Below are 267,968 nucleotides of genomic sequence, written 5' to 3'. Positions count from 1 at the left end.
CTCTACCTTTGGCAATACCCATTCTACCTTTTATCTGTATGATTCTGACTATTCTAAGTACCTCATGTAAGTGAAATCATATAATATTTGTCCTTTTGTTACTGGCTTATTTCACTTAGCATAATATTCTCAAGGTTGGTCCACTGTGCAGCATATATCAGAATTCCCTTACTCTTTTAAGGCTGACTAATAAAATGGGACTTACTGTTGTCATTTTGCTATTTGTCTTCTATGCACCTTATAGGTGTCCTGTCCCACATTTACTGCATTACTGTCTTCCTGTGTGTTTAGTTTTTTGTTGTTTGTAGTGAAATGTTTAAGTACCTCTCTCATTGCCTTTTGTGTATATTCTATGGCTATTTTTTGTAGTTACCATGGAGATTACATTTAAAATCTTTGTTATAATGCTAATTTGAATTTACACCAGTTTAATAACATGCAAAGAGTCCGACACGACTGAGCAACTAACACACAGTAACATGCAAAAACTCTTCCTTATATTTCTACCCCTAATTCTTTCAGTTGCCTGTGTCCCCAAATTATATCTTTATATACTTTGTATACTTTATATACTTTGTGTCCAAAAATATAAACTAACAATTTAAAAAATTTATTAGTTTTTAAAATTATATAGAAAATACCACAAGGCGTTACAAACCAAAGCTACAATAACATCAGCTTCTACACTTTTATTTTTATTTGTTTTTATTTATATTTTTAATTGAAGGATAATTGCTTTACAGAATTTTGTTGTTTGCTGTCAAATTTTTAATTTTTAATGTATTAGTCTCATAAATCATGTAGGAAATAAAAAGTGGACTTGCAAACGTTGTTACAATAATACCAGGTTGGTTTTTTCGCTTGTTCTCTTTTTGGCCGCCCCACAGGACATGTGGGATCTTAGTTCCCCCACCAGGGAAAGAACTCACGCCCTCTGGAGTGCAATTCCTGAGTCTTAACCACTGGACTGCCAGAGGAGTCCATGGTGACCCCTTCTTGAGGGGAACTTGGAAACATTTTCAAGGGACAAATATGACATCTGGAACTACGGGAGCACACAGCCAGGACAGGGATGGTCTCTCCAGCCTCCAGGGCCACCCAGAGCTGGTCACAGCCTGGGGAGGGGAACTTAGAAATGTTTGGGGGAATGTCCCCTAACTACCAGGCCTGACCTGGGCTGTGGACGGGACCCGGGCACTCTGCTACAGCAGCTGGAGGGCCTCTATGGCTCGATGACTAGTTACCACAGACAGACTTTGAAAATGTTTCAGGTGGCGGATTCAACAAACAGGACACACATGTGACTGTAGTTCTGGTGTAGGAAGCTGACCCAGGGCCTTCCTGCCCTCAGGAAACATTTTCAAGATGTTTGGGTCTCACTGAGAACAGTTGCCTGCTAGGAACACCCCACCCCCCACCCTGCCCCATTCCTCTGTTGCAGCCCCCTAAAGATTCAGCCTTCTGAGGGAGACTTAGAAACTTTGGTGGAACTTCTGAAAGAGTCAATTCTTAGGTAGGTTGATAAGAAGTCTGGGGTCCTCGAGGAGGAGGAGGAGGAGGAGGAGGAGGAGGAGGAGGAGGAGGAGGAGGAGGAGGAGGAGGAGGAGGAGGAGGAGGAGGAGGAGGAGGAGGAGGAGGAGGAGGAGGAGGAGGAGGGGGAGGAGGAGGAGGGGGAGGAGGAGGGGGAGGAGGAGGGGAGGGGGAGGGGGAGGAGGAGGGGAGGGGGAGGAGGAGGGGAGGGGGAGGAGGAGGGGAGGGGGAGGAGGAGGGGAGGGGGAGGAGGAGGGGAGGGGGAGGAGGAGGGGAGGGGGAGGAGGGTGAGGAGGAGGAGGGGGAGGAGGGGGAGGAGGGGGAGAGGGAGGAGGGGGAGGGGGGAGGGGGAGGGGAGGGGAGAGGGGGAGGGGGGAGGAGGAGGAGGAGGAGAAAGGGGTCCAGGGCTCTCAAGGAGGAGAAAACGACAAACTTTTTTTCCACACTGTTTTGTCTTAGTCAATATAACAATGTATCTTGTTGAGGACATATTTATCCTTAACAAGACCTTCTGGACTAATCTTGTTATCTTAAGATAATAGGATTATCTTGGTGTGGGAGTTGGTCTGGTAAGACCTTTCTATTGTTAGCTCTAATCTTGTTAATTTAATATGTTTTTTGTGGGACTGGGTCTGGTAAAAGTATATAAGAGTAGCTAGCTAGTAGGGTAGAGAAGGCAATGGCAGCCCACTCCTGTACTCTTGCCTGGAAAAATTCCATGGATGGAGGAGCCTGGTAGGCTGCAGTCCATGGAGTCGTGAAGAGTCAGACACGACTGAGCAACTCAACTTTCACTTTTCACTTTCACGCATTGGAGAAGGAAATGGCAACCCACTCCAGTGTTCTTGCCTGGAGAATCCCAGGGACAGAGGAGCCTGGTGGGCTGCCGTCTATGGGGTCGCACAGAGTCAGACACGACTGAAGCGACTTAGCAGCAGCAGCTAGTGGGGGTACTCTCCATCGCCCTTCTGATGTCTGTGTCAGAAGCTTTCTCTGCCCCTTTTTATACTTTAACAAAACTCTGCTACACAAAAGCTCTTGACTGATCAAGCCTGGTCCCTGGTCCCAAAGCTAAATCTTCTTCTTTGGAGATCACGAATCTGACATTGTTCACCATACGCTGTCACTTCCCTGGTGGTTCAGTGGCTAAGACTCCACACTCCCAATGTTAGAGGCTGGGTTCAATCCCTGGTCAGGGAACTAGACCCCATATACCACAACTAACGGTTTGCATGGCTTAAGGAAACATTCCACATGCTACTGCAATAAAAATTAATTTTAAAAACAACATTTTGCATGCCACAACTAAAAAAGATCTGCCTCTCACAACTAAGACCCTGGTGTAGCCAAATAAATTAATTATTTTAAAAAGAAAGTTTTTGGAAAGCCTACATGGAAGTGAAGTCCCCAGGGCATCTTATTGGAACCTCCTTGACCTGCTGGGGGCCAGGGTTACACCCTCACCCCAGGCCGAATTGGAAATGATTTCAACTGCTACTTCAGATGATCAAGCATCTCCTGGGGACCCTGTCCATGATATCCATCCCTGCATCTTACTGGTTGACCTGGAATGGTCTCTGCCACTGGAAGGAGGCTTGGAAGGGTTTGCGGGGAGTGTCCAAGAACAGGCAACCCACTCCAGTATTCTTGCCTGGAAAATCCCATGGACAGAGGACCCTGGCCGGCTGCAGTCCATGAGGTCGACTCCAGTTGGACACTGGGTGCCCTATCTCCGCCTCCCAGTTCCCTTTTCAAGAGGGAAAATTTTCTGGACGCACATCCAGCAACAGTGCCCTGCGAGATCCTGGCGCCAAGAGGAGGACCTAGAAAATTCTCAGCAGGCGCTCCCAACAATCCAGCACCAGGTGGGAATGCGGCCAAGCCCAGGGTGCCCAAATCCTGGTCACCTGAAACACCTCAAGTCGGTCCTCGCTGGTGATGGGGACAATCGTGCGCCAGTCACCCTGCCCATGCAGTTCCCAAGTGCCCCTCTCCTTTATGCTGCAGTGACAGACTCAGAGAAGCCCTTGTTGGGAGGCAGAGAGGGTTCGTACAACTGCCGGGCGGCCTCATGGAACTTGCCCTTGGGCTAGGCAGTCATCCCGCTTCAGTCAAGCTCCCGGGACGATATAAAAGTGGACACCAGGTGGCGCCCGACAACCAGCGCAACCTGGACGGACCTGCACTCCCAGATACCACCTCTCCTGGGTCTCACTGGGACAGTGACCTCAGCTCAGCAGCCCGAGGGTGACCTGGTGGGACTGGGACACCATCTATGGAACTCCCTGGACGGCCGAGACTGATCACCACCAAAGAATTTAGTCATTTTTGAGGAGGCATCCCTATATTAAAAAAACTAAGATCACGGCATGTTGTCTCTCGCTTCACAGGCAAATAGAAAGGAAAAAAGTGAAAGCAGTGACCGATTTTATTTTCCTGGGCTCCAAAATCACTGTGGACGGTGACTGCAGCCATGAAATTCAAAGACGCTTGCCCCTCGGAAGGAAAGCTAGGACAAACCTAGACAGCGTATTAGAAAGCAGAGACATCACTTTGCCAACAAGGTCCATATTGCCAAAGCTATGGTGTTTCCAGTAATCATATACGGATGTGAAAAATCTGAACGCTGAAGTTCCAGTACTTTGGCCACCTGATGCAAAGAACCAATTCACTGGAAAAGACCCTGATGCTGGGAAAGACGGAAGGCAAACGGATAAGGAGGCGGCAGAGGATGAAATGATAGATAGCATCACTGACTCAATGGACATGAATCTGAGCAAACTATTGGGGAGATAGTGAAGGACAGGGGAGCCTGGCGTGCTGCAGTCCATGGGATCACAAAGAGTCGGACATGACTTAGCAACTAAATAACAACCCATGACCCGGGCCCACATAGGGCTGTGTCTCAGCTTTTTCCAGGGCCTCCCAGACCACCTCAGTTCTGTCTCCCCCTCTCAAGAGGGCTTAAAAATATTTAGGGGGGCACCTCTAGTGACCCAACCCCACACAGGACTTCCCCCAAAGCCTGGACACCCACCAAGGTGGTCCCTAGCCCTCCTGGTCTCTGCCTCTCTCCAGAGGAGGAGTTGGAAACACTTTCTGGAAACACATGTGATGAACATGGCCCATCAGTGACCTTGGCTAAGCCCAGAATGTCTCCTGGGGCTTCCCTGGATGGCTAGGATCAGCTGTCTCCTCCAGAGGGAGATTTAGAAAAATGGAGAGGGGCTGTGCAGAGTGCCTCCAGCAACTGGGCCACACAGGTATCTGCAAGTAAAGTGGGAGCCCTCAAAGCCGAAGCCAATGGCCCTCATTCAGGACTTCCCTGGTGGCTCAGACAATAAAGCATCTGCCTACAATGCGGGAGATCTGGGTTCAATCCCTGGGTCGGGAAGATCTCCTGGAGAAGGAAATGGCAACCCACTCCAGTATTCTTGCTTGGAAAATCTCATTGACAGAGGAACCTGGTAGGCTGCAGTCCATGGGATCACAAAGAGTCGGACACTACTGAGCGACTTCACTTTCTTTCTTTCCTCATTCAGAGGGGGACATAGAAACTCGTTTGAGAGACACAGTACCAACACAGGACCACGGTCATGTCTGGGTGCCTACCCTTGGCTGACTTCCTGGCTCCAACTAGTTCCCACCAACAAGGGGGAACCTCTGAAAATGGGACCCTTAAGCAGCGCCATGGTCTTCCAAGATGGCGCAAGTGGTAAAGAACACACCTGCCAATGCAGAAGATGTAAGAGACGAAGGTTCAACCCCTGGGTCAGGAAGATCCCCTGCAGGAGGGTATGGTTACCTGCTCCGGTATTCCTGCCTGGAGAATCCCATGGCCAGAGAAGCCTGATGGGCTACAGTCCATAAGGTTGCAAACAGTTGGACATGACTGAACTGACTTAGCAAGCACATGCATGCAGGACCATAGAAGGCCTCTGACCACCCACTTCGGCCTCCACAGCTGGCCAAGCTGGTCCAGCCTTCTCAAAAGGACTTAGAAATGTTTTTGGGGAAGTGCCTCCAGTGACCAAGTGACTAGCTGGTAAAGAGTCGTCCTGCCAATGCAGGAGATGTGGGTTTGATCCCTGGGTCAGGAATATCCCCTGGAGAAGGAAATGGCAATCCACTCCAGTATTCTTGCCTGGGAAGTCCCATGGACAAAGGAGGCTGGTGGGCTACAGTCCTTAGGTCACAAAAGAGTCAGACATGACTGAGCGTGCACACACTCCAGTAACCAGGCCTTAAGTGGGTCCTTAAGTGGACCTGGGGCACCCTCCCTGGTTGGTCCAGGCCCCAGACAGGCCATGGGCACTCCTATACAGCCTGGGTTGGCCCCAGTCTAGTGAGGAAGACTTAGAGATCTTTTCAAAAGGCAATCTTGAAAGTTGGCACCCACACAGAACCGCCACGGGCTGGTGTGCCCTCACCCAGCCTCTCTGGGTCTGTGCCCTTGCTCAGGATGGAAGGGTGAAATGACCAGGGCACAATGGTCCCACTCTATAGAACACACTGGTCATCCAGTCTAGTCTACACCACCAGAGAGGACTAGAAACATTTTGGCTGGGCACCTCTTAAGATCGGGTCCCACACACAACCACTGGCATGCCAAGGCCCCCACCCAGAACTCCCTGACTAGCCTGGAGCCTGTTCACAGTAGGTCAGGACTTAGAAATTTGCAGCGGTATAATGGACAGCAACTGAGTTGCTGTGCCCTTGGGCCTCCCTGTCTGGCCCAGGCCAGACCTCGCCTCCACGAAAGGTCACATAAACTTTTCAGGAAGTGGTCTCAGTGACCAAGACCAAAGAGTGACAGCACCTGAGCGCATGACTATGGGCTAGAATGTTCAGCCCTGCCCATTGCCTCTCCTTTTTTTTTTTTTAATTTTTGTTCATTTCTTTGGCTATGCTGGGTCTTCATTACCTTGCAGGCTTTTCTCTTGTTGTGGCAAGAGGGGCTACTCTCTAGTTGCAGTGCTCCGGCTTCTCACTGCAGTGGCTTCCCTTGCTGTGGAGGACAGGCACGCGGGCTTCAGTAGTTGCAGCATGCGAGCTCAGTTGTGGCTGCCCCTCGGCATGTGGGATCTTCCTAAACCAGGGATCAAACCCATGTCCCCTGCATTGGCAGGCAGATTCTTTATCAGGTTGTTGCCTCTTTGAATGGGGACATGGATATGTTTTCAGGAGGCACCACCAGGTGCCATGGGTCCAATACCAGGACCCGTGCAGAACCACATCCTGGCCCAGATGCCCATCCTGAGCCTCTCTGGCTAGCTTGTGCCTGTCCCCACCACCAAAGACACCTTGGAGAGGTTTACAGGAATGCATTAGTGATTGGGCTCCAGGCAGGACTGAGGAAGGACCCAGGGTGACCTCTATGGGTCTTCCTGGATCCAGGTCGCCCTGGATTTGGATACATTTTTAGAAGACATATGGATAACCCAGACACGAAATTCTATCCCTGGGGCAAACAGCCTGGCCCAGGTGGATCCCTCTCTCCAGAGGAATACTTACAAGCAGTTTTGGTGGGTGCTTCTTATGATAGGGCCTGATGCAGGACAGCAGACAGCCCTGGAGCACATGCCCCAGACTATGCTGGCCAGCTCTTCCCCTCCTGGAAGGAAACTTTAAAAATTCTGGGGATGGCTATTCCATGGTGGTCCAGTGATTAGGACTTGGAGCTTTCACTGCCATGGCCCTGGATTCAATCCAGAGGAATTCAAAAGTCTGGGAAACGTGAACTTCCCTGGTGATCCAATGGCTAGGACTCTGTGCTCCCAAAACAGGGGGCCCAGTTTTGATCCTTGGTCAGGGAACTGGATCCCACATACCTCAACTGGGAGTTCACATGTCACAAATAAAGATCCTACAAGGACTTCCGTGGTGGCACAGTGGATAAGAATCCACCTGCCAGTACAGAGAACACGAGTTTGATCCCTAGTTCACGCAGGTATCACATGCCACGGGGCAACTAAACACATGTGCCACAACTACTGAGCTCGCATGCTGCAACTACTGAAGCTCATGCATCCTAGAGCCCATGCTCCACAACATGAGAAGCCACCAGAGAAAGAAGCTGCTGCACTGAAATGAAGAGTAGTCCTCACTTGCCTCAACTAGAGAAAGCCCGCACAAAGCAATGAAGACCCAGCAGAGCCAAAAATAAATAATTTTTACAATACTTAATAATAATAATAAAGATCCTGCAAGTTGCAACTAAGACCTGGCATAGACACATTAAAAAAAAAAAAGTCTGGAGAAGGTACATCCTTTGATTGGACCGCATGCAGGATGGCAATTAGACTTGGATGCCCTCCTGGGGCCTCTCTGGTTTGTCTCTCTACAGAGAGACTTAAAAAACTTTTCAAGAGGTGCATCTGGCACCCAGATCCCATCTGTGATCTGCCCAGGGGCTCCAAGCTGGCCCAGATTCATGCCTGTTACCTGCCCAAGGAAGCTGTAGACATACCTTCTGGAGGCACATATGACAATCAGGGGCCTAAGCATCCAAACACTGGTCTCTACCGTGGGCTGCAGGTGGGCGTGGCAATGCCCTCCCAGCCTCCAGACGCCTTCAAGAGACCCACACAAAACTGTACTGACTCCCTTTCAATTCTAAGCCTCAGGTCTCCTTCCTCTGAAACAGACTCCAGAATATTCCAGAACACCAGAACCAGGGCATGCCAGGCTCTCTGCCTGTCTCCTGGGAGGCCCACATCTCCAGCCCACCTGTCCAAGGCCTAGCTTTGGAACCTGCCTCTGATTCTTCCTTCACACCCCCCCCCCCAGGACTTCTGAGATTCCCCACCTTCAGGGCCCCAAGGTAGAGTTTGGGAGGCCTGCAGGGTATGTCTGGCTTTCTGGGCCCAGGACAAGCCAATACAAGCTTGTCCTCAGTGGCTTCTCAAAACAGCTGTGCCAGGGATTTCCTTGGATTTCCTTGGCAGCCCAGTGGTTAGGATTCGGTGCTTTCACTGCCATGGCCCTGGGGTTCAATCTCTGATCTGGGAACTAAGATCTCACAAGGCACAAGGGGCGGCAAAAATAAAAAATAAACAAAAACACAGCTGTGTCACAGCCCTAGGGGAAGGAGGAGTGAAGAAGGAGTGGAGGATGGAGTCGTGGGTGGGGTGGGATGTGAACTGTGTAGACTATGGTCTGAGGATGTGGGCCAGCAAGTGGCCTTCCTGAAAGGACTTGGGTCAGCTAGGATTTGCTGACCTTGTGCTTTTGTGTTCAGTCACTCAGTCACGTCCAACGTTTTGTGACCCCATGGACTGTACCCAGCCGGGATCCTCTGTCCATGGAATTTTCCAGATAAGACTACTAGAGCAGGTTGCCATTTCCTACTCCAGGGATCTTCCCAACCCAGGATCCAACCCATGTCTCCAGCACTGGCAGACAGATTCTTACCACTGTGCCACCTGGGAAGCCCTTGCTGACTTTCTGGGTCATAAATTCCATTTCCCTCAAAAAAAAAAAAAGAAAACCCACACTTAGTCACACCTTGACTTGAGTCTTGGTAGTGACATTTTAATGGTTTTCATTGGTGGTAGCAACAGCAACAAGAGAAGGGGGAGAGTTGGCCCTGCCCCCAGAGGAGAGAGAACTCAGGCTCCGCAGGGAATCTTGTATCCAGTGGGTCTAGCCGTCCTCTTCCCATTGGACAGAAGCCAAGAAGGTACGGATTTCCATAGGATGCAGAGTGATGGTGGAGGAGACCAGACGGGAAGGAGAAGGATGGGGTGTGGGGCCTGGGGAGGTGGAGGAGAGAAGTGAGGGATGCAGACTTCCTCCACCTTAACATCCTCTGTGCGCCCTCCCCTGAACACAGACATACCGCCCTAAATCTTTCCCCAGGCCCTCACTCCCAGACCCTTCAACTGTTTCCCAGAGCCTAGATACCACCCCCAGATGCTCAAATCTCTCCCCAGTGTCTGGGCACTGTCCTCACACTCAAAGTCTCAGCCCCAAGGACCGTCAAGCCACATCACTCCCTTAAACCCCTAACCTAAATGTGAACACCGACTGACTCACACCCTCCAAGCTCTCTACCTGGACCTGGTCAACATTCCCGCACCTCCCACACTGCCCCCCTCTCCAGGCAGGCTCCTACCTGTGTCCGTTGTCCACTGGAGCCTGGAGGCGTAGGCCAGGAGCTGGTTGGCCGCCAGCGTGGTCTCCCGCAGGTGGGTGATGGTGAAGGCGGAGAACAAGTCCTGCGGGCAATGAAGGGGCCGGGATGAGTTGGGACAAAGCGGGGTTTCCCCTCCCTCCTCTCTCCAGTCTCCTTCCCACCTCTGTCCTCACCGTCAAGTCCAGGGTCACTGGGGAGCTCATGTTGCGGCCCGAGTCCTCCCCTACGGCGAACTGGTGCTCTAAGCGCAGCAGCAGCGTCTCCGGGCCCCAGCGGGCCAATGTGAGCAGATGTATCGAGGGTGGCAGCTCACGGCGGAGCCCTGAGAACTGAGGGAAAGCGCGGGGCGGGGCTGAGCCGGGAGGGGCGAGGCTGAGAGGCTTCAGGAGGCGGAGATTCAGGGCGGAGGGGCGGGCCTTGGCCGCGCTCAGGAGGCGGGGCTCAGCCAGGACTGGAAGACTGAGCCAATGAGGTGCCAGGTTCGGGGCAGAACGGTTCTCTTCTCAGATGGACAGTTAGGACAGGGATGAAGCCGGGAGAGAGACGTTGTTGGAGAAGGTGAGTGGGCGAGAGGGTTGGGCCGAGACTGCTGGGGTGACCGCACTGAGCTAAGCGAAAGGGATTCGTTTACGTCCTCCCCAGGACGAGTAGGAACAGGCAAGGTGGGTCTCAGTTAAACCTAGGAAAACCCGCCCTCAACTCCGCCCCTCCCTCCGCAAGCTTCCTTAGGGTCCTCTTTCTGCCGGCCCCGCGGCTCCTCACCTGCAAGCGTGGGGCTACCTCGAGGCGATACCGCGCGCCGCCACCTCGAGCCAGCACCACCTGCGGGGCCAGGACCTCCATCTCCGCCTGTAACCGGTGCCTGGCGGCCGCAGTCCGCGTCTTGTCCAACAGCACGAGGTGACGTCCTCGCACCCAAAGCCCTGACCCCTCCTCGTTCAGCGGCTCCCCAACTCCGCGTGCATCGTCCTTCAGCAGCCTTCGGTGCACCTGCAGGGAGAGTGGCCAGGAGAGAGTGAGGGTTCCTGTAGCCAATTTCTGGGCTGGAAGTTGGGTGAAAGTATGTGGGGATTTCAAGGGGCAAAAAAAGAATATTGGAGGGAACGGATGAGGACGAAGGGGACGTAGGGGATCCCCAGTAAACGTGGGGATCAAGGCCTGGAGGGGAGGCTTGGGTAGGGATTGGATAAAAGCACGGAGTGTAATGTCTCACAGAGGAATGGAGGGCTCAGCTTAGCAGGGACCACAAACAGAGGGGTGCACCTAGCAAAAGAAACTGGCTTCAAGGTCCTGTAGAGGGCAGGAAGAGAACTGGTAGAAGGACCTTGACTTAGATGGGGGCTCAGGCCACTAACCATGAGTTCCAAGGAGCCATCTCTCAGGCTACTGCCCCCCTGGGACCGGTCAGTCAGCACAGTCAGCTGCATGTTCCCATCCTGGGGGGTAAAGGGTGAGTGAGGGGCTGCACTACTGGCCAGCCCCGGCTCCCAGGAAGGCCCCACAGGGACGGTGGAGACTGCTGAGGACAGTTGGGAGATGTCAAGAACAGGTGAACTCCACTCTGTAAAGGGGTGTCAGGAAGAGGTGGGGAGCAGGATGGGGGATGGGTACCGTGATGTAAATGCGGCTGTTGACTGGATAGTAATTTCCAGCCACGGGTTCAGTCTGGTTCAGCTTCCAGGTAGGTCTATAATCCCGCCTGGGGTGGGGTGGGATTGATCAGGCCTGGAGTCTGGCTCCCCTCCCCCCACTCACCCACTCCTCCTTCATCCTCTCCCTCCCACAGTCATTAGGATCAGCAGATGCCCCCTCACCACCCTGGGCCCCAGCACACCACAGACCACCCCTCGGTGCCCCCAGTCTCTCCACCTCCTCTCCAGGATCTCCCGGCCATTGCTGTCGGTGTAGAAGAGTCCGCCTGTCGCCAATGCAGTGTCAAAGCGACTGATGACCTCCTTCCCCCAGCCGTCTCTATACCCAATGGGATGGCAAGGTGGTGAGCTTCACTTTAACCTCTTTTGCCCTTCCCCCAGCCCCTAGCCCCGCTCACCCCACAGGTATTGGCCCCACTGTCCACTCCAGCTCCAGGTGCCGCTGTCTGGGATACAGGCGAACCACCTGGGAACACCAGGCTGAGAAGTTCTGGTGTACTTCCTGCACCAAGGATGCCTGTGGGCACATGGGAGTGGGGGCAGGTATAAGCGTGTACCTGAGTAGAGGTGAGCCCTGCAAATGTCCACCCTAGCTGTGAAGATCACAAAGGCCTACATCAGGGCCAACCCCACTAACAGCTTCGGAGCTCGACCCACCTTCCCTACCTGCCTAGGTATGATGCCCACACTTTACACCTCAGTCATTGCCATGTAAGTTCTTTTGAGTTTGGCATACATTCTTGCTGCCCATGCATGTGTGCTAAGTTGTTTCAGTTGTGTATAAACTCTTTGCAACTTATGGACTAGAGCCCACTAGGCTCTTCTGTCCACGGGATTCTCTAGGCAAGAATACTGGAGTGGGTAGCCATGCCCTCCTCCAGGGGATCTTCCCAACCCAGGGATCAAACCCACACCTCTTGTTTCCTGCATTGGCAGGTGGGTTCTTTACCACTAGTGCCACCTGGGAAGCCCCACTATTACCCTATCTCCCCTCCTTAGAATAGGATTCTAGCTTTGCACATGGCTTCTTGGAATAGACTGTATTTTTCAGTCTTCCCTGAGGCTTGCAGTAGCTGTGTGACCATGTTTGCCTACTGGAAAGTGATCAAAGTGTTATGAACAAAGTTCCTTGCCCCTTCCTCTCTTCCACTGGCTCAAATGTAAATATGATGGCTGGAGCTTGAGCAGCCATCTTGGGCCATGAAGTAGAAGGTGAATGTACAGAAGGCAGAGCAATAAGTTAGAAAGGAGGACTCTGCTGGCAGTTCAGAGGTTAAGACTCTGCACTCCCACTGCAGGGGGCACAGGTTCAATCTCTGGTTGGGGAACTAATATCCCACTAATATCCCACATGCCATGTGCAGCTCAGCCAAAATAATAAAAAATAAGATAGAAGGGACCTAGATGACTGTTGGATCACCTCACCTGCCTAGACTTTCTATTAGATGAAAAGAAACTTCCATCTTGTTTTAGGCATGGTTATTTGAGTAACTCTGTTACAACAGGCAAAAGTGTATCCTAACACAGTGACCCAGGTATGCAGGTATTCACTCATGTGAGACTTGCCATTACCTGCCCCACTCCCTCCCTAAGAGGAAACATCAGTGAGAGGCCCCAGGAAACCTGCAAGCATGAGCCCCTGATTCCAACTAGATGCACCCTCAGATATCCATTCTAAGTGAGAATCACCCAAACCCTATCCAAGTGTGAACCCTCAAATCACCCTAGATAAAATCCCTTCCTATCACAGATCCCTGATGAAATTTTCAGGCAGTTACCTGACTCTCCACATTCATGGGCCAAATGGGAACAGCCTCCCACCAATTTCAAAAGCTAAATACAATCTTGATCCCCACAACAAATATGAAATGCCTTTCTATGGGCCTCCATGGCATAACTGTCATACAACCAGCCATGACTATCAACCCTGTGTGAAAACCCTCAAGCATTCCCCTCTGGTCTTAGCCTTCTTATCTATTGGAGATGTAAATCCTCCCCACCACCCCTCACAAGGCACATCACCCTCCACATGCACTCCACCCCACACACCCTGTCCCCAAGTGCCCACTCATTTGTCTTGGCCCCCTGACCTTTACAAGGTGGGTCTGAGCCCAGTGGCTCACGAGCAGTGGTTTATTCTGGTTGGGTCTGAAGATGTAGGCACCGGAGGCCTGGGAGGTTAGGTTGTCACCTGTACTGGCGTTGTACCTGGGGCCAGGGCAGGTGAGAGTCAGACAAGGGACCTCAGCTCTGCTCACACCCCCTGCCTGACGTGGTGGTCCTCCCTCACCAGTAGAAGGCTTGGCGAACAGGCAGCAAGAGATTCTGCTCCAGGTTCTCCAACTCCATCAAGAGCCCTGTGTCAGGGTCAAACCTAGCCCGGAGGTACTGGGCAGAAAAGGGTGGACAGACATTAATGACCATCACTTCAGCCAATGGCTCTTCCCAGGGCTCAGGAGCAAACATTGGTGTTGGGCAGGAAGGATAGAGTATCTGAAATGCTGAATTAAAGACTGCAAAGTGGGAATTCCCTGGCAGATGGGTGATTTAGACTCCCAGCTTGCACGGTAGAGGGAGAGTGTTCAATCCCTGGTGAGGAAAATAAGATCTACCCACCTTTCCCTCCTCTCTCTCTTATTCTGCATCACTGTTAACAAATTCTAACAGCTCCATTTTCTACCTTATCCTCAATCTGACCACTTCTCCCCACCTCCATGGCCTTTCCTTCCCCATCTCCTGCCTTCCATGCTCGTTCCCCAGTCATTTTCCCCCACAGCTGCCAAAAGGCACCTATAACAGCAGAAGTGAGATCATAGCCCATCTGCTTGGGACCCAGGCTGCTTGGGCAACTGAAAGAGGAACCACAAGGCCAGGACCCAAGATTTTTAGGGCCCATGGAAATGTATAAATCTCAGTTTCTTTTAGGATCAGAAGAAAACTTGAATGAAGTAATAATGAATACATTAGGTCAAAGTCTGCATGGTTACTATTCATATTAATATCCATACTATCATGAAATATAATTTTTAGCATTTTTCTATGGAAGGACGGACCCACACAGGCTAATGCTAAGACCCACAACAGCCTTAATGCAACCGTTTCTCCTGTGATTCCTTCACAGTAAAAGAGTCCTCCTCTCTGCTGGCCCTAAAGGCCCACACAATCTGACTTGTCACCTCCCCCCACCCCCAACACCCGGCTTCAGTCACAATGAGTGTTCTTTGAACACCTAACACCCTTCCACTTGAGGGTGCTCCCTGCCTGCCTGGATCTCTCTTACCTCAAATGGCCACACAGCTACCTCCTCCATGTCTCTGACATGCCTCACTGAATTTGCAAACCCCTACCTCCATCAGCTCTGACATTTCTATCAAGTGTCACCCAAGGGTCCTCATAACAGCCCAAAGAGAGGACACTGAGAACATAACAATGGAGGACTGATGACACTAGACCATAAACTTAAGACCCACTGACCCACAGTCCATGTGGCTTACTGCCACATCTCAAAACTGTTACCTAGAAATGGAAGGGGGTCTGAATAGGGTCTCACCTCATTCTGGATGACCAAGACACGGGACCAGGAATTCTGGGGGCTTTGACCAGGCATCTGGGATACTGAGTAGATGCTGAAGCCCAGGGCAGGCACTAAGGCTGAGAAAAGCAGCTCCTGACTGTCTGAGTTGGGAATCGTCACCACCTCAGGTAAGGGAGGAAGGAAACCAAGTCAAGAAGCTGGGAGGACACACGTGAAGCCACACCACACAAACAGAAAAGGGTCACACTTGAGGAGGGCAAGGAGGCGCCACCCGCCAGATGGGGAAAAGAAATTTAGGTGTTGGGCAGGGGGGAGTGGCAGTGTCAGAAATGCTGAGTTAAAGACTGCAAAGAGGGAATTCCCTGGCAGTCCAGTGGTTAGACTCCACATCCACTGCAGGGGACACGAGTTTGATCCCTGGTGGGGGAACTAAGATTTTGCCAGCTGCATGGGCAAAAAAAGAGAAAAAGACTCCAAGATTCAGAAGGTGGGAAATCTACTAGGAGGGTGGACCTACTGTAGGAGATGGGAGAAGTGAGGGAGTAAGTGTGGGAAGAGACTCTTGAGACAGGGGGAGGGAGGGAAAAACAGATTCTGGGGGGAGGAAGTGGTTAGGAGGGAGAGGTCTTCAGGATGAGGAGAATATTCATAAACAGGAAATTTTTTCATAGGGAGATATTAACAAGGGGGAGATACTCATAGGCAGGGGCGGGAATGTTCCCAAGGGGGTATGATTTAAAGGGGCAGAGGGGAAAAGTATTTAGAGGAAGAGACAGAAATGGGCAGATGATATTCATGGAGAAGGAGATAGCCAAGAAAAGGAGGGGTCCATGGGAGAAGACATTCGTGGAGGGAGATAATCTTAGGGGAAATGTCCATGGGGGTAAAGGAGAAATGCCCGTGGCGGGAGGTTTCCAAGGGGGTAGGTATTCATCAAGTGTGCTATACAGGGAGGAATATTTGTCGAAATGGGCTCACATCGCTGGGCACAGTTTTGCCACCGGGGTCCCTCACGAGGTAAACGTGTTTGCTCACAGGCAGCCGCACCATCCAGTCCACTTTCCGCCCCAGGGGGTTATAAACGATCACCTGGAACTGGGGTGGGACGGTCAGAGCAGACACGGGTCACAACAGGCCTTCTGCAAACCCACCCACATGTGCAGCAAGGTCCCTGGGTGAGTCAAGCACTGGTCCCCGTCCTGCCCCAGCTTCACTGAGCCCTCAAGTATCTTGCCCCAGAGTGCCCAGTAACCTGCTGAGCCCATCAGCCCCGCCTCCTTTTTCACCCGGCCCAGAGGTTTCTCTGGTTCTCGATCCACCCACCACCCACGGGACCTGCCCCCGGCCCCGCCTCTCCCGCTCCAGGCCGGCTCACTCTCTCTGCTGTCTGGGTGAGCAGACAAATGCTGATGTTGAGCTTGCGACAAAAGGTGAAGTCCTCCTTGGAGCCGCTGAGATGCGCCAGCGCATTGCTCATGAGAACCTGGGGAGGCGCGTGAAGCAAAAGGTCCACTCTGGGCGCCCCTGCCGGTCTCCTCGCGATCCCGCCCCCAGGCCCGCCCCTGCCTCTCTCTGTCCCTCCTTCCACAAGCCCCGTCCCACGAGCCCTTCTGGCGGCCACAGTTTTTCGACCACGCCCCTTCCTAGGTCCGCCCCCCCCGTTTCCAGGCCCAGTCCCTTCCTGTCTCTGCCTCCCCCAGGCTCCACCCTCGCACCTCGCAAGGCCTCCAGCCTTCTGCAAGCTGGCGGGCGTAGTCGTTAGCCACGTGCTGCCGGGAGGTACCACTGACTGCATCGTGGTGCTGGAGCACCGCCATCGCCTCATCTGTAGGCAGACGGTGAGCCTGAGTGAGGTCTCCGCAGGACTCTCGGCCCAGACCCCAAGGACACGCGAAAAGTCTTGTGCGGGCAGGCTGGGTTCTTAAAGGCTTATGGACTGGAGTCCACCTTCAGTCCCACCCTGCTGTCCCTTCGCCCGCTGGATACCTACTGAGGGGTGCACTGTCCCCGGAGCCATAGGGTCCCACGTTGGCTGCCGGACCCGCCAGCGCCTCCAGCTGGTTGCACACCTGTGGAGCAGGTGGTATGTTGGGGCACCAGGCCTGTCAGGAGCCCTAGGCCAGCCCCTGGAGCATGGCGTCCACCTACCTGCAGGAAATTGTAGCTGAGGCGCTCGTAGCGTTTGAGGGCAGGCCGGCTGGAAAAGTAACCGGTCCAGAACATGTGGGGGCCATCAGCATAGGGGAAGAAGTCATCGTTTTTCACTGACCTGCAGCAGCAGAGACATTGAGGGCAGGGCCACGACCCACAAGGCATGCCACCCCCCCGAGGCTCCCCAGTCCCCTGAAATACCAGCTGAGGTTGGCCTTGTTCAGCTCCCAGAGGTAACAGGCAGGAGTGGAGTAGAGAACATTGACGCGGCTCCCGTTGGCCTGTTGCTGAGGGGAGGTGTGCCTGTGTGAGCCCTCAGGAGCCCTTCCCGGGCGGGCCCACAAGTGTGCATATGCACACAAACACAGGCACACATTCATGCACCTCATTGGTTCAAAGTTTCTCTCTTTTTTTAAATACACAGTTTGAGTACAAACCAATGGCTAAGTTGGCCGAAGCTATGTATTACCAGCCTGGCCTGGAAAGAAATTCAGGGATGCAAGAATAAACATGAGATTTTACTAAACGTTCAATAATTCCAATTTTATTACTTAAAACTTGCATGGAGAAATGAAATATGACATTCTAGGGCAGGAATAATAATTTCTCAGCACTGTAAGGTTATTGCCAAATGACACAACTGTTATAATGAATGAAGGCTCACTTTCAACTGAGGGAGGTAGAGGAACAAGGTGACCTCCATGAGTTAAAGGATGTTTGTTCTGCTCAAGTTGTGTCCCCAGTGCCTTGTACCCAGTAGGTGCTCAGTAAACACTTGAATGACCTAGAGAACATTATACTTAGTGAGGTAAGTCAGAGAAAAACAGATACCATATGATATCACTTATATGTGGAATCTAAAAAATAATACAAGGGAATCTATATAGAAAACAGCCTCACAGGTATAGAAAACAAATTTATGTTTACCTAACAGGAAAGGAAGGGGGGAAGGGATAAATTAGGAGTATGGGATTAACAGATACAAACTATACATACAATAGATAAGCAACAAGGATTTATTGTATTCAGTGTCTTATAATAACTTATAATAGAAAATAATCTGAAACAATATATAGATAGAACTGAATCATTTTGCTGTACATTTGAAGCTAACACAATATTAATATTGTAAATCAGCTTTGTGCTTGCTAAGTCACTTCAGTCATGTCCAACTCTTTCTGATCCTATGGACTGTAGCCCACCAGGCTCCTCTGTCCATGGGATTCTCCGAGCAAGAATACTAGAGTGGGTTGCCATGCCCTCCTCCAAGGGATCTTTCCGACCCAGGCATAGAACTCGTGTCTCTTATGTCTCCTGCACTGGCAGGTGGATTCTTTACCACTAGCCCACCACCTGGGAAGCCCTGTAAATCAACTATACTTCAATTTAAAAAATAAACATTTGCGTGAATGAGGGAAATGCATAGGACTTCATGACTTTATGTGCAAACACATATCTATTAATACATCCCTGAACAAACACTCATATACACATTTACAGACAATGTTCACTCAACAAACAATTCCTTAATATGCTCAACATTGTGGACACAATCTATAACCAGCAGCCATCCCTGCCCTCATGGAATTCATAGCCAAGTGCAGAGGAGAGAAATTGGTCAGTTGACTACATTCAGTCTAGAGGTAACATCACAGATATTTGTGGGCACTCCTGTGAGCCCAGAGGAAAAAGCAAGCTCTCCAGCTAGGGCCTAGTGAAGCCTTCCTGGAGAAAAAGACATTGCAACTGGTGTCTTAAAGAAGAAACAGAAGTTTTTCAGCCCCAAGTAATAATAATAAACAATCCTAACACTTATTATTTACCTGGCACTGTTCTACTGGTCTATGCAAGCTCATTAAACTTTCATCAATAGCCTTATCATAACTACTATATGTAAAATAGATAACTAATAAGGACCTACTGTATAGCACAGGGAACTCTACTCAATACTCTGTAACGACCTATATGGGAAAAGAATCTAAAACAAAGTGAATGTACTGCCACTCCCTCTCTATTCTGCCTTTGACTGTAGTTCCTTATTGCTTCTCTCTCTGACTCTATAAAAGAACCTGGCATCCAGACCTCACAAGAAGATTATTTTGAGACATTAGTCTGCCATCTTCTCAGTCAGACGGCTTTCTGAATAAAGTTGTATTCCTTGCCTCAAAAATAAAAAAATTTTTAAATGTAGATATATGTATATGTAAAACTGATTCACTTTGCTGTGCACCTGAAATTAACACAACATTGTAAATCAGCTCTACTCCAATAAAAAAATTTAAAAAAGAAAATAGCCCTATCAGGTAGGAACCACCACTGTGCCCATTTCCTAGATAAGAAAATTGAGGCACTGAGTGCTGAAAAACATTCCTCAAGGTCACATAGTCAGTAAGTGGCAAAGCCAGGCTTTGAACAAAGGAACTTCATCTCCAGTAAAATGGAGTGTGTGAACGAGTAAGCAGGAGAAAAACCAAGTATGACAGTATGAACTCCTGGTAGCCCAGGAACATAGGTATTTGCAGGAGGAAGTGGTCAAGATGTTGAAAGCTCCTCAGAGACCAGGAGCTTGGGGAGGACTGGGAAATGTTGTCTGGAAGGCCTTTGGTGACATAGCTGAGAGCTGTTTTGGTGAAATAGCAGTGCAGGGGTTGGTGAAAGGTGAGGACATTAAAGATGGTGCCAGTAGACAATTCTGGAGATATAAGTCACGGGAGGGGGAGATGAGGTTCTGTGCTAATGGGAGAGGGACTGCCTGCCCACACCGCCACAGGTCACTTACAGGGGCCACGACAATACCTCCTTGGTAGGCAGAATAATGGCCACCCAAAGATGCCCATGTCCTTCTCCCCAGAACCTGTGACTGTTAGGTTACATGGTAAAAGGGAATTAAAACTGCAGAATTAAGGCTGTTAATCAGCTGACTTTAAAACATTATCCTGGACTATCTAGTGGGCCCAGTGTAATCACAAAGTTATCTTAAAGTGGAAGAGGGAGGATAAAGAAATGAGAGTGAGAAAAAAAAAGAGATATGATAACAGAGGCAGGATCAGACAGGTGCTATGTTGCTGGCTTTGAAGTGGAGGAGGATGCCATGAACCAAGGAATGTGGATGGCCTCTAGAAGCTGGATGAGGCAAGGAGACTTTCCTCTAGAGCTTCCAGAAGAACACAGCCCTTCTGACATCTTGATTTTAGCCCAGTGAGACCCATGTCAGACTTGTGACCTACAGAATTGTAAGGTAATATGATTGCTGTTGCTTTAAGCCACTAAGTTTGTGGTAGCTTGTTAAAGTATAGAAAACTAAGATAGCACCTATAGATAATGTATGTGACCCAAGGCCTTGGAATACAAATACAAGTGCCCACGGGGCAGGCACACTCACCTGGGCATTGACCAACTGGATGAGCTTGTCAAGATTTTTGAACCACATGTTGGCATTCTCATACTGGAAGTCTGAGCCCATGGTCATCACAGTGTGTTTGGTGCGGTAGAGCTTACCCTGCAGGCAAGATGGGGGTATCCTCAGGCTAGGGTGTCCTCGGCCACCCCTGTGGACAGCTGTGTCTTGGTATGTATGTGGTCAAGAATGTGAGTGCACAGGGCTTCCCTGGTGGCTCAGTGGTAAAGACTCTGCCTGCCAGTGCAGGAGACACAGGTTCAATCCCTGATCTAGGACGATCCCACATGCCCAGGAGCAACTAAGCCCTGCACCACAACTATTGAGCCTGTGCTCTAGAGCCCGGGAGCTTCAACTACTGAAGCCCAAGAGCCTTAGAGCCCGTGCTCCACAACAAGAGAGGCCTCTGTAATGAGAAGCCCAAGTATCACAACTAGAGAGTAGCCCCCACTTGCCAAAACTAGAAAAATGCCTGCACAGCAATGAAGACCCAGTACAGCCAAAAATAAATGAATAAAATTATTTTTTAAAAAAGAAAAAGAATGTGAGTGCACAGAGGCATGGGGGGTAGGGGTGGAAGTGTGTCACATGGGAGCGGAGGGACACACAGAAAAAGAGCCACAAGCGGTTAAGGAATTCTCTTGGGCCTACCACCCAGATGTGGGTACTGAGGTCCTGTGCCATGCTATCTAGTAAACATGGTGGGGATGTGCTCTGGCAAAGGGGTCCACCTTTCTAATCAGAAATGCACACAAATCCAGGTGCAGGGTATGGTGATGGTGAATGGAGTTTTACCTTCCCCCAATGAAGGTGAGGAAGTGCTAGGGATTGTCTGGGCCGATGGAAAGACCCAGTGCGTGTACACTAGAGGCATAGGTTCTGGACACCCAGTTACCTGGTCAGTGGCCAACTTCAGGAAGTAACGGACCAGCTCCTCTGCGTTGTACTCCGGGCTGCGCATGTCCTCCACAAAGGGCTTGTCGGCACACAGCATGTCCCAGCACAGACCTTCCGGCGGGCTGTACATATTGGGGAGCACACCTGCGGACCACATTAGGCTCAGGGGGTGGTCATGGCCCCTAGGCCTGCCAGGCCTCACTGGGGATGGACTTGAGAATTTGCATGCCCAGTGCCAACTACAAATGGTGGGCCTGTGTTCATAAACTACTAAGAACTTCAAGACAATGATAGCAGACAATAAAACAAGCCCAGGGCCCTTCTGAGCACAGGGGCGGCCCTCTTTCCACTCTACTGCCTTACTGGTGAAGAGGTCGGCGGTGGGAGGCTTCAGGCTAGTGCTGGCCCGCCACACCTGCTCCATCTGCAGCACCTCTTCCCGCACCCTCTTGTCTTGATAATCCAGGCGTCCAAAGAAGAAGCCGTCAAAACCCATCTGGAGATGGGGCGGGATGACGAGCGGGATGGGAGAACAAGAGGGCAGGATGAGTAAGGATCCAGTCCTCTTATCACCAACCGACAACCTCTCAAGCACAGGGAGAAAAACCAAGTCAAAGACCAGGGAGGCCCTCCAGTTCATTTTAAAGGTTAGGGAAGGTCAGAAGCCCTGTGGGAGTGCCAGGAGGAAGCAAGTCCAACGCTACAACCCACCTCCACCTTCCCCACCTCTAGGAGGCCTTCCCCCTTCTGCAGCCTAGCAAGGGAAGGGGCATGGTCATGGCACAGGTAATGAAGCCGGCTGAAAAACCGCAGGCCCCAGCCACCCAGCTTGGCCAAGAGCCAGGATCAGAGCAAACTGGGTGGAATCAGGGGAAGGGGAAAATCAGCTGGACAAGGGAGGCCGGGGTGTATAGCGACAGGATGAGGGTCAGTCTAGGCTAGGACAGAGCAAAGCCAAGGCCAGAGCGAAAAATGAATGGGATTCACAGGTCACCCAAGAGGCAGGGTCTTAAGCTGCGAGAGGGCCAGGGATAGGGCCTGTTTCGGGTGAACTTGCAGAAAAGGGCGGGGTTTGGATGACAGAGGAGTCAGAAGGAATAAAGGGGCGGGCCCAAGAAATCTGAAAACCTGCGCGAACAGTGAGGCTTGCTCCCGAGAGTGACCGAATGGGTCGATGTGCCAGGCCACACGGGGGCGCCCGTCGCTGCCGAACGTCTCCTCCAGGAAGCGCAGCCCGAGTGTCATCTGGTCAATGATGGCTCCGTAGTGGGTGGCCGCCTCATCGTTCATCACCCAGCCACCGTTGGCAAACTCTAGGCGTCCTGTGCCGGGAGGGGCAAAGTCTGAGTCAGTTGTCAGAGCCAGGAGTGGGGCCAGGGTTGGTGATGCCAGGGACGAGAAGACCTGCCTGCACGACCAGGCCTGAGAGGAGAAGAGGGGTCAGGGGTCACTCTCAGGCCAGTGTAAGAGAGCTGTGGAACAGAAGGCCCCCTTTCACAGCAGGCTTTCTAGAGGATTCACTGGAGGTGGGGCCTTACAGGATGTTTAGGAGTTCTCCAAAAAAGGGAAATTGCGGGCAGGCGCAGCCACATAGAGGCTGCACATGGCATGATAAAATCTCAGAAGACAGGGTGCTAGAGATAGAAGCTGGGCTGGGCTTCCTCTTTTCACTTCCTGAGGGTAGGCTCACCCTGGCGCACCAGGTCCCGCACGATTTTCTGTGTTGCATTTGTCTGCTGGTGCCACCAACGCGAGAAGAAGGCGATTTCCACATAGATGAAGCGGCGGGTGGGATCCGCCAGCAAGGAAGAAATGACAGAGTCCAGGATGTACTGTACACCCGCCTGCTGGATGTTATTGTAGACTGTGGGCACAGAGGTCAGGCAATCAGGGACCAGCAAGCCAAGGGAAACATTCTTAGACACAGGAGCCCAAGCTGGGTGTTGCCCCCACCCTGATTGTCCAGGCCTGAAAGGTATTTGAGGGGTTCTGAGGGACCATGGGAGTCCCAGGGGTCACTCCCCACCCTCCTCTACTCACTGCCATAAAAGTACTGGTCCACCGTCTTGAGCCAGCCTACATCATCATGTGTGTGAGGCACCAGGTGTACATTCAGCATGTCTGGCTTTACCTCCGGGCATGTCTGCACAGGGACCCCAAACACACACTCACTCTGTCAGTAACCCTAAGGCTAAGAGGCAGGCTGCAGTGGGGGGTTGGGAGGATACAAGGTAAGTCTTGATCTAGAAGCAAGTGACTTAGGTGGTGATGGGCTCCCCCAAGAAGGACACACATAGTTGTCATAGATGTACTTCCCAATTGACAGAACTTCTCAGAGCACTTCTCGTTCATGCCCTGGAGAAATACTAGTAGTAGCTAATGTTTATTAAGCACTTGCTAATACCAAGCAGCCACCCTGGGACCTGAGGGCAACATTATCTCGTTTTCAGATGAGAACACAGAGGATCAGAGAGGTGAAGTGACTTGGCCAAGGTCACATAGCCAGCAAGTGGAGAAGACAGGTTAGAACTTCAGGCAGCTGACTCACAACTCTCAACCAGTCCCCACCACACTTACAGCCCGCTCACGTAAATGCTTGCAAAGTCCAGGTAAGCCAACCCACAGAAGCAAGAGACAGACACTGACAGCCCCATTCTCAGACTAACACAGCCAGTCTTCTCAGTATCGCAAAGCATGAACCAGATCACACTGTCATATTAGCAACCATTCACTGGGCACCCACAAAACAGACCCACCCACACCTCCAGACTCTACTGGAGGCTTCACTATGGTTCTTGCACATTTCCGCTAGCGGGCCGCGCTCACCTTGTATCCCGCCGCCCAAACGCAGGGCGCCGCTAGGAACAACACAGAGAGGAAGGAGAAGGACGGGAGGGGTGGCCGCAGCGCGCGGGAGCTCGTCCGGGATCCTACCGCGCCCCGGCAGCCGCCAGCGCGAACTCCCGAAGGCCGCGCGTCAGCAACCATGGCTCTGCAGCAGCCGCCGCCACCGCCTCTGCCTACCGGGGTTCCCCGGCCAGGCTGAGGCCTGGTAAATGCCCCGCCTCCAGAACCCGACTGGGCCAACGGGCACGGGAGGGGGCGTGCCCGAGGCGTGACCAGGTCCATCACGAGACCAATGCGGTAGCTCTGGGTACCGCTGGGGGCGCTAGGAGCGAAAGAAGGCACTGGCGCGTCACACCCTCACGGTGCTGCTTTGGCCAGTGGAGCCTTTAGCGTCTTGTGGCCTCTATGTGGCCGGAGTGCCCTATAATGTCCCCACCACCACCGGCGCATAAGTCTCAGATTTTCCTGCGGATGCTGAGTTTGCCTTGGAGGTAGAGTATTGCCTAGGATTCTAGAGTATTCCATCGACCTTCAGGGCTATGGTTTGCAAAGGACCTAGCTTGGCTAGGAGCAGAGGTTAATGGGGGCTCTGTTTTGTCCTATGGATTGAGACGTTAAATAACGGAATTACCCTTACAGTGCTGGGGAGGGGAGACCTCCAGCCTTGTTCGAGAGATACCAGTGTCCTCTGGTGAGCAGTGAAAACCTGTCAGGTAGGAGAGAACTTCCTACCTTCCCCAGTCCCTACCAGTCCATCTGATGTGCTGACATTACCCTCACTCATCTGAGAAAACCAAAGCCCCGATTCCTTAGATCAGCAGAGCTATCTGCTGATTTGTCAGAGGGCAGAGATCACTGTTAAGTCTCTGGCAGCTGGCTTAAGGCATGAGTCTTGTGAAATAAGCAAATGAACTAACCAAAAGGCTCCAGACTGGGGCCCCACCCCAGGCCTGACTGAGTGGGGAGGTGGAGCCCTTCCCTTTATTAGGACAAACATCCACCATGCACAGGAGAGAGGGGTCACAGAGAACAGCCAGAATGCAAAACTTTATTAATGGGTTTCAACAAGAAAATGAGTGGGTACACCTAGAAACATGGACAGTGTCTCCCCTGGGAGCAGGCAGGGTAGGAAACGAAGGTGGGAGTGGAGGGGGTAGGCCCAGGGGATTCCCCTCTCTGCTCCAGCAGCTGTGGAACCCCAGGGTCAGGGCCAGGTTCCCTCTGTCCAGCTGCAGGTCCAGAGACTGCCTCGCCCAGGGAAGCCCAGCACCGCAGCTGCAGCAGCAGGCTGAGCAGCCACAGGTGAGGCCTAGGGCAAGGTGGCTAGAGAGGCCCAGGACGTGACTCCTCTAGGCTGACATCACCAGGGGGGCGTCATGGGCTGAGGGTTCTGCAGATATGACATCACCACGGCAGAGATGGACAGCCTGAGATGGGAGAGAGGTGTCAGTCCAGGATGGAGAGGCGGGGGCTCCCTTCCCCTCCCCCAGGAGTCCCTCCCTCCCCAGACCCAGCCTCACATGAAGCTACTCATCATCTGCTTCGTGTCCTCAGAGCTCCGGGAGTTGGCAAAGCTGATGAAAGAGCAGTAGACAGCGACCCAAGCGCACCACTTCAGCTGGGAGAGGTGGGTGGGCAGGTGGGTTAGGTCAGTGAGAAGCACCCCAATGAGCCATTCCCCCACCGGTTCCAATCCCAGTTTCACCTGGTGCAGCTCCAACCTTGATTCCCAGGAGTCCCTCAGTCCCAGGCTCCCAAAGTTAACTCCAGGCACCCAAGTTCTGGTCCTCCTCCCTGAACTGCATCTCTGATCCAATGTCCCCTCAGGCCTAAGAAGCCTGGCCCTTGACATGCCCCATCACCCTAAGGACCCCACGAAATTGCCTTAAAGCCTCAGACCATCCTCCAATGTGCCCACCCTGACCTGGATCTCTGGCTTCACAACAGCTCTGGCTTTCTCCACTTAGCATCACCCGGGCCCTGCCCCCTTCAGTGCCGGCCCTGCTTCATTCTGAATCCAAGGCTCCCCACTGTCGGGCAGAAATATGGGGAAAGAAACAGCCCTGCCCACCTTGAGCATGAGGCCGCACATGCTGAAGATCATGCCGAGCAGGTTCATGTAGTCTGGTGTCGGATCATCCAGGGCTGGGTTACACTCGCTCGGCGGGGGCTTGTACCTGCAGCGGGCTCAGGGTCAGGGCCACTCGACTTCTGCCTCTAGGATGGGCAGGTGCTTCCCTGGGCCTCCAACCCACAATCTGAGACCCATCCCCATTGTTAAAAATAAAACCACAGGTCCAAAATGGAGTTATTTATGCTAGGCCATGCCACTAAACTGGGGCTTACTACCTAACCTGAATGGAGCGTCAGCCTCCTTCAGAAATGTAGTCTTTGATATTGTAATCACCCTTTTTTCTGCTTATGACTTCCTTGTCCTGCCTTTAAAAACCTTTCCGTTTCTGTAGCCCTTTAACACTCCCCTCTACTTGTTAGACGTGATGTTCCCAGATTCATGAATCCTTCAATAAAGCCAATTAGACCTTTAGAATTTACTCAGGTGAATTTTGTTTTTCAAGAGATTTGGTGGCAGCAACAGGATCCAAAGTGAACCTCTGACATTCAGGGACAACAAGGAACACAAGGAGGGGTACCCGTGAATCCCCTTCTGAGTTCACTTTCTCGCTGTTTCTGGAGGCTGTGGTAAGTTCCTCTCAGTTCTGAGCTCTGCTTTCTTTGTGTCATGCTCCTGATCTAACTGGCTTTCCAGCCAGTTCCCCATTTGTCTGGAATCACTAGTTCCATGTTGGGAGCTGCTGGTGGTTCTGACTACCGTTCCTCATTTGGCTGGAAACCGCAGGCCCTTGGTTCTGTTCCCAGATTCCTTGTTGGGACGTGCTGGCGGTTTGGTCTGCAGTTCCCCATTTGTTTGGAATCAGTCCACAGTCCCCATGTAGGGTCCACTCCTGGTTCAAGCCTTTCTCCAGCCCCAGGTTCCACGCAGGCAGTCAGTGATGGTGTGCACAGGACCTTTTCCTTGGCCAGGCCACATTAACGGGTTATGGCTGGAGTGTTACAGTATTCATGTCTGTCTGTCTCCCTTTGTGTAGATAAAGGCCAGCCAAGAGAGATGGGAGCTTTCACCTTTAATGAGTCTACCCACTGGCACACAAGCTTATTTTAATGACCAAGAACTATAATCTCAGAAGCTGTAAATATCTACAAAAATGGCAAAGTACGACTAAAAACAACCTAGAATTACAATGGCTGTCATGGGGAAGGTTTCCCTGAGACAAGACTTTCCTTGAAAGTGAGGGTTTCAGGACTTCCCTGGTGGTCCAGTGGTTTAAGTCTCTGGGCTTCCACCGCAGAGGTTCTATCCCTGGTTGGGGAACTAAGATCCTGCATTCCATGGGGCATAGCCAAAAAATTAAAAAAAAAAACCCTCAACCAGACAAAGCTTGCAAAACAGCAACTGTACTTCCCTGATGGCGCAGTGGATAAGAACCCACCTCTCAATGCAAGGAACACGGGTTCCATCTCTGGTCTGGGAAGAGTCCACGTGCTGTGGAGCAACTAAGCCTGTGTACCACAACCTCTGAGCCCAAACTCTAGAGCCTATAAGCTGCAACTACAGAAGCCCATATGCCTAGAGCCTGTGCTCCGCAACAAGGGAAGCCACCGCAATGAGAAGTCTGCACAACAAAGAGTAGCCCCTGCTCACTGCAACTAGTGAAAGCCTGCACAAAGCAATAAAGACCCAACACAACCACAAATAAATAAAATTAAAAAAAATAAAAAAGCAACAGACCTTTTATAAACCATTCCTAGAATCTTCCCTACCCCTACTGACTGGTCTATTATTCAAACATGCAAAACAAAGATGAATCTGGCCAACTTGAAGGCATGCTTGGAAGCCATCCTCCTATGGTGTTTTGGTTCCATGTGATAGTCACCTGACCTGCTCTAGTGGCCCTGTTTGCACATAGATTATCTCCTGAGATTAGTGGATTGATAAAAATACAGAAGAGAGGGTAGGAGACCACCAGGCTGATGGAGCCAGTGACCACAGCTGAGCACTTTGAAACGACCTTAGAGTAAGACCACAAGCAAAAATTCTCCAAGTTGTTGGTCTTACAGTTACAACAGCTCCAAGGCCAGAGAGCTAAAATAATGCCCTCCTAGGGGTCCACTATCAAAATGCTGGCCCAAGGACCAATATCTCAAATGTAATCAACTGGGACACTGGAAAAAAGATTGTTCTCAAAGGTCTTATGCAAATTCTTCAACTTGAGTGCTCCCATATCTATCTCCTCAGTATTCCAAGGGATTCTCTGATAAGCTATTATCTGTAATCCCCTTAAACAGCCAAGGGGAAAATAAAATTAAATCTAATGGGAAACCCTGCCGAATTCTCCTTGATACTTATTGTTGTTGTTCAGTCCTGTGACTCTGTCAGACCCTATCTCTGAACACACCTGCCTCACACCTCTTGTTCCCTCTTTGGCAGGAATTCTCAAGATTGTATGCCTTCCTTTGGTCCCTCACAGCCAAGCTATGTGCTGAGACTCTCATGTGTTTTCCTGAGATGTTGTTGTTCAGTCACTAAGTCGTGTCTGACTCTTTGTGACCTCATGGACTGCAGCATGCCAGGCTCACCTGTCCTTCACCATCACCCAGTTTACTCAAATTCATGTCCATTGAGTCGGTGATGCTATCTAACCATCTCATCCTCTGCCACCCCCTTCTCCTTTTGCCTTCAATCTTTCCCAGCATCAGGGTCTTTTCCAATGAGTTGGCTCTTCGCATCAGGTGGCCAAAGGAATGAAGCTTCAGCAACAGTCCTTCCAATGAATATTGAGGGTTGATTTCCTTTATGATTGACTGGTTTGATCTCTGTGCAGTCTGGAGCTATGTTTTCACCCCATTCCCTTAGGATGACAACTCCCTCAGAGTGAAAAAGAGGTTTCCTAACTGGAAGAATCTAACAAAATTTCAGAGAGAATTTCTACCTCAACCACTACAAATGACTCTGAAACTTCTGACTGAAAAACATTCTTTTTTCACTGTGTGACATAGCCCCAGTCAATCTATTTAGATAGAGCTCTCCTTTCTAAGTTAAAAGGGCTAAGACATTTTGTTTCCAATAGGGACTTCACCTTAAAATTTCCTGACCAACGTGAACCAGATCTTTTATCTTCTTACAATCTGTCCTTCACAGAGAAGAAGAAGAATTCCAACAAAAGTCCCTGAATTTAATTGAGGTGTCCCAAAATCTCTGGGTTATTTCTTTCTTTCTTTATTTGGGCTGCACCAGGTCTTCATTGCTGCACATGGACTTTCTCTAGTTGCGGCAAGCCGGGACTACTCTCTAGTTTTGGTGGCTTCTCTTGTTGCAGAGCACAGGCTCTAGAGCTCCAGCTCGGTAGCTGTGGTGCACGGGCTTAGTTGCCCCGTAGCATTTGGGATCTTCCTGGACCAGGAATCGAAATCCTGGACCACCAGGGAAATCCTCTGCGTTATTTCTAGTATTGACATTGGAAGAATAAAAAATACAGAGCTTACAAAGATTCAGTGACACATAACTAAACCTCTCCCTCAATTACATCAATATCCTCTGAAGCCTAAAGCCACACAAAGCCGCACACCCACAACAGAAGACCTAATGTCCCAGGAGTAGTTAGGCATGCCCTATAGTAGCCACCACAACATGCAGATCCTGCCAGTCTGGAAACCTAATGGGTGAGGATGGTGATTTGTCCATAGCTTAAGAGCTTCCCCCCCACTCCAGCCCCAGGGGAAGGTTTCTTTTGTTTTTTAATTTTTATTGGGAGTATAGCTGATTTACAATGCTGTGTTATTTCAGATGTATGGCAAAGTGAATCAGTTATACATGTTCATATATCCACTCTTCTTTCAATTCTTTTCCCATATAGGTCTTTACAGAGCACTGAGTAGAATTCCCTGGGCTATATAGTAGGTCCTTCTTAGTTATCTATTTTATATATAGCAGTGTGTATGTGTCAGTCCCAATCTCCTGATTTATCCCTTCCCTCAGGGGTTTCTGCAGGCTCAGCAGTAAAGAATTCACCTGCAATGCAGGAGACACAGGTTCAATCCCTGGGTCAGGAAGATCCCCTGGAGCAGGAAATGGCAACCCACTCCAGTATTCTTGCCTGGGAAATCCCATGGACAGAGAAGTCTAGCAAGCTACAGTCCATGGGGTCGCAAGGAGTTGGACCAGAATGAGCAACTAAACAACCAGGACTTAAGGGTTATTAGCAAGTTATTCCCCTCTTCTCAGTTGTCCCAAACCTGGAACACCATTTTATCATAAATTCCAGCAGGCTCAAAACACTGCTGTGGATCTTTTTCAGCCTTTTGCAGTATCCCTGTCAGCTGATTCCAACAGCTGATGTCCGTTTGCCTTAACTTGGAACAATCAGCAGTAAGCCTGGACACTCATGCCTCAAGGGTTCACTGAGGCCCCTTCTGATTTCTCCCAAGTGCTCCATCAAGATGTAAGGACACACCAGTCCCTGGGAAATGAGCTCTTTCACAACAGGTGGATGATTGCTTGCTGTGCTCAGTAACCAAAGAGGCATCTATAAAAGATTGCATTTATCTGCTGAAAAGTGATGGAAGAACTTTTCACATACTGTGGTATGGAGAAGTCATCCTAGCTAAGACATGACTGGGCTTAAACTTTATGCTCACTAGAACAGACAATCTTGTGGCCTCTCAGACAGATATTGCACATCTGCTTTAACCATTAAACAGACCAAAAAAAAAAAAAAAAAATGCAGTTATCAGACTGTGCAGAATATCCACTTTGAAGAGGGGATAAATGTTCTTTCACCTTATTGCCACAATACCAATGTACCAATTCCTTTGAACATGAGGTTCCCTTCCCTGATCTAAGGTCATGCTATCTTGCTGTGTATGTGCTAATCTGTCTCTTGAAACCCTGAAGGAATGCACCCGTTGTGTCTGATGTTTATTCTTTGTTTGGACAAGACAGAACTGTGCTTCAGGCATCCAAATGGAGCCGGGTGACCACTGTGGATGTGGACACATGTGGACACATCAGTGAGGACTTGAATTTTCTGAACTGTATCAAATTTAACCACACCACCAACTATTCTCAAGACAGTATCTGCTAGCAGCTGCTAACTGCAATATTATGGTCTCAACATCTCCCCTTGTAACTATACAGTCACTTCAGACCCCAACAAATCCTTGCTTAACAAGCACCTTTATATCTTGCCAGCTCTAATTATATTCCCTTTTTTTTTTGACCATACCTGGAGACATGAGGAACTTCCCTGACCAGGGATAGAACCCCTGCCCCCTGCAGTGGAAGCACAGTCTTAACCACTGGACCACCAGGGAAGTTCCAATTATAATTCTTGACAAATAAGTTATGTAACTGCAGTTTTTGCCTGAATAAGCCTCTGCCATACTGTAGTCCAGCAAAACACAATTAAAGTGCTTTTGAATCTGTGTTTCCTGGGCCATAGGCCTCCGTTTGGCTTAGGTAAAATTCTTATTATAGGTTAGCTATTGATTATTTCAGTTGAAAAAAGGAACATAAACTCTCCAAGGGAAAATTACAATTATCTGTAGATAATGTTCATTACCTAGTGCTGAAGGAACCCAGCTATCTCCAACAAGGATCAGGCTAATCCAAGAATTTCCTAGGCCTACAACTAAGTGACAGCTATGTGGATTCTAGACTTGATTGGCTACTGTAGACTACAGGCTCCTAGTTTTTCTCTATTCGTTTTCCCACCCACTGACCTTACTAAACTTTTAGTCCCTGAGCCCCCTTCTAGGGAAAATAAACATAAGTAGGCTTTTCTGAAGACTAAAACAAGTGCTATAAGAACTACCAGCCCTAGACCTACCTTATTATTCAAGACCTTTCACTTTATTTGTACATGAAAAGAAATAACCAAGCCCTGGGAATGCTCACACAAGAGCATAGCAATAAACATAGCCTGTTTCTTATCACAGCGTATGACTGGATTCAGTTACCAGTGCCTATACCAACTGTCTTGGGCTACAGCTGCAACTTCAAAGTTAGCAGAAGCTTCAGCAGATCTAATCTGAGGTAACAGCATTTATTTACAGACTCCTCATGCTGTCCAAAGTCTTCTTAACCCTTGGGACTTCTCTGGTGGTCCAGTGGCTACGACTCTGTGGTCCCACTGCAGGCAGCCTGGGTTCAATCCTTGGTCAGGAAACTAGATCCCACATGCGAAAACTAAAAGATCCGGTATGCTGCAACTAAGACCTGGAGTAGCCAAATAAAGAAGTAAGTTCAGTTCAGTCGCGTCCGACTCTTTGCGACCCCATGAACCACAGCACACCAGGCCTCCCTGTCCATCACCAACTCCCTAAGTCCACCCAAACCCATGTCCATCGAGTCAGTGATGCCATCCAGCCATCTCATCCTCTGTCGTCCCCTTCTCCTCCTGCCTTCAATCTTTCCCAGCATCAGGGTCTTTTCCAATGAGTCAGCTCTTCGCATCAGGTGGCCAAAGTACTGGAGTTTCAGTAAATAAATATATAAATATATGCAGAGGGGGCATCTCCTGGTCTCCCAAATGTATTAAAAAGGCAAACAAACAAAAAAAAACAGTCTTCTTAACTCTGAATTGACTCAACATTTCTCTGCCAGAAGATTAACCTTCTATGAGATCCTTTTGCTTCCTCCACTTACTCAACATCTTAAATGTTGCAACATCTTTAACTTGCTACATCACTACCCCTCTTGACAAAGATGAGCCCCTTCACTGTCCAGTAAGGACATCCTGATATAATCTTGTTTGCTGATGGGCCATACTCTAAAATGAAAATGAAACTGATTGTTCCCAAACTGATTATGCTATTACTAACCATTATGAATTACTTGAAAAGGAAACTTCCCATAAATGAAAGCAGCCCAACAAGCAGAGTTCCATGCCCTTACCAGAGCCTGGCAATTATCAGATAACAAACTGTTAATATTTATACCAAGAATCGGTATGCCTTCGGGATCATCCATGATTTGGAGATGTTATGGAAACAAAGGAGTTTTCTGAAGTCCTCTTGGGCCCCCATCAAAAATGGGCAACAGGGACTTCCCTCATGGTCCAGCGGTTAAGAATCCATCTGCCAATGCAGGGGACATGGGTTGGATCTCTGGTCCTGGAAGATCCCACATGCTATTGGGCAACTAAGCCCGCGCACCATAACTACTCAACTCACGCTCTAGAGCCTATGCTCTGCGACAAGAGAAGCCACCACAATGAGAACCCGAGCACAGCAACCAGAGGGCAGCCTCTGCTCACCGTGGCTAGAGAAAGCCTGCACGCAGCAAGGAATTCCCAGGGCAGCCAAAAATACAAATTTAAAAAAAAAATTTTTTTTAAGGCAACAAGTAAACTACCATTACTTTCTAAAGGTAAGAAATTACCTGTCATTAAAATTGAGACTCACACTGAAAGGACTGAATCAGAGTTCAGGAAATGCCCTAGTTGAGTTTCATACAAAGACAGCAGCAACAGAGTCTATAAATATCATGGCATCGAGAATTCCCTGGCAGCCCAGTGGTTAAGACTCGGAACTTTCCCTGTGGTGACCTGGGTTCAATCCCTGGTTGGGGAACTAAGATCTGGCTTACAGCTCTTTGGTCTCGGCGGCAGAAGCAAGATGACGAAGGGAACGTCATCGTTTGGAAAGCGTCGGAATAAGACACACGCTGTGCCACCGCTGTGGCTCTAAGGCCTACCGCCTTCAGAAGTCGACCTGTGGCAAGTGTGGCTACCCTGCCAAGCGAAAGACAAAGCATAATTGGAGTGCTAAAGATAAAAGACGAAATACCACCGGGACTGGTCGAATGAGGCACCTAAAAATTGTATACCACAGATTCAGGCATGGATTCTGGGAAGGAACAACACCTAAACCCAAGCGAGCGGCTGTTGCAGCATCCAGTTCATCTTAAGGATTTCAACGATTAGTCGCGCAATAAATGTTCTGGCTTTAAAAAAAAAAGATCTGGCTTACAGAGCAGTAAAAATAAATAAATATTATGGCACAGATGGATGAAGACCATTCTGCCTCAGCAAAACATGACCCCTCATTGCCAGACCCTGGCCATCTTGATGCCCTTGTAGCATCAGTCTGTTCCTGAACAGAGAAATTAATATGGGCAAACAATGGTTGTAAATTAGATAAACATTCAGGGCTATGGGAAACCTAAAATGGCCACGTGGTTCTTCCCACCGCCCTGACAAATCTCATTTTTCAGTTTTTGCATTCCTTCATCCATCATAGTGCATTTTAAGATGACTCAAATGATGAATAGACATGGGTGGGGAGACAAAATTACAAAAGCAGTTTACCACCAATGTTTGACCTGTCAGGTCTGTAATCCTGGAAAAACTATCTGTGTTTCCAGAGGCCTCAGACCTCCCCTCTCTGGACCTTCTGAGCACTTACAGCTGGACTTTATCCAACTGCCACCCAGAATGGGTTATCAATATGTTCTTGTTACTCTACACATGCTTTCCTAATGGGTTGAAATCCTCCCTTGCCTCAAGGCTAATACCCTCACAACGGCAAGGAAACTGTTAGAAGATGTGGTTCCAACTCGGGGTCTACCTTCCACAATCTCCAGGGACTGAGGCACTCACTTCACTGGGCAAATTGTACAAGCCTTAATGAAAACTTTGCAGACTCCTTGGAATTATCACTCTCCTTTTCATTTATCATCAGGCAAGGAAGAGAGGACTAATAGGATCCTTGAAAACCTCTAAACTGCTTAAACTACTGAACTCCCTTGGCCAAGGTATCGCCTCTGGCCATGCCAACTGTTCCCAGTACCCTCTCTGAAAACATACACTCACTCCACATGGAACAGTCACCAGTAGACCAATGTCCATTGGTATACAACTTTCTGCTGATCCCTTGCTATCTAACATTAATAGGGCCAGCTACTATAAGTCTTTCACGTCTTATGCTATCATTAACAGGTTTAAGAAGCCTTCCCAGATCCCAACTCAAAGGATCCTGTTGGTCACAGACTGGAGCCTGCTAACTAGGTATTCTGAAAACATCATCAGAGGAAGACAGCCCTCAAGCCCCATGGGAAGGGACCTTACCAAGTGCTCCTGACCACTGACAAAGACTGCGAAACGAGAAGGCACTGAGCCCTGGGTACAAATCTCACAGCTAAGGAAAGGTCCACCAGACGTCTAGTCCTAAACAGACGCTGGACACCTCTGAATCAAACTGACGAGGAAGAGAAGTAGTTGACGTCAAGGTGGACTGCTTCGGTCCCAGACACCGGATCAAGACCATACTTTAACTAAAATGAAACCCTTCTTCCTTTTTCTTTTTTTACTCTGGTTTTCACCTGGAAAGATGATGTTCTCACCCTTATCTCCCAGGCCATTGCTGAGGAAAGTGAGCTTTCAGACTGCTGGATTTGTCATTAAATATTCCAATCTGGGGGCTTCCCTGGTGGCTCAGTGATACAGAATCTGCCTGCCAATGCAGGGCACACAGGTCCAATCCCTGATCCAGGAAGATCTCCACATGCTGCAGAGCAGCTAAGCCCGTGGACCACAATTAGTGAGCCTGGGCTCTAGAGCCCAGGAACCTCAACTACTGAAGTTCGCATGCCTAGAGACTGTGCTCTGCAACAGAAGTCACTGCAATAAAAAGCCCTTGCACTGCAACCAAGAGGAGCCGCCACCTGCGGCAATTAAGAGAAAAGCCCACACAGCAACAAAGACCCAGCACAGTCATAAATAAATTAATTAGTTACAAATTCCAATCTGAGACTTCCCTGGCAGTCTAGTGGTTAAGACTCTGTGCTACCACTGCAGGGAGCAGTGGGTTCGATCCCTGGCCGGGGAACTAAGATCTCACATGCCACATTGCACAGCCAAAACCAAAAACAAAAAAATTCCAATCTATCCATGATGCTAGAAATCTCTTGGTCCTCCTTGGGACCAGTTTTTCTTCTATTCTCAATGTCACAGGAAACTACAATCAAACCCCCTAAAAGTTTCTTATGCAATTCAACTTTCACAGCCAGAACAACCTATACTTTGTTTTTTCCTTTCTCCCATCATAACCGTACATACTCAATCAGACACAATTAACTGGTAAATCTCACTGCACTTGCACCCCCACATTCTCATGATAATCTAGATCAGATCTGCCCCTACTCACTAAGAGAGCTCACCAACTGCACCTATCTTTGCAAGGTTGGAGTAACACTTTATTTCAGGCTGGGAGAGTCTATTCCCAAATGTGCTGAAAACCTGACTGACATCTGGCTTCAATGGGTAAATGCAGTAATCCCTGTGAATGAATCCATTAACAGTACCTCCCTAATGGAAATGGTCTGTGCCCCCATAGGGTCTGTCTTTGTCCATAATGGTTATCATTCTCCTTCAGCCTCTGAATGCCTAGATAGCCAGTGCACAGAGGGCAATGCCTCTTAGGTTATTGAACTGGGCTCCTAACTTTCCACAAGGGAACTAAGTACACCTCATTGGTCAAGTCCCCTGGATTTACATCATGAAGTTAAAAAGAATGATGAGGATTTCGTGACTCAGGATTCGTGTCCTTTGGCAAGGCCATCAGCCCAAGAAAGATCCTTAGATTCTCTGGCCAAAGTTGTCCTTTTATAACAGAACAGCCCTTGATTAGGCGCTTACCTGGTAGCTCAGACAGTAAAGAATCTGCCTGCAATGCAGGAGACCCAGTTCAATTCCTGGGTAGGGAAGATCCCCTGGAGAAGAGAATGGCAACCGATTCCAATATTCTTGCCTTGAGAATTCCATGGACAGACTATGGGGTTGCAAAGAGTCAGACATGACTGAGCAACTAACACACAGTCTTTGTTTATCTTTTAGCTGAGCAAGGAGTGTCTATGCTGCGGTCAACACCACCTGCTACACTGGATTACTCCTTCTGTGGAAGCTGAAACTCAATTACATAAGATCACTGAGCAAGCCAGCTGGCGTAAGAAGGTGACTCCTTCAAGGGGAATTTTCTTTTTATTTCTAAACCAGGGATTAAACCCATGCTCACTGCACTGGAAGCACCAAGTCTAACCAGCACACCACCAGGGAAGTCCCAGTGGGAACTCTTTCACGTATTTGATTTTGCATGGTTTCAATCCTGGAGAGCATGGCCCCAAAGTGCACTCCAAACATTGCTAATTATCCTGCTTATTATAATCATTATAATCTCCTTAATGCACTGCATTAGGCAGCATATTAAAAAGCAGAGACATTACTTTGCCAACAAAGGTCCGGCAAAGTAATGGTTTACTTCTAGTCAAAGCTATGGTTTTTCCAGTAGTCATGTATAGATGTGCGAGTTGGACCGTAAAGAAAGCTGAGGGCCAAAGAACTGATGCTTTTGAACTCTGGTGTTGCAGAAGACTCTTGAGAGCCCTTGGACTGCAAGGAGATCCAACCAGTCCATCCTAAAGGAAATTAGTCCTGAATATTCATTGGAAGGACTGATGCTAAAGCTGAAACTCCAGTACTTTGGCCACCTGATGCAAAGAACTGACTCATTGGAAAAGACCCTGATGCTAAGAAAGACTGAAGGCAGGAGGAGAAGGGGACGAGAGAGGATGAGATAGTTGGATGGCATCACTGACTGGATGGACATGAGTTTGAGCAAGCTCTGGGAGCTGGTGATGGACAAAGAAGCCTGGTGTGCTGCAATCCATGAGGTCACAACGAGTTGGACACGACTGAACTGAATGCACTGTATTCTCTCAAAAGCTTTAAATGCATAATCACAGCCACTAATCATCAAGCAAAAGATCTCCCTATGACTAGAACATCAGAAAAGTAACAAGAGAACAACCAACTCAGAGACTGTGAACCTGAAGCCAGCAAGGGCCTGTGACTATCACAGGGGTTAACTATGGATAGCATGCAAAAGAACAACAAAAACTGAGAGAACCTCAGAGTAGCAGCTGAGAGTGGCGCTCATGCCTTGTTTTGATATCTCTCAGTTAGAGTCTGATTGGGAGTAGGGAGGAGGGAAGATTTTTAAAAAGAATACCACAGGTCCAAAAATTTGTACTTGGCCAAGCCACCAAATCGGGGCTTAATATCTAACCTAACAGAAGCTTCAACTTCTTCCAGAAATGCAGTCTTAATCAGTCAGTCAGGAATTTTCTGGTCAGCACCAATGAGGCAGTCTGTCACATGGATTCTCTCCCCTCTCCATCCTTCAAAAGGAAAATGAGGTAACCCCCACCTAATAAGACCCGTTTCCCCCCAAAAGGAAACTAATCTAATCTGAAATCATCCTTTTTTCTGTTTATGACTTCCTTGTCCTGCCTTTAAATAATCTTTTCCTTTCTGTAGCTCTTTAGCGTTCCCCTCTACTTGCTAGATGGGATGTTGTCCAATTTATGATTCATTTGGTAAAGCCAATTATATCGTTAAAATTTACAGCTGAATTTTTTTCTTTTTTTAACACCATGACAACTAGGAGCCTCACCTCAGCACTTTGTTGGGCCTCCGTGGGTCCGACATATTGTTCGTGGACATAGCGAGTCAGAAGTCGCACCTCTTCCGCTGCGGGAATCGCAGCTTCCGGCAGCTTCCAGCTTGGAAATACAGGATAGTTTTTAGAGTAACACTCTCAGCCCTCGCCCTTCCGTTCCTATCGACGGTTACCGGAACGCCCCCCAGCCAGGCGACAGAGAGTTCGGAGAAGCCAAAAATGCTCCTAGAAGACCAGAAGTGGGGAAAGAAACTGGGAAGCTGGAGACAAGTTTCAGTGTTTCCAACACTATCTCCAAAAAGCCTGAATGTAGAACCCGGAAGTGAGAAGTAGGAAGTAGACTATGGAGGACAATAATAAGGTTACACCCTCCCAGGGCAAGGAATGCTTCCGTGCCGGCGCGTGTAAGGTGGCGAGGAAGGGAAAGCCGAGGGATGGCTTTCCCGGAGCCAAAACCGCGGGGCCCCGAGCTGCCGCAGAAACGGTTGAAGACGTTGGACTGCGGGCAGGGGGCAGTTCGAGCTGTGCGATTTAATGGTGAGCGCCTTGATCTTCTTTCCGAGTCCTCCTCCCGCCTCCTAAGGTCGGCGGCCCAGTAACCCCCGCCTGGTGTTCCCCAGTGGATGGCAATTATTGTCTGACTTGCGGCAGCGACAAGACCCTGAAGCTGTGGAACCCGCTGCGGGGGACGTTACTGCGAACGTACAGCGGCCACGGCTACGAGGTGCTGGATGCGGCTGGGTGAGCCGAGGGCCAAGGCGGGATCGGGGCGCTGAGGCCAGGAACAGATGTAGATGCTAAATTTTCTGTGCTCTGCCTTTTAGCTCCTTTGATAACAGCAGTCTTTGCTCTGGAGGTGGGGACAAGGCGGTGGTGCTGTGGGATGTGGCGTCGGGGCAAGTCGTGCGGAAATTCCGGGGCCACGCGGGGGTGAGTGGAAGCAAGAAGAGGTCTCATTAAAGCAGGTCTGAATTTGCATGTGGGTGGTAACAGGGATCCGCCTCCCCCCCCCGCAATTACAGCGCAAGGATCCTTCCCCATGTCCTCCACTTCATCAAGCCCCATCCTTGCAATTCCCCCGAACTCTTTGAACTCTCCTACCCTTAACCTTTTTCCCTTGCTTTAACTTGCACTGGGAACCCTGCTTTTGTCCTTATCCTCTAAGCGGCAGTTCCTGTTTCGCAGAAGGTGAACACAGTGCAGTTTAATGAAGAGGCCACAGTTATCCTGTCTGGTGAGTCCAGGGCCTTGGCAGTGGGCCCAGGAGACTGCCTCTGCCCCCTAAACCTGATCCACCTTCATGTTGGCCTTACAGGCTCTATCGATTCCACCATCCGCTGCTGGGACTGTCGCTCTCGGAGACCCGAGCCAGTACAGACACTGGACGAAGCCAGAGATGGTATATCCAGCGTGAAGGTGTCAGACCATGAGGTCCTCTCAGGGTGAGTGGGATCAGGACCTTGTTGCTCGCCAGGTGCCACTGAGGTTCACAGCTGTCTCTGTACTTAGATTAAAAAATCTACTCTCCTCATTATGCTCATAAGGCCCTGCATGGTCTGGTCTCTGTTGTGCTCTCAGCTTTTATGTGGTTGTTGTTCAGACGCTAAGTCGTGTCCAACTCTTTTTGACCCCATGCACTGTAGCACTCCAGGCTTCCCTGTCGTTCACTATCTTCTGGAGTTTGCTCAAACTCGTGTCCGTTGAGTCAGTGATGCCATCCAATCATCTCCTTCTCTGTTGCACCCTTCTCTTGCCCTCAGTCTTTCCCAGCATCAGGGTCTTTTCCAGTGAGTCGGCTCTTTGCATCAGGTGGCCCAAGTATTGCAGCTAATTTCTGTTAAATATGCCACACATGCTTACACTCTGGGACTGACATGCAATTGCCCTTTCTCCACCTGGACGGTTCCTATACTACTTAAGACTGTCTGAACACCTCCTACAGGTCCCATTTTTAGTCAGTGAGCATACAGCAGTGAACAAAAGAGAAAAACAAGGAAAACCCCTGCCTACATAAGATTTGACAATCTAGCTGCAGGAGACAATTAAAAAAAAAAAATTCCCATGCAGGGCTGCCCAAGTGTTGCTACAACCTGAGGGAGTGCTGATCCCACCACTGGGGGTCTTTGGACTGCTTGGCCTGTCAGCCCACCCAGTTCTCACACATCCCCACCTTGAACTGAACATGGCTGGCTCCTTTCTTAGCCTCAAGTCTCAATTCTGATGTCACCTCCTCAGGGAGCTGATGCCCCTCAGTCAGCGAGGTTCCACATTGGCAGCAAGTGCTCCTGGCTTGGTAGCAGCTGTGTTCCAAGTCTCCGCAGTGTCTGACCCAGAGAGGGAGCTCAGTAGAAAGCAGAAACAGATGGAATGGGACTTGATTGGCCCTTGCGTCTCAGTCTTAAAGCCATTGCCTCAGAATTCCACTCTTGAATTCACTTAAGTGTATGTTTTCCATGGCAGATCCTAAGCATGAGGTGACAGTAAAGGGTACTGGGAAGGATAAGTGCCAGCCTTGCCCTCAGGGCCCTGGCCAGGTGAAGAGGGTACAGGGACACCAAAGCTGGAGCCCTGGACCTACTGGCCCCTGCAGTGCTTCAGCTGCAGCCACCCTGTCTTGCAGTTCTGTAGATGGCCGGGTGAGGCGCTATGACCTGAGGATGGGGCAGCTCTTCTCAGACTACGTGGGCAGTGAGTGTGGCTGGTGCTGGGGGGGCAGGCAGGGAAGGTGGGGACAGCCCAGGGGACCCCAGCCTGACATGCCTGCCCTCCCCTTCCCTCCCCCCAGGCCCCATCACCTGCATCTGCTTCAGCCGGGATGGCCAGTGCACCCTGGTGTCCAGCCTAGACTCTACCTTGCGGCTTCTGGACAAGGACACAGGGGAGCTGCTGGGCGAGTGAGTCCTCAGGGTCATGGGGCCCTTCCCCCGCCCCCAGTAAAGCCAGCCCCTAACCCCCGCTCTGACTCCACTCACCCCCAGGTACATAGGCCATAAGAACAAGGAGTATAAGTTGGACTGCTGCCTGAGCGAACGTGACACACATGTGGTCAGCTGCTCTGAGGACGGGAAGGTGTTCTTCTGGGACCTGGTGGAAGTGAGCCTCCCCACCACCACTCACTGCTGGGGTGCCTGCCGTGTCCTTACCTGGGTCACTCTCAGGCCTGAAAAGGCTGGTGGTGGGGGTGGGGGCAGTGTTCTGTTAGAACTGGGTGCTAGAAGGAATGAGAGAATGAAGAAAGAAGGGCATTCCTGGCAAAGGGCACAGCACATGCCAAAGCTTGGAGGTGTGGCGCCCATCCGTCGGTCAGGAAATGGAAGTGCTGTACATGGCAGTGGTGGCAGCAGGATCCAGGTCAGGCGGGGCCACTGGGACTGACCCTCGGGGAGGGGGGCTGATGGTGGCATCTCACCCCAGGTGAGATGGGGCTGCAGTTGTTCAGGAAATCGGAGCCACATCTGAGCGTCCCCGTGGTTTCCAGCCTCGAGCCCTGATGTGTCTCAGCCTGGTGGGGGCATCAGAATGGGAACTGACCAGTCAGGCTTCATGGGGCCAGGGCTGGGGCTTGGGCATGGAAGTAAGCCCCTTCGAGGATGAAGGAACTGGAGGGCCCTGGAGAGTTGAGGAGCCAGCTCTCCCTTTGGGAACTAAGAAGGCACCAACGTTTTGCCTACTTCTCGAGGGTCCAGTAGACTGGCAGTCATCCTGAAGGGGAGGGCACATGAAAAGACATTTTGCAGATGGAGAGAGGAACCTGATATGTTGAGGCCGTGACTGCAGGGTAATAAAAGGAGTGAGCACTGAGGTTGTCAGGTGGGCTGGTGGAGCCCAGATGGCAATCTCTGGGCACAGTCTAAAGGCAGAGCCAAGAGGATTTACTGACAAAAGGATCTGAGATGTAAGAGGAAGATCCAAGGTGCTTGACCTGAGCACCTGGAAGGACAACTGACTGGCTCAATTTGGGACTGATTAAGTTTGCAATGTCTGGGAAGCAATTAGAGGCATTATAATGGAAACCAGGGGAGAGGTGGCCAAGAGGAGGGAGACACACTGATGACCACTGCCAACCCCCTCACTCCACAGGGTGCCCTGGCACTGGCCCTGCCTGTAGGTCCCGGTGTGGTGCAGTCGCTGGCCTACCACCCCATGGAGCCCTGCCTGCTGACTGCCATGGGGGGCAGCATCCAGTGCTGGCGGGAAGAGACCTACGAGGTTGAAGGTGCCCCAGGCTGAAACCAGGGGACCCACTGCCAAGGACAGAGACACAGCCTAAGGAGGGCCACTGAGATCATTTATTCTAGACATGCTGCTGACCAAGGAGTGGGGAGGGGCTGGGTCTGCAAACCAATAAATAGAGGAGGGGGTGAGGCCTCCCTGGGGCTGCACCGTCCAGTGTTCAGTCCTCATTCTTCTCGGGTGTGAAGGCATCTACCTTCTGGGCAAAGGTTTCAGCCACAAGCAGCGGGAAGACCAAGGAGGCATCAGCATAGACCTATGGAGGGGACCCAGGTGAGCCAGGGGATCCACAGGTGCAGCCTAGGAGACCCTGTGCTCCAGCTGACTGGCTGACCCTCACCTTGACAGGCTGTGCATCCACCCTGATCTTGCCCCATGAGACAGCTTCATCCGGCCGGGCGCCTGAGTCAGAGCCATCAAACTCCTGGGCAGTGTTGATGTAGACGGCATAGTCAGCGCCATTCCGCTGTGGGGAGGGACAGAATGGGCTGGTCAGCCAGACAGACTCCAGGGCAGGGCACTGTATCTAAAGGCGGAGGGATGTGTCCCAGATACAGGAAGCCCTTGGTGGCCTTCACTCCAAGGGAAGGGCTCCATGTCAATACCTGGGCCAAGTGGGGGTGTCATGGGATGCTGGGCAGTGGGCAGCTTTGCTCCACTCACCTCCTAGGTAGCAAGAGCCCACCCACATCTGCCACCAACTCGAGAAAAGACCTCCACACCTCTTCCCTCTCTATGGTCCCCACCCCAGTCCCACTGTTCCCTCCGCAGCAGCCAGAGGGGGCCTGTGAGCACCTGAGGGCCCTCAAGGCCTTGCACTTTGTGCCTGTCACCTCTGGCCTCACCTCCTCTCACTCTCCCCTTCACTGGCCTCCAAGATGTGCCTACACCAGGCACCTCAGAACCTTTGCATTGGCCAGTCCCTCTGCTAGGAACTCACCTCACGCCCACCCCCTAAGATAACCACATGGTTCATGGGAGCAACCCCTGAAAAACCTCTGCTCACAGGTCACACTTCCCAGGAAGCTTTCCCTTTTCTGAATAGCATGCCTTTCTCCTGCCCTCTCGTCATCATCCCTGGTTTTTGTTTGTAGCCAATACTGCCACCTGATATACATGTCACCTTGTCACTGGTTTGCTGTTCATCTCCCCCACTAGAACATCAGTTCCAGGAGGGCAGGCATCTTGGCCTGTCGAGTCCACATCTGTTTCCCAGCACATGGCATGGGCCTAGTACACAGGCCTGTCTGCACAGCAGGCACGAATGCCACCCCCCACTAGGGACCACACAGCCTGCATCCCTGCTCACCATGAGGTTGGCATTGGCGATGTGGTGCTTGACCATGCCACCACCCAGGATGATCATCCCCGTACGCTTGGCAAAGATGGCCTGTGTGTTGATGAGCCTGAGGTCTGGGAGAGAGGGCTGAGTCAGGCCACCGCAGGCCCAGGCAGCCCTCCTCCCTTGCTCCTTTGGGGCCCCAACATCTTACCCTCAACAATGTCCAGGACCAGGCCTGGGTTCTTATAGGAGTGGAAGAAGATCATGTCACCCAGTGAGCCATCTGTGAGTGCCGGGCTCAACACAGGAATATGGTTCTAGGAAAGAGCAAGACAGGAGGGCGGCCAGATCTAAGCCCTGTAGGGGCAGCCTGCGGGCGTTTCCTCCTCTCTGCCTGATTCTGGGCAGGGTGCTTAACTTCACTTGGGCCTGGCACATGAAGAATAGTAGTTCTTGTTTTTCTGATTGCTGGACCCCAGAGCCTCTGAGGAGCATGGGGCCCTCCAACAGGCCCCATGGGAGCTGCTGAGTTTTGCCCAACTGCTTCCCAGTAGTCTAGGAGTACAGCCAGAATACCAGATCCACAGTCAATAGCTGTGGGACTTCAGACAAACTGCCTAACCTCTCTGTTTCTGAGGCTTCTTATGTAGAAGCAGGGATGAGAAGACTAGTACCAACTACCCATGTGGCTGTGAAAATGAAACAACACATGCCAAAGTCTGGCATCTTTGCCCCCGCCAGTTGCTCACCTTCTGGGCCCAGTAATACACAGACTCTGGGTTGTTTATCTCCTTGCCAAGCCGGGCGATCATCTTGGAAGGTGTCCACTTCACACCCTAAGAGGAGACATTGGCGTCAGGCAGTGGCACCTCCCCTGACACCCACCATGCCATCAGCAAACCACCTCCACCCCCAGCCCTAGGTTGCTCCAGCCTCACCTCAGTGTTCTGCTCCAGCACCATCTGGTCCAGAATGGGCATCAACCAGTCCTCAAACTTGCAGTAATTGTCATTGGGCACCAGCAGGTTTCCAATCCTGGGGACAGAAGGTGTATGGGCATCAGGGCCCAGGACCCTCAGCCTGCCTCCCTTAGCCAGCACCACTCAGCCTCCACCCACCCACCTGTTGATCCCGTTCTCACGTAGCTCCTTCCCCCTGAGGCTGAACTCGCCCAGGTATGTGGGCGCCAAGCACTTGATGAAATCCTCCTCCACACCCCCAGCTGTGGTCACCAAGACGTCCACCTGCAGCCACAAGGCAGTGAAGTTATCCCAAGCAGAACTCCTAACTTCCAATTCTCATCCAGTGACCCCTGTGGGAAGCTCTGCTGCAAAACAAAACTGACCCATATCTCCCTATCTCACTTAAATGACAGTAATCTTATTGCCCATTAAGACCCAGAGAGCCCAAGGTCACAGCCCCACCAGGTCCCACCATGTTGTGCTGCACGAGGTAACGGATAGTCTCACGGATGCCTGAACTGATGAGGTTGGATGTGTAGCCCAGAAAAATGGTGCAGCCGGTGAGTGGGCGTCGGCTCTGGGTCAGGTCTGCATGTGGGTCTTCATCCTCAGACAGCGGCTCGAGTTTCTTCTCTATCTAGGTAAGGGCAGGGTCAAGTTAACCTCTGGCCCCAAATTCCACCCCAAGGACCCCCGCTGGGTTTCAGTGTCAGACTCCCCGCCCAGGCTCTGCCCGCTCAGGGACAGGGAACCACTTCTACCTGGAACAGGGGAAGGAACACCCCTGTGTAGGCTCCGCCCTGTTCACAGCCCAAGTCTCAGGTCACATGCTTAGGCTTTGCCCCGTTTCAGGAATCCGAGAGCATCACTTTTTCAGGCCCGACCCCTCTCCCCACCGGGAAAAGCAAACCCAAGCTCAGGCCCGGGCGGGTCTAAGGGTCGTCCTCCAATTTCTCCCTCAAATACACTCTCTAACCCAGGCTCCGCTCCTTCTATAATACTTTCACCGTTGCCTATAACGCCCGCTCCCCGCCCCGCCCCAGAATCAGTCCCAACCACTCCCCAGCACAGAAACTACCGGGCCCCATATTCTCTCCCACTATTGGACGAAGGACACACCTCCCAGAGAAGTCCCGCCCCCAGCTGCCGCAGGGTGCTACTGGAGGCCACACCCCCTCAACCCGGGAAGTCTCACCCAGGCCTCACCATGGCGTTGACTTGCTGTACTGCGCGCCCGAAGTTGGTGGCTTGGAAACCAGTGGTGCTGAAAGCTTCTAGCAGCGCGCGATAGTCCACGCCGCGGTTGAAGTCGTAGCCCCGGACCTGCGCGCTCTCGGACGGCAGTGCCGAACTGTGCTTCAGCACGGCGGCCAGCGCCGCCGCGGGCGCCTCTCTCTCCAGGGGACCCTCCATGGTCCTGCAGCTGCACTCTCAAGTCACAGCCGCCCCAGGCCAGCCCTCTGGCGGCCTCGAACTGCGCTAGGCCCCGGCACGCACCTCTGTAGGAGACTCTTAAGGCCTGGGGAAAACCTGGGGAGTGCCGGAAATTGTGTAATCACATGACCCGCCGACGCCCGGAATCCAGGGCGCGGCCATCTTGTCTTGTACAGGCCGTAATACGGAAGCCGTGAGGAGCCAGTATTTATGTTCCTTGTGCCGATGAATGATTTTTACTTTTAGTGCCGCCTGCTGGAAACCCACCGCGTTGCGTGGAGCTTGCCGGTTCGTGTCTACCCTCTCAAAGAGAGAATGATTTCTTAGACGTTGCCGTTAGACGGAATTTGAATCACCAGGTGGTATCAGACAGTTTCTGCCTCGGAGAGTCTCTCGTCAAATGGAAGTGATCGCTGTTCGTGTCTTGCAAGTCTCCGGAGCCTCCATATGCGGCATAACCCCTGGCCTGTCTCTGGCAGCTGAGCTGCCACATCCTCTGAGAAGTCTTCCTTGACCTTCCTCTGGGTAAGGGATCTCCTGTGGGATCCAGGGCTGACATCTCTTTTTCTCTAGCGAGCATGTGAGATGCTGGAGGGTGGGGTCTGTAATCTCATGGGTCCTCCTAACCATGCATAGGGTTTAGTCCAGTGAGATCCCTGTAATCACTCACTCTACAATTTATGGAGTCTACACTATACACTATGTGCTTCCCTGGGGGCTCAGTGGTAAAGAATTCATCTGCCAATGCAGGAGGCACGGGTTTGACACCTGGGTCGGAAAGATGCTACATGCCTCCGAGCAACTAAGCCCATGTGCCACAACTATTGAGCCTGTGCTCTAGAGCCTGGGAGCCTCAACTACTGAAACCCACGAGCCCTAGAGCCCATGCTCTGCAAGAAGAGAAGCCACCACAATGAGAAGCCTGCACACCATAATGAAGAATACCCAGAAGCCGGATACCCATGAGGTAGAAATATTCCAGCACAGCCAAAAATAATAAATAATTTTTTCAGAAAAACCCTCTTACTGTGGCTTCCCAGTAAGAGTAATACTCGGGCTCTTCCCTGTGGCTTAAGAAGGCACTGACTTGCCTACCCTCATCCCCTACCACTTGTCCCCACTCACTTTTCTCGAGCTCCACTGACCTCCTGACTGTTCTAGAGCCCACCAAGCTCTTTCCTGACCAAGGGGCAGCGCACTTGCTGCTCTCTCGGCCTGTAACACCTGCTTCCCCAGCTCCTCCTCCTCTGTGCCTCAGTCCAAATGTCACCTCCTCCAAGAGGCCTGCCCTGACCACCCGCTCTTGCTTTTACCTTGCTTTTGTTATTTTTCACAGTATACGATATATTCTGTTTGCTGTTGTTCATTCCTCCCTGACTAGAACAGCAGCTCTGTGAAGGCAGGATCTTGTCTGGTTTCACTGCTGTTCTCTTCACTCTGTGCAATGCCTGGCACACATTGGGATCTCAGCAAAAATGGATGAAACACACACAAAGACGTCAGGGTGATCCATGAAGAATGAAGGAGGGGTTGAAAAGGATTCAGAGAGGACAGAAGGTGCCAGACCAGGCAGGGCCCTGTGGGCTGTTGAAAGGAGGGTGGGTTTTATTCTCAGGGGCTGGGAAACCATAGGAGAGTTTTTAAAATTAAAGACTCGGATTTATTTTTTCCAATTTCTAAAACTGGTAGAATACACATAACAAAAACATTGTAACTTTTTTTTAAAGAGAGAAAGCTCTGTAGTCTGTCTCCTCTTTAAAAGATACTTATTTGACTGCACTGGGTCTTACTTGCAGCATGTTGTATCTTTAGTCATGGCAGGAGGGATCTAGTTCCCTGGTATTGAACCCAGGCCCCTTGCATAGGGAATGTGGAGTCTTAGCCACTGGACCATAGGGAAGTCCCCCACTGTAACCATGTTTAAGTCCACAGTTCAGAAGCATTAAGTACCTTTACATTGTTATACAACCATCACCTCCATTCATCTCAAGAACTCTTTCATCTTCCCAAACTGAAACTTTGTACCCATTAAACACAACTCCCCATCCCCCTTTCTCCTCAGCAGCTGGCATTCTGCTTTCTGGGATTTGACTATTCCTACCTCACGTAAGTGGAATAATGTATTAGCTGTCATTTTGTGACTGGCTTTTCTCACTTAGCAGAATGTCCTCGAGTTTCATCCACGTTGTAATGTGATTTATTTAACAGATCCCACTGACTTACTGGAGGAGATTGGGATCAGGGTGTGTAGGGCAGGGGAGACCAGACAACTGCACTGGTCCAGGCAAACTGAGATGGGGGGGCAGGACCCCAGTGCTGCCAACAGAGTGGGGAGAAGTGCCCAGTCTGACAACCTAATTTGAAAGTTCATCTATAAACAGCATGGGGAGCTCTGTTCAATACCCTGTAATGACCTATATGGGAAGAGAATCTTAAAAACAAAGTGGATATATGTGTATGTATAACTGATTCACTTTGCTGTACAGCAGAAACTGACCCAGCATTGTAAATCAACTATTCCAATAAAAAATTATTAATTAAAAACAAAGAAAGTTGGTCTGATGGCTCTTGGTGAAGGATTAAATGTGGGAATACTGGAAGAAAGGAATGAAGGAGTTAAAGATTGGAACCAGGGCAGTTGGGTGGATGGTGGTGAATTTGGGGGATGGAGGTTTGGGACTCTGGAGATGGAGAGGTGGGGATGATGGACCGAGGAGGGAGGAGGGTCCTCATGTGGGTCAGAGGTCGAAAGGGGCTGGGACGCAGGGGAAGCCATCAGTATAAGGGAGTGAATTGAGTCATCTGTGGGTAAGGACCCTGGGTCATGAGTATAGACAGACACAGGAGAGGCAGGGCTGTGCCTGAACTAGGGTTCACGCTGTACCTCCTCGCATCAGAGAAGGAGCCAGTTAGCAGGGGATCAAGCAGATCTGTGAGAGCCCGAGGCCCCTACACTCCCCCCGCAAAGGTGACACATGACAGAGCAGCCACTGGGCCTCCTGGGGCAGGGACCCCCTTGGCCTCAGCAGCTGCGGTTGCCACTGGTGACATTTCACTCCATGAGTGTCCTGGCTTCAAAGTCTCTGCAGGCATTGTGGGGGTGGGGGTGTTGGAGAGGCTGGGCTGGTAGGGGAGGGCTCCAGAGTGGGGCCGCAGGAGGAGGACGGAGCAGCCAGGAGTCAGCCGGAGTCTTCAGCTGAGGTATATGGTCCCGACGGGCTAGGGAGCAGCCACCCCCATCCCTCAGGCACCAGGGACATAGGAGGAGGTAGGAGCTTGGGGTTTGAGGTGCAGCCTGCTGCCTGTGGCTCTGCTCACCCTCCCTCAGATGTCCAGCAAGGTGACCACTGGCAGTGACATTGGGCGAGCCCGCCGGGCCGTGGAGCAGCTGCAGATGGAGGCGGGCATTGACCGTGTGAAGGTGAGGACCAGGGAGAGGCGGGCGTGTCTGAGCAAGCGGGGCAGGTGGACGGCCCAGCCCAGGTCGGGCTAACCGGGCTGGTCTGCAGGTATCCAAGGCAGCTGCCGACCTGCTGCAGTTCTGCACAGAGCAGGCCAAGAGCGACCCCTTTCTTGTGGGCATTCCGGCCGCCACCAACCCCTTCAAGGAGAAGAAGCCCTGCACCATCCTGTGAACCCTGTAGCCCGGACCACCCAGGGGGCCTCAATAAACATGAAGTGAGTGCTCCTCAGGGCATGGCTTGGCCGAGCTTCAGTGGTGAACTTTGGGTTTGTGGGGGCCAGGTGTGGGGTGTGCCTGGCCCAGCCTCCCTCCTTGCCCACTCCAGGGTCACGGCCACAGAGGCACACCCTGGACCCTGAATAGAGGAGCATGCCCCTTCCTCACCTATCCCTTCTCTGACTGCCCCCCCTCCCCACGGCCTATGGGGCAGTATTAGCAGATGCCCGGTCCCACTGCACAAACACCCAGGGTTAGAGTCCCAATCTACGTATCAAAGCATGTCACACACATACACACCCACACAGTTCACACATGCAGGTACCATCATACAGACAAGTGCCACTTCTCAAGTGTCTGCCTATTCCTCACAGAAGGCACAGATAGGGACACCATAACCATGCATAGAGAGATCAGTGGTAAAGAACCTGCCTGCCAATGCAGGAGACGCGGTCTCGATCCCTAGGTCGGGAAGATCCCCTGAAGAAGGAAATGGCAACCCACTCCAGTATTCTTGCCTTGGAAATCCCATAGACAGAGGACCCTGGAGGGCTACAGTCCATGGGATCGCAAACAGTTGGACATGACTGAGCGACTAAACAGCAACAGCAAACCACACATACAGCCTGACTAGCCTCCCTGGGGACACTCGGGCACACAGGATCCTTGAAATGCACCTGGGCAGGCACAGGTGCACCCAGAACCGCCTCGCCCGCCACACACACACACACACAGCAGTGGCTGTCACCCAGGCTTTCAGGCCCCATCTCACAGACACACCCCCATCCCTGGTACCCTGGCCCCAAGCAGGGAAGGACAGAGACCTCAGGTGACACTAGGCTCACACTCCAGGCCAGAGCACCAGTACAGCAAGTTTATTTCTCCTTTGCTCTCAAGGCAGAGCCAGCATCCAAATCATAACAAAAACAGGGCCTGAGGGTGGGGAGCAGCCCCCTTGGGTGGGCCGGAACACAAAGCTCACCTCCCCTGGCGTGGGCCCCAGCCCAGGGACCCCACACGGCCGTGGCCAGGACCCCTTGTGCCGTAGGCTTGTGGAGCAGGGCAGAGGCAGCACCAGCATGGGGGAAGGTCCCCGCCCCTGAGAACAGAGGCCATGGCCCCGCCTGCTGGCCAGCAGACCCACATCCACTTGCTCAGGCCTGCAGCCTCCAGACCTCCAGCGACAGGCCCCCGGAGGCGGCCACCACCAGGTTGCCCTCAGCACAGATCTGTGAGCACAGGGACAGGAGGAGTCAGGGGTGCTCTCGGTGGGCGGGTGGGTCACGTGGGACAGGGCCTTACCCCATTCAGCACATTGTGGTGGCTTCGAGTGCAGATGGTCCTTGGTGGGTCTGTGGGCACGTGTACCTGGTGAAGGGCAGTGGACAAAGGTCATGGGTTGTGTCCCCGGCAGCTGAGGGTAGATAGAGAGGAGGCACTGTCCTGGGGCCTCACCCGGATGGTCTTGTCGGTGGACGTGGTGTACAAGGCCCCCAGGGAGTGCTTGATCCCCGTGATTTGAGACCTGTGGCCCACATCAAAGGACTGGGGGAGGGAGGGACAGGTGACACTCAGGTGTGGCTCTCCCTAGGCCAGTGCCCCACTGCCCCCCAGGGGTTAAGAGGCGGGGAGGCAGCCCAGGGAGAGTCGGGCAGGGGCGAGGGCCTTGGCAGACCCGGACTAGCTGGAAGCAGCCACTGCGGTTGGCAAAGACGTGCAGTAGGCCCTGGTTATCGCCGGCCCAGAGCTGAGGTTCCTGGTAGGACATGCAGAGCAGGTAGGAGTCCAGCTGCAGGAGGGACAGGGGATGGAGTGGCTTAGGCCGGTCCAGGCCACTCCACGCAGCCCCGGCCCTCTGGGCCCCCGGGGGATTGCCCACCTGCAGCCGCTGCAGGACACTGTTGGCCCGGCGGTCGAACACCACGAGCGTGTGGTCCTCGCTGCCTGAGATGATGTGCCGGTCGTCTGCCAGCAGTGCCAGCACGGCGCTGGAGTGCAGCCGCCGGCTCTTCAGCAGGGCTGGGCCAACTTTGCGGGTGAGGGGCCAGGGAGGAGGGGGACATTAGAGCCCCTTGGAGGCCCTCCCCAGACCCCGGATCTCCATCCTCTATGGCCTCCTCTGGGGGCCCTCCAGTCCATCACCCCATCCCATGTGGAGACAGGGCTTCCTCTGCCCCTAGCATCCCGCACACCAGTCACCTTTGTGGGCCCCAGCACAACACAGGCCACTTGGAGTGGCCAGCCTCTGGTTGCGTCATTGTTATCCCAGTCAGACTGTGAGGACCAAGTGTTTCTTTTCTCAAAATGACCCTGGAGACCCCAGGCAGCCCTGCTCTTCCCACTAGGCCCCAGGCCCCACCTCTGGGATCGTAGACGGACACCTTCTTGTCATAGGTGCCGGTCACCAGGATATCTGGCCGGTAGGACAGGCACAGAACAGCTGCCTTGCCCCTGGGGACACACAGACCACAGGGCTGGGGCAGGGGCCAGACAGAGCCCTGCCCACCCGGGCCACCCTGCCCAGCTCCCCTCACACTTTATCTCGCCAAACTGCTGCCCATCAGCCGCCATGTCCCAGAGCTTCACTGTGCTGTCCCAGGAACCGGAGCACACTCGGTGGTCCAGCGCCGCCAGTGACCACACCCAGCCCTGTGGGATCAGACCCATGTCCTGTGATCTTCCCCATTTCACAGAACCCAGAGTGAGTCAGCAGTGAGGAGAGATTAGAGCTCAGGTCTGCGGGTCTGACTTCAGAACCCAAGCCATGCACGTTGTTGTTGTGGTTTAGTTGCTAAGTCATGTCCGACTCTTTGCAATCCCATGGACTGTAGCCTACCAGGCTCTTCTGTCCATGAAATTCTCCAGGCAAGAATACTGAATGGATTGCCATTCCCTTCTCCAGGGGATCTTCCCGACCCAGGGATCAAACCCATGGCTCCTGCATTGCAGGCAGATTCTTAACTGCTGAGCTACCAGGGAAGCCCAAAAGATGTACACCCCCACCTAATAATTTTCCTAAATCAAGTACTGCAGAGCCTTAGCACCAGCACGGGTTTGAGTTCGCGTGCCAATGTGATTAAGAATAGGACCTCCACAGAAATTCTCTGGTCGTCCAATGTCTGAGGCTCCCAATGCAGGCAGCCCGGGTTTGATCCCTGGTCAGGCAACTAGATTCCACATATCTGTAAACCTGACATCTGAGCATCTACTCTATATGAGCCTGAGTGAAGCTCTTAATGCATAGTCACCTCTTTCAACCTCATCCTAATTGACACTTGGACAGAAGCAGTAAGTGAGGCCCAGAGAAGTCATATAGTTTACCCAAAGTCACATGAACAACAGCAGAGAAAGATTGAAATCTATGAGGTCTGGGACTTTCCTGGGGCACAGTGGATAGGAATCCACCTATGAACGCAAGGGACACAGGTTCAATCCCTGGTCCAGGAAGATTCCACATGTCAAGGAGCAACTAAGCCCATGTGCCACAACTACTGAAGCCCATGCGCCCTAAAGCCTCACACTGCAACTACTGAGCCCATGTGCTGCAACTACTAAATATACCTGTTCTCACCTAGAGCCTGTGCCCCGCAACAAGAGAAGCCACTGCAGCAAGAAGCCCGAGCACTGTAACAAAGAGTAGCCCCTGCTCGCCACAACTAGAGAAGGCCAGAGTGCAGCAATGAAGACCCAGCATAACCAAAAAAATAAATTAAAAAAAAAAAATCGATGAGGCCTGGTGCCAAAACCCAGGCCCTCAGCCACAATGTCCTAGCCAGGCCTTCTAGCTCCTACCTTTGCCTGACTTCCTATCCCCTCACCTTGTGAGTGCTGTTCTTCTGGGTCCCCAGGGTCTTGACCAGAACCCGGCTGGGCTCCACCCCCAGCTGCTGCAGGTCCCACAGGTTGACATTGCGATCTCGGGAGCCCGACAGGCAGAGTGTCCCACCCTGGGAGAGGAGCGAGGTGGTGTGGTTGGGATCACCCTGGCCTCCCACTGCCGGGCCCTCCACCAACCCCTGTCTCACCTGAAGCAGCAGCACCGAGTCAATGGAGGCAAAGTGCCCATCGGCCAGGCAGAAGTACTCAGCCCTGCGCCCATCCTCTGCCCAGCGGGACAGGTGCTGCTCCAACTCAATGCAGGCTGTTGGCCAGTCAAAGTCCTCCTCTGTGGGATGCAATACCAGGGTCCCCAGTGGGCAGGAACCCTGCCACCTACTCCAGCTGTCCAAGCTCACCACTGGCTTCCAGGGGGCAGAAGACTTGGAGAGAATCCCACCTGGATCCCTTACCCCACCCAAGGAGGCCCAGGCTCTAGCTTTGGGACCACCAGCCCACCCACCTGCCATGCAGGTCTAAGGCTGCTCCTTACCATTTCCAGAAATTGGGTAACTGGAGCCCCAGGATCACCTTCCCAAGCCTCATTCTCCAACCTCAGGATGTTAAGGTCCTGCCTCACCCCTGGCTGAGGTCCAGCCTCAGCCTCAGCCTCCCCAACCCTCAGGCTGGGCACAAGAGCTAGGACTTCATAACTAACACTTCCTGCTTTGGCCACCTGAACCAGACCCATGGAAGTGTTTCCCAAAATCAGTATCCCAAACCTGGGACCTTTGTCAAGGTGCAGAACCCAAGCCCTTGACCCAAACATCTATGTTTTAATCAAGCTGTTCAGTAAAGTCCCATCAATTCAAGATCACCAGGCTGCACTATCCTCTAGGGACCAAAGACGTTGTTGGCAGAAGGAATGACCACCAGCCCTTGTCTGAGATCACAATTTAGACTCTGAACTTGAGGGTCTGTGACTGCTGGTATCAGGGATCCCCACCTCTAAACCATAGCTTAGGTTCAAGGGTTGTAGGCTCTGGACCCGTTTTCCTGTCTCACCCTCACCTAAGCCAAGACTCTAGGGGTAAGGGACTTCGGCATCACCAGTTGCTGACTTAGCATCTAGACCAGAACCTGGGGATTCTTGGTCTTACTTTGAGCACCAAGCAGATTCTGACAGCCTGAGACTTCAAGTCGCTGTGGCAACCCCGGGCCTGAGAATCATTGGATCTTGAGTTCAAGGACCCCAGTTATCCAGGTAGATTTCTATAGCCCCAGGATCCCAAGTATCTGCCTCATGGTACACCCAGAGGTCAGGGGCTTTGGTACTACCAGTAACTACCTCAGCCACCCTGAGCCAGGACAGCCAGGGAGTTTTCTCTCGTGGCTGTGCTCACGACACCCTGGACCCCTTCCCCTCGCCCCAGGCCTGACTTGGGCGGGCGACCCCCGGGCTCGCGCACCTTCCACCACTGGGTAGGGGGCGCGTACGCGGCGCTGCGCGCGTAGCCTCCAGGTGACATGGTCACGCACGAGGTCGCGCAGCGCGTGGCAAACGCGTGGCAGGACATGGAGCACGAGGCGCGCGTCGAGGTAGGCGCAGATCTCGAGCAGCAGCTCCGGGGGTAGGCTCAGCAGGCCCGGCACCGCCACAGTCGGGCCCTTGGACGCGGCCCGCGGTTCCAGAGCGCCAAGAGACACCGTGGGCGCGGGCAAAGGAGGGGCGCGCGGGGGTGCCAGCCCGAGTTTCGGAGGACTGAGCACGCGGGCCACGTAAGCCTCGGCCTGCGCGTCGGGGTCAGGCTCCGGCTCCGGGTCCGAGTCATCGTCCCAGGTGTGGGGATCGTCGCGCGGCCCTGGAGGCAGCTCCATGGCGACCGGGTGGGCGCGGCTTGCCCTGCCCTGTCAGCCGCAGAGCCCGCGTCCTGTCTCCTAGGCAGCACGAGGGTACTTCCGGCGCTGCCTGATGACGTTATGGCGCCAGCCGGAACCAAGCAACCCGCGTGGAAACTGGCCGCGTGCTGGATGCCGGCTCCTCGGAAAGGTCTAGTTCTTAAGCTGCGTCGGCCTTGGGCTGGAAAATGCAGATTCCTGGTTCTTGCGTTTATTAAACTAGAATGTCTGATGTTGCTGGTGCAGAGGGCCATTGGACTCTGGTTTGAAAAACACGGCCCTAAAGCACTTCTCACAGACACGGGACCTCGGAAATAAATCTCTTCCTGGTTCAAAGTCTAGGCATGCTAGTGATTCCTGTCTTTTCTTAGCGACCCAGAAACACTTACACTGTAGAACCCTCGGTGAAAGTTAACTGAACTACCTAAAATCCTACTGATGAAAACAGACTCTCATTTACTGATAGCCTCTTTTGTGCACACGACTGAGCGACTTCCCTTTCCCTTTCTTTTGAGCCAGGCAGTGTTAACTTGCAAACTCTAAGCAGCAGTAGCCCGTTCCCTCTTCTGATATCCACGTGGCTCTCTGCTCAATCACCCTAGCAGAGTACCCTAAGTACCTAGAGTACTGTAAGACTGATCATTTTCCAAAACGTACTTTCTCCCCTCCCCCCACTATGTATTTCTCTATGGGACATACCGCTGTTTCACTGGTTAGCTTTATTTCTTCTCACTAAAATGCACACACTTGTTGAATGAAAGTCGGTCGTGTCAGCATTTAAACATTTCTTCCAGGTGGATGCAGGTGCTCGTTGGGTTGTACAGAAGTTGCAGGATTTTATCCTGAGGCCTCTGCATTCCCCAGATAAGAGATTTTTTATTTGCCTTTAACTGTTGTGCATGTTTTCCTGGGTCCCACAGCCTTGATGCTGGGCTGAGCGTTCTACAAATCCAGAGTTGTGAAACCAGCCGAAGAGTGCTGCAAGGTCTTGCTCCTTGCCACTCAGTTTAGTCTTTAGCCAATGGTGATTTTGAATCTGTGCTGTAGTGAGCTCAGGTTCTAGTGAGCTCCCAGACTGTAATTATGTCCCAGAGACTGTGCTGCATGTATTATGTTAACAGATTTAATGTTTAATCTTACTCACCCCCGCCCCCGCCCCCCAGTTATTTCCTGACCTGGTTCCTGTACATCCCGTTTCTAACACTTTCCAGGCCCCCCTCTACATCTCTTCTCTACTGCCAAAACCCAAGGACACAAGAGGCCAGATGGAGACCAAGGGTTTCACAAGAAACTGATCTTTACTCAACAAAGTTCTACACAAGTGGAATCTCACGCCACCTTGGCGCCAGTCCCCAGCACAGCACAGTAACAAATGGACAGACCCTGGAGCCCGCAGGAAGAAGAGGATGAGGGGAAGGGGGGGATGTGGGAACGAGAGGGACTGCAGATCGAGGCCAGTCAGGGTCTGCAGCCCTGGGGAGGGGAAAAAGGTTGAGAAGCTGAAACTTCGTTGTGCAAAAATCAACCAAAATAAATTAAAAAATTAAATAGTTTTCTTAAAAAAAAAAGAGAAGAACTAGAACCAGGCCCCCCATCTTGGATGGAGAAGGGGTTACCAATCCCATAAGGCAGCCAACCCACACACCCCAAGACCCAGCAGAGGATGCTCCAAAGCACTGGAATTACCAGAAAATTAAATGGTTAATTTTTTTTTTCTTTTCTTTTTTTACAAATGGCTTCCAGAGACCTGCTGGAGTTTCACAGCGGGGGAACCAGCTGGGTTTATGGAATGTGCACCAAGTGCCCTTCTGGCGGGGCCCCAGAGGGATGGATGGAGCAGGCCTCAGGATGCAGGAATCCAATCAACCCCCACCCCAGCAAATCGCAAATCGCAGAGGCCCCCAAAGAAACAGATAGCAGGGAAAAGAGAAAAGAAAGCCCCAGTAAGGGGGTTGCAAGGCTTGGTTTCAGTTTCTAGGCCAAATGGGAAGTAACCACCCCTCCACCTTAGGGGAGCCTCTCCCACTGTGAAGGAATCCCCAAACAATCCCACAAGTTTCACTGCCCTAGTCTGGTGGGTCTTAGGGCCTGCTGGGAACTGTGATGATCAGGAAGTCCCAGGGCCAGAGGGGGGTAAGGGAGTATACCACCCTTCCCTTCCTCCAAGTCTTCAGTTACTTTCTGGCTGGCAAAGCCTAAACCTTTGTCTTCTGTCACCATCAATTAAATGCCCTAGCCCTGGCCCTTGTGTTAAAACTCAGGCCTGGAACAGCACTGTTGGAAACAGAGAAATGAACTGCCTTTGAAACGGACTTGCTTATAGAGGGGTAGGTGTCAGCAGCTCTGGCTGCTCCCAGCTCTCTTCAGCGGAAAAGGTTCCATCCTGCCCAGCATCTTCATAAGTCACTGGGGCACAGGGGAGGGAGAAAAAGGCGACCTCTGGCCAGCGCTGGCCACTTTGGTGGTCCCAACTTTTCTGGCTGGGATGGGAGAAGGAAGGGGGACACACTGGCTGAGGCTGCCACAGAGCTGGCAAAAAGTGTGCGGAGCAGGTCCAAAGCGTGCACGTGCTGACTGAGTGGCCCCAAGGTGGCCATCCTCTTCCCCCCACCCCCGCCCCAGGGTCCCCGTGGAGGTCCCCAACCCACCCAGCCCTCCCTAATCACCGCCAATTCCGGCAAAACAGCAGAAGCTTCTTAAACTCTAGATGCAGGTTACATGGAAGGCCTTACGAGTTAACTCAGGGGTTCACTAATTCTACTGTCTCCATGCAGTCGGGGAAATGGTGGGGCAGCTGGCCCAGCCTGGCTGGCGACAGCACCCGCACATGCGTGTAGCCATGTGTGTACGTGTGAGTGTACGTGTCTCTACAAGGACCCCCCTCCCCGCCTGCTTTTCCCTTGCCTCATCCTAAGCCGGATTTGGTCGGCCGTGTTGATGCCTCCCTCCCACGTGGCTGGCCCAAGTAGGCTGCCTGAGGTGACCCCAATTAGAGCAAGGGGTCCTTGCTGCCAGGAAGTCCCACCCCCCTCCCGTTTCTAGGATGAGCGTGGAGGCCCCACCCACCTGCTCACTCTCTGACCAACCTCCGGCCAGCCATGGCAGGTAGATGGACAGGGAAGTCGTCTGGATTTGGGTCCCGCTAACTCCTCCCTAACCCCCCTCGACCAGGGCACAGCGACTTCTGGACGTAGCACACTCCCCAGCAACCCCTCTGATGACGACGCAGACAGAATCCTGTGGGGAGAGGAGGGCGTTAGGGCCTGTGCCATCAGGGCTCCTGTGACAGCGCCAGCCCTCTGTGAACACAGGCCCCACACCTGGCAGTCACGATGCTCGTCTAGACCCCGTAGAAGGCGGCTAGCCTCTCCTTCAGCAGTGGTGGGAACTGCTCCGAGAACTGCTGCCAGTTTTCCTCCCCCACTTGGTCTTTGAAGCCATGGAGGATCTGCAGTGAGGGAGGTGGGGTGAGGGGTGTCCCGGAGCAGGGCAAGAGGAGGATGAGCTCAGTCTCTCCCCATCCTGCCACCTCCCAAGACTAGATTAGGGCCCAGCGGGGGAGCCTCACCTTATAAAACATGTCCCGAAGGTCATCCTTTGGGCTCACCCAGGAGGCTACAGCGTCGCAGAAGAAAATAAAGTCCTGAAACGTGACGGATCCCGTGTGAGGGTCCGTCCAAGCCCAGCCCCAGCGCCTTCCCTCCGAGCCCAGCTGCCCCAACCTGCACGACGCCCCCGGGGTTGACGCCTATCATCATGCAGATCCCACGGAAGGCCGAGTCCTTCTCCTCGTTGTCCCTGATGTTCCTGAGGGACGTGCACCTGGTTTGGCAGGGCGGGGGGGGGGGGGGGGGAGGTAAGCAGTGGGGAATCAGCCCCTGGGGCTGGGGCACCATGGACATCTATGGGAGACACTGGGGAGCAGCGGCAGGTCAGTGGGTGGTGGGGCTGGGCTGGGAAGCAGGAGGTCAGGGGTCGGTGGGGCTGGATCGTGTATCCATGGGTGGGCAGGGCAGGGCTGGGTGGGTACTGGCAAGGGATGGGGTGGGGCCCCACCCGGGTGGGCACACACCAAGGCCGGATGAACTGCTGCAGCATGGGGGCCACCTCCTGCGGGCACACGTAGCCCAGGCGGCCGATGGTGATGGCTGGAATGGCAGAGGGACTCGTCAGGCGACCTGCAACCCCGAGCGGCCCGGGTACGTGGCGAGGTCTCGAGCACGAGGCGCCAGCCCCACCCCATGGGCCCCAAGAGAACAGCTCCTGCCAGCTGCTTGGGTCCCCAAGCTTGGCCCAGTCAGGGTCTCCTCCCCATCCAACTTGGGTCTCTCCCAGGTCTCCCCTTAGGCCGACATCCTTCCCAGGCCGACACCCTTCCCAGGCCTCCACCCACTGCCCTATTCCTGTTACCCTCCCTGGTTCTTTCCCAAGACCTCTTTGTCAGCTACCCTCCTGGCTGGGAAGCCCCACCCCGGGGAGGCGGCCAGTGGCTCAGGCCTGGCGCCCACCTGTGTTTTCCAGCAGTGTCTTGGGCGTGTTGGGCCGGTTGATGATCTCCACCAGATTATTGAGGACCATCTGCACATAGGGCTGCATCTCTGCCCCTAGGGGACAGGAGAGTCAGAACCCTGCTTGGCCCATACCACCCACACTGACCCTAGTTGCACCCAGACACTGGCCAACCAGTGAGCGAGCAAAAAGCCATCTCTAGATGTCTGCAGTCCAGGATCTGTGGCCAACCAGAGACAGACCCGCACCCGCCCAACACCAGAAGCCTCCCTGGAGTCACTGCTGGACACCAGGGTGAGACCACACCACCCAGTCTCCCTATGGGGTAGGCAGGGCCAGGGGAACCTTCAGAGAAAGTCTCCCAATGAATCCCAGTGGGGCTTTCAGTCAATTGCTTGGAGAGGAAGGAAGTGATGATTAGTCCAGTAAGAACAGGCCTCCGTCCTTGTGCCTCTTTGGAGAAGCCAGTTACACATGGTCTTTCAGCCATCTGTCCCCATCTCAGATGAAAATGCTCAGAGGTGTCCCCTCATCCCTGGCCAACTGGCAACTGCCTCAAGGAGCACCAGGGCCCTCAAGAGCAGTGGTCCCCAACCTTTTTGGTTACCAGGGACTGGCTTTGTCAAAGACAATTTTTCCACGGACCGGGGTGGGATGGTTTCAGGCTGATTCAAGAACATTACATTTACTGTGCACTTTATTTCTATTATTATTACAGCAGCTCCACCTCAGATCATCAGGCATCAGATCCCAGAAGCTGGGGACCGCTGCTCTAGAGGGAACCTGTCGATCAGGGTCCTGCCACCAGGCTGGGAATAAGCCAATGGGAAGGGATAGGGCCTGCCTACCTATGGGCACTTACCCATCTGCATGCAGATTTCACCGATGGCCCAAGTGGCATTGTTGCAGACAGAGATGAACTCGGGGTTCAGGTTGGTGCCCAGGATGGGCATGAACTCAGCTGGTGGGGAGAAAGAGGGGTGCTGAGCAGGGGGGCCAGCCAGGGTGAAGCCTCCAGAAACCAGAGGGGCAGGCCCCATCAGACAGTACGAATACATCCCAGTTCGGTCACAGTACTCCCAGGTCATCTTCTCCATCACTTGAAGCCAGGGCTGGGGTCATGGGGTGAGGACGCAATGGGTGTCGTACCGATACAGGGCTTGACATGGATGAAGCAGGCTTTGGTGAGGTCTCCCAGGAGGGCGAAGGAGCTCTGCCGGACCTCAGGCATCGAGTCCTGGGAGTCAGAGGAGGGTCAGTGTGGCAGGGCTCCCCTTCCCACAGCCAGCTAGGGGCACAGTTTCTACAGCATGAGCTGACCCTGCCTCTTCCTAGCACCAAGGCTGCAGGCCCATCTGAAGATCCAGGACTCAGGGGCACAAGAATGAGTGCCCTGCGCAGGGTACCACTTAGAACTGCTGCCCATGCTGATACACTGGGGGTGGGGAAGTGATGTTGGAAGGGCTTGTGCTTTCACATTTCCTATTTGCTACTTTTTAATTTCCTACTCTCTTTTTCAATGAGATTTTACTCATGTCTCATTTGAATCACTTTTTAAAATAATCACCAGCTCTTTTAACAAATCCCTTCTCTCTAATATCCTCGGGCATAAACAAGGCCCCAAGTCCAGCCCAGGCAGCCCACAAAGGCTGCTGGGGGTCACCACTGTCCACTGAGAGGCCTGCGAGGGGTCCACCCACCTGCATGCACTGAAATAGCAGTGTCATGATGTTGCTACGGGCGACCAGCTGCTCCACGTGTCCACCCAGGCCCTCAGCCAGGCCACTGAGCAGGTCTAGTGCCACAATCATGAAGTCCTTGTCAGGGGCCTCATACTGCTCAGGATGCTGGGTGTACATCTGGGCACAGAAGGGGGAGGGCAGGGTGAGAGGAGTGAGCTCAGGTTGGGGTAGCAGCAGAGGGACAGATGGTGGGGTGATGGCGGTGGGCTACTCACCATAGCCTGGGCCAGCGTCTTCTGCACTAGGGTGACACAGCGCTGGTAGACTGGCTCGCAGTAGGGCAGAAAGCCGCTCTGCAGGGCAGTGGCCACTGATGACAGGCACTGGCAGAGAGAAGGGCAGGAGAGGTGAGCTTAGGTGAGTGGAACAGGGCCACGGGAGAGGGCCTGAAGCTGACCCACCTCCAACAGGGGAAAGAGGTCCTTGTCTTCGTCTTTGAGCTCATTCCACTTCTGAATCAGGGGAGGCATCAGCTTCTGGATGTATTCCTGGAGAGGGAGCAGGAAGTTGGGGATCCCTGGGTGCAGGTGGTGGCCTGGGAACCAACACGACTCCCTCTGACTCAAGAGGTGCTCATCATCTGAACCATGAGGTCTAGGCTCTTTTCTTTGGCTCCTGGGGTCCTCGCCAAGCAGCCAGACCTCCAGGCCCTTCTGGTTCACTCCTTTCTCACCCATCCTGAGCCCCACCCCTGACTTGGTGCTTCCTGCTTCCCGCAGGCCCCTGAGCTCCCCCCGCCCGGCACTTACCACGCTGTCTCATAACTGTCTGTCTCCCCTACTAGACTGGGAGCAGGGCGAGGGCAGGGGCCAGGTCTGTCTGCCTGCCTGTCGAGGTCATGGCCACGTCCCTGGCGTGCGACAAGGGTCGCCACCAGGTCACTGGATGCCGGGGAGAGGAGCAGGGGGGATCAGGAGGAGGGAGCTGCTGTGGGGTCTCACCGGCTGGTTGAGGTGGTGGCCCACAGAGTCAGCCAGGGTGCCAATGGCGTCGTAGAGGATGAGCAGATTCTTGTGCTGGTACTTGCCGAAGGCGAAGACGAGGGTGTCTAGGATGTAGCTGAGGTAAGGCACCAGCTCCGTGCAGGCCTCCTCCTCCAGGGTGGCGAAGGCACTGGAAGGGGCAGAAGTGTTCAGTGAGCCGCCACCGGTGGGACTGGGCTCTGGGTGGGGTTTAGGAAGGGGGCACTCGGGATCAGCCAGTACGAATACGGTGAGAAATCAGCGCACTGTCAGGAGTCATAAGTATCATCACTTCCCAGAGGGCAGCCAGTGGGGCAGGTGAGGTGCAGTCTGTGGAGCCAGGGGTCGAGGGTCACCTGCAGGCCGCCTCCTGTACCCTCTTGTTGCCATCCAGGATTCGCTTGAGCAGCTCCGTCATCAGAGGCTTCAGGTGCATATCAGGGGGCTGGCTGACCACCCAGTGGGCATAGCGGCTCAGGGTCCAGCAGGCGATGGAGCGGACCAGGGCCTTCTTGTCCGACAGGCACTGGATGAGGTGCGGGATCAGCTCGGGCAGGTAGGGCACCATGCCCTGCATGCAGCCTGCAAGGACCGGGCACAGAGGCAAGGCTGAGCCAACTGGGCCAGGCCACATCCACCCTTCTGGGCAGAGGGGGAAACTGAGGCATAGAGGTTAAATAACTGTCTCAGAGGCACAGAGTTGGTGAAAGGCAGGGTGAGGATGGGAAATGGCATCAGACTTCCCTGGTGATCCAGTGGATAAGAATCTGCCTGCCAATGCAGAAAATGCGGGTTTGCTCCCTGGTCTCAGAAGATCCCACATGTCTCCTGGAGCAACTAAGCCCAGGTGCCACACCTACCAAAGCCCATGCACCCTAGACCCTGTGCTCCGCAACAAAAGCCACCTCCATGAGAGGCCCCTGCCTCAATGAGTAGACTCTGCTCGCAACAACTACAGAAAGCCTTCGCGGCAACAAAGACCCAGCACAGCCAAAATACATAAATAAATACTTTCCTTTCCATCAGCTCCACCCCATCCCAGGGCTTGTGCTGTCATCTGATTACTCTATGTGTGTGCTCAGTCGTGTTCAACTCCTTGTGACCCCATGGATTATATAGCCTACCAGGCTCCTCTGTCCATTGGATTCTCCAGTTAAGAATACTGTAGTGGGTAGCCATTTCTTCCTTCAGGGGATCTTCCCAACCCAGGGATCAAACCCACATCTCTTCCATCTCCTGCAATGGCAGGTGGATTCTCTACCACTGGGACACCTGGGAAGCTATCTGGTCACTAGTTCATAGATGGCTGGGCTGCAGAGTTAACTCAGACTTTATGGGCAGCAGCAACCCAGGTGGACAGAAAGCACCTTTCTTTTGAAACCTTTCTTAGATGTCTGTGACTTTTTTTTCTTCCTATTTTTCATCTTCCCTTTCTAAAAAAAAAAACTCTGAATGTGTCTGTCTCTCTTTTCACTGCCTATCACAGGTAAGAGCACACCCCTTGATAATCCCAGCCCTGAGATCTATTTTTACCAGTTCAGGGTCAATTCCTGAGATCTTTCCCATTAAAATGAAGAACACTTCACATTTGTTACAGCAGACCTGGGTGCTGAGGTAGTCGTGTGTGTCTCCTATCACAGATCTGGAAAGCCCTCTGGTAATTCACCCTGTGCATACCATCGGGACAAAGGGAGCCGGAAAAGTGAAGTTAACACCACCTCTGCACACTTCTGATCCTAGCAGGCCAGCCTCGCAGTCAGAGCAGGCTTGAGGCCCAGCTTCATCCCAGGTGACAAGAGAAGTGGTGTAATTCTCTTTGCACCTGAGTTTCCTCATCTAAGAAACCCACCTCCTTGGAGGCAGTAAGCCCACAAGACAGGGCTGCCTGTTATTATTGTTGCTGGAATTATGCTTAAGACCTCGTGGAACTGCCTTTCTTTGAGACTTAAGGAGAGGGCTTGCATTTGGGGGTCCCTTTCAGGCCTTTGGGCTGAGGTGGTTGTTGTTTAGTCACTAAGTCTTGTCTGACTCTTTGCGACCCCATGGACTATAGCCCACCAGGCTCTTCTGTCCATACGATTTCCCAGGCAAGAATACTGGAGTGGGTCGCCATTTCCTCCTCCAAAGGATCTTCTCAACCCATGGATTGCGCCTGCGTATCCGGCATTGACAGGTGCATTCTTTACCACTGAGCCACCTGGGAAGCCTGATCTTGGGCTGAGGGGAAGATTCAAATCCCAGAGCTGCTTGGAGTGGGGTGAGCAGGCCACTGGAGAGAACCTGGGGATGGCCTCGCCCCCATCAGCCCTCCCTGGGCCAGCCCCATCTCACACCAGCATAAGGCTCAGAGGTCACATGCAGTCAGGCTGGAGGGTCACTTACCCTCAGCAATGGCGCCCAGTACCAAGATGCCTGACTCCTTGACCACCCACTCGGGGTGGAAGAGGAGGTCCTTGAGGAGGGGGAGCAAGTGGGGCAGCAGTTCCTCCCGGAAGACGTTGGCCAGGACGTCCAGTGCAGCTGCCGAGCACTTCCCTGGGGCAGGAAGGGAAATGAGGGGGCAGGCTCAGGGAGGCATATGGGGCAGGCCACCAGCCCTCCTCTCTGCCCTGGGACCAGAGGCCATGATTTGAATCTTGGTGATTTGCTCTGCATAGGCTTCTGATCACCTGAGAGGGAGCCCAGGGCCTGCTGTCCCCTAGTCCCACTTCATACTGCAGGCCAGGCCACTCACTCAGATTCCAGTCGGACAAAGCGTCGTCGTCATCATCGTCCTCCGCATCCTCTGAGCCGTCAGGCCGCTCGGCCTCATGGGGCAGCGTCACCGTGCGCGACTTGTGGAAACGTGGCTTGATGTCCTGTTCACTGTCAGGGACAGCCTCGTCCTCCTCAACATCCCCCTGTGGAGACAGGCGGATGGCTGAGACCCCCAGAGGCCCCCAGTGCCCCAGCCTTCCTTCACCCTGCCCGTGACTGGTGGTCAGCCCTAGCGAACCTTCAGCAGGATGATGTCAATTTCCGAATACTTCATCCCTTTTACCAGGATGGGGATCAGCCTGTTGGAAGAGAGGCTGTTAATCAGGACGCAGGGGCCCCGGAGACAGCTTACAGCCTGGGGAACAGGGAAGTGGAGAGGAATTGCAGGCAGGAGCATCAGGGAGCCAAGGGGTACACCGTACATGCTGATTCCATTTGTCCTGCATCCATTTACTTCTCTTAGTGGGTACTATTCCCAACCGAGTCTCAGCCACTGTGACTGGGTCAGAGCTGACACTACTCTTAGCTCCACAGCAATGCTCTTGATCCAGACCCCTGGCCACTCAGTGAATTCCAGACCCCTGCACATGCTGAGAAGCTTGGAATAGTGCCTGACCCCTTGTTGTTTAGTTGCTAAGTCCTGTCTGACTCTTTTGCGATCCCATGGACTGTAGCCCACCAGGCTCCTCTGTTCATGGGATTTTCCAAGCAAGAACACTAGACTGAGTTGCCATTTCCTTCTCCAGGGAATCTTCCCGACCCAGGGATCACATGTGTGTCTCCTGAATTGGTAGGCAGGTTCTTTACCACTGAGCCACCAGGGAAGCCTGATCCCTAAAATGCCATAAAGCAGTGACACATGGCCCTGCCCTGTCACCAGGCACTTCCTGGCATGGGGAGAGGTTGGGGAGCTAACAGGCAGGGCAGCCTCCCCAGCTCCACTGGAACCCATGCACCTCAGAATCAGAGATTTTGACTAGAGACTTCACTGAGTTGGGGACAGACAAGTGATTCAAGTTGATCAAAGAAGATCAGCCTTAGAACTTTTACAGAGACACTGGTAAAGAGAGAATGTCTTTACTTCCCAAGCTAGAAGGCTGCAGAAAGTACTACCATGAGGGCAGGCTGTGCCTGAGAACAAAGTAGACACAGAGGAAGTAGATCTAAGCCCAGATAGGCTGCTGTTCACATCCTTTGAGCATCTGGATCCAGCTATGCCTGAAGCCTCTGTTGCCTTTTTTTTTTTCTTTGGCTGTGCCAGGTCTTAGTTGGGGCACACAGGATCTTCATTTCGACATGAGGGAGTTTTTAGTTGAGGCATGTGGGCTCTAGTTCCCTGACTAGGGATCTAAACGTGGGCCTCCTGCATTGGGAGCAAGGAATTTTAACCACTGGACCACCAGAGAAGTCCCTCTCTGTTGACTTCATCTTTTCCACTTGTAACTTAACCTAATTTTTAATCCATTAAGGCTACATACCTACCATTTGCAAAATAAACGTACACAGGAATAAAAGCAAACCAAGACAGTTGATTGGGACAGGCTAGCACAGTAGGGAAGGCAGAGGGGTGGAGTCTGGGGTGGACAGAGGGCAGGAGCAGCACTCACTGGACCAAGTGGGAGGCCAGGACTTCCTTGCAGATGGGCTGCTCGGCCAGCGTCAGCCAGAACTCACAGGCCTCGAGGGCCACATTCTCATCATGGTCCTGGGTCCTCTGCAGCATGTACTAGGGTAGGGTAGGAGAAAGACTAAGATCGGGCCCGGTGAGGGGTGGCTCCCCACGTGCCTCCCACCCCACAGCATCCCCAAGGGCTGACCCTGGCCAGGCGTACCTGGATGATGCTGTGCATGTGGGGGATGAGCCTGTCAATCCGCACTTCCAGCAGCATCACTAGTGCACGGCACACATTCTTCCGCACCTCAGGGTCATCATCCACAGCCAGGGCGAACAAATGCTGCAGGGAAGCCAGGGTCAGCTGAGGCTGGGCCCTCAGCCCTCCCCCTGCACTCCCCAGCCCATGGCCTACCTCGATGAAAGTGTCAATGTTGTCCATCAGCGCCTGGGCCCGGTCCATGATGAACTGATTCACACAGGCGATGGCATGGGACCTGGCAGGGAGTGGGTCAGCACATGGGTCACCCCCAATCCCACCCATCCTGCCCCCTCCCAACCCCATGCAGACCCCTGGCGAGCCACACCCACCGGATCTTGGGGCTACAGTGCTTGAAAAACTGGAGGAACTTGGGGATCATGATGTTGAGGGGCCTGTTGAGGGCATCGCTGTCCAGCAGTTCAGACGAGTCCTCACAGATCTTCTGCAGGGCTCCGAAGGCTCCCTGAGTGGAGAGCAGCAGACACATGGGCAGGGGTCCCAGCCGGACCCCAGCTCCCGCTTAGGCAGGCAGGCCACAGCTGGTCGCCTACCTCACAAGTATTGTAATCCTCCGAGTTGAGAAGGTTGCACAGCTGGGGCAGCAGCTCGGGCCACATCTGTAGCTCACCCTTGGAAGCGATGGTGGTGATGAGAATGCCTGGGGCGGCCGGGAAAGGAGGCTGCCTCAGGCTAGGTGCAGGCCTGCCTGGCGCCCCGGCCCTCCCAGCTGTACAGCACACATGCTGTAAGCCCTACACACACTCTAATTGTTTCTTTTTTTTTTTTCCAGTCACGTGGCACGTAGGATCCTAGTTCCCAGACCAGGAATCAAACCCGTATGCATTGGGAGCACAGAGTCTTAACCACTGGACCACCAGGAAGTCCCCTATACATTTTTGAGATCCTCTTTGTCTTTCTTTGTGCCAGGGCTGTCTCAGGCCCTGAAATACAGCACAGAACTAAACACAAAATCCCTGCCTTTAGGAGCAGATCTGTCTAGTGAGGGAGGCTGCCTGAGATAAAGATAAATCAGTAAAAGTCCTGAGAGGCGAGATGCCAAGAGCTGAGGGAGGAAATAGAACTGAGAAAATAGTTAGCAAGGACTGAGGGTGAAGGTAACAGTTTTTAATCTGGTGGCTCAAGAAGGCCTTGCTAGGTGACACCTTGCTATCTGAGCAAAGACCTGAGGAGGTAGGGGAGAAGCCATCTAGGTCCCTGGGGAAAGAACATCTCAGGCAGGGGGATCAGCAGGTATAAGTCCAGGGTCATGCACAGAATTGGTATGCTCCAAGATGGATGGTAAGGAGCCAGCGGGGCTGAGCGGAGGATGATGGGGAGAGTGGCAAGAGGTGAGGGCTGAGAGGGGGAGGAGGCACGTCGTGCAGGGCCACAGTGGCCTCCGGGAGGACCGCATCCTGCTTATTAGAGACCTGAGTGCGACCTGCAGTAGACAAGTGAAGTGCAAGGACTCTGGAGCAGTCTGGCAGCTGAGCTGAATATGGGTGATGTCAGTGCAGATAGTATATTTAGAGCCAAGAGGTGGCAGTGATTCCCAAGGGGGGGAAGCTGCCATCGCCAACACTCCAGATGACCCTGGTTCACATGTCTGCTGGGAAAGGCGTTCCCTGCAGTGGGCAGACTGGCAGTGGAGTCCCCAGGCCCATTCCTGTCTGTGTGACCTTGGCCACATCACCTAAGGGCTCTATGCCTCATGGGAATAAGGAACACCACCCTCCTGGGACTTCCCTGGAAGTCCAGTAGTCAGGATTCCACAACTTCACTGCCTGGGGTTCAACTCCCGGGGAACTAAGATCCCACAAGCTTAGGGTGATTGGGAGGCTTCAATGATTTAACTCAAGTACTTGAGCAGAAACTGGTGCCGAGAACGAGTTTGGTAAGTCCAGTTCCTCCTGGTGGCCTCAGAGAAGGCTAAGGGTCACTCTGAACAAAGACAACAGGCCCCAAGATCAACACTTCCAGGAGGTCCAGTAGCTAGCTCAAATTTTTAATACTATCTTTTTGTCTTCATTGCATTTACGATTAAGGCTACCTTCCCTTTAAAGTGAAAATGTCCAAGGCTCAGTCGTCTCAGGCTCTGTGTAGTCCATGAGGCTCTTCTGTCCATGTAATTCTCCAGGCAAGAATACCAGAGTAGGTTGCCATTCCCTTCTCCAGGGGATCTTTCCGACACAGGAATCAAACCTGCGTCTCCCAAAACTATCTGAGCCACCAGGGAAGTCTACCTTGCTGTACACAGCAAGCAAATCTGTCTCTCCTTCCCACCTTTTTTTTTGCCATGCTGCATGGTTCGCAGGATCTTAAGGCTCCTGACCAGGGATTGAACTCCAGAACCCCACAGTAAGAATCCTAACCACTGTCTTATTTTAAATAGTTATATACAATTTCCACTTTAAAGTAATATTTAAAGTTGATATAGACTTAAATTTTAAAATTTTAAGTCAGTTATATGTCAATTATATCTCAGGGGAATTCCCTGGCTATCCAGTGGTGGTTAGAATCACGTTCTCATTGCTAAGGGAGTAGGTTCAATCACTGGTAGGGGAACTTATTAACTAATTAGTTAATTAAAATTAAGGAATTACTAATGAAGTAAAAATTACATCTCAGTAAAACTGAGAGGAGGAAAGTAAGTTGGGAACAAATAGTAGGGCTGGTGCTTATCAGTAGTGAAAAGGATTAAGGTAAAATTACTTGAAAGTTCTTAGTCCTCCTATAACTTCCTCAGGCAGCCTTTTGGAGACAGGAAGGTTCCAACACAAACCTAATCCACATTTCTCCTAAGTTATCATTGGTGAGAGTTAGCAGGGAGCCCTCATATTTTAGTTTGCTATACCCTCGGAGCTAACAGAAAATTCTGGACGCTGAGTGACTGCCTAAGAAGTAAGAACAGCTGTTTCAGCAGGGAGTGGTTCAGAGCATGGACCTGATTTGGTCACTTCTGAGCTCTGTTACTGGCCAGACAAGACTCTTCACAGCTATGCGCCTCAGTTTTCTCATCTGTAAAATGGGAGCAGTAACAGTACCACCATCCACGGTGCTGGAACATTCAGTGAATCAACATTGTTAACACATTGAGAAGGTTCTTGGCCAAGAGTATCACCTCAGAGCATCATCAGAAGCCAACTCCCGCTGCGCTCTCTCACCTATGGTGGCCCGGATAAGCGAGGAGGCGTCGCCGATGTTGTTGAGACATTCCTGTTTGATGAAGTCAGCCACAGGCGGTGGAAAGCTCTGGTAATGTGCCTTCACGTTGTTCTTGAGGATGAGGCCACTGAGAGAGCGAGTCGGCTCATCTGTGGGAAGAGGGCTGGGGCTCAGGAGACCACAGGGAAGAAAGTGGGGTCCGCCTTGGGTGGAGGGGCACCAAGGGCATACCTTCTGACTTGAGTCTCGTCAGGACAAATATCAGGTAGTTGTTGAAGTCAGGAAACTGGTTCAGTTGTTTGAGTTTCTGCTAGGTTGTTAAGGGTCTTGGCAGACAGGGGCCTTCCCTGGGTGGGACCCCCCACTCTTACTGCCATATAGCCTCTGCCAACTGGGATTGGGCAGCAAGCTCCTGGGACCCCACGTGTCAACCCCCATGCCCAGAGTTTACTTTGGGCATGTTTACTTCTTTAGAAGCATTTCAGACACATGAGATTCATACAGCAGGTAGAGGAACATGCCTCAGCTTCCCACCACTCCTGAAGATCTGGCCAGAGCAGGAGAGGGTGAACAAACTCGGCTGTATCTGAAGATGAGCAGAGGCTACTCAGCTCTGCTCACTAGCAATTCAACACTGCATGCTTTTTTTTCTTAAAGGGAACTCACACTTTCAAGTGAAACTTGCTTACAGTATATATAAATAGATTAAAAGTTTAAGAGTATTTTAAACGACCAACTGAAAAAAGGAAATTTTACTCACGAACCTAAAGCCAAGCACCCGCTAAAAGTGTCTCCCTCTCTGCTGGGAAAGGGACCCAAGAATGCTAATCCTTAATTCTTTGCGGAAGCCCGCTCCAGCAGAGAGTCGGGGAACTAGGGATTTGACTCCTTCCTCTCCGGGAGATGCACTTGTCGGCCCGTTCCCCCCAGACCCGGAAGGAAGGAAGGATACATCCTGCACGATGCGCTGCGTGGCTGTGTTAGGCGACTGCGAGTCTTTGAGCAGCTGAAGGACCTGCTGGAGGCCTTGCTCGTCTGGCTGCCAGTCCATGGCGCAAGGCGAACTGCGGGAGTAGGGGCCGGGATCAGCACCGGATCCCGGAGGCTCTGTGGCAGTCCCAGGCTGAGCCCCCGCTGAGATGATGGCGGCGGCGGCGGTAGCAGTACTGGAGCGTCCTCACCGGACAGGCGGAGGCCGCCGATCCACGCCCGCCCAAGTGCGGGGTCCCAGCCAGCTGCGCCATCCACGGCCACGCAGTCGCGGGCTCGGGAGCGCGGGCGGGGATATGTGGAAGCGGGCCATGCGAGGCGGCGGCGGGACACAGAATCCTCTTCCCACCCAATGCCGGGCCTTCGTCCCACCTCGGCCCATGCCGCCGCGCTCGGCTCCGAGCCTTAAGGCTTCCACTTCCCTCGAGGATGCTAGGCGAGGACCCAGCCACCTCCCCATTCAGGGGCCCTGCCCCAGAACACGACAGCGCTCCAGCCCCTGTGGTCTTCCCGTGCCGGTACGCAGTCCAGTGATTCCCCTAATCAGACCCAGAGCAGTCGGCGGACAGGTCCCCGATGCCTCTCCAAGTGAGAGTCAGCCAAGGCCCGCCTATTCGGCAACAGAAGCCCCCTGGACGAGTCCCTGTTGCTTCCCCAATCAGATCTGGCCAAGCATCCCCCCACACCGTTCCAACAACCCCACGCCCCAGTCAGCACTAACTCCCACTGATGGATCACTACTGCTTCCCCCAATCAAGCTGGACCAAGCCCCCCACCACCTCTAGCCGGAAAACGTCTTCGTCCGAGCCCTGCAGCTCCCCTAGTTAGGGCTGGCCAAATACCCCCCGGGGCATTTCCCCCAACTGCACCCAGCTACGGCTCGCAGTCAGAGCCAGCAAAGCCCTCTAGGCCGAAGTCTCACGCCCCTCCCTATCAGAGCCCAAAACCGCCGCCCCCAACTTTTCAACGCGGCCTCCCCGAGTCAGACCCAACCGAGCCCCGCCGAAACAGACCCACACACACCCGATCCTCGCGACGTCCCCCAATCAGGCCCTAAGCAGTCCCCATACACTTCCCCCAATCAGAGCCCCTCCAGCCCGACCCCAGCCGCCCCACTGGCCCAATTTTCGCGGCACCGGGACCTGGCCCGGCTCCGAGGCCCCACCCCCTAAGCCAGGCTCGGTTCCCCCATCCCCCGCCCCGGCCCATTCTCGCTGCCTCGCCAATTGGGCCCAACTAGGTTCTCGGCCTTTCTCGGTCAGGCGCGGCCCCGACGCCCGGGCCGCGCGCAGCGCAGGCCCGGAGCCCGGCGGGGGTCGACGCAAGCCAGGGCCAAGCCGGTCGGGGTCCGGGTGAGGCTCACTTACCCGGCCTCGGGCGGCAGCAGCGAGGCCTTAAGCTGCGGCTTCTCCTGAGACTCGCGCGGAAGGAGGGAGCCAAAGAGAGGGAGTAAAAAAAAAAAAAAAAAAAAGAAAGAAAGAAAAAGAAAACGCGGCTCTATATGAACCGCGGCGGCTTCCGTATGCTGTTCAAATAGGCCTAAATGACCCAATCGCGAGAAGCAGCGGTCGCACGTGGCCTGGCACCAGGGAGACCTAGGCCCCGCCGAGGTCGGGTCACGTGAACAAAGAGCTGGCGGCCCTCTAGGCCTCTCTGGCCAGCTGGTCCTCCCACCGTCTCGTTTTCTCAGCCTCCCTCGCTGGCTTGACAGGAGCTCTTTGCTGGAACCAGGAGTTCGGTGGCGCGCGGGACTTTTAGCTATAACCCTCCTCAGCCAGAACCATCTGCACTTTGTCACCCCCTACCCCCCAAGAACTGAACTGTGCCTTCCTCCCCCATTCTGAGAGTACTTAGCAGGAGTACTGTGCGAGCAAAGAGACTTGAGGGGACAGAGCCTGGGGTGGACTTTATACCCCATAGACAAAGGAGGGAAAGCCAGACAAAGGGAGTGCCTGAGACTGGCTGGGTTCCTAAAGAAGCCTCTGCCATATTTTGCGTTACCTATTTCCAGCGCCTTTTGACAAATATATAAGGCACCCTACGAAGACATAAAATTTTAAACGAAGTGAAATAATAAACACTAGAGCAAAAGACCTGACTCCTTTCTCTACCTGAATCAGAATGAGGTGAAAAAATTCAGGAAATTTAAGGACAGGAAGATGAAAAAAAAAAAAAGACATTCCGTGATTCTTGCACTGTCTGAGGACAAAGTAGGGCACCTCTTTTCCAGAAGCAGGAGAGTCCCGGTTCTCTCCTCCCCCACCCCACTCCCATCCACGTCTCCATCCTGCTGACAAAAAAGGTGGGCGACCTTGTGCCACTCCAGCGTTAGTTTCTCCATTTGTCAAACAGATACAAGAATAGTTTGCTGGGTTAGAGATAATCCAAGTTAAGCATTACAAAACATGCAAAATTGTCCCTCAAAAACGTGGTTTTTACTCCCCGAGGTTCAAGGTGGTCCTTTTACTGCATTTGGACCCTCCCTAAACCAATATTTACTGCATTTACTGAATCAACTAGGGCTCTAATCCCAAAGGACATCTCAGTCCTTCCCTGAGGGCCGTTTTGGCCTGCGGGGCGGCACAGGTAACTCTAGCCTCAGCCTGGAAGGAGACAAGATTTCTCAGTCCACTTGCCCTTGGCAAAGTCAGTCCTGGCTCCGTTCATTTATGAAAAATAGATACCTAAGGCCTCTCTTGACGAAAACTGAGGCCGCCAGGATTTGGCACGAGTCAGTTGAAGCTACACTCTACTCCAAGAGTCAGGATCCCAAAGAAGCAGACGATTCCCACCTCAGCCGGCTCCGCTGAACAGGAACCGGGTTTGAGAGACACGCGCCGAAAGCCGCCTACTCATGCGCAATGGTCTTCCCTCGTGCGACATGAGGGCCTAGAACTACGAATCCCATCCTGCCTTGCGCAGGCGTCGCCGAGCTTACGAACTCTGGCTGCGATTCAAACCTGAGGGGGTCTAGAGACTTTCCGGAGTTGCGTGTTGAGCAGAAGGACAAACGAGGTTCGGCGGCTGTGACTTGAACTGGAGGTTGAGGGAGAGGGTGCAAATCAGTTTTCTGCTCAGGGTTAGGGGTTGCTTCAGATAAGGGTCGGGTAGGGAGAGAGTTGGAGATGCAGGAGAGAATTTATTAATGCTCACCCCCCTCTTTTTTCTTTACTTTCCTTTTTTTTTTTATATATTTTTTTGGCTGCAGTGTGGCATCCAGGGAGTCTTAGTTCTCAGACCAGGGATCCATCCTGTGCCCTCTGCAGTGGAAGTGCGGAGTGTTAACCACTGGGCCTCCAAGAAAATTCCCCTCCCCCTACTTTCGATATGTCAAGTTTCCAGGGGCTCTGTGCAGGCTTTGTGGGGAGAAGTCTGGGAAGAAGAATATGACCGCTGCTGCCAGTATGATCCACAGTATTGGCCCTCGTATGATCACGGGTTCTTTTCTCTTCCCCAGATGGTGGATTTCAGTACTGAATCGAAAATCGGAAAGAAAAAAAAAAGCCCCCTGATTTCTTATGCACCTACTGCCTGTCAATGTATAAATGGCATTCTCATGACAGCCCTGTACACGGCAAACTTACTCCAACTAGAAGAGCTCAGTGCAAAAAAGAAACTCAAAACACTGAAGCCCAAACAGGAATCTGAGATGAGACAAACACATCTCAGTTTACAACAGCCTCCCTGCCTGAGCATCTCATCACACTGCACCCACATTTCAAGATATTTCTCAAACACGGTCCCCAGACAAAAGCAACTGCTTCACGTTGAGAAACAATAACAGCCCTTTCAAATGTCAGGGTTAATGTTGACTATATGAGCATTGCTCTTACTTTAGAACTTCACTCTAGATGTTTCAGTATTTTATCCCTATTTTATAGATGAATAACCTGAACCACAGAAAGGTTAAATAACTTACCCAAGATCACACAGCTAACAGACACCAGAAAAATTTGAAACCGGGACTGTGTGACTCACCAAAACCTGAATTTGATTCTCCTTCCTCTTCACTTTTCCCAGGTCAGGGCAGGTGAGCTCAGTGAAAGGAAGTGCCAACACTCCAGAATAGAGGCAGAGCTACTGCAGGGGCGACCTACTTCTCCCACTTCTTTCTTTTTAAAGATCCAGCGGCTGTTGGTGGCTTTGAGGGAGGAGGTAGAGATAGCTCCATTGGCTTCCCATGTCCCCTCCCCCATACTACATCTCCAAGGCTAACATCACACCTGGGCCAGCTCAGCATCATGAAAGGAGGGAGACCTTTCGCCTCATGTGGGAAATAAACCAGACAAGCCTTACTGTCTCTGTGTTAGCAGGAAGTAAAGAGGCATGTCACCTTTTCCAAAGTCTATTTGCTCACTCTTCAAGCTGGGCGTGATTCAGCTCAGAGTCTTTGCACATGCTGTTTCTTAAGCCTGCAACACTCTTCCAAGGACCATCCTCACTGCCTGTCCCACCTCCTTCAGGACTTGCAACAGACGGTGTGACCATTCTTGACCAGTTTAGTGTTGCCATCTTTCCCCCTCATCACAGATCCCCTTTCATACTCCCCCCCACAATAGAATGTATAATGGTGTTGTGTATTTTGTTTCTTGTTTCCCCCCCAACCACAACGTTAGCTCCACTAGGACAGGGAATTTGGACTGTGTTGATATTTGCAATTCCCCACCCCCACAGGCTGAATCTTGCAGTGTGAAGCTGTGTGTGTGTGTGTGTGTAAAAAAAAAAAAATACTGGATCAGGTTGCCATGTTCTCCTCCAGGGAATCTTCCTGACCTAGGGATGGAACCCACGTCTCCTGTGTCTGCCACATTGAGAGCCAGGTTCTTCACCACTGGGCCAGCTGAGAGGCCCCGTGAGCAGGTGCTAACTCAGCCCTCATCCTTCTGCCTCTACAGGTCGCAGGCATGTGGTGACCACCATGGTCTTAGGAATCATGATGCTCCCCTAATAGAAGAGGGACTGGAGCCTGGCCATAGGATGGGCACGAGTGCCAGGAGGCTCAGCATTCATGCTTGGGAAGGCCTGGGAGATGGGCCCACAGCTGGGATGCTTCGATGTTGCTCCATAATAGGTTTGAGGAGTTAGGAGGCACAGTCATCTTAACACCTTGGCTGGCTCCATGGAGAGCAGGCAGCCAGGTAGCCTTCAGCTCCAAATAGGATGAGCAATGGGGCCAGGAAGACACAGAATTACAAGAAACACTAGTGGGGGACTAGGGGCATCAGGCTTCCTTCAGGACATCTTGTCCCCTAGTATAGCAGTTGTCTTGTTCTGCAAGGTGGGACAAACAAGCCCTTTTGCATCCGTTCTCCTGATCATACAAAAAAAACCATAGCTTCCCTGGAAGGGCTACAAGTTGCTGGCAGGACAGACCAATCCCACTGGAACGCAGATCCTGGTCCTCTTTACTTCCTCCACTGCCAACACCCCATTAGCTCCTCTTGCCTGATCACAGCCTGGTCTCCTCCATCTCCCAGGTTCTGCCCAGACCCTTTCAGCCAGAGGGATCCTGTTAAGATGTAAAACATACCATGCTGCTCCTTACCACAACCCCCTAAAGGTTTCTTCTTACAAATAAAGTCCCAAATTCTCACCCTAGCACATGAGACTCTGCATATAACACACCCAGGCTTCTCACTCAGCCTGTTCCACTCAGTGGCCTCCTCAAAGCTCCCCGTAAAGGCCAGGCACCCTCCCTGTCTGTATACTGGCTGTTCACTACCCCACAGACAGGCTTCCTCACCTCCCTCAGGACTCTGATCAGATGTCAACTAAAACACACCCCTCCCTGCAGCCTCTCTCCTGTACTTCTTTGCAGTCACCTCCCCAAATGGGTCTCCCTTTTATCTGTGTCTGTTTCCTTCCACAAAGGCAGGAAGTATGCATGGTCTGTTTTGTTCACTGCAGTGGCCACAGGGCTCAGAAAAACCCAGGCACCCAGTAGGTGCTCCTTGTCTTCTGATTTGAACTGACAGCTTTGGCCCAGCCCAAATGAGACTGTGAAGAGACACTGAACAAGAGCAACAGCACAGGGTGGGGTGTGTGTCTCAGGGGCGAATCCTGAGGAGAATTCAACCCCAGGAGGGATTGCACCCCCGATATCCCCCACACCCTCACATCACTGGGGCAGACCCAGCCTTTGGTGGGTGTGCAACCAGCCAAGACGGAAGGGCTTAAGTTGGAGAGAGCAAAGAAGGCAAACCAAGCACACAACTCCAGCACTAAGTCATGTTCTTTACTTCCCAGAAGTGATGGCTAAAGGGTGGGAGAGGGGGTGAGAAAAGGAAGACAGAAAGAGCCAGGGGGAAGGAGGAGAAGGGACAGTAAAACACTGTTCTATGAAGTCTCAGGAGGCAAGTGCTCAAGGTAAAAAAGAGTCCTGGAGAATCATCCGCAGCTGCGGGAAGCATCTCAGTTTCCTTCTGTGTATAAGTCCTTGGGGGGAAAGGCTGCCGCGCTGCCACTGCATTAAATAGTTATGTACATCGCAGAGAGTCCCAGGCCGTGGGCAGGCAGGGAGGGGGGTCATTTCACCAGGGGCCGAGTTTTATCATCATCACCGCACTGGTGGGCTTTGTACTTTTTCACCTCTGCCATGTACTTGGCCCATGCATCACCTTTACTTGTTAATACCTGTGGGGGGGAGGAGGGATACACAGAGGGTTGGGAAGGGGATGCCAGGAACCAGGGTCAGGACTGTCCTGAGACAGCTGACCCACCCACAGTGTATTGGGTCTGAGATAAAGATAAGCAGAGTCAAGTTATCTAGGAGCTGGGTTGAAAGCCCTCCTCCCCCACCCTGTACATCCATCCAAGGGCCAGATACTGAAGAGGGAGGGATGGGGCACCTCCGCCAGGCGCTGAGGCTGGAAGGAAAAGGCAACAGAGGCAGTCCCTGCCACAATCAGTCTGCTCACCTCATCCTCCGTCTTCTGCTTCTTGGCTACTATTCCCGTCTTGAGGGCTAGTTTGTTCCCGCCTCTGCGCTTGCCCACCTGGGTGAAGGGACAGAAGACTGCAACGGTTACAGGAGCCGGGGCCCGCCCTTGGCGGTGCTGAGGCCCACTACACCTTCCTAGCCCGGCCCGGTGGCCCGTCCCGACGCCGCGCCCAGCTCCGCCAGCCGGCCGACCTGCGCAGCAATCAGAGAGGAGCACACGCGACTCAGCGCCTGCCCTGGGCCCATGATGCCCAGGCAGTCCTGGGCCCCCAAGCTGTCCTCCCAGAGAGAGAGAAGAATCCCCACATGAGGGGGATGAGCTCTGTCCTCACTATCCCCTAGTACGGACCACACAGGCAGCAACAGCTCCCTTTATTGAGCACTTACTGTATACTAAGCCCTGTGCCAAGTGGCTTTGGACGTATCATCTCCTTCCACTTTCACAGTCACCTTAAGATGAAGGTGACAACCATCCCCATGACAGATGAGGAAACACCTTTGAAAAGGAGAAGCCTGTCCCCTGGATCATGCTGACAGCAGACAGTGGAGCTGGATTCAGGGTCAGGTGTGTTGAGCACCATTCTTAGCCACCGCCTGACGCTGTTCCCTCACACCTAACCTGGCCTGACCTCTTTGAGGGCACTCCCGCAAATGGCCCCTCGATGACCAAATGGAAAAGGCAGTGACAACTACTGCTACTCTCATTCACAGGGGGGCACTTGGCTGCCACCCAGTTCTCACACCAGCCCAGGCCCTGTCACTTCCCATTCTTCAAATGTAAGACTTAGCCTCAATTTTCCTCCCAGTCCTCTCTTTTCTCCCACAAACTGAGGGCTTCTTGTGCACCAAGGGCTGTGACAGGCTTTACCGACATCCTGTCCCTAGCCCTCAACCAGGTGTTAAGTGACCTGAGCTGCTGAAAGTATTCTCACACTCCTTTTTGACAGATGAAGAAAACTGACACGCCCCCACCCAAGTCCATTACTCTTAAGTCAACACTTTTTTTCTCCACACCACAGGAACTTGCTGTCAACACCAGAGACAAAACCAGCTCAGGGTTGACAATCAATATAGGTGCCCTTTTTTTAGCCTAGAGTTTCTCAATCTTAGGCACTAATGACATTTTGAACTGGATCATGTTTGTTGGGGAGGGGGAGGAGAGAGTTCTGTGCATTTTAGGATGTTGAGCAGCAGCCCTGCCCTCTGCTCATGAATGTCAGTAGCACTGCCTCCTCCCGTTCTGATGACCACAGATGTCTCCGGACTTCGTCAAGTGTGGGGATGGGGTAGGGGGGAAATTGTCCTCAGTTGAGAACCACTGGTTTAGCCCTTCCTATAAGGCTTGCCCAGTGGTAATCACATAAGAAGATGCCCATTTTTGCAAGCAGGGAAAATGAGGTTAGGCCATTTCAGACGCTCCAGGAGAGCAGTGATGTCTGTCATGTTCAGCACAGCATATCCATCACCTAGCACGGTGCCCAGCACACGGTAAGGTGCTCAATAAATGGACACCGGACGAATGAGAATCATGGAAGTCAAGCAAATCTCCTAGGGTCACACAGTAAGCAGTCTGAGTCTTTCATTCACACAGCTCAGACTCCAGACTTGAATATGACCCCCATTCCCATAGTGGGAGATGGTCCCCAAATCCAAAGTTCGGGTAGGTACCACTCAAACAGGAATTCTAGTACCCTGGTTTCCCGATTCTGGGAACGCTGTTTCCAATGGAATTCCCCCCAGCTCCCAGTTCCTGCGGGCAGACTCCTGGGGTCCCCATCTCCGCCCCCAGCCCTCTCTTGTCGGGAATCCAGGTTCTGAATCCTCAGCGGGTGACCCGGACGGCCCCCTGATCGGGGTCGGAGGGTGGACCTGGATCTCGATCCCCTTTCTCGGTCCCGATTCCCCAGGCCAAGGAAGACCCTGGCGCCCGCCCCCACCCCCGCGGCTCCTTACGAAGCTGAGCGTGGGGCCCGGACCGCCCTTCCTCTTCGGATCCCCGGGACCCGCGGCGGCAGCGGTAGCTGGCTGATCGGGTCGCTGCGGGCCCGGGGGCGGCTCCTCCTGCCGCTGCCGCTGCTCCTCCTCCATCTTCCGCTTGAACAGCTCCAGGAAGCTGCCGTCGTTGGCGAACAAGTTCACGCCGCCCGACACCGGGCTCGAACCCGCACCCGACACTTCATCATCCCCGCTCTCGGGCGACGTCCCGGGCCCCGACTCAGCCCATCGGCTTCCGCCGCCGCCGCCGCCGCCACCCGCGGGGCCCGGCGCCTCCCGACTCGGAGGCTCCGCCCGTCTCCCTCGGGCAGCCATTTTGTCACCAGGTGCCGCGCAAAGGACTCCGGGAAAGCCGCTCCCGGCCCCGCGCTTAGCGCCCAACAAGCCTGGTCCCGGGCAATGCATGCCGGGAAGACCCGTCTGGTGCTTAGGCGTCCGCAGTGGGGGCGGGGCATGAGGGGCGGGGCGAATGAGGAATAAGGCCTGACGCGGCGCGCCCTCAGGCAGCTGTCCCGGCCCGCCCCGTCGGGTCCCGCGGAACATTATAACCCGGGCTCCTGCTGGCGTTACCCAGAGACAGTCTCTTCCGGAATGAGACTATTGTTTGGTTCTGGGTGTGTAGCTGGCTCTCGGAGTGAGGTTCTCGCTGGGGACTTGGTGGTGTACTAGCTTTTCGGGGCTAGAATCTCCTTCTGACACCAGGGATAACCTCAGTGAGGGGAGAGACGTTGCCTGGCTGTGTGCTCAGCTAATACCTCGGAACCTGGGTCCCTAACTAAAACTAGCCAGAGGGCATATCTAGCCTGGTCTCCGAGAACAGAAATGGGGGTGTCTCTGGATTAGGTACCTATCTTTGGGGTGGACCTTTCATTTGGAAGTAGAGACACAGCTGACTCCAAGGAGCTGAGAGGTTCATATCTCCAAATCAGGGTATTACTTTATGTGCTAGAGTACTGAAATGAAGACGCGGATATTTCTAGGTTGGAGTCTCCATCTAAGGTATCTAAGGTATAGTGTCTGCAAAAGGGCCTGGGACCAAGCATGTATTCCTGCCCAGGTCAGAGTTTCAAACAGAATTGGCTGAACTGACGTTTCCCCTCGAACCTGGGGTAAAGTGGAAGGAGGTTTTGGGGAATCGGGTGCCTTCTACAACAAGGATGCAAGCCCGCATAGGAGCTCAGGGCTCACTGGAATCTGCGGACCTCGCCCATAACTGGAGTAATTCTCCCTCTAACCCACTCGCAGCGCCGAGTCTATCTCCAGCCAACAAATCAGTTCGTCTGTGATTGGTTTGCGTCAGGAGCCCGGTGGCTCCCAGCCAATTGAATAACAGAAGAGACGGACCTGAGGGGTGTTGGGACCCAGTTCGGAGAATGGGGACGGGAAATGATCGACAAGAAGTTGAGCCTATGGCGTCAGGTCAGGGTGGACCTCGGAACTAACTTCTTGAAAAGGGAATGGAATGGGTGTTTGGCCGGTTGCTAAGGAGAGGTTGGCGCTGCCGGGACATGAGAGTGATTGGTGAAAGTAAGAAAAGATGTAGCCAATGAAAGGAGTGCTGCTAGACTTAGCGGCCAATCAGTAAAGGGGAGTATCCTGGGATGTACCAATGTATTAATTAGACAGGGGGAGTCTTTGAAGAAAATATAGACATGAGGCTGACATGGTGAAGCTTGGAAGGGAAGACATTGGACATATAGCTTCTATTAGCTCCTAGAAGTTAGGCTATGATAGAATCAATTCAAGGTTCTAGCCTTGATGGGGATGTGATAGGAAATTTCCCCTGCAGGTGCTTTGCATGGTGCGCTCCGCTTGATCACGTGAGCCGGTTCCAAGATGGCGGCAGGGGTGGCCGGGTGGGGGGTTGAGGCAGAGGAGTTCGAGGATGCGCCTGATGTGGAGCCGCTGGAGCCCACGCTTAGCAACATCATCGAGCAGCGCAGCCTTAAGTGGATCTTCGTTGGGGGCAAAGGTGGCGTTGGCAAGACAACTTGCAGGTAAGGAGGCTGCAGTAGGGGCCGGGAAAACGGGTGGGATGTACCACAGGATGAAGGGGAGGCGAAAGACCGGGTCTTCTAGCACCAGCCGGTCAAGAGGGCTGGGGCGGGGTCTTCTGGATTGTACTCTCCAGAAGTTATCTGGAGCAAATGGAAGATACCTCGTGAAAGCCGGCCTGGCACCCTCTTGAGTTGGACCATCCCTGTTAGGGCTCAAGGGCTGAACCATGTTGAATCCAGCGCACGGGGTCCGGGAGAGCACTTAGATGTCCCCATCAGGTAGACTGTACCAGAGTGTGCCCAGAGTAGGAGAGGGGCACCTGAGCGAACTATCCTAATCTGGTGAACCTTGTCATTCTCTGCCCACGTTGGGGTGGAAGGCGGGAGGGAGGGCACATGATCAGGCTATCCCAGTCAGCTGGGAGGAGGAGGAGGGATTCCCCGGGCAGATTACCCTGGACAGATGGACCGAACCACCGAGTTTAGCAACAGGTGCAAAGGACCCCTTAGCTTAGCGTTGAGGGAGGGGACACAGGGTCAGGCTATGCTGGGTGGACAGCCGGATCATGATGCCACTTTGTGCCAGCGAAGACGCAGGCATCACACCAGACTGACACATTCAGCCTAATCTTACCACTCTAGCCAGGTGGAAGATTCAGTAGGTGAAGTCTGAGAGGGTCCCACTGCAGAGATTGAGGCCTGATCCCACAGTCCTCCATACTCTTCTCTCAAGGCCCTTGCTGATCCAGGTCCCCTGCTCCTGTGACCCTTCATCTCCCCTTGCAGACCTAGGGAGCAGAGCCTAACTCTTCACCCCCCCCCCCACCTTTTGACCTTTCCTTTGCCCAGCTGCAGCCTAGCAGTCCAGCTGTCCAAGGGGCGGGAGAGTGTTCTGATCATCTCCACCGACCCAGCCCACAACATCTCCGATGCATTTGACCAGAAGTTCTCCAAGGTGCCTACCAAGGTCAAAGGCTATGACAACCTCTTTGCCATGGTGAGTGCAACAAGGCTCAGCCCCGTGCCACACACACACACCCCCAACTCTGTCAAAGGCACCTTCAGGCCTTTCCTGTGAACACCCACCATTAGCTACCATGTCCTGCCCATTCCCCAGCCTCTTGTCTCTCCACTTTCCCCTCTTCTTCAGCATACCCACAGGGGACTGGGTGAGAAACGTTTGTGGATCAGAAAGGAAACCAGAGTAACTGGAGATTAGTGAGAAAGGGGAGGGGAGGGAGACATCAATAAGAGACACGTGGTATAGGACCTAGCAGGCCACTGGGAGCAGTTTAGCTTTGATTCCAAATTTATATATTTTTTATATTTATTTTTATTATATATTTGGTTGCTCTGGGCCTTAGCACCAGGTCTTAGTTGCAGCACACAGAATCTTTAGTTGCAGCATGTGGAATTTAGTTTCCCAACAAGGGATTGAACCCAGGTCCCCTGGGTTGGAGGATGGAGTCTTAGGCACTGGACCACTAGGGAAGTCCCTGATTCCAAGTTTAATGGGAAGCTGTTTGTTTTAAGCAGAATAACGTCACGGCCAAATCGTTTTTCGAAAAGTTCCCTGTAGCTTTCATGAAGAGATTGGATTATAAAGTCAAGAATGGAAGCAAAGAGAACTGGGACAGTGACCAGGCTAGAAACAGTGGTTGGCAGCCAAAACTTGGTGAGGAGGGAGGTGAGAAGTGGTAAAATTTGGGATTTATTTTCATTTGTTTGTTTGGCTTCAGTGGCTCTTCATTGTCATACACAGGGGCTTCTGTTGCAGTATGTGGGCTTAGTTTCCCCATGTCATTGGGATCTTAGTTCCCTGACCGGGGATTGCATCCCCTGCATTGGAAGGTGGATTCTTAACCACTGGACCACTAGGGAAATCCCTAGGATATATTTTGGAATTAAAGCAATTTGACTGCTTGGTTATAATGCACAAGGAAAAGAGATGAATTCAGTACATCTCTTAGTTGACTCCCTGGGCAGCTGAGATGGAGAAGACTGGGAGAGGAGCAGGTGTAGAAGGCAAAAATGGGGAATTTTATTCAGCTCAGTGAGACCAAGGTGCCCACTGGTCATCCAAATGGAGACATCAGGACAGTGGCTTAGTTATATGGGCCTAGAGGAGGAGGTTGGCATTGATTTGAGAGTCATCGTCCCGAGGATGATCTTTATTTAAAGCTGTGTGAATGGAGGAAAGAGTGAGAGAATAGAGAGGCCCAGAAACAACTGGGGGCATATCAGTATTTAGGGTCCATCAGAGGAAGAGAAAGAATCAGTGAAAGAGGCCAAGGAGGAGCCCCAGGTGAGGTGGGAGGGAAGCAAGATAGTACGGGCTCCTAAACTTGAGGAGGACAAACGGACTTGGGCAGAAAAATTGTTGGCTCTGGCATGCACATCCGTTTTAAGCAGATCGCCCTGGGAATGGGTACAAAAGCCTGCTTGGAGTGGGTGAACCAAAGTGGAGACAGTGATCACCTTGATGGAAGCAGAGAAATGAGCATGGCCATCCCTGGAGGGGAATGGGAATGAGAGTTAAGGACGGCTTTTCTGAGAAAGGAGATGCTAAAGAGCACATGTGTTTGCTGATGCAAATGCTTCAGAGAATTCTCTGGTAGTCCAGTGGTTAGAACTCTGGGCTCTCTCTTTACTGAGGACCGGGTTCAACCCCTGGTTTGGGAACTAAGGTCCCATAAGCTGCTCGGTGTGGCCAAAAAAAAGCTTCAACTGGGAGGGACAAATGATGCTACAGGAGGGAATGAAGATCCCAGCTGAGGAGGGGCCTCAGGAGGGCGTCTGCTCACTCCAGTGCACAGACCCAGGACTTGGGCTCTGCCAGGACCAGGGGCTTGGAAGGAAGGACTGGGGCATTTTCTAGGGTGAAATGAGGGTGTTGGTGGCCAGTGGCTTCACTTTCTCACTGAGGCACAAGCCCCAGCAGAGACTGAGGGCCACTTGGAAAGAAGGTGTTTGAGGAGGGAGAAGATGTGGCATTAATACTCCCACCGGTGGATTGTCTGGCTTGTCAAATGCCCATTGGAGATTTGCGATCAGCAGTGGGGAGCAAGGTAAAGCTGTTTATGAGACATGTTCCTCGGATGTTTACCTCGGTGCAGCCATGCCAGTGAGCTGCAAATAATGAGAATGGGGCTTTTGCCAACTGCAGAGGAAAAAGGGAGTGTGTGTATGCAGAGGCATCCTCTGGAGACTGGACTGGATAAGGGTGCTGGCCAAGAGGGACACTGACAGTGAACAAGGGGGCAGAGGGGTGGGGACGAGGTGTGGCCCAGAGAGATCTAGAATAACAGGAGTTGAGAGAGCTGGGGTCAGAGAGTGGGCCAGTAGCTAGGACTAACCCCTCAAGGGTGTGACTGGGGGGGTGATGTGTGGACAAGCTCCCCACAGGGAAGTGACCTCTGAGGCCAGGGAGTTGAGGGATTCACCAAAGAAACCATGAAGTCAAAAGGAAGAGGTAGGGGCTTCCCTGGTGGCTCAGTGGTAAAGAATCCACCTGCAATGCTAGAGACACGGATTCGATCCCCCCTGATGCAGGAAGATCCCACATGCTGAAGAGCAGCTAAGGCCATGTGCCACAACTATTGGACCTGTGCTCCAGAGACTGGGCGCTGCAACTACTGAAGCCCGAGAGCCCTAGAGCTTGTGCTCCACAACAAGAGAAGCCACCGCGATGAGAAGCCTGCACATCGCAATTAGAGAAAAGCCCTTGCAGCAAAGAAAAACTCAGCATCGCCAAAAATAAATAAAATTATTTTTCAAAAAAGAAGAAGAAGAAAAAGAGGTAACACAGGCAGAAGATAGAGAGGCATTGAGTGCAGGACAGGCCAGGGACCCCAGGCTTGGTCATCCTTTCATGGATCCTACATCCAAGTTGAGGACCTACTCTGTGCCACACACTTCCCAGATGTTGGGGACACCACAGTGAACAAGACAGTCAAAACCCCTGCCCTCCTGGGGCTGGCACTCTGGTGTGGATACAGGTGATAAACACGATAAGTGAACACCAAGTGTGTATGTGCTTAGTCGCTAAGTTGTGTCCAACTCCTTTATGACCCCATGGACTGTAGCCCACCAGGCTCCTCTCTCCATGGGATTTCCCAGGCAAGAATACTGGAGTGAGTTGCCATTTCTTTCTCCAGGGGATCTTCAAGAGGCCAGATGTTAAGGGGAAAGGAAAAGAGGGCAGCGGGGGCTAGGGCTGCACTGTTAGCTCAGGCATTCAAGGAAAACTCATGTTATAGGACTCATCTGGAAGAGATCCTGGGCTGGGTGGGGGAATAGCCAGTGAAAAGTCCCTGCAGGGACTTCCCCAGGGGCCCAGTGGTTAAGATTCTGTGCTTCCACTGCAGGGGGCACGGGTTCGATCCCTATTCAGGGAACTCAGATCCCACATACTGCATGATGTGGCCAGATAAAAAGAAGAGGCCTTGCAGTAGGCTCTGGCTTCCATCTGGACACTGAGCACAGTTGACGATCTTCCACCTGCTTGTGAAAGGGTTTGACAATCTGTGGTCGCTGGATACCCGAAGCGCCTAAGGGAGGGGCCGTGGCACCTCAGGGGTCTCCTCAGCTGTGACCTGATGATGGGCTGTGCTCAGGCGCCCCACACGCTCCCTCAGGCTCTGTGCCTCGGTGCCAAAGCCCCAGCCACAGCAGCCTGAATCTTGACCCCCTCGGCCCGAAGGAGATTGACCCCAGCCTGGGCGTGGCGGAGCTGCCAGACGAGTTCTTTGAAGAGGACAACATGCTGAGCATGGGCAAAAAGATGATGCAAGAAGCTATGAGCGCATTCCCGGGTATCGACGAGGCCATGAGCTACGCAGAGGTGATGAGGTCAGGCACGGCCAGGGGTACTGGGTGCTGCCTGGGGCTGGGGGCGGAAGAAGGGGCAGAGCGGGCCTGACCCTCTTCTCCCTGCAGGCTGGTGAAGGGCATGAACTTCTCCGTGGTGGTGTTCGACACGGCGCCCACAGGCCACACGCTGAGGCTGCTCAACTTCCCCACCATCGTCGAGCGGGGGCTTGGCCGCCTCATGCAGATCAAGAACCAGATCAGCCCCTTCATCTCACAGGCAGGCAGGGCCCCTGGGCAGCCAGGAATCCCCTGAGTCAGAGCAGGGCTCCCAATCGCACCGTAACAAAGGCCTTTACCACGTGCCCTCTCAGTCGGCGCTTCCCAATGGGTGGGTTGGGTCTTCACTGTGGAGGAACTGTGTCCCTGCCTCCACCTCTTGAGTGCACCAGACAGAGCTTGAAACCACATATAGTAAGTCCACTACATATGAATGAGTTCCGTTCCGAGATCAAGTTTGTAAGTCCAGTTGGTCTGTAAGTCCAGTTGGTCTGTAAGTTCAACAAAGTTAACCTAGGTACCCAAATAACACAATTGTCTATGCAGTTCTGTACTGTACTGTTGTTTAGTTGCTCAGTCGCTTCTGACTTTTTTGTGACCCCATGAACTGTAGCCCACCAGGCTCCTCTGTCCATGGGATTTCCCAGGCAAGAATTCAGGAGTTGGTTGTCATTTCCTTCACCAGGGGATCTTCACAACCCAGGGATCGAACCTGAGTCTCCTGCATTGGCAGGCGGGTTCTTTACCGCTGAGCCACCAGGGAAGCCCATACCATACTGTAATGGGTTTATAATACTTCATGCACAAATAATACATAAAAACCACAAAGAATAAAACATTTTTAAGCTCACAGGACAGTACCTTAAAAAGTACAGTAGGCAGTACAACAATTGGCATACAGAACAGGCAAGAAGAGTTACTGACTGGAGGAGGGATAGGAGGTGTGAGGTGGTAGAGCTGAAGGATAGTCAGCAATAGGAGACAGAGGGCAAGCTGCAGGTTCAGTCGTGCCTGACATGAATAGCACAGGTTCTGGTTTCTGGCCGAAACCAAATGTATGTTTGTATCTTCAAAAGTTCACAACTTGAAGGTTCCTATGTAGGGGACTTACTGTATCCAGAGCCAGGTGGCCCAGGTTCAAATGCACTGCACTCTGGTGTGATACTGCTCTGTGACCTCAAGTCACTTCCCCTCTCTGGGCCGTGTCTGTCAAATGGAGAGCATGCGAGTCCCCCCACCACGGGTTGTTATTAGCACGACATGACAACCCTAATGACCGCATGCTTCTGCACACCACTCCCACCTCCCTGGTTATGGGTGGTCGGTGGGGACTTGAGTCTCAGGTGGTAACTTTTTATCTGTTGGTGGTTGCTCTGGGTCTCCGTTTCTGCGAGGGCTTTTCTCTAGTTACAGCAAGCAGAGATTACTCTCTAGTTGCAGTGCCTGGGCTTGTCACTTCAGTGGCTTCTCTTGTTTCAGAGCACAGTCTCTAGTTGCAAGGGCTTCTGTAGTTGCGGCACATGAGCTTAGTTGCTCCTCAGCACGTGGGATCTTCCAGGATCAGGGATAGAACACATGTCTCCCACTTTGGCAGGTGGATTCTTAACCACTGAGCCATCAGGGAAGCCTCCCTCAGGTAGTAAAATTTGTGGAGCATTTCCTGTGTGCCAGGCACCCTTCTGAGTGTGTGACAGTGTGTTGTGTAGGACAGCAGCTCTACACATGTGGAAACTGAGGCACTAACCTGGCCATGGTCCCACAAAAATGGCAGAGCTGGGGCTGGATCCGTGTGATCTACTCAAGGACCCTCATCTTAAACCACTGAGAGGTGTTGGGATTCGATTCCTCCCATCTCCCCCAACCCGCCCTGCCCTCCCCAACCAAGTGTCTAGTGAGCTGGACCCAGGGAGTGTAATGGGCCCCAGGTAAACCATGAGCCCTCTCCCATCCCCATAGATGTGCAACATGCTGGGCCTCGGCGACATGAATGCAGACCAGCTGGCCTCCAAGCTGGAGGAGACACTGCCTGTCATCCGCTCCGTCAGCGAGCAGTTCAAGGACCCTGTGAGTTCAGGTCCAGGTGGGCAGTGAGAGGCTCCGGGAACAACGGGGACAGGGCTGAGACCTGCCCCTCCCTGTCCTCTCTCGCCTCCCACAGGAGCAAACAACCTTCATCTGTGTGTGCATCGCGGAGTTCCTGTCCCTTTATGAAACCGAACGGCTGATCCAGGAGTTGGCCAAGTGCAAGATTGACACGCACAACATCATCGTCAACCAGCTTGTCTTCCCTGATCCCGAGAAGCCCTGCAAGATGTGTGAGGCCCGCCACAAGATCCAAGCCAAGTACCTGGACCAGGTGCGCATACCCACCCTCCCGCCCAGTCCTCGTACTTTGACCCCAGAAGCTGCGATCTGGCCCAGCCCAGCCAGCCCAGCTGACCTTTTACCATGTTCTCTGATCTTTTGCTCCATCCCACTCTCTGTTCATCTGCCTAATCCCCTGCCCTTCACCTCCTGCTTCAGACCTGATTCTGGCCTTTGTAGACTAGCTGACCTGGGTATCTCTGATCCTGGGGAGTGGGAGGTCCAGGCCCATGGTCTCTGACCTCACTGGCGCCACTCCCACCCATGACCCTGTGAAGTCCTTGCTCATATTCTGTCCCTGACCCTGAGACCCCCCCCAGCCTGACCCTTTACACCGATCACATCCTGTCCCTGCCCCATGGCCCCCTGACTGCTGCCTTCTGCCCCCGCCACAGATGGAGGACTTATACGAAGACTTCCACATTGTGAAGCTGCCGCTGCTACCCCATGAGGTTCGGGGAGCGGACAAGGTCAACACCTTCTCCGCTCTCCTCCTGGAGCCCTACAAGCCCCCCAGCGCGCAGTAGCACCTCCACCAGCCCCAGCTGCCATTTCACACCCATCCGCCACCCTCCGGGGCAAAGTTTGCACAAAGTTCCCCCCCTAATACAGGGGAACCACTTAGGGGATGGGAGGCGGGGAGGGGGTCTTTTCCCCCTGGTGGGGCTGGGGGAGCTATAGCTGCCCCCCCACCTCTCCCCACCTCTCCTCCCTCAATAAAATGATCTTAAACTTCTGTGGATATTGATATGAGGTGGGAGTTGGGGCTTAGTACCTTCATGTACGGTTGCACAGTTGTACACTGCACAAAGATGTCACATCCAGAGAGGCATTGTCACAACAGAGATCTAATAGAGATGCATGTTTATTGTGGCAATTTTGGAAGGAGGGTTCTTTGGTAAAGGGGTGCTGTTTTCTTGGTCTTTGTGGGTCAAGGTGTCCTTTGGGGCTGTAAGGCCTGGAGTAGAAGAAGGAGCATCTGCCCACCTCCTTCAGGGCCCAGAGCGTGGGAACCAAGAGGCCCCTTGACCAGCCCCAGGCTGGCGGGGAGCGGATTAGGCCGGCATCGGGCCCAGCACTGCCTGCTGTTTGGTTTGGGAATTAGTGGGCGCCCTGGGCAGAGGCTGGGCTTGCCAGACTGGGGATTAACAGTCTCCACCCACCTCCCCCCCAACCAATTCCTGTTCTATGGAATGGCATGGCATCAGCCTGTCCCAGCACAGGACTGAAACGGGGGCAATTTAGGGGACAAGATGACAAAAAACTCAGGCTAGAGGGGCCCTGAAGTCCCATCCTGCCCCTGGAGCAGTCTTAGTGGCCTGTAGCATGTTTCCTGCAGTTTGAGCACCAGTCCCCTATTCCTAAAATGAAGACAGAAGTGTGGCCATTCATAGGGCCCTGGCACAAATTCACCTGACCTTGGAAGGGTCAGCACACCAGCCTGAAAGACACCTAGCAGCCCGCCTTCCCCCCTTCACGCTTCCCTCTGCCACTCCCTGGACAGTCACTGTCACACCCTACTTGAGAGACCCAGGACTGGCATGACCTTGGGCATTTGCAGGTTCCAAGCTGGAGCTAAATGTGGGTGAGGGGAGAAAGGGGGTGCTGGAGGATACACATGAGTCAGGAAGTAGTGTTTAGACAGCGCACATTCAGGATCTAGTTGTGCCAGGGTGTGCATATGTAAGGGGAACCCAGCCACGAGCCTAGACATGTCCCCCCCAACTCCAGGTTGTACACAAGCCAGTATAGGCAGGTCCATGTCAGGGAAGTACTTGTAACCTAACCAAACTGCTTGGGTTCAAATCCCAGGTGTGTCATGAAAGGGCTGTGTGTCATCTGGGCCTCAGTTTAGCGGGAATAATAGCGGGAATAACAAAGGCACCAAATTCGCATTTCCTGCTTGTAAAGACACAATGAGATAAAATAGGTAACGCCTTTACAACAGCCCCAGGCCTGTACCTGCCAAGGAGTGTTTGTTAATATTCGCTGTTACAATTAGTAAGCATGTGAACTAGCCTGGGCAACCTGCCTCCGCCCCAGCAGGGGTCCAGCAGTCAAAAGTGTGTGGGGATACTGGGAGCTGGAGGATGGGAGATGAGCTCGGGTGGGGGAGTGGGGGGAGGGCTAGCTGCTGGGTGCGAGGATACATCCAAGGAAATAGGGGCCTCAGTCTGGGTATGAAGTGAAGTGAAAGTCGCTCAGTCGTGTCCGACTCTGCGATTCCATGGACTATACAGTCCATGGATTTCTCTAGGCTAGAATCCTGGAGTGGGTAGCCTTTCCCTTCTTCAGGGGATCTTCCCAACCCAGGGATTGAACCCAGGTTTCCTGCATTGCAGGTGGATTCTTTACCAGCTGAGCTACAAGGGAAGCCAGGTTGAGTATGGAGCCCATCAACCTGAAGCCTGTCCCCTCCCCAGTTGCCTTAGCTAGCAGCATCACCCCTCACCCTCTTTTATGAGCTGTCCAGCAGCTGGACAGCGGAGGCATGGGTCCGAGGACAGACAGTCCGGGCTGGTTCCTAATTACCCCGGGTGGGGCAGACACCTGCCGGGTTAGGAACACAGCGTCCTGGCTGGCTGGACCTCAGGGTGGGGTCAAGTGGAGCCATGTGCACTTCTGGAGCTAGGGTGGACTGGAGAGTCTGAGGGGCACTCCAGGATGCCCCTCTTGGGGCTGGAGCCCTGAGCCTCTGCCCCTCCCACACTGGATTATGCATTCAAAGTTGAGGATGGAGGGCTGTCTGTGCCAGGCTAGAGTGCCCCCTGCGTAGGTGTGTCTCTGAAGGGAGAACATGTGTCCTGTATCCGTGCCAAGTGTGGGGACAAAGTTTTGTGTCCCTAAGCTTGTGTGTTCATGACAATGACGAAAGTGACTGCAGCCCAGGGTGTGTGTGCACGCCTGCCCACCGCCACCCAAAGTGAGGGGGTGTTGGGGAGGGTGTGTCTTATGGGTTGATGTACAAATAAATGCAGGTGAATTTCATGAGGGATTATGGCCTGACTCCTGGATGTGACCCTCTGGGTCTGTGGGACTGTTGGGAGGGGTCAGTGTTGCACAAATGTGTCTTTGCAACATGGGCAAATCTAAGGGACCACCAGACCTGGATCTGATCCCAGGACTGTGGGCTGCTGTGTTGAGGGCAGGTGCTCCTGCATCTGATGTGTGGTCAGTTCAGTTCAGTCGTTCAGTCATGTCCAACTCTTTGCGACCCCGTGGACTGCAACACGCCAGACTTCCTTGTCTATCACCAACTCCCAGAGTGTGCTCAAACTCATGTGTGGTCACAGGTGTGTTTTTGTACAGGAGAGATCAGGAATAAATGTAGGCTACCTCCCTCTGTGTGATGGTCACCTATGTGATGGTGTTCTGGGGTCAGGCTGTGGTCTGCACTTGGCTGGCTGTGTGACCTTGTGTCTTTACTACCTAGTACAATTATGAAGGAATTCACAGCTTGGGTCCCTCCCCTTGTGTTCCTGGGTAGCTGTTTGGAGCACTGTGTGGGTGCCTGAGAGCTGAGAACCTGGGTGGGTTTGGGTTAGGGTCCATTGGCTTTATATCTGCATGTTAGTGGGGGTAGGGTACGGCTAAGTGTCTCTTGTGTGACTCTGGAAATCTTTGTGACAGTGTGTAACTTCTTTCTGGGTCACAATGATTGTGGGAGGCTGTGTTGAGGAAAGTTGAATTTGTGTCTGATCTATGGTATGTTTCCATGTGCATCTTTATGGTTAATTTACAGGTGAGTTTCGAGTGACCTAGCCTCACTGAGCAGTGTGTGTACAACTGAGTTGGGTAAAGACAGGGTTCCTGCCCCTTCCCCCAGCTCTAGGGCTAAAGTTTCTGGGACCTGCCATTGACTGACTGGGAGACAGGACAGGGAGGAGCTAGGGAGGTCAGGGTGAATTCTCCACCCCCCGCCCCAGGTAACAAACTGAGGAGACTTCAAACAAAGTTCTCAGGCTGCAACTGACTGGGGGGAGGGCCAGGGAAGGGCCACGCACGTCCACTCCCCAGCCCCCTCCCTCACAGAATCTGGCTTAAGCCCCACCCAACACTGAAGCCACCCGCCCAGCCCATCCTGTCCTTGTCCCAAGTGTCCCTGAACCAGCCATCAGGTGAGAAGGACCCAGGCCTGGGGGAACCAGGAACCCTGAGGACAAGTCGGTCTGCGAGGGAAAATCCATCTGAATCCTCAGGGTAGGGTGTGGAAGGCAAGCAGGGAATGGACACAGGAAAGGTCCAGGTGGATCCAGGGCCAGGGGGAGGGGGCAGAGCCAGGGCGATTAAGTGGGAGGGGGATAGACTGGGGCTGCTGTGCAGCAGAGGGAGCTAGTCTGAGGCCAGGGGAACTGTGGGAAGGGACCTGGGGGCCAGGAGGCTTGGGGACCAGGCTTTGGAGGACTTCAAAAGAAAGCGCAGGGAGGAGAATGGGCCCTCATTGGGTTAGGGGAGGAGGAGAGGAAAGGTCGAAGTGGAACTTGAGGAAAGAGAATTCGGGAGGAAACTCAGTTGGAGCCCTGGGAACTTAGAAACTAAAGGGTTCGGGACTCAGGGAGCAGAGGAAAGTGTAGATGGCGTCCAGGTAAGGGGTATGGGATCTGAGAGGGATAAAACCTAAGGGTCTTGAGGGTGGGGGATAGACGGAAAGGGCCAGGGAAGGTCTGCACAAGACGCTGGGACCGGGAGTCCAAGGAACGGAGTGACCTGGAAGAGGGGGCCTTGGAGAGGAGGGCTGGGGGCTAGGGTAGGGCAGAGCAGGTGGGAGGAGACGGGAACCCGAGCAGAGCCGGAACCCAGGAGCTGGTAAGGTGGTCGGGCGCGGAACAGGGCGCAGAGTTGAGCCGGGCCCGCACCTCTCCACCCCCGCCCGTAGCCTCCAGCCCGGCCCCGTCCCGGCCCCGCATTCCTCGGCCCCCAAGCCTAGGTCCGATCCAGCAACCCCCTCTCCTTTGGCTCGACCGGCCCGGGCGCCGCGATGACCGTCACGTACACGGGGCGCGTGGCGAACGCGCGCTTCGGCGGCTTCTCGAAGCTGCTGCTGCTGTGGCGCGGGAGCATCTATAAACTTCTGTGGCGCGAGCTGCTCTGTTTCCTCGGACTCTACATGGCGCTGAGTGCCGCCTATCGGTGAGGCGGCCCTGGGGTGGGTGGCGTGGGGAGGGGATGGGGAGTGCCGTGCCTGAGGGAGGTCTGGGGAGGGGCTCCGGGGCGGCCCCGGAGTGGGTGCGGGAAGAGAGACCGGCTGCTTGGGACGAGGGCTCGCCGGTGACCCCCGTCCCCCCTCCCTCGCAGCTTCGTGCTGACCAAAGAGCAGAAACGCTACTTCGAGAAGCTCGTCCTTTACTGCGACCAGTACGCCAGTCTCATCCCGGTCTCCTTTGTGCTGGGTGGGTTTGCGCTCCGGAGTTCCCCATTCTCTTCATCCCGAGAAACCCATAGCCTTTCCTGCTTTCTGAGACCCTTCCTCAAAGCCATCCCCGCACATCCCCATTTCTGCATCCTTTACGCCAGGTATGGCATCGATTCCCAGGACCTTGGAGGTCACCTGGTCAGTGTATCCCCTGAGGTTCCCCCATGAGAGAGCTCCCTGTCATCCACAGGCTTATCCCTGGTCACCTCAGGGACTCCCATCTGTGTCTGCATGGGCTTGCCAGTGCCTCCTGTCACATGTTCTGATCCCCAATGTGTGTTAGTCACTCAATCATGTCCATCACTTTGAGACCCCATGGTCTGTAGCCCACCAGGCTCCTCTTCCTCTGACCATGGAATTCTCCAGGCAAGAATACTGGAGTGGGTTGCCATTCCCTTCTCCGGGGGATCTTCCAGACCCAGGGATCAAACCCAGGTCTCTTGCATTGCAGGCAGATTCTTTATCATCCGATCCATCCCAGGCACCCCTCCAAAGATCCCATGGGACTCCATCATTTCAAGTCCATCCTGAGGGGCATCTCTCTGACAAGTCCCGGCTCCCTGTCCTCAGTGATTTTGCATAATATCATCCTCCCTCCCACCATTCTGGGCCCATAAGGATGGGGTGACCAGCTTGCCCTAGGTTTCCTAACTTAGACCGTGTGCCCAACCCCTTCACACACCCCTGGCTTAGGGGCTCCCTATGGCCTTGGTGACAACTTACCTGTGCACTCCATGTTGTCGCCTCGATGTGTGTGCACAGTCGTGTCTGACTCTTGCAATCCCTCTGACGGTAGCCCACCAGGCTCCTCTGTCCATGGGATTTTCCAGGCAAGAATCCTGAAATGGATAGCCATTTCCTACTCCAGGAGATCTTCCCCACCCAGGGATCCAATTAGCAGGTGGATTCTTTACCACTAAGGCCACCTGGAAACCCATCCTTCACCTCTATACCGAGATCCTAATCTCCCATCCCAGATGACGTCCAAGCAGCCAGGGTGATACAGCCTGCACCAACCTCTGACCTCAGGGCTGGATCCCCAGGTTCCCAGCCCACCTGGCCCCACATGGTCTGGGTGTCCAGCTACCCCGTGCTCCTGATGCAAGACTCAGGTCAGCTCCTCTTCCCTTGACCTGGGCTCCCAAACCCCTGACCCTAGTGTCCCAACCGAGCCCCTCTCCCCTATCCCCGGCTCTCCCGCAGGCTTCTACGTGACGCTGGTGGTACATCGCTGGTGGAACCAGTACCTATCCATGCCCCTGACCGACGCGCTCATGTGCGTGGTGGTCGGCACAGTGCACGGGCGCGATGAGCGCGGCCGCCTCTACCGACGCACCCTCATGCGCTACGCAGGGCTCTCCGGGGTGCTTATCCTGCGCTCTGTCAGCACCGCGGTCTTCAAGCGCTTCCCCACCATAGATCATGTGGTGGAAGCAGGTGAGGCTTCGGCCAAAACGGGACGCGGGCGGCGGGGCAAGGAAGGGGGCGGGGCAAATAACTCCGGACCTCGCCCTCGCAGGGTTTATGACCCGCGAGGAGCGCAAGAAGTTCGAGAACCTAAACTCATCCTACAACAAGTACTGGGTGCCTTGCGTCTGGTTCTGCAACCTGGCGGCGCAGGCTCGGCGCGAGGGCCGCATCCGCGACAACGGTGCCTTTAAGCTGCTGCTGGAGGTGGGTTATCTGGGTGGTCATTCATAAAAAAAAATACCACGAAAATTGTACCCCACCCACCCCGAGGTTGTGTCAGATCGTTACTTGCCACGTGCCTTTCACAGGGCGGATTCCAAACACCCTTATCTAGAGCCCCGAGGTGTACACATATCTCTATGGGACGGTTTCTAGGTGAATAATGCCCCTAGGTACACACTCACCACTAAATTCTCTCCAGTTCCGGGAAGCACACGCCTGTCTCCCACTAGGTGACCACTCATCTCCATCCCAGGTACCTCCCCTACTTAATCCCCATGTGTGAGCTCACATTTCAGCCCCCTCTTGACCTATATTTGCCCCACCAGGAGCTGAATGTGTTTCGGAGCAAGTGTGGGATGCTCTTTCACTACGACTGGATTAGCGTGCCCCTTGTCTACACCCAGGTAACCTGGTTCTGCCTTTTTATATCCCGTGTCAGAGGCCCTGGAGCGGTGGTCTCAAGGAAAAATTAAGGACTAGCTCAGTCCATCACAGTGACTGGTGATGATCCTAGCTCTGGTCTCTCTATGAGTTTCAAGACCTGACTGGCACCCTGTTCTGTCCCTCCCCCAGGTGGTGACCATTGCTGTGTACAGTTACTTCCTGGCTTGCCTCATTGGTCGCCAGTTCCTGGACCCAGAACAGGGCTACAAAGACCACGACCTGGACCTGTGCGTGCCAATCTTCACCCTGCTGCAGTTCTTCTTCTATGCTGGTTGGCTCAAGGTGGGTGGGGGTCCCAAGGCCAGGACTACAGGGGTGAAGTGGGCAGGGGTTCTCAGGGCTTTGCCTACTTCCCCTCTCCCCACTCAGGTAGCTGAGCAGCTCATCAACCCCTTCGGAGAGGACGACGATGACTTTGAGACCAACTTTCTGATCGACCGATGCTTCCAGGTGAGAGTCTCTCAGTTGAGACCATCCCTAGGCTCCCAAAGCGACCCTGGCCCCAGCCCTGCCAAGACTCTTCCACACATCACCCTTGAACCATCCTTCTCTCTTTGATAGCCACCTTCCTACCCATCCTGAGGGGTCCACGCAGTGGTGCCAGCGCTTTTCCATGTCCCACTCTTCCCTGCATATCTTCTCCCACAGGTGTCAATGCTGGCTGTGGACGAGATGTACGACGACCTGGCCATGCTGGAGAAGGACCTGTACTGGGACACGGCTGAGGCTCGCGCTCCCTACACTGCGGCCACCGCCTTCCTGATGCAGCAGCCCTCCTTCCAGGGCTCTACCTTCGACATCACGTGAGCCAGTGTGGGTGGACAGGGCCTCTTGGGCAGGGTCTCATGACTGTGTCGTGGTTCAGTCGCTCAGTCGTGTCCAACTCTTAGGGACCCCATGAACTGTAGCACAACAGGCTTCCTTGTCCTTCACCATCTCCTGGAGTTTGCTCAAACTCATGTCCAACTCATGCTCAAACTCATTGCGTTGGTGATGCCAACCAACCATCTCATCCTCTGGACGCATGACTGCGGGTTGTGTCTAATTGAAGGGGCAGTGGGTGACCAGGACGGGGCTAAAGGCTACACCCTGGAGATTCGGAGCTAAAAGCTACAGTCTATAGGACTAGGATGAGGCGTCAGGGATCTGGGTCAAGGTCTGGGGCCAAGACACTAAGGGCTACAGTCTATGAGGATTGGGCAGACCAGAAGCAACACGAGGCAGAGCCCCAACTAAGCCTTTTAAGGCCTAAGTTTGCTCATAGCCAGAGCCAGAGGATTAGGCCAGGCTCTGGGGGGAGAAGCCAAGACTTCTGGGAGAAGTGGAACAGTGAGGTGGGTGGAGACCGGAAAAGTAGCTTGCCTCCATCTCAGCTCTGTTGATGAAGACGGGAGAGGCGGCAGTGGTGACCCTCTGTCTCTCCTGCAGGCTGGCCAAGGAGGACATGCAGTTCCAGCGTCAGGACGGCTTGGACGCGCCGCTGAACGAAGCACACGGCGACTTCCTGCAGCGCCTCCTGCCAGTGAACGCGGGCATGGCCACAGGTGGCTTGCTGGGCCGGCGCATGCCCTTGCTGCGCCGCAAGAACAGCTACGTGTCGGAGGAATCCATGGCTGCTAGCTGCGCGTGCGCGGGCGCTCCGGACGGCGCGGTCCCGGAGTGTGGCTGCGAAGACCCGCTGCTCGACTTAGGCCAGCCGGAGCCGGAGTCTGAACCCCCCACCTGCCCCGAGTCGCCTGCCCCCATCCCCGCCCCCAGGCCGCCCGCTGAGCCCTTCACCGTGGTGCCGATGCCTGGGACCCGGGGGCCGGCTCCGCCCTGGCTGCCCAGCCCCATTGGCGAGGAGGAGGAGAGTCTACCCTGAGGCCTTTGGACCCTGAATTCCCAAGGACAGGGAAACAAGCCTGCCTGCAGCAGTTTGGGTCTGCATAAGCTGCGTGTGGACTCGGCCAGCCCCCTTCTTACCTGCCTGCGACCCAACTTTACGTTTGGCACAGAGGCTTGGAGCGCCTCCTGTGGGCCGAGAACTGCACTAAGGGCGGGGTATCCTTCCGGCTTTGAACAGCTGGTCCTTAACACCAGCTCTACTTCCTTCCACCTCCGCCACTGCGTGAGAAGCTTTTATCCCTCCGCCCTGCCTTTATTATTTCTTTAGTATGGACATATAAGTGAGTGCCCATCTCGTGAGCTGTTGGATGAAATGAAAACGGCTTTAAAAATGTTTGGTACATAATAGGTGCTCAATAAAACTGTAGTTTTTTTTTCTCTAAAAACTCAACTCCTGCCAGGCATTATGCTAGGTAAGCTTTAAGGGTTATTTGATGATGCCCTGTCCACTTCCAAATTCTGCTCTCTGAAATGGCCCCATTCAGTGCCCTTGGTTTTACTCATTCATCAATATAGGATTCACAGGTCCCAGGACCAAGCTTTCTCCCACCAACCTTTTGTTTATTTATTTTTGGCCACGCCCTGAAGCTTAGTTGCAGGGATCCTAGCTCCCCAGTCAAGGATTAAATCTGGACACATTGCAATGGAGTGAGAAGTCCTAACCACGGAACCACCAGGGAATTCTCCTGCCAGCCTTGCTTCTGCAAGTGACCCCTCTGCCTCTTCAATGCTCTAGGCCTTACATCAATCATATGTAGATGACTCCTGCATTTAGAAGTCCAACCAGGGTCCCTTCCCACACTCTAGATGCAGAAAGCCACCTGTCTACATCTCTGTGTATGGATCTCATGGGCACCTTGAACATAACATGCTCCCAAACCAGTTCCCTGTCAACTCCCCACTTGTTTATCTTCTATCAGCTTTGTTCTTCCTTTTTTTTTTAAACGGGATTCAAACCGTTTATTTCATGGTCAGGGGCTGTCCCTGGAGCCCGCTCTACACATAAACCACTTCCTGGTGGGAGGAATAACTGAAGTCACAGGAGCGACCTTTGAGAGCCTCGGAGAGCTCACAGGTGGGGTGGCTCTGAGCAGGAGGACGGCTGGGGTGTGCGGAGGGGCAATAAAGGAGATAGAGAAAGCTTCTGACATAGGCATCAGAAGGGGGCAGAAAGAGTGCCCCAGCTTTGTTCTTCCTGAGGACAAAACCCAGGAGTCATCTTCAACTTTAAAAAAAATTCATTTATTTGTTAAAAAAACATTTTATTTATGTGGCTGCGTTGAGTCTCAGTTGTGGCACACGAGATCTTTGCTGGGTCATGCAGAATCTTTTGGTTTGGTGCAGGCTTAGTTCCTCTACAGCATATGGCATCTTAGTTCCCTGACCAGGGATCCAACCTGTGTTTCATGAATTGCAAGGTGGATTCTTAACCACTGGACCACTAGAGAAGTCCCTTATATATATATATATATATATATATATATATATATATATATATATGTTTTGGCCATGCAGAGCTGCAAGTGGTATCTTAGTTCCCCGACCAGGGATCAAACCCAGGCCCCCAGTAGTGGAACCACAGTGTTAACCACTGGACTGCCAGGGGAGTCCCCAGGTTCTCTCTTTCATCGCTTCTCCTTATCAACCCAGTAGCAAATCCCATCAGCTTAATCTTCCAGTTGCATCCAGAATCCAACCATTTCCCATTCCTCTAGGATCCCCACTCTGGCCAGAGCCCTCACTATCATCCAACCACCCACGTGGATAGTGACTCAGTCTCTCAGCTCTGACCCTAACATCTCCACAGTCTGTTCCTCCCACAGGACCAAAAGGAGCCTATGAACACTTGAATCAGGTCACATGCCTCCTTTGCTAAGAACCATCTGTGGCTCCCACTTCACTTAGAATAAAAGCTAAGGGGGACTTCCCTGGTGGTCCAGTGGTTAAGAATCTGCCTTGCAATTCAGGAACTTGGGTTTGATCCCTGGTTGAGGAACTAAGATCTCACATACTGCAGAGCAACTAAGCCCCCGGGCCATAACTACTGAGCCCGCACACTCTAGAGCCCATGCTCCACAACAAAAATAGTTCACACTTGCCGCAACTAAAGAAAGCCTGCGCCAAAATGAAGACCCAGCTCAGCCAAAAAACCCCCAAACAAACAACAAAGAATATAAGCCAGGCTTTTCTTAAAAGCAATGATCTTAGCCCCCTGCCCACCATCTCCCCCTGCCCTCAGTGCCCAGAGTCCAGCCAGATCAGATTAAAAGTCTTTATTATTTTTCTTCTCAAATATAAAATCACTCTATCCCCTGGCAGCTCACTAACCCCAGGGAGAAAATCAAGAATAAGAATCACATCGCTAAAAAGAGTAGGCCCATTCCTGCCTCCCACCTGCCTCCTACACTCTTGTCCCATCTGAGAGAGAAAGGGGCAGAGACTGTGACTTCAAGGCTCTCAAGAAACCAACTGAGGCATAATTCTGGGCCCCCTGTGAGTTGGGGGAATCCAGGGTGGATCAAGCTGGGCAGGTGGCAGGATCCTGCGATCCATCAGTGCTTGTCGGCAGGGCGCATGTTCAGGGTTGCTAGGCGTCCCAGGGGTCCACGGCGAGCGTTGGTGGCCAGCCGCTGCTGTGCCAGGAACGACTGGGCATGGGCAGGGGCCCGCTCTTCCCCAGCTCGCTGCTGCAGAGCCATGCCCTGGAGGGAGGGAGGGGCATAGCTGGGGTCAGATGAGCCTCCAGGACACCAGCACCACCCAGGCTCCCAGTACTTCAGGCAGGTGATGGTGCACTCACCATATTATACCAGGCACTGATGAGCAGCTTTTCTTCCTGCTCCCGCTGACTTCGACTCTTGTCAAAGTCCACCTGCTAAGGAGGGAACAGTAAAGGGACTGGATATACTGGGGGCGGTGAGAAGGGGTTAGGACACCCACCTCCAGGTGCCGAATTCGGACGTCCTGCTCCCGGAGCTGTGTCCTCAGGGCATGGAGATCTGGGGGAGCCCCCCCAGGTGGCTGCTGCTTCGGTTCCAGGGTCTGTATGACCTAGGGGTGGGGAAAGACACAGTCAAGGTGACCTTGGCCCCACCGGCCATGATGTAGAAGTCTGTGATGTGATTAGGACAGGCGTGGGGACAGGAAGCAGAGAATTGCCAAGTGGGAAGCAGTGGCCTGGGCAGGAGGCCAGTAGGGCACCCAGTGTCCTCACCGTGCGCGCCCTGTCCACATAGCGGCGGTACCGCTCCTCCATGGCCCGTAAATCCACGTCCTTCTTTTGCAGGCTGTGCTGAAGTTCCTCAATACGCCGGGCTGCTGGGGGAACAAGGTGGCCCCTAAGCTCTGTGCTGAGCTTAGGGGCTCCCCCCACCCATCCAGGCCGCTGAGCACCCCCCTCACTGCTGCTGTCGGCGGGTGGCTCCAGCTTCTCGATATACTCGCGCTTCCGCTGCAGCTCCAGATCTGCTTCATGCAGCTTCTGCCTGCAGGTGGGGAGCCAGAGGCAGCCTCAGTTCCGGGCCCATTTCTCTGCTTCCCAGAAGTGTTCTTGCAGACCTCTCTGCCTGACTCCAAGCCTGGTGGCTCTGTGCCCCAGCACCACCATCTCTTCAGCCATCAGAGCCACAACCCTCCATGACCCTCATCAGGTGGCCCTTGGACCAGCCTTCCCTCCCCTATCTGTCCACTTCTCTCCATTCTACAGCCCACATGCTGGTCCAGGCACCATCATCCCTTGCCAGCCTTCTACTCTCAACTCCTCGGTTCCATTCTCCACCCAGCAGCCAGGAATCTCTGTAGAATGCAAATCTCTTCTAATGAAAGGAAATACAAGCTAATAGTTTGCATTCTGCCCCCTGGGGCAAAACCCCAAAGATCCCCATAAGTGAGACTAATATCATGTATTATGGACTTGGAACATGGTATAATATCTACTAGTGAACCTTTGGCTATATCTACTAAAATTACAAAAGCATATGCCCTGGGAGCCACCCATTCCTTTTTTTTTTTTTTTTTTGGTGATATATTTGCACACAAACAAAATGATACATATATAAGATTTTACTTTGTTGCACAGATTGAAATTGCAAATGCCTAGAAAGAATGAGTTAAATCAATTACGATATTACAAAAAAAATGCTATATGCCAGCCCTTCTGGACCAGAATTCTACAGAATTAAGCCCTAATGCCTCCAGGTATTCATCCTCTATAAGGAAATAGCTTTATGTGCTGTAGGTTGGCATTAGGTACATTCTAGTCTTGGCAGAACTGAAAGAAGAGTCATGAAAATCATCTTCTGTAAGGTCCAGTTTCCCCATGGAACCCCAGTTGACAAAGACTGCTATATCAAGAAATTAATAATAAGGTCTCCCTTTATTTATTCGTACGAAGAAATTTCCCCAGTTAACTTGTTAAGTAGGGAAAGCAAAGTGTACATATTATACTACCTTTTGTGTAAATAAGGAATGAGAGTAAAAATCTATATTCATATTCATTTGAATTTCCTTTAAAAATTCTAGAAAAATTTCCATAATGAACTAATAGGAATGGGGGTGGAATGGGGCAGAAACTGAGTTAATGAGGGAAGACTGAGATGTTTACCCTTTATTTCTGTATACCTTGGTATACCTTTTGGTTTTTAAACTGTAATTGTGATAGCTATCTAAAATAGTTTCTTTCTTTATTTATTTAAGAAAGTTCTTTTGAATAAAGAACTTTATTTTTTGGAAATTCCCTAGCGGTCCAGTGGTTAGGATTTGGAGCTTTCACAGCTGTGGGCCCAGGTTTTATCCCTAGTTGGGGAACTAAGATCCCACAAGCTGAGCTGTGTTGCCAAAAATGAAAAAAAAAAAAAAAAAAGTTTATTATTTTTTTTTTTTAGCAATGCAGAAAAGTAATAAAAGCTATCACTTTGTCACACAACCTTGCTGAAATTCCCTGAGTGACTCCCAATTGTTTCCCCAAAATAGCCCATACACCTTCCTTTGGTCTATAAGACCCCAGGTGAGCTGACCCTCTGGCCTCAAAAACAACTCCCCATGGACACCAGATCCATCCCCTACACCTTTGCCCCAATCTTTCCCGCCACCCAACTCACAGGTGTTCCTCCAACTTCCTCTTCAGCAGGATTGACTGGAGGAGAGAAGAGGTGCTGGGTGAGTGTGGGGATGAGGTGTCCAGAGGTCCCAACCTTCTTGGAGGGTGAGGGTCGGGAGTGGCACTCTGAGCCCAAGGTACTTACTATGGACTTCACGGGGCATCAGGCAGAAGGGGGGAGAGAGAGGAGGGTTAGTGGGGGGCACAGGAAAGGGCCAGGCAGGAAGGAGGTGGGCACTCACGTCCTCAGTCTTGCCCCCCTGCTCCTGCAGGGCCTTCTGAAGATCCTCCACCTGGGCCCGCAGCTCTGACAGCTGCTGCTGGTTCAGCCTGCGGAGGTGGGCGCCCCGCTCAGTGCCTGCGCCCTCCCTCCCTCCCCCTGCAAGCTTAAGGGGGAGGCCCCCCTCCGCAGGGTGGGTCCTCACCGGTGCTGCGTCTCCAGGCCGTGGCGCGCACGGTTGGCCTCCTCCAGGTGGCGCTGCAGCTCCTCCTGACGTTCCCTGTCGGCCGCCTCCTGCTGGCACAGGCGCTTGTTCTCCAACTGAAGTCGCAGGAGTGTTTCCCTGCGGACCGGGAAGGAGTGAACAGGGCTAGGGATGGGTCACTATTCAGGCCTACAGGGCTCCGGCAGGGAAACTGGGCGGACGGGGCCAGGAGAGGGACAGAGCCCAGGGTAAGGGCCCAGTCAGACCCTGGGGTAGGGTTAGAGTACCCGGGGCTGAGCCTTGGAGTGGGTGGGCGGAGCGCTGGTGGGGTGAAGCAGTGTGCGGAGCCATGAGCACGGTATAGGGGTGGATCCCGGGAAGGGCAGGGCTACACGAGCGGGTTAGAACACTAAGATGGGACTCCAGGAAAAGAAAACACTTCAAAGAGAAAAGCTGGACTGGGAGTTCATGTGGACAGGACACAGGACCCTGATCCCAGCACGGAATACACTGAGTATGGGTCTGTGTCCTGGGGGCAGAACCTGATGTGGGCAGCGCTGGGCAAAGGATTTTTGCCTGGGCAGTGGAGACGGATGAGTTGGAACTAACTGGTGCACTGAGGGTGGATCCCAAAGAGGCGAGGTGAGCCACCAACAGGGCTAGAGTCCCGGCCAGGTAAAAGCAGAATTAGAAGTGGGTGAACATAAAGGATTTCCCTGGTGGCTCAGATGGTAAAGAATCTGCCTGCAATGTAGAGGAGACCTGGGTTGGATCCCTGGGTCAGGAAGATTCCCCTGGATAAGGGAATGGCAACCAATTCCAGTATTCTTGCCTGGATAATTCCATGGATGGAGAAGCCTGGTGGACTACAGTCCATAGGGTGGGGAAAAAAAGCCCGGCTAGGACTTGGGAACCAAGCTGAGAAGGTCTGGCTAGTGGTAAGTACCTGCTCTGGGGATGGGGTTGAGGGTGGGAACTGGCAGGCTCCAGTGGGACCAGAGCTCTGAGTGACTGACCCCTGGATACCTGAGCTCTGCAGGTAGGATCTCGGCTGCTAAGTTTCCCACAGCCGGTGAGGTGGGATCCAGTGAGGGGTCTGGAGAATGTGAGAAAAGTCTTCAGGTGGCGCCACAGTTCCTGTCCCTATCCCTAGGATCCTCTTTGAAGAAGCATCTTTGGGGACTCAAGTTTGGCCAATGTCTGACTTGACACAAACCCCACACCCAGCTTGAAAGGGAGCCATAATATTTGGCCTGAGTTTGCCTTTGCTCACCCCCTCAGAGCCCTGAAGGACAGCTCTTGCTGCTTTCCATTGGCCCATGTCACCTCTTTCCACTTGAGACTCCCTCCAGCATGGCCTCACTCTGCGACCCCAAACTAGACAAGCCCTGGGCACTGCCTTTTCTGTTTGCCCTAATAGCACATGTGGCCAGGTGAGGCTCCAGGCCAGAGCTCTCCCAGGCCCTGGGATGAACCTCCAACTCACCGGCCTGGGCCAGCCCCCGAGGCTGCATCTGGGCGCAGCGCAGTTCATCATTGGCCTCCCGCAGGGAGTCCCGCTCTGCCAACAGCCGCTGGAGGGACAGGGTGCAACAGGCCACTTGAGGCAGGATCGGCCTCCTGGGAAATGGCCTTTGTCTTGATGGGAAGGGTGGGGCTTGGGCAGTAGGACCTCAGCGTCACCTCCTTCTCCTTTGTCACCGACTCATACTTTTCCTCTAGATTGCGACACTCGAATAGCCATTTCTCAGCCTTCATGGCCTCCTCTTGCCATTGGCCCTGCAGTTCCTGAACCTGAACGGAGGTGAGGGGAGAGGACTACAAGGTGAGAGGGAGGGACAGGGACTGAGTACAAGGTGAAAGGGCGGAGCCAGAGAGACCCCAGAAAGCAACTTGGAAGAGGCGGGGCTTAAGTGAAGAGGCGGGGCTTGCAAAGCTAGAGCAGAGCTGGCCTGTCTAAAGGGTGTGGCCTCTATGTAAACGAGGGGGCGGGCTCTGGGTGGAAGGGCTCAGCCCCTTGCTGAGGGTAGGCCAAAATCAGAAGCCAGCCAAGAGGAGCCCCCACCCCAGTCTGGGTCCAGGCTTCCACCCACACCTGTCGCCGCTGCGCCTCTAGCTGGGCACGCAGGGATCCAGCCCGGCGCAGTTCTTCCTCCAGCTGTCGCGTGCGCTCCGCGTGGCCGGCGTTGCACTCCTCCAGCTGCCGCACCTGCCGCCGAAGCTCCCGCAGCTCCCCCAGGCGGCGCCTGCAGCTGTTCAGCGTGGCTTCCAGCTGCCCGGCGCGCTCGGAGGACTGCCTGGGGGCCGGGGCAAGTGGGAAGAGGGGGTGGGGGTCTGCGGTCAAGGGTTCAGCTTGGATGCGAGGCCCTCAGGGCAGGGGAAGGTGTCAGGTCAGCTTTGGGCATTTGGGTCACGAAGGTCAGGGGTCATCGGGGCCTGGTGATGTTGGGGGATCATTAGGGAGCATAAAGAAAGACCTAAACATAAATGGTTGTGTTCGTGCTCAGTGGCTCAGTCGTGTCTGACTCTCTGGGACCCCATGGCTCCTCTGTCCATGCTATTTTCCAGGCAAGAATACTGGAGTGGGTTGCCATTTCCTTCTCCAGGGGATCTTCCTGACCTAGGGATGGAACCCACATCTCCTGTGTCTCCCACATTGGCAGGCAGATTCTTTACCACTGAGCCACCTGGGAAGCCCCAAACATCAATGGTTAGCCCAAGATCAAAATCAGGGGTTTTCCGGGGGACACAAAATGACCTGGGTTACAGAAGAAATGATGGGGCCCAGAGGGTCTGAGGAGCCCCCTTGGACACTCTGGGGTCATGAGATGGCTGTGGGGCCAATAAGGGCATTGTGGGTGCGGGGGCCATGGAGGGGTCATGGGAGATCTTTGAGGCATAGCAATGTGGGGTTTTTGAAGGTATGGTAGGGGCTCACTAGGAACTTTTAACATTACAGGGGTGTCATGGGGATCACAAGGGAGCTCTTTGAGGCTACAGAAGGCACACTGAGGTTCAGGGGTGGGTACTATGGGGGCCCACAAAGCACTTTGCGGTTTCAGGGATGCTGTGGCATCATAAGAAGGGACAGTCATGTGATGGGGGACCAGAGGTGTCACCAGGGGCAAAGTTATTGCATTGTGGGGCCCTGGGGGGCCACCATGGATCCAGGGACTTTGGTGTTCTCCAGAGGACATGATGGGTTCCAGGACAGTGTATCAGGGTTCAGGATAGTACTTTAGAGTCTATGAGCCATTGTGAGGGCTCACTAGGAATTTGGGGGTTCCAGAGGTACAATGACATCAGAGGGGCAGTCTGGCAGTGGGGACCTGCCACTCACCGAAGCTCATCCATCTCATCCTTCAGAGCCTGCGCCTCCTGGGCCAGGCTGGTAAGCGCTTGGTTCCTCTGCTGCAGCTCCGTGACCTCCCGCTCCAGCTCCACACAGCGCATGCGCTCGTCCTCCCTGCCGCTCTCCAGCCTGAGGGATGGCGGAAGCGGCACATGAAGGGACTGTACCTGCCCCAGGCCCCTGGTCTGCTGGCCCTGTCCCCGCCTGGCCATACCTAAAGTTCTCTTCCTGCAGCTGCTCCAACTGGGTCTGCAGCAGTAGCAGCTTCTTGGCAGTGAGGCCGCTGGCGCCCTCATCCTCGGGCCGGCCCACCCGCTCCCTTAGAACCGAATTTTCCTGAGCCAGGCTCTGCTTCTCCTCTGACAGGAGAACCAGCTGCGGGCAGGGCATACAGATAAGCTGGAGCTGGGAGAGGAGGCTGTGTGGTTGACCCTACCCTGGGAGCACCTGAGAACCCCCATCTCAGCCCCACCTGCCGCTCCAGATCCAAACAGCGCTGCCGCAGCTCGTCCCCCTCATCAGCCTCCTCACTCAGGAAGTAGTACCTGCGGGACTGATGAGAGGAATGGAGGGATGGGGAGAAGCAAAAAACTCAGGGATCCAGGGGAGGAAGATGCGGAAAGGGAGGCTGGGATCTTCCAGGGACAGAGAGGAGGGAGCTGAGAAACCCTCAGGATCTAAGAGAGACCCGGGACCTGAGGGGACTGGAGAAAAGGCAACTTGTGAGCCCTGGGGACCTGGCAAGAGACTAGGATCCTGGGGGATGGGAGTGGTTTACAGGCTTAAGGTCAAGCCCCTCCTCCTTAGGCAGCCCTGGAAAATCAGTAATAGGGTTGGACTTTAACAAGGTATTCACCTCTTACCTGGCTATCAAAGTTCCCGTATGTTTCTGGTGACAGGGACTCAGAGGTGTCTTTGGTCATGAGCTGGAGGGAGGGGAGAGGGCAGTGGGAGAACACTGAGATGAGCTGGGGCCTCTGAGGGCAGCCTCCAAAGTTTCTACAATCCAGCCTAAGAATCCTCGTCCTTCAAAACAACCCCAGTCCAGAGGCTGCCCCATGTATCCAACAAAAAGGGAGTCCTGATCCTTCCTCCCCTCAACCCCCAGCTGCACTGCGAAGTATTTGGGATTCTAGATCCAGAGAAGGGACTGAACCCAGGCCATGGCAGTGGAAGCATTCATTCCTAACCACTGGACTGCCCGGGGAATTCCTGAGGCCTGGCGCTTTTAGCATGTTAGGTTGTGACTTCGAGCTGGGAGGAGCTGGAAGACGCATGAGACAGAGAAATCTGGCCAGCTGAGTTCCACACAGAGCCCAGGCCTTACCAGGGCAGAGCCTGTGCCCAGCTGCCTCTGCCCTGGAAATGTCCCCTCCCCTGAAGCTCCTTGCCACAGTGGGCACCCCCACCTACCTCCTGGATGGCTTCCATCACCACATGCTGAACGGATTCCTCTAGTGTCATGATTCTCTGGATGTGCTCTGGGGGTCAAGGTGGGGGAGACTGAGACGGGGGTCGGAGGGGCAAGGAGGGTTTTCTTGGGTCTTCCCATTAGGGACCACCCCTAACCTCCCATACCCTGCTTTTTCTCGCAACTTATGGCACAGCTCAGAACCAGCTGAAGCAGCTTGCCAAGCTCTTCTGGGTCTGAGAACTCGCCAATGAGGCTCACATCTGGAAGGTGCTGGTCCAAAATGGGATGCCCCAGGACCTGAGGATGGGGGGGAGGAAGGGGTATCAGGGGCTCAAGGATTTCTCCCCCCACCACACCTTCTCCCAACCTAACCCACTAAATCCCTTTACAGTTACTCACATCCTGGGAGTACTCCACTAGGCTCTGTAAGATTGCCTTCAGATTGCTGACCTGGGGAGGGGCAAGGAGTTGTGTCCAGGGTCCCAAAGCCCCCCAGAAGGGGCCAGGCAGACCCCACCCTGAACCTGTCTAGCTCATCCTCTTCTTCCCTGACTCACCTCCTAATCCCTGGTCATTTCACCCTGTTTGGACCCATTCTCTGTCTGAATGTCCTCCCTCCTAGGATTGACCTATCTGACTGCCTGCTCTTCTTCTCCACCTGCCCCACTACCCTTTGACCCTAACCATCATCTTCTCTCATGTGGATGGTTACAACAGGTTCCAGTCGGCTGCTTCCCCTCCATACCTCTACAAACAGCCAGGGGGAGCTTTGCAAAGCCCCAGCCAGGTTTGTGTCTGTCCTCTACTAAAATCCCTTCTTGACTTTACACAGCTTAAAATAGAATCTACCTCCCTGTCCAGCCTGCCAGGTCCCTGATGACCTCATCTACCATTCCTACACCCCTGCTTTCTGTTCTAACCTCCCTGCCATTCATTCCTCGATCACACCAAGCTTATTCCCAACTGAAGGCCTTTCCATTTGCTGTTCCTGGGGTCTGGAATCCCATTCCTCCAAATCTCACACTGGAGATCAGCCCATCTAGAGTAACCACCCACCCACTCTCAGTTGGCTCTCTCTCACCACCCAGCTTTTATTGGCTTCATAGAGGTAACTGCCATTGGAAGTCAATGTTAATGCTTGTGTATGCAGTTTTTTGTCCGTGTTATTCCTTGCTGCACACCCAGGCCTGCTTAATACAAGAATGAAGGAACAAATACATAGTTAGCTGGTCCCCATACATCTGTCCCTCATTCTGTCCAGGTCTGTCTGTCCATCACCCAGGATATGTCTAACTGACCGGTCCCTCATCAACTCTTCACCAGTCTGTCCCCCATTCCTGAGTCCACCTGTCACCTTCAGCCTCCGGTTGGGACCTGGGTCCTCTGAAATGCCCTGGAGCCACGCTTCGTTGAACCAGGAAGGGTCTCTGGGGGTGAGAAGGTGGGATGAGCTTCTGGAGGACTCCTTTGGGACCCTCCCCCTCAGCCCCACTCACATCTGGTTCAGCACAAAGGCTACTGCCAGGCCACTGCTCAGGTCCTGGGGGCTGCTACAGGGGGGCGGGACACTGAATGTCTGCAGCTGAGGGAGGAGAGGAAAGTGCAACAAGCAGAATCAGGGGCCAGGACCAAGGGACCACGCCCCTTTCGCAGACTTTTCCGGTCGGCAGGACCCTCACAAGGTTGAGCGGAAGTTGCTGGCCTGTTGCTCCAGCAAGCAAGCTCCGTGGAGGTGTGGCCTCTGCTCACCTGGACCGACCAGAGGGGGCGTGGTCTCACTCTACCGCGGCCCAACAAACTCCGCGCGACCAAGCGAGGGCAGAACCATAAGTCACCTGGTCCCCATAGGCACCACGTGACCAGGCCAGCTCACCTGTGCCCTCCCCCTCTTCAAGACCCAGCCACAAAGGGGCGTGGCTTCACCTGTTCTTTCCAGCAAAACTGCCACGTGACGGGGCAGGTGCTCAGGTCAGAGTCCAACTGCCTAGCAGGCCGACGACCCCCTCTTCCTCCCAGCCCCAGGACGGAGGGGTGGACAGAGCCAAGTTCGGGGCTCCCGGGTGAGGAGAGCAGGCGTACACCTGTCCCTGGCCCCGCCCCCGACCTACCCAGGTGAGCAGAGACCCGCACAGTTCCGCCTTGTCCATGCTCATGGCTCCCGATCGGATTCGACCCCGGCCGCGCAGCCCAGCCACCGCAGCAGCGTCCAGATCAGCCAACAGCGAGCGCCAGCAGCCCCGACCTCCTGCTCGGCCTAGAGCGCCGCCCCGCCCCCTAGGCGCAGGCCCCGCCTTAGACACGTGATCTCCTCCAGGCTCCAGCTCAGGCCTTCAGACCCGCCATGTTGGATCCGGGAAGCCGTTTGGGCGCCTGTACTGCCGCTAGGGGTCAGTCTGGGCCAACCTTGCGCATCCCAAGGGTGGCCTCGCCGCTTTTCCTCCCCGAGCTCTTTTTGAGGTAGCGGAGACCTCACCGTCTTTCCTCAACCGAGGTGGAGTTGCCCCACCCTGTTATACAGGCGCATTCACGTCCCTTCCCTTCAGCTGAAAGAAATTCTTCTGTCTAACCACATTATGATCGGAGCCTTTGCGCGGGAGAAGGGCAGGCCATAACATATTCTATGGATTTAAGGAGCACTAAAGGTTCTTCCCAGTGGAGGGGATTTGATAGTCTTGCCCAAGGGTAGACAAGGGGATTCGGGTCCTAAGTCGAGGGCAGGATTGTTAGTCCTGGGTAGTGAACAGACATATTTGCCTACCCTGGATCCGTCCTTCACTAAGCTTTCCCAGCCCTTTCCCCTCCCTGAGCCCTGCGCCTCAGAACCCATTACCAGGCCGGCCTGGTCGCCTCGGCCCACCAGGGGGCGCCCGGACCGCAGGAACGCAGCCTAGAGGGGAATCGACGGGCCTACTCTGAGACCCCTGGGCAGTAAAGAAGCAAATGCTAACAGTACTACGTAACAATAAGCTCGCAGTCACTATTTGTGGAGTGCCTACAGAATGCAGCTCTGCGCTAAGCGATTTAAATATATAGTTGGTTGGAATCTCCACACCTCTAGGTAGCAAGTGCTCTCATAATTCCTGGCGCGCAGGCGAGGAAAGAGGTTCTGGGTGGATCCGGCTTGGGGGGCTCGGAGGCGGGTAAAGCCCCGGCTGGCGTCCTCTGACGCCTGAGTTCCACTGCAGTCCCTCCCCCGCGGGGCGGGCGAGGTAATGAGTAGTAATTAGAGGTTATTAGCTGTACCCAGAGGGAGGGGCGGGCTCTGCTTTGGGGGTGGGTCTAGGTCTGAAAGGAGGGGAGCTGCTCCCTGCAACCTCGAGTCTGGTTCTCGCGACCCCTACCCGCGCCCCGCCCCCCAGCAGGTTGGGCAGGATAATAACAGCTCCCCTCTTAACACCCCCTCCCTGCATTCCCCCTTCCTGCAGTATCGCGGGAACACAATCACTCTAGCACAGACTCCAGCTTACAGCCCACTCAGACGCGCGACCGCACACCCGCAGGGACCTTGGAGGCCCGTCTACACACCCACATCCCCTTCCCGAGTCGTTTTCAGTCTCCATCCCCTGGGAGCAGAGCCGAGGGAAGGAATAGGGAGGAAGGGGACAAGGGCCGGCAGTGCGGGCTTCCGGACTGGGCTTCTTCCGGCGGGCGTGAGAACAACTGCCATTTATCCCCTATCCCGCACGCGTCAGGGAGAGGGTGCTGCCAATAGGTGGAAACGGGGGGGGGGGGCGCGGTGGTACCTGCCACCTGGGAGAAATGGAAGGTGAGCCGGAACTACGGCTGTGACAAGAATGGGAGGCTGGGAATATTTGTGAGAGGATGTAGTCACCCAATGTTGGGGGACGTGCTGGGACCACCAAATATTTAGGAGTGGGGTCCCCAATATTTGCAAGACCCACAGGGATCTTGATATTTAGGAGGAATCTAAATATCTGGAGCATGGACTTGAATTGTTTTAATGTTGCCGTGATATTATAGGCGTTATAGACATTCAGGGACCCCAAAGTCCCCAGATTTAAAGGAAGGTCTGGGTACCTTCACTTTGAAGGAGTCACAACCCTCCATTTGGGGCGGCAAGGAATCTCATGTTGGAGGGGAGAGGGAATTCCCTACGGTGGTGGAGAAGAGCAGCAATCCCTAATAATGGAACACAGGGAATCCCGCTGTTGAAGGCATCCGTGTACCCGAGACCAGTTACAATCCCTCATTCTGAAGCAGGGATCTTTTATTTGGGGAAAAGAGTCAAACCCCCATTTTGATGGAGAGAGCCCCAAAGTTTGGGGAATGATCTGAAGGCCTCCATTAAGGACAGAGATGCTGGTCTGGGCCAGCAGCCCCCAGCTGGTTTGGGGACCCCACCCCCTCCTTTCCCCTCTGTTTCCAGGAACAGCTGGGCCCAGCCTGGGCTGTACTGCTGGGAAGCGGGTGAGTCAACCCCTCCCTGTGGCCACAGCTGGACCCCCGCCTGCCCCCTCTGGCCTTCACATCTGGGCAGAGACCCAGTCATGAGAGCTGGGATGGGGGCCCTTAAGTTCACACATTTGGAGATGGTGCCGCTCCCCTTGGAGAGTGATCACAACCTCAGGGTGGACACCATGCCCCACCCCATATCATGAGGGACTCTGGCAGGTTTTCTACACTCCAGACACTGACATTCTGCCAGAACTCCCATCCTGACCCCCTCCCCTCCCCGTGTCTGTGTATATATCTCTGAGTCCATGTGAAATATGTTCACATCTATGTAGATGCGAGATGGTGGGTCTGTGATTGTGTGTGCCCAGGCCTGTGTCTGCATCGACCTGTGTCTTGGTGAGTCTTGAGGCCCTGGGAATTTACACAACAGGCTATGTGTGTGTGATTTGGTGGGTTTTTTTGGAGGAGGGGTGTGCTGTCAGGGACTAGGGAACATGTTTTTCTTTATGGGACCTTGGTGCTGATTTAGTCGCTAAGTCGTGTGGGACTCTTGGGACCCCCCCCCCCCCATGGACTGTATTCCGCCAGGCTTCTCTGTCCATAGGATTTTCCAGGCAAGAATACTGGAGTGGGTTGCTATTTCCTTCCTGACCCAGGGATCGAACCGGGGTCTCCTGCACTGCAGGCAAATTCTTTACCGACTGAGCTACCAGGGAAACCCTTACTTTATATCTATATCCCTATGTCATTCTTTGTGTAAGTAGTGAATGACTGATAATCAGTACTTCAGTATGCCTTTGTTTCTGTGACCGTGTCCTACTTTCTTTAGGTCATGTGTTTTTCTGCAATAGCATGAGGCTGTCATAGGTGGCCTTGGTTTGCCCATGTCCCCGAGACAGTCTGGTGTCCCTGTATGCGGCCTCGTGGGTTTGTCTTACTTTGTGTGCCCTAATTGTGATGTACGCGGCGGCGGACAGTATGACCATTGAGTCTGTCCCCACAATGTGTCTGTATCTCTACAGTCTCCGTGTGAGGGGACAACTGGATTCCTGAGGTCCGAGTCTTTATCTGTTTGCGTCTTACTTTGTGTTGATGGTGTGGCTTTATAGGAGTGTCTGTATATGTCACCTATCTGTGTATAAAGATGGCCCTGCCTGTGTCCCTATCACAAACGGCGTATGACAGTGTGACCCTGCCCGCATTCGCTGCGGGGCTGGCTGGATTAGTGAAGGTTTGTGCCAACGTGTGGCAGGTGTATCTTGGGTCCGTGTGACACTGTAGATCGGAGAGTTTGTGACCTTGCGGGGGGCGGGTGTCAAAGTCACACAAGACAGCGTACTTAGCGGAGGCAGAGGCGGTGATGTGCTCCGGGGGTGTCAAAAACCCGAAGTTCTGCTGCTCTGGGCCCCGCTCCCTGCGCTGCGGGGGCGCGTGCGTCGTGCGTGACGTGAGGCACGACGGGGGTCGCTGCCTGCGTGGAGCCCGACGCGGTCGTGCCTGCGAGCGCGGGGAGGGGGTGGAAACGGGCTAGCTGCGTGCGTGCGTGCGTGCGTGTGTGCGTGCGTGCGTGGGCAGCCGCGGGGGTTGGGCGTGCGGGGGAGCGCTGGGCGCAGCCCCACCCTGCCCGGGACAGTTGGGCGCGGGTGAAACCTGGCGGGGTTGGGGGTGGGGCGGGACGCGGCGCCGTTAACCCCTTCCTGCCCGACCTGAAACTTGTGGCCCCTCGACAGAGCGCGGGGGCTTCCCCAGTGCTCGGGACCGTCCCTGACGAGGGAGGAACCCCGCCTTCGAGCTGAGAGACCCCTCCCCCAGTTACCATGGGAACCGGAGCTTCCCGCGCGGCCGGACAGTCTTCCTTCCCCCTCCCGCTCTTCCTCTAACTCCACAGTCCACCGATAATGGGCTTCCTGCTCCTGATCTCCGGGGAAGGGGCTGGGGTCAGCGAGGCCGGGGCTTGCATGACTCAGGCCAGCTTGAGGGTCCCCTGGCCACAGCAGACCTCGCTCCCCCTTCTCCACCCCGTGACTCATCCCTCGCGGCTTTTCCCCGTGTGTGACTCAAGCCCCTGGGGAGGGGGCTGTGGACTCTGAGACCCCCTTCCAGGCAGTGGGGGCTGAGAACCCAGTACTGGGGACCTGGAGCTTGAGGGGTGGGGCTCTCCCTCCAGCGAGGTCTAGTGTTTTCCCTTAGCCATCTCTTACCAAGGTCAGTAGAGGCGTTTTCCCCCACCCCTGAATTGGCAGTACCTACCCCCCCAAAACCCTCCGGGAACCAAGTCCCCAGCCCCTCCCCCTCAAGCCCACAGGAAGTTTTGGCAGAGCCCGTTGGCGATGAAACGGTTAAAGCCGTTTTGTTATTCATTTCATCCAGGGGCCCCTTTTGACTCAGCGAGCCAGGCGCCCCCTTGAGCCGGGCCTCTTGGGGGCCTGGGTTCATACTCCCCACACGTACCATTTTTAGAGGGGAGTGAAGGCTGTTGGTGAGCTGACTGGGGGGTTCTTGGGTGGCATGTGCAGAGTTGGGTTCAAATCCTACCTCTGCCCTCATTGCTCTCTGGGTCTCAGTTTCCCCATCTGAAAATGGGGGATAATTTTGAGCAGTTTATTGTGGCATTGTGAGATTAGGTGAATAATAGATGGGACACTTTGTTTCCAGAGCTGGGCACAGGAGCAGAGAGGGGGCTTGGTCGGTAAAAGGACCCAGGCTCCTCCTGTCTCCCAGGCCTGGGTGCTGGGTGCCCAGCAGAAGTGAGTCCTTGTGGGGCAGTCCATGCCCCACCCAGGCGCTCTGAGGCCATAGGGTTCATCCCGTCCACCCCCTGCCCGGGGCAGGCACCCAGGAAGTGAGAGGCGGGGCAGGAATGAGGCGGAACCTGTTGGGCCCGTCGCCTCCCCACCCCCCCCACCCTCATTCCGGGGCCCTGACATGCCCCCCCACATACGCTGTGGCCCCACTCCCACCGCCCTGGACGCCTGGGTCCTGACCCGAGGGTGGCCCAAGGGAGGGGATGTCGGCGGAGACAGCGTCTCGGGAACATCCTGTGGACTCCTGGCTGGACAGACGGGAGAGTCAGCCCCTCCCCGGGCAGGGCAGCAGTCGGCTGGGGGCAGAGTAAACACAGCCCAGAGCAGCCAGACTTGGAGGGGCAGCAAGGAGCATACACATACACAGTCACCCCGAGAGAAAGCCAGTCTACACACACAAAACTCCTGTCACCCTGGCCACAGACGGACTGCCAAACGGGGACACACTGACAGGGTCAGACACAAATCTGGGTAAAGACGGCCGTCAAATGCAGACACGGTGACAGGGTAGGCCAAAAAGGAAGACCGAAAGGCTGCCAAACACACAAAGACACTGATAGGCCAGAAGCATAAAGGCAGGGAGCGAGTGACACAGATAAGTGAACTCAGCGTACAGGCAAGATGGACACACCAACAAGCACAAACACAAGGATATTGACATTCAGGTGAGAAGTGCACAGCCTGGCAGACAGATGTATGTCCACAGGCACCCTGAGACAAATGTACAAGCCAGAAACACACAGCAGGACGGACACACAGATGCAAGTGGGCAACACAGGCATGTGGATAGACTCAGAGATGAGGGACAGTCACTTTCAGAGCAAGTGCCCCAAGAGGTGCACAGAGATGGTCAGACACAGTGTTAGATCCTGACACACTGGAGAAGGCCACAAAGGCATACACGCGCACACACACTAGCAAGATCACCAACTCAAAAAGATAACTCAGAGGTGAAAGAGACAATCATAAACATATGGAGGGAAGGACAGGAAGGACACATACCATGACAGAGAGCCCCAGCTGCCACCCCCCCACAACACACACACAGTTGCATACATACTCAGACAAGCTCTGAGGACACCAGAAATCAGCCTTATAGATAAACACTACCTCACTGATAACACACACGTCAGACCCTCTGACAGACTGGGCATATGAAAGCGGACAGACTGACATATTCACAGACATGGTCTGGCCAGATAGTCACACCCAACACACAGAAGCATGGACAGGCCACAGTCGGATATTCATTAACACGTTGGCACAAGGACACCCTGACAGAACCTGTTGGCTAACACAGGTTAGCCAACACACATACACACCATACACACCAGCCACAGAGCCCACATGGACACACACATATAGACGGTCACAGACACACACCAGCCATGGACCTCACACACAAACCTCACACAGGCAAGCCATAGACCTCACACACAGACACACATACACATACAGGGCAGACACGAATAGATTAGCAGTAAGAACTCCAGAACAACCTAGACTCCTGTATACAGGCCAGCCACAATACAACCTATTATATAGACCATACACATACACACGGACACACTCACCCCCCTCTCCCCTCCATCCCCCCACCCAAAGCAGACAGGCCCTACACACCCCTGCAGGGTTGGGCCAGCACACAGACACACACGCCCTGACAGGTCAGCCACACACAAACCCACAGCCAACCAGACACACGTGCGCCCCTGGACCATGATGAGGTACTGTGGGGTTCTGGGCTTCCCAGCCCTTCTCTACCCACACCCAGAGATCCTGGTGCTTACTCTCTCCAAACACCTCCCCCCACCTCCTCCCAGATTGCTGTTTGTCACTTCCCCTAGGAGGCCCAGCTCAGCAGCCTAGGTCCCTGGTGGGGTGTGGGCCTGTTTTCTCAGCACATCTGCATAAATGGGGCACCCGGGATCTCAGCCATGCTCAGGCTCCCCAAGACCTTGCCAGCAGTGGGGGCGGGGTACCAGAAACAGTCCTGTGGGAAACTTCCCTCATGCCCAGCTTAGTCAGCCTGAGGACAGACTCTCCTTCCTGCTTCCAAGAAAACCAAGCTGCTTCCTCCCCAGGAGAGGGATAGGGACCCCCCAAACCACAGAGGTGAGGAAGGGATGCGGATGCGGCTGGCAAGCTAGGAGTTCCTGGGGGAGGGCCTCCCTGATTCTCAGCCTCTTCCTGCCAGCTGCCTGTCCACACCCAGGGGCAGGGACAAGGGAGCCTGGGTGCTATGACTTGCGAGTTCTCGCCCTGGCCTGCCCACTGGCTGACTCACAGGCAGCCCCCAGCCCAGTTTCCTGGTGAGGGCCCTGCTGGCCAGTGGGGCCGGGGTGGAGGGGGGTCACCAGGCTATTTATAAGAAGGAGAAGTCCCTCCTGCCAAGGCCAAAAGCCCCAGAGAGACCCATGGGTGGGGGTGGGTAAACTTCCTCCTTATCCAGTCTCCCAGGTCCTGGGCCCCTGGGCATGAGGAAAGCCTGGGCACAGTCTCCTTAGCTGGATGCGAGTTTGAAGCCCATGGCCTGGGCAGTACCCAGCTGCTAGTCTGGGTAGCCAGGGCAGACAGAGGAGGGGGCTATCTTCACACCCTCCTTATGGGGCTGGCCTTGGCGCCAGTGGGGCGACATGAGGGGGTGGTGCCCAGGCCACAAGGGTGAGACTGGCAGGGGCCTGGAACCGGCTGTACCAGCTCAGCTAGGCCCCCGCCCTCCCTCCTGGCCCAATCCCCACCCCCTGCTCAAACACTTGTGCAGAGAGCATGCTGGTCTTGCCCCCAAACACACCAGCACCCCTCTGTCCTGTGCCCAACCCCCATAAAGGAGACCCTTTATGAAAGGGCCTGCAGAGCTTAGCATACAGTTGGTACTGCATACATGCCTCTCTGGTTGTGATTATCTACACAGAAGTGGCTAACACTCTGGAGCCAGACATCTCAGGTTTTAGGTCAACTCCAGGGCTTTGAGCTGTGGGACATCAGGCAGGTTCCCTACCTTGCTATGCCTAAGTTTTCTAGTCTGTTAAAGGGGGCTAATAACAAATAGCATACATTTCGCTGGTTTGTTGGAAGCAGGCAATGAGTTATTCTATGTAAACCATTTAGAAGAGTGCCTGGCCTATGGTAAGAGCCATTTGTGTGTGTGTTAATCACTCAGTGCTGTCTGACTCTTTGGGACCCCATGGACTGTAGCCTGCCAGGCTCCTCTGTCCATGGAATTCTCCAGGCAAGAATACTGGAGTGGGTTGCCATTTCCTTCTCCTGGGAAGAGCCGTATAAGTGTTAGCTATTAAAATAATAATTATTTCTCTGTCTGCTTGTCTTAAGTGTCTCTGAGTCGTGCTGTCTGTCTGCATAACTCTAACCCTGCAGCTCTCCCTGCCCTAACCCCCACCCCCATACATCCATTTTTCCTTGCTGGGTCCTTGGCCTCCATCTCTACTCTCATTGGGACAGTCTCACCTCTCTCCAGGACTCCCCTGGCATGGCCAGCCTCTGCACTGGTCAGGGCTGACTCACTGTGGCCTCCTGGCCCGTGGGACCTGCAGGTTGGCTTCCTGAGATGCTGCCCTCTGGTCAGACCTGCCCAGCCCCCCAACGCTGCCCGCTGCACCCCCGCAGGGCCCAGCCAGATGTCAGCTGCAGTTATTAGCATGGGCGGGAGACACAGACCTGGCAGTGTGCCTGCCAGACTCAGCGGCCACTGGAATCTCCCTTGAGCCTAGGGCGGGGGAGGGGAGCAGTTTAAGCAAGGGAGGAGGGGAGGGGGTACCCAGGGGTCACAAGGACCCTCCAAAATGGGGACACCCCCAGCTTCTCATGGGACCTTCCTCCCCAACGCGCCACTGCTCTGCTGGACTTCCCCAGCCCCCGCAGAGCTCAGTTTCTCTTTTGCCTTCTTTCGTTTTGCTTCTCTCCTCCACACTTGGTGAACTCTGTGCTTGACCTGCAAAGGCTGGCTAGCCTCTCTCCCCCAGCCTCTCTCTGCCCTAAAGAAACTTCCATCTATCTCCCAAAAGATAGAGGCTTCCCTCTCTGAGAGACTGAGCTCATCTTTGGTTCTAGTGGCTGGTATCCTATCTGCTTGGAAGTTCCACTATAAGTCCAAATCGAAGCCTCGCCATCTAAACCTTCACCTGTTCCTGGGGAAGAGGCTCTGGAGGGGTTCCCTCAGATGAGGGAGACACCTAGGGTGAAGGAATGGATCCCCCTTTAGGTATTCTGGATGGCGAGGAGCCCCCATACTAAAACAGGAATAGGGCCCCTCACCCACATGAGTGAAGGAGGGGGCACCGCAGCCCCTACGGATGTATGTGCCAGACCTCCTGTTAGAAAGTAAGGGCACCCAGCTCGAGGTAAGAGGCAGCCGCGTCAGCCCGGCCAGGCGCCGGGGTCGCCTCGAGGCATTGGCCCGCCCCCTCTTCGCCCGTCGGGCTGGGGGCGAAGTCCGACCCAGGCCCGCGGGCAGGCGGGGACCTGCCAGGCTGGGTCGGGCCAGGCAGGGCCTGGCAGGACGCGGCCTCAGAGCGGCTGGGTGGGGCCGGGCCAGGCGGCCGTGGGGGCCCCGGGGGCGGCGGCCGGGGCTGGTCGGGACTAGCCGTCCGGGGGCCCGGGCGTGCCCTGGGACCTGGCAAATACCGGGGCGGCCGGCTCCTGGCCGGGGCCCCGGGACAGAGCTAGACCCACCCCTTCCTGTGCCCTTATATGGGCGTCGGGGCGAGACTCCGGGGGCCGCCCCGCCCCCAGTCCGGCCGGCGGACTCCCGCCTGTTGCCATGGCGACCAGGCCCCGCTCCCGGGTGGGTCCCCCTCCCTCGGGCCAGTGGAATCATCCCGGACTGCCAGCCTCCGCCATTGCCTGCGGGTTCCGAGGACTGAACCATTACTGGGGTGGGGATCAGTGACTGGAGACCTCTGCAGCTGGGCTTATTCAGCGCCCCTGGCTTTCTCGGGGGTCGCCTGCCCAGGTTCCTCTTCCAGGCGCTGAACCCCGCCGGACACAGGGCGGGGCGCCTGGTCCCGTAGGATTCGAGTGACGGAGGCAGGGCCGGGCTCCGTCCCCCGGGGCTGTTGCCACACTTCCTGCCGCGGAGCTCTTTCCCCAGCCTGTTTCTAAGGAAGGAGTGGGGTTGGGCGACCGCGCCCCAGCCGTCGGGCTCGGTCTAGGCACCAGGAGCCGACACGGTGTTGGTCAACCTCAGGGTCACTAGGGGAGGGCTTTGGGGTGGGGAGTATACAGGCACCCACGAGAGGGGGAGCCGATCATGGAAGGTCCCCAGGATCCTCAAAGACCCCTCCTTCTCTCAGGTCTCAACCGGGGACCCTCTCAATATTATCCCAATTCTAAAAGGGTGCCTCGACCCTTCTAATTCTCCTTCATTGGGGCTTCGCAGATGACCCCAGTGACCCACAACCTCTGACAGTATCCCAGTCTTCTAACCCACGTATTTTCCTTGCCTCAGTGTACCCCAGGACCCTCACTCACTTTATGCATTTCTAGTTTCTCTCAATTCCTTCCCCTTCCCGCTTGTGGGGGACTCTGTCTCTCTCCGGTGGACTCCAGGCCCCCGACTCATTTTTTGCATAGTGGACCCTCCAGCCTCTCCCGGGTACACTTTTGATCGCTCCTCCTTATTTTACCTGGGTTCAGCTCCTCTCGGGAAAATTCTAGTCCCTCAACCCTTCTGTACCTAGGACCCCCACTCAGTTTCTGAGTCAGATGTCTCCTCCCCCGCTTCTCCATCTACCTTGCTTAACCTTCCTGTCTCTCCTTTGCGGGGTCTCTCAGTGTATTCTCAGCCCTCCAGCACCTCTGAAAGACTCCAGATCACTCAGGCCTTTCCGTGTGCATCCCGGGACCACCCCCTCCCCCCAACACATACACTTGCTCAGTACCAATTCCTCGTATCCCTTATCGCGTACTCCAGGGAAATCATCACCCTCCCTGAAACCTCTCCCGGTGTGCCTCGGATCGCCCCAGCACCCCCTTCCTCACGCACCCTAGGGTCCTCTGGCCCCTCCCCCTGCAGGCGCTCCGAGCCACCCAGCCCGTGGCCGCTGTTTACAAGGACACGCGCTTCCTGACAATGACGCGAGCCGCCTCCTCCCCTTCCCCACGCTCCAGAAGGGGGGCGCGGGGGCCTGGCTCGGGCGACAGCCAATCAGAGCGCACTTCCGCGGCTGACAGCCGCGGTATAAAGGCTTGTGGCTCTGGCGGAGCGGCCGGGACCTTGAGCACGGCCAGGCCAGCACCGGAGCCAGCAGGGAGCGGGGAGCAAGGGGGAAGCGACACCAAGAAAACGAGCGCGCCAGAGAGGGGCAGAGGGGCTCGAGAAGCCGCACAGAGCTTCCTCGCACAGCCTCCGACTGGCCTCTCCCGACCAGTGCCAGCCCTCAGGAACGTTCGTCCAGACATCCGATACAGGCACAGCCCCGGACTGCGCGCGGCTCGCTGCAGCGAGGCCCGGGGCGGCCCCGCAGGGACCCCCTCAGACCGCCCGGGCCGCCCGGATGTGCACTAAAATGGAACAGCCCTTCTACCACGACGACTCATACGCAGCGGCGGGATACGGCCGGACCACGGGCGGCCTCTCTCTACACGACTACAAACTCCTGAAACCCAGCCTGGCGCTCAACCTGGCCGACCCCTACCGAAATCTCAAAGCACCCGGTGCGCGGGGTCCCGGCCCAGAGGGCAACGGCGGAGGCAGCTACTTTTCCAGCCAGGGTTCGGACACAGGCGCGTCGCTCAAGCTCGCCTCATCGGAGCTGGAGCGCCTGATCGTCCCCAACAGCAACGGCGTGATCACGACGACGCCCACGCCCCCGGGACAGTACTTTTACCCCCGCGGGGGTGGCAGCGGTGGAGGTGCGGGGGGCGCAGGGGGCGGCGTCACTGAGGAGCAGGAAGGCTTCGCTGACGGCTTTGTAAAAGCGCTGGACGACCTGCACAAGATGAACCACGTGACGCCCCCCAACGTGTCCCTGGGCGCCAGCGGGGGCCCCCCAGCCGGGCCCGGGGGCGTCTACGCCGGCCCAGAGCCGCCTCCAGTCTACACCAACCTCAGCAGCTATTCTCCGGCCTCTGCGCCCTCCGGAGGAGCCGGGGCCGCCGTCGGGACAGGGAGCTCGTACCCGACGGCCACCATCAGCTACCTCCCACACGCGCCGCCCTTCGCCGGAGGCCACCCGGCGCAGCTGGGCCTGGGCCGTGGCGCCTCCGCCTTCAAGGAGGAACCGCAGACCGTGCCTGAGGCGCGCAGTCGCGATGCCTCGCCGCCGGTGTCCCCCATCAACATGGAAGACCAGGAGCGCATCAAAGTAGAGCGCAAGCGGCTGCGAAACCGGCTGGCGGCCACCAAGTGCCGGAAGCGGAAGCTGGAGCGCATCGCGCGCCTGGAGGACAAGGTGAAGACACTCAAGGCCGAGAACGCGGGGCTGTCCAGCACTGCCGGCCTCCTCCGGGAGCAGGTGGCCCAGCTCAAACAGAAGGTCATGACCCACGTCAGCAACGGCTGCCAACTGCTGCTTGGGGTCAAGGGACACGCCTTCTGAGCGCCCCCTTATCCCCCCGTACGGACATTTCCCCAACCTGGACGGCTGGGCGCACGCCTCCCATGGGGCGAGGGGGCAGGCGGTGGGCACTGGCCCCGGGGCCTGAGGGCGCTACAAACCACACTGGACTCCTGCCCGCCCGCTCTGCGCCCAGTCCTTCCACCTCAACGTTTACAAGCCCCCCTTCCACTATTTTTTTTTTAATTTTTTTTCCTGCAGAACTCAATTCATATTGAATATAATATATTTGTGTATTTAACAGGGAAGGGAGGAGGGGGCGGTTGCGGCGGAGCTGGCCCCGCCGCCCGGTACTCTAGCCCTCGGGTATACTGGGGAGGGGACCCCCGCCCCCTGCCCTCCGCCCTCTGCACCGTACTGTGGAGAAGAAACACGCAGTCGGTTTCTAAAGGATTTATTTTAAGCTGTGTTTATGTGTGAGTTCGTTTATTGTCCTTACTTTTTATTGAATCTATTTAAGTAAAAAAAAAGTTCTTTATTAATTTCTGTCGTCTTTTTTTCAAGCCGGGCGGGCGGAGGGAGGGGAGTACTGGGCAGCCCCCACCCCACGGCTGTTTGTGGCTTGCTCCTGTAACTGTGTCAACCTCGCCAGTTCTGTTCAGGCATCTCGGGTCCTCAGCCCGGGTGTCCAACCCTTCTCGGGTCTCCTGATCTCCCGGATTGGAAGATCCAGGGCGGGTACACAGTCCAGCCACCCTCCCCACCCCCTACCCCCCGGCCCCAGCGCCAGGGGACAGGATGCCTGGAGCGAAACGCTCAGCGCGCAGGCGCGGCACCGCCCAGCCGCGCGCGCCGGGGCTTTCCCGGCTGACGCTGCGGAAGCGCTGTCCAAACATGGGCCGATTCTGCCCAGTGACGCGACAGCGGTCTCCGGGCAGATTCCGGGAATCCCCTCCCCCGCTCTGCCGGGCAGAGCTGCGGCGCCGGGAAGGGGGCCGGGATTTTCCCAGGCTGGCGGCTACCGAGGCCCGGAAAGCCCCAGGCCTGGGTCCAGAGCGTCCGCGGTGGGCGGGCCGCGCTCCAGAGCCCCAGGAGCCACCCCAGAGTTTCCCCCATCGGGCTGGAGCCTGGGTCCTGCCCAGCCCACGCCCGCTGCGTTTGACCTGACCCGGGCGGGGGGATGCAGTTGCCTGCGCGTCGTTGCCACCGCGATCCCCTCCCCACCCCCGCCAGGAAGGGCGGTGCCCGCCTGCCAGTTTCCCCTCCCGGGTGCCAGGCCGGGAGCGGGGCGACTGCCAGGTCTGGTCCTGCCGGGGCGGCTGCTCTGGCCGCCGGGCGCCGCCGCCGCCCTCGCACGGGGCTGCCTCTCCCGCAGCTAGGACGGGTGGCAGGGCGGCTGGCGAGCCCCGATGAGGATCTGGCAGGCTTCGGAGCTGGAAGCCCCCAGAACAGCAGAGAAAAACACAGACTGAGAAACGAGGCCACAGGGCCTCGGTGTGGTAGAACAGACGCTTCATTAATTTGTTTATAAAACACTGAACAACCTGGTCCTGGAGTCACTAGCTGGACCAGGGCAGACAGACAATAAACAAGCAAACATGATTTGGAGATGGTGGTTAGTGCCAGGAAGAGAAAAAAACTGGTCACAATGGTCGTGATGGAGCAGGGGAGGTGAGCTGCTTTGGAGAATTAATTGGGAATACGGAATTTTAAATGAGGCGATTTTTCAGCTGACCCCTGAGAAAATCCTGAGTAACAAAGTTCTGCCAGAGAGAACAGCATATGCAAAGTTTCTTTGGTCAGAACAAGATCAGCCTGTTAAAGAACACCAAGAAGCCACTGTGCTTCAATGGAGTGAACCCACGGAGGTGGAGATGAGGTCAGGGAAGACCACGTAGGGCCTTGTGGAGGAGTACAGATAAAATTCCAAGGCTGAGGACTTCCCTCGTGGTCCAGTGTGCAGGAGACTCGAGTTTAATTCCTGGTTTGGGAAGATTCCACATGCTGTGGAGCAACTAAGCCAGTGTGGTGTGCCACAACTACTGAAGCCAGTGCTCTAGAGCCCCTGCTTCAGAAGAGAAGCCCGTGCACCGCAACTAGAGTAGCCCCCACTCGCTGTGACTAGAGAAAGCCGACACTCAGCAATGAAGGCCTAGTGCAGCCAAAATAATAAAAAAAATTTAAAAAACATAGAATAAAAACTCCAAGGCTGAGATGAGTGACTTTGGAGGGCCTTAGGCTGGAGTACTACTAATGGTGGTGATGGTTTAGTCACTAAGTCATGTCTGACTCTTTAGTGACCCTGTGGACTGTAGCCTGCCAGGCTCCTCCATCCATGGGATTTTCCAGGCCAAGAATATTGGAGTGGGTTGCCCTTTCCTCCTCCAGGGGATCTTCTTGACTTAGGAATAGAACCTGCGACTCCTGCATTGCAGGGAAATTACTAAGCCACTAGGGAAGCTTAATTTAGTAATGAGTCTATGGATTAAATGAGCATGTTAGTCCTGTGGAAGGAAATGAAGCTAAGAATGGCAACACCACTTGCCTGAAAGAGTACAGCATCAAACTTCATACCTTAGAACACTGTGTTGCTCCTAACACCTGCCTTCTTGTCTAACTCTCACCCTTCCATTTCAGGGGCAGAGACATAAACTTTCCAACCTCCAGTGGTGCAGAACTCGCAGCAGGAACTATGCATGTACCTCAAGCTCCCACTCTTGGTTCTACTTTCAGGATTGGGTCCCCACCTTCTTCCAGTCCCAGGGACCTGGTCCTAATAACCATTAAGAGTTCTGATCTTCACATACTTATCTCTTTTAACATGCATTGTCTTCATTCCCATTGGTCGTCTTTATTCCCGTTTTGCTATTGAAAAGCCCCAGGGAAGACCACAGCTCCTAAGTGGTTTTTTAACCCAGGCTGGCTGCTGTTAACGTGTGGGCGCTGCCCTGTCTGGCCACGTTTCAGGTAGTAAGGCAGCCTGGGACTTGCTCCCTGCAAGGGGCAACAGCATGAACCTCCTCCCCTTCAGGCCACGGAGAAAGCAAGCAGTGAGAATGAGGCAAGGCTGCCACCTTGTGGTGGAGATCGGTAACTACAACGTCAGTTTCCCAGGCCGCAGCCTGGAGAAAGCGGCTGAGGGTGGTATCACACCAGGACAAACCACACAAACACAAGACTTAGATCTGTCCCTAATACTTTATTAGTCACCTATAGGCCTGTTGTCAGTTATGTGGGCTCCAAGGAGGGGGTCACCATTCACCAGCTCGCGGCTGGGAGCTTGAGAAGGACTTGGCCTAACCCTCCGTGGTCATGGACTGTGGAGTCTGAAGGAGCAGGTCTGGCATTTCCTGGGTCAGTACAGGACACACAGGTAGGGGCATAGAGGCGGGCCAAGAGCCCAGGCTTGCCACCATCTGCCAGCCTAATTGTGTTTGGAGAAATATTCCTTGCTGTCGTCCACGTTGGGCTTGATTGTGTCACTGCCTGGTGTCCAGCCAGCGGGGCAGACTGTGGAAAAACAGGGATGCACAAGTGAGGCAAGAGTGCCATGTTCAAGGGAGAGCGGTAGTGAGGGGACAAAGAGAGGCGCAGGAGCATGAGTTGCAGAAGAAAGAGCCTAGAGCCAAGTGGGGAGCTTAGGCCTCCCTCCCTAAGACCATGCCACATGATGAAAGAAGCCCTCCACGCTCAGCTGCAGGATTGTCTGACATTCAATAGCTGTGCCTCAAGGCATGTGGGATGTTAGTTTTCTGACCAGGGATCGAACCTGTGCCCCTTGCAGTGGAAGTTTCAACCACTGGACTACCAGGGAAGTCCCTATTTTATTTTTTGGCCATGCAGTGTGGCTTATGGAATCTTAGCTCCCTATCAGGGACTGAACTTGGGCCCTTGGCAGTAAAAGTTTGGAAACCACTGGCCGGCCAGCGAATTCCCTGGCTGACATTTTAATTTCTTTCTGACTCCTTTAATCCCATCTTTCTCTCTTAGCCCCAGTCCCAGTGGACTTCAAGGGCCAGTGGCCTTCACAGGAGAAGACAACTCTGATCCAATTAACATTCAAGCCTGCCTTGGTACAGGCCTTCTCAAACACCTTCTTATAGGGTTCTATTACCTCCCCAGTTGTCTGCCCTTATATTGGGGTAGTATCTCCCCCAACGGACTAGAAATTTCTTTCAGACCTTGAGGTGAATCTTCTCTGGGGCCCTCACATCCACCCCACACAAGCGATTGAGCAGGCTGTGAACATATGTGCGCATGACACAGGGGCTGCGTATGTACCCACATGTGGACACATGTGACTGGGTGTGTCTGCTCACCTTCCCCATGCTCATCTGTGTACTGGAAAGCCTGGACCAGCCTCAGAACCTCATCCACGGAGCGTCCCACAGGCAAATCATTGATGGTGACCTGGCGAAGGACACCCTTGCCGTCGATGACAAAGAGCCCCCTGAGATATTGGAGTTCACAGTGAGGAGCCGGGGCTCCCACTGTCAGGACCCGAGGAGGGAGCACAGACTCCCTGCTAGCCACAGGGTGAGAGTGGTCCCCTCACCCTGAGGATGGAGGCTTCCCGAGGTTCCCACAGTACCTGTAGGCAATGCCCTCATCTTCCTTCAGCACACCATAATCACTGGACAACTTTCTGGTTACATCAGCCAGCAGGGGGATGTTCAGTGGGCCCAAGCCTCCCTCCTTCCGGGGAGTGTTGATCCTGGGGGTGGGGGAGAGAAGGTTGGGACCTCAGGATGGCTGATGCAGCAGGGTCCTTACCCTGTGGGCCTGGGTGTGATAAGGGCTGGAGAAGGGGGTGCTGGAGCTGAGAGATAAGGGGCCTGAGAGCAAGTCCCAGGGATCCCCGCCCACCCCACCCTGAAGTGGGTGCAGAGGCTGCTTCCCACAGCTGGGAAGATTAAGCTAATACTCTAGCAAAGTGACTTCACGTGTGCAGCAGCAACTGGAGGCAGAGAACCTGCCCTGAAGTTCCCATCCTCCTCTTTTGAACTCTGTGTCGTGGGGCCCAGCCTTTCAGGCTCTTAAACTGGAGTTTCCACCTGGCTCAAATAGTTCTTGGGAGGGAGGCTGCATTGCCCTAACTGAGATAAAGCATTTATCAACTCCCTATGCCACAGAAACTACTTTCCAAAGGCTAATTACTGTCATCATCCTGAAGGACTTGGGAATCACCCTCTCCATTATTTTCTTGCTGGGAAAGGGATATGCAGAGGTTGCCCATTGACCAGGAGAACACACAGCTGGGACCCTAGAGGGGTGTAGGTTTAGGTGTACCCTCCCTCCTTGCTGGTGATCTCCATTCCTACCAAGCCAGGTGGGTGAACTGAGAGTCGACGGAGACGCCGAGAACCTCGCAGTTCAGCTTGTGGAACTCCGCGGCACGGTCGCTGAAGGCTACGATCTCCGTGGGGCACACAAAGGTAAAGTCCAGCGGGTAGAAAAAGAGGACCACATACTTCCCTGGGGAAAGGGGCGGGAAGAGAGGAGGAGTTGGGGCTCGGGCCCGCTAAGGCCTGTGCCCCGCCCCCTCCACCGCGGCCTCCATCCACTCACCTTTGTAGTCGGAAAGCTTCACCTCCTTGAAGGCGCCATCCACCACCGCGGTGGCCTGGAATTCCGGGGCGGGCTTTCCGAGGTGCGCCTTGCCGCAGACCATGACTGAAAGCTGAGACCCCCCCCCGCCCCATCCACGCCAGGTCAGTGCGCCCCGGACGACCCTTTGTCCCCACTTCCCAAGGTCACGCTGCATATCCGGCCGAGTTACCGAGTCAGAGCGGCGGAGACACTCGCAGCCCTGCCCTGCACCCTCTCCGGGACCAGGCCGGAGCGGCCAGGAGACTTTAGGAGACCCGCCCACCTGGACAGCTAGGGCGGCCGGGCTGCTGCCGCCCGGTCCCCAGTTAGCGTGTCGGCCGTAGCGCAATCGCGCAAGTCCACCCGCCCAGGAGATGTCGCGAGTTGGGGACGGGGAGCATGGAGATGCGGCCGGTACTCCAAGGTTCTGGCCTCGGTTTCCCGCCCCCCACCCCACGCCACCCCACCCCACCCCACCCCACCCCACCCCCACTCCCGCAAGGACAAAGGCAGCCGCTACGGCGGGCGGAAAATAAAGGCGGCCGGCGCTGAGGTTTGGATAGGGCCTGAGCTGCTCCAAGGGGGCCCACCCCGCAGCCCGATGCACTCCCGGTGTCCATACCTGCGTGGGTAAGGGCGGGACGCACGGACTTTCGGATGCACGGACTTGACTTCGCAGGGCCAAGCAAGCCGAGGCCCGCGGCGCCTTTTATAGTCGGCCCGAACCATGACGCCTATGGCGCGGGGAGGTGGGCGGACTTACCAAGCGGTCGGGTCCACTGCAAGAAGCGCAGGGGTTGGGAGAAAAAAAAAAAAAAGAAGCGCAGGGGAGGGGAAGCGGAGTCGGCCGCGACCACGCGCCCGCGGGCGGCGGGGGGAGACGCACAGCCTCCGGCCCAGACCACTGCACCCGACCGCGGGGGGTGATGCCCGGGGGCTCCTCTCTGGAGCGCGCCGGGGTCGGTTGGAGTCCGGCATGGCCCGGAGCCGGTCGGCGCTACTACTGCCGTCTCTGATGCTCCTGCTGCTGGTGACCCCTGCCCAGGTCTCCCCCGACTACCAGTACTTCGGCCAGCAGGGCGAAGGGGACACTTGGGAGCAGCTGCGGCTGCAGCATCAGAAGAAAGGTAACTGCAGGCCGCGGATACGACAGCGCAGAAAGGGGCCTCATTTGCCCCCACTTCACCATCTGGCTGCAGAGGGACCCTCCTCCAGGGACTTCAGATTTCTGCCTTGCTGCTCCCTGGCGGTACCTCTTGGCCCGGTTACCTTGGCTTAGTTTTCTCATCTAAATTAAGATAGTGTCTTTAAGCAGTTTACACGGGGAGAGGGGAGTGGACAGGCAATAAATACCAACGCAGACGTGTCCATAAATTCATGGATAAGTGCTGAGAAAGGCGGAGATAGAGAAGGCAGGGCTCATGTAAACTTCTAAAGTCAGAGAAGGCCTCCTGGCTGAAGAAAGGTAAACAGTGCAGCCGGAATGACAAGCAAAAAGCCCCAAATGCGAAGATTTAAGGGGAGGAGCGCGCCAGGGAGTCGGAACAGCAAGTGCCAAGATGGAAAGAGGAATGGAAAGAGGCCAGTGTTGTCTGGCAGAGGCTTGATGAGGGCATGAGGTGTCAGGACTTTCTGAGCCCCAGACGTGAGCTGCTGCTGCTGCTGCTGCTGCGTCACTTCAGTCGTGTCCGACTATGTGCGACCCCATAGACGGCAGCCCACCAGGCTCCCCCGCCCCTGAGATTCTCCAGACAAGAACACTGGAGTGGGTTGCCATTTCCCTCTCCAATGCAGAGAGTGAAAAGTGAAAGTGAAGTCGCTCAGTCGTGTCCGACTCTTAGTGACACCATGGACTGCAGCCTACCAGGTTCCTCCGTCCATGGGAGTTTCCAGGCAAGAGTACTGGAGTGGGGTGCCATTGCCTTCTCCAGACGTGAGCTAAGACCTGTCAACTAGGGCCGTAGGGAAGAGTCTGTAAAAGAACAGTTGTAAAGGGCGTCTGATAAATGTAGCTGCGTTAAAAGTGGTCAAGATAATTGTTTTTGTATTCCGTGCATAGCCAGGGGCTTTAAGTACCTTCATTATACTAATTATGGCCTTTAATTTACCACCTGGTAACACCGCTGGTCAGGTGACACTGGACTTGTTGGACCGGCTTGTGATCACACCCTTGTAGAGAGGAGTCACCTTCAGACGGTGGCCGCCAGGTGTGTTGTACCACACCCCCAACTGGACAGGCAGGCACAGATGGGAAGTGTCATTTTGCAGCCCCTCCGGGCCACTCACCAGATGTGTGATCTTGGAAAGGTGGGTTGCTCTACTTAGGTCTCAGTTTCCCCACCTGGGACTAATGGGAAGATTAGAGATCATCTGTGTCGGGATAGGTGGCAGAGAAACACAGCTGAGCAAATATGCTGTTGTTCAGTCGCTCAGTCGTGTCCGACTCCTCGCGACTCCGTGGGCTGCAGCACTCCAGGCTTCCCTGGTCTTCACCATCTCCCGGAGTTTGGAACTGTTATTTGTTAGTATCTTTCTCCTCCGCCCTCCTTAGAATGGGGGGATATAGGTTCCCCCTCTACCTGGCCCTCCATCCCTAGAATTGGAAGACTCTGTCCTTGGCCCTTGGGGAAAGTGGCGCTGTTTCTGCGACCTGGGCAAGCAGGAGCGCAGCCGCGAGGTTGTGGGCACGTCGCCAGGCCCGGTGTTCATGGACCGCGAGAATCTGGTACAGGTGCGACCCTGCCGGCAACGGGATTGTTCATCCTGCGAGCCGAACGACTGCGACTGGAAGCTCTGAGCCCGGGTAAGCAACGGGCGTGGAGGAGGCGTCCCCCGTGCCCCCCCCCCCCGGAGCTGGCTTGTCCGGGGCCCTGAGTCCCCAGGGTGGGAGGGGAGAGAGCAAGGGCTGGACGTGGGGGAGCGGGTACGAGGCGGGCATCGGGAAAAGGAACGCTAAATCTGGGGCTTGAGCAGAGCGTGGGAGAGGAGAGCTGAGTCAGGAGATGTGAGCCCCGCTGATACCCGAGGAGAAAGGGAGATAGACGGTGGGGGTGGGGAGGGGAAAACGGAGTTGGAGGAACAGAAACCCACAAGCTGAGGGCGTGAGCCCTGATGAAAGCAAAAATAGAAAGAGATGCGTTCGTTGGAACAAATCTAGGAGGCGTGCTCCTCGCTAAGACGTGAGAAAAAGAGAGAAAAGAGCAGAGGAGGGGGCGGGGGCTTGAACCCTGAGTTTGGCAGGGGGAGGGAGCCTGCGTGATGGACGAAGACTCTAAGCCGGATTCTGGAGAAGTCTAGGATCTCTGTTGGGGTAGAGGAGGCTTAGCCCGAAAGAGAGGATAGGAAGCGGGCGGGGAGGGGGCGCTTCCGGTGAGCTAAGAGGGAGTTGGGGGTTCCAAGTCCGAAGGTTTGAGTCCAGCGGGAGCCAGAATACCTAATATAGGCGGCTTAGACTGTGTGACGCTCCAGGGACCTCGAACACAGGAGGACCTGAAACCAGATGGGGGCCGGGGACTCAGTGATGCGGACACCGAATTCTCGGAGTCTAGTGGTATTTGACCTTCTAAGCTTTGACGGGGCTCCCCAGGTGGCTCAGACGGTAAAGAACCCTCCTGCAATGCGGGAGACCTGGGTTCGATCCCTGGGTTGGGAAGATCCCCTAGAGGAGGGCGTGGCAACCCACTCCAGTATTCTTGCCTGGAGAATTCCATGGACAGAGGAGCCTACAGTCCAAGGGGTCGCAAAGAGTCGGATACGACTGAGCGACTAAGCGCAGCACAAGCTTTGATGAGGTCGAGTCCTTCAAGGCTCCCTCTCAATTTCCCCTTGTCTGCCCACTAGCCGCGGCGGGAGGAGCTCCAGAGACACCGGGGCGGAGCTTGGAAAGCGACACCGCCCACCCGGTTCCCCAAACGCGGAGCTCGGCGGTCAGCCTCGGAAACTACAGTTCCCAGGAAGTAGTACGGCAGCGGCGTCGGCGAAGGCTGCGCAAACGTCAACGGCGGCTGGAGCGTTGGGGGCGTGTCCTGCTTGCCGATAGGTCGAGAGCTGGCCCTGCTGCGGGGCCCGCGGAAAACGCGCAGGGAGACCTTTCTTTGCAGACTTCGTTACTACGGCTGGTGGCGGCGGCCGAGGCGGCATGGATCTCAGCGAGCTGGAAAGAGACAATACGGGCCGCTGTCGCCTGAGTTCGCCTGTGCCTCCGGTGTGCCTCAAGGAGCCCTGCGTCCTGGGCGTCGATGAAGCGGGCCGGGGCCCGGTGCTGGGTGCGCCCCCAGGGCCAGGTGGGGGAGGGGCATGATAAGGGGGATGCAAGTTGCGGTGGAACCGGAGCTGAGGTTGCGCCGGACTCCGGGAGGTGGGTGATAGAGGTGATAGCGATGGCATTGGTGATGGCACCGAAAAAAAAGCGGTGATGATGGAATAGAGGTGGCGGCTTTCACGGGCTCACTGGACTCCCTCTTCCCCAGGCCCCATGGTCTATGCTATCTGCTATTGTCCCCTGTCCCGCCTGCAGGATCTGGAGGCCCTGAAAGTGGCAGGTGAGCACTGGAGTGCGCCTAGGGAGGGGGCTCCTGGGCATGGGCACGGGTGGCTGCAGGGTGGAAGGGGAAAGCAGGAACTGGGGGAACCAGCCCCTCCCCTTCTCTTCCAACCCTCCTCTCAGACTCAAAGACCCTGTCGGAGAGCGAGCGGGACAGGCTCTTTGCGAAAATGGAGGAGGACGGGGACTTTGTGGGCTGGGCACTGGACGTGCTGTCTCCAAACCTCATCTCTACCAGCATGCTTGGGCGGTGAGGGGTCCCGGAGGGGAGGGGGCGGGAGGAGGGGCAACCAGAGTGGGTTGGAAGGGATGGGTGGCTGGAACGAAGTTGACTGGGTTCTGTCCACCACCACAGGGTCAAATACAACCTGAACGCCCTCTCTCATGATACAGCCACTGGGCTAGTGCAGTTTGTGTTGGACCAGGGTGTGAACGTGGCCCAGGTAAGCTAACTGTTGGATTGCCCCCATTTGATCATCTCAGGATAAAAAAGGAGTGTAGAAGTGCAGTGAATGACTCTGCATCAGACATACCTAGAATATCTCAGGAACGTGTGTTACTGCTGCTGATGTCCTACTGTTTTTATTTTATTGTATTGTATTGTATTTTTTTTTTTTTTTTGGCCACACTGCATGGCATGCGAGATGTTAGTTCCCCTACCAGGGATTGAACCCACACCCACCCCTGCATTGGAAGCGTGGAGTCTTAACCACTGGACTACCAGGGAAGTTCCCCCAGCTGTTCTACCCCAAATGTGTCCTCCACTGAGGACCATTGTGGAGCCCCCAGCCTCACCCCCATCTAATTTCTCTATCTCAAAAGTTCAGTATCTAGAACGAATCCCACGTTTGCCTGCTCCATCCTCCTCCAGCCCCCTTCCCTACCACGTGTTCCCCACACAGCAGACAGTCATTTATATTTTTGGAATGTAAATCTTGACATTTAATTTTCTGAGCACCGTGGGAATTAGGAAAACTCATAGGCAAATGAAGAAATGAGATTAAATCACCAGAGAGAAGTAGAGCCAGTGCTCTGAGGCAAAGAAAAGACTGTTTTGAGAGAATCAGAAGGGCAAGTACACTTGAGATAGGGAATGTAACAAGAGAGGCCTTGCTGAAGAGGTGGCTCAGGTCCAGGACTCTGTGCAATGCTCTGGAGACAAACAAGGACTTTTGCCTATGCAAAGAATGTGGAGCTGCCTATGCAGTGCTGAAACAGATAGACAAGGACCCTATTCTCAGGGGTTCATGACCAAGTCAGGGGAGACGGATGGGCAGCTGGTAAGCAAATAGTAAAGGTGGTTTTGAGAATAATAACAGCTATGGAGATCACTTGTCTTGTTACTTTTCTGACCCCATTTCTGTTCCAGCCATGTGGTCTCTACTGCTGTCCAGAGTACTTGGCATGGTCCGGTCTCAGGACCTTTGCACTGGCTGTTTGCTCTCCCTCGAACACTCTTTCTCAGATCTCCCCACGACTCATTCCCTCATCTTCTTCAGGCCTTTATTCAGAAGTCACCACCTCAGAGTGACTTTTCCTAAAATACCCCCAAACTGTTGAAAATTATAACCTCTTCTCAATCTCCCCAATCCTTTATTATTTATCCTCCTTCCTGTTTGTGGCCCTCACCAGAGTGTCTACTCTGGCATGTTCACTGCTATGTCTCCAAAACCTAGAGCAGCCCATGGCATGCAGTAGGTGCTCAGTAAATGTAGAATGGCTATAGTGTGATCAGAGAAAGCCTCTTTGGGAAGTGATATTTGAGCTGAGACCCCTGAGAGAAAGATGCAGCCTGGGCCTGCTCATGAGCTGAGAGAAGAATATTCCAGGCAGCGGGCACAGCAAATACAAGGACTATGAAGCTGGGTCATCTGCACAGTTGTTTTTTCTGGATGTTTGTTGGCTGAGTACATTTCTCTCACCATGGCAGGTGTTTGTGGACACCGTGGGGCTCCCAGAGACATACCAGCAACGACTGCAGCAGCGTTTTCCTGGCATTGAGGTGACAGTCAAGGCCAAGGCAGATGCCCTCTACCCCGTGGTCAGTGCTGCCAGCATCTGTGCCAAGGTTAGGCCCCCACTGGCCATGGCTGGCGCCCAGCATCCGCCTGGGCAAGAAGGCAGGCGTGGCTGCTTCACAGGGCCTGTTGGAGATCCCAAGTGCCTGTTTTGCCCACAGGTGGCCCGAGACCAGGCTGTGAAGAACTGGAAGTTTGTGGAGGAACTGCAGGACCTGGACACTGATTATGGCTCGGGGTACCCTAATGGTGAGCAGATGGCAGCCACAGCAAACTAACAAGGCGGGCTTGGAGTGCTTCTGAGGTTTTCTAAGTTGCTCCTCTCAGCCTACTCTGCAACAGAAGAGGCTGAGGCTCAGATAGGGGGGCCACTTGCTTATGTGTGGTAGCGCTGTATTCCAGCTGGCAGGCCCCTCTTCCCTTCTCCCTCCCTCCCTCATTCCCTCTCTGCTGTCTCTCTGGAGCTCCAGTGAAGCACAGAGGCTCGTGGTGGACCTAAGGGGCAGAGTGAGGGGTACCAGTTCCTGTCCAGTGACCCCAGCTTGAATTCATTGTTTCTCTTCATTAGGAGGCTCAGTCTCCCTGTTTGTAAGGTGGAGATGACTGTGCCCTATCCCAAGTAAACTCTGCTGAAGACACACAAGGGCAGAGGCGATGATTCAGTCAGTGGCTGGGTGCAAGGAACCCTTTGGCAGTTGGGTGGGGCAACCTAGCAAGTATGGGATTGGACTTAGGTGAGGCCAAAGGGAGGAAAACCAAGTCTAGGCCAAACACAGTTTGGGTGATTTCATTGCTTACTGGGCACCTCGTATGTGCCTTGCAGAGCCAAGCCCTGGGGATTTAGCCATGAGCAAGGCAAGCAGGGACCTCCCTGTGTCCACTGAGTTGGTGGTTACATGGGAAAAATAGGCATTAACCTAATGGTCTACAAATGCTGGTTCAGTGCCTGTTGTCCTTGGTGAGGTAGGCAAGATGACCCAGAGGCAGTCTCCCTGAACTTCACCTTGAGCACCTGTTCTCAGGTAAAGGGTCAGTGGGAACAGTCTGTGCAAAGGCCCTGAGACAGGAAGATGTCTCAGACAGTGATGGGTCCCTCGGGTACTCAGGAAGAGGCCTGAGATGAGGTGGTGGGCCCTCAGATGCCAAGCTGAGAAGCTGGAACATCGTGGCAGGGCTCAGGGCTCTTCCATTGTCCACCTGACCCTGCCCCCAGATCCCAAGACGAAAGCCTGGTTGAGGAAGCACGTGGACCCTGTGTTCGGCTTCCCCCAGTTTGTCCGCTTCAGCTGGCGCACAGCCCAGAGCATCCTGGAGAGTGAGGCGGAAGATGTGACGTGGTAGGTGTCTGAAAGCAAGGGTGAGAGGCCAGGGCTCCGCCCTGCCTGGGAGGACCGATCCCCCAGAATTTGGAGTCACCACCTCTCTCCCACAGGGAGGACTCGGAGACTGGGGATCAGGAGGGACCTGGGAAGATCAAGTCCTACTTCACTGAAAGCCCCCAAACCTGCCCCCGCCTCCCCCATCGGTACTTCCAGGAGCGGGGCCTGGAGTCAGCCACTATCCTCTAGGAGCCAGCCTGGACCCCCTTTACCTGCCTCCCCCACACCTGGCCCCCTCAGTTCGTGATTAAAATTCTTCAAGGAAAGCTGAATGTGGGGATTCTACTTTGGGATAGAAGTATGTTCTGTCTGCATCTGGACCCAGTTGCTGACTTCTGGAACCTAAACATGATGGGTATTGTTTGATTTAATTTGATTTTTAAAATGTCTAGTAGATTTGTTTGATGCAGAATTAGGAACCAGTACGCTGAGAAGCTGAGGGCTTCCCAGGTGGTACTAGTGGTAAAGAATTCACCTGCCAATGCAGGCGACATAAGAGACGAGGGTTCGATCCCTGGGTCGGGAAGATCCCCTGAAAGAGGGTATGGCAACCCATTCCAGTGTTCTTGCCTGGAGAATCCCGTAGACAGAGGAGCCTGGTGGGCTACAGTCTATAAGGTCACAAGGAGTTGGACACAACTGAAGTGACTGAGGGTCCCACCACATACCACATTGAGAAGCGTCCCTTCCATATTACCCCCAGCACCCTAGTTGACTTAGTGGGGTGTCTCGGTCCTTTGTGGCCTGTTGTAACAAAATAACACAGGCTGGGCACTTTATAAACAATAGATACTTATATTTAACAGTTGTGGAGGTCGGAAGTCCAAGATCGGGGCACCAATACCAACCCATTTGGCTTTGGGGAGGGCCCTCATCCAGATTACAGACTGCAATCTCCCTGGGTTCTAACGTGAAGGGGTGAGGAATCTCTGCGGGGTCCCTTTTATGAAGGCACTATTCCCACCCATGAGAGAGCTCCACCCATGTGACCTTGTCCCCTCCCAAGGTGTAAGGTGTCCTCCTTATACCTAACACCATCTTCTTTGGGGGTTAGGATTTCAACCTGAGTTTTTTGGGACTGTACAAACGTTCAGACCATAGCTAGGTGTCTCTTAAGCCCTTCTGGAGATATCCTGGCATGTTACAGGTATATACACAGATAAATTGTAACTGAGGTTCTGTTTTTTAAACAGATGAAAACAAAGTATACCTTAGATAGTATGCATAGCTGTTTTTAAAATAAATTGTCTATTATTTATGTTTTGGCTGCAGCTGGATCTTCCTTACTATGCTTTTCTCTAGTTGTGGCAGTCAGAGGGTACTCTCTAGTTGTGGTGCTTGGGCCTCTCATTGCAGTGACTTCTTTTGTTATGGAGCACGGACTCTAGGACACATAGACTTCAGTAGTTGCAGCTCTCGGGCCCAGTTGCCCTGTGGCGTGTGGAATCTTCACACATCAGGGATCGACCCGTGTCCCCCACATTGGCAGCTGAATTCTTAACTAGTGGACGACCAGGGAAGTTGAGGCATACCTCTTTTTACCACATATAGTTGGGATAATTCAAATACATGTCCAAAAGCCTTCGTTATTCTAATAACGGCTGCAGATACCTCTGTGGTGTGACTGTCCCGTTGTTTATTTAACACCTCTTAATAGACCTTGAGTTCTGCCCCAGCTTTCTGTTAAACTTGTACAGCAGGGAATGACAGGTTTGCCATCGTTTTCTCACACTGTTGTGTCTGTAAGAACAGATTTCCAGGGGTAGGTTTTCTGGGTTAAAGGGACTGTGTGATTTCTAATTTAAAGAGATATGTCCAAATTCCCTCTGTGAAGGCTTGTGCTCAGTGGCACTCCCACAAACAATGTAAGTGAGCATTAGTTTCCCTCACAGGCTTGCCAGCACCAGGGCAAGTTTGTCTCACTCCATGAGAAGTTTGGAAGTCAGGAGCTCAACATTAAATATTATCTTTGTTTTTCTGTTTTTTAAAAAATATTTCTTTTGTTGTATCAGGTCCTAGTTGTGACATGTGGGATCCTTCATTGAGGCCCATAGGCTTCTCCCACTGTGGCACAAGGGCTCAGTAGCTGCAGTGTGCAGGCCTAGAGTGCAGTATGTGGGATCCTAGTTCCCCGACCAGGAATCGAACCCATGTGCCCTGCATTTGAAGGGAGATTTTTGACCAGTGGACCACCAGGGAAGTTGCAAAGATATTGTTCTTTTAGTCCATCTTCTATTTTGCCAATTTAGGCGGTTTTTGTCTCATGATCCCAGGATGGCTGCCACAGCTCCAGACATCACATCCCAACCTTCAAAGGCCTCATCTACAAGCAGCCACCTTTTCTCTTTCTGGCTGAAAGTAGGACACGTCTATGCCTGAAGCAATCTGTGGCAAGGGGAATGGAATATCTGGGGTAAAGGGTTAAATACTGATACCTGGGGGTAGGGAGAGACTCCATACCTGTCCATTCCCCCAACTCTTGATCCCCACACACACACCTTGACTTGAACAGTAGGATTTTATTTCACCCTTTTTTTTCTTTTTTAATTTCACCTTTTTGTTTTATTTTTGGCTGCATGGCTTGTGGGGTCTCAGTTCCCTGACCAGGGACTGAACCTGGGCCACAGCAGTGAAGGCACCGAGTCCCAACCACTAGACCACCAGGGAACTCCTGAATAGTGAGATTTTAGCGGAAAAGGCGAGAGAATATTTGGCTGTGCCAGTTCTATGTTGTGGCGTGTGGGATCTTTTTGGGGAGGGCTATGCTGGATCTGACAGTACATGGACTTCTCTAGTTGTGGTGCATGGGTTTAGTTACCCATGGCCTGTGGAATCTTAGTTCCCCCTGGTCAGGGAATTGAGACCCCACAAGCCATGACCAGGCATCAAACTCACATCCCCTGCACTGGAAGGTGGATTCTTAACCACTAGACTCCAGGGAAGTCCCAGCATGTGGGATCTTTAGTCCCAGCATGAGAACTCTTTATTGTGACATGTGGGATCTAGTTTCCTGACCAGGGATCATACCCAGACCTCCTGCATTGGGAGTGTGGAGTTTTAGCCAGTGGACCACCAGCCAAGTCCTGGCTCTTCACTTTTTAGTAAATGCTCTGATGGCAAAAAAAAACAAAACAGGGCATTGTGGGAGTATTATTTATGGAGTGTGTATTATTAGTCAGCCAAGGCTGCCATAGGAAAATATCTTACACTGGGACACTTAACCAAAAGAAATTAATTTTCTCATAGTTCTGGAGGCAGAGTCCAAGATGAAAGTATCGGCAGGGTTGATTTCTTCTGAGATCTCTCTCCTTGACTTGTAGACGGCCATCTTCTTCCCTGTCATCACCTCCCTCTGTATGTGTCCTAATCTCTATTTATAAGGACTCCAGTCATGTGAGATTAGGGCCCACTCATAGGACTTCATTTTACCTTAACTAACTCTTTTTTTTAAAAAGATTTATTTGTTGATTTCTTTTATTTTTGGCTGCGCAGCGTCTGCCACTGCACAAAGAAGCTACTGTCTAGTTCAGAGTGCAGGATTCTCTTGGTGCAGAGTGAGGGCTCTAGGACGCGCGGGCTTCAGCAGTTGTGGCTCGAGGGTTCTGGAGCACTGGCTCAGTAGTTGTGTTGCAGGGGCTTAGTTGCCTCATGGTGTGTGGGATCTTCCCAAAGTAGGGATTGAACCTGTGTCCCCTGCATTGGCAGGCGGATTCTTAACCACTGGACCACCAGGGAAGTCCCTTAACTGCCTCTTTTAAAGTTTATCTTTAAATATATTTACATTCCGAGGTACCAAGTCTTAGGGCTTCATCATGACTTTTCGGGGTGGGGGGTGCAATTCAGCTCTTGAGAGAACACTCCTGCACTCTGTGAGTTCTGTGCTGGACATGGGGAAGCCACGGCTGGCCCGTCACTGTCATAAGCCTCCACTGAGGACCTGAGAGCTGCTGGAGTGCACATGGGGAGGCCATCTCCAGCCTGGAGCTCCAGGCCTAGAGCCTGAAGCCCTGACTGGCTGAGATCTGAAGTGTGAGAGGAATGAAACAGATAACAAGGGTAAAAGCAGTTCTGGGCTTCTCTGGTGGCGCAGGTAGTAAAGAATCCACCTGCAACGCAGGAGACCCGGGTTCGATCCCTGGGTCGGGAAGATCCCCTGGAGAAGGGAGTGGCAACCCACTCCAGTATTCTCGCCTGGAAAATCCCATGAACAGAGGAGCCTGGCGGGCTACAGTCCATGGGGTCGCAAAGAGTCAGACCTGATTGGGCGACTAAGCACATACGCATGCAGAGGGTGTTCTAGGCAGTGGGAACAGCAAGTGCAGCGATCCTGAGACGAGAGGATCTGGCTACAAGAAGGCCCCAGAGCGGAGGTGATGAGGGCAGACCTTGGGAAGAGCCATGACCACCCTGTTTTTCTGCCTAAAGCCATCTTTCTATTTACTCCTCTGCCTGTGTCTATCACTGTAGTTGCAAGATATAAAACCTGATACCATTTGTTTTTGTTTGTTTGTTTTTTTAATTCACCTGCGAGGCTTGTGGGATCTTAGTTCCCTGACCAAGGATCAAGCCTCTGCAGTGGAAGCGCCGAATCTTAACCACTGGACCACCAGGGAAGTCCCAACCTGATTCCATTTGTAATTCTGCCCTTTTCTATGCTATAAATGTTGAGTATCTCGGACTTGCCTCTTTCCCTCTCAGAATTATTAGAAATACAGTTTATCTTGAAATCGTTGGACCTCTGCCTGCTGATGGAATTTGGCTTGATAAGAAGGAGAAACTGTTACCCTTTTTCCTCCCAGCTGGTGACAATCAGGAACTAGGGGGTACTGTAAAGCTGTAACTCACAAATATTTCTTCTAACAGAAGTCTGGTGGGACTTCCCTGGTAATCCAGGGGATAAGACTCCACGATCCCAATGCAGGGAGCTTGGGTTTGATCCCTGGTCGGGGGATCCCACATGCCACAACTAAGATCCTTGCATCACATCTACTAAGTCTGTGAGCTCCGGAGCCCAGACACCATAACTTGAGAAGCCTGCGTCCCACGAGGAATGCCAGCATCAAGTTCACCAGGCAGTTATAAATGTGGAGTCCAGCTGTTTGGAACTGAGGCAACCTTCCTAAGACCGTGATAGAGAACCAGGAGAATCACAAAGAAGACGGAATTGGGTGAAAAATAAAGAATAAATATGTGAGTGAAAAAAAGAGAAATGTGGAGTTCAGGGTCCCACATCAGACCTGCCTGAGATCCCCAGGGTTTTATTTAAACTGAAGTTGACAACAACATTTGCTTCTTGAAAGTTTCAGATGATCACTCCCACACTCCTCAGTGCAGCCTTTTGGGTTATTCCTCTGACTCCCTCTCATTCATCCCCTTCTGCCCATTTTTCAGTTCCTATCTCAAGGTCCTCCAATCTCACCCTCCCCCTGGCTTGCTTGCTGGTGGCCCGCAAGAGTGTCAGTCTGATGGATCATCCCCCCCGCCCCTTAAACCTTCTGTGGCTCTCACACCCCTCATTAACTGGTCCAAGTGCCTTTGCCTAGCATTCAGGGCCTTCCATGTTCTGACCCCAACTTCCACGCTCTGTTCCAGGCTTTCTGAGCAGCTGGGAGTTCCCAGAAACTGAAACCCTCAGGCCTCCTTGAAATACACTTCTTCATGGCCTGGCTGGTGCTCCTTCAAAGGCTTACCTCACTCCTCTTCCTCAAATGCCTGTTTCTCTTGTCACAATAGCAGTACATATAAAACATCAGCAACAACAGTGATTATGGATGATGTCTACATTTATTGAGTGTTAATTACATGCCAGGCATTTTCTAAGCATTTTATTTAACATCCCTACCATTAGGAGATGGAACGTAGAACACCTCCCTTTTAAATAAGAGCTGTCTTTAGTGACTCAGTGAAGAGAAAGCAGAGGTGACACTGTGTGACTTTTTTTTTTTTTGCCACACTGCATGGCTTCTAGGATCTTAGTTCCCTGACCAGGGGTCGAACCCAGGCTCTGGCGGTAAAAGTGCCGAGTCCTAACCACTGGACAGCCAGGAAATTCCAACACTGACTTCTATGACTTGCTAATCAAAAGTGAGACAACTTCCACATTCCACATGACTCTCTTGGGATGCGTACCTGTAGAACCCAATGCCTTGTTATGAGGAAACCCAAGCTACTGGGATGGACCGTGTGTAGTTATTCTGGGTAACAGCCCCAGCTGAGGTTCAAGGCAAGGGCCAGTAGCAACCACCAGATATGTGAATGTGATTCCAGTCCCATCCACGATCTGACGTTGCATGAAAGAACTTGAATGAGAGAGCCACCCAGCTGAGCCCAGGGAAAGTCCAGAACCATGAAAGATAATAATGGTTGTTTTACACCACTAAGTTTGGAGTTATTTGTTAACACAGTATTGCATAACCATAACAACCTGTATTAACTCATTCAGTTCTCCCAATAACCCTATTAGAGGAACAATTATGATCCCTGTTTTACAGATGAAGAAACTGAGGCTCATTAATGCTGGGCAATATGCCCAGTTACAGAATGAGTAAATGGTAGAACTGAGGTTTGAACCCAGGCAGATATACTACAGAGTCAAGGTCACAGCCACCATTCTCTGTGGTCAGTATACCATGACTCCCTGACCAGCACTCCTTCCCCTTCTGGTTCCAGCCCTTAAATTTCTTTTGTGGTGAGGCAACTGCTCCCCCATCCATCAGTTTGTGTGGCTCAAATGGAACTCATCTCACCATGGACTTTAGGTACAAACAAAACCTAGGTCAGGCCAGTGAGAGCACAGCATCTCTCCTGACACAATTATTGACTTTACTGATAGGCTTATGAGGAGATTGGATCAATTAGAGCCAGCCCTGGAAACTTTGTTGGTTTTACAGAGAAATAGGCCCATTTTTTCCACTAAAATCACGGAGTTGCTGGTCCATCTTTGCTAATGTGAGGAGATCCTGAATCAGAGTACAGACAAGAAAAAAAACAAACAGATTCCTAACATCATTTAAGAACTCAGATACAGCCATTCCTGAAATTTATCACTGTCTTGGCTAAAGGCTTTGATTTTTGTTTTGTTTTTGGCCATGCCTCAGGATCTTAGTTCCCCAGTCAGATCAAACCCGTGCCTTCTGCAGTGGAAGTGCAGAGTCTTAACCACTGGATGGCCAGGGAAGTCCCTAAAGGCACTTTGAACTGAGTTTGTCTCTGGCATCTGAAAGATGCTAGTCTGCTACTCTCTCAGTAGGACACTTTGCTTCTTATGCTATTTTATCTTCCTTGAGGGCAAGGAATGGGCCTGATATATCTTAGCACAGTTCCTGGACACATGAGGCATCCACCAATCTGTGCTATTGAGCAGAAGTAAAAGAGATATCCTAAAGGGATATCAATCCTAAAGGAAATCAACCCTGAATATTCATTGGAAGAACTGAAACTGAAGCTCCAATACTTTGTTCACCTGATGCAAAGACTCAGTGGAGAAGAGCCTGATACTGGGAAAGACTGAAGTCAAAAGGAGAAGGGGGCGGCAGAGGATGAGATGGTTACATAGCATCACTGACTCCATGGACATGAATCTGAGCAAACTCTGGGAGATATAACCGTGGAGCCTGGCATACTACAGTCCACGGGGTCGGAAAGCGTCAGATGCGACTGAACAGGATCCTGGTGACTGAACAACAACAAAAGGGATATTGCCCCTGTTTTCCAGGTGAGGAAACTGTCTCTCCTGTGGATAAGGAGGAGGATTAAAGACTAATGCTTACAACCCAAATTCGGAGTCTGAGTCCAGTCCTTTGCTTTAGGTCCAGGAATTGCATTTGTTCTGGCTGAACCTTGAAGCGTGCAGGATCTTAGTTCCCGGACCAGGGGTGAACCCCCTGCAATGGAAGCTCAGAGTCTTAACCACTGGACCACCAGGGAAGTCCCCAGGAATGGCATTTGGGAGAAATGGAGGAAGGAAAGAAGACACCTCTGGGGTTTCTTAATCAGAGGTGAATGCCATAAAAGGGTGTCTGGAGGTCTGTACAAATCAAGAAACTTGATGAGACTGGTGGCACCCTGTGGGCGAGCACACCTCTCTTTGTCAGTCCTTCTTCTGGACCCCTCCCCATTTCTGGCATCTGAATATTCCAAGTTGTGAGATGCTCTAGGGTATAGACCAGCCCTCATTTACATGCTCTCACGAATCAGTTGCTCCAACTTTAGGACCTGAGGATTCAAGAGAGGCTTTCTGGCAACTATCCTTTCCCCCCATTTTCCCCAAGAAGCAGCCACATCACGTGCTCTAACTGGAAAGTTTATTCAGGGGATAGAGGAAACAAATGAACTATTAATACACTTTGGTTATTTCTCAAATAATCTGGAGAGGGGCGAGTCTTTGGGAACCTAGGAAGGAAGGATGGGACTCTGGAAACTAGAAGGCAGAGAGGGACAAGGGTGGGACGCTGGCTGTCTTGAGGGGCGGGGCTGGGGGTGGGAGAGAGGAGGCGTATCTTCCATTTAGGGCCGGGCGCCCCCTAGGGGCCGCTGCCACTTCCACTGCCACTCCCGCTGCTCGCGGAGTCCAGGATCCCGGTGCGAGAGCGGCGGGAGCGCCTGAAAATGGCTCCCCGGGCCCTTCGTGCATGTCTGGGACGCGGCAACATCGAGACAGAAATGTTGAGGCAGTGACCAGAGCCGGGATCCGCCACTGGTAGCGCATCGCCCAGAAGCGAGCTGCAAAGCTCCGCTCCGTCTGCAAAAGTCTGGGGAGAAGGAGTGGACTCAGGACCTGAGTGGGTGGAGTCCAGAGACCCAGGGGGCTGTGGCGAGATCTTAGGGCAGGCTATTTCCACTTCTGGGTCCTCCCGGGAGTCTGGGGGGCAGGACCATAGTAGGGGTGAGGCCATGGGGAGGGCGAGCTCTTACGGGGGTCTCAGGGGTCTCTGGCGGGGGGAGAACCAGATTAAGACTGAGGCCTTGGGGAAGGAGACTCCGGTTTCTGGGCCTTCCCCTGGACTGTGGATGGGCCTAGAGCAGAGACCATCCTTGTTTGTGTGTGTGTGTGTGAGTCGCTCAGTCGTGTCTGACTCTTTGTGACCCCTCGGACTGTGATCCGCCAGGCTCCTCTATCTCATGGAATTCTCCATGCAAGAATACTAGAGTGGGTTGCCATTCCCTTCTTCACGGGAACTTCGCAACCCAGGGATCGAACCCAGGTATCCTATATTGACAGGCAGATTCTTTACCATCTGAGCCACAAGATAAGCAGAGGTTAGGGAAAGGGCAAATCTGGACTCAGTGGACCTTAGGGATGCTACAGATATATCCTACTATGGAGACTGGGCTGTGGAAGGGGAAAGGGTGGGAGTGGGGGTTTTCGGTGTGCGATGCCAGTCCAGACTCTGGGACCTAGACGTGTTAACCCAGGACACAGTAAGGGTAGGTGTCAGTCTCTTCCCTGGTTCCTTTGCGCCATGCTCACCTGCCCATAAGTAGTGCAGCCAGGCTCGCAGCCCCTCTTTTCTAGGAGTGGGAGCCAAGTCGGGCTGCAGGTGACATCACCTTCGCAAGTGGCAAACCTGGGAATGGTGTGTGGAGAGAAGGTGGAGAAAGGCTCCACATCCATGTCCTAGTGGGATTCCTGCTCTCCAAGGCTTTGCCCCATATGTCCCTTACCAGATCCAAGCCCCGCCTCTTAGAACCACGCTCCTACAAAAACCATTCCCTAGATTTCAACCCGCCCCATATTCTCTACATTTACCCAGGACCCTGTCACTTGAGGGTCCTGCCGACCTCAGGACCGACCTCAGACTATCTGTTCCAGGCCAGTCCCACCCTTTTAGCTCCTCTTCTCAATCAAGAGACCCTCCCCTTAAAAAAAAAAAAAAAAAAGCCTGCTCCACGGAAGGCTACTCCTCCGTACTGCCAATCATAGAAGCCGGGGTTTCCACAGGCTCCGCCCCTTTCTACCTAGCTTCTAAACACAAGGCCTCATCCTTTAGACTTGGAGGCGGTGGACTCAGGCCACGTCCCTTCAGGTGCCCAGAGGATCAAGGGGCAGATCCCTCGTTTGGCCCCGCCCAAACTATAGGCCACGCCCCTCAGACACCGCCTCTCCTACCAGGCATCGCAGAGCTCAGAGCAGAGCGGCTGCGTCTGGCGTACCCCCAAGAGCAGCAGGTGGAAACGACTGCGAAGGGCAGCCTGGAGGTGTACCAAGAAGGATTCGCACCTGGACATTGAGAGAGACAGTACGGATAGGTCAGGATGCGCAAGGGCTTTGGCCCCTAGTTGGGGCAACTGGAGCAAAGAGCACAGAGAAAAGCCCGAGGTGGATGTACTCACCTGGGGCTCAGCTCCCCACAGAGCACTGGGATGAGCCCAGGGTCCGATGCCTCTGGTGGGTTCATCTCTGAAGGAAAAGAGGGCCACAGAGAAAGGGACTCCAGTGAGTTCCAGTCTTGTGTCCTCAGGTAGAGCTGAGGAACCAAGGCTTGGGGTCCCTGTGAACTGGGAGACCCTAATTATGTAAGCCCTCCCAAACATAAAAATTAAAGACACTTCGCTTGGGATGTAAATGCAGCTTCAATTAGTAATAACCACAAATCAAAATCAGCTTGTCATTTATTACATTCCTGGCAGCGATGTAAGTTCTCACATGGTTACAAATATTCCTTTACAACATCCCTATGAGGTAGATCTGTTATTTCTCCTCCTTTCTTAATGGTGCACATGAGGCTCAGAAAGGTTGAGTGACTTGTCCAGGGTCACACAGCTATGAAGTGGCAGTTGGGATTTGAACCTAGGCAATTTGTGCTCTTTAATCACAACTAGACCCAGGTGCCTCCCTAAATCCCTCTGGTAAGGATTCTGGCATTGTTGTGGTTGAGTTGAGGTTTCTGGATATTAGAGTTTAGGCATAATCTGGAATGCCTACCTTCCAGGTGCAGCTGGTCTGTGCCCAGATTGGTCACCAGTCTATGGTATCTCTGTGATCTAGCTGGGAGTGGGTGGTTCCCTCCACAAGCCCCCAGCAGCATCCATGCCAGGGTCAGTTGCAGGGCCCAGGCCAAGGCCCTGGGTTGAGTGCGACCCCTGCAGGCCATGTCCACCTAAGATGAGAGGTAGCTGGGATGCAGGGTGAGGTTCAATTGTCCCTTTCTGGTAGCTCAGGGTGGCACTGTCCTAATGCACAGCCAGGAGACAGTGCCAGGCAGAGCAGAGAATGGGCAGCTGATGAGGAAGCAATAGCCAAACACTCTCAATTCCCCAGGGGCCACCAAGGCCTGCCTCTGATGCAGGAGCCCCCCAACAGACTCATGTCCCCTCCAACCCTTCAGGGGCAAGTGACCTCACTCCTGTTTGACCGTGGTTCCCCATCTCCCTCCCCCGAAACAATCTCCCACTCTACAGGACCCCAGGCAACCTCCTCCATCCTCTAAGGGGACCTCCCTGGATTTTCCACTCCCCTTTTCTGTCTAGTAATTCCATCCTCTCCTCTGCCCAGTTTCCTCCCTCCCTCCCACTTGATCCCTGCTGGCCCCTTTCATGGTCACCTTCTCTCTCTCGGCCCACAATCGGCTTAGGAACTGCCACCCAGGGCTAGACCTTTGGAGCCAACATTGACTGTGGCAGGACTCGGGTTCTGCCCCTGGGATCCAATGTCCCCAGGGCAGGGGAAACTGAGGGTCTGTGAAGACAAGGCAGTTCTTTCCCCCTCTCTTCTTCCTCTGGCCACCTCTCACCTGTTAGTCGAACTGGAGTCTAGGCCGCTGCTGAGACACCTCAGGGTCAAATCCAGGAAACAGCGACAGCTGAAAGAGGCGTGGTTTGATGCAGGGGCGTGGTTTTCCTTCACCCCTCCCTCTGCTCCAGGTGACCAAAGACCAGAGGATCTGGGGCTGGTGTGTATATATACCCTTGTGTTCGTCTTTATGTAGAGCTTGTGGCTTCAGCTCTGTATATGTGTGAAGAGTGTGTGTGTGTTGGATGAGGATGTGTTTGTGTGTCTGTGTATGTACTGAGAGTTTATATGTGTTTGTTGTGTGAGGGTATGTTTGTGCGAATCTCTTGGGTTTGTGTGCATGTGTGTGTGTGTGTGTTCAAAATCTGGGTAAGGAGGTCTGTAAATGTTCCAAGCCTAGTGTGTCCAGTTGAGTAATAGTCAGATAATAAATGTTGGGGAGAGGAATGTAGGATGAGGGTAGGTATCCTGCAGAAATACTGTGACTAGGTCGGTGGATAAAAGTTGTTGACTATGAATGTTGACAATAAGTGAATAAGGAGGTATCATGTGTGGAGAGGGTGTGTGTCTCCCTCTAAAATGTGTGTGTGCACGCCCCTTTGAAGTATTTCTGTGAATTTTTGTCCCCTGAAAACATTCCCTCAATTCATTCGACAAACATTTATTGAGCACTTATGGTATGCCAGCTTCTGGGGATGCAATGTTTTGACTAAGACATGAAAATCTCAATCCTCATAGAGCTGACAGTTTGGTGGCAGTGTCCAATAAGAAAAACAGCCCTCCAAAATAAACTAAAACTAAAAGAAAGAAAAACAACCTCCCAGTGAGTGCATGAGTGCGTGTATGTGTGTCCATGTTTTGTACTGGGAGGATAATGTGTTTGTATTTTGCACACTGTATTTTGTGTACAGCTGAGCTTCCCTTGGTTTGGGTTATGGTTGTGTGTATGCCTGCATATGCTTGTGTTTGTATGTGTTGTGTGTGCCTGCATTGCTGAGTGTGTGTATGTCTGTGTTTTCTAAGTACGTGTTTGGATGTATGTTTGCAGAATGTCAGTCTGTGTGTATATGTGTTTCTCTGCTTGCTTCGTATATGTTTGTATTTGTGTGTATTTGCAGAATGTATGTTTTGTGGAGTGTTTCCAGAATGTTTTAATAGGTGTATGCAAGTCTGTTTGTTGAACATGTGTTGGTGTGTTCATGTTCATGTGTAAGCTTGCAGAGTGTGTGTGTGTGCCTGTGCTCATAGAGTGTGCATTGTTTTTGTGAGCAATGACTACTACCACAATCTCTCTCCCTCTCTTCTCGGACTAGTGCAGAGTTTTTGTCTGTCTCTTTTACGGATATACTCCCAAAATCCAAACCACTTCTTTGCACACAGTAGGTGCTCAATACCTGTTGAGTAAATGAATCAAGAGGCACTGTCTCCTGGCCCCTGCATGGGTACACGCTGTTGGCTTCAGCAACCAATATCCAGTGGACCTAGCCCTCACTCGCTGCATCTGGGGTAGTCCAGGGTGTTCGTGGGTCATATCTGTCCAGTTTCTGGGCTGCGCCTTCCGATAACCCTTCCTTTCCCCTGACCTTCGCCCCCAACCCTGCGCTCATATTTCAGCACGACGGACAGGAGTGCTCCAGATCAGCACCACGGAGAGTTCCCTAGGCTGCAGGCTGAAAGAGGAGGCAAGCGAAATGTCCCGACCTTGGACAGAGAAGTGCGAGGAACAGACCCGGCGAGATGGCAACACAAACTTGCCGACAGAGAGAGAGAAACAGATCAAGACAACTCAGGCAAAGGCGCAGAGATGAGTAGGAAAGCGTCTGGGGAACACCAAGAAGTAGACTTCGAAGTGGCTCCCTTTGACTGTCAGAGGTCGCTACGGCCCAGTGACCGCGCCCTCCAGGGCCTTCGAGAAAGTTATGGGCTGAGATCCTTGGGAAGCCACCACCCTCCATGCCCTCCAATGTCAACGGTGGGGTGGGGGCTTCCACTCCAACTCTGAGAAGCATTGTTGGCTTGGCCTCAGCTATAGGAACACTGCGGGCGAGTGGTGAAAATCGCTCCCACTGCCCCCCTCCCCAACTACCAGCTAATCGTTCCTATAAATACAGCCCAGCCTAGCCTGGCTTCTTAATCCTGACGATGGGGGGGGGGTGTCGCTGGGGGAGGGGGCGGCAGGGTTCCCCGAGGAATCTTTGCTTGGGGAAGGGAGCTCGTATATGCCTGTGTTTTTCTGAGGGGGCATCTCCTGTGAGGACGGGTCTCCTCAGTGCAGATACACTCTGTAAGAGACTATCTCCTTGGGATATGAAGTCTCGTGGATGGGGGCCATTTCCCATAGAGACTATGGCTTTTATGGGGTCTTTCATTGAGGGTACCCTCACCAGGCTCCCCAAGTGAAATATCCCGGCACGGATCCTTCTCTACGGAAATGTCTCTTCTTTGGAGGGTGGGCTTTTGAAAGGAAGTGTCACCTCTCAGAGACCATCTGTTTCAGAAATGATTGTCAGGGTGAAAGTAGTTCCTGATTGGAGAGGACTTCCCCGCGGGGACTACCTCCCCGTGGGAATGTATCTCTCTGAGGGGATCACTGCGGGGAGGCAGTTGTCTGCATAGGGAATATATCTTAGGGAGCTTGTCTCCCTTGGGGTGTTTCTTGCGTTGGGAGCCTACTCAAGAGCATGTCTCTCTCCTGGCACGTCTTTCCTTACGGGGGTCTTACGGTAGCTTGACTTCACTGGGGGCATCTGGAGGCTCCTCCCCCACTCTTACCCCCTTTTCCCCAGCGCGGGCAGCCTCGGCCAAGGCCGGGCTCGGGCGCCCAGACGCAGTGACGGTGCCGGGTCCGCCCCACTTTGCTCCGCCCCCGCCACCTCCCTCCGGTTCTCCCCCCGCCCCCCCGCCCCAGCCGCCGCCGCCGCGGTCCCCGCGGCTTCTCACTCCCTCCCGCCTCCCTCCTCCCGCCGCTGCCGCCGCCTCCCACCTCCCTCCCCGGGGCCGAAGCCGCTGCCGCCGCCGCCATGGACGATTCTGGCCTGATTCGTCGCCGGAGGCTGCAGGTATGCGGCGGCCCCGGGTGGATGGGAAGGGGTCGGCGCCCTGGGGCGGAGCCCGGCAGGAGGCGGGAGAACTTAACGCCGGGGTGGGCCCAGGCACCCCCTCCCACGGCCTCGGGAAGCTACCCGGGGGGAACGCGGTGGCCGCGCGTCCCGCCGCGCTGGGGACCCCGCCCCTCAGGCTCTGCCCGGGGACCCAGGGATCTAACGGAGGGGCATGCAGCCTAGCGCTCCCCCTCGAGGATAGCCCAGGGGCTCCTGACCCTTCAGAGGAGAAGAGGGCTGGGATCAAGATCTTTGCCCTGGTGCTCGGCCAGGCTCAGGGTGAGGGGGTGCAGGGCAAAGTTATTGCCCCAGGGCTCGCGCCCCCAGGGGCTGCAGGTGCTGCAGCAGCGGTAAACATGTTTGTGTTGCAGCCTCGCCCCTCATTACCCCAGGAGTCCCTTTCTGAGTCATGGGGACCCCCTACGACCTCCACGCACCTGCTTGGCCACCGAGATCTTCCTACTGCCCTAATTGGACAGGGATCTAGACAGTCTTCCTCCTCACCCTTCATTCCACCCCTCTTCACTACAACACTACCCTACCCCCGCCCCCACTCCGCGATCCTCAAGTCCAGCCCAGCTTGTGGGTGGGCGGGAGCGATTTTTAGCTCCTTGCAGCCTTAGAAGATGTTGGTCTCCAGGCTGCGCAGGCGCAGGAGATGTGGGTCCACTGCACGGAGTGGGACACTGAGGTTTGCTGTGGAGTGTGGGGAACTCCTATCTCCTAGATGGGTGGGGATTCTGAAGTTGAGAAGGGTTCTATTTGGTCCGCAGCATGCACTGTTAAGGGTTAATATGGGGGTTCGGTGTTGCCTCCAAACTAACTCCAGAACGAAAATTGATCAAAACTTCACCCTAAGGCCTGCCTGGCATCTGGTTGTTCTGAGCCTTCTTGACGCACAGCCCCGAGCTAGGTAATCTGGAGGAGTTTATGTAAAGCCTAGAATGGGCCCAGTCTCAGGCTGCATCCCTAGCCTGGAGCTTGGGATGAGGAGAGAATTCAAACCCTCACCCAGGGCCCTCTTCCATTTTTGGAAGGGGCCATTTCAGAGGGCAAGGACTTCTCAGGCGTCTGGATGATGCTGGAACCAGCCCTGAGTTTTAACCACAGCCCAGATGGACTCTCTAGGTGTTCCTCTGATTCCCTTCTTATCCCTGGGCTGGGTTAGGAGAATGGGTTCTGATAAAAGGAAGGTAGATGCCGCGAAGACCGAACAAGTACAGAAGCAGCCAGATAGGGTCCGCGCCGTCGGGTCCTGGAAAAAAGGGGGGAGAGGGGAGGAGCCTTCCTAGGGTGTCCCGCCCCCTGGGTCGGGCACCGACTCCCATTGGCTCAGTGCCACGCGGGATTTCGTTCTCCCCGCAAGACCACGCCCCTATTCCGGCATCCTCCCGTTCACCCACTTATCCTTCCCCAAGCTTTGTCTTGGCCGAGCTACTCCGCCGAGATCCTGCCCAAACCTCTTCCCTTCTGGCACGGTTAACCACTTTGCAGCCATACTACACTCTTGCACACTGGTGCAACCCCTTAGGAGCTGTCCCACAACCGTAGAGCGCCCAAGTTTCCCGCGTATGAATTCGGATCGTACAGCAATCTAAGTTCAAATGCCCTGTCCTCAGGACTCTCCTTTAATCTCAAGGAAATGCAGAATCCGCTGGGCAGAGCAGTTCTGTAACTGGCAATGGAAGTGGCCTCTGTTTACACTGACACCAAGGTCCAAATCCTCTCCCTCTCCACATTGTCCCTTTCCTCGACGCTAAAATGTTTAGGGATGCTTAGCAGATGGGGCTAGACTCAAAAACTTTTCTAGGCAGCACTTAGAGCACCTAGAGCCCTGGGGCTCAGCTTCGTAGGCCACAGTGTCTCTGAGTTTTGAGCACTGGACTCCATGGCCAGAAAATCCAGATCTTGGTTTTGACTGGACCATTGCAGTCGCCTGGCAAGGCTGGTCCAAGGGGTGGCTCATTCAAGCTGATCCTGCAAAGACAGAAGGAAAATCTGGTAGAGATTTTTGGTCACTCCTGGCTCAGGATGGCAGAGCTACCAATCTGGACAGTGTGCCCTTTGACCCCAACCATCCATCTGTCCTCTGTACTTGGGACTGCGAGATCCCCCTGGCTCGTCTTCTGCCATGCAACATATACATCCACAATGTTCTTATGATCTAATATTTACTGAGCAATTACTATGTGTGCTAGGCAGCATACTAAGGTGCTAGGCACATGCATCATATGCAGAATCCTCTAGAAGGCATGAACTATTGGAAGGTCTTTTGCCAAGGTTTTAAGTGGTAAAGCTGGGATTCGAACCCAGGACTTTCTGCTATCAGAGATGCTAGAAAGATCCTAGAACATTCCTCAATTCTCCCTGGTTGGTGGGCTGCAGTCGCATCTGACTCTTTGAGACCCTATGGACTGTAGCCTGCCAGGCTCCTCTGTCCATGGGATTCTCCAGGCAGGAGTACTGGAGTGGGTTGCTGTGCCCTTCTCCAGGGGATCTTCCTGACCCAGGGATCGAAACCAGGTCTCCCACACTGTGGGCAGAGTCTTCACTTCTGTGCCACCAGGCAGATCCCTGGCTGGAGTCCCCACTAAAGAGGTTTTGAAACCCTCATCTGAATCTTTCTGCTTGCAACCCTACCCTGTCCCTTTTATTCACCTTAGTCTGTAGACATAGAACTGGCTGGAAGACGATGTTGCTTCTCCCTTCTGTTCCTCAGTGCTCTCAGAAAAGTGTCCAAATCTGAAATTTCTGGTCCCAGTGGTGGCTTTCTGTGTGCTTGACAAACAGAATGCAAATGTCTTATAATGTGGGCAGAGCTAAAGCCTACCCATGGTTATCATGTTTATCACTGCCATTACTGAAAAAGACTACCCAACCATCACCCGATTCCCCCCTCCCTTTTTTTCTTTTGTCCATGCCACATGGCATGTGGGATCTTAGTTCCCTGACCAGGGATTCAACGCGCATCCCTTGCAGTGGAAGCCCGGAGCCTTAACCACCTGACTACCAGGGAAGTCCCCTGATTTCCATTTCAGATCTCAGTTTGAGTCCCGCTAATGACCCCCACCCTACCTCTGTGAATCTGGTTGAGAGTCGGGTAGAGCTACTGAGGTGTGGAGGGGCCATTCATTCATTCACCCAATCATTCAACTTTTCCTGCTTGAGCATGCCAAGTTTATTCCTGCCTCCAGGCCTTTGCAACTGCCTCTACTTGGAATGCTCTCTCCACAGATCCTCCCCTGACTGATTTATTTTTCAGCAACCAACTTAAAAGTCACCTCTACAGAGCAGCCCTCTAGCCCTCATGTTCCCCTCCTAGCCATTTCCCATCACATCACCTTGCTTAACTAAAAAAAATAAAATAAAAATTATTTTATTTGGCTGCACCGGGTCTTAGTTGTGGAACATGGGATCTATTTCTCTCTGGCCAGGGATCGAACCCGGGCCCCTGCATTGGGAGGGTGGAGTCTTAGCCACTGGAACACCAGGGAAATTCCACCTTGCTTAATTTTATTCATAACATTTATTTCTCTCTAAAATTATTTCATTCACTTCTACGTTAATGTTGTCTGCTTCTCTCCTTTAAATACTGGTCCCAAAAGGGCAGAAAATTTTATTTGTCTCATGTACTGCTGTATCCCCAGTGCCTAGCACCGGGGTCTGCCATACAGTAGGTGCTCAAGAAATGTTTTTCAGATAACGACTCCTGTTTCATTTGCACAAACACACATTGAGATGCCAACTCAGGAGTCCTATATGGGGCTCCTGTGCTGGTCTCTTGGGGTCAGGAGAGGAATCACCCTGGCACTTTTTGCCCAGGACCCCATCCCTCAACCCAAGGCCGAAGGTGCTGGTGACGATGCTGATGAAGGACCTGTCCCACCGGACTTCTACCCCTCCAAGGGGCTGACAGGGCTTTTGGGCAGTGACTGTCGGTCCTCGCTGACCTCTATCCTTTTGCTCCTTTGCTTTCCAGAAAGATTTGCCCCTGCCCCGGAAAAGCAGCAGGTGAGCCCTGGGGGACAGATGCGCGGGGCTGACGGCCCCTTCTTCAGCTCGGGTTGGGGCGCCAGGCGCGCCCGCGGGCGGGGCCTGGCGCGCTGGTGCCCAGCAGCGCCCCCTCCTGGCGGGCAGCCGCAGGCCTTTCCCCTCCCCCGCTCTCCCCTGCCCGCTGCGGCTCCAGCCTCCGCCCCGCGCGCTCGCTCCCCGCGCCGCCGCTGCTGCTGCCGCACCTGCCACCATGTCGCCGCCGCCGGGTCATGTCTGACTCTCTCTGGATCGCGCTTTCCAATTTCTCGATGCCCTCCTTCCCTGGCGGCAGTATGTTCCGCCGGACCAAGAGGTAGACCCCCGATCCCTCAGACCCTGACCCGGCCCTTCCCCCAAAGCCGCCCTCCTGCTGCTGCTGCTGCAGGGCGGGGCCCGGGATGCTGCACCCGGTCCAGCTGCGCCAGAGGTGCCCGCGCTGAGCCTTCCTGCCGGGATTGGGGCTAAATGGGGGGCAGTGTGGGCCGAAACTTGGGGGGGACTGCACGCTAGAAAGGACCGCCGCGGGCGGAGGGGGCTGCGCCTGGTGGGGGATTGCGGCGCCTTTGTCTGCTGGTGCTGCGGACTCCCGCAGCCGGGGGGCGAGAGTAGGGGAAGAAGGGGAGGGTGGGGGGCTTAGCACCCTCAGAACAATAGCCCCAGCCTGGCCTCCCCCCCACCCCCATGCCGCGTGCTCTGGCCGCGCAAATATGCTCAGTCACTGCTCTGGGCGGGGGTGAAGGGAGTGGAGGGGCTGAAGGGTCCCTCTTTGGAAGCTGGGATCCTGAGGTGCAGAATGAAAGATGGGGGGGCTTTTATTATAGCCCAACAGCCCCTCCCAAAGAACACAGCCTCATATGAAAAATAGTGACACAGCGTCACGCAGGACATGATGTCACACACACATACACACACAACAGCCCTAGTGTCCCAGATACACCCGGGAGTCGCCACGAGTTCCCAGCCATACAGTGGCCATAGGTCAGAGGCATGCAGAGACACACAGGGACACTCCCAGAATCACACAGACAAGTAAGTCTGCAGGCACAGTGCAGCGTACACCCAGGAAGATGTCACTTGTGTGGTGATACACACACACACGACTGTGCCGTCTGAGATGCACAGAGACATATGTGACAATGACATCTGTGCAATGTCACAATATACAATATCACCTAAGTATGTCACATGCTGTGTCACACAGATGACAGAATGACCCAGAGAGTCGGAGACACACACAGTATCACAAGTTTTCACACATTTTCATCTGTGTCACACACGGTGGCATGCTCAGACGTGCCTGGTGTCACAGGATGTTAAGCTCACACACATATAGATGTATAGATCATCTATATGATGTATCACACACGTATAGATGCCATACATGAACACACATGGTGAATATCGCACTCGGACACAAGGACAGTGTCTCATACAGACTCAGACTGCTACACAAAAGTATAGACACAGCAGATATCATGCATGAGGTATGCTTTACAGCCCACAGTGGCACATCTAATCATGGACAAGTGGCTAGACAGACTGTGTCAGACAGACACACAAAGCCACAGGCCACGTCACACAAGATAAACTCAAGGACTGTCACACATGATGTCACACTAGAGTCGTCCCAGTGCTAAACTCACACACCTGGTGCCACGCTTGGATCCACACAGCAAATGTCATGCAAAGACTCAAAGACACATCGACACGAGAATCTCCATTGGTATCACGTGGACATGACTATCACCCCATACATGGTCACACGTGGTCTATCCACACCAGGAGGCTTGCACCAACACACCACGTATGCATCCTTTCCCATACACACTCCTCCACTGCCTCCTCCTCTGAGCAGTCCTTTGGGGGCACATTCGAGCACCCACTCGGTTGGGAGACAGGTGGGAGGGATCTGAGATGGGAAGGTGACGGGTCGAACCCTTAAACTCACTGGGCTAAGGCCGGGTCCGGCTCCCTGCCTCGCCTTCCCCGCAGCTGCCGCACCAGTAACCGGAAAAGCCTCATCCTGACCAGCACTTCGCCCACGCTGCCGCGACCCCACTCCCCCCTGCCAGGACACCTGGGTAAGACAGGTGATGGGTTTGCGGGCCAGACTAGCGGAGGCGGGGCCATAGGAGAGGAGTAGGTCCATCCCACAGGAGGGGTGGTCCAGAGTCTGGACAGAGAGGACCTGGATTGGACAAAGGGCGGGGCCATCCTTGTGTTGGCTCGGCGGTTCCTCAAAGGGACGGGCATTGGTGGGCGGAGGCCCAGGAGGAGCTTGTTTGGAAAGGGGATGGGGCAGAAAGGGGGAGCCATCCTTAAGGGGAGGGGCCACCCAGAAAAAGGCGGGATCGACCCGGGGAGGGGCTGGGCTGACACTTGGTAGCCAAAACATTTTAGGGGAAGGGGCCACAGCTAAGGGAAGTGGCCCACTCATACACCGGTGAGACTAGACTAAGGAGGAGACAAGCTGCTGTTTGGAACCCGCTTTGAGGATCAGGAGGTCTGATGGGATTGCCTCCCACGCCAGACCTGAAGATCCCCCTCTTTCTGCCACAGGTAGCAGCCCCCTGGACAGCCCCCGCAACTTCTCCCCCAACACCCCAGCCCATTTCTCCTTTGCCTCTTCCCGAAGGTGAGTCCCTCTCCCCAGGGCCCCAGAACCCTAGCCATACCCTCCCCAGCCACCGTCTGGGCCACCATCTGTTCCCCTCATCACTGCATCTGAGTCACAGCCTGAGGGACCGGCAGAGTGCCCCCAAAGTCCTGGCGGGAACAGGCTCCCAGCATTAGGGGCGGGACCACAAGAAGGAGGGGCCAGTCTCCTGTTCAGAATGGGGAAGGGGAGGGGCTTCCTTTGCCGAGGAGCGAAAGCGCTTGCGCTAGGGTCCCGGGGTCTTAGTCTCCCAAGCCTCGCTCTCCAGGCCAGGCGTTCCCATAGCAACAGGACAGGGTAGCAAGGATGAAGTGCGCAAGCTCAGACTGCTTGCTACCCATCGAACGACTAGGTCCTTAACGTGGGGGAGGGTGCCTAGGACTATGTCCCCTGAAGGCCCAAGAGGAGGAATCTCAGATTTCCCTCCGGGGGTCCTGTGGGTTTCTGGAATGTCCCTAAGATGAATTTTCTGAGGAGCTTTGGCAAAATTGGGGGAGGAAAAGAGAATCTTTGATTTTGAGGGGGAAACGTCTAGGACTCACTTCTGAACAGCTACTGTGTTCTGGGAGCTGGGGTATGGGGTGAACCACATCCCTTTTGTATCCTCCGGGTTGAGTTTGGGCAGGCAACACAGATCACTGCAAAGGCTGGTGACAGTTGTGGTGTGGGAGTCACAGGAGACTGTGGGGACAGAGGATGGCTCCTTTGGGAGGGTGGGGGTTTCCCCTCGACCATGGAATTCAGCTGAGGGCAATGGGGAGACAGAAAAGGGTTCCACTATTGGACCGGATGTGGTTACCTACGTGGAGGGTGAGCTGAGCAAGGACACTGCCTGAGGAGAGGAGTCCAGTTCATGGGAGTGTGCGTCCCTGTGAAGGTGCAATCTGTGTGCTGATGTGGATGTGTGTGTTTGTGAGGTCATGAATACGTGAGGCAGCCCACACCTGCACATGGATCCATGGGTGTGAGAGTGAACCTGTGTGACTGTGTACTGGTAGGGTTGTAAATGTGTGTGTGAATAGCTGAGGGAACATGTACCTCCATGCGTGACTCCATGTGAATGTGTAATTTGTGTGGGAGTGTGAATGAGTGTGTAGCTCTGTGAGAATTTGAATGTGTGACTGAGTGCGTGAGGGTGTCTTCAATGTGTGTCATGTTAATGTGACAGACTAGAGTGTGTGGGGGAGTCTGTCTGTATATGTCAGAGTGTGAGTACCAGGTCTCTGTGTTTGTGTCTTTGTGAGCGTATGTCTCATTTTGCATGTGTGATTGTGTGTTAGCCTGGAAACATGTGATTTTGGGGTCCACAAATGGGACAGTGAAGGGCTGCTCTGGTGGCTCAGATGGTAAAAGATCTGCCTGCAATGCAGGAGACCCAGATTCAATCCCTGGGTCTGGAAGATCCCCTGGAGAAGAGAATGGCAACCCACTCCAGTATTCTTGCCCAGAGAATCCCATGGATAGAGGAGCCTGGTGGGCTACAACCCATGGGGCTGCAAAGAGTTGGACACAACTGAAACGACTTAGTGCGCGCACACACACACACACACACACAAGCTAGTGAACGCCTGTGAGTATCTGTGTTGAAGAGTCACGTGGTGTGAATGTGTGTGACTTTCAGTGTGTGAACTCAACCATACTAGTAACAGGATTGGATGTGGCCATAAGAGTGATTGTGTCTATGGGATCCCATGTCAGTGTTGTACATGCTTATGAGGAAGGAAACTTTCTTCTCTGAAAAGACTCAAGTGATCTTCCTCTGAGAATTTTCTCTGAGGGAATCCTCTAGGGGTCATCTTTTGGGGTCCCTCTGGGATGATTTCCTTGAGTGGACTTTTTAATTTGGGGGCTTGTTTGGCTTGAGGATGAAGTCATGGGAAAGAGCAGAGGAGACTGATTTTTGCTCCAGGTCCCGGGTGCCTGGCTGGTAGATTTCTTCTTTACCTCCTTAACCCTGAGGGTCTTCAGGGATCTCAGAGCATAGATGTATTCTCCCACCCGCCCCTACCTTGGCCATGGTCAGAGGCTTCTCTCACACCCTGAGGAGTGGGGGGACTGATGGGGCCTGGCAGCCTCTGAGCAAGTTGGCTGGGTTCCAGGGCGGATGGACGCCGTTGGTCTCTGGCTTCACTCCCTTCGTCTGGCTATGGCACCAACACACCCAGCTCCACTGTCTCGGTGAGTGTGGCAGGCGGGGCCGGTGGGTGGGAGCTACAGGGGGCCTACTGGACTGGCTTTAGTAAGAGCTTTGGGTTGCTCTAGTTCTCCAAAGGTTTCACCTGTCCATCTCTTTATGTTCCAAGTTTCTTCCAAGGTCCTGTTCTCCACCTTCAATATATCTTTTTGGGGATCCTACTCACCGTGGACTCAGTTTACAGATAAATGTCATTAAGGCTCATGTGTTAAGCCACTTGCCCAAGTGTCTGCACCTGGCTAGGGCCAGGCCATATCCTTCACCTGGAACCATTTGCTCACCCACTGCAATACCCAAAGTCTCTCTCTCCATCTGCCTCCTTTCAGATCTGTCTCCCTGGTTCGCTTGTCCATACATTGGTATGATGCTCAGCAGACATTTATCACATGACTTTCATATGGCAGGTAGGGCTCTACAAGCTGGACCAGGGCCCAAGAATTCACAGAGCCCTCATGGGAGGAGTCAGATATGTAAGAAGGCATTCACAACTTGGGATGCTGGAGTGGTCAGAGCTGTGATGAGGGTAGCATAAGGCAAGGTGATGACAGCAGAGGGAAGGCACCTGACTAAGCTGGAGAGAGGGTCAAGGAAGGTTTCCTGGAAGAGGTGGCATTGAAGCCAAGACAAAGGATCAGCAGGGGTTTGGCAGATGGAAGAAGGGAAGGAAGAGTGTTCCAGGAAGGGGGAACAGCATGCGCAAACTCTTAGCAGCAACAGAAAACTTCACACATTGGGAAAGTTGAAAATAGCCTGTGTGGCTGGAGCTTTGGGTTGGAAGTGACAGAATGGAGGTGACACAGGCAGCAACACTCACATTGTGGCTTCTTGGCCAGGGTGGCAAGGTAGATTTTATTCTAAATGTGGTGGGAAGCCAGAGAAAGGTTTTTTTGTTTTATATTAAATTAAATTAAAATTTTAGTCTGAACTATTGAATTTGAAATTATTATTCCGAATGTCAAATATTGGGCTTCCCGGGTGGCTCAGCAATAAAGAATCTTCCTGCAGTGTTGGAGATGCAGGTTCCATCCCTGGGTCAGGAAGATCCCCTGGAGGAGGGCATAGCCACCCACTCCAGTATTCTTGCCTGGAGAATCCCAAGGACAGATGAGCCAGGTGGGCTAGAGTCCATAGGGTCACAAAGAGTCAGACATGACTGAAGTGACCTAGCACACAGGCACGCATGTCATAGATTGTGTGCACTGAGAAGATTATTTTAATAGGTAATGATGGGATGGGGAGTTTTAAGCAGGAAAGTGAGTGATTTCATGTGGAAAAATCATTCTGCCGGCAGAATCAGGTGGCTGACCTTGTGTTTCTCCACTGATGTCTGGGTCTGTGATTGCCCCAACTGCATGCCATGCCCGGACCAGGGACTAAGCAGAACCAAGTTCCTGCTCTGGAGGAGCGGAGAGTAATAACAAATAAGTCATAAGATGTACAGTAGTAAGTCAGGAGACAAGAAGTCAGCAAGAAGCGAGTTGGGGAAACGAGAGAGAGAATGAGGGGTGTGGTCAGAGGAGGATGCCTAAAATGTGACTTTAAAGCAAAGACTTGGAGGAGTGATCCATAGTAGATGTGCGAGAGACAGAGGGAACAGTCAGTGCAAAGGCCCCGAAGCAGGAGTGTGCCTGGCTTGTTCACAGACCGTCAAGGAGGCCTGTGCAGCTGGAGCAGAGCAGGTTGGGGGTGGGGGGTGGGGGGAGAGTGGGAGGAGATGATGGCAGGAAGACAGGGTTAGATCTTGCAAGACCTTGTGGGCTATGGAGAGGATTTAGGCATTCACCAGGAGTCAGGTGGGAGCCATGGAGAGTTCTGAGCAGAGGAGGCGTATGTGACTTGATTTGGGTTTTCACAGGCTCTCTCAGGCCACTCATGTCTGTGTCCCTGTTCTCATCTGTGTCCCTGCTCCCCTGTCTGTCGCCAGGAATCCCAAGCTGAGCCTTGGGATCCAAGGATCATAAGCCATGTCCAGATTCTGGCCTTGCTCAGTGGCCCGCCAGCCGCGGGGGTCCCAGGCCAGGGTCCCGAGCTGTGGGGGGACCGTGGTGACCTGACCCCGGCCCTGCCCCTCCCCCCAGTCTTCCTGCTCCTCCCAGGAGCGTCTGCACCAGCTGCCCTACCAGCCCACCGTGGACGAGCTCCACTTCCTCTCCAAACACTTCGGCAGCACCGAGAGCATCACAGACGAGGATGGCGGCCGCCGCTCCCCTGTCGTGCGGCCTCGCTCGCGGAGCCTCAGGTGGGTCTGCCTCCCCTTCCATGAACAACCTGGTGGGTCTGGGGGCTCGTGCCCTGCGAGACGATCGTCTGCAGTTTGGGAGGGAAGGGACTGGACGCGATGGGCTTCTCTCTCTGCAGTCCCGGGCGATCCCCCTCCTCCTACGACAACGAAATCGTGATGATGAACCATGTCTACAAGGAGAGGTTCCCGAAGGTGAGGCGGGGCCGGGGGCGGCCGCAGGGAAGCGGGGCGGCCGGAGCCCTCGCTCACCTTAGCTCCGCGCGCTCCCTGGTGGCCGGCGCCGCGGCGTGCAGGCTCTTGGCAGAAACAACCTCTGGGCCGAGCCCCGCGCGGGCATCCCCGCCTTGCCTCCCTCCCTTCTGCAGGCCACCGCGCAGATGGAAGAGAAGCTGCGCGACTTCGCCCGCGCCTACGAACCTGACAGCGTGCTGCCGCTGGCCGACGGCGTTCTCAGCTTCATCCACCACCAGATCATCGAGCTGGCTCGAGACTGCCTGACCAAGTCCCGCGACGGCCTCATTACCACCGTCTACTTCTATGAACTGCAGGAAAACCTGGAGAAGTTGCTGCAGGACGTGAGTGCACCGAGAAGCCAGCCCCACCTCGGGCTCTGAACCCCCAAATCTGGCCCAATGTCCCTATCCTTTCCTTCACGCCACATCCATTCAGGGGGCGCCTAACATATGCCAAGTGGCTGGTGTGGAGCCGAGGACTGAAGAGTGGAGGAGAAAGACTAGATCGCGACTCTAGATCTGATGGAGGAAGTAGGAATTATTTTTTTCCCACAAAATGCATCTTTTGCCCTTATCAAAATCATTATATTGTTATACCAAGATTTTCGCAATATCACATGGTGATATTGACAGTACTATTAATAATTTAAGTTTCTTGAAACTTCTCTGGCCGTCCAGTGGTCAAGACTCCACTTCCAATGCAGGGGACGCAGGTTCGATCCCGGGTCAGGGGACTAATATCTCACAGTCAGCGTGGCTCGGCCAAACAAAGTTTCTTTTTTTTTCCCACTGTTTTAATTAATTTTTATTGGAGTATAGTTGATTTACAATGTTGTGTTAGTTTCATGTGTACAGCAAATTGAATCTGTTATACATATACATATATAGAAACTCTTAGGTTCTTTTCCCATATAGGTCATTACAGAGTATTGAGTAGAGTTCCCTGTGCTAGACAGTAGGTTCTTATTAGTTATCTGTTTTATATATGAGGTTTCCCTGGTGGCACTAGCGGTAAAGAACCTGCTTGCCAATGCAGGAGATGTAAGAGACTTGAGTTCTGTCCCTGGGTTGGGAGGATCCCATGGAGAAGGGCATGGCAACCCATCCCAATATTCTTGGTTGGAGAATCCCGTGGACAGAGGATCCTGGTAGGCTACAGTTCATAGAGTTGCAGAGAGTTGGACACGACTGAAGTGACTTAGCATACAGAAAGCATGTCTGTACCAGTCTCCCAATTTATCCCTACCCCGCCCCCAGGAAGCAGGAATTTAACTTTTCTCACCTCTGTCAGGTCTTTACTTGAATGCTGCCTTCTAGGGTGACATTAGGACTGAGAGTAGGATGAAGCAGGTGATTTTTTTTTCCCCTTTAGAACATTAATTATTGAATAAGTTGAAAAGAAAATATGTTAAAACAAAATGTTAAGTTTAAATATTTTATAATTAAACTAAAATTTTCTATAATTTTACTTTCCTGGTTTTAATGGAAACAAGCTAATCAATAGTATTTTTATTAAAACCATTAATCATTTGAAAAACAAAAAAACGCATAAAGATTGCCCCACTTTTTCTGTTTTTTTGGCTGCACCACACAGCTTGAGAGATCTTAGTTCCCCAACCAGGGATTGAACCTGGGCCCACTGGGGAAGTCCCTACACTTTTTCTTTTGATTCAGTTTCCAGTATGGCTTGACTTAGCCCTCTGGGATCCTGTCCTTATTTAAATTTTACTGAGACTTCCCTGGCAGTCCAGTGGTTAGAACTCAGCGCTTCCACTGCTGGAACCCAGCTGGGTTCAATCTCCAGTTGGGAAACTAAGACCATATGTAGTATTGACTTTGATGGACATGATAGATAAATTAATATATGGCTTGTAAGATAGAAAAGAAGAACGTGAGATTAGAGTAATGGCAATTGAGGGTCCTAGCAGTAAGGCAGGTGCAATTTTGAATTGGAAAGGGTCAGGGCAAGCCTCCATGAGGAGTTGATAACTGAGCAGACACTTAAAAGAGGAGAAGTAGGGAGCCATGGAGAGATCCGAGGAGAGAGGTTGCTAGGCAGAGGGAATTTTAACCTGGCCTGGATTATAGAATTGCTTTGAAGATAAATTGAATGACTGAACATTTTAGGACCATGTTTCCTAAAATAACAATAACGATGATTTTTACCGTGTGGCCTGAGTTTTCTCACCTGTAAAATGGGACAATAGCAGCAGTATTGTCTGTTGCTGTGGGGATGGAAAAGAAGCCTGGCTCAGGAAAGGCACCTGTGAACCCCACCCCCACTGTGCCCCACATCGCAGGCCTATGAACGTTCCGAGAGCTTAGAGGTGGCCTTCGTCACTCAGCTGGTGAAGAAGCTGCTTATTATCATCTCACGTCCAGCCAGGCTGCTGGAATGCCTGGTGAGGGGGCTCGTCATGGGCAGGGGAGGAGGTGCTGGGGGTGGGGGGCTGGCTAGGGCACCTTGGAGGTCACCCTGAACATACCCTGCCTTGCCTTAGGAATTCAACCCCGAGGAGTTCTACCACTTGCTGGAGGCGGCTGAGGGCCATGCTAAGGAGGGTCACCTAGTCAAGACAGACATCCCCCGCTACATCATCCGCCAGCTGGGCCTCACCCGTGACCCCTTTCCAGGTGCTGACTGATCGGTGCTGGGGACTCTGGGTGAGCTGACTGGGACCCAGGCCTTGACTCACTCCCATTCCCTTCCTAGATGTGGTGCACCTGGAGGAACAAGACAGTGGTGGCTCTAACACACCTGAGCAGGACGACCTTTCTGAGGTAAGGCCTGGTGGTCCAGTGGATAACGTTCTGGTCTGGCCCTACTGGTCGGGGCCCACCTCCTGGCTGTTTGTCCTCAGGCTGAGCGAATCTCTTGGTCCCCACTCTGAGCCTCAGTTTCCCCATCTGTAAAATGGGTTAATAATAGCTCTTCCTCCACAGGCATTTTTCTTTTCGTGATTAAATACACATAACATAAAGCATACATTTAAACAAGTTTTAAATGAACAATTCATTGTTATTTACTGCACTGTGAGGCCATTTCCACTATCTAGCTCCTAAACGTTTTCATCATACCAAAATGAAACCTTGTACCCATTAAGCAGTTTCTCTCCATCCCCTCCCTCCCCCACAGCCCCTGGCAACCACTGATCTGCTGTCCAGATCTTTCTGTCTCTATGGATTTGCTGAGTCTGGATATTTCATATAAATGGAATTATTCACTCTGTGGCCTTTGGTGCCTGGCATAATGTTTTCAAGGTTTACCCATGCTATAGCATGAATCAGTGCTTCATTGCTTTTCGTGGGTGAATAATATATGCCACGTTTTGTTTATCCATTGTTCATTGATGGACCTTTAGATTGTTCACATCTTTTAGCTATAGTGTAAATAGTGCTGCTATGAATATTTGTGTACAAGTATTTGTTTGAGCAACTGTCTCAGTTCTTTTACGTATATACCTAGGAGTGGAAATTCTGGGTCACATGGTAACTCTATATTTAATTTCCTGAAGAAATCTGTATGGACTTTTGAATGGGTTGAGTGTCTCTGTGTATTAACAACTCAGTGTAGTAAAAATTACTTAATTCCACCCACAGGCCAACCACACTTTGGTAGATGTCCCACATGTCTGGTGGAGGTTACCCACCATAATGGCCATCCTCGTGTTTTTTCTGAGCTGCCTAGTGTTTTCCAAAGTGTGAAACAAAATATAGAAATCAGAAGATTAAAGTTAAAATCTAGGCTTGTGCCATTTTAAAAAGAATCAAAAGTTCTAACAACACTGTGATGGAACCAGCTGACATTGAATGGGGGCTGGCCTAAGATATTGGGTTACCTACACCCCAGTCACCCATGACTCTCACCTGGTATGCCTGGTCCCTGAAAGCGTTTGGATTTGTGTCCTTTGTTTCAGATTATGTCTATGAATTCACATACATACACACACGCATCTGTCCTGTATTTAAAAAAATCTCATTATACCATTATATGCCATTTAATTTTTTGAATAGGTAATGGAATGACATCACTCAGAAGTCTAAAACTCTAAAAAGGTATTTATCTTTAATTGTTGTTTGTAGGATCCTTTGTAATTCCATTCAATCAAACTTGTTAATTGAGTGATTCAAATCTTCCATCTTCCTATTCATTTTTCTTTTTTTGCCAGATTGATCTGATAGTTTCTGAGATAGATGTGTTAAGTCTGTTTTGAGTAATTTCTCTTTGTGGTTCTGCCAACGTTTCTGTCAAACTTTTTTGGGCTACATTCTAAGGAACATAGAAGTTCAATATTTTTAAACCTCATAGATCTTTTTGTGAACTGTTAATGTAATAAATCTCTTGTCCCTATGAAAAATAAAAGTTATTTTCAAAAACGGTATACAGTGAAAAATCTTATACCCACTCTTGTCCCCCATACTCATATTACCTCAAATATGATTATATTTTACCCCTCTTTTTACATAAAATCATACAGTACATATTGTTCCTTGTTTTTCCCTCTATTTAATAAAATACTTTGAAGAACTTTCTGAATAAATATACAGAAATATTTTTCACTCAAAAAAAAAGAAAAAAAAAAAAAACAGTGGTAAAGGACTTCCCTGGCAGTCCAGTGGTTCAGACTCCATGCTTCTACTGCAGGGAACATGGGTTCAATCCCTGGTTCAGGAACTAAGATCCTGTGTGCCACATGGTATGGCCAAAAACAAACAAACAAACAACAACAAAATAGTAATACAATATTCCTTTATATTGTATCCCCTCGTATTTTATTTAACCAATTCCCTATGTATGGATTATTTCCAATCTTGCAATGAGTAAGAAAATATGTGTGTGTCATTTTTTTTTTACAAAAGTTTATTCTTAAATGTACAATAGGTTCCAAGACAACACTTCATTCTAGCTATAGGTGGCAATAGATATTATGACAGGGAATCCAGGTGTTTAAACAGGAATGGAACTAAGGGTCATCATTGCCTCAGGCACAAGGAACAGTTTACTTTTTGCCAGAGTTCTTAGTTCCACCAGTGGCCAGGGGGCCTTTCCTCGTGGCCTTTGCTAATATCTCCTCAAGTTTCCTCTGCTCCTCCTTCTGCTTCTGCCTGAATGCCTTATCTTCCTCATCCATCTCCTTGGCTTGCTTCTTGGGCTGCTTTAGGGGCTTCTTCTTGCCACTTTTGCAGCCTGACATGGCACCTGCCGCCCCTTCCCCAGATCCTGCCACCGGAAGCGGAGCTCCCCATTCCAGCCCCTGAACCTCTGTGTGTCATTTTTCACATGTGAAAGCATATCTATAGCATGAATTCAAAAGTGTAAAAAAACTTTTTTAAAGTGAAAATTGCTGGATTAAAGGAAGCATGCATTTGTAATTCTGATATACACCAAGTATCTTTAATCGAGACTGTACCAATTTATACTCCCAACAGCAAGGTATAAAAGTATCTGTTTCCGCACAGTTTTGCCCACAGAGTGTGCCAGGCTTTTGGATTTTTTTTTCTGCCAATCTACTGTGTGAAAAATGGTATCTTGGAGTAGTTTTAGCTTGCCTATCTGTCATTATTTGTGATGTTCAACATTTTTTTCACATAGTTAACAGCTCTAACTCTAGTTTACATATCTTGCATATTTTTTCTCTCCAGTTGTTAATGTTATTGTTGATTTCTGGGAGCTCTTTATATATTAGGATGGTTAGCCATTTTGTAGGTTTCTTTCCTAATGAAGAGAAGTTAGTTATATGACTTCACTGTCAGCCAGTCTTGAGTTTAACTTCTCACTTTGTTACTCCCTCATTTTGGCACTTGGATGAAGGACTCATTCACTGACTTTGTGCCTCAATTTCCCCATGTGTTAAGTGGAATACCAAGAGTCTCAGTCTCATGATTATGATGATGATGATTCTGTGGTCTCCATCTTTCCTCTGCAGGGCCGCAGCACTAAGGCTAAGAAACCACCTGGAGAGAATGACTTTGAGACCATAAAGCTCATAAGCAATGGTGCCTACGGGTGAGCCACCCGGGGCTCTGGCGGGGGGAGGGTGGCGGAGGCCGGGTGTCTCGGAGGTGACGGCCGGTCCTCGCTCTCTCCCCCTGCAGCGCCGTCTATCTGGTGCGGCACCGGGAAACAAGACAGCGCTTCGCGATGAAGAAGATCAACAAGCAGAACCTGATCCTGCGCAACCAAATCCAGCAGGCTTTCGTGGAGCGCGACATCCTCACGTTTGCTGAGAACCCCTTTGTGGTCGGAATGTTCTGCTCGTTCGAGACTCGGCGCCACCTCTGCATGGTCATGGAATATGTGGAAGGTGTGGGTGCCTGCAGGGCTGTGGGGAAGATGAGGGGAGGGCCACTAGGGGTGGCCTGCCAGAACCCCAGTCACCATGTTGACTATCCACCTGTGTGTTTAGTTTATCCACCCATTTATTCATCCAGTCGTTGTTCAAACATTCCATCTGTTTATTTCTACCCAGTCATCTATTGATTTATCTGTTTTCTTTTTTAAAAATTTATTTATTTGTGGCTGGGCTGGTTCTTCATTGCTGAGTGTGGGTTTTCTCTAGTTGTAGAAAGCAGGGACTACTCTCTGGTTGCAGTGCATGGGCTTCTCACTGGGGTGGCTTCTCTTGTTGCGGGGTACAGACTCTAGAGCGCTTAGGCTCAGTAGTTATGGCACACCAGCTTAGTTGCTCTGCAGCATGTGGGATCTTCCCTGACCAGGGATCACACATGCATCCCCTGCATTGGCAGGTGAATTTTTAACCACTGGGCCACCAGGGAAGCCTGATTTATCTGTTTTAATTTTTTCTCAGTATGGGTACATCCATTCCATTATCCATCCCTCTATCCTCCTTTCTTTCATCTGTTCATTTGCTTATCCTTCCATTTTTCTATCCATATATCTACATGCCGTCTCTCCATCTATCCATCTGATTACCCATCTATTGGTCCATCCATGTATCTGTTTGGCCATTACATCTTTATTTATTTTATTCAAGTATAGTTGATTTACAAGATTATAATACATTTATTTTTAAAGATTTATCTATTTTTTACTGTGCTGGGTCTTTGTTGCTGTGGGCTTTCTCTGGTTGGGGCAAGTGGGGACTACTCTTCATTGCAATGCTTTGGCTCCTCATTGCAATGCCTCTTCTCTAGAGCATGGGCTGTAGGCACTAGGGTTTCAGTAGTGGCATTTGGGCTTCAGTAGTTTCAGCTTGAGGTCTCTAGAGTGCTGACTCATTAGTTGTGGAACACCAGCTTAGTTGCCCCATGGCCTGTGGGATTTTCCCAGACCAGGTATTGAACCTGTGTCCCCTGCATTGGCAGGCAGACTCCTAACCACTGGACCACTGGGGAAGCCCCCACATCTATTTAAAAAAGTAATAGACTTCATTTTTTAGAGCAGTTTTAGGTTTGTAGAAAAACTGACTGGAAAGTTCAGAGCGTTGCCAGGTATTCAGTCCTCTCCTGCTCTGTCTCCTGTTATTTACATGTTGTATTAGTATGATACATTGGTTACAATTGATGAACAAATACTGTACATTATTATTAACTAAATTATATTAGGGTTCACTGTGTTGTACATCTGTTTTCCATCCATCCCTCTTTTTCTATATCTAGGCATTCATTCATCCATCTGTTTATTCACCTGCCTACTTAACATCCATCTATCCACGAATATCTATTTACCTATTTATTAATCTGTCATCCATCCATCCCTCTTCCCATCCATCTATTTACTATCCTTATTTTTATTCATTCATCTAAACCTCCACTCTAGCAGCTATTTCATTTTATCTAGTTAGCAGTCTAACTCCATCTACTTATTCACAATTAATCCATCAGTTTATCCATCACTTTACCATCCATCCAATCATCCAATCACCAATATATATGTTTTTTATCTGTTTATCTAACCATCCCAAATATTAATCCATTCATCTTCCAAACACAGAAGTGCTGCGGTTACACACATGATCTCACAGGGCTACAGCTATGCCACCTCCAAGTCTTAATTGACCATTAAGTCACTCAACAGATATCCCTTCATCATCTCCTTCATGTCACATGCTTTGCTGGTGACACAGTGGAGACCTGGACAGACACACCTTTCCCTCAGGGAGGTAACATTCTGTCTGTATAGACATACAATAAAGAAAAATAAGCTAAGAGAAAAGCTTGTTTCATATAGTGAGGATGGCAACAAGGGACATAGAGCTCAAGGAGGCCATGGATACTCTGCATAATGTGTGTAGGGATTATCTGGGGTTATGGCCAGATTCAGATTCCTGGGCCCACCCTCAGAAAATCTGATTAATCAGTTTCTGACACTGAGATAAATCTAGCTTCAGGGAAAACTAGGAACAAGAGAACTTTATCAACTCAAATAAATGTCAACTTCAGGAATGGCTTTATCTAGGTGCTCAAATTATGTCACTAGTAATCTCTCCATCTCTTAGGTCTATTCTCCCACATTTGGACTTCCCACTAAACAAGGCTTGATAGGGAATTCCCTGGTCATCCATAGTTAGGACTCCACACTTCTACTGCAAGCAGCATGGGCTCTGTCCCTGCTGGGGGAACTAAGATCTCACAAGCCACATGGCATGGCCAAAAATTAATAAAATGAAACAGGCCTTGATATAGTGAGGTTACCATCCAACAGATCCCAGTTTACATCCTATGAGCTTAGCAATCTTTGTGAAAAAAGAGGGAAAATCATTGATCGAACTTGGGTTACATGCTGACCCAGCAGCTAAACCTGGAAGGAAATCTGACTCTTGTGAGAAAAAGGAGAAATGGAAGCTGAGGGAGACTAAAATATGAATGCTGCTTACAGTAAATCTGGTGGGGGAAAGTAATTTATATTTTAAAACCTCAGACCCTCAAGGTTCAGACTCCAGACCAGGGTCCATTCTCCCAGACTCAGTTCATAAGCAGGCAGCCTCAGTCCCAACCAAACTTAACCTCCGCCATCAACTCCCTGCCTGACCCAACCTCTCTCTGAGGTTGGGTGTAAACCAACTCCTTCCTGTATAAAATCAACTGATTATGCTGACTTTGGAGGATGGCTAAGAGGAGAAGAGAAGCCTGGCAGAGGGCACTCCCAGCGTAAGCTGGGGAGAGGGAGGCCCCTCTCTGAGCCTCAGTTTTCCTTAGCTGTAAAATGGGGGCCATGTGAGATGAGAACTTGGTGCTATGCTGCCTGCTGAGTGCTCCACTCTGGACCAGGGTTGCCTCCCTCTTCACATGCATCTATTCCTTCACCCCCAGGGGGGGACTGCGCCACCCTGCTGAAGAACATTGGGGCACTGCCTGTGGAGATGGCCCGCATGTACTTTGCTGAGACAGTGCTGGCACTGGAGTACTTGCATAACTATGGCATCGTGCACCGCGACCTCAAGCCTGACAAGTGAGCCTTGACCTTCGCCATCACTCCTTCCCTGCCCCTTGGAGGTTGGAGGGAGCCCTGGTACAGAAGGGCCAGGAGTGAGGAGGATGGTTCTCACCTCTAAGACCCCAGTTTGCTTCTGCAGCCTCCTTATCACCTCCATGGGGCACATCAAACTCACGGATTTTGGCCTCTCAAAGATGGGGCTCATGAGCCTCACCACCAACCTCTATGAAGGCCACATCGAGAAGGATGCCCGGGAGTTCCTGGACAAACAGGTGTGTGTGCGGGAGTGGGGGTCACCATGGGTGGAGTGACCCGGCAGGACTGTGTGGGCCCCAGGTCTGGCATGGGGGGGGCGCTGCTCCCCCAGGAGGCCCCTCCTGTGGCCAGGGCATGGGCTGACCGCCTGCCCTCAGGTGTGTGGGACCCCAGAGTACATCGCACCCGAGGTCATCCTGCGTCAGGGATACGGCAAGCCGGTGGACTGGTGGGCCATGGGCATCATTCTCTACGAGTTCCTGGTGGGCTGTGTGCCCTTCTTTGGAGACACTCCCGAAGAGCTCTTTGGACAGGTCATCAGTGGTGCGTGCCTCCGCGGTGGGCAAGCAGGGGGCACGGAAACGAGGGAGGGCCCAAAAGGGCCCATGGACCTAAAAGCGAACCCCATCCCACACCTTGCTCTGCAGACGACATCCTGTGGCCCGAAGGGGAGGAGGCCCTACCCACGGATGCCCAGCATCTGATATCCAGCCTCCTGCAGACTAATCCCTTGATCCGTCTAGGTGCAGGTAGGGGGGTCTGCTGTGCAGAGAATATGAGCTGAGGCAGGGGTGGGTGACCAGTGGTGTCTGTTGTCCGGAGCAGGGCTTCCAGCGCTGTGTCCCTGGGCGGGAAAATGGGTGAGCTGGGCTGCTGGGCTTCTTGGCTAGCCATGTTAGCTGTTCAGTTGTGTCTGACTCTTTGCGACTCCATGGACTGTAGCCCATCAGGCTCCTCCGTTCATGGAATTCTCCAGGCAAGAATACTGGAGTGGGTAGCTATGCCCTTCTCCAGGAGATCTTCCTGATCCAGGGATTGAACCTGGGTCTCCGGCATTGCAGGCAGATTCTTTACAGTCTGAGTCACCAGGGAAGCCCTGGGCTAGCCATAGCTGTCGCTTAAATTCCTTCCCTGATCCAGCCCACTCCTTCCTCCCCAGGCGGTGCCTTCGAGGTGAAGCAGCACAGTTTCTTTCGAGACCTGGATTGGACAGGATTGCTGAGGCAGAAGGCCGAGTTCATCCCCCATCTGGAGTCCGAAGATGACACCAGCTACTTCGACAGTGAGCGGGGACAGCGGGTGGAATCCTTTGAGGGGGCCCTTGGGTATGGCCTGGGCTGGAGCCCAGTTGGGCAGGAGACTAGCCCGCTAGAACCGAGAAGAGGGCTGAGGTCGTGCCGGGGGCGTGGCTTGGCAGAGGGGCGGGGCTCAGAGAAGAAAGGAGGTTGGGGTAGGGGTGGAGCCTGGACCGCAGTAAATTCTAAAATTGGGAGTGAGCCTGGATTACCAGGCGGTGCTAGGACCCAGAACAAGGCAAGCTTGGGCTGGTGGAGGCGGAGCCAGGGTGGAGAGCACGGTAGGTGGAGTCTGGGGATGTGGCTTTATGGAGGTGGGGCCACATGTAGCTTGGAGAAAGTGGGACTGGGTCTCAGCGTGGGGGCGGGGTCTGAATCAGTTACTAATAAGGAGAAGAGGCGTGGCCAGGCTTGTAGGACCTAGACCTGACTTTCGTGGGAGTATGATTTGAGGAGTGGACCTGCCCGCGGGAGTGGACGTGCCCGCGGTCACTATCCACACCTCCACCCCAGCCCGCACAGACAGGTATCACCACGTGAACTCCTACGATGAGGATGACACCACGGAGGAGGAGCCTGTGGAGATACGTCAGTTCTCCTCCTGCTCCCCGCGCTTCAGCAAGGTGGGCCAAATTGGGAGGAAGGGGTGGGGCGAGTCCGGGGGAGGGCGGGGCAGGTGTTGAGGTAGGGAATGAAGGTGGGCTGGAAGTGGGCAGGGGCTCAGGAGGCTGTGGGGAGCAGGCCCACAGACCTAAGGTCTCAGACTAGAGAATTTACAGAACGAGTGAGGATCTGAGTGATGAGGCTAGTGGCAGAGGGGTTGGGGTGGGGGAAGCAGCATAGTCTTGGAAGTGGCCTTTGGCATTAAAGTGAGTGAAGTGAAGTCGCTCAATCGTGTCCTACTCTTTGCGACCCCGTGGACTGTAGCCTTCCAGGTTCTTCCGCCCATGGGATTTTCCGGGCAAGAATACTGGAGTGGGTTCCTTCTCCAGGAGATCTTCCCGACCCAGGGATTGAACCCGGGTCTCCCGCATTGTAGGAGGACGCTTTACAGGCTGAGCTACCAGGGAAGATGCCTTCGGCATTGAGTGGAATCTAATGGGAATCTGAACAATATAGAAATGACCGACAGGAGGAGCGGCTAATCTGGACCGGGCTGGGTCAGGACCAAGGAATAGAGAGATTGAGCAGTGAGGGCAGAGCTAGGCCGTGGTGAGGCTGGGCACTATTTCATTTTGAGGAACAGCGTGTAGCGGGGGTCACAAAGAGTCGGACACGACTGAGCGCACACACAATGTAGGGGGGTGCACGACCTAGCTTGGGCGAGGGTACGCATAACTGGATGAGACTTGGAGAGGTGAGATTCTTTAGGGCTTGGGCAGGGTGGGATCTAGAATATGTCAGAGCTTCATTTCGTGGGGTGGGGCCAGAACTGAAGAATTGTGGGTGGTCGGGCTTGGCCCAGGAATGGGCAGGACCCAGCTTTACTAGGATGGAGCTTAGTTTGGCAGGCTCCAGTAGCGAGGCAGAGGAGGAAATGGTTGGTTGGCATCATCGACACAATGGACATGAGTCTAAGCAGACTCCAGGAGACAGTGAAGGACAGGGAAGCCTGGCGTGCTGCAGTCCATGGGGTCGCAAATACTTGGACACTACTGAGCGACTGAACAACAGTAGCGGGAAGTTCACTGGTTCAGGAGGGAAGGCAGAACCTGGGGGTTGGACTTCCCTCCACTGCCACTTGCAGGTGTATAGCAGTATGGAGCAGCTGTCGCAGCACGAGCCCAAGACCCCCGTGGCGGCAGCGGGGACCAGCAAGCGGGAGCCGAGCGCTAAGGGCCCAGAGGAGAAGGTGACCAGCAAGCGGGAGGGCCTGGGTGGCCTGACCCTGCGCGAGAAGACCTGGAGAGGGGGCTCCCCGGAGATGTGAGCAAGGGCAGAGCTGGGTTTGGGGACGGGGCCCGAAGGGGAGTAACTCCTCTGACAACGCCCCCTTTGCGCAGCAAGCGCTTCTCCGCGTCTGAGGCCAGCTTCTTGGAGGGGGAGGCCAGTCCCCCGTTGGGCGCCCGCCGCCGTTTCTCGGCGCTGTTGGAGCCCAGCCGCTTCAGCACCCCCCAAGAGGAAGAGGATGAGGCTCGGCTGCGCAGGCCTCCCCGGCCCAGCTCCGACCCTCCAGGCTCGCTGGATGTGCGGGCCGCCAAAGAGACACCTCCAGGGGATGGCACCCCCAGCGCCGGGGACTCTGAGGCCAGTAAGTGCCCGCTCCTGCCGCCTTCCCCAGTTCCCCAGGGGCCATATATGAGCATTCAATGAGCCTGGTTACTGCTTATGCAAGTTCTCCTGTACTCTTCACACTCCAACCTGGGATTCTCATCAACATGAGAAAGACCCCTGTTGCATGCTCAGTCAGTCAACAAATGTGTTTAAGCATTTCTCTGTGTTCCAAATGTATAGGGTACCTGCTCTTACGAAATTCACAATCCAGCAAGGGAGAGAGGTGGGAAGAACATTGCATGCAGAGGGAACACCATTTAAGAAGACTATGACCTTGGACTGACCCCCTAACCCACCTGCTCTGTTGCAGCTGACCGCCCAGGCGACCTCTGCCCACCCTCTAAGGATGGGGACCCATCAGGCCCCAGAGCCACCAATGACCTGGTTCTGCGCCGAGCGCGGCACCAGCAGCTATCAGGAGATTCCGCGGTAGAGAAGCGGCCTTCTCGAACCGGGGGCAAAGTCATCAAGTCAGCCTCAGCCACTGCCTTGTCTGTCATGATCCCTGCAGGTGACGCTGGGTCCAACCTGGCAGGGGATGGGCTACCCACATTGGTGCTTTTTCCCGGTCCACAGTGATTTGCTCTGGGATGGGCCAATGAGAGCCCTGGGACCTTGACTTGGGAGGAGGGAGGAGCAGACACAGGGAGAGCTGTGTCTGTCCTCCCTGATTTCTGACCATGGGTCTGTGTCTGCAGTGGAGCCCCATGGGAGCTCACCTTTGGCTAGCCCCATGTCCCCGCGATCTCTCTCCTCCAACCCTTCCTCACGGGACTCCTCACCCAGCCGGGACTACTCGCCGGCTGTCAGTGGGCTTCGCTCCCCCATCACCATCCAACGCTCTGGCAAGAAGTATGGCTTCACACTGCGTGCCATCCGCGTCTACATGGGCGACTCAGATGTCTACAGTGTACACCACATTGTCTGGGTGAGCAGTCATGGATGAGCCTGTATTCTACGGTGGGAGTGGGGAGAGAGAATTCCATACCCACCCACTCACCCCCGCTCCAAGGGATGAGGGACAGCTCAAACTCTGGAGCTAGGCAGCCTGAATGAGACTCCTCTGTGACACCCCCGCATCCCGTCACTTTCTTCTCTGACTCTCAGTCTCTTCATTTGTAAACTGGCGAGAATGATTGTTATTTCGCTCGGTGTTATGATTACCGTGCCTACAGAGTTAGGTGTCTGGAACATAAGCTTAGGGAGACTTCCTTGTTACCAATCCTGTTAATCCTGCCCCTGTGGGGTGCCCTGTCCCCAGCACGTGGAGGAGGGGGGCCCAGCCCAGGAGGCGGGGCTCTGTGCCGGGGACCTCATCACCCACGTGAACGGGGAGCCTGTGCATGGCATGGTACATCCTGAGGTCGTTGAGCTGATCCTTAAGGTGAGTCTATGTGGAAAAAGCCAACTGTCGGGGGAGTGGAAGGGAATGAAGGGTGAGGGAGGTCCCGGGGAGCTGGTTGCCAGAACAGCCTCCAGCAGAGAACTTTCCCCCTTTCTAACCCCAGAGTGGCAATAAAGTGGCCGTTACCACAACACCCTTCGAAAATACCTCCATCCGTATCGGCCCTGCACGGCGCAGCAGCTACAAGGCCAAAATGGCTCGGAGGAACAAGCGGCCCTCTGCCAAGGAGGGTCAGGAGAGGTGGGTGGGGCCAAGAGCAGTGGGCGGGGCTATAAACAGCAGGCCCCCTAGAGCATTCCGATGGCCAGGGTTTATGTGGGATAGGTATAGGAGAGGACAGGAGAAGGCATATTCACAGGAATGGAAGTTGTGCACAGGAAAGGTGGCCGGGGCCACTGCGTGTGTGCTAAGTCGCTTCAGTCGTGTCTGACTCTTTGGGCCAGCCAGGCTCCTCTGTCCATGGGATTCTCCAGGCAAGAATACTGGAGTGGGTTGCCATGCCCTTCTCCAGGGGATCTTCCCGACCCAGGTATCAGGAACATGTAAGAGAACTCCAGTCTCTTGCGTCTCCTGCATTGACAGGCGGGTTCTTTACCACTCGCGCCACCTGGGGGCCACCGAGTGAAGAGCAATAATGAAAGGACAGAGAAGGAGGGGCTGAGAAAGTGGGAGGAGTTGGGAAAGGAAGATGTGCCAAGCTCCAAAACTCTGGGAGTAGAGCAGAGCCAGAGGATATGGACCAAGAGGACACCGTCCAAGGGATGACCCTGCTTTGCTGGATGCATTTAGGCGACCTGGGGGGGAGGGCAGGAGAAGAGATTTCTACCTGGGAGGAGCATACCAGGCCAGTAGAAATAATTTCTTCCCTTACAAATAATGCAGTTAGGAGAGGTGGGTGGAGCCAGGAGAGTTTTCTGTTTTGATCAGCGGGTTTGGCCTGGACAAGGAGTGAGTGGGGATTGGGGTGAGATGGGTCAGGCTGAATCCAGTGATATTATTCCTGCCCTGATAGGTGGGTTTAGCTGGAGGGGGAGGGGCTAGAAAGGTGGGCGGGGCAATAATAGGTTGGTTCTGTTTGGATGGATGCTTCTAGCTTGGACTGTGAGTGTTCAAAAAGCAATGAGTAGGCCTGAGGTGGGAGGAGCCAAGTGAGACTGCGATAAGGGAAGTTCTCCAGTCTCCAACAGTGTTGTTGTTGAAGAGGGAGGGTCCAGATTGGGTGGGTGGTTCCAGGAGGTGCCTTGAGGCCCTGAAGTGGAAAGAGCCGGGAGCTCTAGAGTCTGGTCCAGGAAAGCTGGTTCCCTCCTTGTCCTCCAGCAAGAAGCGCAGCTCCCTCTTCCGCAAGATCACGAAGCAGTCGAACCTGCTGCACACTAGCCGCTCGCTGTCGTCCTTGAACCGCTCGCTGTCGTCCAGCGACAGCCTGCCCGGCTCGCCCACGCACGGCCTGCCGGCGCGCTCGCCCACCCACAGCTACCGCTCCACGCCCGACTCCGCCTATCTAGGTAGACCCTGCGCCTGCGCGGGGCGGGTGGCATGTGCGGGCGGGGAAGTGCCCTGGCGGCGCCCACCCAGTTCTTTGCCGTCTCTCGCCCGCCTGCAGGCGCCTCGTCCCAGAGTAGCTCGCCCGCCTCGAGCACGCCCAACTCGCCGGCGTCGTCGGCGTCGCACCACATCCGGCCCAGCACGCTGCACGGCCTGTCGCCGAAGCTGCACCGCCAGTACCGCTCTGCGCGCTGCAAGTCGGCAGGCAACATCCCACTGTCGCCGCTGGCGCACACGCCGTCCCCGACACAGGCGTCGCCGCCGCCGCTGCCGGGTCACACGGTGGGCAGCTCGCACACCACGCAGAGCTTCCCGGCCAAGCTGCACTCGTCGCCGCCAGTGGTGCGCCCACGCCCGAAGAGTGCCGAGCCCCCGCGCTCGCCGCTCCTCAAACGGGTGCAGTCGGCGGAGAAGCTGGGAGCCTCGCTGGGCGCCGACAAGAAGAGCGCGCTGCGCAAACACAGCCTCGAGGTGGGCCACCCGGATTTCCGCAAGGACTTCCACGGCGAGCTAGCGCTGCATAGCCTCGCAGAGTCAGACGGCGAGACGCCCCCTATCGAGGGTCCCGGCGCGCCCCGGCAGGTCGCCGTCCGCCGCCTGGGCCGCCAGGAGTCGCCCCTGAGCCTGGGCGCGGACCCGCTGCTGCCCGAGGGCGCCCCCAGGCCGCTGGCGTCGAGTAAGGAGAGAGAGTCCCCGGGTGGCGCCGAAGCCTGCACCCCGCCCCGTGCGACGACCCCTGGGGGTCGGACCCTGGAGCGGGACGCCAGCGGCGCGCGACACCAGAGCGTGCAGACCGAGGACGGTACGGGCGGGACAGCCAGGGCCGTGGCCAAGTCCGCGCTGAGCCCGGTGCAGGAACACGAGACCGGCCGGCGCAGCAGCTCCGGTGAAGCAGGCACGCCCCCGGTGCCCATTGTCGTAGAGCCCGTACGGCCTGGGGTGAAAGCTGAGGTGTCTCAGCCCCCAAGTGTGCATACCCCGAGTGCGGACTCCAAGGCATTGCCCGAATCTGCACCCCTGGCGCCTCCCCCACCTGAGACCCTCCGGGGCCGGGAGCGCTGGGTGCTGGAGGTGGTGGAGGAGCGGACCACGCTGAGCGGGCCTCGTTCCAAACCTGCCTCTCCCAAGCTCTCCCCAGAACCCCAGACCCCCTCCCAAGCCCCAACAAAAAGTGTGCCCAGCAGTGCCGGGACCCCAGCCCCACCTGCTTCACTGCCGGGCCAGACCACCAAGCCTGAGGTGGGGCCGACCTCTCGGTGCCCTGCTGAAGCTGTGTCCTCAGTAGGCATGACCAAAAAAGGGGCGCCCTGCCCCATGCCCCCAGGCCCATAGCAGTGGGAGCCGCTGGCCCCGTGCTGTACAGCCGCCTGTATACATATGTACACATATAAATAAAGTGCGCCCCTGCTGTGTGAGCTTTCTGGAGCTCGCCCCTCCTCCCCTAGCAAGGCAGGACATCCTGTTTCCACCCCCTTGCCTGTGTGCTTGTTAAGGGGTGAAACTTCCTCCAGTCCTAGTTACCATAAAGAGGGGAGGTAGGTCTTGGGTGGACCTTTCCTTGTGGTCCTATTCTGTGTCTCACCTACGTGCCAGCTGCCCCCAGACCCTGAGCAAGCTGCAATGCTGTTCAGAGTCCCAGGGCCCAGCTGAAGAAAGATTAACAGTCTCATTTACCAGTTTCTTTTTATTACTCAACAATTCTGAGTAAGGTGTTATGATTCCCATTGTACAGATGAGTAGACTGAGTCACAGATTAAGGCACATGATTAAGGTCAAACAAATAGGGAGGGACAAAATAGATTCAAAGTCAAGTCCACATTGGCCCCTGAATCTTAGCTCTTACATGTTCTGCTGGGCTTCCTAGAGAGAAGGCCCTGCTCTTCTTTTCACAGGGCTCCCAGGCTTTCACCAGAGGCTTGAAGGCCTTCCAGAGCATCAAGGCACACAGAGTGCCCCCGCCTCGGTGCTCCTCTCTTTGGTTCCGATTCATGTCACCCACACAGGCCCAGGGCCCTTTTGGCGTTACACACCACTTGGAGTGGTCTTCTGTGGCATTGAAGGCTGGCCCAGCTGGCCCAGGGAAGGCTATCTGAGTCACGTCAAATACATGCTGGGCTCCAGAGCAGTTGGAGGGCAGGATACCAGAAGATCTTTGCCAGAATTGGACCTGCAAGGTACTGCCAAGGGCTTCTGCCAGCCAGCCAGAGTACAGGTCTGCAGAAGATGGAAAGAGGGCATGGACAGGGTCAGGATCAATGCTAGGGATTCCCTAGGCTACTTCCCCTCTCTAAGCTGTTTCCTCAGTTGTCAATTCCTGGCGATCTGGGGGATTGTAACATTAAGAGTAATAGCCCTTACTAAATGCTTTATATGTATCTCTTTGCACACAGCAGCCCTTTCAAGTAGATACTATTACTATTCCCATTTTTCAGACAGGTAAGTTGAGACCCTGATTAAATCATGTATCACACAGCCAGAAACCAATACTTGAACACAGGTATGTTGGTTGTTTACCTCGCATGTGATTATGACTCCGATGTGTCCCAATCCCTACCCATGACCTGCCCACAGCCATGGACACACCAGACAGTCCCTCTGCAGAGAAAGAATTCTCCAAACATCAACCTCAGGGCTCACCGTCTCCAAAGTTTCCAAATTTGGCAAAGCTCTGGAATGTGGCTCCTTTCTTTGATGTGAGTGTTACACTGCTGTTCCACGGTCCCTGGCGAACGTGATGGCCCTTGACTACCTCCTCCAGGTAGGGGAATTTCTGGGCGAAGTCCCCTTCCAGCCTGTGGTCATAAACCAGCGGGTAGGTATAGGTCAGCTGTTTACCTGGATGGCAAGGGGAGAAGAAAATGACGGACTGTTCTAAGATTCTGACCTGGGAATCAGGGACTCACCCTGTCTCCCTGTCTTTACTCACTGATATCCAGGAACTGGGTGAGAGGAAAAGATACACAGATCAGGGTCTGCCCATATTTTTGGGCACCAGGAGGCCAGCTGTACGCAGCAGAGGAGGCACGTGGAGGGAAGTCCGGAACGCTGTGGATCAACCAGAAGCCCCCTTCTTGGTCCAGAAGCAGCACACCTGAACCAGAAATTGGAGTTGATGGAGGGAGGGGACTGCTTGAGACATCTCAACAAGCACATGTGCAACCAGGAACACTCTCAGTCTGTAGGGGGCCCTGCAGGACCAGTGGGCAGTGGGCAATGAGTGTCAGGACCACTGTTGAGCTCAGTTTCCACAGCCATCAGTTCTTATAGTTCAGAGGAAGGACCACGTTGATTTAAGATAGGGAAACAGATATCCAGGGCCTGCCAAAGCAGCTCACCCTCAGCCCCAAGCAGGTCAGGAATTAGCTGAAGAAGACGCATAGGGAAACCAGAACCCTCCCCCAGCCCCCAATCTGGCCTCACCCTTCGTGTGCCCACGACTGGAAGAGTCCTTAGACTCGCTGGATTTAGGCGGTTGGTCATTGTAGAGCACAAAGGCGAGCTGGGGAAGATGGACAGGGGCAACGTGAAGGTTCCCTCAGGTCGGGCCCACCCTAGAGTCCCACCCCAGGTTCGGCCGGAGGCGTCATCACCTGGCTGTTGTTTTTTCGGTACAGCGGCAGCAGGCTGAGGCCCACGGCCCCGGTGGTGCTATTGATGAACCCCACGCCGTCGCGCCAGTCCTCTGAGGATTCGTCAAAGTACTTGTACCGCAGCCCGTTCTGCGTAGCATCTCCCGACCCGGTGTGGGCCGGCAGCTTGTAAACGACGAACCTATAGGTTGGGGGATGGACAGAATGGAGGATGAAGGGAAGGAACCTGTTTTCTCCTAGGAGTGCAGCAAGCCCCAGTGCGGCTCTGAGGAATAGCGGGCGCCCGCGCTCTCACCAGTCCACAGGCTGCCCCGAGTCCCCGTAGCAGGTCAGGGTTCCTACGGGGACCCAGAGCAGCGCGGTCAATAGCAGCGAGCTCAGCGTGGCCATAGAGCTGGGGTCTAGAAATCTGTGTCAAGAGGGCGAGGCGTGGGGTCACGAGCTGGGACAGGCCCGGCCCCTGGTGACTTTCACTTCTCCAAATCCGCCTGGGAACCCAACCCCAGATATCAAGAGGCTGGAGACCCCGCCCGCGAGGTGAGAAGCAGAGATTTAAAAAAGCAGTCAAGGCTCCTCCCAGGGGCTGGACTTTCTTTCCGGCCGTCACACCCATCTGAGTCCGCCCCCGCCCCATCTGAGTCCGCCCGGGATCCGGCTAGCCTGGGGCCTCCTCCTGCTTCCGGCCGACTAGTCCCTGATAGGCTCCACCCTCTGGCTCGGCCCAGACACGCCCTCTCAAGGCTAAGCTGTTTCCAGCGTTCGCCTCCGACTCTGCTCCTGGCCAACCACAGCTCACGTCCTTCTGCTAGCCCCTGCCTCCGTCTCTTTCAATTCAGGCTGTGAGTAACTCAGTCGTGTCCGACTCTTTGAGACCCCGCGGACTGTAGTCCGCCAGGCTCCTCTGTCCATGGGGATGCTCCAGGCAAGAATACTGGTGTGGGTTGCCATGTCCTCCTCCAGGGATCGAACCCAAGGATTGAACCCAGGTCCCGCATTGCAGGCGAATTCTTAACCGTCTGAGCCACCAGGGAAGCCCCATTTCCGGCTAATCCCAATGAACACTCTTCTACTTAACGGTGCTCTTTCCCCGGTTTATCCGTCAGAGGCAATTTTGGACTTTATCCTTTCCTGCCTTACAGCCTGAGGTCCAACTCGTGTGACTTTTGCTCCTTTAAAGGGAGCTTGTGCTGTTGGTCCTCCCCATTTTCATTCTGCATGTCCTCTCATCCCCACTCCGCCACCGTACACGAGCTAGCCAAGGGGTCACTTTGGATCAAAGTAGGGTGAAGAATGCTGGGGCTCTGGGACCGAGCTGAAGTTTCCTTTTTTAAAAAAAAATTATTTATTTATTTTTCCACACCATAGGGCATATGGGATCTTAGTTCCCCAGAGATCGAACCCATGCCCCCTGCAATGGAAGTGCAGAGTCCTAACCACTGGACCACCATGGAATTCCCTTAGGATTCTTAGTGGAGGAAGAAGATTCTTAAGTAGAAAAGAAGTTCCCTGTGAATGTCCCTGGGCTTCAAGGCAGGAAGCGAGGACAATGTAGCCTGACCTAGGGGTGGGAGAAGGAGGGGCTGCAAGGCAGTCACTGCCCAAGGAAGGTTGCCCGGTTTTAGGAGATGAGTGTGTAAATGTGTGCTGTTCAGTCGCTAAGTCGTGTGTATGGCCCCCCAATATCAGCTCTGAGGTTATGGCTTCTTCCCAACTACCACAGCCAAAATCCACAAATTCAGGCCAACACAAGTTTTATCTGGGAGGGGCATTTTTTACAGGACCCATAACCATTCACAGCAATGCCAGCCTCTATGCGGAGTTTCAGGTGTCACAGTGTGAAGCCTTCTTCTAGAATCAGGGTCTCTGGGATGCCTCACCCGTTCACTGTCTAGGGTCACCTGTGAGCTGGTTTGATGGTCCAGCTCTCTGAGAGTCTGTCTCTTTATCAGAAGTATCTGAGTATCCATTTGAGTCCGTTTATTTGGAGGTCTGTCTTGCTGGGTCTACATGATCGTGGCTGTCTGTGGCCAAGGACCTATGGGAACTTATGTTGGAGGCTCTCCCAGGTGTGTCTATGGGCCAGTCCTTGATCTTTTGCTGGCTCTGTGGGGCCTAGAGTCCAGATGAGGATTCATTCGAGGGAAAACCACCCTGCGTGGATCCGCTCTTGTTCCAACCCCAGTCCCCAGGAAGGTCCAAGTGCCAGAGGCGGGGCTCAAAGATGACGCTTCATGTGCAAGGCCAGATGGTCGGAGCGCGAAAATGCACGCGAACAGAGCTGGCAGCGGAAGGGGCGCTGTCCTGTGTGCTTTCGGTAGTGACGGGTCAGCTCGTCGGAGCGCGCGAACCGCCAGCCACAGCCGTCCCACGTGCAGGCGTATGGCTTCTCCCCTGCGGAGATGAGGAAGCACTGAACGCCACTGTCCACCATACTTGGTCCCAGGGTCTTCCCTCCTAGCCTAGGCCGGGACTGCGTGCATGCTAAGTCGCTTCAGTTGTGTCCAAGTCTTTGCGACTCCATGGACTGTAGCCCGCCAGGTTCCTCTGTCCATGGGATACTCCAGGCAAGAATACTGGAGTGGGTTGCCATGCCCTCCTCCAGGGAATCTTCCCCACCCAGGGATTGAAGCCGAGTCTCTTATGTCTCCTGCATGGCAGGCAGGTTCTTTACCACTAACGCCTAGGGTGAGGCCGGTGAGACGCCCAGATCGTGAAATTTAAGGAGGCTTTCATTCTAGGGGGACGACCTGAGTCTACGCCCAGAACCAGCATCTGCGACCTTCTGTACCTTCTGCATCTTTTCTGTACCTGCTGGCGCCAGGCTCCTTTTCATTTCCGGGGCACAAGTCGCGCTGTCTATGCTGCTGGCCCTGCTTCCTGTGTCCTCACGTCCTGCCCCAGCGTACTAATGCCCTCCCAGTTTTTGTCCTTTGGCACTGTCCCGAGTCCCAGCCTCTTTACTGTACCAGGGGACCCTCCAGCTGATGTTCAATCCTGTTGCTGGCCTTGATCCTTGAGCCCCGAAATCCAATTGGTGTTCCACGCCCAGTCCCGGGTGATTCCTTTTTCCGCCTGCTAGACTTGGCCCCCCCCTCCCTATGTTCCTGGACAGGTCTGTACACGTGGCCCCACCCTCCTAGGCACAGGCCTCCTTCCTCCTCCTCCTGGCCCTCTATTCCATGTCCCCGCCCTTCTTTGGCTCCTTGGGTCCCCAGCTTTTCCTCCTGTGCCCACCCTCGTCTGTTTCCCAGCTATTTATCTTCAAACTTCAGGAACTGCCACTGCATCTGGGCCCCTCGAACTAACCCTCCTGAGCTCCAGCACGCCCCCTACAGTCTGGCTAGGCCACTCCCTCTTTATATTCCTGGCTATGGCCCCTGAGTGGCTTCCCAGGTGAAAAGTGAGTTAGTCGCACACTTTTTGTCTTTGCGGTTCCCTGGACTGTAGCTTGCCCAGCTCCTCTGTCCATGGAATTCTCCAGGCAAGAGTACTGGAGTGGGTTGCCATTTCCTTCTCCAGGGGATCTTCCCGAACCCGGGTCTCCTGCATTGCAGGCAGTTTCTTTACCAACCGAGCCACCTCGGTAAAGAATCCGCCTGCCGATGCAGGAGACACAGGAAAGGCGAGTTCGATCCCTGGATACGGGAGACCCCCCTCAGAGTACAGTCCATGAGGTGGCAAGAGTCGGACACGTCTGAGCACTGCGGCCCCTGAACCCCTTACTCTCACTTGCCCCAAACCTGAGCCCTGCGTCTTTGGCCCCGCCCTTGGTATTCCGGCATTCTCTCCCGTGGTCCCTCCTCTAGCCCCGCCCCTACACAGCTTGCCCGGCTCTCTGCTTTTCGGCCCTTCCTTGGTCCAGGTCTTAGTCGTTGGTTCCCTGAAATGTTTTCCGGGTTCTCTCTCTGTCCCCACCCGCCTTCCCCTCTCCTCTTCGGCCGGCTCCTGATGTTCCAAGCACCCCGGCTCCCTAGGCGTAGCCCTTTCCTCCGAGACTTTGCTTTAGCCCCTCCCCTTGCTCCAGTTTCAGGCTCCTCGACGGCTCCCAGCTCCCAAGGCCCCGCCCAACCCAGCCCAGCCCCTGCACCGGGACCCGCCCCCTCACCTGTGTGCGTGCGTAGATGCGCCTTCAGGTGCGAGCTCTTGGTGTAGCTCTTGCCGCACCCTGGGTGCGTGCACGTGTGCGCAGCCTGCCTCTTGCGTGCCCACGATCGCCGGCTGCGCTTGGGTGGCGCGGCCTCCGCGGTCCCTCCTGGGTCTGCTGTAGTCCCCCCGAGTCCTGCACCCGTCGTCCCGGGCCCTAGACAACTCAGGAAGGAGTGGGGCGAGGCGGGGCCGGGTGCCGGCGCCTGGAGCCCGCGGAAGAGCTGGAAATGCCCTTGGTACTGCGGCATCGGGTACAGAGCAGGGTACCCGGACAGCAGCCCGTAGGGGGCGCCCGGCGCTGCAGGCACTGAAAGCCCCGTCCTCGGGAAGTAGCTGCCTGAGGAACCCGCGCCCGGTCCCGGGTACAACGGCTGCAACGGCAGCGCTTTGGGCTCGGGGGTCGGGATCAGGGATGGGCCCACGAAGGTATCGGGAGCCGGGGTTCGTGGGGCCGGGCGCGCCCAGCCCAGGTGCTCCTCAGGGCCCAAGAGCCCAGCCACCAGCCCCGGACCGCCCGCATACGCGCCCAGAGTCTCGGGCGGCGGTGGGAATTGCGCTCCGGGGCCCCCGCCGGGCGCCAGAGCGCAAGTCTGAGGAGCGCAGGTCTGGGGCGCGCCGCCGGGCTCTGGGCACGGGAAGTTGGTGAGGAGGAGATCCAGGTCCCAGGGGGTAGCTGCGTCCCTGTCATCATCTTCGTCCTCCCCAGGAGCGTCCTCCAGCTCAGGCCTCACGTGGAGGGGTGGCCCAGTATGGTCGGGGGGGCCCGGGCCCAAGTCCTGCACGTCTTCAGAACGCCACCACTGGGGGAAGGAGCCAGTAACACGGAGCTTCAGCGGACACCAAGGTATCCTGCTCATAGACGGTGGGGGCCGGATGCCCTGATGGGGGCAGGCTGGCCAGAGGCTCAGTAAAGGAGTCTTGTTTGCTTGTCTGTCATGTCAGTTTGTCCCACTCCCTCACACTTGTCCACCTCTCCCCTCACCTCCCAGCTCCAGAGACGGTCTATCGGGTCAGGCTGGAGACAGGAGATAAGGCTTATATTATCTAGAGTCTCCTGCCACGCTCAGGCATGGGGGAAGGGTTGGCAGAACCAAGAATGGAAGGCTAGGGGAGACTCAGCCTTGCCTCAGTTTCCCCCAAGAATCTTCCTCCCCTTCCAGGTCCCCTAACAAGATTAATTCCTGGGTGTCCCTTAGCCACATCTGTCATTTCCCTCTTATATCTGGGGGTGTCTCACTGAGCCTAGATCCCTGTGTTGTTCTGTTCCCAGCCTCAGTCTTCCATGACAGAAATAGGACCTTACACCAAGTTCAGACCCCTGGCCTGCACTGAGGACTCCTGGTCCTGAGCAAGGCAAGATGTGAATTTCAGGGAAAAATGCAGATCCGTTCCCCCAATTCTGTGGCCAGGGCCCAGAACCCATGACGGCCCACCTAGACCCCCACCTGACCCCACCTTGAGGATGTCTTCTTGTGTGTCCGAGAAGGGGCCCAGTGCGGTCAGCGTGCTGATGGAGGGCAAGGCGGTCTCCGCTGCAGCCATGGCTGGCTGGTGCCCACCCTGGGGCTCAGGCCTCCTCTCCCTTGGCGGCCTCGTGGGCTCTGAGGCTCTGATGGCCCCTTGGAGGGCTCCTCTCTGCCCTCAGCTGATTGGCTGCAGCCCCTGATAAGGGACAGGCGAAGGCGGGGGTCACTGTTTCTGGGGAACAGACTTCACCCAGGCCTGTTCGGGGCTGAGTCTTGAAGACTGACCCTCTATCCGAAGCCAATCAGATGTTCAGGGTCTAAGGGTTCAGGGGATGGGGGTTCAGGAGATGGGGGTTCAGGGGTTGGGCAGAGTGAGGCACTGTGTTCCCAAAGAAGGAGAAACTTGGGGGCCTGTTCTCAGCCACCTTCCTGGAGAAGAGGCGATGGGCACAATGGGGATTCTGGGAAGGAGCTTCAAGACCCCCTTGCCCCTGACAGGGGTCTTGCAACTCTCCACTTCCCCATAAACAGCAGCCACCATGCTGATGGCGGGACTTGGCATGAACTCCCTGCCAAGCCAAGCATTATCAGACTCCCCAGACGTTGGAGACTGCTATCAGGTGGGGGCCCAGAACAGCCAAGGCTCTGTCTCTGGTGAGTGGGAGGGCCAGGGGCTGGGGATTAACTTGGTTTTCAATTTCCTGGGTTGTGAACTCCCTGGGTCTGAGCCCAGTGGCAGGAGAGGCCCCTGCCAATCAGTGGTCACTGTCTACCATGGACAGTCCCACCCCACACCCCAGGCAATGTGCAGGGGGTATGGGGAGGCTGAGGCTGGTGCAACTACAACTGCTCTAGATGGGGGGGCCTTGGGACGAGGAGGCCACCTATTCCCCTGGGTGGGATGGGACTGTTGCATCAGGCCATAGGAAATACCTGACTGGGAGGTGACCCGATTGTTGCTTCCGTTGTGGCTCAGCTGGTGAAAAATCTGCCTGCAATGCGGGAGACCAGGGTTTGATCCCTGGGTTGGGAAGATCCCCTGGAGAAGGGAAAGGCTACCCACTCCAGTATTCTTGCCTGGAGAATTCCATGGACTGTATAGTCCATGGGGGTGCAAAGAGTCGGACATGACCGAGCAACTTTCACTTTCTACCCCACAGTGGGGAGAGATCTAGGTTCTGCACCAGAGACCTCCACCGTGGTGCCCAGGGATTCCAGGTGATGACACAGACATATAGTTCATAGTCGCACACACACATTATGCAATTTTATGACACAAATTCCTGGTCCCTAAGTCACACACCCCATATAGTCCCTACTCAGATAATTGTATGTCTGTGCATCACAGAGACCATGCCCAGACATACAATTCCCAGGTGCAAAAACAACCATCTACTACATCGTTACACAATGTTATAGTCATACACTGCCTCAGACATCGAATTCATGATCAGGTGCTGACAATGACACACAGTTACTCAAATCACACACAGCCACACACTCGGTTTAGCCGCAACCAAACAGATCCATGGAGATGCCCGGATATATTGTCACAGAACTAGAAAAGATGCTGCCACACAACCCCATCAAACACAGATGAAGCCTCAGACACAAAAGTGTAAAACACATCTACAAGGGTTTCCCTGGTGGCTCAGTGGTAAAGAATCCACCTGCCAAAGCAGGAGACACAGGTGAGATCCCACATGCTGCAGAGCAAATAAACCCATGTGCCACAACTATTGAGCTTGTGCTCTAGAGCCCAAGAGCCACAACAACTGAAGCTCGAGCACCCTAGAGCCCATGCTCCACAACAGAAGATGCCACCACAACGAGAAGCCTGTGCACTGCAACTCGAGAGTAGCCCCTGCTCCCTGCATCTAGAGAAAAGCCTGCACAGCAACAAAGACACAATACAGACTAAATAATTAAAAGTATTAAAAAACACATCCACGCAACCTTTCATAAACACTTCTGATGTAGTCAGGCACACTATTATACATCAGGTGCAGACAATCACACACAACAGTCTTAAGTAGTCACAGTCACCCGTCTCTGATACAGTATATGATTATTTAGTCACACAATTACACAATTACTAATGCCCAATGCAGGAGGCACATCCAAACAAAGACAACCACACTAACATGGAATCAAACACCCTGATGGTGAAAGGTGTACAACCTCACCCAGACACAGACACATCACACCCACAGACACACACAACCAGAGTTTGTACACCACCAATGCATCACAAAAAAGGCAAAAAAATTGTCATGTACAACAAGGTGGTCCAATGGTTTAGAACCTGCCTTGCAATGCAGGTGACATGGGTTTGATCCCTGGTTGGGGAACTAGGATCTCACATGCTTTGGGGCAACTAAGGCTGTGTTTCACGACTACTGAGCCTGTGTGCCACAACTAGAGAGTCCATGCACTGCAACAAAAAATCCCACATGATGCAATGAAGATTCTGTGTATAGCAACTTATAAGGAACCAGCCAAATAAATAAATAAAATGACTTTAAAATCCCAAGAGTGGTGGGCGGACAAAAAAATAATGTAAAAGCCAGCTGGACAAACCCACTAGGATGATTATTTAATATTTATTTGTACTTATTTATTTACTTATTTGGCTACACCAGGTCTTCAGTTGCTGCATGCGGGATCTAGTTCCCTGACCCGATATCCGATTCCAGCCCTCTGCCTTGGGAGTGCAGAGTCTTAGTCACAGGAGCAGTAGGGAAGTCCCTATGGCTATTTTTTTAAAAAGAAAAATAAGTGTTGGTGGGGATGCAGGAAAATTGGAACCATTGTACACTGCTGGTGGAAATGCAAAATGATGCAACTACTGTAGAAAACAGTTTTATGAGTCTTGAAAAAGTTCAACATGTTACCATTGCTGCTGCTGCTCAGTCACTCAGTTGTGTCTGACTCTGTGAGACCCCAATGGACTGCAGGGTGCCAGGCTCCTCTGTTTGTGGGATTCTCCAGGCAAGAACACTTGAGCGGGTTGCCATGCCCTCCTCCAGGAGAGTTACCATATGAGGCAGGAATTTCACTCCGAGGTATATACCTAAAAGAATTGAGAACAGGTACTGGAACAAGTGGGCTTCCCAGGTGGCGCTAGTGGCAAAGAACTCACCTGCCAAATGTAGGAGACAAAAGAGATGTAGGTTCGATCCCTGGTTGGGAAGATCCCCTGGAGGACTCCATGGCAACCCACTCCAGTGTTCTAGAGAATCCCATGGACAGAGGAGCCAAACAGGTTATAGTTCACAGGGTCACACAGAGTCAGACACGACTGAAGCAACTTCCCACGCACTCATGAACTGGAACAAATAATTGTACAGTAGTGTTCACAGTAGCATTAGTTACAACCACCAAAAGGTGGAAACAACCCAAATGTCCATTAATGAGTAGATGGATAACAAAAAGTGGCCCATCTGTGCAATGGAATGTTATTCAGCCAGAAAAGTAATAAAGTGCTAATACATGTTACAAGATGAATGATCCTCAAAAGCATGCTATGTTAAAGAAGCCAGTTAAGAGAGGTCATGTTATATGATTCCACTTATATGAAATATCCAGAGTAAGTATATCCATAGAGACAGATTAGTGGTTGCCAAGGGCTGGGGGAGGAGGAAGTGGGGAGTGACTGCTTAAGGGATACAAGATCTCCTTTTGAGGGTGATAGAAGGGTTCTGGAACTATATAAAGGTGGTGGTTGCATAACACAATGAACATACTAAAAGCCACTGAATTGTGCACTTTTTTTTTGACTGCTCTGGGTCTTCCTTGCTACACTCAGGCTTTTGCTAGTTGCAGCAAGTGGGGGCTACTCCCTAGTTTTGGTGCATGGGTTTCTCATTGCAGTGGCTTCTCTTGTTGCAGAGCACAGGCTGTAAAGCATGCAGGCTCAGTAGTTGTGGTGCACTGGCTTAACTGCTCTACGGCATGTAGGATCTTCCCGGACCAGGAATTGAACCTTTGTCCCCTACATTGACAGGTGGATTCTTAACCATTGGACCACAAGGGAAGTCTGAATTGTACACTTTTAATGGTTCATTTTAGAGAACTCCCTGGCTCCAGTGGGTAGGACTTGGCACTTTCACTGCTGTGGTCCTGATTCAATGCCTGGTCAGGGAACAAAGATTCTGCAAGCTATGTGGCACAGCTGCAAAAAAAAATTCATTTTATGTTATGTGAATTTCACTTTATTCAGACAAAATGGTTGAAATTAGAGTGGTTTCCTGGAGCAGTTTCCTGGACAGGAAAACAATCTCTCTTGAGGAGACATCTTCTTGATTTAGGATAAGGCACTAACAGGCATGTTTAGCTCTGGAAGGTGGGGCAAAATGGTGAGGGTCCAGGGTGGGAGTTGGGAGGTGTCTGGCTGGGAGACCAGGCCTCTGGGAGCATGTAGCCAGTACAGATCACAGACTTCCCAGAGTGACAAGGCCTAAGTGTAGATTGGGGCTTCCTAGTGTGCATGCTGTCATCACCCTCTACATCCCCTGTGCATCAGAGAACTCCAGTGTTCACAATGACTCCAGAGCAGGGAGCATTGGTGAAAGGACAGGATAGAAGGAGGGAGGCCACTGGCTGCAGGTGGAGGGGGGGGGGGTGTCCAAAAGAATAAGAGCTATGCAGAATCCCAGACACTGCAGGGTGATGACGGACTCCCTGCTGAGTGGGGAGGAGGGCTCAAGTCATGGATATTAGAGGCCGAAAGGGCCCAGATACCCCTGAGCTCCTTGGGGATATGCAGGCTAGTGATCAGATTCAGACACAGTCTCAGTTACTCTCATCATAGTCACAGAAAATGTGTGAGACACAGCATTCTATGCACAGACATGTGGGAAGGGGTGTTCCTGGGTGGGCAGGGAAGGGCCTGTCCTGGGAAACAGGAAGACTGGATCCTGGGCCTGGTCCTTTCTCTGTACCTGGTCCATTTTTTTAAAAATATAATTTTATGGAATAGGAAATAGCAAACCACTCCAGTATTCTTGCCTGGAAAATTCCATGGACAGAGGAGCCTGGTGGGCTACAGTCCATAGGGATCACAAAGAGTCAGACACAACTGAGTGCTTCCTTCTCCTCTCTATCCCCCTCTGCCTTTCTCTTCACTGCTGCTTTGAAAATAAAAAGCCAAAATATAATTTTATTTATTTAATTTTGGCTGTGCTGGGTCTTCATTGCTGTGCTGGGCTTTTCTCTAGTTGCAGAAAGAGGGGCTATTCTTTGTTGTGGTGTGTAGGCTTCTCATTGTGGTGGCTTCTCCTGTTGAGGATCACGGGTTCTAGAGTGTGCTGGCTTCAGTACTTGTGGCATATATGCTCAGTAGTTGTGGTTCTCTGGACTCTAGAGCACAAGCTCAGTAGTTGTGGCGCTTGGGGGTCCTAGTTGCTCTGTGGCATGTGGGGTCTTCCTGGACCAGAGATGGAACCTGTGTCTTCTGCATTGGCAGGTGGACTATTTACCACTGAGACATCAGGGAAGCCCCTGCACTTGGTCTATTTTGATCTTAAGCAAGACCATTCTGCTTTCCGGACCTCACTTTCCACAGCTGGAAAATGGACAGGTCATAGTAGGTGAGTGGCTTCCAGACAGAGATGGTCAAGCACGATGCATCCAGATTCAAAAGCACACCACATGAATGCTCATAAAAGCGATCTAGGTAGGCATAGTCACTCATTCAGGCAGGCACTCAAGCTCACAAACACACACAACACAGAGACAAAATCACACTGACACTTATACATATGCACAATCGCACATGCACACACACAAATATCTAGTCACACTCTCACGAACAGCCACATTTACAAAGAAAGCCATCAAAACAGTCATGCACATAGTACCACACAGACACATGATTACACAGAATACCATTACACAAGCTTACAATTAGACAAGAAACCGCAAAGACATTCAGCCACACAGACACAGTCGGACAGTTAGACACACAACTGCCCATAGTCAACAGCCCCACAATGTCACAGAAACAGAGCTCCACTCACATACAGATACATAGTCACATAGGCTCAATCAACCGCACAGAATCACAGAGCATAGGAAATGACATATAGTAGGGCTTCCCCGGTGGCGCTAGTGGTAAAGAACCAACCTGCCAATGCAAGAGTCAAAGAGACGCGGGTTCGATCCCTGGGTTGAGAAGATTCCCTGGAGGAGGGCATAGCAACCCACTCCAGTATTCTTGCCTGGAGAATCCCCATGGACAAAGAAGCCTGGCGGGCTACAGTCCATAGGGTCTCACAGAGTCGGACACAACTGAAGCGACTTAGCACGCACGTACATACAGTAACTTGGTTAGCAAGCTTCCTGGGACAAACTGGTAGACGGTTTGGGCTGAGATCGTCCACCTGAGCCCACCTCCTCTCACAGAACCCCATTAAAGGAGACCTGGAGATCTGGCCTCGTGATTTCTAGGACTCATTTTCTCTAGTCTCAGCTGCCTCTTTTAACTCCAGAATCTCTCTGCACTCGCCCCCTGCAACTGACCAACCAAGAGTGGGCCGAGCCCCCTCCTAGGGCCAATCAGAGCAGGAATACAGCGGGCCAATCGGATTGACCCGCTCGCCTTCCGCTCCTTACTCGTACTTCCGTTCCTTAAAGGGGTTAAGGTATCTCTGCTAGACGAGCCAGCTTCCATCTGCAAGGCTGCCGTAGCCCCTTTAAAAGGCAGAGCCGTGAAAGAGCAGGGTCCTAGAACCAACCAATGACAAGCCCCATTTGGCCTCTGCCCCGCCCATTCCCAGAGGTCAAAAGTCTAGTTCTCTGGCACTGTGGCCTGTGCAGTGAACCCGGAGGCTCCAGGTGAGGATTGGCGAGAGGGGCGAAGGGTGCAAAGGGCCAGGGCACTTGGTGGGAGCCGCTCTGCTCAGACGCGTCCAATTCTCCAGGTCGGCTGTGATTGTTCTGCTTGCCCGCTCGCTGCCCATATGGCCCTGAGAGGCATCTACGCGCGGCTACTGAACCGCGGACCCGGCCTACGAGTCCTTCGTTCGTGGAGCTCGGCGACAGCGCAGACCGGTCAGTGCTGGACTGGGGGTGGAATGGGGAAGGAGAAACTTGAGGCTCGGGGACTTTCTCGGGGTGATTTTTCCCGTCCTATGTTTGCAGAGAAAGGCGAGAAGACCCAGAGTCGATCGGCCAAGCGTAAGGACCCCTGGTTGCGCCGTGCGTCTGCGCCCCTCATCCAACTGTCCCCTCGTCCACCTGTCTGTCTGTCCCCGATGTGTTCTGTCCCAGAATCCGAGGGCTGCCCAGGTGGGGAGGCAGGGCCGTGGCCAGGGCCAGAGGGGCTGAGGCAGTGAGTTTCCCGAGAAAGACCACTTTGCCAGTCCTGTTTGCAGCCCACATTAGTTGAGGGTTGAGGGGTGGAGCTGAGGATTCTGGGGGAAGGGAGGGCGTGGTGGTTGGGTGGACAGGGCTGAGTAGAGTCCCACTCCCTCCAACCCCGCCCAGCTTCACGGCCTGGGTTTGACTGGAGAGACCCACTGTTGCTGGAGGAGCAGCTGACAGCAGATGAGATCCTCATCAGGGACACCTTCCGCACCTACTGCCAGGAGCGCCTCATGCCCCGCATCCTGCTGGCCAATCGCAACGAAGGTGCTCAGGCAGGAGGGTGGGAACTCTGGAGCTCCCACTGCCACCTGAACCTGAACTCTCTATCATGCACACCAGCTCTGCCTGCTCTAGCTGGACCTCAGAGCACCTCTGGCTCTGGGCTAGTGCTCCAGAGGGCAAAGGCAGGGCCTGAAGTTGGGGCATCTGTCCCTTTGCAGTTTTTCACCGGGAGATCATCTCAGAGATGGGGGAGCTCGGTATGCTGGGCCCCACCATCCAAGGTGAGGACATGTTTCTCTCCATACTCTGCAGCTCTCCATTGTGTCTTGAAAAGCCCTTTTCTTTCCCTGAGCCTAGTTTCCCAGTCTGCAAAGAGAGGCTGTTATGTTTCTGTCTGAAGCGGCTGTGGGGATGAAATGAATAAACTCTCAAGCTAGAGCTAGCTTGGTGCCCTCTCCTTGGGTGCTCCTATGGGGTTCTGTCTCTTGGACATCAGGAATCACTGATCTCAAGTGGGCAGGGCTTTGTTCCCTATTGTTCTGTTTCTCTCCCCTCCCGCCCCCCACCCTGGCCCATCCCCCTCAGGGTATAGCTGTGCTGGAGTCTCATCGGTGGCCTATGGGCTCCTGGCCCGAGAGCTGGAGCGAGTGGACAGTGGCTACAGGTCAGCAATGAGTGTCCAGTCTTCCCTTGTCATGTACCCTATCTACGAGTATGGCAGCGAGGAGCAGAAGCAGAAGTACCTGCCCCGGCTAGGTGAGCAGCTGCCTGGGGAGCCTGGTAGACAGAAGATGGTCCCAATGATCTGAAACTCAGGGCCAGGGCTGTCCCTCAGGCCTGCCTTGTGTTCTCACCCTAAGGGTATTGCCAATGGCCCCTCAGGCCCCCTGCCACACCCTGGACCCCACCCCACACCTGATTCTCCTAGATCTCTCTTGACTCTGCCCCTTTCTCACCACCATCATATCCCAAGTGATTTGCCTTTTCTGCTCCCCATTGCAGCCCAAAGTTTAAAGTCTTAATTTCCCAACTGGGTCCACAAGACCCCACGTGGGCAGGCCTCTGCTGACCTTTCCAGCTCACTTCTGACTACTCCCTTGACTGCTCCATTGCAGTCAGACTCAGCAGCTTGGAATTCTCAGTTGTATCCCTGGACTTTTGCACATCCTGGTCTCACTGCCAGGACTGCTCTTCAGCATACCTCTTCCTGCTTAACTCCTTTTCACTGCCCTTCAAGAGAGTTTAGCCAACCCCTTCCCGACTCCTGTTTGGACCTCCCCCCATTATGGCATTGTGACCTGGGTGAGATATCTATCCCCCCTACCTCCTGGGAGTGCCGTGAGGCCAGGGCCAGGTCTGCCTTGGCCTGGCTCAGTGGAAAGGCCCACAGTTTTCAGTAGAGGGGTTGGATAGGGGGCTGTCAGCCTCATGATCTCGTCTCATGCCTGCAGCCAAGGGGGAGCTGCTGGGCTGCTTTGGGCTCACGGAGCCCAACCACGGGAGTGACCCTAGCGGCATGGAGACCAGAGCCCGCCACAACCCATCCAACAGGAGCTACACCCTCAACGGGTCCAAGACCTGGTGAGGCAGGAGCCTGGGGGCCTCAGGCAGGTGGGCAGGGGCAGTGGGTGATGGCCAGACCCCTCACTGCCTGTCCTGCCTCCAGGATCACCAACTCACCAGTGGCCGACTTGCTGATAGTATGGGCTCGGTGTGAGGATCGCTGCATTCGGGGCTTCCTGCTGGAGAAGGGGATGCGGGGCCTCTCAACCCCCAAGATTGAGGGCAAGTTCTCTCTGCGGGCATCATCCACAGGGATGATTATTATGGATGATGTGGAGGTGCCAGAGGAGAATGTGCTGCCTGGGGTGTCTGGTCTGGCGGTAAGCAGCAACCACCTTGGGAACTGATATCAAGTCACCTGCTGCTTCTCTTTTCTTGGGCAGGCCCCTTGCCAGAGACCCAGCTGGGGAACAGATACCCGTGGAGCCCAAACAGTAGTGACTTGGAGAGGCTCTGCCTGGCTCACCAATGTGTCCTGAAACTGCCTCCCTCTCCTTTTTAATTTTTAGCTGTGCTGGGTGTTCATTGCTACATGGACTTTTGTCTAATTGCAGTGAGTGGGGGCTACTCTCTAGTTGTGGTATATAGGCTTCTGTAGTTGTGGTTCCTGGGTTCTAGAGCACAGGTTCAATAGTCGTGCACTGGCTTTGTTGCTCTGTGGCATGTGGGATCTTCCTGGACCAGAGATCAAACCTGTGTCTCCTGCATTGGCAGGTGGATTCTTTACCACTGAGCCACAAGGGAAACCCAAAACTGCCCCATTTTGGTGACCATCTCACTCAAGCTGGCTTGGCCCGGGACGCATAGAGGCCTGAACCAACTTAATTCTGCTTGTATGTGCATCTTCCTGTCTCCTTACCTCAGACCCTAGATCTGAGCCTCCTGTCCAGACCTTGGACTGGGGAGAACTGTATGAAAACCAAGAGTGAGTAGGCAGGAAGCGAAACCCTATGTGCATTGTTGGCTTTGATGCCAAGGCCATGTGTGACTTCAACAGTTGTCCTGAGTCTCCCTGGTTTACACTGACTGCATATTGGGTGTCTGGGGAGGGGGCACTTAAGTTAGTTCTCTACAGGTTCTCTCATCTCTTGGTGGGGCTGAGGCCCTGTCTCAACCCTACAGGGTCCCTTTGGCTGCCTAAACAACGCCCGCTATGGCATCACATGGGGTGTGCTTGGAGCCGCTGAGTTCTGTTTGCACACGGCCCGGCAATACACTCTGGACAGGTGTGTGGGGGCTACCATGACAACTCCCAGGGGTGTTGGGGGGAGGCTCGGGTTCCATCACTTACCACTCCACCCTTGGCGCCCAGCCACCAGACCTAAGTTCCCTGCTCTGTGAATTGGCTGAGGAAGTCCTTCTGAGCAGTGAGGGGCTCAGTCAACAGCAGGGCCAGAGTGAGCTGAGTGGGGACACAGCTCACTCTGCGGCAGCCTGTAAAGGCACTGGGATAGGACTGGGGAGTGCCCTCCACCCCGTAAGATTTGCCTTGACCTTGCCCGCGTAGGATCCAGTTTGGTGTCCCACTGGCCAAGAACCAACTGATTCAGAAAAAGCTGGCGGACATGCTCACCGAGATCACGTTGGGCCTTCATGCCTGCCTGCAGCTCGGCCGCTTGAAGGATCAAGACAAGTAGGGGCTCTGTGTGTGGGAAGGGGCAGGCAGCTATGGCAGGAGGACCTGGTGCCTCTTCCGGGCATGGTGGTGGTTGGGCCTGGAGAGAGGACCTTCCTGCCTGATGGCCCCTGGGGACCCCTCCCTGCCTACCTCTCCCTTACTGGGAGCCATGTCCACTGCTGTGATGTAACCTTCCTCCCTGGCTGGCTTTGCCCGGGGTGTAGGGATGTCTGGGTGCCCAGAGCGGGGTCAGTTCTTTGTAACCCATGTTTGTGACATCTGTGCTGTTCCCAGGGCCGCCCCGGAAATGGTCTCTTTGCTGAAGAGGAATAACTGTGGGAAAGCCCTGGACATTGCTCGCCAGGCCCGAGACATGCTAGGGGGGAATGGGATTTCTGATGAGTATCACGTAATCCGGCATGTCATGAACCTGGAGTCTGTGAACACCTATGAAGGTGGGGGCTGGATTCCTGGGGTATGGGGGGTTCACAGTGGCCTCACATCTGGGGAAGGGGACAGCAAGGAGGGGCAGGGACAGCAGGCTCAACTCCTGCTGTCGGCTGTCTGTCACCAGTTGGCAGCATGATGTGGGGCAAGTCCCACCCTTGGTCCTGCATCTGGAGTGGCCCACATGGGACCATGGAAATACACACTCCCAGTCCTTTCCCGTTATGCTTGAGGAGGGATGTTCCCAAGCCCGCTTACGGCTTCCTCGGGCATCCCCAGATGGGGGCACAATGCCCAGTAGGCTGGCGAATTCAAGGAGGTGAGTGTGCAGCTACACACAGGAATCAGCACTCCATTTTATGTGAGAAAAAGAGAGAGAAAAGGTAAATCATTGGCAGGCTGTGGTGTTTGCACCTGGTAACTGGTTGTGACTCCCATGGGGCCCAGAACCCCTTGCCTTGTAGGAAGACAGATATAGAAAAAGATACTTGAAAAAAGATGTGAGGACTTCCCTGATGGTCCCATGGTTAGGACTTGGTGCTTCCACTGTGGTGGCCTGGGTTTAGTCCCTGGCTGGGGAACTAAGATCCCCCAAGCCATGGTGCGGCCAAAAAAAAAAGATGTACAATTCTAGTGTGAGCCACACAGACTAGAGGGAGCTGTAACAGGACTCAGTCCCTGAGGGAGAAAGTGGAGCCATATTAAGCCTTGAGGGAGGTGTAGGAGTTCCCTGGGCAGAGACTGAAGAAGGGTCCCTGTGCTGTCTGGGTGGGGCATTCCAGACAGCAAAGGGGAGGGGGAGGGGATTCTACAGGCATGACAGGGTCCCTGAGGAAAAGCTGGGGGGACCTCCAGATGGTTTTATGCAGGGGAGGGGCGGGATCAGATTTGCACTTTAGGAAGAAAAGAGAATTATTTTGCTCCATAAAAGGGAGGGCATAGTCTGGTTTCTGCCTTGGGAAGCTAAGGAAGAATGATGAGAACACCAGGGCTGTAGAGTGTTCCCTTTGTGGATGTGGGGTGGGATGTAGGGTGTGGGGCTTGGGGCAGTGGCTCCAGGACGGGGAGGCAGGGATCAGCTGGGACAGGCAATTAATTGTCTGATGTTTGCTTTCCTGTTCCTCCTGCGGGTAAGAAAGGGCCTGATCCATTTCCTGCAGAGCTCATTAGCTCTTTCCACCTCTGCGGGAAGAAAGCATGGCTGGGTTGAAAATCAAACATTTAATCAACTGTGTGGGGTTAGGGTGGGGTGAATCTGGGAGAGTACCAAAGCTGGGCCCATGGTGGGGGCTGGACTTGCTGTGGTTTGGGGCCTGGCACAAAGAGCATCGGTTGGGTTTTGTTTGCTTGTTTTTGCCAAAGAAACATTGCAGAACTCTGAAAAACAATTTTCTCAGCATGGCCCAAATGGTGGCCTTCCTTGGTGGCTGTCACTAAGAGGGGCTCTCCTGGTAGCTGTCAGCATTCGCCATCTTTGTGAATCTGTTCTTCTTCCAGAGTAGTAGCCTGTGGGGGGACATGAAGATTGACTTTAAAAGGAATTTGTGGGGGATTTCCCCCTGGTGGGCCAGTGGTTAGGACTCTGGGAATTAAGATCCCTGGTTGGGGAACTAAGATCCCACATGCCATGTGGCACATCCAAAATATATAAGCAAAATTAAAAAAAAAATAAAGGGAAATTGTGAGTTGTTAAGATTGCAAACTGACTCTGCATTTCTCTCGCCCAGGCACTCATGACATCCACGCTCTGATCCTCGGAAGGGCTATCACAGGGATCCAGGCGTTCGTGGCCGGCAAGTGAACCCACTTCACCTAGGAGTGCAGATGGCACCAAACCCCTCTCCAGGGAGACACAGGGCTTGGAGCTTAGCTGGAGAGGTGGCAGATGGAGCCAGTTCTTCTGGTGGGAAGTGAGAGACACTGATTTTTAAATATCAAAATTTCTGTTTTGAAGTCATTCAAATGTGTTCCTTAAAGAGAAGATGGGACTTTCTGTACTGAGTGTCTCAATCCAGTTTTGACCATGGACGGGCACGGACTCCACCTGCCTTAGAACAGAAGCTCCTTGACAGGGGAGCAGGGAGAGGGGAGGAGAGTGACATGGAAGGAACTTGTGAGACCCACCAGTGTCTAAGTGAACTGCTCCATCCACACGGCAAGCATTCACTCTGCACCCTCTGACCCTCCCATCTGGGGGCAAGTGCCTTATGCTGGACGCTGGAGCAGAATGAGGGGTAAAGAGAGAATAATAGTGTGCATGTCTGACCCCACCGTGTTGGATCACACTTTCTGGTAACCAGTAACAGGAAAAAGGAACACGTGACAGGGCTGTGAAGCACACTGGGACCTAGCGGGGATTTCCCCAGCTCAGAAGTGATCTGAGCCATGTCAGAGTCTTGGGCTTAGCTGTAATAAATAAACTCATGTGGGCACCTCCAGGGCTCGGGGCTGAGGGCAAAGGGGACTTTGTCCCTTTTGTCACCCACCACAGGGCTGACACACAATGTAGGAAATAACAGTCCGGCTTCTCAGTTCGGACACACCACATAACAGGGGAGCATGGAGCCCTGAGTAGGATGGCCAGAGCGCCAGGGCTTTTGCAGCTCCTGTGGGGTTTAGGGCCAGGCAATGCCAAAATCCTTGCTCTCTGTTGGATATTTACTTTAAAAAAAATTTTTTTTTCTGGCCATACCTCATGGCATATGGGATCTTAGTTCCCCCACCAGGGACTGAACCTGTGCCTCCTGCATTGGGATCATGGAGTCTTAACCATTGGACCACCAGGGAAGTCCCTGCTGACATTTACTTTCATCTTAGCCCCTACAACTCTCACACCTCAGGCTGGACACACAGGTCTTTGTACACAGTCTCCACGGTTTGGCACACTTGTTTGAGCTCTGTTTCCAGGTGACTGATCTTTGCCATCTTTTGGGTGAACTCTTGGAGCTTTTCCTGGATGATCTTGTTGTGGTGATTATAAATCTGATACATCCTCTCCTCGAGCTTCTCTGTCAGGTCTGAAACCTTTGAAAGAATAAGAGGTGCTCTTGGAAAATCAAACAAGAGGCGTCACGAGACATTTGTTCTGACTGGCTCTTTAAGGTTTCTGCAGTTTATCTTATAAAAGTGGTAAAAACAACTCTGGTGACTGGGGGTGAAATGGCCTATATGTTAAATTTTTCTTTTCTTTTTTTTTTTATGAGAAATATTTTCAACTTTATTCATCTCCAAAGAGTGATTAAAAACATGATTCAAGGGACAGTAAAAGTTTAGGTCAAATAAAGTAGAAGAATGTGACTTTACATATATATATATATATTATATATATGTATTATATATTACATATATATTACATATTACTTATATATGTTAGTGTAACCTTATCCCAGATCATTTTTCTTTTTAAAAAGAAAGGTGCAAAATTATGTATATAAGCTCAGCCAGGTTAGGAGGAAAGTATCTAGAACAGAGACTAGAGGAAAACATGCAACAAAGTGGCCTCTCGGTGATGGTATCATCTGAATATTTTTATCTTTTTTTTTCTGCTATGTTATCTTTTTCTCTAAATTTGCTATGTACCAGGTAGGTAGGAATGGAGGCGAGGGAGGAAGTCAGCCTGTCATTGAGAGATGACATGTGGAATTCACAAGTTGTCTGACTTACAGGACACATTCTGAAGAAGCATCGGGGACAACTATTAATAACAGACCTGAACATAACATTAAGTTTTGTTAGACATAAGCCCCAGCCACATTCAGGGACTTCCACTCTCCCAAATCATGTGACTTCTAGAGGACAAGTGGGTGTGATAACTCAAGTTATGCCTCAGTCCCCTCCTGCCACAGTCATTAGCCCCAGCATGAAGGTAAGGGGCTAGTCTGTGATACAGGTGAACCTTGGCTTCTCATCCTGGCTCTCTCACTCAGGCAAATTATTTCCAAACCTTACTTTACCGATCTGCAATATGGGTCTAATCTCTTCTCTGCAGAATTGCTATAAGGGTGAAATGAGGTACCATATGCAAACTGTCTAGAACATGTGGGGAACATAACAGCAGTTCATTGCCTCCCCCTTTGTTTTACATAAGGAACACCCCCTCCCTTTCCCTGGGGTTCTGCAGTACGTGGGGGGAATCAGTCACCTTGATCTTGAGGCTGTCTCTGAAGTTGGTCATGAGGGCATGGTCCTTCTGCCTGCTCTCATTGATGTTTTCGATCAGCTCCTGGGCCCTCTTCTTCAGGATTTCGATGCTCGAGTCCAGAGAGGAAAAGTAGGGTCCTGACTTTCCTTCCAGCACCATCAGCTGGCGGTTGGCACTGGAGGTGGCAACAGAGGGGCTAAAAACCTGACTTCTGAAAGTATAGGAAACTTGAGATCAGCACCAAACTTTCCTGAGAGTGGCTGGCTGATCTGAATTAGCTTTGTGGTGGGAGAAGAACCTGCGTCTTGTGTTCTCCGTTGGTGACACTTGTTTATTTCACTCGCACCCCCCCCCCCACTCTGTACCTGAGGGGAAGGGACAGCTTAAGAGTCTGCCTGCCAATGCAGGGGGAACACGGGTTCAATCCCTGCTCTGAGAGGATTCTGCATTCTGTGGGGCAATTAAGTCTGCACCCCAACTACTGAGCCTGGGCTCTAGAGCCCATGCACGCGGCGACTGAAGGCCACGTACCCTAGAGCCTGAGCTCTACAACAAGAGAAACCACCATAATAAGAAGTCCTCAAACCACACCTAGAAAGTAGCCTTCTCTCTCTACAATTAAAGAAAGCCTGTGCATAGCAACAGAGATGCAATGTAGCCAAAAATAAGATAATTTTTTAATAAAAAAAAAAATACCCCTAGAAGAGTTTGTCTCACACTGTGTGTGCTAAATCACTTCAGTCATGTCTGACTCTTTGCGCCCCATGAACTGTAGCCCGCCAGGCTCCTCTGTCTATGGGATTCTCCAGGCCAAGAATACTGGAGAGGGTTGCCATGCCCTCCTCCAGGGGATCTTCCTGATCCAGGGATCCAACCCATGTCTCTATGTCTCTTGCATTGGCAGGCAAGTTCTTCACCACTAGTGCCACTTGGGAAGTAGTACTGTACATGTGACTATAATTATGCAATTCGACTAAATGCATAGTTAGTGAAATGGTGAAAAAAGGATAGCTGTCTAAAAATGCTAAATAGAATGAACAACGGTGAACCTAATAAAATACAACTGTTAAATCAAGTGTGGGCAAACAATGATATATTAGGGCCAAGAGCATAAAAATTTAGAAGTATTTTGCATACAGATTGCTTTGTCAAGGCCTATAAGTTTTTGCTCTGCTTTAGAAAAACAGAAGTGGGGGACTTCCCTGGTGGCCCATTGTTTAAGACTCTGTGCTCTCAATGCAGGGTGCTGGGTTTGATCCCTGGTCAGGGAACTATTGATAGATCCCACATGCTGCAACAAAAGATCCTGAGAGCCACAACTAAGACCCAGCACAGCTAAAAGAAAAGATGGTAAAATAAATAAAAACACAAAAGTGGAAATTGTGGGTAATGCATTATGAATGAGGTTATGCAAAAAAAAAAAGTTGTGATCTGATCAACAGACCCATTGGTGTTTTAAATTAAGATAAAGTGTTTAAAGGGCTTCCCTGGTGGTCCACTAATTAAGAATCAGTTTGGCAATGCTGGGGAACACCGGTTCGATCCCATATGTTGTCGAACAACTAAGCCGGAGGGCCACAACTATTGAACCTGTGCTCTAGAGCCCAAGAGCTGCAACTATGGAAGCCCGTGCATCCTAGAGCCAGTGCTCTACTACAAAAGAAGCCACTGCAATGGAAAACCCACACACCACAACTAGAGAGTAGCCCCTACTCACTGCAACTGGAGAAAGCCTTCATGCAGCAATGAAGACCCACCACAGCCAAAAAATAAATAAATCTTTTTTAAAAAAAGATAAAGGGTTTAAGGTAAGATGCTCTTTTTTCTTTTGGCCATTTTTTTATCTGCCCTGCACCATGCTAAGCTACCTGCTTCATCTTGCTGCACCCTCACAACCACACTTTGGGGTCTGTCCCCATCATCTTTACCTCATCGCTGAGGACACAGGCTCAGCACGATTGTGTCACTTTCTCAGGATCCCCAGTCTGTGCAGAGCTGGGTGTGGCACCCAGCTGGCTTGATCCCCAGCCTGGGCCCTGCTTCCCCCAAAGTTCTGGTTTTCCTCTTCACCCTGAGGTGCTTCCAGCTCTGAAGGGCTGACTTGGAGGTGCCAACACAGCAGCTCTTCCACACACCAGTTCACGCACAACCACAAAGACATGACTGCAAGCCAGGCACAGCTACTGAGAAAAACACATCTTCATTTTTGGATGCTTCCTCCATACAAATATTTTTTTGGCTTTTCTCCAACTGCTTGAGCTCTTTCTTCTGGCTCAGGATACAACCACAGGGAAACTTGAGTGCATGAGAGCCACGGTGGCCAGGCTCTCATTGACACATAAGTCTTCAGGCCTGAGACCCTGGCTGTGTCCTGGTTCTCATGTTCTCCTTACCAGATGGGTTTTTTGCCCTTGGGCCTTTGCACTTGCTCTCTGACAGTGAGACCTAGCCTAGGCCACTACCTCTTTTGTTTTTAATATTTTAAATAAATAATATTTTAAATAAATATTTTATTTTTGGCTGTGCTGGGTCTTTGCTGCTGCACGTAGACTTTGTCTAGTTGTGATGAGCAGGAGCTACTCTCTAGTTGTGGTGTGTGGGTTTCCCACTGTGGTGGCTTCTCTTATCGCAGAACACAAGCTCCAGGCACTTGGGCTCCAACAGTTGCGGTACATGGGCTCAGTAGTTGTGGCACATGGGCTGAGTTGCTCCCTGACATGTGGGATCTTCCTGGACCAGGGATTGAACCCGTGTCCCCTGCATTGGCAGGTGGATTCTTAACCATTGAGCTACCAGGGAAGCCCCCGCTGCCTCTTTTGAAGTGCCGCCTATGACCCCGTGCCTATCTCTACCGCTGTGCACTTGTTCCTGATGCTGCTCTTATCTCCCCATTTATCTCTGCATTCCCAGCATCCAGCACATTTTGAGTCCTCCACTGTTAACAAACGAATGAATGAAGGACACTGATCTAGTCCTCCCTATTCTGGCTTTACACAAAGCATGCAAGTTCATCTGCCTGCAGAGCCAGACGCTTGTGTTCAGAGCATCTGTCACAGATGCTCTGTGTTCAGTCACACATGAGGTGTGCCTCTGATCAAGGCAGATATTTTATAGCAAAACCTTATTGATAGAAAACAAAGACCAACTAAAGGCTCCCTGGGCATTCCTGTAAAAAACGGTTTTGCTGTCCTCTTGACCTGCCTCTCATGGGAAGAATAATAAAAGTGCATCGAATAAATGAATGAGTGATTAGGAAGGGCTTTCATTACCATCCACGCTCCCATGTTTCCCAAACTTATCCCCAACCCATGCCTCTCCTCTGAGCTCCCAGTAAGGTACCTGACTACTCCCAGGCCCTCTCCACTTGGCTGTCCCAGAGGCATGTCAAACTCCTCTAAATTTGCACACCGACTCAAAGTTGTCAGCCCTCCTCATGTCATTGAAGAACACCAAGTCACCTGGTTCCCAAGCCAGAAACTTGGCAGCCACCCTGGAGCCTGGCTTCTCTCTGTTCTTCCAAATCCCCTCACCAAAAATCAGACTTCTCTGGTGGTCAAGTGGTTAAGAATCCGCCAATGCAGGGGACACAAGTTCAACCTATGGTTCTGGAAGATCTCACATGCTGTGGGGCAACTAAGCTCCTGCGCCTCGACTACTGAAGCCCACGTGCCCTAGAGCCTGTGATCCACAAGAAGAGGAGCCAAAGTGCCACACCAACAGTAGCCCTTGCTCACTGCAACTAGAGAAAGCCTGCATGAGGCACGAAGACCCAGTGCAGCCATAAATAAACAAATAAATAAAATTTCTTGAAAATGAAAAGATTAAAAAAAAAAACCCCAACAAAAACAAATCCCATCACAAAATCAGACTAGCCTGGTGCTCCAGTGCTTAAGAATCTGCCTGCCAATGCAGGGGACATGAGTTTGATCCCTGGTTCAGGAAGATCCCTTGTGCCCTGGGGCAACAAAGCCCCAGGGCCACAACTACTGAGTCCACTCACCTAGAGCCCATGCTCCAACACAAGAGAAGCCCAAGCACCACATCAAGAGTAGCCTCTGCTCTCCACAACTAGAGATAGCCTGCGTAAGCAACAAAGACCCAGCACAACCTAAAATAAATTAATTTAAAAAGAATCCTGTCACAAAATCCTTTCATTTCCACCTCCTAACTTCTCCCAAACCTATCATCTCTTCCCCACCCAACCATTCGAAGCCCCACACCTATTGTTCTCACCTGGGCCTTAGGAACCTTTGAACCACAATCAGACATCCCACTTCGGCTCCATAGACTACAAGACCCCCCACCAGCTGCAGAATCAAGTAAATTCCCTAGCGCAGCACACAAGGCTTTCCAGGCCTGTGGAAAGGCCTCCACGTTCTCTTTTCACCCTCCACTCCCAGCAATTTGGAACCTTCCACAATTTCACCAAATCCATCACCCTTTGCCTGAAATGATTTTTCTTTTCTGTCAACTCAATGAGACAGCATTCAGAGCACCCCTACCTCACCATCGCTTACTAATAACAACACTGCCAGTTTGTACGCTCGATTCCCTCTAGGCGCCCTACGCACTCTGGGCAGAGTACACTGTATTCATTCCAGAGGCATCACCACTGTTCCCTGAACACCTAAATGCAAGAATTACCACCTGAGGTGGATGTAACATTCTTGCTCTTAAGCCACTTTGTAACTGCAGTTGCTTTGTTATCCCGACTGTATAAGGGGTCTGAAATTAAAATCAATGAGAGAACCAGGTGTTTCTTTTTTGTGTCATTGCTCACAACCTGCTTGAGCTGCTAACTGTTCAAAGTCGCTCCTTTCTCAGGCTCGAGGGATGAAGCTGGAATCGGTCTTCATGGCAGCTACACAAATGGTGAAAAATCACTTGAAATCGGCTCATTCAAATTTCGTGGTGGGACAAAGGCTTGCATCAGATGTCTGCAGAGAGCATCTTGATTTTCCCCAACCTCCCCTTTGGGGTTTTATTCCTTTCCATTTCATTTTTCTTAATACTCAGCAGCTGCATATTAATCAGGATGCTAATGAATCATAGGCTTCCCTGGGCCTGCATTCACCAATTAACTTTAATAAACAAAACACACCGTGTCCTCTCCACTGGCTTCCCTGGTTCTCAGGCCTGCTTCTGTTGCCCAACCCTGGATGGAGGCCAGGGACTGGAAGTGGGCCCAACAGAGCAGGCTGCCTGTGCTCAGGGTGGGGCAGTGGGGGGCTGGGGTGGGGGTTGTGAACACATCTCTCCACTCATCTATGATGATCTGTCCTAAAGAGTCCCTAATTCAGCTTCGAGGATTAGGACCTAGTTTCCGAGCAGGGCCCACGCTGGCAGGAGGCCCAGGAACTGCGGAGGAAATGGGTCTAAGCAAAGAGACCATCTGTTCGCTCCAGGTAAAGCTGTGATTGGCAGGCGTGAGAGCCAGAGCCGCCTGCTGGTGGGGGCCCTCCTTCTGAGGGCCTCTAACAGATACACAAGTAAACAATTCGCCAGCCACTTACGACCACTGCAGGCGATGGTCCCGGGAGGGGAGGCGAGCTAATCAAACATTCAAGGAGGAACACAACAGCATCGCTGGCGCCTGGGCAAAATGATGTTTTGCTGAAGTACAGCCAGGAAAGGGGAAGGTTTGAATTGAAGCTGCAGAGCCCACTCCTTTCACCCTCTGCTCTTCTCTCCTGAAATGTGTTCACATTTTAATCATGTCACTGACAGTCTGCTGAGGATCTGTTAACTGGCCCTTGCACTGGTTCTAATCCATGTTTCTCGACCCAAAGCTCTTTTAGAACTCCTCAAAGTCTCTCAATGATTTGCAGTTGTCTGTGTCTCCTCACCACTTAGATCACTGTCTAAACATACTATTTGCAGGAAGGTGTTATCAAACAAACTACTTTAGTTCTCTTTTTCTTTTTTCTGGTCTCCAGTTGATAGCACACACTTTGAAACCATTCCACCCTGTGCTCTGTTTTACAACTGAGGCCTCTAGGAGGCAAGAGGAAGCTGGCTTTCTGCCTGCAGTCCTCAGGGGCCCTGTCCTGAGCCTCATTCTATTCCCAGGTGAGCTCCTTCACGGAAAAAGTGACTCCCACAGCGCCATCTCTCTGGCCCCTGGCCCCATGCATCCTGAGTTCTCGGTCAGAAAGTCCAACCCAGTCCTGGACTTATTCATGTGTATGTCTCTCAGTTCAGTTCAGTCTCTCAGTTCAGTTCAGTCGCTCAGTCGTGTCCAACTCTGTGACCCTATGGACTGCAGCACGCCAGGCTTCCCTGTCCATCACCAACTCCCGGAGCTTGCTCAAACTCATGTTCTTCTAGTCAGTGATGCCATCCAACCATCTCATCCTCTGTTGTCCCCTTCTCCTCCTGCCTTCAATCCTTCCCAGCATCAGGGTCTTTTCAAATGAGTCAGCTCTTCGCATCAGGTGGCGAAAGTATGGGAGTTTCAGCTTCAGCATCAGTCCTTCCAATCAACATCCAGGACTGATCTCTTTTAGGACGGACTGGTTGGATCTCCTTGCAGTGCAAGGGACTCTCAAGTCTTCTCCAACACCACAGTTCAAAAGCATCAATTCTTCTGCGCTCAGCTTTCTTTATAGTCCAGCTCTCACATCCATATGTGACCACTGGAAAAACCATAGCCTTGACCAGATGGACCTTTGTTGGCAAAGTAATGTCTCTGCTTTTTAATATGCTGTCTAGGTTGGTCATAGCTTTTCTTCCAAGGAGCAAGTGTCTTTTTAATTTCATGGCTACAGTCACCATCTGCAGAGATTTTGGAGCCCAAAAAGATAAAGTCTCTCAGTGTTTCCATTGTTTCCCCATCTATTTGTCATGAAGTGATGGGACCAGATGCCATGATCTTAGTTTTCTGAATGTTGAGTTTTAAAGCCAAATTTTTGACTCCCCTCTTTCACTTTCATCAAGAGGCTCTTTAGTTCTTCTTTGCTTTCTGCCATTAGGGTGGTGTCATCTGCATATCTGAGGTTATTGATATTTCTCCCAGCAATCTTGATTCCAAGATTGTGTATGTCTCTGGCCACCTCGAACTCAGCAAGGGCAGAATGCAACTCGTGCCTCTGCCAGTTGGAAACCAAACCACCTCAAGCCAGAAAGCGGGCGGCCCTTTCTGTGCTGGTAAGCATTTAGCAACTGGCTCTCTAGTGGTGGAGGAGGTGGTGGCAGGGGAAACCTTGATTTGTAGTATTTGCCAGTTTCCATGGTGCAGACTCCCACTATAGTCAATTTCAAGCTACCAACATGAAGCTGCTAAATGCCAGGTTGGGAAGAGATGAGTAGAACTGGCTCCTGCTGGTAGGAGCCAGCTCCAGGCTCTAGCATACCACAGCTGGGAGACCTCGTCAGTTCATCCCTTTTCTCATGCCTCAATAAATGAATCCCCCCCATCTTCTCTCCATCTGCCCTGCTAGACATCCTGCAGAAGCCTCCCACCTATCTCCCAGGTCCACTCCCACCCCCTCCCACCTATTCTTCACACAACAGGTGGTGTCTTTTTATAACAGGAACCTGAGAGTGTCACTTCTCTGATTTCAGCTATTCCCCGCCTTGGTATCTACCCAACAGAAACAAAAATTTGTACATGGATGTTCACAGCAGCCTTATTCACAAGAACCAAACAGCAGAAACAATCTAAATTTCCAACAGCTGATGAATGGATAAATAAAATGTGGTACATCCATAGTTTAGAATATTATTCAGCTATAGAGAGGAATGAAGTTCTGATACATGTTACAACATGGATGAACCCTGAAGACATTATGCTCAGTGAAAGAAGCCAGTCACAAAGGACCACACAATTGTATGATTTCATTTATATGAAATATCCAGCAGAGGCAAATTGTAGAGACAGAAAGTGGAATTGTTGCCAGGGACTAGGAAGAACATGGGCTTCCCAGGTGGCACTAGTGGTAAAGAACCCGCCTGCCAATACAGGAGACATAAGAGATGCAGGTACAATCCCTGTTTTGGGAAGATCTCTTGGAGGAGAGCACGGCAACCCACTCCAGTATAATTGCCTGGAGAATCCCATGTACAGAGGAGCCTGATGGGCTACAGTCCATGGGGTCGCAAAGAGTCAGACATGACTGAATGAGCACACACATGCACGATTACAGAGGATACGTTTTCCCAGCAACCTGACCTCTTTCGTGTCAGTGCTTGTTCAATACATGACTTTCTTATCAGATGGAAGCACTGAGAATGTATGAGCCTGTCTGTCCAGTGTAACTAGGGTATCACTACCACCAATCACGAAGCCTGACACACTGGCCTTCCTGTTGTTTGGTGACCATACCAAGCCTGCCCCTGCCTCAGGGACTTGCAGCTTCCTCTGCTTGGAATGTTTGGGCCTCTAGACGCCTCCTGGCTGGCTCCTCCTTACGTGACCTCCTTAGAGATCAACTACTCTAAACTCCCTGTCACTCTAGTTGCTCCTTCTCAGTTTTGTTTCTTTACAGTACTTGCCACCAATTGAAATAACATTAAAAAAATCATCTTATCTTTTAGAATGTTCAGTTCAGTTGCTCAGTCGTGTCCGACTCTTTGCGATCTCATGGACTGCAGCATGCCAGGCTTCCTTGTCCATCACCAACTCCCGGAGCTTGCTCAAACTCATGTCCATCGAGTCGGTGATGCCATCCAACCATCTCATCATCTGTCGTCCCCTTCTCCTCCTGCCTTCAATCTTTCCCAGCATCAGGGTCTTTTCAAATGAGTCAGCTCTTCGCATCAGGTGGCCAAAGTACTGGAGTTCCAGCTTCAGTATCAGTCCTTCCAATGAATATTCAGGACTGATTTCCTTTAAGATGGACCGGTTGGATTTCCTTGCAGTCCAAAGGACTCTCGAGAGTCTTCTCCAACACCACAGTTCAAAAGCATCAATTCTTCGGTGCTCAGCTTTCTTTATAGTCCAGCTCTCACATCCATACACGATTACTGGAAAAACCATAACTTTGACGAGATGGACCTTTGTTGGCAAAGTAATGTCTCTGCTTTTTAATACGCTGTCTAGGTTGGTCATAGCTTTTCTTTTTTTAATATGCTGTCTAGGTTGGTCATGACTTTTTTTAAAAATTTTATTTATTTTTTTACTTTACAATATTATATTGGTTTTGCCATACATTGACATGAATCTGCCACGGGTGTACATGTGTGCCCCTTCCAGAACCCCCCTCCCACCTCCCTCCCCATCCCATCCCTCTGGGTCATCCCGGTGCACCATCCCCGAACACCCTGTATCATGCATCGAACGGTCATGACTTTTAGAAAGTCAGCTTGGCAGTAGACCCAACATAGTCAACACAATTTTGAAGAAGAATGAAGTTGGGAGAACTGATGCTACTTGATGTGATACCAGTGAAAGAATAGAAAATAGACCAGTGGAACAGAATAGAGCCCAGAAATAGACCCACACACATGTAGTCAACTTATCTTTGACAAAGGAAGTAAGAAAATTCAGTGGAGAGAGGAGAATCTTTTCAACAAATGGAGTTGTAACAATTAGACATCCATATGCAAAAAAAGTGAAGTTAGACACAGATCTTGCACCTTTCACAAAAAATTTCTCAAAATAGATATCATAGCCCTAAATGTAAAACTATGGCAGAAAGTGAAGAACTAAAGAGTCTCTTGATGAAACTGAAAGAGGAGAGTGAAAAAGTTGACTTAAAACTCAACATTCAGGAAACTAAGATCATGGCATCTGGTCCCATCACTTCATGACAAATAGATGGGGAAACAATGGAAACAGAGAGACTTTATCTTTTTGGGCTCCAAAATCTCTGCAGATGGTGACTGTAGCCATGAAATTAAAAAGACACTTGCTCCTTGGAAGAAAAGCTATGACCAACCTAGACAGCATATTAAAAAGCAGAGACATTACTTTGCCAACAAAGGTCCATCTCGTCAAAGTTATGGTTTTTCCAGTAGTCATGTATGGATGTGAGAGTTGGACTATAAAGAAAGCTGAGCACCGAAGAATTGATGCTTTTGAACTGTGGTGTTGGAGAAGACTCTCGAGAGTCCCTTGCACTGCAAGGAGATCCAACTAGTCCATCCTAAAGGAAATCAGTCCTGAATATTCATTGGAAGGACTGATGCTGAAGCTGAAACTCAATACTTTGGCCACCTGATGCGAAGAGCTGACTCATTTGAAAAGATCCTGATGCTGGGAAAGATTGAAGGCAGGAGGAGAAGGGGACGACAGACGATGAGATGGTTGGATGGCATCACCGAGTCGATGAACATGAGTTTGAGCAAGCTCCGGGAGTTGGCGATGGACAGGGAAGCCTGGCGTGCTGCAGTCCATTGGGTCACAAAGAGCTGGACAGGACTGAGTGACTGAACTGAACTGAAATGTAAAACACAAAACTATAAAACTCCTAGAAGACATCACAGGAGAACATATAAGTGGCTTTGGGGTTGGTGGTGACTTCTTCGATACAATATCAAAGGAAGAATCGGTAAGTTGGACTTCATTAAAATTTAAAACATCTGCTCTGTAAAAGACACCATTAAGAGAATGAAAAGACCCATCACAGACTGGTGCAAATCTTTACAGAACACAAACCTGGGGCGTCCCTGGTCGCTCAGTGGTAAAGAATTGCCCACCAATGCAGGAGACATAGGTTTGACCCCTGGTCTGGTAAGATTCCACATGCCTTGGGGCAACTAAGCCTGTACACCACAACTACCGACACTGTGCTCTGGAGCCCGGGAGGCGCAACTACCGAGCCCACATGTTGCAACTACTGAAGTCCGCACACCCTCAAGCCCATGCTCCACAACAAGAGAAGTAATGGCAATGAGAAGCCTGGGCACCACAACTAGAGAAAAGCCCGCATAGCAAAGAAGACCCAACATAGCCAAAATAAGTAAATAAATACAATTATTTTTTAAAGACAAAGACTTAAAAAAAAAAACAACCTGCAAATCTGATAAAGGCCTGACATCCAAAATATTGGAATTGACTACTGCAGGGTGAGGCGCTTTTTTGGGGGGAGTGGGGTGGGGAATGGGCTGTGGCATGTGGGATCTTAGTTCCCTGACCAGGGATGGGACCTGTGCCCCCTACAATGGAAGCATGGAGTCTTAACCACAGGACCACCAGGGAAGTTCCAGGATTATTGTTAATAAAGTTTTATTAGGACAGGGCTGCTTCTCCAGAAGCAACCCAGACCATATGGCCTGCAAAGTGGAAAAGTGTTCCTGTCTGGCCTTTTATAGAAGGCAATAAAAAAGTAATCCAAAAGAAAAGAAACATAAAATTTAAAAAGTCAAAGATCTGGACACCGTACCAAAAGATGTGCAGTTGTAAAATAAGCATATGGAAAGATGTTTAACTTCATACCTCATAATGAAGTTTCAAATCAACATAACAATGATACCATCACCACTGCCTGTTAGAATGGGGAAAACCTAAAACACTGACAACACCAAATGCTGGTGAGGATGTAGAACAACAGGAACACTCATTCATTGAAAATAGGAATGCAAAATGGTTTAGCCACTTTGGAAGACATTTTGGTAGTTTCTTTCAAAACTAAAAATACTCTTACCGTATGATCTAGCAATTGTGCTCCTTGGAATTTACCCAAAGGAGTTGAAAATTTACATCTACACAAAACCTGCACATGAATGTTTACTGTAACTATACAAACTACAACTAAATTGATAAAACTTGGGAGCATAATTGCTAAAACTTAAAAGCAACCAAGATGTCCTTCAATAGGTGAAAAGATAAACTGAGGGTACACTGTGTAAATTACTAAGTACATATTGCTAAGTGAAAAGAAGTCAGCTCCAAGAGAGTAGGAATTCTGATTTGTTCACTATTGTATCCTCAGCATCTAAAACAGGGTTTGGGTAAAGGAGACCCTTGATAAATATCTGGTGAATAAATGTGCAAGACAAGAATGTCTTTTTAAAGTAATCTGTAACACTGCTCTTTCTCTTGCTCCAACATTGCAATTTCTGTTGGTTTTATCTTCTTAAATCTATAAAAAATTTGACTACTTCTCATCACCTCCATGGATCTACACTAAGTCAATTCACAGTCATTTTGCACCTAAATTATTCCAGTTGCCTTATCACTGGCCTCCCTGCTTCCAATCCAGCCTTCGATAATCTGTTCTCTACTCTGCAGCCAGAGGAAGCCTTTTAAAACTTTAGTTCAACAGATTATGGTGGTTTAGTCACTAAGTCATGTCCGACTCTTGCGATCCCGTGGATTGTAGCCTGCCAGGCTCCTCTATCCATGGGATTCTCCAAGCAAAAGTACTGGAGTGGGTTGCCATTTCCTTCTCCAGGGGATCTTCCTGACCCAGGAATCGAACCCCAGGCCCCAGTTCTCCTGGATTGAAGACAGATTCTTTACCAATTGAGCTACAAGGGGAGCCCAATGGACTACACTTCTATAAAGGGCCAGACAGGAACACTTTTCCACTTTGCAGGCCATATGGTCTGGGTTGCTTCTGGAGAAGCAGCCCTGTCCTAATAAAACTTTATTAACAATAATCCTGGAACTTCCCTGGTGGTCCTGTGGTTAAGACTCCATGCTTCCATTGTAGGGGGCACAGGTCCCATCCCTGGTCAGGGAACTAAGATCCCACATGCCACAGCCCATTCCCCACCCCACTCCCCGCAAAAAAGCGCCTCACCCTGCAGTAGTCAATTCCTGTCGCTCCTCTAATTCCACATCTTTTCATGGGTAACTATCACCCAAAGTCCCATCACCTAACTGTATCTCTTATTATTTCCCTCTTACCCATGCTTGCTCCAGCTCCCTTGGGGCCTTTGCAGCTGCTGTTCCTTGGCCTGGAATGTAGTCCTCCCTACCCTCATGGTTCACTTATCATCTCCTCCATGAAGCCTTCCCTGACCCTCTGATCTAAACTGGCCATCTGCCACACTCTCCCTATTTTTCCCCCCAGAACACTCAGCATTCCCTGACTACCATATATTCCTGAGTTTATAGACTTTCTCCTAGAATGTCAGCTCAATGCTATTGATACCGTGCAGGGCCCTGTGGGGATCCTGGGCTTAAGACCTTTCTCCGGAGGTTTCTTTGATTACAGGAAACAACATTCACTCAGCCTCCATGACCTTCCCTGAGTTCCAATGGGCTGATTCAAACAGTTGTTAGGGAAAGGAAGGGATAGGAGACCAGGGAGAAAGTCAAAAGTAGCCTTGGGCCAAAGTCTTATTTCTCCACCAGGGGATATACACAATATCTCTGAGCTATTTCTGCAGATACTGACAACCCTTCCAGGTGGGAAAAGCTGCTGATTAATGATGGTAGGCTGCCCACAAACAGGTAGACCCCAGATCAGCTGGACCTGAAGGTTGAGGCTGACTCCTACTTCCCTCACCATCAACCCCTCAGAACAATGCAAGCCTGTCACTACCTTGATCCTTATCACCTACCTTGACCACGAACCCTGTCTATAAGAACTTTCCCAAGGAGGGGGGCAGAGTTCTTGAGGTGCTAATCTACTGTGTTCCCTCTTTGTCTGGCAAAGAAATAAAGCCATTCTTTCTCCTCCATAGCTCTCTGTATTTCTGTTCAGCATCAGTGCACAGAGAGCCAAGATTTTGGCATCACTGTGTCTCCAGTGTTCCCATTCCAGGCACATGGGAGATGGTGGACGAGTATGTGCAACAAATGTGCCAAGAGTAGACACTGGTAGGGTCTGGAGGAAGAAAAGGGTGTATGAGGGACTCAAGGGTCTGTTTGGGTCCGATGGACCGGGTTCTTCCTTACCTAGCTAGCCCTTGACAAGCCTCCTCATCGCGGCTCTCCTCGCCCTGCTGCTGTTCCTGGTTCTCCCCCAGCAGCTGTGTCTCCTGGTCAGTGAACTCTACGTGGGGCATGTCCACCTGTGAGCAGAGCTAGCGCTTGAGAGGTCAAAGGAGGGAGGGAGGGAGGGCAGGAAGTGGTCAGGTCCCCCTCTTCCCTCCCCTTCAACCCTGGTCACCTCTATGTGCTGCTGCGGCATGTTGGCGACCTGCAGGAGAGATGGGCGGGGCTGGGTTGGGCACCACGAGGACGGGGGCGTGGACCGGGGGGACCCTGTGCCTGGAGCACAGGAGGACTGAGGTGGGGAGACCTGGAGGGGACGGGGTGAGGCCTGGGTCTCCTGCTGGGGTGCTAGGGTGCCTGGGCTCCCAATTGGTGTGTAAGTCAGCTCGAGTCCTTCGAGGAGAGAAGTAGGAGAAAAAGAGAAATGGGTGTGGTGCGTGGGTGTCTGAGTCTTTCTCTACCCTACTCTTGCCACGCGCCATGGGTGGAAGTCGGTCCTTTTGGCCTGGTCTGTCAGCGCGTCAGTCACACATTCGGTTAGTCAGGGCCCGGGAGGTCAGTCAGGAAATCGGGGCCCAGCCGGGCGAGGAGCGGCCTGGATGGCAGGAGACAAGCGGCCGGTCTCGGGTTCGTCGGGGAAGCCCAAGATCGCTGCCGTTCCCTGCCCGTCAGGCTGCCGCCCGCGCGAAGTAAACAAGTGCAGCATACTCCCTGTCGCTCCATTCCGTCTTTTCCCGCCTTCTCGTTCGTGCCCTCTGCGCACACGGTGGCTCCGCCCCCACGCATGTGTAGTTGCGCGAACCTTCGGCCCCGCCTCTTTCGCGAACTTGCGCGCGCAGCAGGGCAGGGGCGGCCGTTAAGTGGCGGTTGGGCTGTCCAGGCGCTGCGCGCGCAGCCCGCACAGCCGGGAGGAGCCGGTGGTTTCTGTGCTCGCGTGTGCGCATGTGTGAGGCACCAGGGCACAAGGTGAGTGCCGGAATACCTTGGACCGTGTTCATTCGTATGTTTCAGTTCACTCTTCATCTGCTCAGCCCAAAGAACTCTTGCCAATAAAAAATTCTGACTTTTGCTGTCATGTGATTACGACCTACTGCACTTACTGAAAAAAGCTGATGTAATTACCACCTTGAATCAGTTATCTGCGCTCCAAAACCAGAAGCTCCTTGAAAGCATGGCGGTGCTGGCCCTTACAGAGTTGAGACGATACCTTCAATGATAATAGTAATAAGAATAATGAATAGTGACAATAGTAGTCATAATTGGCACACGAGAAAATATTTAAGAACTTGTATCCAGTATCTACACAGACTTCTTGGAACGCAGTAAGACAGAAAAAATAAAGGGGGCGGCGGGAGGGGGACGGACGATTTGAAATGTGTGCAAAGGCCCAGAGGTCTGAGCAAGCTCAGTGTGTTTAAGGAGCAGTCGGGTCTCATGGGGAGAGCAGGGATTGGGGGAAGAAGTGGGTGAAGGAGGAAGAGTTTGGTAGGGGCTGGGCTGAGTCAATGTCAAGGATTGGGACTTTGTCCCAACTGACTGCAGAGGAGGTGGGTGTTTCTTATGCTTTGTATCATATATGCTTCACCTTCACTTGTTTTTACTTTTTACATGGCTTCTACCCCTCCCTTCATTTCTGTATTTATGTCACAGTGTCCACGAGGGGAAGACAGCTGGAATCCCCCCCGCCCCCCCCAAACACACACTTATGCTCAGCCCTTCTGTTCAGGGCTCTGTCCCTGGCCACACATACTAGACCACACCCCCTTTACACCTGTTCTGGAGAGCCCGAGGGGTTTGAATCTGGGCTGTCTCTTACCAATAACAGGGGTGATCATTAAACTGCCACTCACTCACAAAACTCATTTTTGTCTACTACCAAGGTGATAAAATCTGAAACATGAGACTATTTGTAAGGGTTTCAGGGGTAAACATCTGGAACATATTCAGAGTTTAGTGAACAGTAGCTAACATTAGTATCCTGTGGCAGAGCTACAAGATGTTATATCTTCCTGCAGCATCAGATTTGAAGATTCGAGGATTATCTATGGAGAAAAATCTCATACTTAACTTCTAAACATACACACACATGCGCACACAAACACAAGGACCAAACCAAAACAAAGGCAACACAGGGACTTCCCTGGTGGTCCGGTGGCTGAGACTCCAAGCTTCCACTTCAGGGGACACGGGTTTGACGGTTTGACCCCTGGTTGGGGAACTAACATCCTGCACATGGCCAAAAATTAAGAAAACAAAACAAAGGCAACACGGAAGGTGCAGGATGATTTTTATGGTGCACAGTTTGTGTAACTTTTTTGAAAACATGCAAAATGAAACCACGTCTTGTTAAAGTAACATGTAAATAGCAAAAGTTTAAAAGCACAAGAGAATGATAAATACCAAATTCAGGAAGGGGCAATCTTAGTGGGGTGGGGGGCAAAACAAACTAGGACAAGCTCATACGGTCTTCAAAACATTAGTCACAGAGATCTAAGAAGTGAAAGATCCAGTGCAAATATCTGTTCAGATTCAAAAGAACTAGGGGTGGATTCTTGGGTGTTTATTATGCTTTGTATTATATACGTTTCATCTTCACTAACCTTTAGTTTTTACATGGCTTCTACTCTTCCCTCCATTTCTGTATTTATCTGTTCATCCAGATAACACACAGTGTCAGTTCTTAAAAGCAGGGACCTGAAACAACTTTGCTCACTGCTGGCACTTAAAGAGATGCACCTTTATTGAATTAAGAAATATTTTTCTGTATGACTAGATTATTTACTTTGAAATGTAACATTTGAGTGAGGAGCCCTTGTAAGATTGGTGGCCACAGGCCCTGAGACCAAAAAGAAGCCTGCTGACTGCTAACTGCACTGGGCATAAGAGTGACCTCATGGTTACATAAGAAACCGTCCATGTTTTCAAAAGCGCGCTGCTCTGGGGTGGGTGACAAGATCGCTGGGATTTCCTGGTCTAGTGGCACATAGAATCTTAGTTCCCTGACCAGGGCTCTAACCTGCACCCCCTGAACTGGAAGCCTGGTCTTAACCACTGGACCACCAGGGAAATCCTGGGATTTGCTTTGAAATATTTCCACAGAAACAGGTGTGCTCACTAGTCAGTTTGAGTGGTAGGCTCATGGAACTATCCTACTCACTCATGTTTCTATTCTGGGCTCATCTGAAATCCTTAGGAGATTTTTTCTTTTTTTTTAAAGAGTAGCTTTTTAGGGGGAGGACAAAGGAACACAGGGGACTTTTAGGGCAGTGAAATTTGTGAAACATTAGGATATCATAATACAGGTCATCATGCGTTCGTGCTTAGTCACTATCGTGTCTGACCCTGTGACCCTTTGGACTGTAGCCCACAAGTCTCCTCTGCAGGAGATTTCTCCAGGCAAGAATACTGGAGTGGGTTGCCATTTCCTCCTCCAGATCTTCCCGACCCAGGGATTGAACCTGCATTCCTGCATTGGCAAGAAAATGGATTCTTTACCAATGAGCCACCAGGGAAGCCCACATGTCATCATACATTTATCCAAACCCACATACAACATGCGGAGTCAACCGAAATGTAAACTATGGCCCGTGGGTGATTACGATGCATCAAAGCAGGGGGTTTATGAGAAATCTCTGTACCTGTCACTCAATTTTGCTATGAACCTAAAACTAAACTGCTCTTTAACAACAAAAAGCAGTTTCAAAGGCTCAGCTTGGGGCTTCCCTGGTGTTCCAGTGGTTAAGAACCTGTCTTCCAATGCAGGGGACCTAGGTTCAATCCCTGGTCAGGAATCCTACATGCCATGGGGCAAGTAAACCCTTAGGCTACGATAAAGACTCAGCACAGCCAAAAATAAGTAAATAAGGCTATCCACCCCATCCCACCAATACTTGACTCCCAGCTGGTGGGAATCCTGGCTCCCAGGGCCCCAACACCACCCTGGCCTCCCCTTCCACAGGGGTAGAGGGTTCTGTTCCCTTCACCTAGAAGAGACCTGGCACTAGGAAGTAAATCAGTGAATGCTTGATGGAGCCAGTCTTCCCTGGCGGAGATCTGGCTCAGGCTGGCCAGGAGGTCCCCAGGATCGAAGACCTCCAACCCACTGTGTCTTACACCCGGGGCTCCAGCACCTTCCACCCCTAAGGAAAGGCACCAGATGAGGGCACGTGCCCACTTTATTAGCCAACAGCTGGCCTGCAGGGCTCCCCAAGGCCCACCCTCACAGGTGGACAACAGAATGAACCTGCTACCCGCTCCCCTGTCCCCGGGACCCTGGGGCTGATCAGAAGAGGAGATACCAGGGGCAGGGGGATGGGCCTCACAGAGGCCTCATAAATACAAGGGGGTCACTGGCAGGGATGCAAGGGGGCAGCAGGGTCTTGGGGAAGGTAGCCTATTGGGGGCGGCTCATGTCACGCGGCCTCTTGTGTGGAAGCAGGCCCCTGCTCGGCGTCCAGGCGGCACAGGGGACTGTCGTATACCATCTGAAGGTTCACTTTGTGGCCCACCAGCTCCCGGATATTGTTGATGCCGTATTTGATCATCGTCGGGCTTGGAGGGGCAGGGGCGGGGACACGGTTTAACACAAGGTCAGGTCATGCTCTCTTCTGATCAGAACTTCTCTTGCCACCTTCCCTGGAATAAAAGCCCCAGCCCTCCCTGGGGCTCAAAAGGCCCCACACCATCTGCCCTGTCACCTCCCTTACCCCTATCTCTTCCCACTCTCCCCTTCACTCACTCCCTCCCACCAGTCACATTGGCCTCAATGTTCTCCATACACAGCAGGCCTGCTCCAGCCTCAGGGCCTTTGCACTGGCTATTCCCTCTGCCTGGACCACCCTTCCCCAGATATCTTCACAGCTTACCAATTCAGCCACCTCCATTCGTTGCTCAGATGTCACCTCCTCCAAGAGGCCTTCCCTGACATCTCCTTGGCTCTCCCTGCTGTGTTTCTACTCTAACGTTACTTCTGATGTTGTGATTGTTTGGTCGCTCAATCATGTTCAACCCTTTTGTGACTCCATGGACTGTAGCCCACCAGGCTCCTCTGCCCATGAGATTTCCCAGGAAAGAATACTGGAGTGGGTTGCCATTTCCTTCTCCAGGGGATTGTCTCGACCCAGGGATTGAATCTGAGTCTCCCATGTCTCTTCCACTGGCAGGCTGATTCTTTACCACTGAGCCACCAGGGAAGCCCCATAACACTGCTTTTGGACATACTCTAAGCTTTATTTGTTGAATTTACTTATTTATCTTAGCAATTCTCATCCTCCTTGGTCCACTAGCACCCCAGCTTCACAAAGGCAGAGATGTGTGTTGTAATCACAGCACAGAATGAGCATACAGCAGGTGCTCACTAAGGATTTCTCAAATGAATGAATCAATGGAGGGGGCTGCAAGTTTACAGGTCCCCATGCCTGACAAGTCACCTGAGTGAGGCAGCCAACACCCTAAGTGGCTTGGGTACTCACCGCTCCAAGGAGAGACCCCAAGCAATGACCGACACATTCTCAGGGAGCCCCATGGGCAGCAGCATCTCAGGGCGGAAGATCCCAGAGTTTCCAACCTCCACCCACTTCTTCAGACCTGAGGCAGGAACACAATGGGGTAGCTCGTGTGGGTGATACTGGGCATGGCAATGAGCTCAGGAGGTGGGGTCCTCAGGAATAGGGACCTGGGCTGAGCCGTGGGCAGCCCAAGACCTCCCTCCCTGCCCCAGTACTGGGTTCCAGCCTGACCTTGGTGGTAGCTGAATACTTCCATGCTGGGCTCAGTGTAAGGGTTGTAAGCTGGCTTGAAACGCAACTGGGTGATACCTGGGTGGGGAGGCAGGCGAACAAGAGTTGGGGGGAGAATCGGGCTGATGACCAAGGCATCTTCCTGTTACCCACCAACACCGCCCACTCTGGCCCGCCTGCTCACCCAGCTTGGTGAAGAACTCCCGCAGGACACCCATGAGGTGGCCTAGCGTGAGGCCATGGTCGGCCACAACGCCCTCGATCTGGTGGAACTCGGCCAGGTGAGTGGCATCCAGGGTCTCATTCCGGAACACTCGATCGATGGAGAAGTATTTGGCCGGAGTAAAGGGCTTCTGGGGGTGACAGGCAGGCCAGGCCCAGGCATGGGTGAGGAGATCGGTATGATAGCCCAGCCCCTCCCTCCAATGCTGCCGGAGCCTGGCCACACCTTCTGGGCCAGGCGGTAGAGGGCGCGGGCGCTGGCTGCCGTGGTGTGTGTGCGCAGCAGGTTTTTCCGAGCCTCGTCCAGTTTCCAGTTGTATTTGTACCTTCAGGGGGACATGCAAGGAAGTCCATGATGCAGCTCTCGGTCCCCAGCCTCTTCCCCACCCCAAAGTCCTGGTCCTCCCTTACCCCTGTGAGCCATAGCCGCCCTGAGAGTGGGTCCGCTTCACGCGGTGGACATAGTCCATTGGGAGTTGCTGGGCCTGGGCTGGATCTGGGCAGGACAGAGCAACATCTGGTCAGTCAAGGAGCATTTCTTGGGACTTTCCTGGTGGTCCAGTCGTTAAGATTCCGAGCTCCCAATGCATGGGGGGCCTGGGTTCAATCCCTGGTCAGGGAACTAAATCCCACCTGCCACAACTAAAAATCCTACATGCCGCAGTTAAGACCTGGCGCAGCCAAATAAATAAATAATGAGCATTACTCAAATAGCCACCACAAGGAAAACAGACAGTGACTTAGGCAGCTCCCTCTCTTGCCCTCTGTAACTGCCAGAGGGCACCTGGGAACACCTGAGGCACTCACTCATACCCCTCCTCTGCCAGAACCTTCCCTGGTCCTGCTGCCTCCCTTTTTTTTTCTGGCTATGCTGCAGGGCTTGTGGGACTTAGTTCTCTAATTCAGGTATTGAACCCGTGCCCATGGCAGTGACAGCACAGAGTGCGAACCATTGGACCACCAGAGAATTCCCTCCTCCCACTCCTAACTGATCACTTCCTCCAGCCACAGGGCTTCCCTGCTGATCTATGAGCACATCGGACATGTGCCAGCCTCAGGGCCTTTGCACTGGCCATTCCCTTTGCCTGGAACTTTCCTTCCCCAGATGTAGCTCCCACCCTCACCTCCTTCTATCTTTGCTTAAGCAGCCTTCAAAAAAAAAAATTGGGGGTCATGCTGTACGGCATATGAGATCTTAGTTCCCCTACCAGGGATTGAACTCACGCCCCCTGCATTAGTGTACAAAGTCTTAACCAACATACTTCCAAAGAAGTCCAAATCCTAGCAGCCTTTATTTTAAATCGACTGTGTACACCCTCCAACACAATGTCAGTTCCCCCATCTCATTTACTGCCATCTTGCATCGCCATGTTTACAGCTTCTTGTTGTTTAGTCACTAAGTCATGTCTGACTCTTCTTGACCCCATAGACTGTCCATGGGATTTTCCAGGCAAGAATATTGGAGTAGGTTGCCATTTCCTTACTCAAGATTTAAGGCACATCTTGCCCAACGAGGACATGAGGGTCTCCTCAGGGCAAGGACTTCTGTCTCATTTGTGGCTGTGACCCAGATGTTTAACAGAGAAGTCAATGCACAGGAGCTTGGTGACCCTATGCCACATGAATGTGCAAATTCTTATGATTCCTTTCCTGAAATACAATTTTACTGTACCCAAAAAGCCATACATCCATTCCCAGCTCCACCTCTTACAAGCTGTGACCCTGGGCAAGTGATGTTTCCTCTCTAGGCCCCAGTTTCCTCATCTGCAAAAGGGGGCTGACAGTCTACTTCCTGTAGTTGGTAGGAAGATTAGGAGAGTGGCAGCTCAGTAAGTTTTGTTTTAAATAGTTTTTCTGGCTGTAGTGCAAGGCACGTTGCAAATTCCCTGACCAGGGATCGAACCCACACCCCCTGTGGTGGAAGTCTGGAAACTTTAACCACTGGACCACTATGGATGCCCTCGGTAAGTTCTGGATGCCATGACAATGACAATGACATTTTGCTCCTGGCTGGATAACAGGCACACAACAGCCTTGTCTGCCCTCCTGGTGGTAGGGAGACAATGACTATTTTGGAAAGTCATGCAATTTCAGAGAGCACTGAGGACTGTGGAAGAAAGAAATGGGAACCAAAGTTGAAGACTAGCAGTGAGGAGCTTTTTAGAGCTTGGCTGGAGAGGGGAACTTCCCTGGTGGTCCAGTAGTTAGGACTCCACGCTCCTAATGCAGGAGGCCCAGGTTCGATCTCTGGTGAGGGAACTCTATCCTGCATGCCGCAATGAAGATCCCATGTGCTGCAACTAAGACGTGATGGAGGGATTTCCCAGGTGGTCCAGTGGCTAAGACTTTGTGCTCCCAAAGCAGGGGGCCTGGGTTCAATCCCCAGTCAGGGAACTAGATCCCACATGCTGCAAAAAGACTGAAGATCCCACGTGTCACAACTAAGACCCAGCACAGCCAAATAATTAAAAAAAAAAAAAGACCCGGTGTAGCCAAATTAAAAAAAAAAAAAGGAACCTGGGGGGACAAGGGCATGTCAGTGGGGGCCTCTCTGAGGTGACATGTGAGCAGAGATTTGATACCAGAGGCGGCCATGAAGACCTGGGAGAAGACACTTCTCGGCAGAAGGCACAGCAAAGGCCCTGAGGTGAGAGGAGGGGAGGTGGAAGATCACAGAAGTTGACAACAGTAGCTCACACAGGCTTTGCTGGCCACCCTGAGGAGGATGGAGTTTATCCTATAAGATGGTAGGCTGCCCTGAAAGGCTCTGCCCAGGCCCGGCCCCTTGGGTGGCATGGGGCAGCAGGGCCCACCCACCTCGCAGGAAGAAGGTGTCATGCTGGTCGCGTGCCGGGTGCTGCTGGGGCTGAAAGAGTGCATCGAAGTTCCAGAAGGAGCTCTCAATGTAATTGTCAGTCGGCATCTCGGTGAACCTGGTAGGAGACGCAGCCTGACTGCCCTGCCTGTGCCCCAGGACTGGGCTGGCCCCGCCCCCAGGCCAGTGCTCACCCCATCTCCAGGAAGATCTGCCGGAACTGGGAGCGGACCTTGAGCAGCGGGTGCAGGTGGCCACTGTCGGGGAGGACGCCGTGGGCCGAGAAATTGTAGGGCTTGAAGGGCCGGTCCCGCCAGGAGCCGCTATGGGGGGCATGGTGCAAGGTACGAGGGCATGGTGGGGGCTGCCTACCACCCTCCCCCAACCAGTCCCCAACCCTGGGGCTGCTCCCTACCTGGAGATCATCTCTGGGCTCAGCTCTGTTTCCTGCTTGGAGATGCTGGTGCTGAAGGCACTACCTTTGCTCACCCAGTAGGTCTTCAGGGTCCTGAGGCCGGGGGAGATCGCTGTTACCTCCTTCAAGTCATCTCCCTTGATCCCCCCATCTGATGCTGACCCCCACATCACCCACCAAGTAACTCTGCTGCATTTTCTTCCTGACACTTACTGTCTCCTGAAACCCTTATTTGGCCCCAACTACATCCCTACGATCATGCATGTACTCACTCAACAAACATTTATTGAGAACCTACTGTGTGCCAGGGCCTGTTCAAGGCACTAACCATAGAGCTATGAGTGATAATAATAGGTCAAATTTACCTATTTATTAATTTTCTCGCTGTACTATGTGGCATGGGGGAATCTTAGCTCCCCGACCGGGGATCAAATTCATGCCCCCTACAGTGGAAGCATGGATTCTTAACAAAGACCACCAGGGAAGGTGAAGTCATTCAGTCATGTCCGACTCTTTGCAACCCCATGGACTGTAGCGTACCAGGCTCCTCCGTCCATGGGATTTTCCACACAAGAGTACTGGAGTGGGTTGCCATTTCCTTCTCCAGGGGATCTTCCCAACCCTGGATCGAACCCAGGTCTCCCACACTGCAGGAGGATTCTTTACCAGCTGAGCCACCAGAGAAATGTCCTTTTTAAAAATGAAAAACTAAAACAAAAACTTTTTTGTCTTGCTGCATGGCATCGGAATCTTAATTCCCTGACCAGGGATCGAACCCATGCCTCCTGCACTGGAAGCCTAGGAATCTTAAGCACTGCACTGCCAGGGAAGTCCCCCTCATAGGTCAAATTTAGAGAGCTTATTCTACACTAGGCTCTGTTCTATAAAGTCACCCCATAACCATGTGTGAAAAGGGGCCGTTTCACATATGTGTAACCAGAGGCCTGGAAAGATCAGGTGACTTGGTCAAGGTCACAGCTAACATATGGCAGAGCTGGGAGGTGAATCGGGCAGCCCCACTCCAGACTGCGTTCTTGTAACTGCTGCATCAGCTACATCTGCTCGAGGAGACATCGGCCCTGTGACGGCAGAGCCCCCAGCCCGTACAAGTCCGACAGTGCTGGCACTTCCCTGGCCACCCAGTGGTTACAACTCCACTCTTCCAACGCAGGGGGCATGGCTCTGGTTCTTGGTCAGGGAACTGAGATCCCATACGCTGTGCGGCACAGCCATAGACCAGTAAATAAACAAATATTTAAATCCCAGGCAGTGCTTAGGACAGTAGAGAAACTAAACAGGGACGGCAAAAGGGCTGGAGACCAGGAGTGTGGAACTTTTATAGAAGCCTAAGGGAGGAAAGGGTGTCAGGGTGGTGGCCTCTCTAAGCTGACATGGGAACAGAGATGTGATGTCAGAACTTGCCTTGAAGAACAGTGAGAGGATCTTTCTGGGCAGAAGCACAGCATAGGTAAAGGCCCTGTCGGGCCACGAGTGTGGCAAGTGTACTTGACTACCCCAGTGTAAAGGGGGGCAGAGAGAAGCCTGATAGCACACCGGCCCAGTATGGGCAGAAAGCCTCTATCCCCTCCCCCACTCCAGGACCAGGCAGGTGACCCAGGTGTGAGCCTAGGGGTGGCACCCACTCACACTTCTGTCAGCAGCTTCCGCTTCCGGAGCTCACTCCGCTCCTTTTCTCCCAGCTTCTCAGCCTGCCCAGCCCGGACCAGCTGGAGCCGGCGCTGCACCTCATCCTCCACGCTGTCCACCTGCCACAGGGATGGGTGTGAGAGACCCTGAGGGCCAGGGACCCACCTGCCCAACCACCTGGCCCCCTGCCCTCCAGCAGCAACTCACCACTCGGAACACCCGGGGCCCGTCAGCAGCACTCTTGTCCACCCGGATCCACTTGTTGGACATCGCCTTGCTGAAGCCCACCTTGCCAGTGGGCAGTCGCTGGGGGAACAAGGCTGCAGTGAGAGAGGCACGGGCACGAGGGCTGCCGTCACCCCAACACACCTCCTGAGGCCCTTGCCCCCTCAGGCTCCTACCATGAGCTCGCTCTGGGGCAGGCCCTCTGGGGGGATGCTGTGAAACACCCGGGCCTCGTGGCTGCCCTCCTGGGCAATCTCCTCACCCTCAGCAGTAAGTTCCCAGCGCTTGGTGGAGCGCAGCTCAGTCTCGATGATCTGTAGAAAAATAGGGATGCACGGCAGGGACAGGGCTCAGATCCAGGCACCCCCTTGCCACAGCACTGAGGGTGCACGGCCTCTGAAGCCAGCTTCACATCCCAGCTGTACTACTCCCGAGCAAAGTGATCTGCCCTTGCTGAGTCTCGGTTGATCTTTTGTGACATGAGAATAATGACAAAAGTGATTCACACCTCCGAGAGCAGGGTAGAGTACTAAGGGTATTACCTGCCTGAAAAAGAACAAATTGCATCACCTAAAAAAAAAAAAATAAAGTACTTATTTATTCAACTGTGCTGGGTCTTAGTTGCAGCACACAGCATTTTCGTGCTGCATGTGTGTGTGTCAGCTCTTTGTGACCCCATAGACAGTAGCCTGCCAGGCTCCTCTGTCCATGGGCTTCTCCAGGCAAGAATACTGGAGTGGGTTGCTATTTCCTCCTCCAGGGGATCTTCCCGACCTAGGGATCAAACCTGCCTCTCCTGTGTCTCCTGCATTGGCAGGTGGGTTCTTTACCACCAGTACCACCTGGAAGTCCTTCCTTGTGGTATGCGGCATCTTTTAGTTTCAGCATGTGGGACCTAGGTCCTTGACCAGGGATCGAACCCAGGTGCCCTGAATTGGGAGCATGGAGTCTTAGCCACTGGACCACCACTTTTGAATCTTGGAAAGATTTTTGAAGTCTCAGGTGAAATGATTTATGTGTTTGCATCTCAGTACTCAGATGTCAGAGAAAAACCCCAGGGATCCACATTACACACAGAAACCCTAGGCTCCCATGTCATTCTAATTTCTAGGTCTGCTCCTCACCTACTGTGTGGCCTTGCTGAAAACTGCTTAACCTCCCTGAGCAAAATTTCTTATACATGACAGAAAGGTGTGGTGGGCTTTAGCTCAGAGAGTTGTTTTGAGGTGTAACTAAACAGAAAAGATGCAGAGGACTTCCCTGGTAGTCCAGTGGTTAAGAGTCAAGCTCCCAGTGCAGGGGGCACAAGTTCAATCCCTAATCCAGGAACTAAGATCCCACATGCCGCCCACTGGGGCCAAATAAACAAAAAACAAAGAAAGGATGCAGAGCACTTAGTATGCAGCAAGTGCTGTATAAACCTAACTACTACTATATATTAATATCATCATCATTCTTACAATGAACCACATTAAACTGCCACTGCTTAACCCTCTGTAGCCTACACAAATGTCAGTTTCATATCAATCAAGGTACTGTCATCCCACACACCATAGCTTCACTCCCTTTCTGCACTCAGGCTCTGCAGCCTGGGTGCCTAATTTCAAATCCAGGTTTGCCTGTTCCTTCTGGTGACACTGATTAAGATTCTGACCAATGCTTAGAAGCTGTCCCATCTTCAACCTGGGAATAAATAAGTTACATCTTACGTATAGCCTTGTTTGTTTGTTCAGTTACTAAGTTGTGTCTGACTCTTTTGTGACCACATGGACTTAGCCCGCCAGGCTCCTCTGTCCATGGGAATTCCCAGGCAAGAATACTGGATGGATTACTATTTCCGTCTCCACATACCCTCTTACTCTTATGTAAATCTAAGGTTATGTCAAAGATTGAATGAAAAATAAACCTGAAGTCAGGGACTTCCCTGGTGGTCCACTGGTTAAGAATCTGCCTTGCAGTGCAGGGACCACGAATTCAATCCCTGAAATTCATTCCCTGGTCAGAGAAGTAAGATCCCATATGTCTCAAAACAAGTAAGCTCAAGGGCTACAACTATAGAGTCCATAGGCCACAAGGAAAGATCCCACATGCAGCAACTAAGACCCGACTCAGCCAAAAAAAAGCTGAGGCCAGAAAGGGCACATTATATGATTTTGATGAAAAAACAGTCCAGCTATGTTTTCTGAGTCCTAGCCTCATGGATCAAGGCTGCTGGGTGGCCCAGGGTTCCATCAGCATCCTCTCCTTCTGGATTCATCACCCTTCACTTGATCAAGTCAGAAGGCTGGGTTTCATTCTGGCTCTCCCTACCTTGCCATAAACCCAATTTCATTCCTTCACCTGAATCCCTTCTCCAGTCCAGCTACCTCCCTACAGCCAGGGAACAGTCCTTCTAGTTTGGGGATATCCCAGTCACTCCCCTTGTCCCCTTGCCTCCCGTCCTGCCCCTGCCAAGACAGATGTAGGCAGTAAGCACGTCTGACTGGTTCCAGCTCCTACCATGGCCCCCTAGTACCTCCGTGAGATAAAGACCTAGAAGGCCTTGCAAAATCTGGCTCTGCTGTGTCACTCTCACCACCTGTCCCCCACTCCCACCCCATTGATCCCTCAAGTGCCATCCATGGCTTTTGTACTCAGTGCAGAAATCGGATTCAGCTGTCATCTCCTTTGGGATGCTCTCCCTGATCCTCAAGGCTGTGGCAGTTAACACCTCTGAATTCCCTGTGCTTCCTCCATCACTCCGGTCACTTGAATATATCCATCACACCGCAACCTGCGCGAAGGTAGCGACTGCGTCTTTCTCGTCCCCCATCCTCCTCCCCACCCCCTCAATGCCTCAATGGACATTTACTGCACGAGAGCGTCCGCGCGCCTGGGTCTTTTCTGACTCCCCGCCTGCGCACTCTGGGCTGGACACGGATACAATCACCCCTAACCAGGGCTCAGAGAATCTGATCTGGAGGCAGAGCCCTCCTGGCGAAGGAACTGCAGATGCAAAAGCGAGGAAGCCCAGCATCACCTGCCCGGCTCACCTCACCCAGCGCCTGCAGGCTCTTCACGGCGCCCACCACAGTCTGGTGCTCCACGCCCAGCTCGGTCGCCAGTTCGGCGCTGTCCAGGCCGCCATCGGCCGTCTCCAGCCGCCGCAGCAGCACCTCCGCCACCGGACCGTCCGCCATGGTTGCTCCCAGGGCGCTCCGCGTGTCCCTGCCGGCAACCAGAACCACCGGAACCGGAATCGGCCCCGGGGATTGGGGGGGGGGGGGGGCGCGCGCTTGCGTCGCCATCTTGAGTGTGGCGAACAATGTTGCAGGGCTCGGGATGCCGCCATTTTGAGTGTGTCACAAGGACTACAGAGGGGTTACGGACCCCCTAGTGGAGTCTGGTTGACCAGAGAGGTCAAATTAATGCCCTCAAAGACAGACTCACAGCATTGTTTTAAACTTCACACAGCTCCACCTGCAGTGGGCTGTGTGACCTTGGACTTCTCTCTCTGGGCCTGAGACAGTCCGCCCTTGGAATTCTTTCTTACCCCACAGGAGGGCTCTGGGTGGTGGACTCCAGACATAGTCAAACTGCTGATGTAAACTACTTCCAAATTTTCAAAGGGAGACTGGGTAGGGACCAACCCTACAAAAACAGGGAGAAGACTAGCTATTGTCAAAGTAGCTGCTAACCTGTATGGTCATTCTCCCCTGTGCCCAGGCCAGTGCTAAGCGCTTCAGGTGTCTTATTTCACTTTCCTCCAAACTGTGTGCTGTACATACCGATATAATCTACATTTCACTGATGAAAACTGAAGCTGGGTGATACGCTTTGCCCAAGGGTTCAGCAAGGAATTGGTGGAGAGAGCGTCAGAAATCATAAACTCTCCAGAGCCTGCTCTCCTTCCCCCACACCCCTACTCTGAGAAGATCAATGTCAGGGAAATCATTTGTAGTGCAGATCAGTGCTGTCCTATAGAAACACAATTCAAGATACTGGGAATTCCCTGGTGGTCCAGTGGTTAGGGGGTCTGACTTGGTGGCGCAGACAGTAAAGAATCTGCTGCAATGCAGGAAATCTGGGTTCAATTCCTGGATCAGGATGAGCCCCTGGAGAAGGAAATGGCAACCCACTCCATAGTCTTGCCTGGAGAATTCCATGGACAGGAGCCTGATGCGGTACAGTCCACATGGTCGCAAAGAGTCAGACCCTACTGAGGGATTAATGGTTTCACTTTCCAGTGGTTAGGACTCCACAATTCCACTGCAGAATGCATGGGTTTGATCCCTGGTTGGCATGCCTTGGGCCTGGCCAAAACAATGTAACTTGAGATACAAATATAGTTTTATCCTTTCTAATTATCGATGTTTAAAACAAAAGGGGTCAGGACTTCCCTCGTAGTCCAGTGGTTAAGAATCTGCCTGCCAGTACAGGGACATCTCTGGTCTGGGAAGATTTCACATGCTGAAGAGCAGCTAAATCCTTTGTGCTGCAACTACTGAAGCTCATGTGCTCTGGAGCCAGTGTACCACAACTACTGAACCTGTGTGCTCTAGAGCCCATGCTCCACAACAAGAGAAGCCACTGCAACAAGAAGCCCACGTGCTGTAACTAGAGAGTAGCCCCAGTTCCTTGAAACCAGAGAAAGCCTGTGTGCCACAAGGTAGATCCAGCACAGCCAAAAATAAATAAAAACTTTTAAATACAAAATTAAAGGGGGGTGGTATTAATTTGAGGAATTTATAGAACTTGAGATGTCCAAATTTTCACTTCAATACTTAATACTAGTGAAATATTTTACATTCTTTTTTTTCACACTAAGTCTTTAAATTCTGATGTATATTTTACACTTACAGCTCATCTCAGTTCAGAGCAGCTACATTTCAAAAGGCAATAGTCACATGTGGCTATAGTCAATAGTTGAGACTACGTTAGGCAGGTGCTAGTCTAAGCAGCATGCATTTATTCATTTGTTGTTGTTTAGTGGCTCAGTTGTGTCCGACTTTTTGTGACCTCCCCCCGCCCCCCGTCCATGGAACTCACCTGGCTCCTCTGTCCATGGAATTTCCCAGGTAAGAATACTGGACTGGGTTGCCATTTCCTTCTGCTGGAGATCTTCCCATCTCCAGCACTGACAGGTGGATTCTTCACCACTGGACCACCTGAGAAGCCCTATTTACTCATTCAGCCATCACATTAAGCCTGGAAAGTGGGGTTACTAATATCCCCCAGTTCTGGACGTATAGTGAGGTCATGACAAAAATTCAGAATGCATTCCTCAAAGTCTCATTTTAGTTTCAAAGCACTTCCCCCAGGACTTCCCTGGTGGCCCAGTGGTTAAGAATTCACCTGCCAACTCAATACCAGAAAAACAAACGACCCAGTCAAAAACTGGGGAAAAGACCTAAACAGACATTTCTCCAAAGAAGACATACTAACAATCACACGAAAAGATGCTCAACATAGCTAATTATTAGAGAAATGCAAATCAAAACTACGAGATACCACCTCACACCAGTCAGAATGGCCATCATCAAAAAGTCTACAAGCAATAAATGCTGGAGAGGGTGTGTAAAAAAGGGAATGCTCTTGTACTGTTGGTGGAAATAAGTAAACTGATACAGCCACTATGGAAGACAGTATGGAGATGCCTTAAAAAACTAGAAATAAAACCACCATATGACCCAGCAGTCCCATTGCTAAGCATATAACCCTAGGAAACCAGGGATGAAAAAGACACATGTATCCCATTGTTCACTGCAGCATTATTTACAATGGTTAGAACATGGAAGCAACCTAGATGTCCATCGACAGATGAATGGATAAATAAGTTGTGGTATATATACACAATGGAATATTACTCAGCCATAAAAAGGAATGCACTTGAGTCAGTTCTGATGAGATGGATGAACCTAGAACCTATTATACAGAGTGAAGTGAGTCAGAAAGACAAAGATAAATATTGTATTCTAACACACATATACAGAATATAGAAAAATGGTACTGAAGAATTTATTCACAGGGCAACAATGGAGAAACAGACATCGAGAATAGACTTATGGACATGGGGAGAGGGGAGGAGAGGGTGAGATGTATGGAAAGAGTAACATGGAAACTTACATTACCACATGTAAAATAGATAGCCAACAGGAATTTGCTGTATGGCTCAGGAAACTCAAACAAGGGCTCTGTATCAACCTAGACGGGTGGGATGGGGAGGGAAATGGGAGGGAGGTTCAAAAGGGAGGGGATATGTGTATACCTATGGCTGATTCATGTTGAGGTTTGACAGACAACAAAATTCTGCAAAGCAATTATTCTTCAATTAACAAAAAATAGAATTCACCTGTCAATGTTGGGGGACCAGGGTTCAACTCCTGGTTTGGGAAGATTCCACATACTGCAGAGTAACTAAGCCCTTGCACCCTAGAGGCCCTGCTCTGCAACAAGAGAAGCCAGCACAAGAAGCCTGCCCACCACAACTAGAGAGTAGTCCCTGCTCACCACAACTTGAGAAGCAACCCCACCCCCACCCCCGCAAAGATATGAAGACTCTGTATTGCCAAAAAAAAAAAGCACTTTTTCCATTTTTGCTTTTTAATTCTAGCAAGAGTCCTTCTTCCCTTCCTTCTGTCACATATCAGGTAGTTTGTTTTTTTTTTAACATCAAGTAGGTTTTAAGTCTGTTCTGTGCTTGATGCTATAGGAGACATTGTGGAATGGTGAGGTGAACACGACAGACACAGATTCTACTGTCCAAAAGGAAGTACCAAGCCCGTGTGTCCATGAAACATGGTGGGAGAGAAGGAAGGTGGGAGGAACGTCAGTGCAAAGCCTAGCGTGGTCATCGCAGACTTGGTGGGTGTGGGCTTCATCAGCGAGGACTACTTTGGGCTATACGCCATACTGTTTTGGAGAAGGAGTAGAACCCCAACTTCAAAACTCGTCATACCTCCCTTTCCGAGTCCCCACCACTGGAAGGGAAGCACCCCCACCCCATCCTTTTGCCAGAATCCTCCACCCCCTCTTCGGCAGTTTATTCCCACTTCCCAAGTCCAGAGCCTATTTGCTCAGTTTGGGAAAGTCCCAGTTCTTCTTCCTCCTTCCCGCAGCCTAGGGGTATGGAGCTAGTGTCAGTCACTGTCGGTCATGTGCCTGTGGCCTCAGAAGAAGGCTCTAGTCTCAGGGGTCCTGCCCACCTCCCTTGGACCTTATCTTCCTCACCATCTGTCCCTTTTTTTTTTCCTCCTCCCCAACGGAACCCCCTGCCCTCTCATATTCGGCCGTTTAATTGCAAAAGCAGGCCGTTTGTGGGACACCACAAAGCAGCGACCCCTTTCATTTACGGGCTGAGGCGGGAGTGTCGGGGGGTACGGGAGGGAGGTAAAGGACAGGCTGCAACGAAAGGAACAATCCTAGGAGCCACAGCCTATGGTCACATCTTTTGAGCCGTCAGGGCTTCCTTCCCTCTGTCCCAGAACGTCCCTAAAAGCTTGGAAAGCATTTCTGCCGGGCAGCAGCTGGCCGGGGCCTTTCAAGAGATCCTGTGATTTCAAAGAGGCTGAATGACTTGCCCCAGCTCACACAAAAGCAGTCTGACAGGCTGCCAGGTCACTACGCCGGCGGCCGGCCGTACGGAGGAGAGAACAGGCACTCTTCCCCCAGGCCTGCACGGCTCCGGCGCTGGGAGGAAGTGAAGCCCCAGGGCTCGGTGCCCTTTGCCCCATCCTGGGGGGGCGGTGGTGGAGGACGGGAAGAGGAGTGGGAAGAAAGAGAAAGAGAAGGTGGGAATGGTGGGGTTCTCCAAACTCAGAGTAGAAAGACGCTAAGGAAACCTTGCCCACTCATCCCTGTAGAAGGGTTGAGCGGAGTTGAGAATGGAGCCGGACCCTAGTTCCACGAACACCACAGCTCGCGCGTGTTCTTTAAACGCCTAGATCCCGAACACCGCGCGCGGGGGAGGGCGGGGCCGGGACGAGGTCTCGTCACATGACCTGGCCTGAGGGGCTCGAGGCCCCCACTTCACCTGTGGGCGTACCCCACAACGCGTGGTCGATCTTCATTGGCCAGTGGTGCAGCCAATAGAAATCGGCCATCTGGGAACCCAGCGTTCCGAGGCACAGCCTAACATGCTGAGCCCAGAAGGGTCCAATGGAAAGGCAGGGCTGTGGCCACAGACCAATGATAAGGTGAGGGAGGAGGGCCAAGAGGCCGGACCAGGCTGGTTTGAGAGCAGGCGGGATATAAAAGGGCACGGCCGGCCGCGGCGTCCGTCCCTACTGCAGAGCTGCTGCCGGACGAGCGACTTAAAGGGCCCGCGCGCCACCGCCCCCTCGGCCCGCCATGCTGCTACCCGTGCCGCTGCTGCTCGGCCTTCTCAGCCTGGCCGCCGCTGATCCCATCGTTTACTTCAAGGAGCAGTTTCTGGACGGAGGTAACGGCTAGTCCCACTCGAGATCGTTCTAACGACGCGGCTGGCCCCCCGGCCTATATCTGCGTGTCGCTTGTAATTACTGCTCAGAGGGCCAACACGGTTTCTTTCAGGGACTAGAGCCGCAGGCGATCCTTCCTTCGGCGTCCCTGGGGAGCGTGGAGGGAGCGGCGGCTTTCTGAGGCGGGAGTTAGGGTTTGCCCGAGGATCTGTTAAGTCACCAGAGATGTCAAACTAGAGGTTGGGGTGGGGACAGTCTGGGGGGGAGGGGGAATCTCCTTCCTTGCTCCCAGCAGTTTGTGGCTCCTGGTAGATGTTTGGTGGGGCGCTGACCTGTCTTTTTGGTCCTCTAGACGGGTGGACCGAGCGCTGGATCGAATCCAAGCACAAACCGGATTTTGGCAAATTCGTTCTCAGTTCCGGCAAGTTCTATGGTGACCAGGAGAAAGATAAAGGTAAGAATTTAGGAGTGGGTGCTCAGATCCAGGAGGACAGAGTTTGGCTATCCCTAGGAGTAGGGCAGATAGAGGAAGGGGGACTGGGCTGTATTTTACATCCTTAGGGTTCCCCGGGTGGTTGGTGCTGAGCCCTGATCTGACTATAGTCTCTCTGTAGGCCTGCAGACTAGCCAGGATGCCCGGTTCTACGCTCTGTCGGCGAGATTCGAGCCCTTCAGCAACAAGGGTCAGACGCTGGTGGTGCAGTTCACGGTGAAACACGAGCAGAACATCGACTGTGGGGGCGGCTATGTGAAGCTGTTTCCAGCTGGTTTGGATCAGACAGACATGCACGGAGACTCCGAATACAACATCATGTTTGGTGAGGGGACCCCACCCTGGTGCTGATTTCTGGTCACTTAGAGGGAGTTTGAAACCCCGGGAGTTATTTATAGCCCGTGAACGGTGGTCTTGAGAGCACAGAAAACACTTAAATGCTTAGACATTTTTTGGCAGAGAAGGTGAGGGAATAGTTTGGAATGACTTTCTGCATTTTTATCATTGATTTACGACTAATTCGTGCAATTTTACTATATACGCATTTTCTCCTTCCTAGTCGTGCAAGTGAAGATACTGAGTTCTGGAGCATTGATTTGTTTTTGTTTTTTTTTAAATGTCTACCCCCAGTTCCTTAGAGATAAGGTCTGAATTCTGTTTTTTCAGCTCGACAGTCCTGAGTTTAAGCACCAAGTTGTCTTTTTGTAAAGGGGTGGGCAGGGGCTTGTAATGGTGGACAGACGGTAGTTCTGACCAGATGTGCTTCTCACCAAGGCCCGGACATCTGTGGCCCCGGCACCAAGAAGGTTCATGTCATCTTCAACTACAAGGGCAAGAATGTGCTGATCAACAAGGATATCCGCTGCAAGGTATGCCTTGGGGGTGGTGACAAATGGCTGTGAGGGGGGGCGTCAAGCCCAGGCTGGTGGGCAGGGCCACTCATCTTCCATTCTCTTCAGGATGATGAATTCACTCACCTGTACACGCTGATTGTGCGGCCTGATAATACCTATGAGGTGAAGATTGACAACAGCCAGGTGGAGTCAGGCTCCTTGGAGGACGATTGGGATTTCTTGCCACCCAAGAAGATAAAGGATCCTGACGCTGATAAGCCTGAAGACTGGGACGATCGCGCCAAGATTGATGACCCCACAGACTCCAAGCCTGAGGTTGGTGCTTGGGCAGGGGCTCCCCACTATGGAGAGTGTGGAGGACAGCTGGGCCTACTCTGACCTCCTAATGTATGCTCAGGACTGGGACAAGCCTGAGCACATTCCTGACCCTGATGCTAAGAAACCCGAGGACTGGGATGAGGAGATGGACGGAGAGTGGGAACCACCTGTTATTCAGAATCCAGAGTACAAGGTGAGCCTGGCGCTCTGAGCTGGGTGGTGCACAATGGGGAAGGCACTGATCTTCGCTCACCCATCGGTTTACTTCTGCAGGGGGAGTGGAAGCCCAGGCAGATCGACAACCCAGAGTACAAGGGCATTTGGATCCATCCAGAGATTGACAACCCAGAGTATTCCCCTGACAGCAATATCTATGCCTATGAAAACTTTGCTGTTCTAGGCTTGGATCTTTGGCAGGTGAGACGAGGGAAGAGGCAGCTCCCTAGGGGACCGCAGGTGCTCAGGGTCAACCCAGGAGAAAAGGGGACAAGGGCTGGCAGACTCCAAAATATCCCCCCCCCCGCCCCTTGCTTTTAAGAAATTCCTGGTTTGTCATTATGGGGTTGTTAGAGCACCCACTTTGGCTTGTACTTAATATGTTCCAGGTACTACTTCTAAGTATCTCTGTGGGAACTAACTTAATTGCACCCAGCAGCCTAGAAGGCAGGTAGATAAGCCCATTAGAACTTAGCTTCACAGGGACCGAATTTTTGTCCTGTTTGCCAACGTACTTTCTGCATCTAGCATGCTGCTTGGCACATAGAATGTACTAGAAAGATAGTTTGAAGAAGGGAATGAGACCCCATTTTATAGGCGAAGATACTGAGGTGCAAAAAAGTGAAGTCACCAGCCCAGTATAGTAAGTGGCGGAGCTGGGGTTTGAATCCAGGCAGCCTGTTTTTCAACTGCAATGTTAGACTATAGTATTGTGTAGTGGTTATGTGAGCATAGGCAGGAGACCTTTTCAAGGCCAAGGCCAACAGGTATCCCTTCTGACCACCCACCCTGGTCCTACACAGGTCAAGTCTGGCACCATCTTTGACAACTTCCTCATCACCAATGATGAGGCGTATGCTGAGGAGTTTGGCAATGAGACATGGGGTGTTACAAAGGTGAGACCAAGGTCCAGCCTGGGTTTGGGGTGGGCAGGGCTGGCTGGGGAGTCCAGGCCTGAGGGGTGTGTGTGTGGTTTGCACACAGGCAGCAGAAAAGCAAATGAAGGACAAGCAGGATGAAGAGCAGAGGCTAAAGGAGGAGGAGGAGGACAAGAAAGGCAAGGAGGAGGAAGAGGCAGACAAAGATGACGACGAGGACAAGGATGAGGATGAGGAGGATGAAGATGAGAAGGAAGAGGAGGAGGAAGAAGATGCTGCCGCTGGCCAGGCCAAGGATGAGCTGTAGGGGCCACCTCCGCTTCCAGGGCTGGACTGAGGCCTGAGCGCTCCTGCCGCAGAGCCGGCCGCGCCAAATAATGTCTCTATGAGACTGGAGAACTTTCATTTTTTTCCAGGCGGGTTCCAATTTGGGGTGGATTTTGTTTTTGGCTCCCCCATCTCCCCCACTTTTAAAATTTTTTTTTTTTTTTTACTGGCGTTTTGTCTCTGATTCTCCTTCAGCCCTCATCCCTGGCCTTCATCTGTCTTGATTGACATCTTTGCTTTCTTCTGTTCCCTTTACTCCAGATCCCAAAGTTCCCTTCCAGCTTGGGGACTCATGGGATGTGGTGTAGAGGAGAAGCCCGAGGCCCAAAATTCCATCTGTTCTCATTCCTGGATCCTAGAGGGTGGGGTAGGAGAAGAGGGTGGCATCCCCAGCCCCCCAGCACTGAGGAAGAATGGGGCTCCTAAGGCCTTAGCTCTGATCCCTTCCCCTTTCTCCCAGCCCCCAGGACTGGGCCACTTCTGAGTGGGGCAGCGGGTTCTAGCTCAGCTCATGCTGAGAATGTAAGAACTACAAACAAAATTTCTATTAAATTAAGTTTTGTGTCTTCCTCCTGTTGTCTCCTGGGAGAGGTAATTGTTCAGTGAGGTTTGTTTAGCCACTAGAATTGTTGGCTGAATGTCCCCATAAGGTTACAGGAGCCCTTGTTTACCTCCAGAACCTCAGGTGAATGAAAAAGAGTAACCATTTCGAGTGCCATTACAAATACACTCCACTTGTTAGCTCGTGGAGTCCTTTCATTAAACTGCTAAGTTTTGGTTCTATTATCAGTTGAGTTTGAGACAGATTTAGGAAGAGGTGGGGTTTGAACCCACACCTTACCCACCAATTCATGTGAACTCTTTCACATTGAACTGCATACACACTTCTTGATGATGCAGGAGCAAGACTACACAGCTATTAGTTTTAAACACATTTTCTGACTACTAGCCGGTGTTAAAAGCTATTAATTCCTTTTATAGTCAAGGATATAGGTTCAGAGATGTTATCTACCCCGATGGCCTTCAGTGGCCAAGTCAGGGTTTGAACCTCTTGAAGGGAAAGCAGTGGGCCCCAAGGGAGGGAGTGAAAGTGTCAGAAGAGCCTGTGGGCCTGTAAGGTTGGCATAGGCCTGCTTCTGTTGTGCCCCACAAGGCTGCCACTTAATGTCCATTGGGTTGGGAATTGATGTTCCTTAACTGCAGGAGAGGGGGAAGAAAGAATTCCTCACCCTGGTCTGACCTAGGCTTGTGAAAGGTTACTAGCACAGGACATGCAGTGAAGAGAGAAGTTGCAGGACCTGGTAAATTGTTGGGTAAGGAGTGAGGTGGCGGGCTATGGCCTGGTGTTTTCTCAGATGTGAATGGTAAGAGCTGGTTACGTGGCAGGTAATGGTCAGTTCAGGATAGGGGTAGGGTGGAGAGTCCACCCACTAAATGGAAGATAAGTACATTACCTCCATCCTGTCTGCCAAAGCAGCTTCAGCTTTGGCTAACCAACCCTTCCACTCCTTGATCCATGGATAGGATTCCTTCGAGTGTCTTGGGGCCTAGCACCGCCTTTCTGGGAGGCGTCCAGAATTGGCATATCCAGGGAAAGTTTAAGGAGAGAATTTTGTGTTCAGTGTAGGGAAACCTTGACTGTTACATCTTCCTCAGGTACTTGAGTCAGATGGAGATAGTTGGGTGAACAAAGTGATCAGGGGAGAAGCAGCAGAGAGGTAGGGAGACCCAGGAGCTAGAACAGTTTCATTCCAAAAATCCAGCTCTTCCCTTAGGGATTAATGAGGCCACAGAATGGCATTGTGTCCCCACTTCCGTGGCCAATTTCCGTGTTTAATTTCTTTAACTGTTGGTGATCTTTCAAGTGTCCTTTCTAGTTCTTCCAGGGCTTGATAGGCTTTCTGTCAGGTGGCCAGACCAGAGTAAGGCTCATTTGAAACGAGCAAAAAGACATGAAGATTTTGTGGAAGAAATGAAAATTTAGCAAGTACATTGTTAAACGTCAAACTCATGGGCATGAAACGGGGTCTCGGAGCCATTTTGTGGCCTATGACGTCACCGCTAACGGGCATGGCGTCACTTGAAGGAAGCCACTTGATGGTAGAGCAAGAAGTCCCTTTCCCCTCCCACGGAACAGTTCAGTGTGCGCATGTTTTGCTCGAGGCCGCGCTCGTGCGCATGCTCACGATGGCCAAGGGGGCGCGCTTAGGTCACGTGCTGTGGTGGTCGGCGCGCGCACTGCCTGCCCCGGAAGCTGTCGGCGTGCGGCGCGGCTGGGCGCTAAGATGGCGGCGGCGTGAGTTGCATGTCGTGCGAGGATTCGGGGGCCGCCGTGTCGCTCGGGTCCCACCATGGCCGTCACGATCACACTCAAAACACTGCAGCAGCAGACCTTCAAGATCCGCATGGAGCCTGATGAGACGGTGCGAGCCAGGCCGGAGCTCCGGAGCGGGAGCGACGGGTGCAGCGGGTGGGGTGGGGGCGGGGAGGCCGGGCTCCCTACGAGAGAGGCGGGGAAGACGGCGCAGGGTCGCGCCCTGCCCATTCTCCCTACGGGCCTGACTTTCCCAGATACCCTGATGGTCCCCGGCTCTGCTCCTGGTGGCTCGGGCGGCGCTCTTGGGTCGATCTCCAGGCGAGGCCCCACCTCCAGGGCGCCCGCCAGCTCCTGGCTCCAATGTCAGCGCCCTCGCGGGGCGCGGGATCCGCAGACTCAGATTCCCGGCCAGGCTGCTTTCTCTGGAATGGGTCCTCCGAGTTCCCCACCTCTGTAGGCTTTGCCTCGGGACCTTGGTGGCCAAATCTGGGAGTAGTGATCAGGAGATGCCGGGTGATGACAGCAACTATGATGATAATGATAATAAACGGTCTGAGTTTCAGTGGTCCGTGTTTGTTTTTCACCAGTCGCTGAGCGTTTTCATGATGTTTTACTAATTCTGCAAAGTAGGCTTGTCATTTGGGCACTCTTGAGTGTCCTCACTTAGCAATGTGGAAACTTTGAGATTGAAGAACTTTGTTATAGTCGCATATGCATATAGCAAGGCGTGGCGGAGCTGATTTCAATTCGTATTTGCCTCGAGAGCCCACGGTCTAAACGTGATGCTGTGTTTTGGGCCGGAAAGAGACTTAGGACCTAAAAAACGTGTATTTGGCACTTTTTGCACAATTTCCCCCATGAGGGAGATATTGAAGTTCATTTTTTGTAAAAAGGAAACAAACTCAGGTTTTTTGACCAACCCAGCTGTTTAACCCAGTTAGGTAATCTCTGTGCCTCTATTTTTCTCAAATATAAGATAAGGATGTGGAACTTGCTTCCTGGTGCAGTGGCTGAGACTGCACTTTCAATGCAGGGGGCCTGGGTTCAATCCCTGGTCAAGGAACTAGATGCCATATGCCAAAACTAAGATCCTATGCAGCCAAATAAATAAATTACTTTTAAAAAATACAAAATGAGGCTCATGGTGACTATTACACTCAGTTATTACAAGGCTTTAAACCTGTGATGTATACATTTGTAATAACACCATCAACTTAGGATTCTCTCAGTGAACACCACTGTCAGCAACCTTAGGTTTCCCCTTTATTTTGATTTGCATTTCATCATGTTTACATCATTTGAAATATGTATTAGTTTTTTTATTCTCCCACGTGAGTGTCCTCTATGAAAAAAGGGACATGTGTTGAGTCTTTGTGCTCTGTCATCTGTACCTAAAATTGCATCTGGCACATATTAAGTGTTCAGTAAATACTTCGTTGAATGGTAGAATGGTCTAGTATGCTTGATGATGAAGCTTAGCTATTCAGCCATCAGGGCTTGCAGCCTGCCCCCAAACTAGAAGGGAAGAGAGAATGGGGGGGGGGAGGTTTGCAATGATCATCTACCCCTTCCTCCAGGTGAAGGTGCTAAAGGAGAAGATAGAAGCTGAGAAGGGTCGTGATGCTTTCCCCGTGGCTGGACAGAAACTCATCTATGCTGGCAAGATCCTGAGTGACGATGTCCCCATCAGGGACTATCGCATCGACGAGAAGAACTTCGTGGTCGTCATGGTGACCAAGGTGGGTGATGTCTGCTCGTTGGGAGGGTGGGTGGATTGGCTGGGGAGCTGGCAAACAGTCTGTGCCCAAGAGAGATTAGCCATGGACAGGGCGGGGCAGAGCTGTGGAGGGATGTCGGGGCTAGATAGGGGTACTGATGCCTGCTCCCTTTTTCTGGGTGTCACAGGCCAAAACCAGCCCAGGCACCTCAGTACCCACAGAGGCCTCACCTACTGCCACCCCGGAGTCTTCCACATCCTTCCCGTCGGCCCCTGCCTCAGGCATGTCCCATCCCCCACCTACTGCCAGAGAAGACAAAAGCCCATCGGAGGAATCTGCCCCCACGACATCCCCGGAGTCTGTGTCAGGGTAAGGCAGGGAGCCACAGCCCCAGTTTGGGCCCTGTCTTGCCTGCCCCTTTCAGCGCCCATGGTCGTGGTTCCACACACCTGGGGGGAGGGCAAGCCGCCAGAAGCCAGGGTCCGATTTCTCTCTCTTGAATTTGCAGCTCTGTTCCCTCTTCAGGTAGCAGCGGGCGAGAGGAAGACGCGGCCTCCACGCTAGGTGGGTGGGTGGTCCCCCAATTGAAAATGGCTGGATGCCCCAGGCATCAGCTGGCCTCCTCTGGGCCTGGGAGGGCCGGGGAGCTGCCCTTCCTTCTCGGTGACCCAGCCTTTGCTGCTCCCTCCACAGTGACGGGCTCTGAGTATGAGACAATGCTGACGGAGATCATGTCCATGGGCTACGAGCGAGAGCGGGTCGTGGCCGCCCTGAGAGCCAGCTACAACAACCCCCACCGAGCTGTGGAGTATCTACTCACGGTGAGGTGGGGCTGCTGCCTCCCGGATAGTTCTCAAGGGAGCATGCGGACTTCGGTGCTCTGAAGGGTGGTCAAAATCTGTCCCTCAAAACCTTTGGGTTAGGGTTCTAGCCAGGAAAGAACTCCTGCAGGAGCCGGGATGAGAGCGGTGGGGTGGGCCTGGGAGGGCAGAGTGTGTCTCCCACCAGGGCTGAGTATGCAGGAGGGGAGGCGGTAGGTAGTCTGTGCTTGGAACTAAAAAGGACACCTGACAGGGAATTCCTGGGAGCCCCGAGCCAGAACATGGTTCTGTCCAGGAGAGCCAGGTTTCAGAGCAGCCATCCACAGAAGCAGGTGAGTGATTGGGAGGTGTGCATGTGGGTTGCCTGCTGTTGGGGCACCTGACTCATCCCACCCACCCCATACTTCTGGGAGCCCAGGGTGGTGTCTGACCACACCCCTTCCCCCTGCCAGCAGGAGAGAACCCCTTGGAATTTCTGCGAGACCAGCCTCAGTTCCAGAACATGCGGCAGGTGATTCAGCAGAATCCTGCGCTGCTGCCAGCCCTGCTTCAGCAGCTGGGCCAGGAGAACCCCCAGCTCTTACAGGTACAGGCCTCGGGGCAGAGGGAGTCAGTGCAGGCCCCATCTCCCTTACCCTATGGGTACCACAGCCCCCAGAGAGAGAGCCCAGCCCAGCATGGTGGATAGGGGAGTTTCAGCTTAGAAGGCAAGACTGACATGATAGTCTCCTACTGTTCCCTGTGACTTGATGACCTCCATGGTTTCACATGATGCTCCCAACCACCTATGAGGTGTAGGTGCTGTTGTCATACTCCCACAGAGGAAGGCGCCAGAGATTTGGAGCAGCCTGGCAACTGGTGGAGTGTGTGTGTCTGCCTCCAGCCTCTGGGGCCTGCACTCTGACTTGGCACCACATTTAGCTGTTGCTTCATAAACACTCCTAGGGTTGCAGGACTGCTGTGCCCTAGTTGGTTCTGAGACCACTGAGCTCAGCAAAGCTCCATCCTGCCCTTGAAGGTTCCGAGGCAGAGGAACAGTGGCCCCTGAGTGTGACAGGGTTCTCTGGGTTCTCTGTGAAGCCTGCCTCTCCTGATTCAGGCATCTGCTGCTTCTACCCCAGATGTTTCATTCTCCTTTGCTGCCTCCTGCTCACCTCCTCCAGATGCTGGAGGGCCCAGGCTGCGCATCTTCATTCTTTATCTGCTGTCAATCCTGGGGTCTTTAATCTGTGTATCTGTGTGTGAGTCACTCAGTTATGTCTGACTGTTTGCAATCCTATGGACTGTAGCCTGCCAGCCTCCTCCGTCCATGGAATTCTTTCAGCAAGAATATTGGAGTGGGTTACCATGCCCTTCTCCGGGGGATCTTCCCGATCCAGGGATTGAACCTGGGTTTCCTGTATTGCAGGCAGGTTCTTTACTATCTGAGCCACCAGGGAGCCCCCTCCTCCCCCCTTAAATTTGTATGATCAGCCTGGACCCTCTGGATGCCATGTTCTCCATGACTGACTTGGTGCCTCCATGAAATGCTTTCTACATATCCAAGACCAGAACAGATTCTCCCAGCCTTCCCTAACCCTGCCAGGACCAACCTGGGCTTGCTTGAGCCCCCGGCACTAGGGGCCTGCTGGGCTTATTCCCCACCTGTCCTGTTTGCTCGGCCTCCAGAACACTCAGCCCAGCCCTGCACTCCACCTCTGTGGCTGCCACCTCATATTTTACTGGGTCCCCAGGTGGCCACTATCCAGGCCTCTGCTTCTGCACTTTCCTTGTGGTTATTCTCCACCAGAATCCAGATTCCTGAAAAAGCGCTTTTTCTTTGATGTGAAAATTGTCAAATGTACATAAAAATAGGGGCATATCAAAACCCCCCAGATGTGCAACACCCAGATGAATTCATCTTTTTAAACAGTACACAGATGTCTTTTCCTAGTTGATTCTCACCACCGTGGTGTCCCGTCACATTAGAAGGCACTAGAAGAAAGTGGTTTAGACCTTGCCTCCCTCTCTGATTGCATCTTCTGCTTCCTCCTTCCCTTTCTTGTTTATAGTTTTGCCACATGGATTTTTTTGTTTCTGGAGTTTTCCAAATACACTCCCATCCCTGGGCCTTTGCACTTGCTGTTGGCTCTATGTGGAAGGAAACTTTCTTCTCCATCCTGTGGATCACAGGGCCCTCCCGCCTGGCTTAAAGTGTCTTTCCCAGCCCAAGGTCTACTCTGATGTATGGCAGGGTCAGTATTTTCATTGTAAATAATAGTCAACTTATTTGCTTACATAAGGCCTATCTCCCCATCCTGGAACATTAGCTCCTCTAGGACAGGGCCCGTGTCCACCACTGTGTGGCTGTTTGGTCAGAGTAGGTACCCTGTAAATGTTTGCTGAGTGAGTGAAAAGGGCTGTGATCGGGATCTAGGGGAGGGGGGACAAAGGCCATGGGTCAGCCTTCCCTCCTCTGTCTCCCACAGCAAATCAGCCGGCACCAGGAGCAGTTCATCCAGATGTTGAATGAGCCTCCCGGGGAGCTGGTGGACATCTCAGACGTGGAGGGCGAGGTGGGCGCCATAGGTGAGGAGGCCCCGCAGATGAACTACATCCAGGTGACGCCACAGGAGAAAGAAGCTATAGAGAGGGTAAGAGGCCTGGCCAAGAGGGCTGTGACCTCGTGGGTGGGCAGGCTCCCACCTCTTGCTTATACCTGCCCGTCTTCCCACAGTTGAAGGCCCTGGGCTTCCCAGAGAGCCTGGTGATCCAGGCCTACTTCGCTTGTGAAAAAAACGAGAACTTGGCTGCCAACTTCCTCCTGAGTCAGAACTTTGATGACGAGTGATGCTGGGAGGCCAGGCTGCCCACCGCCCCTTCCTCCCCACCCTCCCACCCCCTCTCCACAAAAGTTTTATAAAAGAAAAAAATATATATATATATTCATGTTTATTTAAGAAGTGGAAAAAAAAATCAAAAACTAAAAAAAAAGAAACTCCAACCCAACTTCCCACTCTCCTAAAGTGGCCCCTTATTCCCATCTTGGCCTGAAAAGACCTGGGCCAGACAGCTGTCCCCCCCTCCCCATCCCCTACCCCAGCCCAGCCTGCTCCAAGGAGCTGGCAGAACTGGAGGTGACAGATGGGCCCCTCTTGGCCTGTGTCCCAGCTCCCTGCAGCCAGATGGAGAGGCGGCTGCTTGCTTCCCCACCCCCCCAGAGAGCCCCCGAGACCTCCCCCACCCTCTTCCAGGGTGAGGGGAAGCTGGAGCTTCAAACTTGATCCTCCATTGGAGTGTCTCACATCTTTCCATCTGGGGTGAATGCTCAAGAGGCCCAAGGACTCCTCTGTGTTCTGGCCTGGGCTTCCATCCTGCATCCCTCTGCTGGGGGGGGGGAAGGTCTGGTTTGTCCTGCTTGGGGAAGGGGAAACATCAGAGTTGCTCTGGAGTTTGAGGCTAGCCCCCCACCCCAGAAGAGAACTGTTGTCTCTGATAAAGGTTTTGAAGTGAATAAAGTTTTAAAAGCCAGTCCTGTGGTTCATCCCTACTGGGGCTTCCCACTCCAGCTGGTCTGGGTCTAGGGGCTAGTTGGGCACAGGAGATGGAATGCCATGAAAGGGCAGAGGGGTCTGTCTGCCTCTGCAGATTGTGGCTCCCAGTGTACCCCGCCCCCCACCACCAAGCTGTGTTATTCCCAGGCAGTGGGCCCCAGCCTTGGAAGGCCTGCTGCTCCCCCCACCCCCCCCATCATCACCACAGTCTGTTTTGGCTACACTTCCCCCCTGGTAATTGGCTAATTACTGGAGATTAATGTTGGTAAACAGAAGCCGCCTTCTCCTCTGCCATCTGCTCCTCCATTATTTCCCCATTGCGCCCCCCTACTTTCTCCCCCTGAAGCCCCAGAGTTGGTCGGCATGGTCTTGAGTCTCCTGAGTGAGCAGAGCCAGGGAAGAGTGGGGGATTCCCTGGCTCCAGGTGTTGGGGAAGGAACCAGTGTGCCCAGGGAGGGGTGTGATAAGAGAGGACATAGCTCTTCAGGGGTGGGGCAAGTTTTATTGGGAAAGAACCCAGCTCAGGAGTCGGGTGTTTCAGAGTCTGCTGGATCCTGGGCCGCAGTAGCGGCCATCGCAGCAGCTCGTGCCTCCTTCTTCTTTCTTTGTTTCTCCTCCTTGAGGCGCTTGCGGTGCTGCTTCTCCAAGTCCTGCAGCAGCTCCTGGAAGCGGGCACTCCTTGGGTCCACGTGGTATCCCAGGCGCTCCTGGGCCTCCGCCTGCAGCCGGGCCCTCCGCTCCTTGTCGGCTTGCTCCTTCTCCCTGCGCGCCTGCTGCTGCCGCCGCCAGTTCTCAATCATCTGTGGCATCTTGGCCATGCACTCTTCAATGAGTTGCTCCCTGCCGGTGAAGGAGGGTGGTTGGTGAGGGCAGCCCCACCCAGCCAGAGCAGTACCCTTCCACCCACCTCCCACTCCCAAGCCTTTGCCCACATCCTGCCTCTTCCAGCTGCCCTATATTTCAAGATGAAAGATTGAGAAGGCTTACAGTGGTCATTAAAACTGTCAAGAAAAGTCCTTGACAAGTGAAGCAAGAGGCAGGGAGAGAGAAACTAGTATGTGTGAAAGTGACAGTGTTAGTCACTTAGTTGTGTCTGACTCTTTGAGACCCCATGGACTATAGCTGCCAGGCTCCTCTATCCATGGAATTCTCCAGGCAAGAATACTGGAGTGAGTAGCCATTCCCTTCTCCAGGGGATCTTCCCAACCCAGGGATCAAACCCTGGTCTCCCACATTGCAGATTCTTTGAACCACCAGGGAAATAAATATGTGTTTAACCTTGAGCAAGCCCCAGTCACTCTAGGAGCAGACCCCAAGTCAACCCAACATTTCCCTGAGCTGTCTCCTGAGCCATCCAAGTGCTGCGTGTTATTCCCATAGCGTGTATTCCTTCATCCTACAGACATCAATGAGTACTTACTCTATGCCAGGCCCACTTCTAGATACAGGAGTGAAGGCAAGAAGTGAATCGGACCTTTCCCTCCAACAGATGGTAGGTGTGAGTCACTGTTCCATTTTAAGGATCAGAAACATGAAACTGAAAGCCCCATGGTAGGGTTAGCCAACCGGGGTAACTGGGTTTATTTGACATAAGTTCACATCCCAGCTCTGTTCGTTCACTGGGTGATTGGACAAGTTATTTCACCCTCCTTGGCCTCAGTTTCCTAACTCTCAAATAAGGGTGACTCCCTCTTCCTCTTAGAGCTGCTGTGAGGACAAGAACAGTAAACACCAGGAACACACTTGCCTGTCTTCGGCTGGCCCCTCTCTTCAGTAAGTGGCACAATCAATATCTTCACTCTTGCTCCCATTCTTCCCTCTAAATCCTTCAGACCTGCCTCCCAAGTCGGATCTGTACCCTTGATCCCATGCTCCATCACCTCTCACACCTCCCCAGCCACACTAATGTCCAGGCTGTTTCTTAAAGCACATACCTACCTCAGGGCCTTTGCACCAGCTGCTCCCTTTACCAAGAACACTCTCCCTAAGGTCTTTCCATGGCTACCGCTGATCATTCATCTCTCTCTAAGTCGCTCAGTCGTGTCCGACTCTTTGCAACCCCATGGACTATACAGTCCATGGAATTCTCTAGGCCAGAATATGGGAGTGGGTAGCCTTTCCCTTCTCCAGGGGATCTTCCCAACCCAGGGATCGAACCTAGGTCTCCCGCATTGCTGGTGGATTCTTTGCCAGCTGAGCCACAAGGGAAGCCCACGTCAAGTTCTCAGAGAAGCCTGAGGCCTACCAAGGCAAAGTCGCTCTCAGGCGTGCAGGCTCCACCCAATTTTATCTTCCTTATGACTCTGGGTCACCAGCTGAAATTCATTTTTTCCCCCACTGTGCCCTGAGCACCCGGGACATGGCCTTGCGCACAGTAGGCGCTAGGTAAAGATTTGTTGACGGATGACTAAATGAACTTAGCCAGAAGTCTTTCTGCCTCTACGTGAGCGTGCACGGAAATACTGCATGCAAACCCCGCGATAAACCGCCCGATGGAGTACGCGGTGTTGACGCACAGTTCACTGTCTGCCCGCAGCCCCTCTCCCGCCCGACCGCACACACGCACCTGGCTTGTCGCTTCTGCTCTTCGGCCAGCTGCTGCACCCGCAGCGATTCCTGCATGGCCGCCAGGCTCGGGTACCATTCTCGCTCCTCAGCCTCCAGCTCGAGCAGTTGTTCCCGCGACGGCCACAGAGAACCGGGGTCAACCCCGGAGGCGGCGCCATGCCGCCCAAACTGCTTAGCTGCGTAGCGCGGCCCCAGCTGCCAGCGCGGGGTCAGTGGGTCATCCGGGTCGGGCCACCAGGGGTCCCGTGAGGGGCGCGGAGGCGGCGGCGCTCGGTAGCCGCGGGAGCCCGCGCCCAGGGTCGTCACCCACCCGAGCAGGCTGCGAGTCTGCCGCGTGGGCGCAGCCATCTTGGCCGTGCGAGGTCCTCGCTAGCAGGCCGGGCTGGCCAAGGCGCTGCCTGCGCGTGAGGTCCGCTAGGGACCGGGAGGAGGCGAGGAGCTTCCTGGCTGCTTCAGTTCCGCGCAGGGAGTAGAGGGGAGTTGTCTTATTTTTCACACATCTTCAAGTATAATTATAAAATTTCCTGTAGCATTTAATTTATTAAAATCGTATTTAAATTTTTTCTTAGTTTTTTGTTCATATAAAAATTTAATTTTGTTAAAAATAGCACTTATTTTAAATATTAACATTTAAATGTTTTAAATTTAAACGGTCATTTAAATATTTATTTAAAACACTGAAATATTTTCGTTTTAATTTCAATCTACGTATTATTTTATATTTTAACTTTTAAATCTATGCAACATATTTATTTATTTATTTATTTTAATCCAGGCAAGAATATTGGAGTGGATTGCCATTTCCTCCTCCAGGGTATCTTCCTGATCCAGGGATCGAACCAGTGTCTTCTACGTCTCTTGCATTACAAGAGGATTCTTTACCCGCTGAGCCAAGGGGGAAGCAACTTCTGGCTACTTTCTAAGTCCATGGACTTCTGTAGTTGGCACACGCTGGCTCAGTAATTGCGGCACAGGGACTCAGTTGCCCTTCAGCCTGTGGAATCTTTGGGACCAGGGAACAAACCGTGTCCCATGTTGGCAGACGATTTCTTAACTCACAGCACTACCACGGAAGTCCTAAGTATCTAAATTTTATATAAACACTTGTTTAAACATTGTTCATAACATTAACTATTTATATTATACTTTTTCATTTGATTTTAATATCTTTATTTAAATTTAAATTTTGAATAATTACTTAAAACTTTCCTTAACATTTATTTAAATGTTTACATTTTGGGGGCCTTCCCTGATGGCTCAGATGGTAAACAATCTGCCTGCAATACAGGAGACCTGGGTTTGATCCTTGGGTGGGAAGATACCCTGGAGAAGAGAATGGCTACCCATTCTAGTATTATTCTTGCCTGGAGAATTCCATGGATAGAGGAGCCTGGTGGGCTACAGTCTATGGGGTTGCAAAGAGCTGGACATGACTGAGGGACTAACACTAACATTTCTGTCTAAAACACTTGAGTTTGAATGTAAATATTTATGATATTTATATAGAAATTTTATTTTACATCGTATTGTAAATATTTAGTTACTTTATGCCTTTTAAGTTTTTTTGTGTTAAAATGTTTAAAACATTCAATCCTGGTGTAGAAACTAAATACTATTTTCGAAAAAGGATTTCCACCTTAAAAACGAAGGAAATTCTGACCCATGCTACAGCTTGGATGAAATTGAAAGCCGTTACAGTGAGTGAAATAAGGCAGTCAGAAAAGGACATAAGTTGTATGATTTCACTTACATGGGGCCGCTAGAGGAGTCCCATTCATAGAGTCAGCAAGTAGGAGGGTGCGTGGGAGGGGCAGGGAACTGGGGAATGGGAGTTACTGCTCAATAGATACAGTGGATATATACTGTATCGAGTATAGGTGCTTAGGTACAGAATTTCTGCTTGGGATGATGAAAAAGTTCTGGAGATGGGTGGTGATGGTTGTTTCACAATGTTGTGAATGTGCTTAATGCCACTGAGCAGTACACTTGAAAATGGTTAAAATGTAAATTTCATGTTATGTATATTTTAGTATAAAAAAAAAGCCATTTGCCCAGTGAGCCAGGGAGCCTGGACAAGAATGTTCATAGTTCATAGCAGTACTATCTATCTCATATATGTTAATCTCAAGCTGAAAACAATTCGCACCTGAGTCCATCTGCGGTCTAGTGGATCCCTGAATGTTGATATTTCAGCCAACAGAATACCACACAGCATTCACAGCTGCTCACTGCCTTGTGGATGATTCTCATCAACATCTTATGCAACAAAGGAAGTGGGACCCAAATGATTCTTTTCCATAAAGGAATGTTTTTGATTGTGTAAGGGTTTCCCGGGTAGCTCAGTGGTAAAGAATTCACCTGCCAAGGCAGGAGACTCGGATTCAATCCCTGGGTCAGGAAGCTGCCCTGGAGGAGGAACTGGCAACCCATTCCAGTATTCTTGCCTGGAGAACCCCATGGACAGAGGAGCCTGGCGGGCTACAGTCCAAGGACTCTTTTAGTCTGACATGACTTAGCAACTCAACAACAGAAACAAAGTTTACGCAAATTGTCCTTTATATATAAAGTTGAAAAATCCTAGTGTTATTATGGATGCATTCTTTAAGAGGTAAAAGATAAAGAAATGCCAAACAGTGATCATTCTGGAAGTCAGGATGGTCCACCTCTGGTGGGGATAAAGAGGCAGATGGGTGGTGGTCACGTGGCAGATGTGGGAGGGGTTTGCTTTGTAACAGATTACTGAGCTGGGCATTCCCATTCTGTTAGCTTTTCTCTAAGTGGACTGTATTCAGTGTTATTTCTTGATCCGGGCTTTAGTGATGCCTGAGTTATAATTATTCTTTCAGTTGGATATAATTGTATATGTGTGGGTTGCACACTTTCCTGTAGCTTTATTATATTTTGCAACTTAGAAAAATGAAAATGCACGCAACAAAAAGGATTTCAGTGAGAAGTCCTACTCCCACCTGTCTCTCATCCTCTGCTTCCTTGGAGCCCCTCCACCATCACTTGTGTTAGTTTCTTATGTATCCTAGAGTTGGTTTATACATTCTTTTTTTGAATTTTTATTGAATTTGTTACAATATTGCTTCTGTTTTGTATTTTTGTTTTTTTGTCCCCTGAGGCATGTGGAATCTTAACCCCATGACTGATGAGGGATCAAACCCACAACCCCTGCATTGGAAGGCAAGGTCTTAACCACTGGACCACCAGGGAAGTCCCTATATTTTCTTATTTACAGTGCCTATGGATTATTTCACAAAGACAGAAGATTACAGTCATTGTGTCATCACCCAGGTTTAACAAATACTCACACTTGGGCTCCCTTGCTTCAGGGTGTTTGTTTTTTTAATTTCTTTAAATAAAATGAGCCCTATTACAAAAGCTTCCAATGACAGTAAGGCCTCTGCCTACAGATGCCAGTCTTCCCTCCACCCTTTACCCCCTCCACCCATCACCCTTCTCAGGACTGACAGTTACTTTGAAATCAGCTTATTCTTCCAAGACCAGTCTTTATGCATTCATTACTTATCTAGAGTGTGTGAGAACAATATTAATGCATTCAGTTCAGTTCAGTTCAGTCGCTCAGTCATGTCCAACACTTTGTGACTCCATGAAATGCAGCACTGCAGGCCTCCCTGTCCATCACCAACTCCCGGAGCTTGCTCAAACTCATGTCCATCGAGTCGGTGATGCCATCTAACCATCTCATCCTCTGTCGTCCCCTTCTCCTCCTGCCCTCAATCTTTCCCAGTATCAGGGTCTTTTTAAATGAGTCAGCTCTTCGCATCAGGTGGCCAAAGTATTGGAGTTTCAGCTTCAGCATCAGTCCTTCCAATGAACACCCAGGACTGATCTCCTTTAGGATGGACTGGTTGGATCTCCTTGCAGTCCAAGGGACTTTCAAGAGTCTTCTCCAACACCACAGTTCAAAAGCATCAATTCTTCAGTGCTCAGCTTTCTTTATAGTCCAGCTCTCACATCCATACGTGACCACTGGAAAAACCATAGCCTTGACTAGATGGACCTTTGTTGGCAAAGTAATGTCTCTGGTTTTTAATATTCTATCTAGGTTGGTCGTAACTTTCCTTCCAAGGAGTAAGCGTCTTTTAATTTCATTGCTGCAATCACCATCTGCAGTGATTTTGGAGCCCAGAAAAATAAAGTCAGCCACTGTTTCCACCGTTTCCCCATCTATTTGCCATGAAGTGATGGGACCAGATGCCATGATCTTAGTTTTCTGAATGTTGAGCTTTAAGCCAACTTTTTCACTCTCCTGTCTCACTTGCATGAAGAAACTCTTTAGTTCTTCACTTTCTGCCATAAGGGTGGTGTCATCTGCATATCTGAGGTTATTGATATTTCTCCCGGCAACCTTGATTCCAGCTTGTGCTTCCTCCAGCCCAGCGTTTCTCATGATGTACTCTGCATATAAGTTAAATAAGCAGGGTGACAATATACAGCCATCTTTTAAACAGTTTGCATAAATGGTATCCTTAATGTATTAGTTTGCAACTTTTTTCCCTCAGCCTCTTGGTTTCCAAATATCTCCAAGTGGATTCACGTAGATTTCTACTGTGTAGCTGTGTTTTTCACAGTGTGAGTCACAGGGCCCATCATTGATTCAGGAAGTCAGTGAACTGGGTTCCAACCAGCATTTATCTCTAGGTTTACAGTTAAGGGAAGAATGATTCATAGAAAACTTCTTTTAATTTTTAAAAATTTTTTATTTTTTAAAATGACATAACATGCATTAAATTTACTGTTGTAACTTTTTTTGGCTATGCTGCTTCTTTGTTGCTGCTTGAGGGCTTTCTCTAGTTGTGGCCAGCGTACTCTCCAGCTGTGGTGCTTGGGCTTCACGTTGCAGTGGCTTCTCTTGTTGCAGAGCACCAGTTCTAGGGCATGTGGGCTCGGTAGTTGTGGCACGAGGGCTTAGTTGCCTTACGGCATGTGTAATCTTCCCAGACTAGGCTTTGAACCTGTGTCCCCTGCCTTGGCAGGCGGACACTTAACCATTGGATCATTAAGAAAATTCTTGTAACCATTTTAAGGTCCACTACTATTCAGTGGCATTAAGCACATTCACATTGTTGTGCAACCATTACCACCATCCATTTCCAGGAATTGGTCATCTTGTAAAACAGAAACTCTTTCCTCATTAAGCAACTAACTCTCCATTCTCCACTTCCCTCAGCTCCTGGTAATCACCATTCTAATTTCTGTCTCTGTGAATCGACTACTCTTGGGACTTCATGTAAGTGGAATCGTACAGTATTTGTCCTTTTGTGACTGGCTTATTTCACTGAGCATAATGTCCTCAAGGGTCAGAATTTAGTTCCTTTTTAAGGCTGAGTAGTATTTCATTGTAGATATTCACCACCGTTTGTTTTTTTGTTCATCCACTGATGAACATTTGGGCTGCTACTCACCTTTTGGCTATTGTGAATAATGCTCCTGTGGACATGGGTATAATTGCAGTTATTAATGAAAAATGCAGAATAAAATTAAAATGGCAGGTTGTATCACCTGTACTAACGGTAAGTATTGTTTGGTAAAACATTTATTTCTGTCACATATGCATGTATGTATATATACTGGTGATACAGTTGTCATTGATGGTAACAAACCTTCCCCAGACAACTATTTTGTTGTGCTTATTGATTGTGTAGATCAGGAATTTGGGCAGGGCACAATGGGGGTGGTTGTCTCTGTTCCATGCTGTCTGCAGCCCCCAGTGGGAATAATTGAAAGTTGAGTGACTTAACACCTGGCAGCTAGAATCATCGGAAAGCATCTCTATTCATTCATGACTTACGATGGATTCTGCCTGGATATTCAGCTGAGGTATTGGCTGGAACAGCCACCCAGTGGTCTCTCTGTTGGTTACACCAGTCACCAACACTGTCTAGGTTCAAGGGCAGGGGTCAGAGACCTTGTCACTCAAAGGAGTCTCAGGGTCACATTGTCACATTTGCATACAAAGGATTGTATGTAGAACATGTAGGGTAGGACATATTTTTGTTAATATTTATTTATTTATTGTATTTGGCTGCATCTGGCCTTAGTTGTGCCGTGTGAGATATTCATTGTGTCATTCAGCACAGTTCATCGTGGCACTCAAACTCAGTAGTTGTGATGCTCAGGCTTAGCTGGTTCATGGCATTTGGGATCTTACTGCCCTGGCCAGGGATCAAACCCACATTCCCTGCATTGCAAGGCGGATTCTTAACCACTGGGCTACCAGGGAAGTCCCAGGGCATATTATTGAGGCCTCTTTGGAAACAACAGTCAGCTACCTCTGGTTCATAGTATAAAATGTATTTCTTACTGTGTTTAGTGATTTTAAAAAAAGGTTGGAAAAAAAAAGTCCGCTCAGGAGCTTCCCCAGTAGTCCAGTGATTAGGACTCTGTGCTTTCATTGCAGGGTGCACAAGTTCAGTCCCTGGTCAGGGAACTGAGAATGCATGCCACACGGAGAAAGTATTTTAAAAAATGAGATAAAGTATCTGCTCAATATTGTCCATAGTATAAATAAACTATAATTATTCTATCATGCTGTTTTGATGGACATTTGTTTCCAATTTTTCTTGACTGCAGAAATGGTGCTTCAGTAAACTGCCCTTACTGTGTCCCCATGTGCCCACTCAGGGAACTTTCTTTGAGGTGCTCAACAAGTCTGTCCCCAAGGTTTGCTGAGGGACAGATAACCAGCATGGGTGAAGTCCAGTGAATGAAGTGGATTGAAGGAGGAGGTGAAGTGAATAGTGTTAGGTAGTGGCCAGCCATGCAGGAAATATAAGCCAGGGCAAGAGTTTCTGGTTTTATTCCAAGGACAATGGAGGGCCATGGGAGGTCTCTGAGCAGAGCAGTAATGAATATGACTTATGATTCTCCTCTGGCTTCTGAAGAGAAAAAACATCGATGGAGCAAAATGTAGAGAAGCAGGAAGACCCATTAGGAGGTAGATGGGGCATTAGGAGGTAGAAGTACCCATTAGGGGTACCAGGGTGGTCTCTGACCTGCACTGGCCTCAGGGCATTTGCATTACTTTTCCTGCTACCAAGCTTAGAACTGTCTCCCAGGATCTACACCTGGTGGGCTCTTTTTTTTTTCTCCTTCTTCTATTTTTTTGGCCATGCCTCGCGGCATGCAGGATCTTAGTTCCCTGAGGATTGAACCTGAGTCCCCTGCAGGGGAAGTGTGGTATCTTAACCACTGGACCACCAGGGAAATCCTATGGTGTGTGTGTGTTAGTCACTCAGTCGTATCCGACTCTTTGAGACCCCATGGACTGTAGCCCGCCAGCCTCCTTTCTCCATGAAATTCTCCATGCAAGAATACTGGAGTGGGTTGCCATTTCCTTCTCCAGGGAATCTTCCCAAGCCAGGGATCAAACTTGGGTCTCCTGCATTGCAGGCAAACGCTTTACCGTCTGAGCTACTAGGGAAGCCCCCATGGTAGGCTATTCCTTGTCATTCAGGTTTGACTCGGCGGACACCTCCCTGGCTTCTTGGAACTTTGTTCGTGCTAAGTCACTTGCTGTATCTGACTCTGTGACCCCATGGACTGCCTGCCAGGCTCCTGTGTCCATGGAATTTTCCAGGCAAGAATACTGGAGTGGGTAGCCGTTTCCTCCTCCAGGAGATCTTCCCAACCCAGGGATGGAACGCGGGTGTCCTGCATTGGCAGGTGGGTTCTTTACCACTAGCGCCACCTGGGAAGCCCTTGAAACCTTGAAGACATACAAAATGAAGTAGAGTTGGTCCCTGACCTCAAACACCTCAGTCTTGTGGCTGAGACATACAAATAATTACACTGGAGATGAAGCAGGAAGAAAGTGCCTGGAATGGGGCTGATAGGCAGACAGGTGTGGATTTCTGAGCTAATTTGCTACCAGACCAGGAAATTTGGGGACCAGGGGCTTCCCAGGTGGTGCTAGTGGTAAAGAATCTGCCTGCCAATGCAGGAGATGCAAGAGACACGGGAGTTGATCCCTAGTTTGGGAAGATCCCCTGGAGTAGGAAATGGCAACCCACTCCAGTATCCTTGCCTGGAAAATTCCAAGGACAGAGGAGCCTGGCAGGCTACAGTCCTTGGGGTATCAAAGAATCAGAGACGACTGAGCACACGCATGCATGCTGAGTTGTAAGCTGGGAATCCAACGTAGTAATTGATTTGCAGCACAGTCTGGACAAGTGTCTCTAACATGTAGCCAGGAACTTGAACCACTGATAAGGAGCAAACTTGCAGACAGAGTAAGTGCAAAAAGCCAGGTGCAGAAGAACCACTTTTGAGAATATTCTTTGCAAGATGGTTTGTGACAGTTAAAAAAATGGATAATGGAGAAAAAAATTGGGGAGTATATATGTGCAGTGAAATAGTCTTAAGCAGTGAAAATGAAGGAACATGAAGGGGAGGACAGATGAAAGTTAAAAGGATACATTAAGATATTAATGTATAGATATTAATTGTTTTATACAAAACAATTTTATGTATCTTTTCTGAATGGACAGATACATAGTAAAACTGTGAATACCAGTCCTGAGGATTAAAACTGGCAAATTCAAGGTTTAAGGACAAGTATAAAGCCAGTTTCTCTCATATTTGTAATCTTTTATTTCTTAATTGGGGTAATGAGTTGTTGTTCAGTCACTAAGTCATGTCCAACTCTTTGCGACCCCATGAACTGCAGCATGCCAGGTTTCCCTGTCCTTCACTATCTCCTGGAGTTTGCTCAAATTCATGTTCATGGAGTTGGTGATGCCATCCAACGATCTCATCCACTGTCTCCTTCTCCTCCTGCCTTCAACCTTTCCCAACATTGGGATCTTTTCTAATAAGTGAGCTCTTCGAAACAGGTGGCCAAAGTATTGGAGCTTCAGCTTCAGCAACAGTCCTTCCAATGAATATTCAGGGTTGATTACCTTTAGGACTGACTGGTTTGATCTCCTTTCTGTCCAAGGGACTCTCAAGAGTCTTCTCCAGCACCAGTTTGGAAGCATCAATTCTTTGGTGCTCAGCCTTCTTTATGGTCCAACTCTCACATCCATACATGACTGCCAGAAAAACCATAGCTCTGACTACATGGATCGTTGTCAGCAAGGTGACATCTCTGCTTTTTAATATGCGATCTAGGTTTGTCATAGCTTTTCTTCCAAGAAGCAATGTCTTTTAATTTCGTGGCTGTAGTCACTGTCTGCAGTGCTTTTGGAGCCCAAGAAAAATAATATCTGTCACTGTTTCCATTTTTCCCCCATCTATTTGCCATGAAGTGATGGGACTGAATGCCATGATCTTAGTTTTTTGAATATTGAGTTTTAAGCCAGCTTTTTCACTCTCCTCGTTCACTCTCATCAAGAGGCTCTTTAGTTCCTCTTCAGTTTTTGCCACTAGGGTGGTATCATCTGCATACTTGAGATTATTGATACTTCTCCCAGCAATCTTGATTCCAGGTTGTGAGTCATCCAGCCTGGCATTTGGCATTTTACATGATGTACTCTGCATATAAGTTGAATAAGCAGGGTGACAATATACAGCCTTGACATATTCCTTTCCCTATTTTGAGCTAGTCAGTTGTTCCATGTAAGGTTCTAACTGTTGGTTCTTGACCTGCATACAGATTTCTCAGGAGACAGGTAAGGTGGTCTGGTATTCCCATCTCTTTAAGAATTTTCCACAGTTTTGTTGTGATCCACACAGTCAAAGGTTGGTGTAGTGAATGAGGCAGAAATAGATTTTTTTTTAAAATTCCCTAGCTTTTTCTGTGATCCAACGGATGAGTACATGATAATGAGTACAGTGGTGCTATATTTTTATCTCTTTCTCTCCCCTCCCCCCATATAAAATGTATTTACTTGGCTGCTCTGGGTCTTAGCTGCACACAGGATCTTCGATCTTCCTTGAGGCATGAGGGATCTTTTCAGTAGTGGCCACTGGGATTTAGTTCCCTGACCAGGGATCGAACTCAATCCCCCTGTATTGGAAAATAGGAGTCTTAGCCACTGGACCACCAGTTGTTGTTGTTTAGTCGATAAGTCACTTGTGACTCTTTGTGACCCTATGGACTGTAGCCTGGCAAAGCACCTCTTTCCATGGGATTTTCTAGGCAAGAGTACTGGAGTGGGTGGCCATTTCCTTCTCCAGGGGATTTTCCCAACCCAGGGCCTGAACTGGAGTCTCCTGCATTGGCAGGTAGGTTGTTTACCACGGAGCCACTAGGGAAACCCCTGGACCACCAGGGATGTCCCGATATATTCTTTTTATATTACCTACATTATATACATATTGCCGTATGTTTAGATCTATGATGTATTTTATCTATTTTTATCTATACTTGTTTGAATGCCCAAAATATCAATACTTGATTTAAAAAACAAGGGGCAGGACTTCCTGGATGTCCAGTGGTTAAGACTCTGAGCTTACACTGCAGGGACACGGGGTCAATCCCTGGTTAGGGAGCTGAGATTACTCATGGGCCACTGTGCAGCCAGGAAAAAAAAAAAGCAAAAACACAAGGGGCAGAACAAAGGTATTCATTGCTTTTATGTATGTATTTCTCTCTCTATCTTTGTCTTTGCATTTTTTTGCATTGAATTTTTAAACTCTAAAATGAAGCCTCCCCCCATCTCATCATGCCTGTTTACATGACCCTCCCCAACAGGAAAATCCTGTTGCTCTTTTCACTGTGCAAATACCTGTAAATTAACCTCCTTCCCCAAAAGGTCAGCACCTTGTGAAATTTTCTTAACTTCATTTTTTTTTTTAAATGCTCTCTTTCCATGTTGAAACTTTGAAGAGTGTCGCAGCCCTGTACAGCTGTGTGGGATTATGGGATTATGCCTGGTGAGTCTGCTGCTGCTGCTGCTGCTTAATCGCTTCAGTCATGTCCGACTCTGTGCGACCCCATAGACAGCAGCCCACCAGGCTCCCCCGTCCCTGGGATTCTCCAGGCAAGAACACTGGAGTGGGTTGCCATTTCCTTCACCAGTGCATGAAAGGGAAAAGTGAAAGTGAAGTCGCTCAGTCGTTCCGACTCTGTGCGACCCCATAGACGGCAGCCCACCAGGCTCCCCCGTCCCTGGGATTCTCCAGGCAAGAACACTGGAGTGGGTTGCCATTTCCTTCTCCAGTGCATGAAAGGGAAAAGTGAAAGTGAAGTCGCTCAGTCGTGTCCTACTCTTTGCGACCCCATGGACTGCAGCCTACCAGGCTCCTCCGTGGGAGTTTCCAGGCAGGAGTACTGGAGTGGGGTGCCATTGCCTTCTCTGGCCTGGTGACTCTAGAGAATAGTAAAGAGGTCCGGAGTGCGGTAAAGAATCTACCTGCACTGCAGGAGACTCGAGAGACAAGAGAGACAAGATTCTATCCCGAGATGGGGAAGATCCCCTGGAGCAGGGCATGGCAACCCACTCCAGTATCCTTGCCTGGAGAATCCCATGGACAGAAGAGCCTAGCGGGCTGCAGAGAGGAGTCCATGGGGTTGCAAAGAGTCAGACATGACTGAGCGACTGAGCACAGCACCGCGTGACTGGAGGCAGTGAGAAAACGGGGAAAGAGTGCAGAGAGATGGGTGTGCGGGATGGGGTGGGGGTAGGGGATGGGGGGTGGGGAGTAGGGGTTGGGGGTGTGTGGGGAGGTGATGGGAGCAGACAGGGCGAGGCCTGGAGGGCTGCAGGGAGAATTTTTTTGCTGTTACTGAGTGAGATGGGATCCCTGAACGGGTAGGAGCAGAGAAAGGGCGTGCCCTGCCTCAGGTGCTCACAGGCGCTCTCTGGGGGCTGTACGGGGAACAGATTTGGGGGAGGAAGGAGGCGGGAGCTGGGGTCCCAGGGCGGAGGGACTGCTCAAGTTCAGGTGGGAGATGATGGAGACCATGTCCAGGTGCGGGACCGAGGAGGCAGTGAGAAGTCGGCGAATTCTGGACAGATTCTGAAGTGGATGGGACTTGCCGTCATACCAAACTGGGGAAGGAGTGGAGTCAGAGACAGGGATTCAAGATGCTCCCAAGTTTGGAGCCTTAGTATCTGGCAGGACGGAGCTGCCATCAACTCGGTCTAGAGGACAGCGGAAGGGAAGATCGCAGAGCGGGGCGCACTCAGGGGATCAGATGTAGACCTTAGGGGAGGTACCTGTGCACCTTCACGTGGGGAGCTAGGAGGCTGGTGTCCAGGGCACGGACGCCATACAATGCCGAGAGTTGCCGCCAGAGGGCAAGCGCACCCCATCACACTCGCTGTTCAGAGGGGGGCGGGGAGGACCGGCTCGGCCGCTTCTCATGGCCCCCCTGGCTGCAGCTCCTCACCTGGGTGCGAGACGGGGGCCTCGCAGATGCCAGGGCCAGGCGACCCCGAGGTCCCAAAGCCTAACACGACGCGGCCGATCGTTTATCTGCCTCGAGCACTCCAACCACTACTCCCCACTGTGCTGTTCCCACCTAGGGTCTCTGCAAAAATGCTACCTCCACAGGGGGACCTTCCCTGACTACCCTGGGGGCCCCGACCCCTCTAAAGCACCTCCCACTTTAGTCTTTTCCTAACAGTTTAGGGTCTTCCCTCGTGGCTCTGCTGGTAAAATCCACCTGCAATGTGGGAGACCTGGATTCGATCCCTGGGTTGGGAAGATCTCCTGGAGAAGGGAACAGCTACCCACTCCAGTATTTTGGCCTGGAGAATTCCATGGACTGTTACAGTCTATGGGGATGCAAAGAGGCATTCACGACTGAGCAACTTTCACTTTTCAACAGTTAAGACTCTGAAATCATCTTATTTATCCTGTGTTGCCTGTTTTCTGCAGTTCAATTTAAAGTCTGTGCCAGGAACTTCCCTGGTGGTCCAGTGATTAAGTTTCTGAGCTCCCAGTGCAGAGGGCCTGAGTTTGATCCCTTGTCAGCGAACTAGATCTCACATGCTGCAACCAAGAGTTCACATGCTGCAACTAGAACCTGGTGCAGCCAAATAAAAAAATGTTAAAAAAAAAAAAAAAAAAAAAAAAAAAACCCTGTGCCAGTGAAGACCCATTTTCTGTGTTGTCCATCTGTAACCTCAGGGCTCAGAATCATTCCTGGCCTCTAATTTGTGCTAAAGGGAAAAAAAAAAAAACCCAAACCAACAATGTGTTCATCATAGCTTACTCACGGTGCTACTGTGTACCAACCTCTGCTTGAAGCTCCTTACAGAAATTATCTCCAGCCTTCAGAACAAGCCTGCTAAATAGAGATTGACTTTTTCTTTTGTCTTGTTTTTTGGCCACACCACCCAGCTTGCAGGATCTTAGTTCCCCAACCAGGGATTGAACCCCGGCCATGGCGGTGAGAACACAAGAATCCTAACCTCTGGACCTCCAGGGAATTCCCCCAGGTAGGGACTGTTGTTAACCCCATATTACAGAAGAGGAAACTGAGGCCCAGGGAGATTCAGGGACTTGAGACTGCACAGTCAGGAAGTTTCACTGTCAAGAGTGAAGTCTGAGTTCTTCCTTGGTGGCTCAGTGGTAAAGAATCTGCCTGCCAATGCAGGAGACATGGGTTCGATCCCTGATCCTGGAAGATCCCACATGTCTCAGAGCGACTAAGCCCATGTGCCACCACTACTGAGCCTGTGCTCCAGAGCCCATGCCCTGCAACAAGAGAAGCCACCACAATGAGAAAATTGTGTACCGCAACTAGAGTCACCCCTGCTCCCCACAACTAGAGAAAAGCCTGCATAGCAACAAAGACCCAGCACAGCCAAAAATACATAAAAATTTTTAAAAGTAAAAAAAAAAATTAAAAAGCTTAAAAAAAAAAAAACTAACAGAGTGGCACTACCAAGATAGTGTTCCATGGTCTAGCTCGGCACAGGTAGGAGATAGCAAACCACTTTACTGGTCATCTGTCTGCTTAGATTCAGTACATTGTCTTTTTTTTTTATTATTAAAAAGAATTTTTTTTTAACACCAAAAACATTTTGTCTTGGGGTACAGCCAATTAACAATGTGTTTGGTACAGTGTTTGATAGGATATCACTGACCAGAAAACATGGATGTCACATCTATAGAAGAAGACCTGTAGTAGTTCAATTCCCAATATGTACCTTAGTTTTTTGTTTGTTTTTATTTTTCAAGTAAAACTAAGAATCTCGACCAACTTTTCACTCGGCTGTTCTGGTTTTAAAGGATGAGCTACAGGCTGTGTGTTTTTCTATACCAACATAGCGCTTATTAAATACTATTGTACCATGAGTAAAATTTGAGGTGTTTTGCAAAAAAAAAACAAAAGTGAAGCCCGAGAAACCCAACCATAAAGTCTGAGTTTGCTAAAGGATGAATGAGGCCCCAATGGTAAATGAGCCCCTTAGGGAGTTCAGCATCGTGTCTTGAACCCCTCTTTCTACACTGACCCTTCTTGGTCTCCACAGCCTACACACTCACAGCCCGGTCCCCAGATACCCTGCCAGGTTAGGGGGAGGGGTGAGAACCCAGCAGGTAGGGGTTTTACTCTTCTCCCCATTGTAGGTTTGCAGAGGTGCCTCCCAGGCTGCCCAGGTAGGGGGCAAATCATTCAAAGTGGCTCTGGAAGGAGTCCTCTGGTGGTCTGGTGGTTAGGACTTGGTGCTTTCACTGCTGTGCCTGAGTTTGATCCCTGGTGGGGAAACAGATCCTGCAAGCCTTGAAAAAGGGCCAAAAAAAAGAAAAAAGTGGATCTGGAGACCCCAGATTCCAATTACCAGACAGCAGGGATGGCTGCCCAAGGCCCTAAACCCAGTCCCAGACTGATCAACAGACAGACAGACCCATGATCCTCAGCCAGCTCAGTGGGGCCTGGCTGCCCATAGGTTTGGGGAAGCCTGGACCCCGAGATCTTCCAGCTCAGCCCAGGGCTGCTGCCAATCAGACCCAGTCTCTGGGTCAAGGGGCCCCAGCCTTCCTAGTGCCACCCTTTGCCCTTGGCAGCCAGAAGACCTTCTTGGACTGCACCAAACTGGGTAACTAGGGACAGGCAGGCTGCAGCATGGGCAGGATGTGGCTGCCGCTGTATCTCCGCCACTGGCTCCATGGGAAGTGGCCTCAGAGGTATGCAAGGCTTGGCCCCTCACGCAAGTAAGTGTACAGGTAGGAGGGAGGAGAGGGCTCGGGCTCAGTGCTGATCGAGCACAGGCTGTGGCACCAGACTGGGGTCACCCTTGCATGTTTCAGCTGAATGTCTCTGATCTTTAGTTTTCTCTCCCACCTGGGCCAATGCAATTGCCACCATCTTGGCCCCAGCTTCTGCTTAGGGCCACCCTGTCCCCTGAGTCTGTTTTTCCATCTCGTGGACAGAGGGCGTGAAGGGTTTTTTGGTTGTGGCAGGTGGGATCTAGTTCCCTGACCAGGGATTGATCCCAGGCCCCCCTGCATTGGCAGCATGGAGTCTTAGCCACTGAACCATCAGGGAAGTCCTGCCTTAATCACTTCTGTAGCCCCATCCCTGCTCTAGCACAGCAGAGCCAGGCACACAGTGTTTGTTGAATAAATGAATAAGTAATAGTAGTACTTGCCTTCTAAGGGCTATTGGGCAGCCTGAATGAGAGGGGTACAGGGAGCACTGTCAGCTGCCTTCAGTTGGTGCTCCATAAAGGTTCTGGTAATTCCTATCAAGTGTTCTTTATGGCCCAAGCTATGAAGCTAGGCGTACTTCAGCTCAACTTCTGCCTTAGCTGCTGATTTCTGTGTGACCGGGAGCAAGTGGCTTTCCTTTGTGCCTCAATTCCCACCTTTGCAAAAGACAGTTAATAATAATTGAGAACTGAGACTTCCTTGG

General features: G+C 52.4%; 26 protein-coding genes, 4 long non-coding RNA genes, 3 other non-coding genes and 2 pseudogenes across 129 annotated transcripts in view; 17 read left to right on the top strand and 18 right to left on the bottom strand.

The window, feature by feature from the left end:
• Positions 1-9,042: 9,042 nt before the first annotated feature.
• Positions 9,043-24,321, bottom strand: MAN2B1 (mannosidase alpha class 2B member 1). 2 transcript variants are annotated; one of them, XM_081504574.1, is made up of 24 exons: positions 24,126-24,321; positions 23,340-23,442; positions 22,990-23,163; positions 22,428-22,621; positions 21,663-21,795; positions 21,298-21,443; positions 20,388-20,504; positions 17,207-17,292; positions 17,003-17,123; positions 16,845-16,923; positions 16,570-16,679; positions 16,230-16,337; positions 15,833-15,949; positions 14,870-15,016; positions 13,610-13,707; positions 13,410-13,527; positions 11,718-11,836; positions 11,537-11,638; positions 11,279-11,366; positions 11,023-11,103; positions 10,430-10,657; positions 9,841-9,996; positions 9,647-9,749; positions 9,043-9,284 (listed from the first exon to the last, which is right to left on the bottom strand). In XM_081504574.1, the coding sequence occupies exons 1-24, from the start codon at positions 24,285-24,287 to the stop codon at positions 9,175-9,177; spliced, it is 3,000 nt and encodes a 999-aa protein (XP_081360700.1). In that variant the 5' UTR covers positions 24,288-24,321; the 3' UTR covers positions 9,043-9,174. The 2 variants fall into 2 exon arrangements, with proteins under 2 accessions (XP_081360700.1, XP_081360701.1); XM_081504575.1 differs by having other exon boundaries at positions 17,207-17,286.
• On the top strand, positions 10,181-12,068 carry LOC145511399 (uncharacterized). The gene is made up of 4 exons (XR_014057831.1): positions 10,181-10,225; positions 10,388-10,567; positions 11,454-11,660; positions 11,750-12,068. It is a non-coding gene; the product is annotated as an uncharacterized LOC145511399 (long non-coding RNA).
• Positions 16,555-17,538, top strand: LOC145511400 (uncharacterized). Its single transcript, XR_014057832.1, has 2 exons — positions 16,555-16,692; positions 17,430-17,538. It is a non-coding gene; the product is annotated as an uncharacterized LOC145511400 (long non-coding RNA).
• Positions 24,322-25,166: 845 nt separating the features above from the next.
• WDR83OS (WD repeat domain 83 opposite strand) lies at positions 25,167-38,748 on the bottom strand. 2 transcript variants are annotated; one of them, XM_081504573.1, is made up of 5 exons: positions 38,673-38,748; positions 32,275-32,439; positions 26,218-26,323; positions 25,667-25,764; positions 25,167-25,573 (listed from the first exon to the last, which is right to left on the bottom strand). In XM_081504573.1, the coding sequence occupies exons 2-5, from the start codon at positions 32,283-32,285 to the stop codon at positions 25,507-25,509; spliced, it is 282 nt and encodes a 93-aa protein (XP_081360699.1). In that variant the 5' UTR covers positions 32,286-32,439; positions 38,673-38,748; the 3' UTR covers positions 25,167-25,506. The 2 variants fall into 2 exon arrangements, with proteins under 2 accessions (XP_081360699.1, XP_081360698.1); XM_081504572.1 differs by lacking the exon at positions 32,275-32,439.
• LOC145511396 (large ribosomal subunit protein eL37-like) lies at positions 33,814-34,159 on the top strand (annotated as a pseudogene).
• Positions 38,749-39,047: 299 nt separating the features above from the next.
• Positions 39,048-43,060, top strand: WDR83 (WD repeat domain 83). Of its 4 annotated transcripts, none has more exons than XM_081504566.1 (9): positions 39,048-39,215; positions 39,299-39,419; positions 39,503-39,608; positions 39,864-39,912; positions 39,994-40,120; positions 41,299-41,366; positions 41,464-41,572; positions 41,657-41,747; positions 42,759-43,060. In XM_081504566.1, the coding sequence occupies exons 1-9, from the start codon at positions 39,113-39,115 to the stop codon at positions 42,906-42,908; spliced, it is 924 nt and encodes a 307-aa protein (XP_081360692.1). In that variant the 5' UTR covers positions 39,048-39,112; the 3' UTR covers positions 42,909-43,060. The 4 variants fall into 4 exon arrangements, with proteins under 4 accessions (XP_081360692.1, XP_081360691.1, XP_081360690.1 ...); XM_081504565.1 differs by having other exon boundaries at positions 41,657-41,771; XM_081504564.1 differs by having other exon boundaries at positions 41,657-41,802.
• DHPS (deoxyhypusine synthase) lies at positions 42,946-46,775 on the bottom strand. Of its 4 annotated transcripts, none has more exons than XM_081504567.1 (9): positions 46,362-46,775; positions 45,628-45,792; positions 45,316-45,437; positions 45,132-45,228; positions 44,943-45,029; positions 44,405-44,510; positions 44,221-44,324; positions 43,252-43,377; positions 42,946-43,167 (listed from the first exon to the last, which is right to left on the bottom strand). In XM_081504567.1, exons 1-9 carry the CDS (start codon positions 46,566-46,568, stop codon positions 43,072-43,074), a joined length of 1,110 nt encoding a protein of 369 aa, XP_081360693.1. In that variant the 5' UTR covers positions 46,569-46,775; the 3' UTR covers positions 42,946-43,071. The 4 variants fall into 4 exon arrangements, with proteins under 4 accessions (XP_081360693.1, XP_081360694.1, XP_081360695.1 ...); XM_081504568.1 differs by having other exon boundaries at positions 43,252-43,313; XM_081504569.1 differs by lacking the exon at positions 44,221-44,324 and adding an exon at positions 43,908-43,912 and having other exon boundaries at positions 43,252-43,335.
• LOC145511397 (uncharacterized) lies at positions 46,302-49,141 on the top strand. Its single transcript, XR_014057830.1, has 2 exons — positions 46,302-47,114; positions 47,340-49,141. It is a non-coding gene; the product is annotated as an uncharacterized LOC145511397 (long non-coding RNA).
• A 776-nt stretch (positions 49,142-49,917) lies between these two features.
• Positions 49,918-50,281, top strand: GNG14 (G protein subunit gamma 14). The gene is made up of 2 exons (XM_081504562.1): positions 49,918-50,010; positions 50,099-50,281. Exons 1-2 carry the CDS (start codon positions 49,918-49,920, stop codon positions 50,222-50,224), a joined length of 219 nt encoding a protein of 72 aa, XP_081360688.1. The 3' UTR covers positions 50,225-50,281.
• An 847-nt stretch (positions 50,282-51,128) lies between these two features.
• FBXW9 (F-box and WD repeat domain containing 9) lies at positions 51,129-56,039 on the bottom strand. 5 transcript variants are annotated; one of them, XM_081504556.1, is made up of 10 exons: positions 55,525-56,039; positions 54,294-54,473; positions 54,087-54,215; positions 52,805-52,917; positions 52,628-52,719; positions 52,148-52,296; positions 51,944-52,057; positions 51,724-51,813; positions 51,571-51,636; positions 51,129-51,497 (listed from the first exon to the last, which is right to left on the bottom strand). In XM_081504556.1, exons 1-10 carry the CDS (start codon positions 55,960-55,962, stop codon positions 51,423-51,425), a joined length of 1,446 nt encoding a protein of 481 aa, XP_081360682.1. In that variant the 5' UTR covers positions 55,963-56,039; the 3' UTR covers positions 51,129-51,422. The 5 variants fall into 5 exon arrangements, with proteins under 5 accessions (XP_081360682.1, XP_081360683.1, XP_081360684.1 ...); XM_081504557.1 differs by having other exon boundaries at positions 54,294-54,433; positions 55,554-56,039; XM_081504558.1 differs by lacking the exon at positions 52,628-52,719 and having other exon boundaries at positions 52,803-52,917; positions 54,294-54,433; positions 55,554-56,039.
• Positions 56,040-57,262: 1,223 nt separating this feature from the next.
• Positions 57,263-74,895, bottom strand: TNPO2 (transportin 2). 9 transcript variants are annotated; one of them, XM_081504547.1, is made up of 25 exons: positions 74,775-74,895; positions 71,945-72,056; positions 71,224-71,299; positions 70,992-71,141; positions 68,379-68,485; positions 68,157-68,290; positions 67,981-68,062; positions 67,786-67,908; positions 67,561-67,679; positions 66,192-66,252; positions 65,931-66,096; positions 65,579-65,731; positions 63,553-63,778; positions 63,176-63,347; positions 62,636-62,722; positions 62,450-62,557; positions 62,193-62,351; positions 61,642-61,729; positions 61,355-61,453; positions 60,492-60,587; positions 60,056-60,161; positions 59,706-59,805; positions 59,552-59,626; positions 59,304-59,431; positions 57,263-59,220 (listed from the first exon to the last, which is right to left on the bottom strand). In XM_081504547.1, exons 2-24 carry the CDS (start codon positions 72,041-72,043, stop codon positions 59,324-59,326), a joined length of 2,694 nt encoding a protein of 897 aa, XP_081360673.1. In that variant the 5' UTR covers positions 72,044-72,056; positions 74,775-74,895; the 3' UTR covers positions 57,263-59,220; positions 59,304-59,323. The 9 variants fall into 9 exon arrangements, with proteins under 9 accessions (XP_081360673.1, XP_081360677.1, XP_081360674.1 ...); XM_081504551.1 differs by having other exon boundaries at positions 60,056-60,131; XM_081504548.1 differs by having other exon boundaries at positions 74,667-74,856.
• LOC145511857 (small nucleolar RNA ZL2) lies at positions 61,525-61,600 on the bottom strand. The gene has a single exon (XR_014058229.1). It is a non-coding gene; the product is annotated as a small nucleolar RNA ZL2 (small nucleolar RNA).
• Positions 63,424-63,494, bottom strand: LOC145511839 (small nucleolar RNA SNORD41). Its single transcript, XR_014058213.1, has one exon. It is a non-coding gene; the product is annotated as a small nucleolar RNA SNORD41 (small nucleolar RNA).
• A 3,301-nt stretch (positions 74,896-78,196) lies between the features above and the next one.
• On the bottom strand, positions 78,197-81,241 carry TRIR (telomerase RNA component interacting RNase). 2 transcript variants are annotated; one of them, XM_081504544.1, is made up of 3 exons: positions 80,876-81,241; positions 78,900-78,977; positions 78,197-78,615 (listed from the first exon to the last, which is right to left on the bottom strand). In XM_081504544.1, exons 1-3 carry the CDS (start codon positions 81,230-81,232, stop codon positions 78,508-78,510), a joined length of 543 nt encoding a protein of 180 aa, XP_081360670.1. In that variant the 5' UTR covers positions 81,233-81,241; the 3' UTR covers positions 78,197-78,507. The 2 variants fall into 2 exon arrangements, with proteins under 2 accessions (XP_081360670.1, XP_081360671.1); XM_081504545.1 differs by lacking the exon at positions 78,900-78,977.
• A 1,498-nt stretch (positions 81,242-82,739) lies between these two features.
• On the top strand, positions 82,740-90,883 carry GET3 (guided entry of tail-anchored proteins factor 3, ATPase). 2 transcript variants are annotated; one of them, XM_081504543.1, is made up of 7 exons: positions 82,740-82,914; positions 83,764-83,911; positions 87,620-87,765; positions 87,853-88,003; positions 89,740-89,847; positions 89,942-90,139; positions 90,543-90,883. In XM_081504543.1, the coding sequence occupies exons 1-7, from the start codon at positions 82,754-82,756 to the stop codon at positions 90,672-90,674; spliced, it is 1,044 nt and encodes a 347-aa protein (XP_081360669.1). In that variant the 5' UTR covers positions 82,740-82,753; the 3' UTR covers positions 90,675-90,883. The 2 variants fall into 2 exon arrangements, with proteins under 2 accessions (XP_081360669.1, XP_081360668.1); XM_081504542.1 differs by having other exon boundaries at positions 87,617-87,765.
• Positions 90,884-95,125: 4,242 nt separating this feature from the next.
• Positions 95,126-99,929, top strand: BEST2 (bestrophin 2). Its single transcript, XM_081504541.1, has 9 exons — positions 95,126-95,277; positions 95,443-95,537; positions 96,764-96,997; positions 97,080-97,234; positions 97,579-97,656; positions 97,826-97,978; positions 98,066-98,146; positions 98,345-98,499; positions 99,125-99,929. The coding sequence occupies exons 1-9, from the start codon at positions 95,126-95,128 to the stop codon at positions 99,558-99,560; spliced, it is 1,539 nt and encodes a 512-aa protein (XP_081360667.1). The 3' UTR covers positions 99,561-99,929.
• Positions 99,930-101,841: 1,912 nt separating this feature from the next.
• HOOK2 (hook microtubule tethering protein 2) lies at positions 101,842-115,787 on the bottom strand. Of its 29 annotated transcripts, none has more exons than XM_081504537.1 (22): positions 115,628-115,787; positions 111,369-111,454; positions 111,227-111,299; positions 110,272-110,322; positions 110,037-110,169; positions 109,872-109,939; positions 109,322-109,384; positions 108,931-109,011; positions 108,673-108,833; positions 108,447-108,587; positions 107,202-107,403; positions 106,790-106,900; positions 106,593-106,680; positions 106,133-106,202; positions 105,107-105,244; positions 104,924-105,011; positions 104,683-104,717; positions 102,986-103,068; positions 102,798-102,898; positions 102,524-102,634; positions 102,384-102,455; positions 101,842-102,285 (listed from the first exon to the last, which is right to left on the bottom strand). In XM_081504537.1, the coding sequence occupies exons 6-22, from the start codon at positions 109,920-109,922 to the stop codon at positions 102,136-102,138; spliced, it is 1,746 nt and encodes a 581-aa protein (XP_081360663.1). In that variant the 5' UTR covers positions 109,923-109,939; positions 110,037-110,169; positions 110,272-110,322; positions 111,227-111,299; positions 111,369-111,454; positions 115,628-115,787; the 3' UTR covers positions 101,842-102,135. The 29 variants fall into 29 exon arrangements, with proteins under 29 accessions (XP_081360663.1, XP_081360660.1, XP_081360650.1 ...); XM_081504534.1 differs by having other exon boundaries at positions 102,384-102,458; positions 115,628-115,772; XM_081504524.1 differs by having other exon boundaries at positions 102,384-102,458; positions 102,798-102,901; positions 115,628-115,709.
• Positions 115,788-121,168: 5,381 nt separating this feature from the next.
• JUNB (JunB proto-oncogene, AP-1 transcription factor subunit) lies at positions 121,169-125,151 on the top strand. The gene has a single exon (XM_081504539.1). The coding sequence runs from the start codon at positions 123,608-123,610 to the stop codon at positions 124,649-124,651; it is 1,044 nt and encodes a 347-aa protein (XP_081360665.1). The 5' UTR covers positions 121,169-123,607; the 3' UTR covers positions 124,652-125,151.
• A 2,637-nt stretch (positions 125,152-127,788) lies between these two features.
• PRDX2 (peroxiredoxin 2) lies at positions 127,789-130,881 on the bottom strand. The gene is made up of 6 exons (XM_081504504.1): positions 130,821-130,881; positions 130,178-130,289; positions 129,931-130,084; positions 129,201-129,323; positions 128,929-129,059; positions 127,789-128,119 (listed from the first exon to the last, which is right to left on the bottom strand). The coding sequence occupies exons 2-6, from the start codon at positions 130,278-130,280 to the stop codon at positions 128,034-128,036; spliced, it is 597 nt and encodes a 198-aa protein (XP_081360630.1). The 5' UTR covers positions 130,281-130,289; positions 130,821-130,881; the 3' UTR covers positions 127,789-128,033.
• Positions 130,882-131,123: 242 nt separating this feature from the next.
• Positions 131,124-134,463, top strand: THSD8 (thrombospondin type 1 domain containing 8). The gene is made up of 3 exons (XM_081504505.1): positions 131,124-131,325; positions 132,796-133,001; positions 134,039-134,463. The coding sequence occupies exons 1-2, from the start codon at positions 131,175-131,177 to the stop codon at positions 132,993-132,995; spliced, it is 351 nt and encodes a 116-aa protein (XP_081360631.1). The 5' UTR covers positions 131,124-131,174; the 3' UTR covers positions 132,996-133,001; positions 134,039-134,463.
• RNASEH2A (ribonuclease H2 subunit A) lies at positions 134,268-151,989 on the top strand. 3 transcript variants are annotated; one of them, XM_081504450.1, is made up of 8 exons: positions 134,268-134,463; positions 134,668-134,739; positions 134,865-134,991; positions 135,097-135,184; positions 136,672-136,809; positions 136,921-137,008; positions 137,973-138,096; positions 151,484-151,989. In XM_081504450.1, exons 1-8 carry the CDS (start codon positions 134,337-134,339, stop codon positions 151,869-151,871), a joined length of 1,152 nt encoding a protein of 383 aa, XP_081360576.1. In that variant the 5' UTR covers positions 134,268-134,336; the 3' UTR covers positions 151,872-151,989. The 3 variants fall into 3 exon arrangements, with proteins under 3 accessions (XP_081360576.1, XP_081360578.1, XP_081360577.1); XM_081504452.1 differs by lacking the exon at positions 151,484-151,989 and adding an exon at positions 138,295-138,404; XM_081504451.1 differs by lacking the exon at positions 151,484-151,989 and adding an exon at positions 138,192-138,404.
• RTBDN (retbindin) lies at positions 146,425-150,183 on the bottom strand. The gene is made up of 5 exons (XM_081504502.1): positions 149,063-150,183; positions 148,471-148,537; positions 148,247-148,357; positions 147,608-147,704; positions 146,425-146,888 (listed from the first exon to the last, which is right to left on the bottom strand). The coding sequence occupies exons 1-5, from the start codon at positions 149,229-149,231 to the stop codon at positions 146,661-146,663; spliced, it is 672 nt and encodes a 223-aa protein (XP_081360628.1). The 5' UTR covers positions 149,232-150,183; the 3' UTR covers positions 146,425-146,660.
• Positions 151,990-154,565: 2,576 nt separating the features above from the next.
• Positions 154,566-160,513, bottom strand: LOC145511384 (uncharacterized). Its single transcript, XR_014057829.1, has 3 exons — positions 160,462-160,513; positions 155,629-155,748; positions 154,566-154,947 (listed from the first exon to the last, which is right to left on the bottom strand). It is a non-coding gene; the product is annotated as an uncharacterized LOC145511384 (long non-coding RNA).
• On the top strand, positions 157,144-181,698 carry MAST1 (microtubule associated serine/threonine kinase 1). 3 transcript variants are annotated; one of them, XM_081504425.1, is made up of 26 exons: positions 157,144-157,315; positions 158,995-159,092; positions 159,569-159,637; positions 161,758-161,836; positions 163,931-164,091; positions 164,211-164,286; positions 164,460-164,669; positions 166,628-166,729; positions 166,829-166,961; positions 167,041-167,108; positions 170,255-170,334; positions 170,424-170,632; positions 173,601-173,739; positions 173,864-173,996; positions 174,138-174,303; positions 174,408-174,509; positions 174,920-175,042; positions 175,569-175,678; positions 176,803-176,981; positions 177,059-177,306; positions 177,640-177,840; positions 178,028-178,257; positions 178,591-178,713; positions 178,838-178,974; positions 180,052-180,239; positions 180,338-181,698. In XM_081504425.1, the coding sequence occupies exons 6-26, from the start codon at positions 164,251-164,253 to the stop codon at positions 181,609-181,611; spliced, it is 4,191 nt and encodes a 1,396-aa protein (XP_081360551.1). In that variant the 5' UTR covers positions 157,144-157,315; positions 158,995-159,092; positions 159,569-159,637; positions 161,758-161,836; positions 163,931-164,091; positions 164,211-164,250; the 3' UTR covers positions 181,612-181,698. The 3 variants fall into 3 exon arrangements, with proteins under 3 accessions (XP_081360551.1, XP_081360550.1, XP_081360549.1); XM_081504424.1 differs by having other exon boundaries at positions 157,150-157,315; positions 158,995-159,083; positions 159,562-159,637; XM_081504423.1 differs by lacking the exon at positions 157,144-157,315 and adding an exon at positions 158,676-158,806 and having other exon boundaries at positions 158,995-159,083; positions 159,562-159,637.
• Positions 169,328-169,522, bottom strand: LOC145511381 (translation machinery-associated protein 7 pseudogene; annotated as a pseudogene).
• Positions 181,699-181,948: 250 nt separating the features above from the next.
• Positions 181,949-184,290, bottom strand: DNASE2 (deoxyribonuclease 2, lysosomal). The gene is made up of 6 exons (XM_081504453.1): positions 184,165-184,290; positions 183,870-184,050; positions 183,700-183,778; positions 183,206-183,370; positions 182,917-183,114; positions 181,949-182,493 (listed from the first exon to the last, which is right to left on the bottom strand). Exons 1-6 carry the CDS (start codon positions 184,257-184,259, stop codon positions 182,087-182,089), a joined length of 1,125 nt encoding a protein of 374 aa, XP_081360579.1. The 5' UTR covers positions 184,260-184,290; the 3' UTR covers positions 181,949-182,086.
• A 1,313-nt stretch (positions 184,291-185,603) lies between these two features.
• Positions 185,604-195,825, bottom strand: KLF1 (KLF transcription factor 1). Of its 2 annotated transcripts, XM_081504456.1 has the most exons (6): positions 192,624-192,707; positions 192,376-192,554; positions 190,415-190,473; positions 189,471-189,677; positions 187,975-188,815; positions 185,604-186,260 (listed from the first exon to the last, which is right to left on the bottom strand). In XM_081504456.1, exons 4-6 carry the CDS (start codon positions 189,555-189,557, stop codon positions 186,085-186,087), a joined length of 1,104 nt encoding a protein of 367 aa, XP_081360582.1. In that variant the 5' UTR covers positions 189,558-189,677; positions 190,415-190,473; positions 192,376-192,554; positions 192,624-192,707; the 3' UTR covers positions 185,604-186,084. The 2 variants fall into 2 exon arrangements, with proteins under 2 accessions (XP_081360582.1, XP_081360580.1); XM_081504454.1 differs by lacking the exon at positions 190,415-190,473 and adding an exon at positions 195,609-195,825 and having other exon boundaries at positions 192,376-192,810.
• Positions 195,826-196,281: 456 nt separating this feature from the next.
• GCDH (glutaryl-CoA dehydrogenase) lies at positions 196,282-203,838 on the top strand. 3 transcript variants are annotated; one of them, XM_081504445.1, is made up of 12 exons: positions 196,282-196,318; positions 196,405-196,534; positions 196,625-196,660; positions 196,970-197,113; positions 197,290-197,352; positions 197,657-197,827; positions 198,523-198,652; positions 198,738-198,954; positions 199,757-199,860; positions 200,142-200,267; positions 200,547-200,707; positions 202,427-203,838. In XM_081504445.1, the coding sequence occupies exons 2-12, from the start codon at positions 196,444-196,446 to the stop codon at positions 202,498-202,500; spliced, it is 1,317 nt and encodes a 438-aa protein (XP_081360571.1). In that variant the 5' UTR covers positions 196,282-196,318; positions 196,405-196,443; the 3' UTR covers positions 202,501-203,838. The 3 variants fall into 3 exon arrangements, with proteins under 3 accessions (XP_081360571.1, XP_081360573.1, XP_081360574.1); XM_081504447.1 differs by lacking the exon at positions 197,290-197,352; XM_081504448.1 differs by lacking the exon at positions 196,282-196,318 and having other exon boundaries at positions 196,399-196,534.
• Positions 201,906-219,458, bottom strand: SYCE2 (synaptonemal complex central element protein 2). Of its 35 annotated transcripts, none has more exons than XM_081504468.1 (6): positions 219,377-219,458; positions 218,844-218,873; positions 218,630-218,757; positions 204,841-205,051; positions 203,533-203,723; positions 201,906-202,205 (listed from the first exon to the last, which is right to left on the bottom strand). In XM_081504468.1, exons 1-6 carry the CDS (start codon positions 219,452-219,454, stop codon positions 202,133-202,135), a joined length of 711 nt encoding a protein of 236 aa, XP_081360594.1. In that variant the 5' UTR covers positions 219,455-219,458; the 3' UTR covers positions 201,906-202,132. The 35 variants fall into 35 exon arrangements, with proteins under 35 accessions (XP_081360594.1, XP_081360592.1, XP_081360601.1 ...); XM_081504466.1 differs by having other exon boundaries at positions 201,906-202,228; positions 203,535-203,723; XM_081504475.1 differs by having other exon boundaries at positions 204,841-205,015.
• A 3,367-nt stretch (positions 219,459-222,825) lies between these two features.
• FARSA (phenylalanyl-tRNA synthetase subunit alpha) lies at positions 222,826-232,919 on the bottom strand. 4 transcript variants are annotated; one of them, XM_081504441.1, is made up of 13 exons: positions 232,763-232,919; positions 229,907-230,044; positions 229,713-229,811; positions 229,506-229,624; positions 227,859-227,951; positions 227,638-227,766; positions 227,446-227,561; positions 225,040-225,124; positions 224,855-224,954; positions 224,591-224,759; positions 224,407-224,484; positions 224,140-224,254; positions 222,826-223,219 (listed from the first exon to the last, which is right to left on the bottom strand). In XM_081504441.1, the coding sequence occupies exons 1-13, from the start codon at positions 232,907-232,909 to the stop codon at positions 223,081-223,083; spliced, it is 1,527 nt and encodes a 508-aa protein (XP_081360567.1). In that variant the 5' UTR covers positions 232,910-232,919; the 3' UTR covers positions 222,826-223,080. The 4 variants fall into 4 exon arrangements, with proteins under 4 accessions (XP_081360567.1, XP_081360568.1, XP_081360569.1 ...); XM_081504442.1 differs by having other exon boundaries at positions 224,591-224,756; XM_081504443.1 differs by having other exon boundaries at positions 232,768-232,919.
• A 5,068-nt stretch (positions 232,920-237,987) lies between these two features.
• On the top strand, positions 237,988-241,802 carry CALR (calreticulin). The gene is made up of 9 exons (XM_081504449.1): positions 237,988-238,149; positions 238,500-238,601; positions 238,762-238,965; positions 239,415-239,509; positions 239,600-239,809; positions 239,892-240,005; positions 240,086-240,229; positions 240,832-240,924; positions 241,013-241,802. Exons 1-9 carry the CDS (start codon positions 238,059-238,061, stop codon positions 241,211-241,213), a joined length of 1,254 nt encoding a protein of 417 aa, XP_081360575.1. The 5' UTR covers positions 237,988-238,058; the 3' UTR covers positions 241,214-241,802.
• A 1,695-nt stretch (positions 241,803-243,497) lies between these two features.
• On the top strand, positions 243,498-249,599 carry RAD23A (RAD23 nucleotide excision repair protein A). Of its 3 annotated transcripts, none has more exons than XM_081504458.1 (9): positions 243,498-243,656; positions 245,128-245,289; positions 245,456-245,637; positions 245,777-245,832; positions 245,962-246,089; positions 246,343-246,421; positions 246,545-246,675; positions 248,558-248,722; positions 248,806-249,599. In XM_081504458.1, the coding sequence occupies exons 1-9, from the start codon at positions 243,585-243,587 to the stop codon at positions 248,917-248,919; spliced, it is 1,089 nt and encodes a 362-aa protein (XP_081360584.1). In that variant the 5' UTR covers positions 243,498-243,584; the 3' UTR covers positions 248,920-249,599. The 3 variants fall into 3 exon arrangements, with proteins under 3 accessions (XP_081360584.1, XP_081360583.1, XP_081360585.1); XM_081504457.1 differs by having other exon boundaries at positions 246,542-246,675; XM_081504459.1 differs by lacking the exon at positions 248,558-248,722 and having other exon boundaries at positions 246,542-246,675.
• Positions 249,600-250,104: 505 nt separating this feature from the next.
• Positions 250,105-252,547, bottom strand: GADD45GIP1 (GADD45G interacting protein 1). The gene is made up of 2 exons (XM_081504503.1): positions 252,189-252,547; positions 250,105-250,462 (listed from the first exon to the last, which is right to left on the bottom strand). The coding sequence occupies exons 1-2, from the start codon at positions 252,536-252,538 to the stop codon at positions 250,144-250,146; spliced, it is 669 nt and encodes a 222-aa protein (XP_081360629.1). The 5' UTR covers positions 252,539-252,547; the 3' UTR covers positions 250,105-250,143.
• A 14,416-nt stretch (positions 252,548-266,963) lies between these two features.
• DAND5 (DAN domain BMP antagonist family member 5) overlaps positions 266,964-267,968 on the top strand; it is a 7,221-nt gene continuing 6,216 nt past the window's right edge. Inside the window, 2 exon segments of the mRNA XM_081503025.1 lie at positions 266,964-267,132; positions 267,135-267,268. Coding sequence (XP_081359151.1) covers positions 266,964-267,132; positions 267,135-267,268 — 303 coding nt within the window.
• The window catches only part of TRNAG-UCC (transfer RNA glycine (anticodon UCC)), a 73-nt gene continuing 66 nt past the window's right edge, over positions 267,962-267,968 (top strand). Inside the window, exon 1 of the tRNA in view lies at positions 267,962-267,968. This exon is cut by the window's right edge and continues 66 nt beyond it. This is a non-coding gene — a tRNA (tRNA-Gly).

This window comes from Giraffa tippelskirchi, chromosome 6 (assembly GCF_054371585.1).
Source record: "Giraffa tippelskirchi isolate mGirTip1 chromosome 6, T2T-mGirTip1v1.2.pri, whole genome shotgun sequence".
NCBI classification, from domain to species: Eukaryota; Metazoa; Chordata; class Mammalia; order Artiodactyla; family Giraffidae; genus Giraffa; species Giraffa tippelskirchi.
This window is presented reverse-complemented; position numbering and strand designations above follow the sequence as displayed.

Bases quoted from the DNA above. Each gene is read 5' to 3' on its own strand.
- MAN2B1 (XM_081504574.1), bottom strand. From the start codon at position 24,287: ATGGTTGCTGACGCGCGGCCTTCGGGAGTTCGCGCTGGCGGCTGCCGG. The intron at 15,017-15,832 runs GTGAGCCCATTT...CCCTTACCTGAG, and splicing joins GCAAAACTGTGCCCAGCGAT to GTGGTGACGATTCCCAACTC. The intron at 11,837-13,409 runs GTCAGGGGGCCA...ATGTGCCCACAG, and splicing joins CTCAGACCCACCTTGTAAAG to GCATCCTTGGTGCAGGAAGT.
- WDR83OS (XM_081504572.1), bottom strand. From the start codon at position 38,722: ATGTCCACGAACAATATGTCGGACCCACGGAGGCCCAACAAAGTGCTG. The intron at 26,324-38,672 runs GTGAGGCTCCTA...AGCCCGCTGCAG, and splicing joins AGGCCCAACAAAGTGCTGAG to GTACAAGCCCCCGCCGAGCG. The intron at 25,574-25,666 runs GTGAGGCTGGGT...CTCCCATCTCAG, and splicing joins CAGATGATGAGTAGCTTCAT to GCTGTCCATCTCTGCCGTGG.
- WDR83 (XM_081504563.1), top strand. From the start codon at position 39,113: ATGGCTTTCCCGGAGCCAAAACCGCGGGGCCCCGAGCTGCCGCAGAAA. The intron at 39,913-39,993 runs GTGAGTCCAGGG...TTGGCCTTACAG, and splicing joins GGCCACAGTTATCCTGTCTG to GCTCTATCGATTCCACCATC. The intron at 40,121-41,298 runs GTGAGTGGGATC...CCTGTCTTGCAG, and splicing joins GACCATGAGGTCCTCTCAGG to TTCTGTAGATGGCCGGGTGA.
- DHPS (XM_081504567.1), bottom strand. From the start codon at position 46,568: ATGGAGGGTCCCCTGGAGAGAGAGGCGCCCGCGGCGGCGCTGGCCGCC. The intron at 43,378-44,220 runs GTGAGCAGGGAT...CCCTCCCCACAG, and splicing joins TCGCCAATGCCAACCTCATG to CGGAATGGCGCTGACTATGC. The intron at 43,168-43,251 runs GTGAGGGTCAGC...TCCCCTCCATAG, and splicing joins TGGATGCACAGCCTGTCAAG to GTCTATGCTGATGCCTCCTT.
- GNG14 (XM_081504562.1), top strand. From the start codon at position 49,918: ATGTCCAGCAAGGTGACCACTGGCAGTGACATTGGGCGAGCCCGCCGG. The intron at 50,011-50,098 runs GTGAGGACCAGG...GCTGGTCTGCAG, and splicing joins CGGGCATTGACCGTGTGAAG to GTATCCAAGGCAGCTGCCGA.
- FBXW9 (XM_081504556.1), bottom strand. From the start codon at position 55,962: ATGGAGCTGCCTCCAGGGCCGCGCGACGATCCCCACACCTGGGACGAT. The intron at 51,637-51,723 runs GTGAGGCCCCAG...GCCCTTCACCAG, and splicing joins CCACCGACAAGACCATCCGG to GTACACGTGCCCACAGACCC. The intron at 51,498-51,570 runs GTAAGGCCCTGT...CTGTGCTCACAG, and splicing joins ACCACAATGTGCTGAATGGG to ATCTGTGCTGAGGGCAACCT.
- TNPO2 (XM_081504547.1), bottom strand. From the start codon at position 72,043: ATGGACTGGCAGCCAGACGAGCAAGGCCTCCAGCAGGTCCTTCAGCTG. The intron at 66,253-67,560 runs GTGAGTGCTGCT...CTCTTCCAACAG, and splicing joins CTGGCCTCCCACTTGGTCCA to GCTGATCCCCATCCTGGTAA. The intron at 62,723-63,175 runs GTGAGACCCCAC...CTCCCTCTCCAG, and splicing joins GCCACCACCTCAACCAGCCG to GAATACATCCAGAAGCTGAT.
- TRIR (XM_081504544.1), bottom strand. From the start codon at position 81,232: ATGGCTGCCCGAGGGAGACGGGCGGAGCCTCCGAGTCGGGAGGCGCCG. The intron at 78,978-80,875 runs GTAAGGAGCCGC...CCCTTCACCCAG, and splicing joins CGGGCCCCACGCTCAGCTTC to GTGGGCAAGCGCAGAGGCGG. The intron at 78,616-78,899 runs GTGAGCAGACTG...TCCCCCCCACAG, and splicing joins AGCAGAAGACGGAGGATGAG to GTATTAACAAGTAAAGGTGA.
- GET3 (XM_081504542.1), top strand. From the start codon at position 82,754: ATGGCGGCAGGGGTGGCCGGGTGGGGGGTTGAGGCAGAGGAGTTCGAG. The intron at 83,912-87,616 runs GTGAGTGCAACA...CTCGGCCCGAAG, and splicing joins ATGACAACCTCTTTGCCATG to GAGATTGACCCCAGCCTGGG. The intron at 90,140-90,542 runs GTGCGCATACCC...CCCCCGCCACAG, and splicing joins AAGCCAAGTACCTGGACCAG to ATGGAGGACTTATACGAAGA.
- BEST2 (XM_081504541.1), top strand. From the start codon at position 95,126: ATGACCGTCACGTACACGGGGCGCGTGGCGAACGCGCGCTTCGGCGGC. The intron at 95,538-96,763 runs GTGGGTTTGCGC...GCTCTCCCGCAG, and splicing joins CCCGGTCTCCTTTGTGCTGG to GCTTCTACGTGACGCTGGTG. The intron at 97,979-98,065 runs GTGGGTGGGGGT...CTCCCCACTCAG, and splicing joins TCTATGCTGGTTGGCTCAAG to GTAGCTGAGCAGCTCATCAA.
- HOOK2 (XM_081504506.1), bottom strand. From the start codon at position 112,025: ATGAGCATGGACAAGGCGGAACTGTGCGGGTCTCTGCTCACCTGG. The intron at 108,834-108,930 runs GTGGGGCTGAGA...CCCTGCCCGCAG, and splicing joins GTTTGGATCTGGAGCGGCAG to CTGGTTCTCCTGTCAGAGGA. The intron at 106,681-106,789 runs GTGACGCTGAGG...CTGTCCCTCCAG, and splicing joins CGGTGACAAAGGAGAAGGAG to CGGCTGTTGGCAGAGCGGGA.
- JUNB (XM_081504539.1), top strand. From the start codon at position 123,608: ATGTGCACTAAAATGGAACAGCCCTTCTACCACGACGACTCATACGCA.
- PRDX2 (XM_081504504.1), bottom strand. From the start codon at position 130,280: ATGGTCTGCGGCAAGGCGCACCTCGGAAAGCCCGCCCCGGAATTCCAG. The intron at 130,085-130,177 runs GTGAGTGGATGG...CCCTTTCCCCAG, and splicing joins GAAGCTTTCCGACTACAAAG to GGAAGTATGTGGTCCTCTTT. The intron at 128,120-128,928 runs GTGAGCAGACAC...GTTTTTCCACAG, and splicing joins CACAGATGAGCATGGGGAAG to TCTGCCCCGCTGGCTGGACA.
- THSD8 (XM_081504505.1), top strand. From the start codon at position 131,175: ATGGCCCGGAGCCGGTCGGCGCTACTACTGCCGTCTCTGATGCTCCTG. The intron at 131,326-132,795 runs GTAACTGCAGGC...CTCCATCCCTAG, and splicing joins GCTGCAGCATCAGAAGAAAG to AATTGGAAGACTCTGTCCTT.
- RNASEH2A (XM_081504450.1), top strand. From the start codon at position 134,337: ATGGATCTCAGCGAGCTGGAAAGAGACAATACGGGCCGCTGTCGCCTG. The intron at 134,740-134,864 runs GTGAGCACTGGA...CCCTCCTCTCAG, and splicing joins GGAGGCCCTGAAAGTGGCAG to ACTCAAAGACCCTGTCGGAG. The intron at 137,009-137,972 runs GTGAGCAGATGG...CCCTGCCCCCAG, and splicing joins TGGCTCGGGGTACCCTAATG to ATCCCAAGACGAAAGCCTGG.
- RTBDN (XM_081504502.1), bottom strand. From the start codon at position 149,231: ATGGCCTGCAGGGGTCGCACTCAACCCAGGGCCTTGGCCTGGGCCCTG. The intron at 148,538-149,062 runs GTAGGCATTCCA...CTTTTCCTTCAG, and splicing joins AGACCAGCTGCACCTGGAAG to AGATGAACCCACCAGAGGCA. The intron at 147,705-148,246 runs GTAGGAGAGGCG...CACCATTCCCAG, and splicing joins TCTGAGCTCTGCGATGCCTG to GTTTGCCACTTGCGAAGGTG.
- MAST1 (XM_081504423.1), top strand. From the start codon at position 158,679: ATGTCATGCAAAGACTCAAAGACACATCGACACGAGAATCTCCATTGG. The intron at 164,092-164,210 runs GTGGGTCTGCCT...CTCTCTCTGCAG, and splicing joins CCTCGCTCGCGGAGCCTCAG to TCCCGGGCGATCCCCCTCCT. The intron at 174,304-174,407 runs GTGCGTGCCTCC...CTTGCTCTGCAG, and splicing joins CTTTGGACAGGTCATCAGTG to ACGACATCCTGTGGCCCGAA.
- DNASE2 (XM_081504453.1), bottom strand. From the start codon at position 184,259: ATGGCCACGCTGAGCTCGCTGCTATTGACCGCGCTGCTCTGGGTCCCC. The intron at 183,371-183,699 runs GTGAGGCCAGAT...TTTCTGGTTCAG, and splicing joins CAGTCGTGGGCACACGAAGG to GTGTGCTGCTTCTGGACCAA. The intron at 182,494-182,916 runs GTGAGCCCTGAG...CATCTTCTGCAG, and splicing joins ATTTGGAAACTTTGGAGACG to ACCTGTACTCTGGCTGGCTG.
- KLF1 (XM_081504454.1), bottom strand. From the start codon at position 189,557: ATGGCTGCAGCGGAGACCGCCTTGCCCTCCATCAGCACGCTGACCGCA. The intron at 188,816-189,470 runs GTGGGGTCAGGT...TCCTTCCCCCAG, and splicing joins CACAAGAAGACATCCTCAAG to TGGTGGCGTTCTGAAGACGT. The intron at 186,261-187,974 runs GTGAGGGGGCGG...TCATCTCCGCAG, and splicing joins GCATCTACGCACGCACACAG to GGGAGAAGCCATACGCCTGC.
- GCDH (XM_081504445.1), top strand. From the start codon at position 196,444: ATGGCCCTGAGAGGCATCTACGCGCGGCTACTGAACCGCGGACCCGGC. The intron at 197,114-197,289 runs GTGCTCAGGCAG...GTCCCTTTGCAG, and splicing joins GCTGGCCAATCGCAACGAAG to TTTTTCACCGGGAGATCATC. The intron at 198,955-199,756 runs GTAAGCAGCAAC...TCAACCCTACAG, and splicing joins CTGGGGTGTCTGGTCTGGCG to GGTCCCTTTGGCTGCCTAAA.
- SYCE2 (XM_081504463.1), bottom strand. From the start codon at position 219,150: ATGGCGCGTGGCAAGAGTAGGGTAGAGAAAGACTCAGACACCCACGCA. The intron at 218,727-218,843 runs GTGACCAGGGTT...TGCCCCACGTAG, and splicing joins TGCCGCAGCAGCACATAGAG to AGTTCACTGACCAGGAGACA. The intron at 203,724-204,840 runs GTGACTGATTCC...ATTCTTTCAAAG, and splicing joins GAGACAGCCTCAAGATCAAG to GTTTCAGACCTGACAGAGAA.
- FARSA (XM_081504441.1), bottom strand. From the start codon at position 232,909: ATGGCGGACGGTCCGGTGGCGGAGGTGCTGCTGCGGCGGCTGGAGACG. The intron at 225,125-227,445 runs GTGGGTGGGCCC...TGTCCTGCCCAG, and splicing joins TGACACCTTCTTCCTGCGAG to ATCCAGCCCAGGCCCAGCAA. The intron at 223,220-224,139 runs GTGAGTACCCAA...TGCCCCTCCAAG, and splicing joins TGGGGTCTCTCCTTGGAGCG to CCCGACGATGATCAAATACG.
- CALR (XM_081504449.1), top strand. From the start codon at position 238,059: ATGCTGCTACCCGTGCCGCTGCTGCTCGGCCTTCTCAGCCTGGCCGCC. The intron at 239,810-239,891 runs GTTGGTGCTTGG...ATGTATGCTCAG, and splicing joins CCACAGACTCCAAGCCTGAG to GACTGGGACAAGCCTGAGCA. The intron at 240,230-240,831 runs GTGAGACGAGGG...GGTCCTACACAG, and splicing joins TAGGCTTGGATCTTTGGCAG to GTCAAGTCTGGCACCATCTT.
- RAD23A (XM_081504457.1), top strand. From the start codon at position 243,585: ATGGCCGTCACGATCACACTCAAAACACTGCAGCAGCAGACCTTCAAG. The intron at 243,657-245,127 runs GTGCGAGCCAGG...CCCTTCCTCCAG, and splicing joins GCATGGAGCCTGATGAGACG to GTGAAGGTGCTAAAGGAGAA. The intron at 245,290-245,455 runs GTGGGTGATGTC...TGGGTGTCACAG, and splicing joins TGGTCGTCATGGTGACCAAG to GCCAAAACCAGCCCAGGCAC.
- GADD45GIP1 (XM_081504503.1), bottom strand. From the start codon at position 252,538: ATGGCTGCGCCCACGCGGCAGACTCGCAGCCTGCTCGGGTGGGTGACG. The intron at 250,463-252,188 runs GTGCGTGTGTGC...CTTCACCGGCAG, and splicing joins GAGCAGAAGCGACAAGCCAG to GGAGCAACTCATTGAAGAGT.